General features: G+C 40.0%; 1 protein-coding gene and 1 non-coding gene across 2 annotated transcripts; both read right to left on the minus strand.

Annotated features, from left to right (window-relative positions):
• Positions 1–55,566: 55,566 nt before the first annotated feature.
• On the minus strand, positions 55,567–204,191 carry CATSPERB (cation channel sperm associated auxiliary subunit beta). Its single transcript, XM_077938830.1, is given in 27 exon segments — positions 55,567–58,059; positions 64,075–64,149; positions 64,847–64,947; positions 67,013–67,148; positions 69,074–69,184; positions 83,129–83,239; positions 85,309–85,506; positions 92,757–92,896; positions 96,744–97,073; positions 99,150–99,337; positions 116,304–116,458; positions 118,956–119,110; positions 133,657–133,801; positions 147,934–148,092; positions 150,659–150,808; positions 151,952–151,998; positions 161,865–161,931; positions 169,847–169,879; positions 171,443–171,561; positions 171,701–171,796; positions 182,424–182,573; positions 186,047–186,142; positions 197,602–197,662; positions 200,921–201,061; positions 202,776–202,795; positions 203,870–204,056; positions 204,144–204,191. Coding segments are annotated over 27 exon segments (3,438 nt in total). The 3' UTR covers positions 55,567–57,840.
• LOC114680030 (small nucleolar RNA U3) lies at positions 192,819–193,042 on the minus strand. Its single transcript, XR_003732105.1, has one exon. It is a non-coding gene; the product is annotated as a small nucleolar RNA U3 (small nucleolar RNA).
• Positions 204,192–217,419: the final 13,228 nt, after the last annotated feature.

Genomic DNA, 217,419 nt, shown 5'->3' on the forward strand with positions numbered 1-217,419 from the left:
TAGGACCACAGGCCTGTACCACCACACCTGGCTAATTTTTTTTTTAAAATTTTTGTAGAAATGTGGTCTTGCTGTGTTGCCCATGCTAGACTCAAACGCCTGGTCTCAAGTGATCCTCCCACCCTGGCTTCCCAGCTTGTGTGGAACCACTACACCAAACTGAATTTTTCATTTTTTAAATTATACTTTTATTTTCCAAGATCTCTATCTCTCTTTTGTTCTCTAAATGTTCCTTTCTTTCCTTCTTTCCTTGTCTTTCTTTCTTTCTTTCTTTCTTTCTTTCTTTCTTTCTTTCTCTCTCTCTCTCTCTCTCTCTCCCCCCCTCCCTCTCTCTCCCCCTCTCTCTCTCTCTCTGTCCCTCCCTCCCTCCCTCCCTCCCTTCTTTCCTTCCTTCCTTTCTTTTCTTTTTGAGACAGAGTCTCACTCTGTCGTCCAGGTTGGAGTGCAGTGGCACGATCTTGGCTCACTGCAACCTCTGCCACCTGAGTTCAAGCAATTCTTCTGCCTCAGCCTCCCAAGTAGCTGGGATTACAGGCGCCTGCCACTGCACCTGACTAATTTTTGTATTTTTAGTAGAGACAGGGTTTCACCATCTTGGCCAGGCTGGTTTTGAACTCCTGGCCTTGTGATCCACCTGTCTCCACCTCCCAAAGTGTTGGGATTACAGAAGCCCCTGCATCTGGCCTGTTTCTTTCTTAAAGTATTTCATTTTTGTTTTATGGATACCACATCTTCTGTCTCTGAGGATATTGGCAGGTTTTTAGAAATTTTCTTTCCTTCTTTCTTTCTTTCCTTCCTTCCTTCCTTCTTTTTTTTTTTCTTTTGAGACAGGATCTTGCTGTGTTGCCCAGGCTGGAGTGTAGTGGTTTGATCATAGCTCACTGCAGTCTCAAACTCCTGGCCTTAAGTGATCCTCCTACCTCATCCTCCTGAGTAGCTAGGACTACAGGCATGCACCACCACACCTTGCTAATTTTTAATTTTTTTTTATGGAGACAGAGTCTCACTTTTTTTGCCTAGGCTGGTCTCAAACTCCTGGTCTCAAGCAATTCTCCTGCCTTGTCCTCCCAAAGTGCTCAAATTGCAGGTGTAAGCCACTATACCCAATCAAATTTTTCATTTTTTAAATTATGCCTTTTAACTTTTAAGATCTTTCTTCTGTTCTGTGAACATGTCTTTCTTAAAGCATTCCAATTTTGTTTTATGAGTACCACATCATCTGTCCCTGAGGATACTGATTGGTTTTTTTAGAAATTTTCTTTTTTTTTTGAGACAGGGTCCTGCTCTGTTGCCCAGGCTGGAGTGTAGTGGTGCAATCATAGCTCACTGCAGCCCTGACCTATGGGCTCAAGTGATCCCCTCACCTCAGCCTCCTGAGTAGCTGGGACTACAGGTGTGCACCACCACATCCTGCTAATTAATTTTTTTTTTTTTTTTTTTAGACAGAGTCTTGTTCTTGTTGTCCAGGCTGGGTGCAATAGTACGATCTCTGCTCACAGCAACCTCTGCTTCTGGAGTTCAAGTGATTTGCCTGTCTCAGCCTCCTGGGTAGCTGCGATTACAGGCACCCATCACCACGCTCAGCTAATTTTGTGTTTTCAGTAGAAACGGGGTTTCTCCATGTTGGTCAGGCTGGTCTCGAATTCCTGATCTCAGGTGATCCGCCTGCCTCGGCCTCCCAAAGTGCTGAGATTACAGGTGTAAGTCACCATACCCGGCCAATGTTTAAATTTTTTTTTTTTTTTGAGATGGAGTCTTGCTGTGTTGCCCAGGCTGGAGTCCAGTGGCGCAAACTCAGCTCACTGCAAGCTCCGCCTCCTGGGTTCACGCCATTCTTCTGCCTCAGCCTCCCACGTAGCTGGGACTAGAGGCGCCTGCCACCACGGCCCGCTAATTTTTTTTATATTTTTATTAGTGATGGGGTTTCACCGGGTTAGCCAGGATGGTCTCGATCTCCTGACCTCGTGATCCGCCCGCCTCGGCCTCCCAAAGTGCTGGGATTACAGGCGTGAGCCACCGCGCCCGGTCTTTAAATTTCTTTTTTTGTAGAGACAAGGTCTTGCTTTGTTGTCCAGGCTGGTCTTGAACTCCTGGTCTCAAGCACTTCTCCCATCTTGGCCTCCCAAAGTGCCGGGATTGCAGGTGGGAGCCACCACACTCAGCCAGAAATTTTTCCTAAGAACAGTCTCTGTTTCCTCCAAGTTACTCTTCTACTTGTTTGCTGTTTGGCATCGTCTTCCATGTTACGGACTTTTCTCAAATATCTGATGGTCCTTGGCTGCCTACTCATGTTTAAGAACAGGGCACTTCGGAGCCATTTGGAAGCTACAGGAATACGTTAGATTTATCAACTGTGCATGCATTGATCCGGCTGGACCATTTTGCTGAGAAACATAATGATTTAACATCTTTAAAACGTTTTTCTCTGTGATCAAATTCTGCAGAGAAAAGTATGCCAACTGCCTGCATAGGAGAGGCAAAAGGCTTCTCATCAGCCCCAAGATTTAATGGCAAAACTTTCACCTTTTAAAAAAGTAGTCCTTCTTCATACTCTCAGACTCACCTTACTCTTGTTCCAGGCATCACTGCAGTGACCAGAGCTGTATGGGCACTCATCAGATTCACACAGATGCACCTTCACAGCCTCACCACAGTCCTGTGTTGCATGCTTCTCACCTCCCTCCCCGGGGCTCCTCTAATGCTGTAGGTGGGGATGCTATGAGAACCTGCTCTTTGTCCATGAAAGCATAACCCATAAGTGCAGGATAATTAACACCCCATCAGGTCCACCTTGGATTTAGGAACATTTGAACTAATGGACAGATGCTATCCCTTTCTCTCCACTAGACCAATGCTTCTGAGGGCTCAAGCAATCATCTACCCATGGCAGTGACCGTCTTTGCTAACACCTCTGTCAACTGACTCCTCCTCCTGGTCTGCAATGTATTCGTCTTTTTTTTTTTTTTTTTGAGACGGAGCTTCACTCTGTTGCCCAGGGTTGGAGTGCAGTGGTGTGATGTTAGTTGACTGCAACCTCTACCTCCCGGGTTCAAGCGATTCTCCTGTCTCAGCTTCCCAAGTAGCTGGGATTACAGGCATGCACCACCACACCCAGATAATTTTTGTATTTTTAGTAGAGACGGGGTTTCACCATGTTGGCCAGGCTAATCTCGAACTCCTGACCTCAGGTGATCCACCCACCTCAGCCTCCCAAAGTGCTGGGATTACAGGCGTGAGCCACCACGCCCAGCTCTTCCTTGCTTTTCTCCATAGGATCACACTCCCCAACAGAAACTCATTCTCAAGACTTTGTCTCAGCCTCTGCTTTCTGGGATCCCTTAGGTAAGACACCCTAACGTCAGCTATACTTGATGTCCTCCAGCCTATGGCTTCCATGTGTGTGCTTCTCAAGCAAACTCATCCAAATGGACTGCATCCAGGTGAAACTGGCCTTCAGGATCACATGTGAGGCTGAGCCTTACACTGGGAACAGGCCTGTCTGCCACAACCTCACTCAAGTCTTAATGCTCAATAGAGGTTCTGAAAGACATGGACTGTCTCTTGTTCACTGTTGGATGCATAATGCCTCCTGATTCATTCCGATATCAGCTGAATGAATGAGTGAATCCATTTGCTAGGAAAAATGCTGGAAATGACCAAATGCTAATATAATGACCAAACGCGTTAGTCGTTGTTCCTCCCCTGGTTTATCTTGAGAGTGAATATTTCTGCCCAGGTCAATACTCTACTCGTGCCATAATTTTCCTCATGGTAGATCAAAGAGGGCTTCTGTATCAGGCTGTTCTTGCATTGCTGTAAAGGAATACCTGAGACTGGGTAATTTATAAAGAAAAGAGGTTGAATTGGCTCACAGTTCTGCAGGCTGTACAAGCACGGTGCTGGCATTTCTGCTTGACTTATGGGGAGGCCTCAGGGAGCTTTTACTCATGGTAGCTTTTACTCATGACAAAAGGTGAAGTGAGAGCGGACACATCACATGGCAAGAGCCAGAGCAAGAGAGAGGGCGGGGGAGGTGCCACACACTTTTTTTTTTTCCCCAGGCAGTTTTTCACTCTGTCTTCCAGGCTGGAGTGCAGTGGTATGATCTCAGCTCACTGCAACCTCCACCTCCTGGGTTCAAGCAATCCTCCAGCCTCAGCCTCCTGAGTAACTAGGATTATAGGTGCGCACCACCATGCCCAGCTAATTTTTGTATTTTTTCTAGAGATGGGGTTTCACCATGTTGCCCAGGTTGGTCTCGAACTCTTCAGCTCAAAGCGATCCGCCTGCCTTGGCCTCCCAGAGTGCTGGGATTAGGGTTGTGAGCCACTGCGCCTGGCTGCCACACAGTTTTAAACAATCAGATCTCATGTGAACTGAATGAGCACTCACTCATCACCAAGGGGATGGTGCTGAGCCATTCATGAGGGATTCATCCCCATGATCCAAACACCTCCCACCAGACCCCATCTCTAACACTGGGATGACATTTCAACAAGAGATTTGGAGGGGAAACTGTATCACATAGCTTTATCGCATCCGAACTGTATCGCATAGCTCCCCCGTGTCTGCTTGGATCTCTGGGGGCCAAAAAGAAGCCTATGCTTTTGGCCGGGCGCGGTGGCTCAAGCCTGTAATCCCAGCACTTTGGGAGGCCGAGACGGGCGGATCACGAGGTCGGGAGATCGAGACCATCCTGGCTAACACGGTGAAACCCCGTCTCTACTAAAAAAATACAAAAAACTAGCCGGGCGAGGTGGCGGGCGCCTGTAGTCCCAGCTACTCGGGAGGCTGAGGCAGGAGAATGGCGTGAACCCGGGAGGCAGAGCTTGCAGTGAGCTGAGATCCGGCCTCTGCACTCCAGCCTGGGCGACAGAGCGAGACTCTGTCTCAAAAAAAAAAAAAAAAAAAAGAAGCCTATGCTTTTTTCTTTTGTTAGCCATGTTGTCCTATGTGTACTAACAGCTGGGAAAACCAAAACGCCATTTGGACTGTTCCAAATTCCCATCAATACCAGGAGAGACTCTAAAACTGATAGATTGGGAACAAGAGGGTTCACAGCATGGATCTGGGATCCTGTATCACACCTGGGATCATCTCATCTCGATTAGTGGGAGGAAATTAAGATAGAGGCGAAGGGGCTATCCTCTTTCTACATTTTTTTTTTTAAACGCACTACACCAATCTAAGGGGCTACCTTCTTTAAGACATGCTGGGGTAAGAGCTGCAACACTTACTATGTTGCAGTGGGCTCTAGGTGAAAAACGATCATGCTGAAAGCCTATTTAGTTTTCCTTTCTCTGGGTTGCCCCAGCTCCTTCCCTGGGCCTCCTCTCCTCGGCTTCTGCTCTTGACTATGACTTTTCGCACCCTCTTGCTCAGCTCTGGTGTTTCTTCATGGCCTCCCAGGATCAGTCTTGACTGACAATCTGCCTCTTGGACCATGAATTCTCTCCTTTCCCATACTAACCGTGTAAGCCTCTGCTCTCAGCTTTAATCCGTCAGTCCTAGCATAGGGCCGGGAAAACAATGCTGACCTTTAACTGCTGCTCAGAGAAAACACAGTGTCCCCATTTCAGTGGTTGAAGGAGGGTCCTGTTTTCATTCTTTATCATCATCTCTCCCTTCACATTTTTCTTTGATCCAACTTCAAATAGAAATTTTCAACCTGAGAAAGATGATTGGAAAAAAAAAAGCAATAATATTATAAGCACAAGTTAAACTAAACTAAACAAAAACTTCAAGGCCACCCATGTTAGGGAAAAAAAATGATACCACTGATTTTTTGTAAAACAAAATACATGTGCAGTCCCTGTAAGACTGTGTAATAAGATCTGATCTATACTTGACAAATCAAATATTGGAACCAGAGTCAGACATTTAAGATCTAGGCTGTGCTCAAAAATCCATTTCAGATCAGGTGTGGTGGCTCATGCCTGTAATCCCAGCACTTTGTGAGGCTGAGGTGGGAGAATCGCTTGAGGTCACGAGTTTGAGACCAGCCTGGACAACAGAAGGAGACCTCCATCTCTACAAAAAATAAAAATAAAAATAAAAAATTAGTTGAGCGTAATAGCACAAGCCTGTAGTCCCAGCTACTCAGGAGACTGAGTCAGGTGGATTGCTTGAGCCCAGGAGTTTGAGGCTGCAGTGAGCTATGATCATGTCACTGCATTCCAGCCTGGCTGACAGAGCAAGACCATGTCTCAAAAAATAAAAGATAAATACATTTCATATAGTCATTGTATCTGTTAAGTAAAGAGTTTTATAATATGTAAAGAGCATATCAGCAGACGTTTTTAAAAAACACATAGCATTTAGATCTCATCCATTCCATCCACGGAAAATGTACTACTACTGCCATTACTTTGAGATTGGAATCCATTCCAATGCAAAGATGCATTCTAGTTACTATTACTCTGTAACGAATTCTCTCTAAACTTAGTGGTTTAAAGTAGGCATTTTATTTTGCTCCCAATTTTGTGAGTCAGGTATTGGGGAAGGGTTTTGCTGGGCAGTTCTCATTTGAGGCCTTTCATGTAGTTGCAGTCAGATGTCAGCTGTGCTGCTGTCATCCGAAGGCTCAACTGGGCTATGAATGTCTAAGATGAAGCACTCACATGGCTTGCAGGGGATACTGGCTGTTGGCTGGGAGCTCAGCCAGGCCTGTCTGCCAGAACAGGTATACATGGTCTTTCGGAGAGGGGAGTTAGACTTCTTACATGGTGGCTGTTTTCCCCACAGAAAGCATTGTAAGAGAACCAGGCAGAAGTTGCATGGTCTTTTCTGACCTGGCCTCCAATGTCACACAGCATCATTTGTGCTTTATTTTACAGGGTACAAAGTCACCAAAGCCAGCCCAGATTTAACAGGAGGGAGTAGAGACTCCACTTTTGATGGGAGAAATGTGAAAGAACTTGATAACAAGTTTTAAAATCACCTTAGATGATGTTAACCCATAGAGTTATAAGGAAAGAGATTGCATTTACAGCCAATAATACAAGATAAATTTCGGAGAGGTTGAGGTAGGGTGTAGATGAAAAGAATCAGTTCATCTCAATTCTTTATTAAATTTTAAAAAAAAATTTAGACACGAGGTCTCGCTCTGTTGCCCAGGCTGGAGTGCAGTGGCATGATCGTAGCTTGCTGAGTCTTGAACTCCTGGGCTAAAGTGACCCTCTTGCCTCAGCCTCTCAGTTCAGTCTGCTGAGCAACTGGTACCACAGGCATGCACCACTACACCCGGCTACTTTTTTTTTTTTTTTGTAGAGACAGGGTTTCACCATGTTGGCCAGGCTAGTCTTGAACTCCTGGATTCAAACAATCCTCCCATCTCAGCCTCCCAAAGTGTTGGGATCACAGGTGTAAGCCACCGTGCCCAGCTCCTTATCTCAATTCCTAACAGACCTCACAAAGATATTGGTCTGGTTTGGAGGATAACTGGGCTCCCCACGGAATGTTCTGCTTTCTTCTCGCTGATGCAGACATATTTGCCCACACTGGGAGTGGCAGTCGGGGGTCATGGTTATAGGCAGCCCTATACCTCACCCTTCTAAATTTAATGTTCAGGAGTTAAAAGCATTTCTCACCCCATGACAATCTGAAAAATACAGGCAGTATATTTGAATGACCTGGCTTTTCTCTAAGTACTACCCTAACCACTGTGGTTGGGGGGTAAGGTATAGAATGTTTGCATCATTTAAGGATAAGCATATTCTTCTCAAACACAAGAGTTAGAAAGATTATTTGAAATGACAAAAATTAAGTCACAATCATATACATTTGATTTGATTTTAAAATAGCTAAATACAAATTTTTAATATTTACATATTAATGCCATCATCCTTGGCTTCCTATTCTACCTGGATTGGTTTTCAAAGGTGGAAAAAGAAATTGAGAGTAATGAATGCATGAATGTGTTTGTACATTCAGAAAATACTTATAAGTTATTTCCTTTTTGCCAAAAGACAGATAGTCTGAAAAGATGATCTGCCACAAAGAACACCCTGAAAATAAGAAGCCCTTTGTGATCTGCATGTCAAAAATATTAATCTGGGTACATTTCGGGATTGGGGGGTCTGTAGGGTGCAACACATAAAAGAAAATGCAGATTTAACATGACCTAAAAGGGATCTGTTCTACTCAGATGAGAGCAGGGAAGATGCACACAAACTTTTGCTCCTGACAGCCTTTTCAAAACTTAGGCAGATACGAATTTTATTTTATTTTATTATTATTTTTTGAGACAGAGTCTCACTCCGTCGCCCAGGCTGGAGTGCAGTAATGCAATCTTGGCTCACTGCAACCTCTGCCTCCCGGGTTCAAGCGATTCTCCTGCCTCAGCCTCCTGAGTAGCTGGGACTACAGGCACATGTCATCACGCCCCGCTAATTTTTGTATTTTTAGTAGAGACAGGGTTTCACCACGTTGGCCAGGCAGGCTGGTCTCGAACTCCTGACCTCAGGTAATCCACCTGCCTAGGCTTCCCAAAGTGCTGGGATTACAGGTGTGAGCCATCACGCCTGGCCTTTATTTTAAAAGAGAAATCTCTATTTGTATTGCAAATTTTGATATTAGACACAACTCAGAGTTCTTAAGAAAAAATCTAAGAAAGAACAAAGTCACGGCTATGTTAGAAATGTTATTTTTCTCATTTTATAGAAGAGTCTCAGCAAACATCCAAATCAAAAGACACTGAGGGGCTGAATGTGGTGGCTCATGCTCTAATCCCAACACTTTGGGAGGCCAAGGTGGGACAATCACTTGAGCCCAGGAGTTTGAGACCAGCCTGAGTAACATAGAGAGACATCATCTGTACAATTTTTTTTTTTAAGACACTGAGAACATAAATGTCAACTCTCAGTGTCTAATTCGGCAGTCCTCAGCATAGCTGTAAGTGAATTTCAGTTTTCTGTTACTTACGGTTAATATCTTATGAACTAAATCAATACTTATATATTTTCTATTTAGAAGACTTACTGTGTCTAAGAGCTGAATTTAGCACTACCTTGTTGGGTTGGCCTGGGCCCTCCAAAATGCAGACATCAAGATGGAATGAAAGGGAAATGCTGGTGTGAAAGGAAATAGGGAGAGAGCCAGGATGGCTGGGAGAGGCATCACTTGGTGATGCAAGTGTGACCTTGAGTGGAGGAAAGAGAGAGAGAAGGCTGAGCTCAGTCATCCTAGAGAGAATTGCAAGGAGGATTTGGCAAAGTTTTCTTTCTTTCTTTTTTTTTTTTGAGATGGAGTCTCGCTGTGTCACCTATCAGGTGCGATCTCAGCTCACTGCAACCTCCGCCTCCTGGGTTCAAGTGATTCTCCTGCCTCAGCCTCTCAAGTAGCTGGGATTACAGGTGCAAGCCATCACGCCTGGCTAATTTTTGTATTTTTAGTAGAGACGGGATTTAGCCATGTTGCCCAGGCTGGTCTTGAACTCCTGGCCTCCAGTGATCTGCCCACCTCGGCCTCCCAAAGTGCTGGGATTACAGGTGCTAGCCACTGTGCTCGGCCTTGGCGAAGTTGATAAGGGAGTCCCTGAGTCAGCCTGCAAAGGAGGCCATGCCTCCCGGGATTGTGTCTGCCTTGGTGTCCTGCTGCATCCAGTCCCTAGCGGGAGCAGCCGATGAGCAGTAGCACTGTGCCCAAGCATACTGATGAATTTCAGAGCACAGCAGCTGGGGCCTTTGGTCAATTATGTTCCAAAAAAGAAGTCTATGAGGCGTGTTCTCATGGCCACCATGTTTGCCATCACTGGAGTAGTACGCAGCACTAGAGCTATTCAGACACCCAGAAATAGGAAGCAGGAAGCAGGAAGGGGGTGTCCAGTTGCAAGCACTCAGCCCTGAGGGAAATGTAGAAGACTGAAAAGGCATGTGTATGCTGCAATTCCCTGTGGATAATGCCAATGCCCAATCCGTCCTTCTCTTCTCATCCTTTTCGCATTGAATTTTGGGGCCCCTCAGGAGGCTTCCCTTACCTAAGCAGGCAGCTGTCAGAACCTTCTCTGCAGAACTTCTTTTTCTTTTTTTTTTTGAGAAAGAGCCTCACTCTGTAGCCCAGGCTGGAGTGCAGTGGTGGGATCTTGGCTCACTGTAACCTCCACCTCCCGGGTTCAAGCAGTTCTCACATCTCAGCCTCCTGAGTAGCTGAAACTCCAGGTGCTCACCATCACACCTGGCTAATTTTTTTTGGAATTTTTAGCAGAGATAGGGTTTCGCCATGTTGGCCAGGCTAGTCTTGAACTCCTGACCTCAGGTGGTCCACCCACCTCGGCCTCCCAAATTGTTGGGATCACAGGCATAAGCCATGGCACCTGACCCTCTGCAGAATCTGATCACAAAGGAAAACATATTTAAAGACACGAAATCATTGAGTTTCTTAGCAAAATGGTCAAGGCAAATCAATATTCACACAGTTTCCAAACACCTTTTCAGTACCCCATTCCTGAACATGAGTAGACACCTAAGGATCTTCAGACATTTGAGAAAAGTCCATGGCATGGAAACAGATGGGAAACACCACATAAGCAGGAAACGGCAGCCTAGAGGAAATGGAGACTATCCTTAGAAAAGAAAACTGCTACAAACCTATTGATATTCTTTGAGACAGAAGATGTGGCACCATGAAACCAAATGGAGTGTTTTAAGAAAGGAATATTCAGAGAACAAAAGAGAGGTCTTGGAAATTAGAAGTATAGTAACAAAAATGAAAAATTCAACAGATGGTATGAAACAGAAGCCGAGAATAGCTCCTGAAAGTAGAGCAAGACGATGTATATAGGAGGAAAATGATAAGAAAATTAGAGAAGTTTACAGGTAGAACAAAGCCAGAATATTGGGAGTTACAGGGAGAACAGAGACAGTGGAAGGAAGAAAATTATTAATCATATGATTCAAAAAGATTTCTCAGAATTGAGGGATGTGAGCTTGTAGACAGAAAGGTCCACCACGGTGTCCAGAGCCCATGACATGGATATAGAACAAAAACAAAGCCCACCAGGCCTGGTGCAGTGGCTCATGCTTGTAATCCCAGCGCTATGGGAGGCCGAGGTGTGTGGATTACTTGAGGTCAGGAGTTTGAGACCAGCCTGGCCAACATGGTGAAACCTTGTCTCTACCAAAAATAGAAAAAAATTAGCGGGCACAGCGGCATATGCCTGTAGTTCCAGCTCCTCTGGAGGCTGAGGCAGGAGAATCACTTGAACTCAGGAGGCAGAGGTTGCACTGAACCAAGATCGCGCCACTGCACTCCAGCCTGGGTGACTGGAGTGAGACTCCGTCTCCAAAACAGACAAACAAAAAACCAAACCAAAACACAAAGCCCACCAGTATGAAATGTCGTAACACCAGGGACAATGGAAAGATATTTAAATCTTTTCTTACAAAATATCAGAGAAAATAATGGCATTGGACTTTTCAGTGCAACACTGCAAGCTAAGGAACAAGGGAGCAATGCGTTTGAAATTTTGAGGAGAAATGGTTTCAAGTAAAAGAATTATCTATGCAGCCAAACTATTACTCCAATGGGAAGTAAATAAAGACATTTTCATACATGAACAATCTCAAAACACTGGCCACCCATCTATTTTTTCTCTGAAAGTTACTGGAGGAAGAGTTCCACTAAAATGAGGTATTATACTAATAAAGTAGAATATACTAGAGCTGGGAAACAGAAGATCCAGTAGAGGGAGACAAAATAGTGAACAGTGTATAGAAAACTAAGTGAAAACAAGGACATGTATTAACACCAAGAACAAGAAAAGGTTATCAGGGAAGAAAAAGAAACGTGGCTGTGCTGTGAATGTGGCTAACATTTCCATAACAACACCAACAGTGAATCTTACTCAACTATTCTATTTTATTTTTTTGAGATGGAATCTCACTCTGTCACCCAGGCTGGAGTGCAGTGGTGTAATCTCAACTCATTGCAACCTCTGCCTCCCGGGTTCAAATGATTCTCCTGCCTCAGCCTCCTGAGTAGCTGGTATTACAGGCGTGTGCCACCACCCCTGGCTAATTGTTTTTGTGTTTTTAGTAGACACAGGGTTTCACCATGTTGCTCAGGCTGATCTTGAACTCCTGGGCTCAAGTGATCTGCCTGCCTCAGCCTCCCAAAGTGCTGGGATTATAGGGATAAGCCACCATGCCTGGCTTAAGCTATTTTATGTTACTTTATTTTAATTTTTAGAGACCGAGTCTCACTCTGTTACCCAGGCTGGAGTACACTGGCATGATCATAGCTCACTGTAGTCTTGAACTCTTGGCTCAAACTCTTGCGTGAGATCCTCCCACCTCAAGCCTCCCATTGACTAAACTCTTCATAAAACTCTCATGTGGGAGGATGGGAAGAGTGAGTGTCTATGTATGGCGGTGATAGTAGGGCTTAGAAAAGACCTACATCCTCGTCTTTCATAATGGAATGTTAATAGGTTTCACTGGGTTTGTTTGTTTGTTTGTTTTTCCTTTAAGTTCAGGGACATGTGCAGGTTTGCTACAAAGGAAAAGCTGGGGGTTTATTGTACAGATTGTTTTGTCACCCAGGTGTTAAGCCTGGTACCCATTAGATATCTTTCCTGATCCCCTCCCTCTTCCCATCCTCCATCCTTTGACAGGCTGTTTTTCCCCTCTAGGCGTCCATGCGTTCTCATCATTTGGCTCCCACTTATAAGTGAGACCACGTGGTATGTGGTTTTCTGTTCCTGCTTTAGTTTGCTAAGGATAATGGCCTCCAGCTCCATCCATGTTGCTGTAAAAGACATGATCTCATTCATTTTTATGGCTGCATAGTATTCCATAGTGTATATGTACCACATTTTCTTTATCCAGTGTACCATTGATGGCTATTTAGGTCGATTCCATGTCTTTGCTAATGTGAATAGTGCTGCAATGAACATACACATACATGTGTCTTTATGATAGAACAATTTACTTATAACTTAAAAAAAATGGCAGTGTAAGTCCAGGCACCGTGGCTCATGCCTGTAATCCCAGCATTTTGGAAAGCTGTGGTGGGTGGACCACTTGAGCCCAGGAGTTTGAGACCAGCCTAGGTAATGTGGCAAGACCCGGCTCTATAAAAAACCCCAAAAAACCCAAAAAATTAGCCAGGCATGGTGGCATGTGCCTGTAGTCCTAGCTACTTGGGAAGCCCAGGAGATTGAGGCTGCAGTGAGCCAAGATCGCACCACTTCACTCCAGCCTGGGCAAGAGAGTGAGACCCTGTTTCAAAAGAAGAAGAAGAAGAAGAAAAAAAAGCAGTGTAAGCAGGTTATTTAGAGATTCCAAGGCAAATGTCCATATAAACAGTTAAAACAATTTTATGTGGTTGCCTCCGAAGAAAGGGAAATGGAAGAGGGATATGTACAGGGAACTGTTAGATTTTATAGTAATTTAGGATTATTTGATTTTCTGAAGTATGTGCAGGGATACACTTAATGAAAATGATAGTAAAATGAGAAACTTAAAAACAGAAAGCTAGGACTACTTCAGGTTGATGAATGATTTTTAAAAACTTATAGACATCAGGAATTACCCATAAAATTATTTACTAGATGTTTATTTGGTGGCTTGGTTATTCAGTGGGCATTAGTGTAAGAAATCTTGCTTTCAAGTTTATTGACAGCATAAGTACTTCATCTTCACTTTTTAATATTTACTTAGCAGTATCCAAAGCATATGGTGCAAGTTGCTCAACTTATGGATTCTAGCAGCTATTGTGCAACATATAACTACATCAATAACAATGATATCTATTTGTTTAAAAACCTGTTGGGTAAGTACAAAAATCAGCTGGGCGTGGTGGCGTTCACCTGTAGTCCCAGCTACTCGGGAAGCCAAGGTGGGAGGATCACTTCTTCAACCCGGAAGTTTGAGGCTGCATTGAGCCAAGATCGCGCCACTGCACTCCAGCCTGGGTGACAGAGCAAGCCTCTGTCTTTTTTTTTTTTTGAGATGGAGTCTCACTCTGTCATCCGGGCTGGAGTACAATGGCATGGTATCAGCTCACTGCAACCTCTGCTTCCTGGATTAAAGCAATCCTCCCGCCTCAGCCTCCTGAGTAGCTTGGAATACAGGCACGCGTCACCACGCCCAGCTAATTTTTGTATTTTTAGTAGAGATGGGGGTTCACTATGTTAGCCAGGCTGGTCTCGAACTCCTGACCTTGTGATCTGCCCACCTCGACCTCCCAAAGTGTTGAGATTACAGGCGTGAGCCACTGCGCCTGGCCAAGGCTCTGTCTTAATAAAACAAACAAACAACCCCCTACCCCACCACCAAAAAAAAAAAAAAAAAAAAAACCTGGGTAGATTTAAACTACTCTGCTAAAGATGAATTTTTTTCCCTGAAAATTATAAAAGAATTCACTATTATAAAAAAATGGCTATGATAAATGCATAAAAAGATGTTTTAATCAGTGAGAATGGTGGAGCACATATTTAACCATCTGTATCATACCAACCACATTTTGATTATGGGTATAATTATCTAATTCCTTTTTGAGCTAGGAAGAATTTTGAAACCATGGAGGGCAACATAATGGTTCTATCCATGGAATGAAAACAGAATTTTATGTAACGCATTTAATATTATTTGAGTTGAGACCTGGGATGTTTGATGAACTCTGTCAGAACATGTAATAATCTTGGAGGATAAGAATGGCATTTGGGGCCGGGTGCAGTGGCTCACGCCTGTAATCCCAGCACTTTGGGAGGCACCTGAGGTCGGGAGTTTGAGACCAGCCTGACCAACATGGTAAAACCTCGTCTCTACTAAAAATACCAAAAATTAGCTGGGCATAGTGGCGGGTGCCTGTAATCCCAGCTACTCAGGAGGCTGAGACAGGAGAATCGCTTGAACCCAGGAGTCAGAAGCTGCAGTGAGCTGAGATTGCACCATTACACTCCAGCCTGGGCAACAAGAGTGAAACTCTGTCTTAAAAAGAAAAGAAAAGAAAAGAAAAAGAATAGCATTTTGCAAGGTGAGACTTTGGTTCCTAACTGCTCTAGGACCTAGGTTGGCTTGAGGTTCAGTGTGCCGGTTAGTCTCCATTTGACTGTCCCTTCTTCTGCTGCAACATCCATTCTTTGCTCTTCTCTGCCCTATTCTGTGACCTGAAGTCACATCCCCATGGAGGGTTTCACCCAGGCTGTCTTACTCTCTGGCTTCTCACTTCTGTTAGAGCTCAGCCAGTAGGAGGAATGGCACAAGATGGGAGAGGAAGATGGGTGGAGAAAGTAGTTGCAGTCCAGTTGTTCTTTGTATCTGTGGGGCATTGGTTCCAGCAGCCCCCAACCACAGATGCTCAAGTCCCTTATACAGTTAAGTCCTCACCTAGCATCATCAATAGGTTCATGAAAATGTGACTTTAAGTGAAAAAGTGAATAAAGGAACTCATTTACCGTGGGCTAATTGATAGAAACAAGAGTTAAGTTCCTATGGCATATTTCTGGTTATAAAAATATCACCAAACTTCTAAATAAAGACCCAAAACCTTTCTAATATTTTTTTTTTTTTTTTTTTTTTTTGAGACGGAGTCTCGCTCTGTCACCCAGGCTGGAGTGCAGTGGCCGGATCTCAGCTCACTGCAAGCTCCGCCTCCCGGGTTTACGCCATTCTCCGGCCTCAGCCTCCCGAGTAGCTGGGACTACAGGCGCCCGCCACCTCGCCCGGCTAGTTTTTTGTATTTCTTAATAGAGATGGGGTTTCACCGTGTTAGCCAGGATGGTCTCGATCTCCTGACCTCGTGATCCACCCGTCTCGGCCTCCCAAAGTGCTGGGATTACAGGCTTGAGCCACCGCGCCCGGCCACCTTTCTAATATTAAACACTGAAATAGACCGGGCACGGTGGCTCATGCCTGTAATCCCAGCACTTTGGGAGGCCGAGGTTAGAGGATTACTTGAGGCCAGGAGTTCGAGACCAGCCTGGTCAACATAGTGATACCTTGTCTCTACCAAATATTCAATAAATAAAAAAATTGAAATAGATGTGAGTGATACATATATTTAAGAAAGATTAATAAAATCAAGCAAGATAATTATTTACCTAATGATTCCATTTCAGGGTTGCAGGTGGCCAGAGCCTATCCTGGCAGCTCAGGGCACAGGTGGGAACTAACCCTAGGCAGGACAGTATTCCATTGCAAGGCGCTCTCTCTCTTTCTCTCACACACACACACACACACACACACACACACACTCTCACTCACTCACACTAGGACAATGTATTTATTTGTTGTAGAGATAGGGTCTTGCTCTGTTACTCAGGCTGGAGTTCAGTGGTGCAATCATGGCTCACTGCATCCTCAGACTCCTGGATTCAAGTGATCCTCCTACCTCAGCCTCCTGAGTAGCTGGGACTACAGGTGCATGCCATAATGCCCTGTTAATTTTTATTTTTTTTGTAGAGATGGAGTCTCACTTTGTTGCCCAGATTGGTCTTGAACCCCTGGACTCAAGTGATCCTCCTGCCTGGACCTCCCAAAGTGCTGAGATTACAAGTGTGAGCCACTGCACCTGGCAACACTGGGACAATTTGGACACACCAATTCCCCTAATGTGCACCGCTTTGGAATGTGGGAGAAAACTGGAGTCCCTAAGAAAATGCACGCAGATGTAGGGAGAATGTGCTAACACCACACAGACTACAGCTCTTGCCAGGAATCGATTTTTTCTCATCAATATTATACCAAAATGATGTCAAATGAAATGATGTTCTTCAAGGATCTACTGTATAAAATCAGTAGTGTTTGTATATTACCTACACATATCTGCCCATATACTTTAAATCATCTCTAGATTACTTGTAATTCCTAATACTACATAACTGCTATGTAGATAGTTATACTGTATTATTTAGGGAATAATGACAGGAAAAAAAGGCTGTACATGTTTAGTAAAGATGCAGCCATCTATTTCTTTTCTTCTTTTTTTAAATATCTTCAATCTGTGGTTAGTTGAATCCATGGATGTAAACCCCATAAATATGGAGAGCTGACTGTATTTTTTGTCTCTCTTTGCTTCCAGGCCTCAGTGCTGTCAGGGACTGTCTTCCAGGACAAGTGGTTTGATACAGCTGATCTACAGGGTTCCCTAGTTGTATTTGTCTGTTCTCACACTGCTATAAAGGAATACCTGAGACTAGGTAATTTACAAAGAAAAGAGGTGTAATTGGCTCATAGTTCCACAGGCTGTACAGGAAGCATGATGCTGGCATCTGCTTGGCTTCTGCGCAGGCCTTGAGAAATTTACAATCATGGCAGACAGCAAAGGAGGAGCAGGCACATCTTACATGGCAGAGCAGTAGCAAGACAGAGCAAGAGACGAGGTGCCATAAAACCAGATCTCGGGAGAACTCACTATTGAGAGAACAGCACCAAGAGGATGGTGCTAAACTATCATGAGGAACCAGCCCCCATGATCCAATTGCCTCCTACCAGGCCCCACTTCCAATACTGGGGATTGCAACTGGACATGGGATTTGGGTGGGGACACAGATCCCAACCATACCATTCTGCCCTCAGCCCCTCCCAAATCTCATGTCCTTCTCACATTGCAAAATACAATCATCCCTTCTCAACAGTCCCCCAGCATTAACTCAAAAGTCCAAAGTCCAAAGTCTTATGAGACAAGGCTAGTACCACTTATGAGCCTGTAAAATAAAAAAACAAGTTAGTTACTCTTAAGATACAATGGGGGTATAGGCATTGGGTAAATACTCCCATTCCAAAAGGAAGAAATTAGCCAAAAGAAAGAGGCTACAGACCCCACACAAGTTCGAAACCCAGAAGGGCAGTCATTACATCTTAAAGCTCCCAGATAATCTCCTTTGACTCCATGTCCCACATCCAGGCCACATTGATGCCTCTCTGCCTGTGTGACTTTGCAGTGTTCAGCCCCCAGTGATTGCTCTCACAGGCTGGTGTTGAATGTCTGCAGCTTTTCCAGGCACATGGTGTAAACTGTTGGTGGATCTACCATTCTGGGGTCTGGAGGAGGGTGGCCCTCTTCTCACAGCTCCACTAGGCAGTGCCCTAGTGAGGACTCTGTGTGGGAGCTCCAACCCCACATTTCACCTCTACACTGCCCTAGTACAGGCTCCCTGTGAGGGCTGTGCCCCTGAAGCAGGCTTCTGCCTGGACATCTAGGCTTTTCCATACATCCTTTGAAATCTAGGCAGAGACTCCCAAGCCTCAACTCTTTCATTCTGTGCACCTGCAGGCCTAACACCATGTGGAAACCACAAAGGCTTATGGCTTGCACCATCTGAAGCAGAAGCCTGAGTTCTGGGCCCCTTTGAGCCATGGCTGGAGCTGGAGAGGCCAGGATGCAGGGAGCAGTGTTCAGAGGCTGTGCAGGGCAGTAGAGCCCTGGGCTTGTCCTATAAAACCATTCTTCCCCTCTAGGACTCTGGGCCTGTAATGGGAGGGGCTGCTGTGAAGGTCTCTGAAATGCCTTCAAGGGCTTCTCCCCATTGTCTTGTCTATTAGCACTTGGCTCCTTTTTACTTATGCACACTTCTTCAGCCTGCTTGAATTTCTCCCTGGAAAAATGGGCCTTCTTTTCTACCACATGACCAGGCTGCAAATGTTTCCAAACTTTTATGCTTTGTTTCCCTTTTAAATACAAGTTCCAACTATAGGCCATTTCTTTGTTCATGTATATGTGATAGGTTGTTAGAAGCAGCCAGGCCACATCTTGAACATTTTGCTGCTTAGAAATTTCTTCTGCCAGATGCCCTAAATCATCACGCTCATGTTCAAAGCTCCACAGATCCCTAGGGCAGGAGCACAAGGCAGCCAAATTCTTTGCTAAGGCATAGCAAAAGTGATCTTTGCTCCAATTCCCAATAAGTTCCTCATTTCCATCTGAGATCTTCTCAGCCTGGCCTTCATTGTCCATATCAGTATCAGTATTTTGGTCACAACCAAAGTAGGAAGTTCCAAACTTTCTCTCATCTTCCTATCTTCTTCTGGGCCCTCCAAACTATGCCAGTCTCTGCCCATTACCCAGTTCCAAAGTCACTTTCACATTTTTAGGTATCAGTTTAGCAATGCCCCACTCCCAGTACCAATTTTCTCTATTAGGCTGTTCTCATATTGCCATAAATACCTCAGGCAGGGCGCTGTGGTTCATGCCTCTAATCCCAGCACTTTGGGAGGCTGAGGCGGGCGGATCATTTGAGGTCAGGAATTTGAGATCAGCTAGGCCAACGTAGTGAAGACCTGTCTCTACTAAAAATACAAAAATGAAAATTAGCTGGGTATGGGGGTATGCATCTGTAATTCAAATTACTCAGGAGGCTGAGGCACAAGAATCACTGCACCAAGAAGATGGAGGTTGCAGTGAGCAACATTGCACCACTGCACTCCAGTCTGAGTGACAGAGTGAGACTCTGTCTCAAAAAAAAAAAAAAAAAAAGGAAATACCTGAGACTGGGTAATTTATAAAGAAAAGAGGTTTAATTGGCTCATGATTCTGCAGGTTGTACAGGAAGCATGACACTGGCATCTGCTTGGCTTTGGGGATGCCTCAGGAAACTTATAATCATGGCAGAAGGTGAAGAGGGAACAGGCATGTCTTACATGGAAGAGCAGAAGAGAGAAGAAGCGAGGAGGTGCCACACATTTTCAAACAGCCAGCTCTTAGGAGGACTCACTCGCTATCATGAGAATAGCACCAAGTGGATGGTGGTGCTAAGCCATCAGGAGGAACCCACCCCCATGATCCAATCACCTCCCATCAGGCCCCACCTCCAGCAATGGGGATTACAACTGAACATGAGATTTGGGTGGGGACACAGATCCAAACCGTATCACTAGTGGAGTAAGATGTTGCTGGAAAAGTTGGCAGGGACCAAGTCCTGAAGGGCTCTCTTTGTTTTGGATTTTATTTTGGAGAGTGTAGAGATTCATAAAAGGATTTTAAGTAAGGGGATGTGATGACTGGGTTTATGTTTTGTAAAGATCACTCTGCAAGCATTGTGGAGGAAGGATGCGAGGAAGAAAATGTCAAAGTTGGGGAGTCCATTTACAAATGAACTGTCCCAGACCAGGCAGGAAATGACAAATATTGAGTTAAATCAGTTCCAGTGTATACAGAGAGAAAGGAATGGATTTCAAGCACCCTTGCCCTTCTCACACAGAAAGGTATCAGTGGAGGCCTAATGAGGTGCAGGAACTCTCACCCCCACACAGTAGAGATATGGTGCACCCTAGCTTGGTGTCAAAGGAGGCTGAGTGGGATTGACTCACATCTGGCAGTAACAAGGCAGAAGTGTTCCCTTCTCCTGCTGGAGTGGTGTCACGCACATACAAGAAAGTCAGCCAAAAAGAAGGTTAAGATCTAGAGTCTCATAACACAATACCCAAAGTCTCAGATTCAATTGAAAATGAGTACTGTGTCAAGAACTAGTAAATCTCAAACTGAATGAAAAAAAAAAATACAATCAATAGATGCAAACACCAAGATGACAGAGATGTTAGAACTATCTGACAAAGATAAAAATGCTTCAGTGAAAAATTATGAACATGCTTGAAGCAAGTGAAAACATTGAAAGTCTCAGCAAAGAAATAGAAGAACCAAATAGAAATTTTTAGAAATTAAAAATACAATAAGTAGGCTGGGCGTAGTGGCTCATGCCTGTAATCCCAGCACTTTGGGAGGCTGAGGTGGGCGGATCACGAGGTCAGGAGATTGAGACCATCCTGGCTAACACGGTGAAACCCCGTCTCTATTAAAAATACAAAAAACTAGCCGGGCGAGGTGGCGGCGCCTGTAGTCCCAGTTACTCGGGAGGCTGAGGCAGGAGAATGGCGTAAACCCGGGAGGCGGAGCTTGCAGTGAGCTGACATCCAGCCACTGCACTCCAGCCCGGGCGACAGAGCGAGACTCCGTCTCAAAAAAAAAAAAATACAAAAAAAAAAATACAAAAAATTAGCCGGGCATGGTGGCAGGTGCCTGTAGTCCCAGTTACTCTGGAGGCTGAGGCAGTAGAATGGCGTGAACCCAGGATGCGGAGGTTGCAGTGAGCCCTGCACTCCAGTCTGGGCGACAGAGTGAGACTCCGTCTCAAAAAAAAAAAAAAAAAAAAAAGGAAAAGAAAACAATAAGTAAAATAAAATGTCCAGCAGATGAGCTCAATTTGCTGAAGTGACAGACGAATGAATCAGCGAATTTGAACATAGAACAATAGAAATTACTCATTCTGAGCAATAGAGAAAAATAGACACACACACACACAAAAATTAACAGAGCTACAGGGACCTGCGGGTCTATAACAAAAGATCTACCATTCATGTAATTGAAGAGCCAAAGAAAAGGAGAAAGAAGGGACTTCCTTGTAAAAGTACTGAAAGAAATAATACCATAAAACTTCCCAAATATGGTAAAATACATAAACCCACAGATTTAAGATGCTGAGTATATTCCAAACTAGGATAAATCCAGAGAAATCTACAACATTAACGTAGTCAATCTTCTGAAAACAAAAGACAAAGAAAAAGTATTGAAAGTAGAGCAAGAGAAACGACACCTTAAGTATAAGGGATAAAAGTATAAATGTTAGCAAATTTCTCATCAGAAACCACAAAGGCCAGAGGAAATGGCAAAACAGTTTTCATGTGCTAGAAGACTGTCAACCAAGAATCTTATACCCAGAGAAAATATCCCTCACGAATAAAGAAGTCACAGCATTCTCAGATGAACAAAACTATGAGAATTTGTTGGCAGACCACTCTAAGAGAATGACTAAGTGAAGTCCTCTAAGCCCAAAAGGAAACAATAAAAGAAGGAATCTTGGACTATCAGAAAAGGAAAATATGGAAGTCAAAATACAGGTAAATACAGAACACCTTCCAAAACTCCTATTGAGTTTTCTAAATTATATTTAGTAGTTGAAGCAAAAGTTATAACACTGTTTGGTATTGTTCTAAATGTATAAGGAGGAAGTAGTTAACAAATAAATCTGGGAGGATAAAGGGATGTAAAGAAAGGTAAAGCTTCTATACTTTACTTGAACTGGTAAAATGATGACACTGTAACTATGATAAAATTTTGTATATATACGTGTTTGTATACACACATAGAATTTTATATTTCATGTAATTGTATATCTATAACTTCATATATTATAAAATTATACAATAAAATATGTTATATTAGAAATCATTTATTATGTATCTAAATTATAATACCTTATTTAAATAATAAAATGTTATATATTTCTATAAAATGTAAAATTATATAAATATAAATATATAATTATATAAAATATATTTATATAATATACTATAGATTAAATATTTATAATTCAATATTTACAATTTAACTACAGACTAAATATTTTATAATATATTATAGATTAAATATTTTATGTTTCTAAAATAGTTTTTTTTTGAAACAAGGTCTCATTCTGTTGCCCAGGCTGGAGTGCAGTGGTATGATCTTGGCTCACTGCAACCTCCACCTCCCATACTCAAGCAATTGTCCTACCTTAGCCTCCCAAATAGCTGATATAGTTAAGATACAGAGCATTTCTATTACCACAAGGATCCCTCCTCTTGCTCCTTTATGGCTACACGCATTTCCCTCCAGCTCCACACCTCCCACCTCCTTAACCTGTGGTAACCACTAATCTGTTCTCCATTTTTAAACCTTCTTTTTGGCTGGCTGTGTGTGTGTCTCTGTGTGTGTGTGTGTGACATTACCCCAGCAGAAGGGGGCACTGCCTTGTTAGTACCAGATGGGGTAAAGGTCAGCCTCCTTTAACACCAAGGTGGGGTGCTCTGTGTCTCTACTGTGTGGGGGTGAGAGTTCCAGCACCCCACTAGGCCTCCACTGACACCACCATGCTCAGCTAAATTTTCAAATTTTTAAGAGATGGGGTTTTGTCATGTTACCCAGGCTGGCCTCAAACTCCAGGGCTCAAGTGATCTACCCACCTTGGCATCCCATAGTGCTGGGACTACAGGCATGAGCCACAGTATCAATATCCTGACTGTGATATTGTGCTATATATAGTTTTACAATATAATATTGTATTATTATATTATATTGCATCATATTATAAAATTGTATTATAATAATATAATGTAACATAATATTCATGCCCAGCCGAGAACCTAGAAATTTTTTTTTAACTTCATTTACATAGATGTATATTTTTTACAGAGACAGGGTCTCACTGTGTTGCCCAGACTGGTCATGAACTCATGGGCTCAAGGTGTCTTCTCATCTCAGCCTGCCAAAGTGCTAGGATTACAAGCTTGAGCCACTGCGTCTTGCTGAGAACCCAAAAATAGAGCCACACAAATATCCCCAACTCATATTTTACAAAAGTGCAGAAACAATTCAATGAAGGAAAGCTAGCCTTTTGAACAAATGGTGCTGGAGTATTTGAACACCCATAGGCACAAACACTAACAATAATGAACTTAGACCTAAATCTCACACCTTATAAAGAATTAACCTGGCCGGGTGCAGTGGCTCACGCCTGTAATCCCAGCACTTTGGGAGGCCGAGGTGGGTGGAGCACCTGAGGTCAGGAGTTTGAGACCAGCCTGACCAATATGATGAAACCTCCTCTCTACTAAAAATACAAAAATTAGCCAGGCATGGTGGCATATGCCTGTAATCCCAGCTACTCGGGAGGCTGAGACAGGAGAATCACTTGAACACGGGAGGCAGAGGTTGCAGTGAGCCGAGATCGCACCACTGCACTCCAGCCTGGGCAACAAGAGCAAAACTGCATCAAAAAGAAAGAAAGAAAGAAAGAAGGAAGGAAGGAAAGAAGGAAGGAAGGAAGGAAGGAAGGAAGGAAGGAAGGAAGGAAGGAAGGAAGGAAGGAAGGAAAGAAGGAAAGAAAGAAAGGAAGAAAGAAAATAAAGATTAACACAAATGGATAATAGATGTAAATGTAACTCATTAAACTATAAAATTTTAGCAAAAATTCTAGCAGAAATTCATTCTTTGGGACCTACGAGTAGGAAAAGAATTCTTGGACTTGACATTAGACGGACAATTTGTCAAAGGAAAACCTGGCAAATTGGACTTTATCTAAATACTTTCTCTGTGACAGACACTGTTAATAGGATGAAAAGATGAGCTACATACTAGGTGAATATATTTGCAAACCATATACCTGACAAATAATTTCTTTCTTTCTTTTTTCTGAGGTGGAGTCTCGCTCTGTTGCCCAGGCTGGAGTGCAGTGGCACCATCTAGGCTCACTGTACCCTCTCCCTCCTGGGTTCAAGCAATTCTCCAGCCTCAGCCTCCCAAGTAGCTGGGATTACCGGCACACACCACCATACCCATCTAATTTTTGTATTTTTAGTAGAGATGGGGTTTCACTGTGTTGGCCAGGCTGGTCTCGAACTCCTGACCTCAAGCAATCCACCTCACTTGGCCTCCCAAAGTGCTGGGATTACAGGCATAAGCCACTGTACCTGGCCAGTATTTCTTTTTCCTTTCTTTCCTTTTTTTCCCTTCCTTCCTCCCTCCCTCCCTCTCTCCCTTCCTCCCTCCCTCCCTCCCCCCCTCCTTTTTCTTTTCTTTTCCATCCCTCACTCTGTTCTTTCTTTTCTTTTCTTTCTCTTTCTTTCATTCTTTTCTCTCTCTCTCTCTCTCTCTCTCTCTCTCTCTCTCTCTCTCTCTTTTCTTTCTGTTTCAGACAGAGTTTTGCTCTGTTACCCAGGCTGGAGTGCAGTGGTGCCATCACAGCTTACTGCAGCCTCAACCCCCTCGGCTCAGGTGATTCTCCCACTTCAGCTTCCGAGGTAGCTGGAACTACAGGCACGCATCACCACACCCAGCTAACTAAATTTTTTTTTTTTGGTAGTGACAGGGTCTCCCTATGTTGCACAGGCTGGTCTCCAACTCTTGGGCTCAAGTGATCCTCACACCTTGGTTCCCCAAAGTGCTGGAATTAGAGGCATGAGCCACTGCTCCCAGGCCCGGATTTTTTTCTTAAATATATAAAGAAGGCTCAAAAATCAATAGTAAAAAAACCCCACACGCAATCCAGTTAGAAAATGGCCAAAGACATGAACAGACATTTCACCAAAGAGGATATACAGATGACAAATGCACACATGAAAAGATATTCAGCATCATTACCCATTAGGGAAATGCAAATTCAATTCACAATGACATATCACTATGCACCTAACAATGGCTAAAATAAAAAACCTTGACAACACCACATAGTGTGGAGGATGCAGAGAAACAGATTTACTCATACATTACTGGGAGAAAACAGCTTGTCAGTTTCTTAAAAAAAACTGAATCTGAATATGACCCAGCAATTTTACTCCTGGGCATTTATCCTAGATAAATAAAAAGTTACGTTCACAAAAAAACCTGTACATAAATGTTTATAACAGTTTATTAGTAATAGCCAAAACCTGCAAACAACCCTGATGTTCGGATGAGTGGTTGAACACTGTATATCCACACCATGGAATACAATCTGCTATGGCTTAAATGTTTGTGCCTCTCCAAAATTCATGTTGAAGCTTAATCCCCCATGCAATCGCTTTAAGAGGTGAAGCCTTTAGGAGGTGATTAGTCAAGAGGGCTTTGCCCTCATGAATAGGATTAGTGCCTTTGTAAAAGGGATTGAGGGAGTCTGATCCTTTTTGGCTTTTGCCCTTCTGCCATGTGAGGACACAAGCATTCAACCCTTCTGCCATGTGAGAATACAGCAGTGAGAAGGAGCCATATTGGAAGCAGAGAGAAGCCCTGACCAGACCCAGATCTGCTAGTGCCTTAATCTTGGACTTCCCAGTCTCGAGAACTGTGAGCAATACGTTTCTATTATTTATAAATTACCTAGGCTAAGGTATTGTGTTATAGCAGTAAGAATGGACGGAGAGAGTATTTAACAATCAAAAGGAATAAACTGCCGATGAACACAGCAGCCTGAATGGATAGCCAGAAATTTATGCTGAGTGAAAAAAGCCAGTCCCCAAAGGTTGCGTACTTTGTGATTTTAGATAAAACGTTCTTTTTTTTTTTTTTTGAGACAGAGTCTTGCTCTGTCGCCCAGGCTGGAGTACAGTGGCCGGATCTCAGCTCACTGCAAGCTCCGCCTCCTGGGTTCACGCCATTCTCCTGCCTCAGCCTCCCTAGTAGCTGGGGCTACAGGCGTCCGCCACATCGCCCGGCTAGTTTTTTGTATTTTTTAGTAGAGACGGGGTTTCACCGTGTTAGCCAGGATGGTCTCGATCTCCTGACATCGTGATCCACCCGTCTCGGCCTCCCAAAGTGCTGGGATTACAGGCTTGAGCCACCGCGCCCGGCCAGATAAAACGTTCTTGAAATAATAAAATTATATAAAGGAGCCCGGCTTGGTGGCTCACACCTATAATCCCAACACTTTGGGAGGGCGAGGGAGGCAGATTGCTTGAGCCTAGGAGTTCAAGACCAGGCTGGGCAACATGGCAAAACCCCATCTCCACCAAATATACAAAAAGTTAGCTGGGCATGCCTGTAGTCCTAGCTACTTGGAGGCTGAGGTGGGAGGATGGCTTGAGCCTGAGAGGTCAAGGCTGCAGTGAACCGAGATTGCGGCACCACACTCCAGCCTGGATGATAAAGACCCTCTCTCAAAAAAGAAAAAAAAATTATAGAAATGGAGAACAGATTACAGGTTACCAGAGGTTAAGGAGGTGAGAGTTACGGAGTGGCAGGGAAGTGAGTATGGCCATAAAGCAGCAAGAGGAGGGTAATGGAAATGCTCTGTATCTTGACTACATCAGGGTAAATATCCTGACTGTGATATAGAACTATATATAGTTTTACAATATAATACTGCATTATGATATAATATTGTATTATATTGTATCATCATATTATATTGCATTATATTATCAAATTGTATTGTAATATAATGTTCCTTCCTTGGAGGAAACTGGGTAAAAAGTACATGGGATCTCTTTATATTATTTCTTACAATTGCATGTACATCTATAATTATCTCAAAATAAAATTTTGGCCAGGTGTGGTGGTTGATGTCTGTGGGAGGATCAGTTGAAGCCAGGAGTTCGAGGCCAGCCTGGGCAACATAGCAAGACCCCATCTATAGAAAAGTAAATGAATAAACAAAATAATTTTAGTGAAAATATTACAAAGCAAACAACTATGTAAACACTTCCCAATTAAGAAAAAAGAACTTGCCCAGGGCTGGTCGTGGTGGCTCATTCCTGTAATCCCAGCACTTTGGGAGGCCGAGGCAGGAGAATTGAAACCAGGAGTTTGAGACCAGCCTGGGCAACACAGTAAGACCCTGTCTCTACATAAAATAAACATAAAACAAAATAAAGTAAAATAAATAAACAAATAAAATAAAGTAAAATAAAAATAAAATAAAATAATAGCTAGGCTAGGTGTACACCTGTGGTCCCAGCTTCTCAGGAGGCTGAGGTAGGAGGACTGCATGAGCCCAGGAAGTCAAGGCAACAGTAAGCCATGATCACACCACTGCACCCCAGCTTGGGTGACAAAGCGAGACCCCGCCTCAAAAACAAAAACAAAACAAAACTTGGCCAGCACTTCAGAAAAAAAAAAAAACAAGCTTGGCCAGCACTTCAGAAGCTGCTGCAAATCTCTTCCTATTCAAAATTACTTCCCCTAAATGTAACCATGTAACCACTACTCTGACTTTTTTTTTTTTTTTTTTTTTTTGAAACAGGGTTTTACTCTGTCACCCAGGCTGGAGCCCAGTGGTGCAGTGGCAATCATGACTTACTGTGGCCTCAACTTTCCGGGCTCAAGCAGTCCTCCCATCTCAGCCTCCTGAGTAGCTGGGACTACAGGCGTGCACCACCACCCCTGGCTAATTTTATTGTTTTTCAGAGATGTGGTCTCACCCTGTTACCCAGGCTGGTCTGGAACTCCTGGACTCAAATGATCCACCTGCCTCAGACTCCCAAAGTGCTGGGATTACAGGCACGAGCCACTGTGCCCGGCCCTTTTCTGACTTTTTACGGCAATAATTTTCTTGCTTTTGTTGATAGTCTTATCATCTAAGTTTGCATCCGTCTCAAAAAAAAAAGAAAAAAAAGAACCTCTGTTCTATACACTTTTTGTTTGTTTGTTTGTTTTTGAGACGGAGTCTTGCTTTGTCATCCAGCTGGAGTGCAGTGGTGTGAACTCGGCTCACTGCAAGCTCCACCTCCTGGGTTCATGCCATTCTCCTGCCTCAGCCACCTGAGTAGCTGAGACTACAGGAGCCCGCCACCACGCCCGGCTAATGTTTTGTATTTTTAGTAGAGACAGAGTTTCATCATGTTAGCCAGGATGGTCTTGATCTTCTGACCTCGTGATCCGCCCGCCTCGGCCTCCCAAAGTGCTGGGATTACAGGCGTGAGCCACCGCGCCCAGCCTGTTCTATACACTTTTAAGATGAAATGTTTTCCTCTAAAACTGCTTTAGTTACACCCCAACCAGGTTTGATATGAAGTATTTTCCTTATCATTCTGTTAAGAATGTTCTATAAGATCACTATGATTCCATTTTTGACTCGCACACATAGGGAGTAGCTTTTATGTTGTTGTTTGGTTATTGATTTTTAGTTTAACTGCAGTGCGGTGAGGGAACATAATCTAAATCATTACCATCCTTTGAGATTTGCTGAGACTATTTCACAGGCAGTATATGGTCAATTTTTAAGGAGTTGTCAGTGTGAAAACTCAGTGGCAGTGTGTTTGTCATATTAAAAATATAGAAGCTACAGTTGTTCAGATGACTAAATTGGAACTTTTCTCCTGCATGTGTCTATATGTCAAATTGTCAGCATGACAAAAGTGACCGATGTGGCTGGGTGCGGTAGCTCACACCTGTAATCCCAGCACTTTGGGAGGCCGAGGTGGGTGGATCACTTGAGGTTAGGAGTTCAAGACCAGTCTGTCAACATGGTGAAACCCCGTTTGTACTAAAAATAAAAAAATTAGCCAGGCATGGTAGTGCAAGCCTGTAATCCCAGCTACTTGGGACGCTGAGGCCAGAGAATCGCTTGAACCCAAGAGGCGGAGGTTACAGTGAGCTGAGATCGTGCCACTGCACTCCAGCCTGGGCAACAAAGCAAGACTCCATCTAAAAAAAAAAAATGACCGGTGTTATTTTTGTATTTTTAAGAACCAATTTGTTGTATATAAAATTTCACAGATTGTGCAGATCACTTTTAAACTCACATAGGTAGGTGTCTTTAAACTCACATAGGTAGGTAAACTGAAATGTCAGCGTTCAGCCAGATGGTATGATGGAGCAGCAGAAGTCAGAATTCAGGGAGGGGACACTGAAGGAACAGATAATGCTCCTGCTTTGCCTTGAAAGTGTCATCAATTTGTTTTCAGGGTTAACTGCAGAAGTGTCTGTAGGTACATTTTGTGTTAAGGACAGACCAAAAACCAACACATCAAAGCTTCAAAAACTTTGGGAAAGGGTGAGATTAAGAACAAGCACATTTGGCTTATAGTAAATGAACTGATTTTTATTAACTACTTTTGTCCATATAAAATGCTGATATTTACTGGAAACCTAGCCACCTTCATAATTATGATAAAAGTGCCAGGTTATAATCCAGAAAATAATGTGCAGGCAACAGCAGATATCTCTGACAAAGTGTGACTCAAAAGTGATTTTGTATATATATATATATATATTTATTTTTTTGAGACAGGGTCTTGCTGTGTTGCCCAGGCTAGAGTGCAGTGGCATGATCTCAGCTCACTGCAACCTCTACCTCCTAGATTCAAGTGATTCTCATGCCTCAGCCTCCCGAGTAGCTGGGATTACAGGCATGTGCCACATGCCTAGCTAACTTGTGTTTTTAGTAGAGACAGGGTTTCACCATGTTGTCTGGGCTGGTCTCGAACTCCTGACCTCAAGTGATCCACCTACCTCAGCCTCCCAAAGTGCTGAGATTACAGGCATGAGCCACCGTGCCCCAGTGCATTTATTTTTTGAACATCAGAGGCAGGCTGATTTTAAACTCCTGGGCTCAAGCAATCTTCCTGTCTCAGTCTTCGAGGTAGCTGGGACTAGAGTACAAACTTAATTAATTGTATAGAGTCGAGGTCTGTGTTGCCCAGGCTGGTCTTGAACTCTTGGGCTCAAGGGACCCTCCTGCCTTGGTCTCCAAAAGTACTGGGATTACAGGCGTGAGCCACTGTGCCAGCCTACAGTACAAATTTTAAATGGTTGTATCTTCCTGGTTAATTGACCTTTTATTATTATAAACTGACTTGTCATTATCTCTGGTATTGGTTTTTGTGCTAAAGTCAATTTTATCTGATATCATTATGGTCAAACCAACTGTCCTATTGCTAATATTTACTTAGTACTGTGTATCTATTTAGAACTCTACAAGACATTCTTTTTCTTGTTTAATACATTTGGAGTTACCCACTTATTGTTACCTATTTTACCCTTTATTTTTTCTCCCAACTCAGACCTTTCATATGGGATCATTTTCCTTTTGCCAGAAATGCATCTTTTGTAATTTCCTGTAGTGAGATTTTGATGCTGGCAAATTCTCTTAGCTTTTATTTGTTTAAAAATATTTCTATTTTTCTCTTATTCTTAATAGACAATTTTTTAATGACATAGAATTCTAGGTTGATGGTTATTTTTAGAAAAATACATTAACAATATTTTCCCATTGTCTTCTGCCTTACATTGTTCTACTGAAGAAATCAATGTCAATGTAATGGTTGCTACTTTGAGGATAACATATTTTATTTAATCTGGCTTTTTAAAAACTGTTTTTGTTTATATTTGTTTTTCTTTGGCTTCACTATTTCACTTTTTATTTATATTGCTTAGGTTTTCTTCTTTTTCTTTTCTTTTTTTCTTTTCTTTTTTTTTTTTTTTTGTTTGTTTGTTTAGAGACAAGGTCTTACTCTGTTGCTTAGGCTGGAGTGCAGTGCCTCAATCATAGCTCATTGCAGTCTTGAGTTTCTGGACTCAGGCAATTCTTCTGCCTTAGCCTCCTGGGTAGTTAGGACAGCAGGTGTGTGCCATCATGCCTGACTAATATTTAAAAATATTTTATGTAGAGATGGGGCCTCACTATGTTGCCCAGGCTGGTCTTGAACTTTTGGCCTCAACAGGTCATCCCGCCTCAGCCTTCCAAAGTGTGATTACAGGCGTGAGCCATCACACCCAGCCTATATAATCAATACATATTATTTACTTTAATCTTATTTCTTCCTAGTAGTGTTTTGATTATACTAAACCCATTAGAATCTTGGTGCACCCCACTATCCCCACAACTTAAGTTAATAGAATGTCTGGGAATGAAATGCAAGGTCTTAATTTTACTACAACTGCTTTTCATGTTTAAAACAATTGTTGATACAAAGCATTCAGGTGATAACATCCATGTAACCAAGGTGAGTGAAGTTGAACCCTGGGAAAGAGTCATAATTGAACTACATGTAATGGCAACTAAAGAGAAAATTCAATACAGAAAAATTGACTCTAAGGATATCTTTAGGTCTATTTATAATGAAAAAGATAAAGCCCTTCTGTTTTTAGGAAAGAGGGCTACTTAACATTGGAGTGCTAAACTACTATGATACCAAATAGAATATTGACTAAATATTATTTGAGTACCAATTGTTAACTTCTAAGATACAAAAGAATCCTGCTTTTATATATATCGTTGTATAAATACCATTTGTTAAACAATATCAACATGTCATTTAGCAGTCTAAATTATATGGCAATATTACGTAAGCATTAATCTATTGATTGACTTAAATGAGACACTCAGTAAATGTATAGTGAACAAGTATTTTCAGTTGCCATCTTGCCCAGGCACAGTGGCTCACCCCTGTAATCTCAGCACTTTAGGAGGCCACAGCAGGAGGATCTCTTGAGCTCAAGAGTTCGAGACCAGCCTGGGCAACATAGGGAGACCTTGTCTCAACAAAAAATGTCTTAAAAAGTTGTCATCCTTTCAGTAGCCTGTCTATGAATGATAAGAATTTATATTCTGTAACTGTTTCAATATGTGACACAGCAAGAAGGCTGTCATCTGCAAGCTAGGAGGAGAGCACTCACCAGAAACCAAATCGGCTGGCATCTTGATTTTGGACTTCCCAGTCTCCAGAACGGTGAGCAATAAATGTTGATTGTTTAAGCCACCCAGTGTATGGTATTTTGTTATGGCAGCCCAAGGAAACAAATACATGTGTGAAATTTTTCATATTTAACTAAAGATTTAACTTTTAACTTGAGAATATTTTACTTAAGGAAAAGAAAAAAGAAAAACAAAACAAAAACAAACAAAAACAACAACAACAACAAAACAACTCCCCAGAGAGACTCTCTGGAAATGTTGCAACTTCTAAAAAGGAGCTTAATTCACATGTACAACGTATGGGATTCTTTATAAGATTATCATATTTCAATTTCAATTTATCTGGGGATGTGATGGCTCATAGATTAGCCTGTGTTTGTTTATTTATTTATTTATTTATTTATTTTTATTTTTATTTTTTTTTTGAGACGGAGTCTCGCTCTGTCGCCCAGGCTGGAGTGCAGTGGCCAGATCTCAGCTCACTGCAAGCTCCGCCTCCCAGGTTCCCGCCATTCTCCTGCCTCAGCCTCCTGAGTAGCTGGGACCACAGGCGCCGCCACCTCGCCCGGCTAATTTTTTGTGTTTTTAGTAGAGACGGGGTTTCGCCATGTTAGCCAGGATGGTCTCGATCTCCTGACCTTGTGATCCGCCCGTCTCGGCCTCCCAAAGTGCTGGGATTACAGGCTTGAGCCACCGCGCCCGGCCTAGCCTGTGTTTAAAGGGCTTTTCATAATAAAACATATTTTCATTTTTATACCAACAAGAATGAGCTTGAATATAATTTCACATCCTATAGGTCTCCTGCTAAAAAATGATTGATATTTTCTTATATTACAATTTTTATCAATGAGTCTAACAATATGTAGGAAGCACTTCTAATAATAAAAATAAACACAATCATAGATGGTTAGAGTGGACGCAAACCCCAGAAGTCATGAAACCCAAGCCTCTAACTTTGCTGATGAGGAAAATTAAATTCAGAGAGGCTCAGGGCTTGTTTTTGGTTCTCATAGCTGGCAAGAGAAAAGATGAAGCTTAAAAGTGGGGCTCTGGGCCCCTAGTTCAATGTCCTTTCTACCACACTAAGCTGCCTCATCAACAAGGTTTACAGCTTTTCTTCTTCAAATGACCAAGACAATACTTTAAAAGAAGCCATTTTGTTAAGAGTACATTATAGTATATACATATTATAATACATTTAGGAAGGTTAAATATGTTCTCTGTTAATTTTTTAAAAACCATACTTCGTTACTGATTGTTAATATGGTAAATTAATAGAGCAGATGCCAAATATTTTAGAAGTTTACTTTTGTATCATCCACATGCAGTTTAGCAACAGATATACATTTTTAAGCAAATTATGGATACAATATGACAATTTTACCATGACCAAATGTTTGATATTGGGATTCTGCTTGTACTAGATAAGTCAGAAACTTCAAAAATATCCCAGGATATACAATATGTAATTGAAAATAAACTTACAGGACTCCAAGCATGGAATAGTACTTGGATAGCCTTTACTTTATCTTCTGTCTTTATAACAGAGACTGGAAACTAATGGAACACGTGCTTAAAAGACTCACAAGCCAGGTGCGGTGGCTCATGCCTGTAATCCCAGCACTTTGGGAGTCCAAGGCAGGTGGATCATGAGGTTAGGAGATCGAGACCATCCTGACTAACACGATGAAACCCCATGTCTACTAAAAATACAAAAAAAAAAAAAAAAAAAAAAAAAAAATTAGCCGGGTGTGGTGGCGGGCACCTGTAGTCCCAGGTGCTGAGGAGGCTGAGGCAGGAAAATGGCATGAACCCGGGAGGCGGAGCTTGCAGTGAGCCGAGATCGTGCCACTGCACTCCAGCCTAGGCGACAGAGCAAGACTCCACCTCAAACAAACGAACAAACAAAGACTCACAAGCTAACAATCTGCATGGCATGACCAGGGCTGTTGTAGGCCAAATTGTAAAGTGTCCAAGTTATTCTTCATCCCTTTCAAAGTTTCTCCGTCTTCCTTCTCAGTCTCTTTCTTAAATCTTGTCTTAAATATCTTATATATCCTTTGCTCACATCCAATTGCCAAAGAGTGATTACATGTGCACTATATAAAAATATAAAAATAAGTAAGACTGCATGAAAATTGCGCATGTTATCTCTGAAATGTCAGCAACAATTTCTGTAGAGAGAATTGGGTAAACCATTCAGAATACATTGAGGACCCTTCTGTATTACAGATTGCCAGCTCAATGGAAATCTCTGCCTATCCTCCGAACTTTTTATGTGGGCAGCTAGTCAAAATGCATACCTGCTTTTGTCACTCACTCCATCCAGAGCTCAGGGTTAGGTCTTCACTGCCCTGTGTCCTCTGCTCCAGGAGTTCTAGGTGATTCTGCCACAGCCTCAGCCTCCACCGCTCTGTCAACTGCTGGTATTGGAAAATTCATAGCTAAGACTCCAGGGCACCTCTGAAGTCAAGAAATGGTGTCACTATCTCCAAGCCAGACCTGTTCACCTGTCTGTAGCAAGGGAAAGAGTCCTGCAATGTGAAGAGACACGAGACAGTAGCCAAATACCCAGCCAAGGACCAAGATGGCCGACTAGAAGCTGCTGTGGTTGGAGGCTCCCACTGAGATGAATGAAAACGGTGAATGAATCCTATACTGGCAACTAAGGTATCCAGGATCTCTCACTGGGACTGACTAGGCAGTTGGCATGATCCATAAAAAGTGAGGAAAGGCAGGGTGGAGTGACAGCCCACCCGGGAGCTACATGGAGCAAGGGCAGCTCCCACCCCCAGCCAAGGGAGGCGGTGAGTGATTGTGCTACCCTGCCTGGGAAACCACGCTTTTACCCCAGATCTGTGCAACCCACAGATCAGGAGATCCCCTCGTGAGCCCGCGCCACGAGATCCTTGGGTCACAAGTACAGAGCTGTGTAGGTTCTTGTCAGCTGCTAAGATTATGGAGTTCCCAGGGGAAGGGGCAGCCGGCATTACTGCAGCTCCAGTCTGCTGTTTTCCCCTGCTGGTGCTGGGGCGACTGGGGGGTTTGGACCCAGAAGCAGTTCCCCACAGCGCGGCACAGTGGCTGTGGAAGATCGTGGCCAGACTGCCTCTTTAGGCCAGACCCAGACCCGTATCTTCTCACTGGGCAGGGCCTCCCTGTGGGAACTTCAGCAGTTCCAGCCAGGGTTTTATGGACAGAACTTTGACATCCCTGGGATGGAACCCCTGCGGGGGAGGGGCGGCCACAATCTCTGCAGTTCAGCAGACTTAGTCTTTCCCCCTGCTGGCTCTGTGGAATCTGGGCAGTCTGGGGAGTGGGACTCCCCCCAGCGCAGTGCACTCCCTCTGCTAAGTGGCAGCTAGAGTGCTTCGTTAAGCAAGTCCTTGATCTTCTGCTTTCTGACTGGGTGAGACCTGCCCCCCATGACAGCAGGGGTCATCAGACACTCTACAGGAGCATTTCTGTTAGCATCAGGTGAGTGCCCCTCTGGGACAGAGATCCCAGAGGAAGGAACAGGCATCCATCTTTGCTGTTCTGCAGCCTCCATTGCAGAACAGCAGTGACACCTCCAGGGGTGGGAAGAACCCAGGAAAATAAGGTTTAGAGTGGACCCCCAGCAAACTGCAGCAGCCCTGTGGAAGAGGGACCCGACTGTTAAAAGAAAAACAAACAGAAAGCAACAACAGCAACAATATCAACAAAAATGTCCCCACAAAAACCCCATCCAAAGGTCAGCAGTGCCAAAGACCAAAGTTCGATAAATTCAGGAAGATGAGAAAGAATCAACACAAAAATGCTGAAAATTCAAAAACCCAGAGTGCCTCTTCTCCTCCAAATGACTGCAACACCTCTCCAGCAATGGCACAGAACTGGCCTGAGGCTGAGATGGATGAATTGACAGAAGTAGGCTTCAGAAGGTAGGTAATAACAAACTTTGCTGAGCTAAAGGAGCATGTTCTAACCCAATACAAGAAGCTAAGAACTATGAGAAAATATTACAGGAGCTGTTAACCAGAATAACCAGTTTAGAGAGGAATGTAAATGACCATATGGAGCCAAAAACACAACCCAAGAACTGCACAATGCAACCGCAAATATCAATAGCCAAACAGACCAAGCAGAGGAAAGAATTTCAGAGCTTGAAGACTGTCTTGCTGAAATAAGACAAGCAGACAAGATTAGAGGGGAAAAAAATGAAAAGGAATGAACAAAACCTCCGAGAACTATGAGGTTATGTAGAAAGACTGAATCTATGACTGATTGGGCCACTTGAAAGAGATGGGAAGAACAGAACCAAGCTGGAAAACATACTTCAGGATATCATCCAGGAGCACTTCCCCAACCTAACAAGGCAGGCCAACATTGAAATTCAGGAAATCCAGAGAACCCCAGTAAGATACTCCATGAGAAGATCAGCCCAAGAAACCCAAGACACATAATTATCAGATTCTCCAAAGTCAAAATTCAAGAAGAAAGGCCAGGTCACCTACAAAGGGAACCTCATCAGAATAACAGTGGGCCTCTCAGCAGAAACCCTACAAGCCACAAGAAACTGGGGGCCAGTATTCAACACTCTTAAATAAAAAACATTTCCAATCCAGAATCTTATATCTGGCCAAACTAAACTTCATTAGTGAAGGAGAAATAAAATCCTTTTCAGACAAGCAAATGCTTAGGAAATTTTTCACTTCTAAAACTGCCTCGCAAGAGTTCCTGAAGGAAGCACTAAGTATGGAAAGGGAAAAAACGTTACCAGCCACTACAAAAACACACTGAAATACACAGACCAATGACACTATGAAGTAACTATCTCAACAAGGCTGGAAAATAACCAGCTAGCATCATGATGACAGGACCAAATTCACACATAACAATGTTAACCTTAAGTGGAAATTGGCTAACTGCCCCAATTAAAAGACACAGAATGGCAAGCTGGATAAAGAGTCAAGCCCCATCAGTGTGCTGTATTCAAGAGACCCATCTTACATGCAAAGACACACATAAGTTCAAAATAAAGTGGTGGAGGAAAATCTACCAAGCAAATGGAAAGCAGAAAAACATAGGGGTTACAATTCTAGTTTCTGACAAAACCAACTTTAAACCAACAAAGATTGAAAAAGACAAAGAAGGGCATTACATAATGGTAAAGGGCTCAATTCAGCATCAAGACCTCACTATTCTAAATATATATGCACCCAGTACAAGAGCACCCAGATTCATAAAACAAGTTCTTAGAGACCTACAAAGAGACTTAGACTCCCAAACAATAATAGTGGGAGACTTTAACACCCAACTGTCAATATTAGACAGATCATCAAGACAGAAAATTAACAAGGATATTCAGGACTTGAACTCAGCTCTGGCTTAAGTGGACCTGGTAGATATCTATAAAACTCTCCACCCCAAAACAATAGAATATAAATTCTTCTTGATGCCACATGGCAACTTACTCTAAAATCAATCACTTAACTGGAAGTAAAACACTCTTCAGCAAATGCAAAAGAACTGAAATCATAACAAAAAGTCTCTTAGACCATGGTGCCATTATATTAGAACTCAAGACTAAGAAACTCACTCAGAACCACACAACTACATGGAAATTGAACAACCTGCTCCTGAATGACTCTCAGGTAAATTATGAAATTAAAGCAGAAATCTAGAAGTTATTTGAAACCAATGAAAATGAAGAGACAATGTACCATAATTTCTGAGATGTAGCTAAAGCAGTGTTAGGAGGGAAATTTATAGCACTAAAGGCCCACATAAAAAAGCTGGAAAGATCTCACATCGACATCTTAATGTCACAACTAAAAGAACTAGAGAACCAAGAGCAAACAAACCCCAAATCTAGCAGAAGACAAGCAATAACCAAGATCAGAGCAGAACTGAAGGAGATAGAGACAGAAAGAACACTTTAAAAAAATCAACAACTCCAGGAGCTGGTTTTTTGAAAAAATTAATAAAATAGATAGACTACTAGCTAGACTTACAAAGAATAAAAGAGAGAAGAATCAAATAGACACAATAAAAAATGATAAAGGGAATATCACCACTGACCCCACAGAAATACAAATAATATTATACAAATACAAAAATGCTATAAACAGCTCTATGCAAATAAACTAGAAAATCTAGAAGAAAAGGATAGATTCCCGAACACATACACCTTCCCAAGACTGAGCCAGGAAGAAGTTGAATCCCTGAATAGACCAATAACAAGTTCTGAAATTGAGGCAGTAATAAATAGCCTACAGACCCAAAAAAGCCCAGGATCAGACAGATTTATAGCTGAATTCTACCAGAGATCAAAGAGGAGCTGGGACCATTTCTTCTGAAACTATTTCAAACAATTGAAAAGGAGTAACTCCTCCCTAATTCATTTTATGAGGCCAGCATCATCCTGATACCAAAACCTGGCAGAGATACAATTAAAAAAAAGAAAACTTCAGGCCAATATCCATGATGAACATTGATCCAAAAACCCTCAATAAAATACTGGCAAACTGAATCCAGCAGCACATCAAAAAGCTTATCCACCACGATCAAGTTGGCTTTATCCCTGGGACGCAAGCCTGGTTCAACATATGCAAACCAATAAACATAATTTATCACATAAATAGAACTAAAGACAAAAACCACATGACTATCTCATTAGATGAAAAAAATGCCTTTGATAAAATTCAACATCCCTTCATGTTAGAAAGTCTCAATAAACTAGATATTGATGGAACATATGTAAAAATAATGAGAACCATTTATGAAAAACCCATAGCCAATATCATACTGAATGGGCAAAAGCTGGAAGTATTCCCCTTGAAAACTAGCACAAGACAAGGATGCCTCGTCTTACCACTCCTATTCAAGATAGTACTGGAAGCTCTGGCCAGGGCGATCAGGCAAGAGAAATAAATAAAGGATATTATAACAGGAAGAAAGGAAGTCAAACTGTCTCTGTTTGCAGATTTTATATCTAGAAAACCCCATTGTTTCAGCCCCAAAAGTTTTTTTTTTTTTTTTTTTTTTGAGACAGTCTTGCCCTGTCACCCAGGCTGGAGTGCAATGGCATGATCTTGGCTCCCTGCAACCTCTGCTTCCTGGGTTCCAGCAATTCTTGTTTCTCAGTCTCCTGAGTAGCTGGGACTGCAACTGCGTGCCACCACACCCAGCTAATTTTTGTATTTTTAGTAGAGACAGGGTTTTGCCATGTTGGCCAGGCTGATCTTGAACCCCTAACCTCAGATGACATGCCCACCTCAGCCTCCCCAAATGCTGGGATTATTGGCATGGGCCACCGCACCTGGCCACAAGATTATTAAGCAAATTCAGCAAAGTCTCAGGATACAAAATCAATGTGCAAAATTCACAAGCATTCCTATACACCAACAATAGATAAGCAGAGAGCCAAATCATGAATGAACTCCCATTTACAATTGGTACAAAGAGAATAAAATACCTAGTAATACAGCTAACAAGGGAAGATAAGGACCTCTTCAAGGAGAGTTACAAAATACTGCTCAAGGAAATCGGAGAGGATACAAACAAATGGAAAACCATTCCATGCTCAAGGATAGGAAGAATCAATATCATGAAAATGGCCTTACCGCCCAAAGTAATTTATAGATTCAATGCTAGTCCCATTAAGCTACCATTGACATTCTTCACAGAATTAGCAAAAACTACTTTCAAATTCGTATGGAACCAAGCAAGAGCCCGTATAGCCAAGACAATCCTAAGCAAAAAGAACAAAACTGGGAGCATCACACTAAAGATATCTAACCACACTACAAGGCTACAGTAACCAAAACAGCATGGTGCTGGTACAAAAACAGATACATAGATCAATGGAACAAAATACAGAACTCAGAAATAAGACTGCACATCTACAACCATCTGATCTTTGACAAACCTGACAAAAATAAGCAATGGGAAAAGGATTCTCTATTTAATAAATCGTGCTAGGAGAACTGGCTAGCCATATGCAGAAAATTGAAACTGGACCCCTTCCTTACACCTTATACAAAAATTAACTCAATATGGATTGAAGACTTAAATGTAAAACTCAAAACTGTAAAAACCCTAGAAGAAAATCTTGGCAATACCATTCAGGACATAAGCCTGGTCAAAGATTTCATGATGAAAATGTCAAAAGCAATTGCAACAAAAGCAAAAATTGACAAATGGGATCTAATTAAAATAAAGAGCTTCTGCAAAGCAAAATAAACTATCATCAGTGTGAGCAGACAGCCCACAGAATGGGAGAAAGTTTTTGCAATCTATCCATCTGACAAAGGTCTAATATCCAGAATCTACAAGGAACTTAAACAAATGTACAAGAACCAGAACAAACAACTCTATTAAAAAGTGGGCAAAGGATACGAACAGACACTTTTCAAAAGAAGACATTCATGTGGCCAAAAAACATATGAAAAAAGCTCAGCATCACTGATCATTAGAGAAATGCAAATTAAAACTACAATGAGTACCATCTCATGCCAGTCAGAATGGCGATTATTAAAAAGTCAAGAAACAACAGATGCTGGTGAGGCTGTGGAGAAATAGGAATGCTTTTACACTGTTGGTGGGAATGTAAGTTAGTTCAACCATTGTTGAAGACAGTGTGGTGATTCCTCAAAGATCTAGAATCAGAAATACCAGTTGACCCAGCAATCTCTTTACTGGGTATGTACCCAAAGGAATATAAATTATTCTCTTATAAAGATACATATACACATATGTTTATTGCATCACTATTCACAATAACAAGACATGGAATCAACCTAAATGCCCATCAGTGTTAGACTGGATAAAGAAAATGTGGTACATATACACCATGAAATACTACACAGTCATAAAAAGGAATGAGATCACGTCCTTTGCAGGGACATGGATGGAGCTGGAAGCCATTATCCTCAGCAAACTAATGCAGGAACAGAAAACCAAACACCACATGTTCTCTCTTATAAGTGGGAGCTGAACAGCGTTGCCATTGCTTTTGGTGTTTTAGTCATAAAGTCCTTGCCCATGTCTGCGTCCTGAATGGTATTGCCTAGGTTTTCTTCTACAGTTTGTATGGTTTTAGGTCTAACATTTAAGTCTTTAATCCATCTTGAATTAATTTTTGTATAAGCTGTAAGGAGGGGATCCAGTTTCAGCTTTCTACATATGGCTAGCCAGTTTTCCCAGCATCATTTATTAAATAGGGAATCCTTTCTCCATTTCTTGTTTTTGTCAGGTTTGTCAAAGATCAGATGGTTGAATATGTGTGGTGTTATTTCTGAGACCTCTGTTCTGTTCCATTGGTCTATATATCTGTTTTGGTACCAGTACCATGCTGTTTTGGTTACTGTAGCCTTGTAGTATAGTTTGAAGTCAGGTAGCATGATGCCTCCAGCTTCGTTCTTTTTGCTTAGGATTGTCTTGGCAGTGCGGGCTCTTTTTTGGTTCCATATGAACTTTAAAGTAGTTTTTTTCAATTCTGTCAAGAAACTCATTGGTAGCTTGATGGGGATGGCATTGAATCTATAAATTACCTTGGGCAGTATGGCCATCTTCACGATATTGATTCTTCCTATCCATGAGCATGGAATGTTCCTCTGTTTGTTTGTGTCCTCTTATTTCATTGAGCAGTGATTTGTAGTTCTCTTTGAAGAGGTCCTTCAAATCCCTTGTAAGTTGGATTCCTAGGTATTTTATTCTCTTTGTAGCAATTGTGAATGGAAGTTCACTCACGATTTGGCCATTTTCATGAGCCAAACTCTCTGTCTGTTATTGGTGTATAGGAATGCTCATGATTTTTGTACATTGATTTTGTATCCTGAAACTTTGTTGAAGTTGCTTATCAGCTTAAGGAGAATTCTTTTTTTTTTTTTTCAGACAGAGTCTCACTCTGTCACCCAGGCTGGAGTGCAGTAGCATGATCTCAGCTCACTGCAAGCTCCACCTCCCGAGTTCACGCCATTTTCCTGCCTCAGCCTCCCAAGTAGCTGGGAGTACAGGCACCCGCCACCACGCCCGGCTAGTTTTTTTGTATTTTTAGTGGAGACGGGTTTTCACCGTGTTAGCCAGATGGTCTCGATCTCCTGACCTCATGATCCACCCACCTCGGCCTCCCCAAGTGCCGGGATTACAGGCATGAGCCACTGCACCCGGCCAGCTTAAGGAGATTTTAGGCTGAGACGATGGGGTTTTCTAAATATACAATCATGTCATCTGCAAACAGGGACATAGTCCCTGAATACCATAGAGTACCCTTTATTTCTTTCTCTTGCCTGATTGCCCTGGCCAGAACTATGTTGAATAGGAGTGGTGAGAGAGGGCATCCTTGTCTTGTGCTGGTTTTCAAAGGGAATGCTTCCAGTTTTTGCCCATTCAGTATGATATTGGCTGTGGGTTTTTCATAAATAGCTTATTATTTTGAGATATGTTCCATCAATACCTAGTTTATTGAGAGTTTTTAGCATGAGGGCTGTTGAATTTTGTTGAAGGCCTTTTTTTCATCTATTTATATAATCATGTGGTTTTTGTCGTTGGTTCTGTTTATATGCTGGATTACGTTTATTGATTTGTGTATGTTGAACCAGCCTTGCATCCCAGGGATGAAGCCAACTTGATCGTGATGGATAAGCTTTTTGATGTGCTGCTGGATTCGGTTTGCCAGTATTTTATTGAGGATTTTTGCATCAATTTTCATCAGGGATATTGGCCTGAAATTTTCTTTATCCTTTTTTTTTTTTCTTTTTTTTTTTTTTTTTTTGAGATGGAGTCTTGCTCTGTCGCCCAGGCTGGAGTGCAGTGGCGCCATCTTGGCTCACTGCAAGCTCTGCCTCCTGGGTTCACGCCATTCTCCTGCCTCAGTCTTCTGAGTAGCTGGGACTACAGGTGCCCTCCACCATGCCTGGCTAATTTTTTTTTTTTTTTTTTTTGTATTTTTAGTAGAGAAGGGGTTTCACCATGTTAGCCAGGATGGTCTCGATCTCCTGACCTTGTGATCCACCCACTTCGGCCTCCCAGAGTGCTGGGATTATAGGCGTGAGCCACTGCACCCAGTTGAAATTTTCTTTTTTTGTTGTGTCTCTGCCAGGTTTTGGTATTAGGATAATGCTGGCCTCATAAAATGTGTTAGGGCGGATTCCCTCTTTTTCTATCGTTTCTACTGAGGGGCGGTTGCAGTGAAGCGATATCAAACCACTGCACTCCAGCCTGGATGGCAGAGTGAGACTCTGTCTCAAAAAAACAAAACAAAACATGAGTATCACGCATAATGAGAATGGACTGTATTTAGTGTACATTTTTAAAAAGATGAAATGAAGGGGAAATTACGTTTTCCGTGTTGAAATACTTGAGTGCATTATTAAGAGCTATATATTTATCTTATTCACAATAATCTTATGAATCTTAGTTTTTATTTTTCTCCAGCTTTATTGAGTTGTAATTGACAAATAAAGTTTAAGTTTAAGGTGTACAATATTTGTGAAATGATGACCACAATCAAGTAAGTTAACATATTTATCACTTCACCTAGTTACGGGAATTTCGAGTTTTGGTTTTCGTGGTGAGAACATTTAGCTGCTAAAATCTTAATTACGCCTTAATATATTATCAACACTTTCAAAATAATAGGGAAAAGGGGACTCTTTGTAATATTTCTGAACTAAAAAGAATGCCTTGGGAGTGCAAGTTACAAACTCAAATGCCTTCAGGGCCAAGCAGGTATTTAGCCCAGTCAGTCAAGTGTTTTGGGAAACACCCCCTTGTGGAAGCTTCATTGCCAGGCACTGCAATTTTCAGTGTTAGCAACTAAATTGGAATGGTTTGTTACAATGTGTGGGCCAGACAGAGTAGCAGGGCTATCAGTTTATGGCTTCTCTAGAATTTTGCCACTGCATATAACGTTGACTTTTTTCTTTATTTTTTTTTGAGACGGAGTCTCGCTCTGTTGCCCAAGCTGAAGTGCAGTGGTGCCATCTCGGCTCATTGCAACCTCCGCCTCCTGGGTTCAAGCAATTCTCGTGCCTCAGCCTCCCAAGTAGCTGGTAATACAGGCACACACCACCGCACCCAGCTAATTTTTGTATATTTTGTAGAGGCGGGGTTTCATCATGTTGCCCAGGCTGGTCTCGAACTCCTAGGCTCAAGTGATCCTCCAGCCTCTGCCTCCTAAAGTGCTAGGATTACAGGTGTGAGCCACTACGCCCAGCCTTATGTTGACTTTTTAACACAGTTTTTCTATCTTTTTTTTTTTTTTTTTGAGACAGAGTCTCGATCTGTCACCCAGGCTGGAGTGCAGTGGTGTGATCTCAGCTCAGTGCATCCCCTGCCTCCTGGGCTCAAGCGATTCTCCTGCCTCAGCCTTCTGAGTAGCTGGGATTACAGGCATGTGCCACCACCACGCCTGGCAAATTTTTGTATTTTTAGTAGAGATGGGGTTTCACTATGTTGGCCAGGCTGGTCTCCAACTCCTAACCTCAGGTGATCTGCCCATCTTGGCCTCCCAAAGTGATGGGATCACAGGTGTGAGTCACCGTGCCCACCCAGTAGTCATGTTTCATAAGGTCACTGCAATCACTGAATTTGTTCACAGGAGAAATACACGGTTAGGATCCTGAGAGCCTCTGTCCCAATATTTTTGTAAACTGATCAATACGTAGCCTTGTTTTATGTGTGGTTCTGTTTAAAGACACTTTATTTAATATATGTTGTTCATTCATTAACTCTTGTTTTACATGTAGTTCTGTTTAAAGACATCTTGGTTAATACATATTCATTCATGAACTCCTGGCCAACAGCACTCTGACACCCGAATGAAGCTTATCTCAGGCACATATTTTCTCTGTAAGGCACATTGCAACTTTCTTGTACTTGAAACACTAGATCGCCCTTCAACCACCATGCTTGGGGGCCATTTCACAGGCAAAATCACCACCCAAACTCACAAAATAGGAACAATGTGGCGCTAGATTTTGTAAACAACATTTGCTTGCGGTGGGAGAGTTGAAACAAGAAGGCAGCGTGTCACCTTGTTTCAACTCAGCTGGGAATGTGCCAGGTGGGCAACTCAAATTTTTGCCACTCTAAGCATATGTTTGTCCATGAATGACCAGGAAAGTGACACAAGTTTTGTTTTGTTTTTGAGACAGGATCCTGCTGTGTTGTCCAGACTGGAGTGCTGAGGTGTGATCATTGCCGTGTTGTCCGGACTGGAGTGCTGAGGCTCACTGCAGCCTCGACCTCCTGGGCTCAGTGATCTTTCCACCTTAGTCTCCTGAGTAGGTATAGGTGTGTGCAACAACACCTGGCTAATTTTTTTAATTTTAATTTTTATTTATTTATTTATTTTGAGACGGAGTTTCACTCTGTCGCCCAGGCTGGATTGCAGTGGTGCGATCTCGGCTCATCGCAAGCTCCGCCTCCTGGGTTTATGCCATTCTCCTGCCTCAGCCTCCCGAGTAGCTGGGACTACAGGCGCCCGCGACCACGCCCGGCTAACTTTTTGTGTTTTTAGTAGAGACAGGGTTTCACCGTTTTAGCCAGGACGGTCTCAATCTCCTGACCTCGTGATCCACTCACCTTGGCCTCCCAAAGTGCTGGGATTACAGGCGTGAGCCACCACGCCCAGCCATTTTTTTGATTTTTAATAGAGAAGAGGTCTCCCTATATTGCCCAGGCTGGTCTTGAGCTCCTGGGCTCAAGTGATCCTTCCGCCCTGGCCCCCCACTGCTAAATTTGACTGGCTTAAAACAAACAAACACACAAAAAACACACACTTTTAGAAAGGATTCAACATTCTAGATGTCATTAAGAATATTCGTGATGCATGGGAGGAAGTCAAATATCAACATTACCAGGAGTCTGAAAGAAGTTGATTCCCACCCTCATGGATGACTTTGAGGAAGGGTTCAAGACTTCAGGGAAGGAAGGAACTGCAGATGTTGTGGAAATAGAGACTAGAGTTGGAAGTGGAGCCTGAAATGTGACTGAATTGCTGCAATCTCATGATAAAACTTATTATTATTATTTTTGAAATGGAGTCTCTCTCTGTCACCCAGGCTGGGGTGGAGTGGCATGATCTCAGCTCACTGCAACCTCCATCTCCTGGGTTCAAGTGATTCTCCTGCCTCAGCCTCCCGAGCAGCTGGGATTACAGGTGTGCGCCACCATGCCTGGCTAATTTTTGTACATTTAATAGAAACGGGGTTTCACCATACTGGCCAGGCTGGTCTCAAACTCCTGACCTCAGGTGATCTGCCTGCCTCGCCCTCCCAAAGTGCTGGGATTACAGGTGTGAGCCACCACATCCGACCTCATAACACTTGAATGGATAAGGAATTGCTTCCTATAGATGAGCAAAGAAAGTGGTTACTTTTTTCTTTTCTTTTTGAAACAGGGTCTTACTCTGTCACCCAGACTGGAGTGCAGTTGAGCCATCATAGCTTACTGCAACCCTGACCTCATGAGCTCCAATGATCCTCCTGTGTCCTGAATTTGTTCTTTCCAGTGGGTTCTTGGTCTCGCTGACTTCAAGAATGAAGCCGTGGACCCTCACCGTGAGTGTTACAGCTTTTAAAAATTGTGTGTCCAGAGTTTGTTCCTTCAGATGTTCAAATGTGCCCAGAGTTTCTTTCTTTTGGTGGATTCGTGGTCTCGTGGTCTCGCTGACTTCAGGAGTGAAGCCGCAGACCTTCGTGGAGAGTGTTACAGCTCTTAATGGTAGTGTGCACCCAAAGAGTGAGCAGCAGCAAGATTTATTGTGAAGAGCAAAAGAACAATGCTTCCACAGCATGGAAGGGAACCCCAGTGGGTTACTGCTGCTGGCTCGGGTGGCCAGCTTTTATTCCCTTATTTGGTCCCACCCACGTCCTGCTGATTGGTCCATTTTACAGAGCTCTGATTGGTCCATTTTACAGAGTGCTGATTGGTGCATTTACAAACCTTTAGCTAGACACAGAGCACTGATTGGTGCATTTTTACAGAGTGCTGATTGGTGCATTTACAATCCTCTAGCTAGGCAGAGAAGTTCTCCAAGTCCCCACTCCACCCAGGAAGTCCAGCTGGCTTCACCTCTCACTCCCACCTCAGTCTCTCGAGAAGCTGGGACTAGAGGTATGCATTACCATGCCTGGCTAATTTTTGTAGAGTTGGGGTTTTACAACATTGGCAATATTATAGTTATGCTTTGATGTATTCACACAATAGAATGTCAAGGATAGTTTTCTTTAAGTCAACAGAATAATAAATTTTGTCATTCTGTCTGCTCAGCCATACATAGGCACAATTTAGTTTATAGTCTTTACATAGACAAGACCCCCATATATGAAAAACTTAAAGATGGTGCCTTCCTCTGCTTGCTTACTGAGGATGCCCTACTCTGTAAAGAAGTAGCTTTCAATAAAATATCTCCTTCTCACCCTTCCTGTGCAAGATCCAAGAACCCTCTCTGGGGGTCTGGATGGAGACTGCCTTTTCCAGTAACATTTTCACCTTCTCTTTAATAGAGAGACTGAACACAGGTGTTCTTCCAGGTAGAATCACCTTTCCAGGATGTCTTGGGCCCTTTACGTGTAATTCAACATAAAATCAGATCTACGGGTGCTCAGGGGATATGGAGCCATGGAGGTGGCTACTCACAGCTCCACTAACAGAGCCTGCAGGAGACCTGGGGTTGGCTGATGGCCACTGTCTGCCCCCTCCAGCATTCGCTGGAGACAATGCCTCCCCCAGGCCATTCCCAACCAAGGACTGAACCCTGCAAGGGACTTAGACCCTGGCCATTCTTGCTGGACAGGAGACTCCTCTAATGTCAACTTGCTGGCTAAGACTTTCTTAGGAGTTTTTTAGGGTTCCCCTCCTGCTCTTGCTCCCTTTTGCCTCTATCCTCCCTCTTGTACATCTAATTCCATCTTGGCAGCTGCTTCTCAGATGACCCAGGCTACAACAGGACCCTAAATTCAGCTTTTAGATTTACAAAAAAATCTATAAATTCCTACAGTAATTCCCTGGACCCCAGAACTTCAGGGTGATTAGCGTAGAGGAGTGCATGAGCAGATAGGCTTGGATGGTCTGCTAATTGTGGGCTATACGATTCAAGACTCACCAGAAGTTACCAACTGGCTAAACAGAACTTCTTCACTGATAATAATTTCTATATTCATAACATTTTCTCCTTCTGGTGTTTTCCTAAATCCTTACCACAAAACCACTTACATGTTTTTACAGTGGTCTACGGGTCAAACGTTTTCCCTTACAGGAATTTACAAAAAATTCAACATCTTCCTTCCCTCCCTCCCTCCCTCCCTCCTTCCTTCCTTCTTTCCTTCCTTTTCTTCCTCCTCCTTCTCCTTTTCTTTCTTTCTCTCTTTCTTTCTTCTTTCTTCTCTTTCTTTTCTTTTTCCTTCTTTATTTTCATCTTCCTTCCTTTCTTTTTCTTTCTTTCATTCCCATAATACTTGTTGTCATATAGAATCCCCAACCTGGCATTTTTAATTTCATGATTGCATTAAAAAATTTAAAAAAAATTTCATCTTTCCTTGGCTCTTTGGTCAGAGGAAAGAATGAACAAGGTTGAATTTTGGACATCAAATTCTGTTTTTTTCTTGGTTGACTCTGTTGCACATAAATCAATTTGAGATATCTGTTCCTCATTCATGCAACAGTTGCTTAATAACTACTATAAGTAGGGAACTAGTTGCTGAAAGGAAGGACCAGATAGAAAAGAAATATATAGGAATTTCTGAGAAGGAAAGGGAGGATTATATTAAATACAATAGTTGTTAGTCTGTTCAAAATGCTCAAAATATCTTAGACTGGGTGACTTATAAACAACAGGAACTTATTTCTCTCAGTTCTGGAGGCTGGGAAGTCCAAGATCAAGTTGCCATCAGATGTGGAGTCTTGTGAGGGCCACTTCCTTCATTAGATGGATGTCTCATCTTTGTAGCCTCATTTGGTGGAATGGGCAAACAAGAGGTTAGTGACCTTCCTCAGGCCCCCTTTATAAGAGCACTAATCCCATTCTGGAGGGTGGGACCCTGTGACCTAATTACCTCCCAAAGGCTCCACCTCTTAATCCTATCACGGGGGATTAGGTTTTAACATATGAATGGTGCCGAGGGTGGGGGTGAGGGACACAGACATTCAGACCATAGCACTAACTTGCCTTGGTTATATTTAAACTCCTCATGAAACACCAGACCCTTCCAAAATTGAGGCTGTGGCATACAAAAGTGACAATTCCATCTCTGTAAACAAAAACAACTAATTTGTGAACCTGCTACTCACTCTAGATAGATCAATCTGTGTCAGTGGGGTAATATTTTTCTTCTAAATCCCAAAAGAAAAAAACGTACCCTTTATTGTAATATAATATAAAGCAAAACAGAATTCACCAGAAGGAATCAATATCATTAGATACTTCATTAGAACAGTAACCTCTGAGATTTATGTATGGCATGATGATAAATCAGAAAGTGAGGTCTGGCTCCCTCTCTTTTTAAAAGTACATTATTTTGATTTTTATTTATTTTTGAGACAGGATCTCACTCCGTCACGCAGGCTGGAGTGCAGTGGTGAGATCATGGCTCACTGCAGTCTTGACCTCCCAGGCTCAAGCAATCCTCCTGCCCTAGTTTCCCAAGTAGCTGGGACTGACTGCAGGTGCACATCACCATACCTGGCTAATTAAAAAAAATTTTTTTAGAGACAGGATCTGGCTTTGTTGTCCAGGCTGTTCTTGAACTCCTGGCCTCAAAAGCTTCTCTTGCCTGGGCCTTGCAAAGTACTGGGATTACAGGTTTGAGCTACTGCAAACTCTGGCTCTCTTTTATTCAATCCTAGGAAACTTTCATGAGATAGAGCTAATTACAATCACTTATGCAGAGACAGAATCTATCATGATAGATGCTTCTATAAATAGTTTTAAATTGAGGACCAAAGAGGGGAAAGGGCATTAAAAAGAGAAGGACCAACCACAGTCTGACTCAAAAATATTTTTCCAAGAGAAGAACCTAAACCATGGTCAGATAAGTTATCTGATTATTTTTCTCCATTGCAATACTTATAATATCATTTAAAACTATTATCAGTTTCTTTGCTACAAGCCTAACTGCAAAATTATTTATAATAGTTGAGTGATAAGCACATAGTATAGGAAGGGCTCATTAAATGTTTGTGGTGTCTTCTTTACCTTTAAAGATAAATGCTTGAATTAAAAGGATAAGCATGAATTTGGCCTTCTTTATTTTTATTGTAAATTTACAACATAGGAAAAACATGTGAGTATGCATGATACTAAAGTATTTATAATAAAGCTTATTAATTTTCTGTTCTTTAATCTACATATGATCATGCATAATAATGAATTTCTTTAGGTGTGGAGGGCAGAGAATGGAGAACTAACCTAGGAAATTTATAGAGGCTATTAAAGAAGACATCAACACAATTAATGCATAGGTAATATTATTCAAATACATCATCAAAGGAAACTTGTCTGAGTTTCCAAAAAAAAAAAAAAACCTAAAGATACACAAAGTGCTCCCTTGATTCTAAGTGATACCTGCTAAAAATAATTTTAATTATAAGGGTAAAGGGAGGAAAAAAACCTATCAGTATCTGGCAAAAACATGAGTTATTCTCAAAGGAAAGAAATAATTTCTTTCCTACTTTCTCACTTTTTCTAGGACAAGAAAAATATCTTTTTAAAGCCATATTCTTAACAAAGCAGTTCAGATGAAATATCTTTTTATTTTTGGTGACCACTGTGAAAACAAGCAAATGAAGAGAAAACCTGAACTTGCTAATGGAGTAAACCTTTAACATGTAGGGACTCTGTGCAAAGATAATTTTAACTAAACAAATCAACATAAAGGCCATTACTGCCAGCTAACATGTTCAGTAATTGCAAGCATATTTAAGAAAATTCACATTGAACAAAACCAGGAGGGTTTTCTTTCGATTTTTGCTTTTTTTTTTTTTTTTTTTTTTTTTTTTAAATTAGAAAAGACCCACATATGGCCAGGCACGCTGACTCATACCTGTAATCCCAGGACTTTGGGAGGCCAAGGCAGGTAGATCACCTGAGGTCAGGAGTTCAAGACCAGCCTAGCCAACATGGTGAAACCCTGTCTCTACAAAAATAGAAAAATTAGCTGGGCATGATAGTGGGTGCCTGTAATCCCAGCTGTTTGGGAGGCTGAGGCGGGAGAATTGCTTGAACCTGGGAAGTAGAGGTTGCACTGAGCCGAGATCGTGTCATTCCACTCCAACCTGGGCGACAGAGTGAGACTCCGTCTCAAAAAAACAAAACAAAACAAAACAAAACAAACAACTTATGTTGACGTACAAAGAGAGAGAGGGAAAGATTTTTAAAAGAAAAAAAAAGACTTACATATAATAAATTACGAATGTCATTTGGCAGCAAGCTCTTCATGTTACTTTCGATTTAGACCCAGTTAATGTATCTATATTACGTATGCTTAATGTATATGTACACACACACACCATAAAAGATTAAGAAATACACTTAAATTTTAAATGATATGATTTAAAATTTTTTTCATACTTTTATTTTCTAAATTTTCCAGTTATTACTCTTAGAAAGTTAGAGACCAAAAAACCCCATTCCCTTATAATTTTATGTATATAATGATTCCCCAAAGCCTCTTATTTTGAGTTCTTTCTTTGTATTCATTTTCAACCAATATTTATTGAGTGTCTAGTTTGTGCCTGAAATGTGTTATTTTATATGAACTTCTCTTATAACAAGATGCTCTTATGCCTTATTTATATTCTCATAGTCTCCCCTGTACTTGATTATAAACAGCATTTTTCTTTTTCTTGTTTTTTTCCCAATCATTTGTTGAATATCAACCATGTGTTGGTCACTCTTTTAGGAAGACATTAAAAAGAAATGTGACATAAAATTAGCACTGTCCCCATTGCAGGGGAGAGATAAGCGTGTAAATGCCAAAACTGGGCCAAGAAGCATGATATAGAAATGTGCACCATGCTACCCTACTCAAAGGAGAGAACCAATTATCAGAGACAGCTGGGGAGAAACTTTTCTACGGAGGTGACGTTTCAACTAGGCCTTGATTGACAGGTCAAATGATCTTGGATGAAAAGGGAGGAGGGGGCTGGTGAGGAGGAGGAGGCTGGCAGGAGAGGAGGAGGCTGGCAGGAGAGGAGGAGGCTGGCAGAAGAGGGGGAGACTGGCAGGGAGGAGAAGGGTGGCAGGAGAGGAGGAGGTTGGTAGGGAGAAAGCTGCTGGCAGGAAGGAGGCTTGCAAGGAGGAGGAGGCTGGCAGGAGAGGAGGAGGCTGGCAGGGAGGAGGAGGAAGCTGGCAGAGAGAAAGAGGCTGGCAGGAAAGGAGGAGGCTGGCAGGAGAGGAGGAGGTTGGCGGGAGAAAGAGACTGGCAGGAGAGGAGGAGGTTGGCAGGGAGGAGGAGGCTGGCGGGAGAGGAGGAGGCCGGTGGGGGAGGAGGAGGCTGGCAGAGAGAAAGAGGCTGGGCAGGGAGGAGGAGGTTGGCAGGGAGGAGGAGGCTGGCAGGGGAGGAAGCTGGCAGGCAAGCGCAGTGGGCGACCGTGGGTGGTGGGCGGGTTTTCCCCTCAGGCAGGCGCAGGTCCTAAGGGCGCGGGCCCCGCTGGGTGCTCAGGACGCAGAGGTCCCTAGGATTTGCTCCTCACAGCACGAGTGCCCTCGGGAGGAACCGCGTCTGCGCCTCCCGAGACGGACCACTCGGGCGTCTCAGCCCCGCGCCCTGCCTTGGGGCCGCCTGGCGCGCTGAGCTCAGCGTGGAGGCGGCAGCGCGCTCGTTCTTCCGTGCCCTCCCAGCGCGGTCTCTCCTTGTCCGCGCGCCCCGCTCCCTAGGCGTTTCTGGGATGCTGGTTGGCCGGGCACTTACGTGTTCCAAAGCGGGTGACAGCCGCCGCGCGGGTGCACTGTTCGCTCTCTCCCGCCAGGATCCGCGTTCTTGTTCCCCGACAACTCGTGGGAGTGCCCGCTCCAGCGTGGTTTCTCCTTCTCCGAGAACGGCGCCAGTGAGCAGAAGGCTGGGACTGGATTGCATGGCTCTGTCTCCCAGCCATGGTTGACTAATTTAGGGACACCCATGGCTCTGGATTCCTGCAGCCAGCCAGACGCCTGCCTTTGGATTTTTGATCTGGATGAGCGTCCTGTAGCTGGAGGTTGTGGTTGAGAGGGGAGTTTAGTCACACAATGGCAGTGCCTAGAGAGATCTGGGCAGGAGGTTCTGCTGCTGTGGCCCTGGAGGGCCTAGGTGATGCTGTGCTCAGAGGCCCCTGAGGGTGATGTGAGATGGGGAGGGGGCCGAGGGAGGTAGGTAGTCAGTGACTGCTGAAACAAGAGGAGTGTTAGCATTTCTGGGTTAGATGGTTGCTTCCGATGGCACTGAGACACGCAAATCCCCAAATTACTGATCTAGATAAAATGGTCTCGGTCAGAACGATTTTGTTACTCTTCTGAACGAAGCTCTCATTGCCTGTGGCCAAACGCTGAGATGACAATGCAGTTCAGAACCGATTTTGTGGATTTCTGAGGTCGAATACCGGTTTAGCTCACAGCTCAAGTAGATTTCTTTGATGAACATCAAAGTGGCAGATTGTGTTTCCAAAGATGACTGCAACAATCCCCCCAAACAACAGGATCTTTTGCAATGTCCCCTTGCCAGTCAAAAAAGAGGGAGTCTACTTCTCCTTCCTTTGAACCTGGGCTGTCCCTGCCACCACCTTGATAGCAGAATGAGGCAGAGGTGACATTCCGGGGCAGCCAAGACCAGGCATTAAGGAGACTCTAGCAGCTCCCGTTTTTGTGTTCTGGTGGAAGCCCATTGCCATGTAAGAAGTCTCCCTACCGCTGAGGCAGGAGAATAGGGTCTGGAGGCAGGGAACTTAAGGCCAATTCATGCCGACTTCCTAAAGCTGAATCAAGGGAAAACACCAGGGTCTAGGGGCAGGACTCTCAGGCCAACTCCCGATAATCCCCCAAAGCTGGACCAAAAGGGGAGCACCTGTGTCTGGGCGGGGAACCGAAGGCCAATTAATGCCAACTTCCTAAAGCTAAATCAAAAGAGAAAACCCCAGCTTCCCACGCCCAGTAACAAAGGATCAAAGGCCTCTCTCCCTGCAGCCCTCCCACTTCCACCAGGGCTCAGATGAAAAGGGAGAGTGCCCTGGATTGGCCTGGGCCGAACAGGGACCATCCCTTCATCTGCATAGGGCGCCAATTTACCCCAACCTTTAGCCACGGACCAAATCCTTCATCCAGATAAGGGGTAACCTATAGGAATCTCAAAAGGAGGGCTTAAAACCCAGAAAACGTTGTTACTGGGCCCTTAAGCTGTGTGCTTGGGCCCACTCCCACCCTGTGGAGTGCTTTCTTGCTTTAATAAATCTCTGCTTTCATTGCTTCCTTCCTGTGTTTCATTCCTTTGTTACTTTGTGTTTTGTTCAATGCAGTGTCTTACTCTGTTGCCCAGGCTGTAGTGCAGGGGCGTGATCACGGCTTACTGCAGCCTCAACTTCCTGGGCTCCAGTGATCCTCCCACCCCAGCCTCCCGATTAGCTGGAACTATGGGTGTACACCACCACCCCTGGCTAATTTTTTTTTTTTTTTTTTGGTGGTTTATTTATTTATTTTTTTTTGGTGGTGGTGGTAGGAAGGGGGTCTCACTACGTTGCCCAGGCTGCTCTCAAACACCTGCCTCAAGTGATCCTCCCACCTTGGCCTCCCAAAGTTTTGGGATTACGGGTGTTTGCCACCAAGCCTGGCTGGCCACACGATTTGATTTGGGCGACAGCAGATGTGTTGTACAGCTGCCCAAGTGGCCCCTGCTCTTTGGCCTGTGTCCTAGAATGAGAGACGTATGGAGCCACCACAGCCGATTGTCAGACCAGTGGGCAAGAAATGTTTATTGTTCTAAGCAACTAAGAGTGAGATCTGAGGGTTGTTACTGCTATAAAAACTGCCTAAGAAACCTGGCCAACCAAGTATCATCTCAATTCTTCCTACAGTGAAATCTTTGCCATTTCCTAATGTGCTTCCCTTGCAGCTGAAACCTCGAAATCCTTCCTGTGTTCCACTGTTTGTCAAGTGGTAGATTCTAACAAAAAATAAACTGAAAGGTGTTAGGCATCAGAATAGAAAAGAGTTACATTGTAGAATTGCAATTTATAGAAATGTGTTCATTGTATTGCCTAAAGCCTGGGGAAATTTTTACAGGTCAGGCTTTTAAGAATTCCTGGAGCCCAGGAAGTTGAGGCTGCAGTAAGCTGTGATCATGTCCCTGCGCTCCAGCCTGGGCGACTGACAGAGTGAGACATCTCATTGAACAAAACACACAAAGTAACAAAGGAATGAAACACAGGAAGGAAGCAATGAAAGCAGAGATTTATTAAAGCAAGAAAGCACTCCACAGGGTGGGAGTGGGCCCAAGCACACAGCTTAAGGGCCCAGTAACAACGTTTTCTGGCTTTTACACAGAAACTCTCTGCACCATCTTCACAACTTTTCTGTAAATCTTAAACTATTCTAACATTAAACAAAGTTTATTAAGAGAAAAAAAACCCAGGCTTTAGATTTTGGAGCCTATACTTTTAACCACTGTGCTATACTCTATCTCTAGACCCCTGGTCCAAGGGAAGCTCTGAGGAGTTGACAAACGCTCATTTCCTAGGTCCCCAGAATGGTCCTCATTCCTGCCCATGACAAAAACTGATTGTTTAGACTTTGCTTTGTGTCTCTGACATTCTGTAGTGTTTGTTCAGTGCATCTCCCTTGTTATTTTAATTAGACAAAAATCTCTGTATTACTTACGACCTAAACACATCAGCAGGGGCAGCAGCATCAATTACAGCCAACACTTATCACACACACTGTAAACGGGTCCTGTTCTAAATATTTTACACATATTCATTCATTTGATCCTCCTGAGAACCCTGTTAGTGATAGGGACAGGAGGCAGAGAAATTCTAGGCAGAAAAGGGCAGAGTCCCTGGAGAAGCCCCACCCTCAAGCTTGGAACCATGGCCCAAAGTGAGAACATGCATTCCTGTTTTCCTACTCAAATATTGCCTTTTCCAAAACCACACATGGCCTGCCCCACCCCCAATCCTGTACCCATTAAAAACCCATTACCCGACTGGCAGAGAGCAGAGAAGGGGAGAAGAAGAGAAGCAGCTGGACGTCGGAGACTGTGGTCTGACGTCAGAGACAAGCAGCTTGACTTCAGAGGGATGGTTTGACGGTGTTGCTTCAGAGAGGAGTCTGGCCAGGGATGACCAGACTCCAGCGCTCCAGGGGAAGATCACCTTCCTGCTCCAGCCCTCTTCCAACTCTCCTTCCTGTCAAGAGCCACTTCCATCAGCAATAAAATCCTCCACATTCACCACCCTTCAATTTGTTCATGCAAACTGATTTTTCCTAGACACTGAACAAGAGCTTGGGTACCATGGGTGTGGACACTAAAAGCTGTCACATTGACCCTCTGCCCTCGCTGCTAAAGAGCAACTGCCTCCCACAAAAAGGCAGAGAGCCCACTGAGCTGTTTAACACTTAAGCCATCCACGGACAGCAGAGTTAAAAGAGCACTGTAACATACGCCTTCTGCGACTTTGGGGATCATGACTCCTCCTCCCTAGATGCTGCCTTGGGGCCTACATGGAGTTTTGCTCCTGCTGGCACCCAAAAGTGCTCACTCTGGCTCCTACACCCGCTCACCTGCATGCTCCCCCTCCCATGAGGGGTTGAGAGCTGCAGGCTGAATAAGTGAGGCATCCCTGTCACGAGGCCTGTGAAGGGGTCAAGGAAAATTTCCTGTTTCATTAGGTAGGTGTTAATGTCTTCCCATTTTATAGGTGAAGCAACTCATGCACAAATAAATTAACTTGCCCAAGGTTACATATCTGGTAAATGGCAAACCCAGGAGGTCTGGCTCTGGAGTCTGATTCTCTTGCCCACTTGCTGCACTGCCCTCTCTAAGGAATTTTAATGCTAGATGGTCTCAGACCTGGATTGGATGCTTCCTTGCCTTATGTTTCAAAACAGTGTGCTGCCCTTCTGAGCTTTTCCAGGGAGCATGAGGCTCTGATCTCTGAATGTTATGGTCATCTTCCGACTACCTGGGGACTGGTACTTTGAGAGCACACAGAGATACAGCTTTTGGAATTCTCCATGCTGCATGTAGGTTTGTAAACCAATACCCTGCTCAGATACCGCATTCTTCTAACACCCTAATGATGGGGTCACATTTCCCTCTCTAGGTACGACAATCTGGTTTTGAAGTTGCCGGAAGAAACTTGAATGGCTTCCTCTTTCATTCCCACAAGGCTCTGAAAACACTTCTGCTGATCCGCCGTCTTCACTCCTACCTCACCTTGGCATAACTGCACTCTACTCAAACGCTATCTGGAAGGAGCAGAGCTCAGGGCTTCTGACCCCACAGAATGGGCTCCAGGCACTAAGAGGTGAACAACACAGAACACCTGTTCCATGTCGAGTTGGTTGTCATTTTATACTTTTCTAAAAACCTCAAGGAAAATCTTCAACATAAGCCCTGGCATAAGACATTTTCTATGTATTCAAAATAAGAAAAGGGAATGGTGAATATATTGACAAGTAGCAATTTGAATTATAATGACAATTCTGTAGGATTTTATGTAGCGTGCACATTTAACATTTAAGTATATTGTTCTTGGAATTGTATGATAAAACTAGAAAATAAAGAGAAATTATGATGACTATGTATTCACTCTTCAGACTTTCATCTACGAATCAGCTCACTGAGAGTGATACTTGAAAGCTTCGCTTGTTTTCTTCTAATCCAGTTTTGGAATGTCTTCCACGGATGGATGCCATGCAGTTGAAACATAAATGCCATAAAAATTAATCCCCCTAGCACTACCGCTGTTGCCACGGCAATAAGCGTGTGTCCTGGGAATGGCAGTGGTGCCTCATCAACATAAATCTGCAACAGAAAAAGCAAAGTCTTTAAGCTTTCTGAATTTAGCAATGCAAAACACTGAAAATTTTATGGTCCCCACAATTAATCGGAGAGCAAAACGCTGCCCAGAGTTACAAAGACATTCAGCATCCACAAAGCTTGGAAACAGTCTCTTGACAATTGAACAAGTAACAATTTGCCTACAATAAATAGGGGCTAAGAAGTACATGTATTATCCTATGCCTTTACCCTATCTTTAACGGTGGAAGGAGGCAGATAAAATGCTTACACAGCAGAACATTCTCTGTTCAGTCACAGAGGAATGGGCAAAGAGCTCTGGGAACGTGGAGGAGGGAATGCCTACCTGCCTAGGGCAGTCAGGGAATGCGCTTTCTGAGCTGGATCATGACGAATAAGTGGGTTCACAGAAGAGAAGGAGATAAAGGAACATTCCAGGTAGAGGCCTATGTCTGTGCTCTTTCAAGCTACCACCTCTTTAGGAAATCCTCTTTGTAGGTGCTGCCAGTATAGGAAACTTTTTATGTATTCAAAATGTTTCCTCTGCATGAATAGCTAATTAACAGAAGCAAGTAAATTTCTGGAGGAGAGGTAGGATGATTGACAGAGAGGGACAGTGATGCCTTTTTCTCTGAGATGTGAGGCAAGGGTGGGGTCATTGTATGTTAAATATAGAAGTGGGGCATAAAGAAAGTAGGGGGTTCAAGCCCAGGCTTATGTTTCCTTTGTGAAGCAGGAAGCCAGATCATCTTTTGTGGGAGAAGAACATGCTGATGAGTGGAACTAGGACAGTAGGGAATGTGGGAAAGTGCAAAGGACAAGAAAAAGGATGACGGGCTGCTTTAAGGCCTAGCTCAAGTTAAAGGTATGGCCATCCTCCCAGTGACCCAAGGAGGTAGCTGGTTTCTTAGAAACAGTCTCTCCATGCTACAAATTCTCTGAAATTCCCCTCACATTCATTCTTTCCATTCTTTCAGTACTGCTACTGTGATTATTGTGCCACTTTTCATAAATAGGCTACTCTAGTAGCCTCCTTCCCAGGCCACCAGTCCATGTTGACATCCTAACATTGCCAGATTTATCTTTGTATAAAACACCAGTCTGTGTATAAACACCTTTTTCCAAAAAATGTTTAATAGCTTTTCATTGTTGACAGGAATGTTGACAGGAATGCTCTAAAGCTTTCACTCCGACATTCAAAGCTTTCCACAACTGGTTTTCTTCTAAATAACCTTATATCCCAGCCAAATGGATTTGAGCTATTCAAAAAGCAAACTTTATGCTTTTGACAGTGATAGGAGGCAGTCAAATGCCTAGGCAGATAGGGCAGGTCCCTGGTGAAACCTGACCTTCAAGCTGAAGACAGTCCCAGGTAAATCCACATACCGAATTCAGAACCTGTGTTCCTGTTTGGCATGCTTTCCTCTGACTGATCCCACCCTTCACCTGTTTTACATATACCTATCCTTCCTAATTGGTTTTCTACACTGCTGTGCCCACCTTTGAGTGGTGACTTCGCTTTAGCCTTTATTTGCATACTTATAAACCAATCAGCATGCTCTCCCCTATTCTGAGCCCATAAAGGCCCCAGACTCAGCCACACTGGCAAAGAAACCACCTGACTGCAGGGGTGAGGGACCACCCCCATGTCCCCTCTCTGCTGAGAGCTGTTCCATCACTCAATAAAATTATTCTCTGCCCTCCTCACTCTTCAGTTGTCAGTGTATCCTCATTACACTTGGATGCAGGACAAGAACATGGGTACAAGCTACAACACAGGTGGGACAAGTGGGCAGGGTGCCTCCGGCAGCAGGCTCAGGGCTGAGCAAGGGCCAGGTGGAGGGTGTCACCAGCTGTGGAGGTCCCTGGTTGGTAAAGTGGCCAAGAAAAATCCTGAATCACTTTCCCATCTCTGTACCTGGTCTCTCCATACAGAATGCCTTCCTTATCCATTTCTACCTAATGAAATTTCAGTCACTCCACCAGATGATGTAAAAATTTCACTTGTGGCTGGGTGCGGTGGCTCATGTCTGTAATCCCAGCACTTTGGGAGGCTGAGGCAGGCAGATCATGAGGTCAGGAGATCAAGACCATCCTGGCAAACATGGTGAAACCCCGTCTCTACTAAAAATACAAAAAAATTAGCCAGGCATGGTGGTGGGTGCCTATAGTCCCAGCTACTCGGGAGGCTGAGGCAGGAGAAAGGTATGAACCCAGGAGGCGGAGCTTGCAGTGAGCCGAGATTGTACCACTGCACTCCAGCCTGGGCGACAGAGTGAGACTCTGTCTCAAAAAAAAAAAAAAAAAAAAAAAAAAAAATTTCACTTGCTTATTTAAGCCATTTATCATGTGTCTAAGATGAGAAACGTTTATCACCTCTGATTTCTGTATTCTCCATCTAAATTGCTACCTCTAAAGTTCTGAAATATACTTTTTCTTCAAATGTTTCCCTTCTAATCTTCTTCAACCATCCAAATATTCCACACCATTTCTAAAAAAGGTTAAACCTCAGAATTAGGAGTCTGTTTTAGATACAATGTCTATTTACTCCTAAAGTAATTTGTATTTTTAAGCACAAAAATTCACTTAAATAATCAGAGTACAATGATCAAAGTCAAGAAATTAACATTAAGACAATACTATAATGTAATTGCAGATCTTACTCCTTTTTTTTCTTTTTTTCCAGTTACCCCCATAATGTATTTTGGGTGAAAGAAAATCCAAGCTTATGGGTTGCATTTCATTGTTTCAGGATTCTCCTTTCTCCTCCCCTTTCTTTCCTTGACGGAGCTTTGCTATGTTACCAACCTGGAGTGCAGTGGTTATTCACTGACACATTCATACTGGACTGAGGCCTCAAACCCCTGGCCTCAGAGGATCCTCCCTTGGCCTCCCAAATAGCTGGGGTTGCAGTCATGTGTCACCAGGTCTGGCTATTTCAGGGTACTTTCTTTTTTCTTTTTTTTTTTTTTTTTGAGACAGAGTCTCACTTCTGTCACCCAGGCTGGATGAAGTGCAGTGGTGCGATCTTGGCTCACTGCAATCTCTGTCTCCTGGGTTCAAGCAATTCTCTTGCCTCAGCCTCCCGAGTAACTGGGATTATAGGCATGCACTACCACACCTGGCTAATTTTTGTATTTTTAGTAGAGATGGGGTTTCACCATGTTGTCCAGGCTGGTCTTGAACTCCTGAGCTCAAGTGATCCACCTGCGTCGACCTCCCAAAGTGTTGGGATTACAGGCGTGAGCCACCACACCCAGCCTATTTCAGGGTACTTTCAAAAGCAGGTTCCAACAGTCCCAAGAACCTTTATATTCTTTCTCTATATTTTCTTAACAATTCTTTTCCTTTATTAATGGTGCAGTCACTGCCTATCTTTCTTTTATCCATTTTTGTTCTTCCTCCATTCCTGAAGCTTCAGGTTTCCTGCTGTTATCACTTTTCTTCTGCTTGAAGAACTTCTTTAAGCATTTTCAAAAGAGAAGTTCTCCTGACAATGGATTCTCTTAGTTTTCTTTCATTTGAGAAAGTCTTGATTGTTTATTCCTGAAGGATATGTTCAGTAGGTAGAGAATTCTGGATTGACAATCCTTCCTTCCCACCCAACCCTCACCCCCAACACTTTAAAGATGTTGTATAACTTTCTTTTGCCTCTGTGGTTTCTGTTGAGAAATCAGCAGTCAGTCAAACTGTACCCTTGTATACAGTGTGATTTTTCTCTGACCACTTTCAATATTTTATCATCTTGATTTTTGGTAGTTGATTATGATGTGTTTGGGCATGGTTTTCTCTATCTTTATCTTGTTTAGGGCTCATTAAGCTTCTTGAATATGTAAATTTGTGTCTTCACCAAACTTGAGGCTTTTCAGTCTTTATTTCTTTCCTTTCTTCTTCTTTTTTTTTTTGAGACAGGGTCTCATTCTGTCACCCAGACTGGAGTGCAGTGGCATGATCTCAGCTCACTGCAGCCTTGACCTCCCAGGCTGAAGCAATCCTCCCACTTTGGCCTCTAGAGTAGCTGGAACTACAGGTGTGTGCCTCCATGCCTGGCTAATTTTTTTGTATTTGTAGACAGGGCCTTGCCATGTTGCTCAGTTGGTCTTAAATTCCTGAGCTCAAGCGATCCACCCACCTTGGCCTCCCAAAGTGCTGGGATTTTTTTCCCCATACCAATCTCTTTCTCCTCTTTTTCATGGACTCTGATGACATAAATGTTAGACCTCCTGGTACTGTCACACAGATCCCTGAGGCAAGATCTTCTTCTTCTTAAAATATTTTTTCTTCAGGTTGGGTTTCCACTGACCTGCTTTCAAGTTCACTGATTTTTTTCTTGTTCCATATCCATTCAGCAATTGATTCCTTTTGATAGTTTTAAAATTTAGATACTATAGTTTTTAGTTCCAAAATTTCCATTTTGTCCTTTTTAAGTAGCTTCTAGATCTCTGCTGATAATCTATCACTTTCTACTTATTTCGAAAGTGTTTACCTGTACCATATTGGAGCATGGTTATAATAGCTAGTTTAGAATATTTGATAATTGCATTTGTGGTCCTTTGTTGATGCCTTTTCAGAATTGATTATATTGTCTTGGTTCTTGACATGGTGAATAATATCAGATTGTATCCTGGTGAATAATGGTGAGTAACATCAGATTGTATCCTGGTAAATATGGTGAATAGCATTAGATTGTATCCTGGACATTTTTGATGTTATGTTGGGAGACTCTGGTTCTTGTTTAAAAGTTATCTGGAAAATGCTGATTATCTATTGTTCGTTTTTAGCAGTCAATCACACTGTTTGAGTGCAGATCACAAGTTATGCCTCACCTTCTGTGGGTGGTGGTTTCAGTGTCAGTTCAGTTTTCCAAGCTGTTGCTATGCTATTTGTGTCTTCCTGCTTGGTACCTGTGCCACTCAGGAGCTGCTCAGAAACTAGAGGATGTTTACTTTGTAGTTTTATTTCAAAGCCTTTGCTATTTTCTTTAGGTGTGCCCTGCTCATATGCAGCTTCTTCCTGGTGCTAGTTTCTATAAAGAATCAGGACTCCCTTTCTCCAGCCCTCTTCTCATAGAGATGTCCCCCCATGCTTTCCACTCTTAGAGGTCCTTTTCCTCGTTCTCTGGAAAGAAAGCTGAGCGTCTACGAGAATTTTAGCCCTCTGTGCTATTGTGCTGTTCCCCACAACCAGGGCTGCTCTTGAGCCAAAGAGACGAGAAAAGAGAGAAAAAAATAACAGGGATTTTCCTTCACACTCCTTATGTGACAGATGCTTCTTTTCCTAGTTTCTTTACCTAGTGGGTTGAATTTTTCTCTCAGGGTTTTAGAGGTTTACACTGCTGCAATGGCCACCCACCACTGTAGTAGTGCAGAGCCATTATTGGGGCTGACCTTAGAGCTGGGTCAGAACAGGAGAGAGAGAGAGACAAAGAGAGAGAGAGAATGTTAATGTAACATCAGCATTTGACAATGACTCATTAATTGATTTTTATCAAATCCTTATTCCTTCCCATGCCTCACAGGCAACAGATGTCATTATGTGAATAAGCAAAAATGAGTGGTCGCTTTCATGGGATGATTTGGGAAAGACTGATTCTAGTTTCCAATTTCTTTGGATCTTGAAAGCCTTTGAAATATTTAAGACAATGATTACAGTTCAGACAGCCATAAGGAGGATAATCAGACTAGAAACTAAAAGTTACAGAAATATGTTCTTTGGAGTAGGGGTGAGAGGAAGAGCATTAAAAGTCAGAAAACTGGGCTCAACAAGGAAGGTGGAGAAGGAACAAAAACAAAAACAGCCACGTATTATTATATGTATTATTAAAATTCTGCCAGCATCAATCAGTCCTGGCACCCATCACGCACCCTGGCTTCATCACTACTGACAGTGTCACTGCTACCCTTCAGGATCCCCTGTCTTTAAGCCTCGTCCATCACAACAATTCTGCCAATTTTTTCTCTTCAATGTCTCTTGAATTGGTTTTGTCACGTTTTTTCCCCAGCCATCACCCCTTCATTTTACCTGAAATTCTTCAATTAAGTTACAAAAAGTGACTCCTGAAATGACGGTCACTCTAAAGTGGAAAAGTTCAGAGCCCTGTGGAAAAAAGCACACCCAGTTGTTAGCAGCATCAACATGTACATTCCTTTAAATATTAATAAAAATATACCCTGGGGCCACTGTTCCTATAGATGCTGCATGAAAAGATCCCCATCCTCTTCCTAAGGCTCTCAGACATACACATCATGTATCAAAATAAAAAAATAAAAAGATGGATTGAAGTGGAGGGATTCAATAGTTGATACGGTTTTTTTTTGTTTTTTTTTTAGAATGAGGAGATTAAAACTAAATCTGGCCTTGATAAATACTTTGGACTAATCTCGTATATGCGGTTTCAGTATGTTCCCTAATTCTGACTGGTTTTCACAATTATCTGTATTATACCAACTTCATGTATTTTTATGGGCAGCTGGAACCAGAAGACACGTTCCCCGTGCATATCCAGGTGAATAATACTGAGCGCATTTCTTCCCTCTCACCTTCGGAAACACTCTTTCTTCTCCACTTTGCTAAATAATATGTCTTGCCTATCTGCCCAAAACTTTGGAAATAATAACACCAGGGGAAATGGAGAAAAAATAAACCCTCTTCATATACTTTAAAGGTATATACTTTAAAGGTGTTATTCCCACCATTCCTGGTTACCTATACTTTCTAATTAAAACCAATCTTAGTTTAGACATACATGTTTTATCTAAACTCAACACAGTAAAAACAACAATGCCATCATTACCTTTATGCTTAAGTTGAGACCTGAAGGATTATACACTGCAGCACCAACAATTGGTTCTACAAATTTTTTCATTTTTTTAATCTTTTCTGGCACAGTGTGTTCTAAAAATACATAAAACATATTTTAAGCACACTTATTTTCTCATTTTGTATTAGGTTGGTGCAAAAGTAATTGCTGTTTTTGCCATTACTTTTAATTTACTATTACTATTTCATTTGCAATTACTAATATAAAATTTGTTAGGCACATTAAGGTGCAATGAAAGCTTTCACTCCATAACATGACTAAGTTATCCCATACTTTTAGTTCTTTTTTTTTTTTTTTTTTTTTTTTTTTGAGACGGAGTCATGCTCTGTCGCCCAGGCTGGAGTGCAGTGGCCGGATCTCAGCTCACTGCAAGCTCCGCCTCCCGGGTTCACACCATTCTCCTGCCTCAGCCTCCCAAGTAGCTGGGACTACAGGCGCCCGCCACTTCACCTGGCTAGTTTTTTGTATTTTTTAGTAGAGACGGGGTTTCACCATGTTAGCCAGGATGGTCTCGATCTCCTGACCTCGTGATCCGCCCGTCTCGGCCTCCCAAAGTGCTGGGATTACAGGCTTGAGCCACCGCGCCCGGCCTCATACTTTTAGTTCTGCTTGACTTTGTAGGCGATGTATTTAGGGGAGTGAGGCCCAATATCTCACATTGCCTTCGAGGGCATTCTCAAGAAGTTCAAGACTTCTGATCACCTTCACGCTGACCTTTTCCTTCCAGCCCCATGCTCAGGATCAGTCCTGACCTGCATGTGCTTCGTGTTTTTGGCAGTAAGGTCATCTCAGGACCTCCTTACTGGTAGGTAAACGATTTATAATAAGGTGGCAGTAAAGTTTTACAATGGGATTACTTGACAATTTTCCTGCCTTTCTTGTCATCCTTTCTAAAACTAGACAGGTAGTGTAGGGGTTAGACGTTGCAGGGGTATAAAGGTACACAGAATCTAAAGGAAAAGAAACAGCTGTGATTGTAATTTCCAATTTCCATAGTGTAAATATTCTCACCCTGGCTAATTTCAAGCTACCAATGGTTTAACATCCAGCTTGTAAAATGTTTTAATATTTAATGATCAGGACTCCAAAACTGGTAAGAACAGTTTCCAGCACACCACAGAAAATGGGGATGTCCGTTAATGCAAAATATTTAGTAACTTTATTTTGCTGGATTTTTCATTTCAAAAATGCATTATGTTGGCCAGAGTAAGACTCACTGAATACCAAATGCCCAGATATTTAGTAACATATTAATGGCTGACCAAAATTTGTTTAGTTAATTATTTCTACCTACCTACCTATCTCGTTAGAGTATTCAAACGTGAACACAAAATGTGTAACAAAAAGTTACATATTTGAGGTAAAGTGAATAGGGGTAAACATCTTATTTAAAATATATCTGCATCTTTTCAATTATTTTACCATAAAACCTTTAAGAATTAGAAGATAGATCCTAAAGATTATCTGGCCACACCTTTCACAACGCCCTCTGTCACACTGAATCAGCAGGGAAAGGAGACACCAGACCAGCATGCAGCACAAATTTAATCAGTCACTGTTGCTATTTTTTTTTTTTTTTTTTTTGAGACAGAGTCTTGCTCTGTCGCCCAGGCTGGAGTGCAGTGGCACGTTCTCAGCTCACTGGAAGCTCTGCCTCCTGGGTTCACGCCATTCTCCTGCCTCAGCCTCCCGAGTAGCTGGGACTACAGGTACCCGCCACCACACCTGGCTAATTTTTTGTATTTTTAGTAGAGACGGGGTTTCACCGTGTTAGCCAGGATGGTCTTGATCTCCTGACCTCGTGATCCGCCTGCCTCGGCCTCCCAAAGTGCTGGGATTACAGGTGTGAGCCACTGCGCCCGGCTCCACTGTTGCTATTAATCCACAAAATGACTTTCCTTTTTTTTTGCAGTATAAATTATTCAAAAATGCTTTTACCATAGAATCCAGGCCTCTGGAAGTGATGATGAAATCAGTGGGAAACAGAAGTAAACAGCAATATGCCAACTGATCCAAATCCATTTGCAAGAACTCCTGGCTCTCTTTTGTGTGAACAAGCTTTGAAAACCATTGATCTTTGTAAACCAGTAACAATATTACTTATAAGATAAAATAATTACAGATGAAAGCAAACCCTACTCAGTTTCCAGTTTTGCCTCATGTTCACTTCAGTCACAGTAACCAGATATGGAGATTCCAATGGGACACGTCCATCCTCGTTGATAATTTCCAAAGAAACTGGATATTGTGTAATTGGAAACTTAAAGCGAGGAACCTAAAATACAAATTCCAAGAATGAATGTAAACTTGGAAAAGTCAATAGTCACTTCATTTCCTGGTAAAAAAACGAAAAGATACATTGCCAATAGTTTGGCTGTTCAATGAAATGTGCTTGTGAGGGGTTTCTGCCTTTTCAGTCATGAAAATGTCTTAGAGCAGAATCAATGTGAACTCCAAAGGCAGTCTATACATTGTGGTAACAAAACTCATCATTCTATAGGCCCTTTTCACAGGAATTTACTATGATGTCATTCAAACTTTTTTTTGGCTAAATCATATCCCAGAAAGCCATGCATAGATCGCTCACCCTCCTTTTGCCACTTTTCCAGCCAGTCAGTCTTTCAGGCACAATCTGTAAACTTGGCTCTGGCATCAGAGCTTAAATCCAGCCCCAAAGCATGTTAATAATGTGATCTTTGGCAAATTGCCTGACTTCTCTGTGGCTCGAATTAAATGAGACAAATCTCGGAGAAGGCTTAGAGTAGCATTTAGTAGATAGTAAGTGCTCACAAAACATTATTTTAGTTCAGCAAGGGGGTATATAAAAACAGCCCTCATCATTTACAGAATGCTGGCCAGACACAATGGCTCACGCTTGTAATCCCAACACTTTGGGAGGCTGAGGCAGGCAGATCACTTGAGGTCAGGAGTTTGAGAACAGTCTGGCCAACATGGTGAAACCCCATCTCTACTAAAAAATACAAAAATTAGCTGGGCATAGTGGTGGGCGCCTGTAGTCCCAGCTACTTGAGAGGCTGAGGCAGGAGAATCACTTAAACCTGGGAGGCGGAGGTTGTAGTGAGCTGAGATCGCACCATTGCACTCTGGCCTGGGCGACAGAGCGAGACTCGGTCTCAAAAAAAGTAAAAACAAAAATAAAATAATGAAAATTTACAGAATGCTGACTCTATGCCAACATATTGTGTGTGTATATATATATATAATATGTATCATATATAGTCTCTAGATGTCTTATATGTAATTTTACATATATGTAGTCTGTGAAATAACAGTTTCTCAATATACAGTCTTACAAGGCCTTTGAAATTGATCTGTTTGAAAGATATACCAACTGCATATTTGTTTTTTTCTTTTGTTTTGAAATGGAATCTTGCTCTGTCACCCAGGCTGGAGTGCAGTGGTGCGATCTCTGCTTACTGCAACCTCTGCCTCCCAGGTTCAAGCAATTCTCCTGTCTTAGCCTCCTGAGTAGCTGGTACTACAGGTGCACGCCACCATGCCCGGCTAATTTTTGTATTTTTAGTAGAGATTGGGTTTCACCATATTGGTCAGACTGGTTTCGAACTCCTGACCTCAGGTGATCCACCTGCCTCGGCCTCCCAAAGTGCTGGGATTACAGGTGTGAGCCACTGCACCTGGCCCCAACTGCGTATTTTACTCTTCTAATGCAAACTTTGATACTAAGAGAATAAAATATTATTTGACACAGAAGCCTTCTCTTAACCAACACATTATACCGTCTTTCATTTGTGACTGTCAGCAGGCTGAGCTTGATTACAATGACTTTGCCTTCTATGTTCCAAGAACCTGATACAAGATACTCAAAGTTGTTTTAAATGAATCAATATTTACTATAACCTGGTATAGTGTTTTACAGACTACAAGTTGCTTTCGTATACATAGGGGTGTGTTTGGGTGTGGGCGAGTGTGTGTCTTTATACGAATGCTGTGGAATGGACAAGGTAGTGCAGGTATTACTGTTTTATTTTACCAATGAGGTTCATTAACTTGCAAGGTACATTTAAATCTGGATCTTTCTAGCTCAGTGTCACATTTAGCTCTGCATCATAATAAGACATTATTTATATGTCTTAGTTTTCATGTTTAACCCAAAGGCACATTTCAAAATCTTGTTGGTAAGAAAGTATCCTATCTTCAGGTAATTAAAAATGATCTTACTTTTTCCCTGCAATCTGAGAAAGCAACAGCATGTGAAAACTTCTGATCCTTTGTGCAGTTACATTCCTCCCGAGTGGAAACATTAGCACACTGTTTGAATTTACCAGTTTTCTGCAAATAGAAGTAACAGATGTTGACTTGTTTTTCTGTGTTGCAGGATTTCTGCAAACTGATAAATATCTAATAAATATTTATTCCCTGAGTAAGTGAAATTCCTGAGAAGTTAAAAGGGGAAAGCAAGTCATTAATAATAAAGTAAGAATAGAAGTACAGTGTTTCTGAATTTTAATTGCCCCCTTGTGTGGTAATTTGAACCTGAGTATTACTCAGCCACTTGCCGGTTTACCTCGTGCAGTTGCATGGGACCTAGAAAGGCTGTGTCATTCTGAATTCTGCATCCCAGGACTACCAAACTAACTACTCTTGGCCCCTGCCATTGCAGGGATCCAGATGGTGACCTAAAATGAGTGGCCTTGATGACGTGGGGCTGCACACTCTCCAAACCTACTATTTCATACTTGTCTTTCTTCATAGCATACGTTGATATTTTAAATCTCCACTCTATCTGCCCATTTGTCCTTCATTTATACTTGATCTCTCTTGCCATTACTTTATTTTATTATCATTATTATTATTATTATTATTATTATTATTTTTAGAGATAGTGTCTTGCTCTGTTGCCCAGGCTTTACTGGAGGGGCTCAATCATAGCTCACTGCAGTCTTGAACTCCTAGACTCAAGCAATCCTCCCATCTCATCCTCCCTAGTATTATAGTTGGGACTACAGGCACACACCACCACACTTGGCTGATTGAAACAAAATTTTTTTGGTAGAGAGTCTATCCTGACTATGTGATAGAAAAGAAAAACCCATTTTCTGGTGAGAAATTCAAGCCAGTTGCAGAAATTTGCAAGTAGTAAGGAGCCTACTGTTAATCCTCAAGACTTTGGGGAAAATGTCTCCAGAGACCTTCATGGCAGCCCCTTCCATCACAGGCCCAGAGGCCCAGGAGGAAAAAGTGGTTTTGTGGGCCAGGCACAGGGTCCCCATGCTGTGTGTAGCCTAGGCGCTTGGTGCCCTGTGTCCCAGCTGCTCCAGCTATGGCAGAAAGGGGCCAACGTAAAGCTCAGGCTGTGGCTTCAGAGGGTGGAAGCCCCAAACCTTGGCAGCTTTCACATGGTATTGAGGCTGTGTGGGTGCACAGAAGTCAAGAATTGAGGTTAGGAAACCTCTGCCTAGATTTCAGATGTATGGAAACACCTGGATGCCCAGGCAAAAGTTTTCTGCAGGTGTGGGGCCCTCATGGAGAACCTCTACTAGGGCAGTGCAGAAGGGAAATGTGGGGTGGGAGCCCCCACACAGAGTCCCTACTGGGGTACTGCCTAGTGGAGCTGTGAGAATAGGGCCAACGTCCTCCAGACCCCAGAATGGTAAATCCACTGACACCTTGCACCGTGTGCCTGGAAAAGCCGCAGACACTCAACATCAGCCCATGAAAGCAGCCAGGAGGGAGGCTGTACCCTGCAAAGCCACAGGGGTGGAGCTGCCCAAGACCATGGGAACCAACCTCTTGCATCAACATGACCTGGAGTCAAAGGAGATCATTTTAGATCTTTAAAATTTGACTGCTCTGCTGGATTTTGGACTTGCATGGGTCCTATAACCCCTTGGTTTTGGCAAATTTCTCCCATTTGGAATGGCTGTATTTACCCAATATGTGTAACACCATTGTATCTAGGAAGTAACTAGTTTGTTTTGATTTTACAGGCTCATATGTGGAAGGGACTTGCCTTGTCTCACATGAGACTTTGTAACGTGGACTTTCGGGTTAATGCTGAAATGAGTTAAGACTTTAGGGGACTTAAGTCTTTAGGGGGATGATTCGTTTTGAAATGTGAGGACATGAGATTTGGAGGGGTCAGGGGCAGAGTGATATGGTTGGCTGTGTTCCCACCCAAATCTCAACTTGAATTGCATCTCCCAGAATTCCTATGTGTTGTGGGAGGGACCCAGGGGGATATCATTGAATCACAGGGGCTGGTCTTTCCCATGCTATTCTCATGATAGTGAATAACTCTTACAAGATCTGATGGGTTTATCAGGAGTTTCCACTTTTGCTTCCTCCTCATTTTCTCTTGCTGCTACCATGTAAGAAGTGCCTTTTGAACTCTGCCATGAGTCTGAGGCCTCCCCAGCCATGTGGAACTGTAAGTCCAATTAAACCTCTTTATTTTGTAAATTGCCCAGTCTTGGGTATGTGTTTATTAGCAGCATGAAAATGAACTAATACAATGGTGAGGTCCCAAAAGCTCATTTTTAGCAGATGGTGAAGTCTCATGTCTTGTGAAGAGAAAATAGGGGGAAGGAAGGGAGAAAAAAACAACAGTAAAAAAAAAAGAACAGTCCTGGAAAAATCAATACAGGCCACATTACTCTGAAGTCCATACATTAGTAGACAGGTATGAAAGTGGCTTATGTATGTAAATAGGTTGTAGTTATTTTCTTCTGAAGTTTAAGTTGTCTGGCTTCAGTTTGCAGGGTTTTAAGAAAGCACAGCTTAGTTTTCAGTGACTCCAAATTAAGAAAAATGGGGAAAAAAAGAAGGAAAAAAATTGAAAACATTATTTTGAAGACTTGTAGTCAAGAAAAATTCGAATTCGATCCAAAATATGGAAAATAATAAAAATTGAAAAAAACATTAGGCAAGACTAGGATCTAACAACAGATCTACTATAGTTTAGAAACATAATTTTTCTCTCTCCAGTTTCTCAGTTTTACTAAAGACAAATCATGGTATGACTGGTATGCTTTATTACACTTGGCCTAATTATTTATATATAGTACAGCAAGAATAATTATTTTTTACATAGGCTTTTAACTTGGCTTTGATGGAACTTTGTTCTATAGGAGGAATCAGATAAGACTTATTTATTTATGTTTAATTTATTTATTTTTATTTTTATTTTTTAGTAGAGACAGGGTTTCACCGTGTTAGCCAGGATGGTCTCGATCTCCTGACCTCGTGATCCACTCGCCTCAGCCTCCCAAAGTGCTGGGATTACAGGCATGAGCCACCACACCTGGTCCAGATAAGACTTTTTTAAAGCCGAGCCCAGCCATGGATTTGTGCCGTCAAATATCTATGAGTTTGGTGAATTTCCTCTCCTCTTGAGGATCCAAGATAAACCTGGGGCCTCTGTGCCTGTCAGAAAGTGACATTCTTTACTAAGGACAGGTCAGAAACTCTGTACAGGGACTGTGTACACAAACTATGAGGCCAATTTCCCAAGGGCTTTATTGGCTCCATAAGTCAAGTTTGATTCCTTAAAGAAAAGCACATCATTCCAGTCAAAACCTTGGTAAAATAACCAGTTTCTCCAGTTGTGTCCTATTGCAAAAGAAAACTGATTCTTACTGCACTTATGCAAATAACTATATTGCCATAGATTAAGAATACTCACAAATAGTTTCCAAATTCTAGAGAAATCAGGTAGAGGGAAACAATTAGGTTCCAAATTTTGTTCACAAAGTATACTTTACTCAATTGTTAAAAGCTGTAAATAGCTTAAAAGAAATGTTTTCTTAACTCTGAAAAACAAAAAAAGTATCAGCAACATTTTAAGCAAAAAGTCAAAAAGATTACTTCTGTTTTCTATTGGTTCCGTTAATTCGGTTAACTCCTATTCTGTTTGATAGTCATGAACATTTCAGCTCTCCATCAGAGTTCTGAAAGTTCCTTTATTCCAATGTCACAATTTCCAAAGTCATCAGAAAACCTGCATTTAAGTGCAACTGTTAGAGTACTATAGCTAATTATAAATTCATCTTTTTTTTTTTTTTTTTTTTTTTTGAGATGGAGTCTTACTCTGTCACCCAGGCTGGAGTACAGTGGCATGATCTCAGCTCACTGCAACCTCCACCTCCCGGGTTCACACCATTCTCCTGCTTCAGCCTCCCGAGTGGCTGGGACTACAGGCACCTGCCACCACGCCCAGCTAATTTTTTGTATTTTTAGTAGAGACAGCATTTCACCATTTTAGCCAGGATGGTCTCAATCTCCTGACCTTGTGATCTGCCCGCCTCGGCCTCCCAAAGTGCTGGGATTACAGGCATGAGCCACCACACCTGGCATATAAATCCACCTTTTAAAGAGCATTTAAAAGAAGGCAAAACAAGACAATTGTCTATGGATGAAAAAAAGTTTTAAGGCAGCCATAGTTAAAAGACACAATTGACAAGGAAATTTATTACCTCTGTGGCACACAATAATTTTAACATAACAATTATGAATATTACTATAATGTACACTAAGGTATATCAGAATTACAGGAATTTCCTATAAATTTGGAACACAACTAGATATGTATACAAATACAGCCCAAAGAAAACCAAACACCATTTCATTTTTGACAATGCTTCCTGTATAATTTTTATACCAAAATAAGCCAAGTTATGTCATTTTTGGACTTAAGGAAACTAATGTCTTAAAGGACTAATTAGGTTAGATAAAGACATAATTTTTTTTTTTTTTTTTTTTTTGAGATGGAGTCTCTCTCTGTCACCAAGGCTGGGGTGCTATGGTGCCATCTCAGCTCACTGCAAGCTCCGCCTCCCAGGTTCATGCCATTCTCCTGCCTTGGCCTCCCAAGTAGCTGGGACTACAGGCGCCTGCCATCACGCCCAGCTAATTTTTTCTTGTATTTTTAGTAGAGACAGGGTTTCACTGTGTTAGCCAGGATGGTCTTGATCTCCTGACCTCGTGATCTGCCCGCCTCAGCCTCCCGAAGTGCTGGGATCACAGGCATGAGCCACTATACCCAGCCAAAAAGATATAATTTATAATTTGCTTTTGAAAAGTTTGTCAAATATAAAAGGTTTAAAATACTTGATATTACAAAATAGGATTACAGGTCGTTGTAAAGTCATTTATTTAACCAAAGTGATAATTCCAGCATTCCAAAAAAAGCAAAAACCTTCATTATTTGAGTTGAGACTTAATTTTTTAAACAAGAAACCCTAATAAAAACAGCATGAAGCCAATTACATTTGTTTTTCAAAATTTTATAAACAATCTATAAAATTTAATCTTGATTATAAAATATAACTTCCATAAGCCTTTTATAACCGTTATTAAGAAGTTCTTTAATGCTTCAAGAAAACCTTGTTAATCTGACATAGGTGTCCATTTACTGGTTTTGCAGCAGTGTGCCTTTGACATTAATAATTAATTTATAGAGAAACTGAACTTATTTTATCTTTCACAATTGGCCCTTACAATCTTATGTGCCCACCTCTTCTGCGATAGTCCCTGGGCCTTGAGGAGTTGAATGGCTTTAATATCCTGCCCTGTGTCTCAGGAATGCAGTTTGTTTTAATTTTTGTATCTTCTATGGGGCCTGAAGATAAGGCTTTAATTGCTGTCAGTGTTTAAGATTTAGCAGGACTTGGTGTCCTTTTTAGACTCAGGAGTTAAAGCCCTGTAACTCAATGTTACAAGGACTTTAAAAGCACATACAGGAAGACACATGGATGTAATAACATTAATTTAAAAATTTGTTGGCCGGGCACGGTGGCTCAAGCCTGTAATCCCAGCACTTTGGGAGGCCGAGACAGGCGGATCACGAGGTCAGGAGATCAAGACCATCCTGGCTAACACGGTGAAACCCCGTCTCTACTAAAAAATACAAAAAACTAGCCGGGCGAGGTGGCAGGCGCCTGTAGTCCCAGCTACTCGGGAGGCTGAGGCAGGAGAATGGCGGGAACCTGGGAGGCAGAGCTTGCAGTGAACCGAGATCCGGCCACTGCACTCCAGCCTTGGCGACAGAGCAAGACTCTGTCTCAAAAAAAAAAAAAAAAAAAAAAAAAAAAAAGAGAGGAGATTAGGATATAGACAACACAGAAATTGAGGGGCAAAAATTTGTCTCAGTTCTTTTTCCTAAGCAAACCAAAAATAATAATATGACAACTTGATTCTATAAAAATTTTTTTTTTTAATGTATAAATCCTCTTGTTGTGACTTATACTGACTATTCATGACATGGTTGTACTTTCTGATTTGTTCTGAAACTCCCTCCTTTTTAAACAACCAGTTATTTTATTTTTAGGACTAAATTTACCACACAAGATTCTTTCTTATATAAAATTATTTCTCTTTAAGCTTTTTTACCTAAAAAAAAAACCTCTTTATTTTTATAACTTTCTTTACATCTTTTTTTATTCCTGGCTCCTTTCACATTGTTTTGTATATAAGCTTTAACTAAGCTTTGAATTAGACAAAACTTGTTCACTTTTTTTAAAAGGACACTTTTTTTCTTTAGTAAGAATGTTTTCTTATAATATATATTTATTGGCCGGGCGCGGTGGCTCAAGCCTGTAATCCCAGCACTTTGGGAAGCCGAGGCGGGTGGATCACGAGGTCAGGAGATCGAGACTATCCTGGCTAACATGGTGAAACCCCGTCTCTACTAAAAATACAAAAAACTAGCCGGGCGTGGTGGCGGGCGCCTGTAGTCTCAGCTACTTGGGAGGCTGAGGCAGGAGAATGGCGTGAACCCGGGAGGCGGAGCTTGCAGTGAGCCGAGATCACACCACTGCACTCCGGCCTGGGAGACACAGCGAGACTCTGTCTCAAAAAAAACAAACAAACAAACAAAAAAAACAATATATATTTATTGGAAAATACCCAAATAATGAAATAGCTATTATTTAGTTTAACTTTATATTCTAAATTGTGACCAGTTTGTCTATAAGTATTTATCCCATTACATTTACCTAATTGTTTTAATTATTTACCTAGATTATTTATGAAAACTGTGACAGTCATGATTTAAAGTTATGAAACTGCCATTGCAAAATTATAACTGAGACAGTGAGAAAAGATTTGACTGGCTGGGTGTGGTGGCTCACGCCTATAATCCCAGTACCTTGGGAGGCCGAGGTGGGCAGATCACAAGGTCACAAGGTCAGGAAATCGAGACCATTGTGGCTAACATGGTGAAGCCCCGTCTCTACTAAAAATACAAAAAATTAGCCAGGTGTGGTGGCGGGCACCTGTAGTCCCAGTTACTTGGGAGGCTGAGGCAGGAGAATGGCATGAACCTGGGAGGTAGAGCTTGCAGTGAGCCAAGATTGTGCCACTGGCACTCCAGCCTGGGTAACAGAGCAAGACTGTCTCAAAAAAAAAAAAAAAAAGATTTGACCTAACTGATTCCACACTGCTCTTAACCTGCAAGCTGTACTTGTTCATTCCTGGGCATAGGATGAACTAACTTTGGAATGAACTTAGTTTATAGTTTAGCTTTGAAACAAAGATGATAACAGTCCTTTCCCAAAACAAACCTCCCTATTGTCTGTGGATCAGACTGCCTAAAGCCACAGGATTAGAAGTTATGGTAATCTTACTAAATTCAAGATGCACCTATTTTCATTAAACCCATATCAATGTTTTATTTATTTAAAATTATACAAGCAAAGGTCATTCTATTTTGGGCTAGGTTTATAGTTTTGTAACCCCTATGCCAAATTTTGACATCTTTTAGTATTTGGCAGGGATAAGTATGAAATTGCTTGATTAATAAATGCAAACAAAAATGTATGCTGGGCAATTCTTAAGACATTTCTAATATTACTTTACCAATAATTTTAAAGCTAGCTATTTATTATAGATTTTACTTAAGTTATATAAACTTGAAAAAGCATTTGACTAGTCTTTGCTTTTTCAGTGTCTTATTTAAGTGCTTTTATTTTTGTAAGCCAATTAATTAGAGCTTTTATATATTTTAGTAGTGAAACATTCTGTACACAACACCTAAATACAATACATATAAAAATGTATTAGGCATGCCGATGCAAGTACGTTTTATAAATTTACAAAATCCCCCTTACCTTTTTTTCCTATCTTAGACTTTCAGATTCTTGTTAACATGTTTCACAACCCTAGGCAGTTGTCAGCTAAATAGCCTTAAGTTTGCACATTAAAGGAAACAACTCAGGTGAAAACCAAGTAGCAAAATTTACATCATAAAGTACAGAGAGAAAACATCTGGTGGTGCTAGAGGGAGACACTTTTATTTTTCTTTGAGCCAAATTAAACTTACTCTTTCTTAAAAACCCAAAAGTAGACTGGGCGTGGTGGCTCACGCCTGTAATCCCAGCACTTTGGGAGGCTGAGGTGGGCGGATCATGAGGTCAGAAGATCAAGACCATCCTGGTTAACATGGTGAAACCCTGTCTCTACTAAAAAAATACAAAAAATTAGCCGGGCGTGGTTGCGGGCACCTGTAGTCCCAGCTACTCGGGAGGCTGAGGCAGGAGAATGGCGTGAACCTGGGAGGCGGAGGTTGCAGTGAGCAGAGATCGTGCCACTGCACTCCAGCCTGAGTGACAGAGGGAGACTCTGTCTCAAAAAACAAACAAACAAACAAAAAACACCCAAGAGCAGCCTCTGTTGCAAACTATTTTAGTAAAAAAAAAAAAAAAAAAAAAAAAAAAATTCAGGTGAAAATGGAATTCAGTCGACTGAGAAGAAAAAGAAAAAGAAAACTTTTGCTCAAAAAAAGGACAAGGTCTTAGGAGAGAAAAATAAACAAAAAACCCCAAAACACAAAGGCCTTTCAAATACAAACATGCACTCATATACACATAAACGCACACATCTTGGATGTTAGCCCTTTAATTAAGCTAACTTTTAACCATTGAGCTCCTTTAAAAAATTTTGTTGAAAATCTTATTACTATATTTCAGCTAGGACAAAATGCTGCTAAACTAACAATTATCACACAAATTATATGATTTCTGTATAAAGCTGAAATTACATGATTTATACAGAAATTATACGATTTCTGTCTAAGTATCAGAGCACTCTAAATGTAAGCAGAAATGAACACCAGTTGTTGTTAAATGCTAACTTTAGTCATTTAAAAGGAAACTGCAAGACAGAATCCTAAACCAGTTTCTGACCTACTGACGGGTCTCAGGCTGTAGACTACTCTCTACCATCCTAGAAGCAGGGGGAAAAAAACCTCATCTTCCCTGTTGAAAGTAAGCTCAAACTCCATAAAAGAGTTACCTGCCTTCCATTGTCATCGAAGCAGGAAAAACTTGCCTTCCATAGGAAGCAAGTAAAACTCCAAAAAAAGAGGAGTTGTACAGCAAAATAAACTTTAGATCTTGACCAAGTTTTGGGATATCAGGGATTCACTAGAGGGCGTGCTCTCAGACCTCAGCAAATTGTCCTATTGGTTTGAGTCATAAACTTAGCTCAAGCTGGTACCAAGCACCAATAGGAGATTTGTCAAAGGTCAGGGGCATCTCCACTCAGAATCCCTTCGTGGTTACCAAAATGTGAACCTAGAAAATCTAAGAAAGGTCTCAGTTAATTTAGAAAGTTTATTTTGCCAAAGTTGAGGATGTGCCCGTGACACAGCCTCAGAAAGTCCTGATGACATGTGCCCAAGGTGGTCAGGGTGAAGCTTGGTTTTATACGTTTAGGGAGACATGAGATGTCAATCAATATATGTAAGAAGTACATTGGTTCAGTCTGGAAGGGGAGGACAACTTAAAGCAAAGGCACAAAACTCAAGTGGGGAGGGAGCTTCCAGGTCACAGAATGGTGATACACAAATGGTTACATTCTTTTGAGTTTCTGATTAGCCTTTCCAAAGGAGGCAAATCAGATATGAATCTATCTCAGTGAGCAGAGGAGTGACTTTGAATAGAAAAGGAGGCAGGTTTGCCCTAAGCAGTTCCCAACTTGAGTTTTCCTTAGTGATTCTGGGGGCCCAAGATATTTTCCTTTGACACCAGTAAATGGATATAGCACATTTTGTTTATCCATTCATCAGTTAATGTGCATCTGATTGTTTCCACTTTCTGGCTATTATGAATAATACTGCTATGAAGTTTTTGTTTGAACATATGTTTTCAATTCTTTTGGATATATCTAGGAGTAAAATGGCTGGGTCATACAGTAATTCTGTTTTGACTTTTTGAAGAAGCACCAAACTGATATCCATAACAGCTGCACCATTTTGCATTCCTGCCATAAATACATGAGAGTTTCAGATTCTCCACATTCTCGCCAACAATTATTTTCATTAAAAAAGCAATTATTATAGCTATTCTAATGACTATGAAGGGATAGCTCAAGTGATTTTGATTTGTATATTTCTAATGACTAAGATGTTGAGTATCTTTTCATGGGCTTGTTGGCTGTTTATATATCTTCTGTATTAGTCCATTCTCATACTGCTATAAAGAAATACCTGAGACTGGGTAATTTATAAAGAAAATTTTTGTTTGTTTGTTTGTTTTTGTTTTGTAAGAATTTAATGTGTAAACAAATACAGAAAAATAAGCATTTTTAGCAACCAAACACTTTTGCTCAGGATAGCAATTTTAAAGACACTTCAACAAACACTTTTATGTAAGACGCTAATTCTGCAAAATAACATTCACTTTCCTATGGAATAATTTCACAGTCTCAGATTTTAAGCCAGAAAAATGAGATTCATGCTGGTAAAGCAACCTGCAAATCCTGCCTGTTCTCACAACTAGTATACTTTAACATTGTAAAAAGATCTTCCAAAGTGGGGAAAGAAGGCTCTCAAAGGGGATGACTGATGCCTCCCAGAGTAAATCCTTGCCCCAAGGGACTGCCCTGCTATCTGCAAGACTAAAACGGTCATGAAAAATTCACAGCTAAAAAAAGATATAAACTTTGCCTTTGGTGTATTTGCCTGATTCAAGCGGTTATTAGCAGATTTATAATAAGTAGGTAAACAGAACAATATTGATAAGATTTCTGAGAACTAAATGGTATTTGGCTCTGGTACTAAGGAGTTGAGAGAATAAAACACCTATGTTAATTATCAACTGCAAATGACAACTTTATGTGAGGCTTCTATTCTAAGGCTTACTTGATTCATGTATTCCATTTAGAATCTTAAAATTTTTTGATACTTCCTTTAAACAAGAAGTAATTCACAAATGATTAACAAGCACTAAACTAATAAGATAGGTCCTCACACCATCTTGAATTATTTAAGAAAGTATTGCCTTTGAAAGTGATCTTTTTCCTGAGAAAGTCATGTTGCAAAATGGCACAAGACAATACACATTTTCTCTAATTTTCTGCAGGAATACAAGATAGGAAAATCACATTACAATATATTTTGTGAGGAAAACATGTTTCTTAAAATCGTGTTTTCAGTTACTCTCCAAACCACAAATTTTTAGAGGGTGAGAGCCAAATGTAAATGAAGAAGTGATCTTTATGGCAAGAGAATGAATACATATGGTAAATTTTGGTTGGTGTTTACACAATTTTTGTAGGAAATTGTTTATGAGTAGAGACACTAAGGCACAGAAACAACCAAGCTCAGGTTCAAGGTTAAGTTTAATAGTACAGGTAGAAATAGAATCTAGGGATCTGATTCTCACATTAGAGGATAATAATATCTTCCTAAAGGGGAAAAATAAATTTTTTTGGTAGATCACATTGATAAATCATTTTTGAAATATACAATATGAATTTCCTTGAAAATCTTTGGCATTTGTGAGAGTCTTTATAGGCTGAGGTTTTTAGGTATTTTTTTCCCCAAAAAATATATAAAGTTAGGGGAACTAGCTTTAAAGTTAAACAAAAAAATTAATCTTAATTTCAAAATGACCTGAGTTCCTTTTGCATTTTTATATCAATCAATTGTGCAGCTTGAGTACACAAAAGGCCACTACACTTCCCTTCATAGAGTTCACACACACATTAGTCTCTACTAAAAATACAAAAATTAGCTGGGTGTGGTGGTGGGTGCCTGTAATCCCAGCTGCTTGGGAGGCTGAGGCAGGAGAATTGCTCGAATCCGGGATGCGGAGGTTGCAGTGAGCCAAGATTGCGCCACTGCACTCCAGCCTGGGTGACAGAGCAAGACTCCGTCACAAACAAACAAACAAAATGCAGATTTCAGGACGGTACCTCATAGTTTCTGATGCAGTAGCTATGAGATTCAGAAAGATGCATTGTAGAAATATTTTTGGGGTGGGTGCAGTGGCTCATGTCTGTAATCCCAGCACTTTGAGAAACCGAGGCAAATGGATCACATGAGGTCAGGAGTTTGAGACCAGCCTGGTCAACATGGCAAAACCCCGTCTCTACTAAAATGCAAACATTGGCTGTGCTTGGTGGCACACGCCTGTAATCCCAGCTACTCAGGAGGCTGAGGCAGGAGAATCACTTGAACCCAGGAGGCGGAGGTTGCAGTGAGCTGAGATCGTGCCACTGCACTCCAGCCTGGGCGACAGAGCTAGATTCCATCTCAAAACTAAACAAAACAAAAAATATTTTTGAATAATTCTGGTTCAGGATATGCAGGGCTGTACTGTTCAGAAGCCCTGCACTCGATGACGCTATTTAATTTGCATGTCTTTTTGCTTAAGATATACAAATTCTCACCTAGTAGAGTCCATGAAGCTACCATGCTTATCTTGTACATTGCTGTATCTTCAGAAAATGTCTGGATAGTGCCTGATAACACTGGAAATGCTGAAATTAACACTTGTTGGATGCATAAAAGAGGGGGTAGTAATCATTAGGTGTACATACATTCCCTATTTAACTCACAAGAAAATCCTGGGGAAAAAACCTGGGAAATGAAGGATTTCCATGTAAATATAGTACAGTCATATTTCAGTAGAGGAGGTGGTTCTAGTGACACATCAAGGTTTGTCTTTGGGAGAAACTGGACGTGGAGAAGAACTCAGTATCATAGTTAATCACTGCCTGGAGCAGAGCTTCTTAACCTGAAACCCAAGATTTCACTAGAAGTCTGTTCACTTCCTAACTGCGTGTGTGTGCATGGTGGTGAATGTGCATTAGTATATTTCAAAATTTTAAAGCATTCTCCCAGTCTGTCACTGTTCTGGGCACTGGGGATATAGTAGAGAAGAAATAGATAAAAACCTCTGCCTTATCAGCTTACCTTCTCAAGGGGTCAGAAAGATGAGAAGTAAAATAAGTGAGTAAAATATGTAAAACCGTAGTAAGTGATATGGAGAAAAATAAGGCAGGGAAGGAGGGGAGACAGTGGAGATGGGGGTTATGATTCTAAATAGAGTGGTCAGAGAAAGGCTTACTATGATGGTGACTTCAGGAAAAGCACCTGAAGAGTCAGCCATGTGGTATCAGGCAGAAGAGCATTCCACACAGAGGGATTTTCTGCAACTGTGAAGGCCATGGGGTGGAAATATGCACAGCATATTGGAGAAATAGCAATGAGGCCAGCATGGCTAGAGCAGATCAAGCTGGGAAAATCAGGTCAGATGTAACGCCAAGGCCAAAGTCCAAGGAGGACTTTATAAACCATTGCAAGAATTTAGTTTTCACTCTGAATGAGATGGGAAGACAGTGGAGAGTTTTGAGCTAAAGAAACACCAATTTTATGTATTCACGTACGTGCACATGTGTATGAATGAATATGACTGTCTGTGCATGTGTATGGGCAGGTGGGTGCATTTTTCTGGAGAGATTCCACAGGCATCCATGTGGTCTCCTTGAGAAGCTGCCCCACGCTGCACTTTTCCTCTGAACCTAAAGGCTCCTCCCTTGTCTCCCTCCCTCCCTCCCCCATTCCATCTTTAGAGAGGCAGGGTGCTGCTGGAAGTTGGTTATTTTCTAGGCAGAATCTTAGCAGGAGTTTAAATGTGCCTGCATTGGAGCAGGCAGTTTTCTTCCCTCCTGGACATCATTCCGTTCACAGAGCTGAAGAGCTGGGGGCTCCTTTCATTTGAGAAAAGATGCTCTAACCCCATCAATGAAATCCAAAGGGGAGTCAGGGAGAGTCAAGGGGGAAAGAGTCCATTTAGACTCCTTGACTCCAAAACTGTATTCAGAAATAGCTGTAAGAGGAGGGGCTAAAGTAGAAGGAGGAGGAACAGAGTAGTAATCATGATAATAACAGCTGCACCTTCTCATTTAACACTCACAGCTATATATATAATTTTACTGAATGATTTCCTGAATTCAAATAAATGCTAGTTTATTTGTAAAAAAGTTATTTACCTTTGACAAGTGAAACAGGTTTCTTGGTATGGGTTTGCTAGGATCTGCATGATAAAAATTATCTGTGAGTGGAATAGCAATTCCCATATTAGATGGAGGCCTGTAGTTTATCTGCAAGTGATTAAACAAAGAAAATATATAATTCATTATTATGAAGTCTTTAATTTATAGATCTTGATTTTCTAGAAAACAAATCAATGCAAAAATTCCATTTTTAGCTACAGGTATTAAAGTAAATTTCTCCCCCAACTTTTCTACCCCTCATTTTCTGGAATTTCAACAATTTTAACCCATGGTAATATAACTTATAAATAAGTGAAAAAACTGCCATAAAGTCAATGCAATAAAGTTTAAACACTTTATCAAAGAGTCTCAGTGATGTATCATAGTTAGTAAATAATTCTTCAAGTTTGGTTATTTGCTTTTTGTCACAAAGAAAATTATAAGTAATAAGTTAGTTGACAAAGAGCAACATTTTATGTTTAAAAAGAGTCATAAATTCTGATAAGGCAAAAGTTAAAATTATTACATTGAAATGGGTAGATATATAGTTGAACAACCCAGGGGTTAGGGGTACAGACCTCCTGCATGGTCAAAAATTCACATATAACTTTTGACTACCCCAAAACTTAACCATTAATAGCCTACTGTTGACCTGAAGCCTTACTGGTAATATAAAGTCAATTAATATATATTTTGTATGTAGTATGTATTATATACTGTATTCTTACAATAAAGTGAGCTAGAGAAAAAAATGAAAATGCATTTATAGTACTATTCTGTATTTACGGATAGTATAACTTTACATCATCTGTTTATAAGGTGAATTGTCTGTCTGAAATCCAGGGAAACTGCAGCTGAAGAACCTCAATCTACAGTGTACTTCAAGAAATTCAGCTTTTTTTTTCTTTTTTTTTATGTCATGACTTTTCTCTGCCTCTTGGGAGTACCTTCAGCATCACTGGTGGCACTTCATATGGGACCCATGGTGTTATTTAAGGTTTACGGTGTTACCCGATGAAAAGTACATTAGAGACACGAGAGGTCACTTTTTATTGTGATTTGCAATTTACTGGCTAGGTGAACTGCTCACGTGCAGATGAATAGCCTCTCAGGGCATTTTAAAGGAATACTGGCAACATTTGAGTTCACCCAAGTAGCACCAGGAAGTGGCCACAAAATTATTACAGTAGTACAGTGTGTACTACAGCTGATTGTATGCAGTTATGATTTCATACTGTATCTTTACGTTTGCTTACATTTCTCCGGCTCCATGTAGGATCTGTGTTTGTGTGTGTAAGTTTTGATAAATTTTAACTTTTTGTGCATAGTATATGATAGTAAGTGATAAAATAGACTAGTATCTATATATAATTTATGCATTCATGACATATCCAACTTTTTATTCATTTTTTAGATGTTTCTTTTTAAAATGTATGTATTTATTTTTGAGACAGAGTCATGCTCTGTGCTCTGTTGCCCAGGCTGGAGTGCAGTGGCACCATCTCCGCTCACTGCAACCCCTGTCTCCAGGGCTCAACCTCCCGAGTAGCTGGGATTACAGGCGCATGCCGCCATGCTGGGCTAATTTTTGTAGTTTTTGTAGAGATGGGGTTTCTCCATGTTGGTCAGGCTGGTCTCGATCTCCTGACCTCAAGTGATCTGCCCGCCTTGGCCTCCCAAAGTGCTGGAATTACAGGCGTGAGCCACCGTGCCTGGCCAATTTTTTCTACATTTTTAAGCTATGAGGTTTGTCTGTGAATTTTTTCAATTGTCACAAAATTCCAAAAAAAGTCCAATATATTTCTTGAAAAAAATCCGCATGTAAGTGGACCTATGCAGTTCAAACCTATTGTTCAAAGGCTGATTGTATCAGCTTAGGACAAGTCAATGTAAGGGAAAATAGTTGAATATATCACAAAAGCCAAAGGTCACACCAACATATAAAGTGTAAAATGATAATAATAATGACACTAAGTTACCAGGAAAAATAATTGTTTCAGAAAGCTTTTACAGTTTGGAAATCATCATCACATCCTCAAAATGACATGAGGATTAAAAAATAACTGTGAAGTGTTTTGAGCCACTCACAAAAGAAATGCTGAAACTGAATGGGTAGGCAATCACACAAAAGTCACACAGCATTGCTTCTTAAACCAATATACTTAGATTTTTTTTACCGGCAAAGTTTTGATGAGGTTAAAACCTTGACTGTCTTTATGAACTCCACTAATCCAGTCTTCAGACGGGATAAATTTGCTAGGAATGTGATGCATAGATCTGAGATAACTACAGCTGCTTTTCAGTGTTGGCACCATGGTCGTAACAAAGCACTCAGCAGAGGCTGACCACATAATAAATGCCACTGAAGTTGAACCCTGGAAATAACCAAATAAATGAAGGTTATTTAAAGTAACTGTTACGGACCGAACTGTGTCCAACCAAAAACCACACGTTGAAACCCCAACCTCCAGGATCTCAGAATGTGGCTGTATTTGGAGATAGGGCCTTTAAGGAGGTAATTAAGGTAAAATGAGGTCATTTGGGTGGGCCCCAATCCAATGTCACTGGTGTCACCTTATAAGAAGAGGAGATTGGCCAGGCGCGGTGGCTCAAGCCTGTAATCCCAGCATTTTGGGAGGCCGAGATGGGCGGATCACGAGGTCAGGAGATCGAGACCATCCTGGCTAACCCGGTGAAACCCTGTCTCTACTAAAAAATACAAAAAATTATCCAGGCGCGGTGGTGGGCGCCTGTAGTCCCAGCTACTCGGGAGGCTGAGGCAGGAGAATAGCCTGAACCCAGGAGACGGAGCTTGCAGTGAGCCAAGATCGCGCCACTGCACTCCAGCCTGGGGGACAGAGCGAGATTCCGTCTCAAAAAAAAAAAAAAAAAAAGAAAAAGAAAAAAAAAGGAGAGGAGATTAGGATATAGACAACACAGAAACTGAGGGGCAACCATATGAGGACACAAGAAGATGGCCACACACAAGCCAAGTAGAGGGGCTGCAGAGGAAACCAACCCTGCTGATATCTTGATCTTGAACTTGTAACCACTAGAACTGTAAGAAAATAAATTTCCATTGTTTGAGTCACCAAGCCACCAAGTCAGTGGTATTTTGTTGTGGCAGCTATAGCAAACTAATATAGTGAAGAATATAGAAAACTAAAAAATATAGAAAAAGAAGAAATAGAAAAAGACATGACAGAAGTAGAAAAATATTTGACCATAAAGATCTGTTTGAGAATAAATCACAATAGAAGACATATTCTTTTCCAGGAAGAAATATATTACAATCTAATTGGTTTTGGGAAGCATTTGGAAATAAGCTAGGAACCTGAGGACCAGCTGGGCACAGTGGCTCACGCCTGTAATCCCAGCACTTTGGGAAGCCGAGGTGGGCGGATCACCTGAGGTCAGGAGTTCAAGACCGGTCTGGACAACACGGTGAAACCCCACCTCTACTAAAAGTACAAAAATCAGACGGACATGGTAGCATATGCCTGTATTCCCAGCTGCTTGGGCGGCTGAGGCAGGAGAACTGCTTGAGCCTGAGAGGTGAAGGTTGCAGTGAGCCGAGATAACACCACTGCACTCCAGACTCGGTGACAGAGCTAGCCCTCTCAAAAAAAAAAAAAAAAAAAAAAAAAAAAAAAAAAAGGAACATGAGGACTATAGTTAATAATAGTGTATTATATTCAGTACTTAAGTATTTTTGCTGAATCAGCAGATTATAGCTGCTTTTACCACATTGGGGAAAAATAGGTGCCCATGTGAGGTATTTATTCCACAATGGTAATCGTTTTACTACATATATGTGTCTTATAACAACACATTGTATTCCTTAAATATACACAACAAAATTTATTTTAAAATATTTTTAAAAGACTTATTAAATAAATGCCATTATTACATCCAACTCATCTCGTTGAGGCTTCCTCATTCACTGATGAGCCCCTGAATATTTGGTTTGATGATATGAATAAAACAACTTTGATTGTTTTCTGTTTACTCTTTCTTTCTTTCTTTCTTTCTTTCTTTCTTTCTTTCTTTCTTTCTTTCTTTCTTTCTTTCTTTCTTTCTCTCGTTCTTTCTTTTTCTTTAGAGACAAGATCTTGCTCTGTCACCCAGACTGGAGTACAGTGGCACTATTATAGCTTACTTCAGGCTTGAACTCCTGGGCTCAAGCGATCCTCTCACCTCAGCTTCTTGAGTAGCTAGGACTACAGATGTGTGCCACCACACATAGCTTTTGAAATCTGAAATTTACTCTTAGCAATTTTGAAATGTACAATACTCTATTATTAACTATATTCACCATGCTGTTCAAATAACTAAAAAAACTTTTTCTAAATTTTTTGTAGAGACGGGGTCTCGCTGTGTTGCCTAGGCTGGTCTTGAACTCCTGGCCTCAAGTGATCCACCTGCTTTGGCCTTCCAAAGTGTTGGGAACACAGATATGAGCCACCACACTTAGCCTGATTGGTGTACATTTTGAAAATGAAATTCACTTAGTAATCACTGTATTTCATAAAGATAGATTTTTATCTAGATTTTTGCTAGATTTTAAAAATACATGCACAGTAAATGTACTTGATCTTTGAACAATATTAAACAGCAATACAATTCAATAAATTCTATTTACAATTCTGAAGTATTTTTGGAACTTTAAAAATGTAGAAATACTAATAACCGTAGTGATATAGTAGGTTCTGGTAGCAGTCATTTTGTCCTGTCCCCATACTCTGTAGCCCTTAAGAATAGCGTATTTTTATTACTTTTGTCAAACACATTGACCCTGAATCTAAGCAGAGTTCCACTACTAAAGGAAATACAGAGGTCTAATGGCAAAGGTTAAGATACAAGGAAGCAAACAGAAAAATCTGGAATGTTAGAAATTCTATAGTACAACTGACCCAATTTCTATAATTCAATGGCAGGGGAAGAAAATGGAATAGTAGCTGCCTTCAAATAAAAGACTTAAAAGATAAACAACCACATACTGTGTGAATCTTGTTTTTATCTCAGTTCAAACAAACTGACTATATATATATATATATTTTTGAAGAAAATTAGGGAAATTTGAGTATGAACTACATTTTATACAATATTAAAAAGTATTTTTAAAAAAATTTAGGGATGATAATGGCCATTGTCATTATGTGGGAAATAATATACATTTTTTTAGAGGTGTGTATTGAAATATGTAGGCATGAAATCACATGCCTGATGTTTGTTTTAAAATATGTCAAAAACAAAACAAATTAAATAGGGATGATAAAACAAAAGTAGCACAATCTTGACTATTATTTAGTCTGGGTAATGGATGTATGGAAGTTCTACTTTTGTCTATATCTTAAAGTTTTCATGATAAAAAAATTTTAGAATATGTAAGAAAAATATTGACTTGAAAGGATTAAAGCATACAGGTAAATGGAATGAGCATGTGTCTAAAAGTCTATATACCATGTGTCCTAATTTTAGGGAAAAAATAAGAAAATATTGTAAGTTAATAGTTACGGAGCATTTTCTGGGTGCCAGGCATTGTTTTAGATATGCTATTTGTAGTATTGTTAGAGTAGGCAGAAGTGAGCAGGAAGAAGAGCCCCTGGGGAAAGAATCCTTGGAGAGGCTGCCCACTGATTGTAGGCGCTGCCCACTGATTGTCAGCACTGCCAGCTGACAGCAAAGAAAAAAAAACAATGGCTACAATGGCAACTTCTGGCCTCTTGGACTGGGCTTATCAGGTTTATCAGGCCCTAGCTGGAGATAACTGTGGTAGGGACTCTATCTGATGACAAGCACCACACTCCTCCAAAATCTTGCCCTAGAGTAGCCTTTTGCTCATTATAATACTAAAAAGCACACCCTGGGTGGAGAATTTAAATGCTAATGAGACATACGATGCGATGTGTGTACTAGCACGTGCAACCACAGCGCATGCGTCCAAGGGACCACTCGAAATATGCTTGCAAGTAACACCCCCTCATGGCCCTTCATGAATAATCATGTAAGATTCTCACGAAGAAGGTTTCACCAACGCTAGCGGGAGCTGGATCGTTCTCTCGAGCAGCCAGCTCTGAGCGTATTGTCGCTTTAAATAAATTCCCTTGCTGCACATCTCTTGGCTGAATTTTTTCCTCCAAGAAGACAAGAACTGAGGACCCCACACTCCTCCTGGTAACATTATCATATTTAATTCTCAAAACAACCATATGAAGTAGCTATAATTATTGTCACCTCCATTTTATAGATGAGGAATCTTAGCCACAATAAAGTAACTTTCCCAAGGTCACTCACAATACCAGAAGTGAGAGCCAATCCAGGTAGTCTTCTCTAGGGCTCACACTTTTATCCTCTGTTCTGAACCTCTACACTGCCTTTTTAAATACCCAAAATGTTAAAAGTGCTTAGTCATCCTTGAAAGATATGGCTAGGTGCAGTGACTCATGCTTGTAGTCCTAGCACTTTGGAAGGCCTAGGTGGGTGGATCGCTTGAGCCCAGGGCTTTGAGACCAGTCTGGGCAACATGGTAAAACCCCATCTCTACTAAAAACACAAAAATTAGCCAGGCATGGTGGGCCTGTAGTCCCAGCTACCAGGGAGACTGAGGTGGGAGGACTGCTTGAGTCCAGGAGCCCAGTACTTTGAGAACAGCCTGGGCAACATGGTAAAACCCCATATTTACTGAAAACACAAAAATTAGTCAGGTGTGGTGGGCCTGTAGTCCCAGCTACTAGGGAGACTGAGGTGGGAGGACTGCTTGAGCCCAGGAAGTCAAGGCTGCAGTGAGCTGTGATCACACCACTGCACTTCAGCCTGGGCATCAGAGAGAGACCCTATCTCAAAAATAACCAAAACAAAACAAAAGAAAGATAGAATTAAGCATATTTTTCCTTCTCTTTCATAACTTATATTCTAGATTTGCTATACTTATGAATATAATGTGGAATAATTAAATCAATCTGGTTAACATAGCCATCACCTCGAATACTTAATCATTTTGTGGTGAGAACATTTAGAATTTACTCTCTTAGGAATTTTGAAACATACAATACTCTATTATTAACTATATTCACCATACTGTGCAATAGAACTAAGAAAAACCCATATTCTTTCTGTCTGAGATCTTGTACCCCAGGGGTCCCCAACCCCTGGGCTGAGGACCAGTACCAGTCTGTGGCCTGTTAGGAACCTGGCCTTACAGCAGGAGATGAGTGGCAGACAAGCAAGTATTAGTGCCTGAGCTCCACCTTCTGTCACATCAGCAGCAGCGTTAGATTCTCATAGGAGCTTGACCCTTATTGTGAACTGCACATGCGAGGGATCCAGGTTGCACATTCCTTATGATAATCTAATGCCTGATGATCTGAAGTGGAACAGTTTAATCCTGAAACCATGCCCCCGCATCCCAGTCCATGGACAAACTGTCCTCCATGAAACTGGTTCCTGGTGCCAAAAAGGGTGGAGACCACCATTGTAACCCTTGACCATCCTTCTTACCTCCACCTCTGTAACCACCATTTTGTTCTCTGCTTCTGTGAGTTCAATTTTTTAGATTTCACATACAAGTGAGGATGTGTGGTATTTATCTTTCTGTGCCTGGCTTATTTCATTTAGCATACTGTTCCAATTCCATCATTTTGTTGCAAATCACAGACTTCTTTTAAAAGGCTGAGCAGTATTACATTATGTATATATTCCTGTACCACATTTTTTTATCCATTCATCTCTTAATGAACTTTTAGGTTGACCCAGTAACTTGGCTGTTGTGAATAGTGCTGCAATAAACACTGGTACACAGACATCTTTTTGACAAACGGATTTGAAATATTTTGGGTAAATACCTAGATGTGAAATTGCTAGATCATACAATAATTCTATTTTTAGTTTTTTGAGGATCATCCATACTGTTTTCCTTTTTTTTGTTTTTTTTTTGAGATGGAGTCTCTCTCTCTGTTGCCCAGGCTGGAGTGCAGTGGTGTGATCTTGGCTCACTGCAACCACTGCCTCCCAGGGTCAAGTTATTTTCCTGCCTCAGCCTCCCGAGTAGCTGGGACTACAGACGCCCGCCACCACGCCTGGCTAATCTTTTGTATTGTTAGTAGAGATGGGGCTTCACCGTGTTAGCCAGGATGGTCTCGATCTCCCAACCTCAGGTGATCCGCCCACCTTGGCCTCCCAAAGTGCTGGGATTGCAGGCATGAGCCACCGCGCCCGGCCACATCCCGTTTTCCATAGTGACTCTACTAATTTGCATTCCCAGAAACTTTGTACAAGCGTTCCCTTTTCTCCACATTATCACCAAAACTTATCTTTCATCTTTCATCACTTTGTACCTCATAAACTGTTAAATACAGTTTATGTAAATTAAAAGTTTATTTTATGTAAAATAAAAAGGAAAAATGCCGAAGAGCACATTTATTCCGTATCTGTATCTAGTCCTTTCCAGTGATTTTTTGTGGTTCTCATTTACTGAATAAAGTAATGCTAATGAAGGGTTTATGCCCTGGTAATTGTCCACTGTTAAAAAAAATGACTTGTAAATTTATAATTTGAAAAATGTTTGCTTTTCCTGAAGAATTGAGATATTTCTTCCTCTTAGATACTAGTAGTAAGCTACATGTGTTTTATTTTTCACCATTTAGTTTTCATTTAGTAGCTCATCTTTATTCTATCACAATTTCAATAAATCAATCATATTAAGTACATATTAAGAACATGATATGAATAATAAGCCTTTATTTCAACTAGGGAATTTCTTATTATTTAAAGTGTTCCCTTTTTTTTTGAGACAGTTTCACTCTTGTTGCCCAGGCTGGAGTGCAATGGCACGATCTCAGTTCACTGCAACCTCTGCCTCCCAGGTTTAAGCGATTCTCCTGCCTCAGCCTCTCGAGTAGCTGGGATTACAGGTACAGCCACCAAGCCCGGCTAATTTTTTTGTATTTTTAGTAGAGACGAGGTTTCTCCATGTTGGTCAGGCTGGTCTTGAACTGCTGACCTCAGGTGATCCACCCGCCTTGGCCTCCCAAAATACTGGGATTACAGGCGTGAGCCACCATGCCCAGCCTGTGTTCCCTATTTTTAAGCAGGTGAAGGAAGAAATGTAATTAACCTGTATATACGTATAAAGTGATAAAAAGAAGTCCAAGTTAAACAACAACAAAAAAAGAAATGGCCTCAATTGCTACTGTTTCTTGTTAGTTTTTTCTTTAATTTTTAATGGGATATTTGCAAAATTTATAAATTGAACATATTAAATTGCCAAGATTTCACTGTGTTTTGGTCTGCAAAAGAGTAATTTCATATAGCTCAACTTAATATTTTTGTGGTGAAAAAATATGATTCTGAAATGTGCAGTTACCTTTAGTTGCATCTCAATTTTTCTTTTGTTAAGTTTGATAAATCTATAAGTAATTACTAAAAATATTATGTAGGATATAAATCTATTTTTATAAAATTATTACAATGTTTTCTTCAATATATTTATCCTTGTAACCCTATACTCTTATGTGTGTACTTATAAACAGAGATGTCTAAAATGATGCTCATTAAATATTAATAATAATTGCTTTAGAAAATTTTTTCATTAGTAAGAATGTTTTGTAAATGAAGAAAATCCTACCCATTGTAAAACTTTGCTAGCTGCAGAAATTGCTATTAGGTAACTGTCAGTATCATCAAAAGCAGCTTCAGCTTTAACTTCCAACAAATTAGGGTTTCCAACAAACACAGTCAGTAGTGGTATTTCAAGCATTCGAAAACCTATGGAAACAAGGTTAACAGTTAATCTTATATAATGAAATCTGTAAACTCAATTTAATGATTGGCTAATCAGATTTTAGAACAAAAACAGAATCTATTCTGAAGGTTGCACGATGGCTGCACATAATTAGCAATTTATATAGAGTCAACTTTAAGAGTTCTGTTACAGGAATGGGTCCTGATCCAGACCCCAAGAGAGGGTTCTTGGATCTCACACAAGAAAGAATTCAGGGTGAGTCCATAAAGTAAAGTGAAAGCAGGTTTATTAAGAAAGTAGAGGAATGAAAGAATGGCTACTCCATAGACAGAGTTGCTGGTTGACCATTTTTATGGTTATTTCTTGATGATATTTTAAATAAGGGGTGGATTATTCATGCCTCCCCCTTTTAGACCATATAGGGTAATTTCCTCATGTTGCCATGGCATTTGTAAACTGTCATGGTGCTGGTGGGACTGTAGCAGTGAGGACGACCAGAGGTCACTCTGATTGCCATCTTGGTTTTGGGGGGTTTTGACTGATTTCTTTACCACAACTGTTTTATCAGCAAGATGTTTATGACCTGTATCTTGTGCTAACCTCGCATCTCATCCTGTGGCTTAGAATGCCTTAACTGTCTGGGAATGCAGCCCAGTAGGTCTCAGCCTCATTTTACCCAATTCCTATTCAAGATGAAGTTGCTCTGGTTCAAATGCCTCTACAGTTCTCAGAAAAATTCTTTACAGATATTTTCTCAGAGAAATGTTTCCCTTGTTCCTCAGCCTAGTTCTCAAATGCTAATCAAGGTCTCCGATAATATTGGCTACACTGAGTTGGTTGACTGAGTATAAAAACTGAAGGGTACATGGTCAATTGAAAGGGCTGCCAGTCAACTGTTGCCAAGAAAAAATTCTTATGCATTTCAAACAAAATATTTCACCAGACCAATTTCTGCCTGCAGGCCACCTGTTTGCAACTTTGCCATACTGAGGACTTCAATGGAAAAACAGATTTGAAATACTATGTAGTCTAACTGGCATCTTTACCAATCAATAAACCAGAGTTCATAAACACCTACAGTTGTTTCCCTTAAACCAAAGTGACCTAGCCTGTGCTTCCTAGCCTTTACCTGGAGATTTTGTTGAAATACAGATTGAGCAGGTCTGGAGTGAGGCCTGAAGTTCTTGCATTTCTAACAAGTGCCCTGGTGATGCTAACACAGGTTCAGGGACCACACCATCAGTAGACTGGACTAGATTTTTCCGCAGAAACAGGCAACTTAGTTGATTTGTTGATTACTATTTGCTTCCATCAAACTGAACATGTATAACTGACTGAGCCCTTTAATAAGCAATTCAGTATATTTTAAAGGGAAAATAATTAGAACGTTGTGGTGCTGGTGACAGAATGTAGAGAGATTACAATGGAACAAATCTCAAAAATTCAGAAATGGTCAGAATAATAGGTAAATTGTATATTAAGATAAAGTTATATTTTGAAATCAGTAGAGAAAGGATGCATTAGTCAATAAATAATATTGGAACAACTAGCTAACCATATATAATATCCAAAATAGAATAGAGGTAACCTAAAAATTAAATGGAAAGTTAAAACCATAAAATTAAAACTCTAAAATTACTTGAAGGAAATAGGGACAATTAGTCATACAATCAACAAGAAAGGATTTCTAAGGGTTTCAGATAGAAGAAAGGTTTTCAGGACATTTAATCCACGATACTGAGGGAAATAGATGTTCTCAATTTTTTTCAAAACTTCTAATTTTCACTTATATAAATTACTTGGTTCTGTTTTTTCAAATAAGCTTTTTTTTTTTTTTTTTTTTTAAAAAAATAGCATTTTGTCCTTTCGTTATGGTTCCTATATCTTCTTTTACTCTGAGAGTTTTACGCATACTTATTTGATAGTGTCTTTCTGATTTTTCTGTTATCTCAAGTTCTTGAAGTCTAAAATTTTCCTATGTCTGTTGACTCTCAGTTAGGGTGGGTCATTTCCTTACGTAGTTTTAAAGTTCTTTTCCTCAATTTGTGATCAATGGAGATTGATTTTTCCCTGGAAGTCCATACTTCCTGGGTTATGAAAGTATTCCTACAGAGAGTTAATTAAAAAAATATTTTTAATGTAATAAAATTTTGTGTGTGTGTGTGTGTGTGTGTGTGTGTGTGTGTGTGTGTTTTAATAGAGACAGGGTCTCGATATGTTGCCCAAGCTGGTCTCAAACTCCTGGGCTCAAGCTATCCTCCTGCCTCGGCCTCCCAGAGTGCTGGGATTAGAGGCATGAGCCACCATGCCTGACCCCTACAGAGAGTTTTGTGCTTCCTTGCGTTGGGGCCCAGGTGTTATTATTTCTCAGCTTGGAATTCTGCATCTGAATGCAGAATTCAGTCTCTGAATGTGATACAGTTTTGAAGTTTCGCTTTTTTATGGGAAATTCCTTTTCCCCATTCTAAGCCCATGCTGCTGCGTGGACAGTGTTTTCCTAATTCTCTCTTCATGATTAGACGGTTCCAGCTTTCTTTAATGGTCTCCATTCCAACTTCCTTCCACAAAGTAGTAAGGCCCAAAGTCAAACTTTCTGTCAACACTTGGGCATTAAAACCCATCTCACTGCCTTATGATCAGTATCTGGGTTTCACATCCTTCAGGGAGTCATACATTAGCTAATCTCTTGGTTTTAAGTTCCCTCTTCATTTCTGGTGACACAATTTTCTTCTTTTTCTTGCCCTTTCTCCCCTACTCCCTCCCTTCCATCTTTCCTTCTTCTCTTCCTATCTCAGTTATTTACTAAAATTTTTTGTTTTATTTTTTCCATTTTGCTATTTCTCTAGCATCTTCAACAATTTTTGTATTACTTTTGTAATAAACAAATAGCTTGAAAAATGGAGGAAAGTATAGAATTCTATTTCAAAGCCATTTTTTTTTGGCTTAAAATAAATACAGTCATCCCGTGATATATACAAAGGGTTGGTTCAAGGAGCCCTGTATATACCAAAATCCACATATACTCAAGTCCCCCAGTTGGGCCTGTGGAACCCACATATAGGAAAAGTCAGTGCCTGTGTATATGTGGGTTTCACATCCCGCAGAAACTGTGTTTTCTGTCCGTGTTTGGCTGAAAAATATCTGCACATAAGAGGACCTGCACAGTTCAAACTGGTGTTGTTCAAGGGTCAACTGTAGCTGAAATAAATATAACAATACCAAAGTAATTAAAAAGTTTTCATTTCAGAGGGCAACAAAAATCTATACTAAAATTCTGTGTCAACTTGGGCTGGTAGCAATCTCATTTTCCTCATTTGTAAAATGAGGATTATAATCTATATTTTTAGGGTTGTTGTAAACATTAAATAAAATAATGTATAAAAATATGGCCAAGTGAGGTGGCTCACGCTTGTAATCCCAGCATTTTGGGAGGCTGAGGCAGGTGGATCACTTGAGGTCAGGAGTTTGAGAGCAGCCTGACCAACACGGCAAAACCCCTTCTCTACTAAAAATACAAAAACTAGCTGGGTGTGGTGGTGTACACTTGTAATCCCAGCTACTTGGGAGGCTGAGGCAGGAGAATCGCTTGAACCTAGGAGGCGGAGGCTGCAGTGATCCGAGATTGTGCCACTGCACTCCAGCCTGGGCGATGGAGAGGGAGTCTGTCTCATAAATAAATAAAATAATAGTTTAATATAGAGCCCAGTACATAGTAAGTGCTCAATAATTAGGCACTAATACTGTTAGTAGTAGAATGCCAACAAGTATGGGAACCAAAGATAAAGTCAGTCAGTATCAAAGAGTATATTTCACATTCAAGAAAAGAAATAACATTTCCTTTTGATATTTTCCGATTCAAAACAAACTTACCTTTTGAATTCCGTATGACCTTAACTTTTAAAACATGAGAGTTTCCCAGATCAATGTATTTCACAATGTTGAGGGATGGTGAATCATCATGTTGAAACCAATAATTACATGGTTTTGAATGTATTTTCCATGTTCGTCCATTCCTTTGCCCAAAGTTGTATAAGAACCATGTGTTCTTTAGAAAGGTCATATTGTTGGGTGCATTTTCAGGCATGGTAGCAATGGCTAATGCATTCTTATTATCTAAAATGCTTGTGATGAGGAAGCTGCTGTACCCAGGAAGCACTACAGTCTTCTCTATATCTGTATTTTCAAACAAGGCCTGAACAACTGGAGATTAAACAGAAGAGACTTGGTATTAAATCAAACATCTGATGTTTGCTAAACAAACTGATTTACATAGCTAACAAATACACTGTTTGAGTTTTTAAACTATCTCTTAATCAGAGAACACATTTGCCAAATTTTAGTCATAATTCAAATTATTTTATAGAAAGTTTATCATGAATAGACCATGTACCTATGCTTTAATGTTTACTGTGAAACTACTGTATACAATTTTTGACAGAGAAAAACAATGTAGAGCTAAGTAAAGCTGATTTTTTTTTTCCACTATGGAACTACTAAAAGCCTTAATAACCTAAAATCTTTATTGTGATTCTACAAGAGAAGGATAATGTAGCCAGTTTCCTCAGTACCTAAAGATGTGCTTATTACACAGAAGATACTCAATAAATATTTGTTGAATGGATGAGTAATTGAGTATTTAAGGAGAATATGAAGATTTAGAAGAAAAGAGGTTCTTGGGCAGGACCTTAAGGAAGATCATCATTTAAGGAATGGGAAGGGAAAAAGATCCTCTCAAGGAGACGAAGAAGAAATGAGTGGAGAAAATCAGAGAAGACATCAACGAAGCCAAGGAAGGCTGTTGAAATGAGAGGGAAGTAATCATTATCAAACTATTTTTGATAGGTCATGAAACATGTCATCCATACTCTCCTCACTCTAAAAAATATATAGAAACAGTCAGAAGAGGGCCTCATCATTCCCTTAATTATGCACACATGCTCCATTTTCTCCCAGTTCAAACCAACCAACAAAAATCCTTTCCAATATTCCCTCCAACCGCCACGTAATTTCTCTTTTCCCCTTTGTAGTGAAACTTCCTGAAAGTTACCTTTATTCACTGTCTCTACTCTCCTCTCATAATTTTTTGAACCCATTCCAATCAGACTTTTGTCTACATGACTCCAGCCAACAGCTTTTTGTCAAGGTTCTCAAGGACTTTTTTTTTTTTTTTTTTTTGATACAGAGTTTCGCTCTTGTCACCCAGGCTAGAGTGCAATGGCGCAATCTTGGCTCACTGCAACCTCCGCCTTCTGGGTTCAAACAATTCTCCTGCCTCAGCCTCTCAAGTAGCTGGAATTACAGGCACCTGCCACCAGGCCCAGATAATTTTTGTATTTTTATTAGAGACGGGGTTTCACCATGTTGGCCAGACTGGTCTCAAATTCCTGACCTCAGGTGATCCACCTGCCTCGGCCTCCCAAAGTGCTAGGATTACAGGTGTGAGCCACCGTGCCTGGCCAAGGTTCCCAAGGACTTTCACACAGATCCACTGGCCAGTTTTCATTCTTTATCTTACCAGACCTACTGGTGTTATGCAACATGGGAGAGGAGCCTCTCCTTCTTGAAACACCTTCCTCACCTGGTTTGACACACTCTCTCTTAGTTCTACTCTGACCAGACCACCCAATCTCCTTTCCTGATTCTCCTCCATCTCCCTGAACACTAGATATTGCCCTGGATTAGACCTCAAGCCTCTTCCCTTCTATAAGTCCACTCATTTTCCAGGTGTTCTCATTTGGTCTTATAGCATTAACTATCATACATATGCTGACAGTCCTCAAATCTGTGTCTCTAGCCCAGACATCTTCTCTGAACTCCAGACTTGTATTTCTAAATGCCTGTCTTATTTCTCTGCTTGGATGAGTAACAGGCACCTTTAAGTTTAATATGATCTCACATGATTATTTGTAGAGACTCTGTCTCTACAAATAAAAAAGCAAGAATTAGCTGGGTATGGTGGCACATGCCTATAATCCCAGCTACTCGGGAGGCTGAAGCAGGAGAATCATTTGAACCTGGGAGGCGGAGGTTGCAGTGAGTCGAGATTGCGTCACTACACTCCAGCCTGGGTGATAGAGCAAGACTCCATTGCCAAAAAATAAATAAATAAATAAATAAATCTTTCAGGAACCTAAATATATGTAAACTGTGGTAGGTTGCCAGTTGGACTAAAATTTGAAATCTATTGCTCTATAAATAAGCATTAAAAAGCCTTCACAAAAGATAATTTTTCATTTTTTTCTAGCCATAAAAGATGTACGATATTATTATGCCCACCTTGTGAATCAAGAGTGAGTTTATAGACATTTCCAGCTTTATTAATCAAAAGGGAACTAGACAAACAAGAGCTCTCATTCACTTCTTCTAATCCAAAAGGCTCTTTCATTTCTGCAATAACTGAGGACAAAAATCCTTTCGGAATGGTATGTTGCAATACCTTTCTTATGTGAGCTCTTCCAGTTTTCCTGAAAACAAATAAAACCATTAAGCAATTTGGATAAAACAGTGAATTAAATGAACCAATTTATGAACAAATAATTTACAAAAAAAGTATACCACAAATAGCTTACAAATATTTGATTAACATTTGTTCAACCTCGTTAGGAATCAATGAAATGGCAATTATAACAATGGGATACAATTTTTAACCTCTAAAATTAGCGAAGATCTTTAAATGACAGGGTTCAGTAGTGGTGGGAATTGAGTGAAGATAGGCACTTATCCACTACTGATGGGATTGTAAATTAGAACTAGCTTCCTGGAAAGCAATTTGACATTATGCATTAGGAGCCTGCTAACCTTTTCCCCAGTCTGATTCCATGTCTATTATTATGGCTCTATCCTAAGGAAAGACCTTGAAACAGAGGGGTGGGGGAGAAAGCTTTCCACACAAAGATATTCATTATGGTAAAATTTAGAAATGAGAAATGTCAATAAAAAAACTAAGTGAATGATATTACATGATTTACTTAGAGAAAATGCAATGATTAAAAGGATGTTTAGAAATAGTTTTTAACAGTGTAGGGAAAATGATCGTATTATAATGTCCAAATGAAGAAAGCAAGTTAAAAAATGTTAAAATGCATATAAAAAGGACTAATTGGTAGTTCATCAAAGTATTAACAGTCATACTTTCAATTATCTTAATATTTTTCTGTCTTTTAGGAAATTTCTATACTGACCATGTATTAACTTTATAAACAAGAAAACAATCTGTTTCTAAAATGTTAGCCTTGCATATCCAAGTGCAAACAATTCAATCTAGACACAGATCTTACAATCATCACAAAAATTAACTCTAGGCCAGGCACAGTGGCTCACTCCTATATCCCAGCACTTTGGGAGCTGAGGCAGGCAGATTGGTTGAGCCTAGGAGTTCAAGACCAGCCTAGGCAACACGGTGAAACCCTATCTTTACTAAAAAATACAAAAATTAACCAGGTGTGGTGGCATGTGCCTGTAATCCCAGCTACTCAGGAGGCTGAGGCAGTGGGATCACTTGAGCCTGTGAGGTGGAGGTTGCAGTGAGCTGAGATAGTGCCACTGCATTCCAGCCTGGGTGACAGAGCCAGACCCTGTCTCAAAAAAGAAAATAAAGAACTCTAAATGAACCACAGACTTAAATATAAAATGCAAAACTATAAAACTCCTAAGAAAATAATATAGGAGAAAATCTAGATGACCATGGGTATGGCAATTACTTTTTTCTCTCAATTAAAAAAATTATGTTAAAATATATGCTATGGTTTGAATGTATTCCTCAAAGTTCATGTGTTGAAAACATAATTTCCAATGCAAGAGTGTTGAGAGGTGGGACTTTTTTTCTTTTCTTTTCTTTCTTTTTTTTTTTTTTTGAGACGGAGTCTCACTCTGCTGCCAGCCTGGAGTGCAGGGGTGCCATCTCCACTCACTGCAACCCGAGAGGTGGGACTTTTAAGGGGTGATTAGACCATGAGGCTCTGCCTTCATGAATGGATGAATGTCATTTATTGCAGGAGTGGGTTAATTATTGTGGGGGTGGGTTCCTGATAAAAGAATGAATTCAGTCCCTTCCTTCCCCCGTCTTCCTCTCTCTCTTTTGCACATGAGTGCTTGTGTACATGTGTGCTCACATGTGCTCACCCTTCTGCCTTCCACCATGGGATGATGCAGCATGAGGCCCTCACCAGATGCAGGCCCCCCAGCCTCAGATTTCCCAGCCTCCAGAACTGTAAGAAATAAATTTCTTTTCTTTATACATTACCCAGTCTGTGATATTCTATTATAGTAACATGAAACAGACTAAGAAGATACACCTAACAAAATTTGCCATCTTAATGCAATGACTGTTGAATACAACACCAAAGATATAATCCATGAAAGAGAGAATTGATAAATTTCTCTCCAGTTTTCCAAAACACAAATAAAACCATTAAATAATTTGGATAAAACAGTGGATTAAATGAACCAATTTATGAACAAATAGTTTACAAACAAAATATACCACAAATAGCTAACAAACATTTGGTTAACATTTGGTCAACATTTGGTCAACCTCATTTGTAATCAAAGAAATCCAATTACAACAATGGGATACAATTTTTAACCAATTAGTAAAGATTTTTAAATGACAGTGTTAAGCAGTGAACACTGAATTTGTGTTAAAAATACATGCTATGGTTTGCATGTAGCTCTCATTAGTAATTGGTACCCTACTAAAATTACAAACTTATGCTCTGTGAAATGTCCTGTCAAGAGAATTAGAAGACAAGCCACATACTAGGAGAAGATATTTTCAAAAGACATATAAAGGACTGTTATCCAAAATAAACTGTAGGGGAGGGGAGAAGAAACCTCTTTTTCCTCTATTCTCTTTGGTTCTGTAACTGAAACCTGACAATTATCCTGACAAATACAGAGTAACAAAAGAAAAACAGGGGGAATTTATTAACATGTGCATTGTACTTACATGCAGGAAAAACAGCAGCGATGAGTAACTAAAAGAGGTAGTTAGAATATGGGGCTTCATAACAAATAACAATACATTTTTAGAGAAGTGACAAGACAAAGAAAAATGGGTTTAGGTTTTTAGGGTGAGCAAACTGTGGAAGGTAAATAAATGGAGGGAACTAATGGAAGATAAGGGTTGTTTTGACAAGGTTTCTTCTGTGAATTCTTTGTGTCTCTGGGTTTATTAATAGTCTAGAATTGCTTGTGCCTGTAATCCCAGCTACTCTGGAGGGAAGACTGAGGCAGGAGGATTGCTTGAGGCCAGAAGTTGGAGACCAGCCTGGGCGCAACATAGTGAGATCTTGCCTCTAAAAAAATTTAAAAATTAAAAAAAAAAAAACACAAAAAACTAGCTGGGTGTCATGGCCCATGCCTGTAGTCTCAGCTACATGGGAGGCTGAGGCAGGAGGACTGCTTGAGCCCAGGAGTTCGAAGCTGTAGTGAGCTATGATTGCACCACTGTACTCCAGCCTGGGTAACAGAGTGAGAATCTATCTCTAAAAAGAAAAAAAAAATTATATAGTCTAGAGTTATCTCCAGTGATTAAGAATTATTCTGCCCTTCCTGGTGGGAGGGGGCAAAGAGTTCCTCTTGTGTCTGTTTTTCCTTAATTGCCTTCAGCATAAATTATCTTAATGCCAAAGTGGCATACTCTTTGTTTTTGTTTTGTTTTGTTTGGAAATTGGAGGTCTCACTATGTTGCCCAGGCTAGGCTTGAACTGAGATCCTCCTGCCTCAGACTCTCTAGTAGCTGCAACTACAGGCACACACCACTGCATGGTTCTGGGGTGGCATAATCTGATCTCCTACAATACAAAAAACTCTAATAATACAACAATAAGAAAGCAGACAACCTGATTTTAAAAATGGGCCAAAGACCTTAACAGATACCTCACCAAAGAAGATATGCATATGGCAGGTAAGCATATCAAAAAATGTTCTACATCACATATTGATATGGTTTGGCCAATGTCGCTACCCAAATCTCATCTTTAATTGTAATCCCCATGTGTCAAGGGAGGGACCTGGTGGGAGGTGGTTGGATCATGGGGGCGGTTTTCCCCATGCTGTTCTCATAACAGTGAGGGAGTTCTCATGAGATCTGATGGTTTTAAAAATGACAGTTTCCCCTGCACTGCCTCTTTCTCCTGCCACCATGTGATGTGCCTTGCTTCCCCTTTGTGTTCCACCATGGCCTCCCAAGCCATGCAGAACTGTGAGTCAATTAAACCTCTTTCCTTTATAAATTAACCAGTTTCAGGTATGTATAGCAGTGTGAAAACAGACTAATGCATATGTCATCAGGTAAATGCAAATTAACAATGAGATACCACCACACGCCTATTAGAATGGCAGAAATCCAAAACACTGACAACTTAAATACTGATGAGTATGTGAATAATAGGAACTCTCATTCATTGCTGATAGAAATGAAAATGAAAAAGTCTGGAGGACAGTTCTATCATTTTTTACAAAACTAAACATACTCTTAGCGTATGATCAAGCAAAATGCCTTGGTATTTATCCAAATGAGTCGAAAACTTATATCTATACAAAAACCTGTAAATAGGTGTTTACAGAAGCTTATTTATAATTGCTAAAACTTGAAAGCAACCAAGATGTTCTTCAGTAGGTAAATGAATAAATAAGCTGTGGGATATTCAGATGATGGAATATTATATGATTCAGCACTAAAAAAGAAATGAGCTATCAAGCCATGAAAAGACATGGAGGAAATTTAGATGCATATTACTAAGTAAAAGAAGCCTCTGAAAAGGCTATATACTGTATGATTCAAACTATATGACATTCTGGAAAAGGCAAAATTATGGAGACAGCAAAAAGATCGGTGGTTGCCAGGGATGAGGGGGAGAGAGGGATGAATAGGCAAAGCATAGAGAATTTTTAGGGCAGTGAAACTCTTCTGTATGATATTATGATGATGAATACTTGTCATTATACATTTGTTCAAACCCATTGAATTTGCAACACTAAGGGTAAGCCCTAATGTAGATACGGACTCTGGGTGATAAATGATGTGTCAATGTAGGTTCATGAGCTGTAACAAATGTACCACTTTGGTGTGGGATGTGGATAGTGGGGAAGGTTTTGTGTGTGTATGGGACAGAGGTGTATAGGAACTCTATTTTCTGCTCAATTTTGCTGTAAAACTGTAATTAATTTTAAAAGTTTATTAATTAATGTTGAAAAGTTAACCTCTTTGTATCTGAAGTCAATGGCCAGTGGTCAGGCAGCTACCTTAATTATGAAAGCTGTCTCCCCACTTCTTCCTAGGATTGCACTTGGGGGTGATTAAGCACTGCTGTTCCAGAAGAGGAAAGAAAGCAGCCTTTAAAGGAGAAGGAAAGGGGATTTGGGCAATGGAGAATTAATCAGTGAGTTTTAGAGGTGGAAAGGAACAACTGTTGAGTGGAGAAAATACTGCAAAAAGACAAATATCACCAAACTAAGCTACCTATGCATTCTAAGCTCCCATTCCAATGCCTGTGCCATTTCCCCAGCCCAGCCGATCCCTTCCACTCCATGCCAATGAAACTGTTTTCATCAAGGTTACTACAGCCTAGAATGGTGCCAAATTCAAAAGTCACATCTTTAATCTTATTTTACTCAAGTCTCTTTGCAGCATGCATCATTGATCACTCCATACTTTCTGAAACACCCTCTTCTCTTGGTTTATGTGGCCCCACATTTTCCTGCGTATTTTCTACCTTACTGGCTGCTCCTTTTCATCCTTCTTTGCTAGGGTCTTCTTCTTAGCCCAGTCTCTCTTCCTGGAGTGCCCCAGGGCTTTTCTTCTTTACATACATCCTCCTCTGCAGGTAGAATCACCCATCTGTATCTGAACAATTGCCAAATGCCAAGTTTCTGCTCTGTCTCTTCTGAGCTATGAATTCATACGTCTAACTGCCAACTTCACATCTTCACTTAGACACCAAACACACATTTCAAACTGAACATTTCCATTGTGGAACTCTCAGTTACCCTGCCTGATACCTGCACTTTTCATCTCAGAAAATGGTGGTATTGTCCTTCTAGCTACAAACCACAAACCTAGACAATTTTTGATCACTCTCTTGCTCATATCCCTAACAGGCAAATGCATCATCAGATCCTGTCTTCACTCAACTGCACCTGCTCCAGCACCATCATCTCTCACCTGTATTACTTCAATAACTTTCTAAGGGGCTTAGCAGCTTCTACTCACACCCTGTCCCACACTTTTCACAGCAGTCAGAGTGATCCTTTCAAAAATGTAAATTTGATTATTTTAAAATAATCCAATAAAATTCTCCAATGGTTTCTGCTGACGCCAAGAAGAAAATTTACACTTTTCCTGCAGCCTATAATGCTGACTATGATCTGGCACTTGCCGACCTCCTTGCTGGCCTTTCCACCACATCATCACTGTGCATCATCTGTACTGGCTTTCTTCATGCTTACTAAAAACACATCCCAATTTTTCTTGCCTTACTGTATACAACTTCTTTAGCCTGGAAAGCTCTTTCATTGGCTCTTTGCTCTCTGTTCTTGGGTCTTTGCTTACCCTTCTCACTCCCTCTATCACCATATTTACTTTCTTCAAAGCACATATTAGATATGAATTTGTTTTGGTTTACCTGTTTATCACCTGTATCTGTTTTTAGAATGTCATCTCCATGCAGGGAAGAGCCTTGTCTATCTTGTTTACCACTATATTCCCAGTGTCTAGCACAAGACTTGATATGTAATAGGCACTAAAATATTCACTGAATGAACAGCTTTACTGAAACCTTTGTGTGTTGATGATACACTCCTTCTGAGCGATTTAATAAAAAGATGGACATTAAGTCATCACTTTTAAGATTTTGTGAAGATTCAGGGCCAGGCGTGGTGGCTCACACCTGTAATCCCAGAACTTTGGGAGGCTGAAGTGGGTGGATCACCTGAAGTCCGAAGTTCAAGACCAGCCTGGTCAACATGGTGAAACCCCGTCTCTACTAACTATACAAAAAAATTAGTCGGGCGTGGTGGCAGGCGCCTGTAATCCCAGCTACTTGGGAAGTTGAGGCAGGAGAATCGCTTGAACCTAGGAGGCGGAGGTTGCAGTGAGCTGAGACCATGCCATTGCACTCCAGCCTGGGCAACAAGAGCGAAACTTTGTCTCAAAAAAAATAAATAAATAAAAGATTTTGTGAAGATTCTTAAGAACAACTGACCTTGTTATAAGATGACAGAATTTCCTTCTCAAATAGTTCACCATTTGTGCAATGACTATACTTCCCTTGTTATCAATCAGATAGTGTCGTTTATCTGTGTATATTTAATTAACTCCTACTGTGAAAGGATTTTGATTCAGTACCTAACATCTCATTGTAGGTGGTAGCCCATACCTTTGTTGAGATTTTGCAAGCCTTTTGGCCTCCATGATTCAGATTCATTGATAATGTTCAGAATCCCTTCTTTTCCATCATCTAACTTTAGTTCTTGATTCTTATTCTTCAGACTCTCTTCTGAATTCCAAATCTACCATTTGCCGTTCCCATACTGCCTGATTCCTCATTCATAGTCTGTCTACCTCAAGTACCTGACCTCTTAAGCACAGTGTAAGAATCTCAGACAGCATCACCATAATAAGATCACATGTAGCTGGATTCAGTAAATAGAAGGCAAGAACAGCTGTGTTTTTTTTAAGGCACAGAGACAGACAATGAAGTAAAGTAATGAAAATTGCTCTACTTCATTGTCCTGGTGAGTCTGTTCCCATGTATCGCTCAGTCCATTCATTCCCCTCAATTTCTACCATCAATATCTTAGACTAAAACATCGAAAATTTTAGCCTAGGCTACTGCAAAAGCCTTCTAAATGACCTAAGTGCATCCATAATTGTTACCCTCCAACTCATTCTCTATATCACAGCCAGAGTGACATTCTAAACAAAAGTTAGATTATTTAAGATAAATGAGACGTGAAGAATTTAAAGAAGAAAGTAGTAATGGTGTGTTGTGCATCTCACCTCTCATCTCCATGCAACCCTACATGTAGAAAGATAAGTGCCTCTCTCACAAAAAAGCCAAGAGGCAGCCGGGTGCGGTGGCTCACACCTGTAATCCCAGCACTTTGGGAGGCCGAGGAGGGCAGATCACCTGAGGTCAGAAGTTTGAGACCAGCCTGACCAACATAGAGAAATCCCATCTCTACTAAAAATACAAAATTAGCCGGGAGTGCTGGCGCATGCCTGTAATCCCAGTTACTCAGGAGGCTGAGGCAGGAGAATCGCTTGAACCCAGGAGGTGGAGGTTGCTGAGCCGAGATCGTGCCATTGCATTCCAGCCTGGGCAACAAGAGCAAAATTCCATCTCAAAAAAAAAGCCAAGAGGGATTTCTTCAAGGGGACCACCTTAGAAACTGTAATACATCTTCTGAGGTTTGAGGAACAGAGGGACCAGAATTGGACTCATTCCTGAGAAATATAAAGGGTAGATACTGCCTAGACACCCAGAGTTTAATGATTACAGATGGAGTGGGAAAGAGATAAAGTTATTAATTAACTTTAGACTTTTAAGTTAACATACATGTAAAAATCTTGGGTAACACTAAAAAGCAAAATAAAAGAGTGTAGAAGTCCTAATCAAGTAGAAGAAGAAAAGAATGGAAAGAGGAGAAAAAAGAACCTTAAAATAAGGTAAGCAAGAAGAGAAGACAAAAATGAAACATAGAAAAAGTGGGACAAATAGAAAGTACAAAAGAAGATAGTAGGAATGAAGACAAATATATTAGTAAAAATAATAAATGTAGTTAAACGAAAGTCTCCAGCTAAAGGACAGAAATTGTTAAATTGGCTAAAACCACAAAATCCATTTATGTCTTTTATGACAGATATACAAAGCAGGTGAAAGTTAAAGGATTGAAATAGTATACCACAAAAATATTATTCAAAGAAGGCTGGTGCCATGTATCAATAACAAAAAAAGCTACAAACAAAAACAAAACATTGAAACTCATAACAAAAAACCCGATTTAAAAATGAGCGAAGGATTTGAATAGACATTTCTACAAAGAAGACACATGAATGGCCAATAAGCACATGAAAAGACGAGCCACATCATGAATAATTAAGGAAATGGAAGTCAAAACCACAGTGAGATACCATCTCATACCCATTAAGATGGCTATGATAAAAAACAGAGAAAACAACAAGCATTGGCCAGGATATGGAGAAATCTGAACACGTGTACATTACTGGTGGGAATGTAAAATGGTACAGCTGTGGAATGTGGTATAATGGTTCCTCAAAATATTAAACATAGAATTATATGATGCAGCAATTCTACTTCTGGGTATATGCTAAAAAGACTAGAAAGCAGGGACTCGAAAAAATATTTGTATACCCAGGTACATAGCATCATTATTTAAACTACCCAACAGGTGGTAGCATCCCAAGTGTTCATCAATAGACGAATGGAAAAACAAAATGTGGAATATATATATGCATATCACTCAGCTTTCAAAAGAAAGGAGATCCTGTCACATGCAACAACATGCATAAACCTTGCAGACATTATGCTAAGTGAAATAAATCTGTCACTAAAGGACAAATACTATATGATTCCACTTACAGAAGGTACCTAGAGTAGTCAAATTCATAGAGACAAAAAGTAGAATGGTGGTTGCCAGTGGGAGATGAAAATGAAGAATTATTATTTAACGGGTACAAAGTTTCAGTTGGGGAAGACGAGAAATTCTAGAGATGGATGGTGATAATGGTTGTACAACAATGTGAATGAATTTAATGCTACAGAATGGTACGCTTTAAAATGGTTTAAAAAAAAAGCATAATAAAAAGCCACAGTCATGCAAAAAAGTATTATAATGATAAAAATAGTCACTAAATACCAACAAAATGTTCAACCGATCATGAAGATGTAACAATTCTAAACTTATATGTACCTAATAACAATCTCAAAATATACAAGGTAAATTGACACAACTATAATTAAAAAATGGACAAACCCAGTATACACATTAGGAAAGTTTAATACAACTCTCTCAATAATTGACAGATCAAGCAGAAAAAAAAATCACTAAGGATACAGAAAATTGCAATATCACAAGGAACAGGATTAATCTAACAAATAAATATTAATACTGCACGCAATAGGAAAGCATTCAGAACACAACACCCCAAAACATCTGCTCTAGCCCGCTGATTGAGTTAAAGTCACTTAAAACACACACACACACACACACACACACACACACACCAGCAAACACAGGAAGGACACTCTGACCTACCTAAAGGCAGGAGATAAAACTCCCATGGGGAAGGTGTCCTCCTTGCACCTGGAGAAGGACATTGTTTTTATTAGTAGAGATGGGGAGTCAAAGCCAAGAGAAATCTGTACAAATAGACCTTGTTAAACCAACCCTTATCTTCCTAGCCACTTCTCCACAGTTAATTACCCTAGCCCGAGCCCCCTTGCCTTGTCACATTTTCACAATTTACTGCTTTTTGTTCAACCTAGTATATACATGTTCAACTCTAACTGCTTCTTCAGGGGTCTTCATTTCTTTAGGAGGACTCCTATGTCACAAAAAACTTACATTAAATAAATGTGTATGCTTTTCTCCTGTTAATCTGTCTTATGTCAGTTTAATTCTCAGGCCCAGCCAAAACACCCTAAGAGGATAGATGTAAAATTTTGCCTCCCATACAAAATATTTACTGAAATTGACCATAATGAATGGCCTAGTCCTAGGCCATAAAGTAAGTTTCAAACAATTTCAAAAAACAAATTTTCAAGGAACAAAATATTCCAGTCTTAAACTCTTCCAGAAAATAATAATAATAATAATAAAACAATTGTCCATGAAGCTAGTATAATCTTGTTAACAGAACCACAGAAGGACAATATGAGAAAGAAAAATTACAGGCAAACTTTCCACAAGAACATAGATGTTTAAATCCTAAAGATTAGCAAACAGAGTTCAGAAATGTATGTAAATAGATAATACACAATGTCAAAGATAGGTGTATTCCAGGACTTTAAGGTTGGTTCAACATTAAATCCACAATAGAATTTACAACATTAAATAAAAAGTTAAAGGGAAAAATTCTATAGATAAGCTCAATAGATACAGGAGAAATAATAATTAAAATCCCAAAGTCTAAATCTCTTAAACTAGAAAAATAGATAAATTTATTTAAATGATAAAGAGTTTAAGAAAACTATGAAATGCTTTATATATATATAAAGATATATATCTATATATAGATATCATATATCTATATATAGATATCTATATATCTATATATATAGATATGGATATATATATATATAGAGAGAGAGAGAGTCAGAAACAACAATAATTCCATTATCTTGTATTTAACAAAGTATTGGAGGTCCCAGACACTATAACAGGAAAAAGCTATAATATGCTAAGAAATGTTAAGGAAAAAACAAAAAAAATTATAGTTGACCCTTGAACAATGCAGAGGTTAGGGATGCCAGCCTCCTGTGCAGATGAAAATTCACATATTACTTTTAATTCCCCCCAAATTTAACTACAAGTAGGCTGTTGTTGACTGGAAGTCTTACCAATAACATAAACAGTTGATTAACACATACTTTGTATGTTATATGTCTTACATGCTGTATTCTTACAATAAAGTAAGCTATGGGAAAAAATGTTATTAAGAAAATCATAAGAAAGGGAAAATATATTTATTATTTCTTAAGTGGAATGGATCATCATAAAGATTTTCATTCTAGTCATCTTCTTGAGTAGGCTGAGGAGGCCTTACTGACTCAGGGGTGGCAGAGGCAGAAAAAATTCCATATATAAGTGGACCTGCACAGTTCAAAGCCGTGTTGTTCAAGGATCAATTGTACTGGCAGGTAATATGATTATCTATTTAAAAATATTTATACAGTATGGAAATTTCTCAAAGAACTAAAAATAGATTTACCATTCAATCCAGCAATCCCACTACTGGTTATCTACCCAAAGGAAAATAAGTCATTATATAAAAACAGACACCTGAACACATATGCTTATTGCAACATAATTCACATTTGCAAAGATATGGAGTCAACCCAAGTGCCATAAACTGATGAGTGGATTTAAAAAATGTGGTATATATATACCATGGAATACTACTCAGCCATACAAAATAATGAAATAATGCCTTTTGCAGCAACTTGGATGGAACTGAAGGCCATTAACCTCAGTGAAGTAACTTAGGAACAGAAAATCAAACACTGCATGTTCTCACTTATAAGTAGGAGCTAAGCTATGGGTATGCAAAGGCATACAGAGTAGTATAGTGGATATTGGAGGCTCAGAAGAAGGGAGGGTGGGAGGGGTGAGAGAGGAAAAACTACTTATTGGTACAATGTACACTACTTGGGTGATGGGTACACCAAAAATCCAGACTTCACCATTACACAATTCACCCATGTAACCAAAATTCACTTGTACCCTTAAAGCTATTGAAACTTAAAAAAAAATTAAAAATTTACCTCTACTGCAAAACCCAAGATAATATGTAGAAAAAGTACTAGAATTATTAAAAGAATTTAGCAAATTTGAAAAATGTAAGATTACTCTACAAAAGGCAACCACAAGACTTCTGCTTTTGCTTTAAATGCAGAAAGATGCTCTCGAACAAGAAAACAAAACAAAAAGCAGATAAAGTACAAAGTCATGACTTTTGTCTAGCTTGTCAGCGAACTAAGGTCACAAGATAACCAACTAACCTGAAACCCAGAGCAATAAGCCATTCCAGGGAGAGATTGAACACCAGGACAGTGTCACCTGTGGAAGAACATGGGAAGGAGAAACAGTGCTGACCTCAACACAAGCAAGTAAGAGTTAGCTGAAGTTGTGAAAAAGGGCCAAAGGTCAGGTATGTGCTAGCACGTGAGTCTGGAAGTGCTTGGGCACCTGACAAATGGGAGTCTGTACTCACTTGCAGACTCCACTGGCTTCCCTTGAAGGCTCTACCCAAAGGAAAGGACTGGGGCAGGACCATAGACCAGAGACAGCCACCACTAGTGGTACAGGTAGTTTGTGAGGATCAGAGGTTGGGAGGAAACAGACCTGAAGCATCACCTACTTCCCTGAACCTTCTCTCATAGGAAGTAAAAGCCTTAAACCACAGAAGGTTAGGCATTAGATACTTTTGCACACAGGCCTCAAAAGAGCTGATCAGTGGCTGAGGGTTAGGGGGTGTCAGGAGGGTGCTGGTACAGAAGTCCTGCCTCCCTCCCTCATCCTTTTTCTTACAAAGCAAACACTTTTACCTACTGTCAGAGAAGAAGTAAGGGTCCACTCACCCACAGGGCCCAAGGAAAGATATGTGGCAGAGGAGGGAAGGAGGAAATAATAACTTCTATCCCTTAAGAAGAATCAGGAAACTGTCTTGGTCCTAAAATTCTACAAGAACTAATAATTATCTTACTGCTAGAGGAAGAGCACGAAATTCCCACCCAAGATCTATCTAACAGTAATATAAGGCAGAGTTTGGTTGCAAGAGGTAATTTCCATTACCAGGTTTTGGGGTTTTTATTTTCCTTAATGGAACTTGACAAGCTGAGTCTAACACATAAATGCAAGACCAAAAGCCAAGAAAAGGCAGAGGGAGGGGGTTATTCACATATGTTTCATAATTAGAGTCATTTAGTCAGTGTGTCACGGAGAAGACAAATATACCAGTGAAATAGGAGAGAGGACAGGAGCAGACCTATGCATATATGGGACCAGGATATATCACAGGGCAGTGCTGCAGATCAGTGGGGGAAAGGAGGGGCTTGTATGGACAATAGATTACCCACATGAAAAAAAAAAAGGAAAAACTGGATTCCCACTTCACCCTAGACACATCAATTCTACATAGGTAAAATTGAAAAGCCGGGCGGGGTCGCTCACACCTGTAATCCTAGCACTTTGGACAGCCAAGGTGGGCAGATGACTTGAGCCCAGGAGTTCAAGGCCAGCCTGGGCAACATGGCAAAACCCCATCTCTACAAAAAAAAAAAAAAAAAAAAAAAGAAAAGAAAACAAAAAACCCAAAAAACTGGCTGGGCATGGTGGCATGTGCGTGCCTGTAGTCCCAGATACTCAGGAGGCTGATGTAGGAAGATCACTTGAGCCAGGGAGGTCAAAGCTGCAGTGAGTCATTATTGCACCACTGCACTCCAGCATGGGTGACAGAGGGAGACCCTGTTGAAAGAAGGAAAGAGAAAGAAAGAAAGAAAGGAAGGAAGGAAGGAAGGAAAAGTTTGACATGATTCCAAAACAATATAGGAGAATAGCTACATAAATTGTAGCATATTCATGTGAGTGAATTACAGACCACATACCAATATGGAGTAATTTCAAAAGCATAATGTTATATGAAAAAGGCAAGTCACACATTTCATAAAACTGGTGTTAACGCTCTAAAGCAAAACTTTAAAAGATGTTAACATAAAATCCAAGACAATGCTTGTCTCTGCGGGAGAAGGGTCATGTGGGGGTGGAGGGGAGGCAGGAAAGAAAAAAAAATGCTGCCCAGAAGAACTGCTGAAAGGGTGAAGGGACCCCAACACAGTGATAGAATTCCAAGGGCTGGCAGGGCGGGGGTAGTTGTCACTAGTGGCAAGGGTAGCATTGCCTATAACCAAAGACTCTGGAAGTCTCCAACAGAAGGACTTCTTGTCCCTTTACCTCACCTCTCTTCTTTCACCCAAACTCTGAAGCCTAAGAAAAGACCAGAAGAACAAGGATGAAGGAAGAAAGTGGTGGTTGGGGGAAGATTCCAAGTAAGAGGAACAGCATGCTCAAAGGCCTGTAGGCCAAAAGGAGCAGGATGTGTTACAGAAACCAAAGGAAAACCAGAGTGACTTCACTGCAGTGAACAAAGCAAAGAGGTCACTCAAGAGAGTGGAGCCCGGTCAGTGGGGCTTTTTGAGTTCCAGTAAGGAACTTGGGTGTTATTCCAGGAGAAATCTAGGATTCTCCAAACAAGGGCTCAAGCCCCAGGAAAAAACTCTCTAAATGCTGTATACTCCCCTTTTGTAGACTTAGTCAACTGTAATTACATACTTGTCTGCTTCTGGGGCTAGAATACAAGCTCACGGACTGAGATGCTTGAATGTCATGCTCACCACTCTGTTGCAGCACCCGCCACAGTGCCTTGCTGGTAGTCAGTGTTAAATGTTGATTGGTGGAGTGAGTGAATGGTTCACTCTGCCTTATGTCCTGACTAGCTGGATAACTGCCTTTGGCCTCCTGCGGACCTGAGAACAGTGGGTTCCCAAATTCCTCACCTCCCTAGTTGAAGTTCCACTTGCTATCCAGGTCTCTGACCCTGGCTTTGCTCATATTTCCTGCCTTGAAGATACCCATTCCCTAGTTTCTGTGCAAACAGAGCAAAGTTACTGAGTCTTATCACAGATTGTGCTGTTCTGGTTTTTAAATATTCTGATTCTTAAGAGAATGACCATATGCTTTTAAAAATAATTAGAATATAACAAATTAAGATTAACATTGGTATAATATTAATCATATTAATATGAAAAGATTGAAAAGTGATTCTGTAGGTTTTCTATAGAAAAACACCTACATAAACACAAACTAGCTGATTTGGAACATCACACATACAAGATCCACCTAGAGCAAAAAACAATTCTAGAGATTACTGACACTTTTGTTAGAGACAAAATTTATACAATCCTCATAAGAAAAAATATTGCTGATGTTTGTTATAGTAGGTCTAATTCCCATGTTCACTTCCACTTCTGAGTGAGCTGCCTCACAGTGCAAGGTATTGTTAGCTGTGGGACAAGATATATATTGACAGCCCCAAACACATGTAATATACAGATTCCAACCTGGTGTAAGAATAGAGCCCACCACTTTGAGACAAGGTGAATATCTTAGTCTATCTGGGCTGCTATAACAAAGGTAGGCTATAAACAGCAGAAATTTATTTCTGACAGCCCTAGAGGCTGGAAAGTCTGAGATCAAGGTGCCAGCAGATTTGGTATCCGGTGAGGGTTCACTTTCTGGTTTATAGATGGTGTCTTCTATGTGTGTCCTTCCACGGTGGAAGGGCCTAGCTGGCTCTGTCCTTCAGTCCTTCCAGTGGTGGAAGGGCCTAGCTAGCTCTCTGGGGTCTCTTTCATAAGGGCACTAATTACATTCATGAGGGCAGAGTCTTCATGACCTAGATACCTACCAAGGGCCCTACCTCCTAATACTACCACCTTGAGGGTTAGGATTTCCATATGAATTTTTGGGGAAAACAGATATTTAGACCATAGCAGTGAGTTTCTGGTAATCTGAAATTGTTGAAATTGTTTCTTTTTTAGTTGGTAGATTTGGGGGTTATATAATTCATATTCTTTTTTTGAGACAGAGTCTCACTCTCTCACTCAGGCTGGAGTGCAGTAGCGCATCCTTGGCTTGCTGCAACCTCGGCCTCCTGGGTTCAAGCAACTATTGTGCCTCAGTCTTCCCAGTAGCTAGCATCACATATGTGAGCCACCACACCTGGCTAATTTTTTTATTTTTAGTAGAGATGGGGTTCACCATGTTGGTCAGGCTGGTCTCCAACTCCTGGCGTCAACTGATCTGCTGGCCTTGGCCTCCCAAAGTGCTGGGATTATAGGTGTGAGCCATGGCACCTAGCCAGAATTCATATTCTGAATAAGAGTTATTAGGCCTTGAAGGGTTATTGACTTTTACTGATACCTTAGAAGTAAGCATTTCTGAGAATTCTGTGTATTGTTCCATGCAATATTTCATAAAAGATAGTCTCCACTACATCAAATGTGTTAGTGTCTAGGATATACAAGAATTGTCATGTGAGTAAACTCAGTGGATAGGAAGTATCCAGTGTAGTCCAGAATATTTCTGATACTCAAGAAACACATTTTATAGCTTGGCCTGATGGCGCTGATATAAATGGTCCTAGGTTTCTAAAATTGGGGCACCATGCAAGGCATCTTGGAGTCTATAAATGTATTTGGCCTTGTGGGGTGTCAAAAAAAGACTTACTCTATTTGACCAAGAAAATCATTCAAAAAAGTAGGTCCAAAATTTAGATTCTGTTGGCCAGGTGAAGTGGCTCACACTTGTAACCTCAGCAGTTTGGGAAGCTGAGGTGGGTGAATCCCTTGAGCTCAGGAGTTTGAGACCAGCCCGGGCAACATGGTGAAACCCCATCTCTACAAAAAGTACAAAACTTAGCCGGGTGTGGTGGTGTGTGCCTGCAGTCCCAGCTATTCTGGAGGCTGGGGCCAGAGCATTGCTTGAGTCTGGGAGGTTGAGGCTGCAGTGAGCTGTCATCGCACTACTGTACTCCAGCCTGGATGACAGAGCAAGACCTTATTTCAAAAAATTTAAAAAGTAGATTCTAGAAACCCATATGCCATATAAATAAATGCAAATCACTACCCAGAGTGTATCACTTTTCCGTAGTGTATATTGTTGAACTTCTTGCTGTAGATCGTTTCCTGTGGTTCGTTCTCAGGTACGTATGCAAAAAAGATAATTTCATCTAAAGAGGTGTGCTGTGGGGCAAGCGCAGTCTCAAAGCCTATATCTGGAGGCTGGAAACAGAGAAAAGAAAATATTATATTTAAACTACTTTATACTTCAATTATGAAAAAATTCAAGTCACAGATTTATTTCCAGTTCACATTAAAACAATACTGGTATACTTATCAATTGGAGAACTATGTCAACATGTTTTGTTGGAACATCTACGTGTGTGCAAGGGAAGATGTATTTTCCTGTTAAGGAGGAATGGAAGTTCTGATGACTAAGATTTGGTGTAAGATTCCTATGCCCTTCGTGGATGGTTGGAGTAAAAGGGTACATGGAAACTTGACTTACATTGCAGGTGTGTGAGGAGACCGGAGATGCAGATTTTAGAACTGGGTTCTCATTTGAAGTTTTATTTAGGAAAGAGCTCGTGAAATCCCTGTCCTCACTTGCTGCTCCTGATCTCATGCTAGAGACTCTGGACAGCTGCCGTCTGAGTCTCCCAACTGGCAGCATAAGCCGTTCTCCTTTCTTGACTCACAGATCTCCCCTTGCAGTCTACTCAGGCACTTCTGGCCTAGATTTCTGATCTATAGGTCTTTCTTTTCAACACACCTTTCTCTAATCCTGACCCTGTCCTGCTTGGAGAACTTTCAGGGGAGAGAAGACAGGTAAGGACCATCCCCAAAGGGGCTGTTGGGGTTGACTTTGTTGCTATGAGACAAGGTGTGGGTGGTAGATTATGCAGAGTGGTTGGGGACGCATCCGTCCCATAGTGCCTCCAAGACTCATCTTCTGTCATGCCTTTTTCCCTAGTTACTGAATTTTGGGAATGCACTGAGGAGAAAGGGGAAATAGATGCCAGGAAAATAAATGTGGGACTGAGCCAAATGGCTTGAGGACTCTTGAAAATCACTGAAATGGCTAAACATCTTTAGAATTCTGTATGACACTGTAGCCTGGGAGTGGCAAGTGTATCCTAGGGAAAGTGTATGTAAATCCAATGAAAGGCAGCAGGGTGGCTAAGAGCACAGACCCCGGAGCCAGTTGCCTAGGATAGATGTCTAATCCCAATAACTAACCAGTCTGTCTGTCCCTCACTTTCTTCATAAGTGAAATACAAATAAATAGTTGTTATAAAGATTAAGAGCTCCAACACTGTAATAAGAGGCAATGATTATTTTTATCCAGAGAGAATGCATGCATAGTTTGTGGAGAGGGAAGTGATATTGTTGAGTATGGCTTCATCAAACTTGTCCTAAGTATACAAATACCTGTAGGTTTTTTTTTTTTTTCTTTTAATAATTTAAACTTTCACATAAGGGAACTAAGACCCTTTCTACAAATTGTGAAGTTGGTGAAAAATGGAGGTAAATGCTTTTTTTGGGTTAGTTCTACGCTCCTGTCCACATCATTTGCTTTGTATAAATGCAGAATCCACGCCCCAGACGTGGGCAAAGACACAGGGCGTCACATGTGGCATCTTCACTCTCCCATGGAAGTTCCCGCCCTCTTTCTCTATGCAGCGCAGGGAGAGGGGAAGCTAAACACCATCCTCTCAACTGCAGCTGTGGCCTGGCAATTGGAATGATCTGTTAGAACCAGATTCATCTTTTGTTCCATCTCCTTGAAGTCAAAGGGCAGGTTTTACTAACCCCAGTCAAAAATATTTGATAATTTGCTGATGGTTTGAGAGTGTCCAGTTTTGTAACTGGTGCCCAAGGATGAGCTACCTTCACAAGTAGCATATTACACATTAAACTATTAGAAAAACCTGTATCAAGTGTCATCTGTAAAGAAGATAACTCCTTTTAATGTTGTCACTAGAAAAAGAAACCAGGGGGCAGGGTTAATAGGAAAGAAGAAAAGTAGACCACAGCTCATGTTCTCTTCTTTTTTTTGAGGCAGGGTCTTGCCCTTTTGCCCAGACTGGAGTTCAGTGGCACGATCACAGCTCACTTCAGTGGCACGATCGCAGTTCACTTCAGCCTCCACTTCCCAGGTTCAAGTGATCCTCCTGCCTCAGCCTCCCAAGAAGCTGGAACTACAGAAGAATGCCACCACGCCAGGCTAATTTTTGAATTCTTTTGTAGAGCTGGGGTTTCACCTTGTTGCCCAGGCTAGTCTCCAACTCCTGGGCTGAAGCAATCTATCCACCTCAGCCTCCCACAATGCTAGGATTACAGGCATGAACCACGGTGCCTGGCCTCACAATCCATGATTTTCCAGGGCCAACCTTAGGAGGTAGAGAATCATCCCTACCTTGGCTTGGGTTGGGAGTAATGGTTCTAGCTTAGAATGTCTAGTGGTATTCTGTTGTGAAGATATTTGCATGAAGATATTCTAGGTGGAATTGAAGCTATATAACCCCATATGGGACTTGGAAGAAGATTTGGAGATGTTTGTGGCACATGGAGGTTCTTCTTTTAGTTAAATAGAGCAAACTGCGTTAATGGGTTTGTCCCAAGGAAAATGCTTTCCCATTTTCCCATTATTCTGTGTATCGAATGTGGCATCTATTCTTAAAATAAGGCAAACTGTTTCAATGCATTATATACTGACCTGTCCAAAAAGATTTCTAGAATTTCCAAAGGCTGTGGGTGGTCCACTAGCTTCAAAATGACCCGGAGTCAGCTTATGTAGGAATCCCAAGTGATCATAGAATAATGTGAAAATTCTCTCAGTAACATTTCCAACTGCACCGTGTCTTCCCATTCCTATTAGGAAATAAAGAGAAGTGTCTTGATACTGATACAATAGAAGTCGAAAAACATTAATATCATACCTTGTAAAGACACCTTCATTTAAACTAAGAGGTGGAAGTAGGGCCCTGAGACTCCTGAATTAGGAAAATGCATGTTAGTTTTTGTTAAGTCCCTGGGAAGTCATTTCCAGACTCCGTGTCACTACAGAATCTGTTCATTGAAGTAGGGGAAGAAACAAACAGAGGGGATGTTTAATTAAGAGATCTAGAGGAAAAGAAGTTAGGTCTCTCTAGCAGTGGTTTCTCTTCCTATTACCAGCAAATCAGATTCCTGAAGAGGTAAAAGGCAGTGAGAAAATGCCTTAGGAAGGCAAGGGGAATCGTCAGTAGACATTGGTCGTTAAGTTATACTGGGATTAATATGTTGAACCAAACTGGGCATGCTGTGGTTCTCTCATCCTTAGGGCGCCACATTGAGAGGCACTGTCAGTAATCAGATGATGCCGCAGCATTCACTTAGCCAAGCAGACAATGGTCCTGAGACAGGGTCCCCTCCCTTGGAAGGAGCTAGAGTGAAAGATCATAGCTCAGGATGAAAAAGGCTAATTTCTGCACACTGCGTCTCACTCAAACCCACCCAGTTAGCTCAGGCTCTCCTAGTTCATTCTACACATTGGAGTGTCCAGGACTCAGTTTTTAGATTTCTTCTCTCACTATCTTTGGAGATCTCATACAGTTTCAGGATGTTAAATCCATCTTTAGATGGATAATTCCCAAATTTAAGTCTACCATCTAGTGCTCTTCCCTGAAGTCTAGGCTTATGTAGCTAACTGCCTTCCAACAGCTTCGTTCGATTTGGTTGGGCCTCTCAAAGTGAACTCATTCCAGACTGAGCTCCTGATCCTCATGCAAACCTCCTCCAGCCCCAGCCTTCCTCACCTTCATTAATGGCAGCTACGTTATTGCTGCTGCTCAGCCCAAAAACCTCAGTGTCATTCTTAATTCCTCTGTCTCTCATACCCTGTATCGAATCCATCAGAAATCCTATTTACTCAAGCCTCATAATATATATAGACTGTAGCCACTTCTCACCTCTGTCACCACTATCACCCTGTACAAGCCACTGTCATCTCTCTTGTGCCTCCTAATTGATCTCCGTGATTCTGCCCATAGCTCCCTTCAGTCTATTCTCAAAAAAGCATCCAAAGTAACACTTTCAAAATGTTAAGTCACTTCATCCACTCCCCTTATCAAAACTCTCCATGGCTTCAACCTCTTTCTCGAGTCAAAGTCCTTGCAATGCCCTCCAAGGGCCACCGTGGTCTGAATTCTAGTACCTCTCTGACCTTATCTTCTATGACTTTCTGCAATGCTTACTCTGCTCCAGCTACACGAGCCTGAGGTTGTCTATCTCCACAATTAGATAATCTGTTACAGGAATAGCTGGGCTCCTTACTCTCCAACCTTACACTTTTAATATATTGTTCTTGCTTGTCTAGACTAATTCAGCCCTCCAATACAATGATGAATAGAGGTAGTGGTAGATGACATAGCAAAAGCTTTTGGTGTGTTACTAGAAAATCTGATTGGATATTTGCTATAGCTTCTTTCCCCCCTAGATACTCTTAATCAAGAAGTTACATTCTATTCATGCTTTAATAAGTGTTTGTTTAAAAAATCATAAATGGCTGGGAGCAGTGGCTGACGCCTGCAATCCCAACACTTTGGGAGGCGGAGGTGGGCAGATCACCTAAGGTCAGGAGGTCAACACCAGCCCGGCCAACACGGTGAAACCTCGTCTCTACTAAAAATACAAAAATTAGCTGGGTGTGGTGGTGGGCACCTGTAATCCCAGACAATGCAAATCAGGGCTGCAAATCTTACAGAGGCCTTCCAATGGCCATAACCTCTCAGACGGAGTTTTCTCTCTTTTTCTTTTCCTACCCACTTAACAAGACGACTTTGTTGTATTCCTTGGGGATATGTGTGAGTGTGTATGGATTTACCTCTGATTCATCTTTGTCCTAAGGGTAGAGCCCTTAGGGGTTCTGGTGTATGGTGGGGCACACCATCTATTATTCTCACTACCTGGGTAGACTCAGGGCCATAACTCTTCATTAGTCCGCCAAATTCAAAGTCTAAGTTTGCAGGAATTTGTAAATCTCTTCAGGTCAAAAGGACTTTGGTACTGTGTGCCCTGTTTACCTCTCCAAGTGTATTAGCCTGTTTTCATGCTGCTAATAAAGACATACCTGAGACTGGGTAATTTATCAAAGAAAGAGATTTAATTGACTCACAGTTTCACATGGGTTGGGGAGGCCTCACAATCATGGCTGAAGGCAAATGAGGAGCAAAGTCACATCTTACATGGTGGCAGGCAAGAGAGCTTATGCAGGGGATAAGCTTTATAAAACCATTAGATCTTGTGAACTCCCTTTATAAAACCATTAGATCTTGTGAGACTTATTCACTGTCACCAGAACAGCACGGGAAAGGCCTGCCCCCATGATTAAATTACCTCCCACCAGGTCCCTCCCACAACATGTGGGGATTATGGGAGCTACAATTCAAGGTGAGCTTTGGTTGGGGACACAGCCAAACCATATCACCAAGGTTTTGTTTTCCCTTAGAGTTTGGCCTGGTTGTTTCTATTAGCTTTTCAGGTTATCAATTTAGAAAATAATTTTTCTAAGTATTTTGTTAAATTATTCTCAGCAGCAAAGTGATGCCACAACTGGAAATAGATACTGTGTTCTGTGGATGATGTTCATTATATCATTACTTATCCAGCTGCCCTATGTGTAACTCTTGACTATACCCACTTCCTCCTATTTCACAGCCAATCCTTCACAAACTCCCACTGGTTTCATTCATAATTTGCCATTGTTTTCTTCATACTTGGGGCCACTTTTCTAATCCAGACCCTCATCATCACACTGAAACTTTTAAAATAGCCACTTATCAACATATCACTTGGCCTAAAATCTTACCTCTTCAGGAATCTGATTTGCTGGTAATAGGAAGAGAAACCACTACTAGAGAAACCTAACTTCTTTTCCTCTAGATCTCTTAATTAAACATCCCCTCTGTTTGTTTCTTCCCCTACTTCAGTGAATAGATTCTGTAGTGACACAGAGTCTGGAAACGACTTCCCTTGGATTTAACAAAATCTTACATTTTCCAGTATATTCCCCTATATGATCTTTCTAAAATACAACTATGATTATATTAATAATCTTTTAATGGCATGATGAAATTCTTTAGCTTGACTCAAATGGAAAACTGGGTTCAGTTTACCTCCCTGCTCTCATCATCAATGAGTCATCCCTAGGAAATTTAGCTGTAGTATACTACATGTGCCCTCTATTTCAACACTTAATTCCTCTACATGGAATGTTCCCTTATAGTCTTGTCTTGATCTTCATATATTAAAGATTTAACACTGTCAATTTCAAATGTATTCTACTTTGGCACTTCAGTTGATTTCTTCTTATGTTCCTTATAGTTCATTTTTGTATATTTACATATCTTGTATTATTTTAGAGCATTGATTCAATATGATATAATTTTACTATTTATATTTTATCACAGAAAGAACTTTGTTTATTGAATACTTTCAGCCTAAAACTCTTGCTCTGTGTGTGAATATGAACATTACTGCCTCTGCTTTCTCTCCCAGTGTGTTTGGCACAGTTGTTCAAATTTTTATTCATATTTTTTTTTCTCTCCACTTTAGCTTTAAGTTTTTCACTCCTGGCAATATATTTTAAGATTTTAAAATCCAAAATAAGACTCTGTCTTTAATTGAGAAATGTAGATTACCTCCGATATCTGCTCATTCCCTCATCTGCTTCAGGGCTGCTCACCAAGACTACAATACATGCTACACCACACAACACAACAAATGCTTCACCTGGCACTTCCTATTCACCTATCTCGCCTTTTTTTTTTTTTTTTTTTTTTTTTCCTGTGTAGCATTTATCTTACATACAGCCTATTTTGGTTTATTTGTTAATTATCAGTCTTTTCTGACAAGTGTGTAAGTTCCACAGGAAAAGAGACTGCTGTACCCTTAGTGATTGGAACAATACCTGGCATATACGAGGTACTCAATCAATGCTGTTGAGTAAATGAATCTGTAAAATTTATGGTGATAACTGCAGACCAGCTCTACTTTTGGTTATTCTATTTTATACTTTGTACATTTTCTGGTATGTCTTCTTTTCTCTTTTTCATGTCTATTTTTATGGGTTATTCTGTCTCCCTTGCTTTAATACATATACACAAACTTAAATGTATATATATGTGTGTGTGTGTAGACATTGTTGCCCCGGCTGCTCTTGACCTCCTGCGCTCAAGCGATGCTCCTGCCTTGGCCTCCCAAAGTTCTGGAATTACAAGTATGAGTCACACATCTAGTCTTCTTTTGTTTTTTAAGACTTGTATTGTACACACTTCTTTTTTTTTTTTTTTTTTTTTTGAGACAGAGTCTTGCTTGTCACCCAGGCTGGAGTGCAGTGGCACGAACTTGGCTCACTATAACCTCTGCCTCCCGGGTTCAAGTGGTTCTCCTGCTTCAGCCTCCCAAATAGCTGGGATTACAGACACCCGCCAGCATGCACATTTTTAAAAATTCTGTGAATGATCACAATAAAGGATTCCAAAAAAATTCCTAATTCCATGTAAAGTTATACTCAGATAAACAGATAGGATTTTGGATTGCCTTTTAGGGATGGCAAAACTTTGGCTTTTTGGTTTTAACTTTTTGTTATTCCTCTTGTATTTTAAATTATTGATTATTTTATCATGCAGTTCTGAAAGTCTCCAACTGTGTTTTTATTTTTTGGTCAATAATATTCATAATTATTTCCTCTGAATCACATGTAGTCAGGTTTTTTCTTATGCTCCCGTGAGCTTTTCAGTAGCAAAACTTTGCTGATGTAATTGCTAAGGTTCAATATGCCATATTTTGTGGATAAATATAGCAAGACACGCTTGTTTCACATGTTAACAGCTTAGGAATTGAGACACGTCTTATAATTGATGTGTCTTACAATCATTGTCAGCCAGAGGGCACTCAAACCATAGTGGTGTGGTCAATTGCCTACTTTGTCTCAGTTATTTATACTGTCATCACTTTAATTGAGCTTCCTAGATCATTGGTGCAATACATGTTGAGTTTTATCGCTGCTTAAAATGCTTTCAAACAAAGTTATTGTGGGTGCAGAGAATAAAACAAAGCAATAGGACCTATATTTATCAGTAAAGCCAGTGTCACGGAAGGAATCACCATAATTTGTTGTAGAAGAATTTTACATTCTCTTTTAGAAAATGAATATGAATATGAATAATGAGTTAAGTTGGTTCCAAATTCTTACGTGAAACTAATTTTTTTGGAGGTTCTATATTAGAATATGCAAACAGTTGCAGCAGAAGAATCTAAGGCTGGCTTGATTTTTGTTTCTTTAAAATTGATTTACATTTTCCATTTCAAATAATTCAGAAGAGTGTTTCTGCTTTTAGTATTGGTTTGTTTTGCTTTTAGTTCAAAAAATTAATGTCATTATTGATTTTGGTTTCCTTTGTTCTTTCTATTTTTTGTATTTATCCATCCATCCATCCATCCACCCACCCATTTCTATCAGAGGGCTATACTATGCCAGGAACTGTAGATAAAAGAGAGAAACATACAGCCACAGTTTTTGTCCATCACTAGAAATTCCTACAATTTTGCAGTTTCTGAATCCTTAGCATCCATATTTATTATTTTAGATTTTCTCCACTTATTTGTTCATTTTATATCTGGGTATGTTTCTATAGTTTATATTTATAATTTTAAATATTTTATAATTTTTATTGACAATTTAGTTTTCTTAGGTGTTATTTTTGCTGTTTCCAACATCTTCCTAGGTCTATTTTGGTTTTTATTTCACAAAATGCACTTTTTATTCTCTATTTGGCCATTCCTCCAGATCCACTCTCAGACTTTCTCCTTCCTGTTTGGTGCAATGGAAGACTGATTTCTATGAATTGCAATCTTTGTGCTGTTTCCAGTTGACTCCTGATTGGGCTTGGCAAATGAAATGCAGCAGCAGGAGTTAAGAAAGGGGAAGGAAACAGAAGTTAAGGTAGTTTTCACCCTCTTTCTTCTTGCTTTGGTGGTGTGGTTCTGTGGTGGCTGTGAGCTTCCTAGACCACACCTCTTAAAGGGTGGTCCCTACTCCATTCCAGCTTTGACTGGGCTTTAGTAATGCCATCTAACTATCTTATCCCTCTAAGCAAAGAGACTGTAACATCTTTCTTCCATTGCAAGTCTCTAGATATTTTAATATCACTGTTGCTCCCTTTAACCATGTCTGCCCTCTGCAAATAGTCTCCTTATAAAGCTTCTTCCGGTAAAACACCTGAGTGGAATTATGTTTCCTGCATAGTCCAAAACTGATAAGGTGTTTTTACTTACAATGTCCCTAGGGCATAGAATATAGAGGTGGAATTCTGGGACTGAGCTGCTTACATACTTAATGAGTGAACAGATGACCACTTATGCCTGGCAAACCATAGCAAGCAAGGCTTCACAATTACTCAAATTATCTCTGTGGCGAGTGTGGGATGCAGTGTCTGTGGAGGGCAAGACTTGAGGTGGTCCAGTGGAGTAGCTACAGTTGATTACAATGACAACCATGGTTTTTACAAAGATTGTGGGGTAGCATGACTTTCATGGATATATTGGAGGGCTTACAAGAGCAAAAAGAAAAGCTTAAGATGAATATTCAATTCAAGGCCAGAGTAGAGGCTCTGGTAGTCATACGGGAAAAAAATGAACTTCACTTCATAACATATACAAAATTAGAGATTTTACATTTGATCTATATATGAAATCTAAAACAATCAATTTCCAGATGAAAACAGGAGAATATCTTCATAGCTTTGGGCTAGGCAAAGAATTCTTAAATAGAATACAAGAAGTAAAAAGTGCTAACCATAAAAGGAAAGATTGATCAATTGAGCTTTCAAAAATTAATAATTTTTGTTCAAAAGATACCATGAAGAAGGTAAATAAGACAAGCCACTAATTACAAGAAGATATTTCCAAGTCATATTTCTAACAAAAAATCATACCCATAATACATTAAAATCTCATAGAAGCAGCAAGAAAAGTAACTCAAATCAAAACTTCATTCAAAAAAGACTTGAAAAGAATTTGCAAAAAAGGATATAAAAATGAACACATGAAAATGTGCTTAACATTATTACTCATGCAAACTAAATTTTCAGTGAAATATCATTAGGCTGGGCGCAGTGGCTCATGCCTGTAATCCCAACAGTTTGGGAGGCCTACATGGGCAAATCACTTGAGGTCAGGAGTTTGAGACCAGCCTGGGTACCTGTAATCCCAGCTACTTGGGAGGCTGAGGGAGGAGAATCACTTGAACTCGGGAAGTGGAGGTTGCAGTGAGCTGAGATCATGCCACTGCACCCCAGTCTGGGCAACAGAGCAAGACTCTGTCTCAGGAAAAAAAAAAAATATATGGCAAGAAGCAAGAGGGAGCTTTCTGGAATACTGGAAATGTTCCACATTGTGCTCCTAACAATATTCACGATTACTTTCATTTATTTCACAATCATATGATGCGTGATCACCAGAATCTTAGGTTGACACAGCTGCTGTCTCAACACATGATTCAGACATATAGACCACAAGGATTAATCCTGATACTAACATAAGTTAAACAAAAGCTTTATTGACAGAATAGAGAATAAATAAACTGAGTGGTGAAGATCTGGAGAAATAGAATCAGGATTTTGTGGTCTCTCTTTATCCTCAAACAAGGAAGGACCAATAGAGGAGATTCTATAACTGTAAAACTGCTTTTGCTGGTGAACATCAAGGACAAAATATTGAGGCCTACAAAACCATGCTTTTTGAAGTTATGTCAGAAACCTTCAGAAATTTGTCATTTAAAATCATATCAGAGACTGAAGATCAGAAGAAACTGGTTTTAAACTGTACAATAAAAACTGCTGTGTGTTAAAAACAAACAAACACAGCCTCTGTCTTGTCTTGGTGACAGTGTTTTTCTAATTCCTGTTAGACCTAATAAGATATTTCCAAGTCTACCTCAATCTCAAAACTTACCCAATAATCTATAACAGTTCATTGTTGAGGCAACATTGAGAGAAGGAAGGTAAATCAACAAAATCCTAAAGACTCTCGGTAATACCCTCCTAACAAGTAAGAAGGCACATTGGTCCCTTTTCATGCTGCTGATGAAGACATGCCTGAGACTGGGCAATTTACAAAAGAAAGACATTTAATTAGACTTACAATTCCGCATGGCTGGGGAAGGTCTCACAATCATGACAGATGGTGAAAGGCACTTCTTACATGGTTGCAGCAAGAGAGAAATGAGGAAGAAGCAAAAGCGGAAACCCCTTATAAACCCATCAGATTTCGTGAGACTTATTCACTATCATGAGAATAGTGCAGGAAAAACCAGCCCGCATGATTTGATTACCTCCCCCTGGGTCCCTCCCATAACATGTGGGAATTCTGGGAGATACAATTCAAGTTGAGATTTGGGTGAGGACACAGCCAAACCATATAAGAAGGTGACAGTGGATGAGAAGATATCAAAAGGAAAAGTAAAGGGAAAAATCAAACCCTCATGAGTGAAACCAGGTTTACCACTTTCCAAGGCACTTCACTGAGTTGAGAAAATGGGTCCAAGTCCTATCTAAATGAGGTGAAGCAGATGGGTCTCAAGAATAATTCACTTACACTATGTTAGAGCAAATAGAAGATCTGACCAGTGCTGCATCTTTAATGATGAACTTGATGGAAATAGGAAGAGTGGGAGGAATAGAAGAAGAAGGAAGGAAAAGGGATAAAGAAGGAGGTGGGTGAGTAGAGGAGGGGAGTAGGGAAGATTAGAAAGGGAGGGATTATAGAAAGGAGGCAGAGCAAGATGGCTGAATAGAGCCTCCAATGATTATCCATCCCTGCAGAACATCAAATTGAACAATGATGAACACAAGAAAGCACCTTTATAAGAACCAGAAATCAGCTTGGGTACCAGCTTGGCCACAGTGGACAATGCATGAAGTGGGCTCCTGGGGTCTCTGATTCCAGTACTTGGCTCTTGGGTGGCATTTCTAAACCTGCCCTGGGCCAGAGTGTGGCCACTGCCCTGAAAGGAGAAACCCAGGACTGGCAGCATTCACCAGAAGCTGACTGAAGAGTCCTTGGACCTTGAGTGAATAGCGGTGGTAGCCGGGAGGTAATTGCCATGGGCTTGGGGTGGTGGTGGCCATGAAGAGAGACTGCTCTGCTTCAGGATAAAGGAGGGAAGAGTGAGAAAGACTTTGTCTTGCAGCTTGGATGCCAGCTTAGCCACAGTAGAATAGAATACCACATAGACTCTAAGGGTCTCAACTTCCTTGGCTCCCAGATGGCATCTCTGGACCTAGCTGGGGCTGGGGGCAACTGCCCTGAAGCGAAGATCATAACCCTGGCTGGACTCATCACCTGATGACTATAGAGCTCTTGGGCCTAGAGTAAACATAGGTAGTAGCCAGGCAGTGGGCACTGTGGGCCTTGGGCAAGACCCAGTGCTGTGCTGGCTTTGGGTTTGACCCAGTGCAGTCGTAGTGGTGGTGGCTACAGGGGTGCTTGCATCACCCCTGCCCTAGCTCCAGGCAGCTTAGCACAGAGAAAGAGACACTATTTGTTTGGTGGAAAGTAAGGTAAGATAACAAAAGTCTCTTCTTGGTAATACAGGGAGTTCTCCTGGATCTTACACAAGACCACCAAGGCAGTACTTCTACAAGTTGGCAATAGCCAAAGCATTACTGGGCTTGAGGTACCTCCTAATGCAGATTCAGCTACAGTGAGCAAAGACTTAGATCACAACACTCAAGTCCCTTTGAATACTTGGAAAGCTTTCCCAAGAAGGATAGGTATGAACAAGCCCAGACTGTGAAGATTACAATAAATACCAAACTCTTTAATCCCCAGACACCAATCAATGTCCAGAAGCATCAAGATCATCCAGGAGAACATGACCTCACCAAAGGAACAAAATAAGGCACCAGAGACCAATCTTGGAGAGACAGAGCTATGTGACCTTTCAGACAGAGAATTCAAAATAGCTGTTTTGAGAAAACTCAAGGAAATTCAAGATAATACAGAGAAGGAATCCAGCCTATCAGATAAATATAACAAAGAGATTGAAACAATTAAAAAGAATCAAGCAGAATTCTGGAGCTGAAAAACGTAATTGACATACTGAAGAATTATCAGAGTCTCTTAAGAGCAGAATTGATAAAGCGGAATAAAGAATTAATGAGCTTGAAGACAGCCCAGTTAAAAATGCACAATTAGAGGAGATGAAAGAAAAAAGAATAAAAAGGAATGAAGCATGCTTGTAAAATCTAGAAAATCGCCTTAAAAGGGCAAATCTAAGAGTTATTGGCCCCAAAGAGGAGATAGAGAAAGAGATAGGGATTGAACATTTATTCAAAGGAGTAATAACAGAGAACTTCCCAAACTTAGAGAAAGATATCAATATTCAAGTACAAGAAGGTAACAGAACACCAAACAGATTTAAGCCAAAGAAGATTACCTCAAGGTAATTCATTTAATAATGAAACTCCCAAAGGTCAAGGATAAAAAAAGGATCCTAAAAGCAGCAAGAGAAAAGAAACAATAACATACAAAGGAGCCCCAACACATCTGGCAGCAGACTTTTCAGTGGAAACCTTACAGGCCAGGAGAGAGTGGCATGACATATGTTTTTTAAAACTTTTATCCTAGAATGGTATATCTGGCAAAAATATCCTTCAAACATGAAAAAGAAACACTTTCCCAGATAAAAAAAGAAACCTGAGGTATTTCATCAACACCAGACCTGCCATATAAGAAATGCTAAAGGGAATACTTCAAGCATAAATAAAAAGATATTAATGAGCAATAAGAAATCATCTGAAGGTACAAAACTCACTGGTCATAGTAAGTACACAGAAACATACAGAATATTATAACATGTTAATTATGGTGTGTAAACTCATATCTTAGGTAGAAAAACTAAAAGACACACTGATCAAATATAATAACTACAACAACTTTTCAAGATATGTCAGTTTAAAATAATGGGTTATAAGATATTATGGTAACCTAGAATTTAAAAACATACAACAGTTATACAAAAAATAAAAGCAAGAAATTAATAGAAGAATTGATCAAGTGGAATAAAAAATCAGTGAGCTTGAAGACAGAAATTAAAACATGCTACCAGAGAAAATTGTCTTCACTAAAAGGAAGATAGGAAGGAAAGAGAGAAGGAAGGGAAGACCACAAAACAACCAGAAAAAAATTAACTAAATGTCAGGAGTAAGTTCTTACTTATCAATAACAACATTTAATGTAAATGGACTAAACTCTCCAATCAAAAGACATAGAGTGCCTGAATGGATTTTTTTTTTTTAAAGTCCCAGTGATCTGTTGCCTACAAGAAACACACTTCACCTATAAAGACACACATAGACTGAAAATAAAGAGATGGAAAAATATATTCCATGCAAGTGGAAACCAAAAAAGAGCAGAAGTCGCTATACTTATATCAGACAAAATAGATTTCAGACAAAAACTATAGAAAGAGACAAAGAAGGTCATTACATAATGATAAAGGGGTCAATTCAGCAAGAGGAAATAAAAATTATAAATACATATACACCCAATGCTGGAGCACTCAGATACAGAAAGTAAATATTATTAGAGCTAAGGAGAGAAACAGATCCCAATACAATAACTGTTGGAGATTTCAACAACCCATGTTCACCTTTGGACGTGATTTTCTCTCTGGACAGGTCATCCAGACAGAAAATCAAATAAGAAACATTGGACTTAATCTGCACTGTAGACTATATGGACCTAATAGATATTTACAGAACATTTCAACCAATGGCGGCAGAATGCATGCTCTTCTCCTCAGCACATAGATCATTCTGAAATAAATAGAATATATGTTAGGCCATCCATATCCATATGCAGAAGATATCCATGTGCAGAAGAATGAAACTAGACCTCTTTCTCCACACACAAAAATCAAATCAAAATGGATTAAAGACTTAAATCTAAAAACCATAAAATGACTAAAAGAAAACTTTGAGGAAACTATCCAGGACATTAATCTAGGCAAAGATTTCTTGAGTAATATCCCACAAACACAGGCAACCAAAGCAAAAACGGACAAATGGAATCACATCAAGTTAAAGAGCTTCTGCACAGCAAAAGAAACAATCAACAAAGTGAAGAGACAATCCACAGAACAGGAGAAAATATTTGCAAACTACTCATCTGACAAGGAATTAGTAACTAGAATATATAAAAAGCTCAAACAACTCAATAGGAAAAAACTAACAATCTGATTTTAAAATGGACAAAAAATCTGAATAGACATTTCTCAAAAGATGACATACAAATGGCAAACAGGCATATGAAAAGGTGCTCAATATCACTGACCATCAGAGAAATACAAATCAAAACTACAATGAGATTATCATCTCATCCCAGTTAAAAGAGCTTTTATCGAAAAGACAGGCAATAATGAATGCTGGTGAGGATATGGAGATTGTACACTGTTGGTGGGAGTATAAATTAGTACAATAGAGAGTACATTAGTACTATGAAGAAAAATTTGGAGGTTCCTCAGAAAACTAAAAATAGAGCTACCATATGATCCAGCAACCCCATTGCTAGGATATACCCCCCAAAAAGAGATCAGTATATTGAAGAGATAGCTACACTCCCATGTTTATTGTAGCACTATTCACAATAGTGAAGCTTTGGAAGCAGCCTAAGTGTCCATCAACAGATCAATGAATAAAGAAAATATGGTACATATACACAATGGAGTACTACTATTCAGCCATAAAAAAGAATGAGATCCTGTCATTTGCAACAACATGATTGGAACTGGAGGACATTATGTTAAGTAAAATATGCCAGGGACAGAAAGACAGAGTTTGCATGTTCTCACTTATTTGAGGGAACTAAATATTTTAAAAATTGAACTCACAGATATAGAGAGTAGAATAATGGTTACCAGAGGCTGGGAAGGGTAGTGGGGCATTATGTAGGGGGAGAATGGCGATGGTTAATGGGTACAAAAATATCATCACATAGAACAAATAAGATCTAGTATTTGACAGCACAACAGAGTGACTACAGTCAATAATAATTTATTGTACATTTTAAAATAACTGGAAGAATATAATTTGAATGTTTGTAACACAAAGAAAGGATAAATTCTTAATGTGATGGATACCCCATTTACCCTGATATTGCACAGTTATGCCTGTATCAAAATATCTAATGTATCCCATAAATTTATACACCTACTATGTACCCACAAAAATTAAGAATAAAATTTTTTTAAAAAAGGAAGGGAAGAGAAGGAAGAAACTAACAGCATATAAAAGATAAAAAGAATCAAGTTGAGACAAAGCATATCCCAAGAGAAGAGGTAAATTTACTTCCATATTCTGCTCAAAAAATATTAATAAACTAAATTCAACAAAACAAGACCTCAAAGACTCAATAATAGAATGACAAAATAAAATGAAAATGCAGGTCACGAAGATATAGAAATAAATGGAGAATCATGTCCCTTTATCACTCTAGGGTCCTAGGCTGGTTAGCAAAATTCAACTGAGTTGGAAAGGAGTGGGCAACTGTCATTAAGGTCAATCAATATTAACTGTTTTGAGATTTGCTAAAGGGTTCAGAATTACAGCCAGATAGGAAGAATAAATTTTAGTGTTCTATACCACTGGAGGATGGCATAGTTAACACTAATATGTTATATAGTTTCAAATAGCTAGGAAGAGGATATTGAACATTCCCAATACAAAGAAATGATAAATATTTGAGATGACAGAAATGCTAGTTACCCTGATCTGATCACTCTACATCATATGTATCAAAATAGTGCTTTGTACTCCATGAATATGTAAAATCAGTATTTGTTAGTTAAGAAGTACAATTATACTTAAAAATTAGCTACTTCTTTTGCTATGCAAACACTGATAGGAACTATATAGAGTTGATCAATGAAAGCACAAGATTACCAAATGAAAGCGATGAGAGCAGTGTATCATTCACACAACTTCACCATTACTAGTTGTGTGTCAGTTGTATCAGTGTAATCAGCAAAAGTAAGCTAACATTACGTACTTCAGCAAGGTTGTTGTGAATATCAAATGAGACGATATTTGTAACATGTTGAGCACAATTGTAGCTTGACAAGTGGCAACTGTTATTATTTGGCTTTTGGGACAGTAAAATGTTTCTGAAATGGTAAATGAGAACATAGCATGGTGACCTAGTGTTGCCTTTCTTTAGGGCTATCCATAGGATACTACTTCTATAGATCCTACAAATCCATCACCCCTAATAGTTTTGAGATCTTAGGATTAGTTAATTAATATGGCAGATTTTTCATATATCTTCTAATCCTGGGCCACATGTAATGCTTACACCAGTGAAAGCAAATTTCTTACCTGCCTTTGTGAAGTAAACCTTTCCACGTTGAGAAACAAAAGTAATAGCTGATGTATAAAAACTATGAAAAGTCTTCTTTATGATATCATTATGAAAGTCAGCTACTAATTGAAAGGTGCTGCCGCCATCGACTGAAAGCCATACCTAAAGGAATAAAGAGATAATACCTCACTAAATAGCTGCCATGCAACAGTTGGCAATTACCTATCAGCCTACATGAGAATAGCCATGTGGCATGATCTTTTCCATATGCCTACATTCATCACACACACACACACACACACACACACACACACACACACACACACACACTCGTATGCAGACTCCTTATCTACTTTGTCTACCTTCTATTTCTACCCTAGAGTGTGTATGAAGGTGTCTGTTGCAGAGTAGCAGGTCTACACAATATGCATAGTGATTGTATAAAACAACAAAGTTATTCCTATGATCTCCCAAATAATTCCGTGTTCATAAAAGAATGGAGTGCTGGGTGCATTTGGATCTGGGGAGGGGTTTACGCCATATTGACATAATACTTCATGTTCTAGGTGTCTGGCAAATATATATGCAGACATAGTTTGCATGGAAAAGCCCTTGTCATTTGCAAGGGATGTGTCCTGGTACCTTCGTAGATCCTCAAATCACTTATCTCACCGTACAGTTATATTAGTTTATTACTATAGCATCTTAGTTTCTGTATTTCCTCATCTTTAGGTAAGAGTTGTTTGAGGATAAAACAGATCGATTATGTATTAATGATTCCCACTTGCTACCTCCTTTAATAGCCTGAGACTCATTCACATGAAGATTTCTGTTGTTTGGATTTTTAAAAATTAATTTTAATAACAAGTTATACAAGAAAATAGGCTTTTCTTGCATTTCCAACTTTATAAATATGGCTGAAGAGTCTGAGACCACCATCCAAATAATTCTTCTTTTATACGTCATCTGATATAATCAATCCTAGTCTCCTCTATCTCTTCCCAGAGGTAACCAGTTATTCAGTTTGCAAATTCTAAGCATTTACATTCATATGTATGCAGATACCAATAAAATATGTACAGTACTGATTTCATTTTTATGGTGGGGAGGACAGAAAGGCTTTTAGACTTGGACAGGAAGTACCTTTGACCTGGACTGCTTGCTTACTGGGCCTGAATATTACAAACACACACAGGAAACGTACTGAATACACATAGGTGCTTCTGTTACTCAGGATGCAGCACTCATTGCTGGCATAATACAATCTATGAGCCGAAACATATGGTATGTGGACCTCAATTTTCACTCTTGCTTTGGGCCCTGCAAACATTACCGGTGAGCAGGGAGGTAGTTAGGGTGTCTAAGGAAGGGCACTTTGAACAGTAGGTTCGAACTTGTATCATACTGTACCTGTTGTTCTATAAGTTACATTTGTCATGCAACCCTATGTCTCGGGTCTTTTTATGTTAGCTCATGTGGATCAGCACATTCTTCTACACTGTCCCATAATCTCCAACTTATGGATATATCATACTTGAGATAGTCTACTTTTCCACTAATGAACATTTAAAAGTTGTACCCAAATTTTCAGTGTTGTGAATAGTACTGCAGTGAACATTCATTTATCTGCCTATCTGTACTAATGTCACAGTGTTATCTTTAAAGGAAATACTGAAAAATTGAGTTGCTGAGTCAGATGCTATGCATACATATAAGACAGGGTCTCTGTCACCCAGGCTGCAGTGCAGTGGCATGATCTTGGCTCACTGCCACCTCTACTTTCCCAGCTCAAGTGATCTTTTCACCTCCGCCTCCCAAGTAGCTGGGACTACTGGTGTATGCCACCATGCCTGGCTAATTTTTGTACTTTTTGGTAGAGATGGGTTTTTGCCATGTTGCCCAGGCTGGTCTCAAGCTCCCGGGCTTGGCCTCCCGAAGTGCTGGTATCACAGGCATGAGCCACTGCATCTAGCCACATTTCTACAATTTTAATAGAGACTACCCAAGTGCTCTTCAGTTTTGCTGAACCAGATTATAGTCCCACCAGTAGTGTATGAGAGTATCTGTTTTTCCAAACCTCACCAATACTTGATATGACCAAAAATTTATTTTTAATTTTTACTTATGATCTGAATGAAAAATGACATCTCATTGCATTTTTTCCCTAAATATTTTAAATTATTTGTCTATACATGGCTTATTTATATTTTTCCTTATATTATTTAATAATATAATGAACTGTGTGAACTGAAAACCTATGAATCAGCATATTGCTAGTAGTTTACATCTTCCTGTTTCTCCCCATTCCTATCCCTCTACCTTTCCTGTTACATATCCAATATCTTGAATTTTGTGTTTTCTCATTCCCTTGGTATTTAAATTATTTTTAGCGCATATGTTCAAATAACATATTGCTTAATTTTACTTATTTTTGCTCTTTGTAAAAAGGGCTATCCATACCATATATTGTCTTCTATAACTTAGTTCTCCTCAACATTATGTGCTTAAATTCATACATGTTGCATACAGCTCAGTTCATTTGCTTTTTCATTTCCATATAAAAGTTCATTAGGTGAATAAGATGTAATTTACTTATTCATTTTCCTATTCACAGACATCTGGATTACTTTTAGTAATTTGATCTTATTACTAGCAGTACCCATGACAAACATTTTAAAATGTCTCTGGATATATGTATTTCCCTTGCTGAAAAGTGAAATTGGTGGGACACAAGATATGCAAATATTCACATTCACAAGATAATAATAATAATGGCAAATTGCTTTCCAGAATAGTTGTAATAATTTACTCTCCCAGCAGCAATATATAAGAAATCTTGTTGATCTACACTTTCTTCAACATTTTGTAACGTCAGAATTAATTTTGCCAATTAAGTATCTGGAAATGGTATCATTGTTCATTCCTGATTTGTATTTCCCTGATTGCTTGTAAACTCCATCATCTCTTCACATATTCATTCCACTTGTTTCCTTTTCTGTGATATGCTCATTTGTGTGTTTTTTCCTTTTTGTTATTAGGTTGTCTTTTTCATATTGCTTTGCAGAAATTCTTTATATATTCTTACTTCTATCATTCTTTCTTAGTTAAATGTGTTGCAAATATCATCTCCCAGTTTGCAGATTGTTGTTTTTCACTTCTTAGGATATCCTTCATGAAAAAGTCTCTTCGTTTTTCTCTCCTTCTTCTTCCTTTCTCCTCCCTCCTCCCTCCTCCACTTCCTTCTCCTCTTCTGCTTCCCCCTCCTCCTTTTTTTAAAAAGAGGATGCAGAGAACTTTCATTGGATAAAAAGTGAAGTTAAGAGACTCTATGATCTGATTTGGGGGCCTAACCAAATGAGAAAACTGACCGCTAAATGGCTGACTTACAAGTGAGCTTTTGGCCATATCACCAGTGTAACTTAGGATCAGTCTTCATTTCCTTTATTATTTTTCATTTTGAATGTTTAACTGGATCCAAATTATAAGTCATTGCCAAATTACTTTGGAAATATCCTTTGTCTTGATTATGTTACTGCATATGGATGGTGCTCAAAATTATTAAAAATTAATTCAGATGTTTTCAATTTTGTGAAGAGATGGCAGATATTTTCTAGGTCAAAATACAAAAGTGATTTGTGATCTAACTATTGGTTATCTTATATTTTTTTCTTTTTTATTGAGGTAAAAAACACATATCACAAACTTTATCATGTTATCCATTATTAAGCATACAGTTCAGTAGTGTTACATATATTTACACTGCAGTGGAAGAGTTCCCCCACACATGCATAGTCTCCCCCATTACTAGCATTCCCCAACAACTGATGAACCTACATTGATACATCATTACCACGCAGAGTCCATAGTTTACATTAGGGACCTTTCTTAGTCTTGTACATCCTATGGACTTAGACAAATGTATAAGGCATGTATCCACCATTATAGTATGAGACAGAAGAGTTTCACTGCCCTAAAAGTCCTCTGTTCTCGGCCTATCCAACCTCTCTGCCTTCTAATCCCTGGCAGCCACGGATCTTTTTGCTCTCTCCATAGTTTTGCCTTTTCCAGAATGTTATACATTGGAATCATAAAGTTTGCAGCATTTTCAGATTAGTTTCTATCCCTTAGTAATATGCATTTAAGTTTCTTCCTTTTTTTTTTTTTTTTTTTTTTTTTTTTGAGACAGAGTCTCACTCTATCGCCCAGGCTGGAATGCAGTGGTGTAATCTCGGCTCACTGTAACCTCTGCCTCCCCAGTTCAAGCGATACTCCTGTCTCAGCCTCCTGAGTAGCTGGGATTACAGGTGCCCACCACCACACCCAGCTAATTTTTGTATTTTTTGTAGAGACAGGGTTTCACCATGTTAGCCAGGCTGGTCTCGAATTCCTGACCTCAGGTGATCCTCCCACCTCGGCCTCCCAAAGTGCTGGGATTACAGTCTTCCACGTCTTTTACATGGCTTGATATCTCATTTCTGCTTAGCACTGAATAATAATCCATTATCTGGATATACCAAGTATATTTGTCCATTCTCCTAGTGAAGGACATGTTGATTGCTGTACAACCCTCACATCCAACTGGACCGTTTTGTAAGCTCTATTAGATTTACATCAGTTTTAGCTATTGTTCTTCTGTTTCCACAAGAATTGTTCCAATTCCTTGGCCTTTCTAAATTTTTGTTCAACTGTTAGTTCTGTTTCTTAGCTCCATTTCAGAGGACACCATATAAACGCTTTATCTTTAATTCTGACTATTTATTGTCCACAATCAAAACACACATAAATGGATTTTGTGTGTGTGTGAGATCAGGTCTCACTCTGTCATCCAGGTTGGAGTGCAATGGCACAGTCTTGGCTAACTGCAACCTCTACCTCCCAGGTTCAAGGAATCCTCCCACTTCAGCCTCCTGAGTAGCTGGGACCACAGGCACATGCCACCACAGCTGGATAATTTTTTTTGTATTTTTTGGTGGAGACAGGGTTTTGCCATGTTGCCCAGGCTGGTCTCGAACTCCTGAGCTCAGGTGATCCATCCACCTCGGCATCCCAAAGTGCTGGGATTACAGGTGTGAGCCACTGCACTCAGCCTGAATTTTTGAGATGTATAACATACTGGCAAAAAATTTGATCTACATGCTTTTAAACCATTAAGCTCAAGTATGACAACTTCTTACATCACTGTTAGTTTCCAATCCATGGGCCCTAGGAATTCTAGAACAAAAGACAATGAAGCAACCACTTTTTCAAAAAATGACAGAAAATGAGTAAATAAAGTCATAGGATTCTACACAGTTGGAGAAATATACAGAAAAAAAAAAAACACAAGATGGATACTGGAGGAACTTCATGCCCAAGAAGTCTATTTAGATGATCACCTGTTATATATGTGGAGAAACCTGAACACGATCGAATGCAAATTGTGTTCCTCTTATAAGGGGAACAAACGTTCAAGGGTCAAAGAAGAAATTAGGGGTTTTAAACTGATATTGGCTGGGTGCAGAGGCTCATGCCTGTAATCCCAGCACTTAGGGAGGCCAAAGTGGGCAGATCACTTGAGGTCAGGAGATCGAGACCAGCCTGGCTAACATGGTCATGGAACCCCCTCTTTACTAAAAATACAAAAATTAGCTAGGTGTGGTGGCAGGTGCCTGTAATCCCAGCTACTTGGGAGGCTGAGGCAGGAGAATCACTTGAATCCAGGAGGTGGTGGTCACAGTGAGCCGAAATGGTGCCACTGCACTTCAGCCTGGGTGACAGAACAAGACTCCATCTCAAAAACAAACAAACAAAAAAAAAAACAAAAAAACCAAAACTGATGTGGTTAGGCTTTGTGTCCCTACCCAGATCTCATCTTGAATTATAATCCCCATAATCCCCAGGTGTTGAGGAAGGAACCAGGTGGAGGTGATTGGATCATGGGGGCAGTTCCCCCATGCTGTTCTCATGATAGTGAGTGAGTTCTCATGAGATCTAATGGTTTTATAAGAGGCTGTTGCCTCTTCACTCTGCCACTCTTCTCTCTCCTGTTGCCATGTGAAGATGTGCCTTCTGTCATGAGAGGTGAAGCCAGCTGGACTTCCTGGGTCGAGTGGGGACTTGGAGAACTTTTCTGTCTAGCTAGAGGATTGTAAACACACCAATCAGTATTCTGTTTCTAGCAAAAGGTTTGTAAATGCACCAATCAGCACTCTGTGTCTAGCTAAAGGTTTGTAAACGCACCAATCAGCACACTGTGTCTAGCTAAAGGATTGTAAATGCACCAATCAGCACTCTGTAAAATGGACCAATCAGTGCTCTATAAAATGGACCAATCAGCAGGACGTGGGCGGGACTAAATAAGGAAATAAAAGCTGGTCACCCAAGCCAGCAGTGGCAACCCACTTGGGTCCCCTTCCACGCTGTGGAAGTTTTGTTTTTTCGCTCTTCACAATAAATCTTGCTGCTGCTCACTCTTTGGGTCCCCACTACCTTTATGAGCTGTAACACTCACCGCGAGGGTCTGCAGCTTCATTCCTGAAGTCAGTGAGACCATGAACCCACCAGGAGGAACAAACAACTCTGGACACACCCCCTTTAAGAGCTGTAACACTCACTGTGAAGGTCTGTGGCTTCACTCTTGAAGTCAGCGAGACCATGTATCCACCGGAAGGAAGAAACTCTGGACACATCTGAACCTCTGAAGGGACATACTCTGGACACACCATCTTTAAGAGCTGTAACACTCACCGCAAGGGTCCGTGGCTTCATTCTTGAAGTCAGCGAGACCAAGAACCCACAAGAAGGAACCAATTCTGGACACATTTTGGTGACCACAAAGGGACAATCACCAAGTGGTGAGTACCATCGGACCCCTTTTGCTTGCTATTCTGTCCTGTTTTTCCTCAGAATTCAGGGGCTAAATACCGGGCATCTGTTGGCCAGTTAAAAGTGACTAGCATGACTGCAGGATTAAAGACACGGGTGTCAGGCTTTCTGGGAAGGGGCTCTCTAACAACCCCCGACTCTTTGGAGCTGGGAGCTTGGTTTGCCAGGAACCAGCTTCTGCTTTTCCTGTACTTCTGGGCTGAGCTGAGTGAGGGTCAACAGAGAGGAAAGCCATTCAGCTTTGGGGTCCCAACAACAAGTTGGTTGACCCTGCAGCCATGAGTGGAACTCTCAAAGTCACGTCGCCCAAGCAAGACTCGCCCATCTATCCTATCTATCCTGACCCTTGCCTCCTGGGTCCTAATGCCTGTCAGACAAACTTCCTCCCGCCTCTCTTCTCCAAGGCTAGTCACGCTTCTAAAAACAACTCCCTGTCTCTGGTGCTTTTCTAGTTTCTCCTATAAGGATGATTTCTAGTATAAACTTTAGGACTCTATTCCCTTCTTCAGACATCCAGGCTCACTAATCAGAAACACATAATTTTTGCCCAAAGTCCCATTGTAGGGGGCACTACCTGGAATTTTAGGATCCCTCCTCAGACAAGCAGGCCTAATAAAAGCTATTCCCAAAGCTAGGATATGGGGAGCCTCAGAAATTGTATCCTTCCTATTCACATAAGTGAGGACAAAAGGCATCACCCTTTCAACTCTGGAGATCCCTTCCCTCCCTCAGGGTATGGCCCTCTGCTTCATTTTGGGGCATAACATCTTTAGAGGACATGGGTAAAGTCCCATTACTAACAGGAGAATGCTTAGGACTCTAACAGGTTTTCAAGAATGCATCGGTAAGGGCCATTAAATCCGATTTTTCTCGGTCTTCTTTGTGGTCTAGGAGGACAGGCAAGGGTGCATGTATTCGAGAATGCATTGGTAAGGGCCACTAAATCCAACCTTCCTTGGTCCTCCTTGTGGTCTAGGAGGAAAACTAGTGTTTGTGCTGCTGCGTCAGTGAGTGCAACTATTCCAATCAGCAGGATCCAGGGACCGTTGCAGGTTCTTGAGCAAGAGGTGTTTCCGCTGCTGTGTTGGTGAGCACAACTATTTTGATCAGCAGGGTCTAGGCACCATTGTGGGTTCTTGGGCAAGAGGTGTTTCTGCTGCTGCATCAGCGAGTGCAACTACTCTGATAAGCAGGGTCCAGGGACTGTTGCGGGTTCTTGGGCGGGGAGAGACACAAACAAACCAAAACCACAGATGGTTTTGTCTTTCAGATGGGAAACACTCAGGCATCAACAGGCTCACCCTTGAAATGCATTCTAAGCTATTGGGACTAATTTGACCCATAAACCCTGAAAAAGAGGCGGCTCATTTTTTTCTGCACGATGGCTTGGCCCTGATATTCTCTCTCTGATGGCGAAAAATGGCCACCTGAGGGAAGTATAAATTACAATACTATCCTGCGGCTTGACCTTTCCTGTAAGAGGGAAGGCAAATGGAGTGAAATACCTTATGTCCAGGTTTTCTTTTCATTGAAGGAGAATACACAATTATGCCAAGTTTGCAATTTACATCCCACAGGAGGACCTCTCAGCTTACCCCCATATCCTAGCCTCCCTATAGCTCCCCTTCCTATCAATAGGCCTCCTCCAATCTCCCCAACCCAGAAGGAAGCAAGCAAAGAAATCTCCAAGGGATCACAAAAACCCCCAGGCTATTGGTTATGTCCCCTTCAAGCTGTAGAGGGAGGGGAATTTGGCCCAACCTGGATACATGTCCCCTTCTCCCTCTCTGATTTAAAGCAGATCAAGGCAGACCTGGGGAAGTTTTTGGATGATCTTGATAGGTACATAGATGTCCTACAGGGTCTAGGGCAAACTTTCTATCTCACTTGGAGAGATGTCATGTTATTGTTAGATCAAAATCTGGCCTTTAATGAAAAGAATGCTGATTTAGCAGCAGCCCGAGAGTTTGGAGATATCTGGTATCTTAGTCAAGTAAATTATAGAATGACAGCCGAAGAAAGGGATGAATTCCCTGCTGGTCAGCAAGCCATCCCCAGTATGGATCCCTACTGGGACCTTGACTCAGATCATGGGGACTGGAGTCGTAAACATCTGTTGACCTGTGCTCTAGAAGGACTAAGAAGAATTAGCGAAAAGCCCATAAATTACTCAGTGATATCCACCATAACTCAGGGAAGGAAGAAAATCCTTCTGCCTTCCTCGAGTGGCTATGGGAGGCCTTAAGAAAATATGCTCCCATGTCAGCCGACTCACTAGAAGGTCAACTGATGCTAAAAGATAAGTTTATTATCCAATCAGCCGCAGATATCAGGAGAAAGCTCCAAAAGAAGCCCTGGCCCCTGAACAAAATCTGGAGGTATTATTAAACCTGGCAACCTCAGTGTTCTGTAACAGGGACCAAGAGGAACAGGCCCAAAAGCAAAAACGAGATCAGAGAAAGGCCCCAGCCTTAGTCATGGTCCTCAGACAAACAAATCTTGGTGGTTCAGAGGAGACAGAAAATGGAGCAGGAATCACCCAGCAGGGCTTGTTATCAGTGTGGTTTACAATGACACTTTAAAAAAGATTGTCCAATGAGAAACAAGCTGCCCCCTCGTCCATGTCCGCTATGCCGAGGCAATCACTGGAAAGTGCACTGCCCCAGAGTGCAATGGTTCTCTGGGCCAGAAGCCCCCAACCAGATGATCCAACAACAGGACTGAGGGTGCCCAGGGCAAGTGCCAGCTCATGTCATCACCCTCACTGAGCCCCGGGTATGTTTAACCATTGAGGGCCAGGAAATTGACTTCCTCCTGGACACTGGCATGGCCTTTTCAGTGTTAATCTCCTGTCCCAGACGACTGTCCTCAAGGTCCATTACCATCTGAGGAATCCTGGGACAGCCTGTAACCAGGTATTTCTCCCACCTCCTCAGTTGTAATTGGGAGACTTTGCTCTCTTCACATGGCTTTCTTGTGATGCCTGAAAGTCACACACCTTATTAGGGAGGGATATATTAGCGAAAGCTGGAGCTATTATCTACATGAATATGGGGAACAAGTTACCCATTTGTTGTCCCCTACTTGAGGAGGGAATCAACCCTGAAGTCTGGGCATTGGAAGAACAATTTGGAAGGGTAAAAAATGCCCGCCCAGTCCAAATCAGGCTAAAAGATCCTACCACTTTTCCTTATCAAAGGCAATATCCCTTAAAGCCTGAAGCTCATAAAGGATTACAGGCTATTGTTAAAACATTTAAAAGCTGAAGGCTTAGTAAGGAAACGCAGCAGTCTCTGCAACACCCCAATTCTAAGAGTACAAAAACTGAACAGTCAGTGGAGACTAGTGCAAGATCTTAGACTCATCTAATGAGGCAGTAATTCCTCTATATCCAGTTGTACCCAACCCCTATACCCTGCTCTCTCAAATACCAGAGGAAGCAGAATGGTTCACTGTTCTGGACCTCAAGGATGCCTTCTTCTGTATTCTCCTGCACTCTGACTCCCAGTTTCTCTTTGCCTTTGAGGATCCCACAGACCACACATCCCAACTTATGTGGATGGTCTTTCCCCAGTGGTTTAGGGATAACCCTCATCTGTTTGGTCAGGCACTGGCCCAAGATCTAGGCCATTTCTAAAGTCCAGGCACTCTGGTCCTTCAGTATGTGGATGATTTACTTTTGGCTACCAGTTTGGAAACCTCATGCCAGCAGGCTACTCTAGATTTCTTGAACTTTCTAGCTAATCAAGGGTACAAGACATCTAGGTTGAAGGCCCAGCTTTGCCTACAGCAGGTCAAATATCTAGGCCTAATCTTAGCCAGAGGAACCAGGGTCCTCAGTAAGGAACGAATATAGCCAATAGTGGCTTATCCTTGCCCTAAGACACTAAAACAGCTGCGGGGGTTCCTTGGAATCACCAGCTTTGGCCAACTATGGACCCCCAGATACAGCAAGATAGCCAGGCCCCTCTATACTCTAATCAAGGAGACCCAGAGGGCAAATATTTATCTAGTAGAATGGGAACCAGAGGCAGAAACAGCCTTCAAAACCTTAAAGCAGGCCCTAGTACAAGCTCCAGCTTTAAGCCTTCCCACAGGACAAAACTTCTCTTTATACATCACAGAGAGAGCAGGGATAGTTCTTGGAGTCCTTACTCAGACTCGTGGGACAACCCCACAACCAGTGGCATACCTAAGTAAGGACATTGATGTAGTAGCAAAAGGCTGGCCTCACTGTTTATGGGTAGTTGCAGCAGTGGCCATCTTAGTGTCAGAGGCTATCAAAATAATACAAAGAAAGGATCTCACTGTCTGGACTACTCATGATGTAAATGGCATACTAGGTGCCAAAGGAAGTTTATGGCTATCAGACAGCTGCCTACTTAGATACCAGGTGCTACTCCTTGAGGGACTGGTGCTTCAAATATGTATGTGCGTGGCCCTCAACTCTGCCACTTTTCTCCCAGAGGATGGGGAACCAATCGAGCATGACTGTCAACAAATTATAGTCCAGACTTATGCCGCCCAAGATGATCTTTTAGAAGTCCCCTTAGCTAATCCTGACCTTAACCTATATACTCATGGAAGTTCATTTGTGGAGAATGGGATACGAAGGGCAGATTATGCCATAGTTAGTGATGTAACCATACTTGAAAGTAAGCCTCTTCCCCCAGGGACCAGTGCCCAGTTAGCAGAACTAGTGGCACTTACCCAAGCCTTAGAACTGGGAAAGGGAAAAAGACTAAATGTGTATACAGATAGCAAGTATGCTTATCTAATCCTACATGCCCATGCTGCAATAAGGAAAGAAAGGGAGCTCCTAACCTCTGGGGGAACGCCCGTTAAATACCACAAGGAAATTATGGAGTTACTGCATGCAGTGCAAAAACCCAAGGAGGTGGCAGTCTTACACTGCTGAAGCCATCAAAAAGGGAAAGGAGAGAGGAGAACAGCAGCATAAGTGTCTGGCAGAGGCAGGGAAAGACCAGCAGAAAGGAAAGAGATAAAGAGACAGAAATTCAGAGAGAAAGAAAGAGAAAGAGAGAAACAAAGTCAAAGACAGAAGGAAAGAGAGAGATAGAAGTAGTCAAGAAAAAACAGTGTACCCTATTCCTTTAAAAGCCAGGGTAAATTTCTGTCTACCCAGCCAAGGCATATTCTTCTTATGTGGAACTTCAATCTATATCTTCCTCTCAGACAGTCTGCAAGAAATAACGAAATCTATCTTTACTCTACAATCCCAAATAGACTCTTTGGCAGCAGTGACTCTCCAAAACCGCCAAGGCCTAGACCCCCTCACTGCTGAGAAAGGAGGACTCTGCACCTTCTCAGGGAAAGAGTGTTGTTTTTAGACTAGCCAGTCAGGGATAGTAAGAGATGCTGCCTGGTGTTTACAGGAAAAGGCTTCTGAAATCAGACAACGCCTTTCAAACTCTTATACCAACCTCTGGAGCTGGGCAACATGACTTCTCCCCTTTCTAGGTCCTGTGACAGCCATTTTGCTGTTACTTGCCTTTGGGCCCTGTATTTTTAACCTCCTTGTCAAATTTGTTTCCTCTAGGATTGAGGCCATCAAGCTACAGATGGTCTTAAAAATGGAACCCCAAATGAGCTCAACTAACAACTTCTACCAAGGACCCCTGGACTGACCCACTGGCCCTTTCACTGGCGTAAAGAATTCCCCTCTGGAGGACACTACAACTGCAGGGCCCCTTCTTCACCTCTATCCAGCAGGAAGTAGCTAGAGCTGTCATTGGCCAATTCCCAACAGCAGTTGGGGTGTCCTGTTTAGAGGGGGGATTGAGAGGTGAAGCCAGCTGGACTTCCTGGGTTGAGTGGGGACTTGGAGAACTTTTCTGTCTAGCTAGAGGATTGTAAACACACCAATCAGTGCTCTATGTCTAGCTAAAGGTTTGTAAATGCACCAATCAGCACTCTGTAAAAATGTACCAATCAGTGCTCTGTGTCTAGCTAAAGGTTTATAAATGCACCAATCAGCACTCTGTGTCTAACTAAAGGATTGTAAACGTACCAACCAGCACTCTGTAAAATGGACCAATCAGCACTCTGTAAAACGGACCAATCAGCACTCTGTAAAATGGACCAATCAGCAGGACATGGGTGGGGTCAAATAAGGGAATAAAAGCTGGCTACCCGAGCCAGCAGTGGCAACCCACTCGGGTCCCCTTCCATGCTGTGGAAGCTTTGTTCTTTTGCTGTTCACAATAAATCTTGCGGCTGCTCATTCTTTGGGTCCACACTGTCTTTACAAGCTGTAACACTGTGAGGGTCTGTGGCTTCATTCCTGAAGTCAGCAAGACCAGAAACTCAAGGGGAGGAACAACCAACTCTGGATATGCCACCTTTAAGAGCTGTAACACTCACCATGAAGGTCTGCGGCTTCACTCCTGAAGTCAGCAAGACCACGCACCTACTGGAAGGAACTCTGGACACATCTGAACATCTGAAGGGACAAACTCCGGACACACCATCTTTAAGAGCTGTGACATTCACCACAAGGGTCTGTGGCTTCATTCTTGAAGTCAGCGAGACCAAGCACCCACCGGAAGGAACCAATTCCAGATACAATGATTATAAGTTTTCCGAGGCCTTCCCAGCCATGTAGAACTGTGAGTCAATTAAACCTCTTTTCTTTATAAATTACCCATACTCGGACAGTTCTTTATAGCAGTGTGAGAATGGACTAATACATAACCATTTAGTGTGAAAAACTAAAATATGGAAGAGAGTTTTAAGAAGACCTGGAAACAGGGTATCATCTTTACAAATCTCTAAATTTTGCACATAATATAGATAGTTGAGAAACTGAATTAGTTCCTTCTTTGGAAGTCATTGCAGTACTTTCTTAGTTCCAAAGTTTTGCTTAATGTTTCATAATCTGTGGCCCTTACTTTTTTAAACTGTCAGATGCTCCATAGATGGTATAACTACTCCTTTACCAAGCTTTCAGTGTACTGATACAGAACTGACTGAAGGAGCAGCCAGAGGGTGGAAAAAGCTACCAGAAGGAACTTAAAGAACAAAGCCAGAAAGTCAAGCTCAGACAAAATCAAACAGAAAAAGGCAAACATTAAATGCTGGAAACACTAGTTAGAAATACACTTTTGATGAGGTTAGTGGCAAAATCTAAGTAATTCAGAGCTGGAAAGACATGTATAGTAATTGGCAACATTCAAGGTAACTCTGATGTACCCATGGCTCATTTTCATCAGCCAATGAACTACCTGAAAGGTAAAAACTGATAATAGACACCAAGGTTAGTATACAATAAATAGTCAATAAATATTGTCTTCCCTCCCACTGCCATCTCTAGGTCATCAGAGAAGCTCTGTTCTTAATGTACAACCATGCAGCATACAGTAGGTGGATGATTTAACTCTAACACAGACTGAAGTTTCACGTGTACGCACCTGATTGCCATAAACATATAAAAAGTGGCTTCGGGGATGAAATACCATTCCAACGGGAGAAGAGAATGATGGAGGAAACCGAAAAATTGGAAATTTTGCTTGTGCACTTGGTTCATCATTTCTCAGGATGCTCACAGAGACAACGGCAGTTTTCTTAACCTAGGTAAACAAAGAATGAGTAAGTCATGAGAATTTTGCCATTATTATTAGTCTGTGTTACAATTTTTAGAATTTCCTGTTACTTGCATTTTTATTAAGAGAGAGATACACTCACTAACACAACATAGAACTAGAAGGATTAACAGTAATTGTTACCTCTTTACTCCACTACTCTGGCCCCTGCCACACACCCATTTTATAGTTGTTGAAAATGAAGTTTAGGAGATTAAATAATTTGTTGAAAGTTCTATAATTAACAGCAAAGAGAGGTTTATTATAGAATCACTGCTGAACTTGGCAGACAGACTCCAAAGCCCATGCTTATGACTATCATGCCAATAGTATGGATGCCTAAGCCACACCCCAGTTCTATTCAACCATGATTTTAAAGGGGATCAGAATATGACAGCTCAGGCCAGGCACAGTCTTCAGCTTAAAATTATCTTTATATAAAAGTGGTTTGTAATCTCAGCACTTTGGGAGGCCTACGCGAGAGGATTGCTTGAGCCTAGGAATTTGAGAACAGCCTGGTCAACAAAGTGAGACCCAACTGCATAAAAAAAATTAAAAATTAGCCAGGCACGGTGGCATGCACCTGTAGTCCCAGCTACTAATCAGGCCAAGGCAGAGGATCGCTTGAGCCAGGAGTTAGAGTCTACGGTGAGCTATGATCACACCACTGTACTCCAGCCTGAGTGACAGAGTGAGACCGTCTCGAAAGAAAAAAAAGAGATATGAAACCTCAAAATATGCTACTTTTGGCCAGGCACAGTGGCTTACGCCTATAATCCCAGCACTTTGGGAGGCCGAGCTGGGTGGATCACTTGAGGCCAGGAGTTCGAGGTCAGCCTGGACAAAATGGCAAAAACCTGTCTCTACTAAAAATACAAAAATTAGCCGGCGTGGTGGCACACACCTGTAATTTCTGTTACTTGGGACGCTGAGGTGGGAGAATCTCTTGAACCTGGGAGGCAGAGGTTGTAGTGAGCCAAGATTGCTCCACTGCACTCCAGCCTGGGTGACAGGGACTCTGTCTCAAAACAAAAAAATGCCACTTTTATATAAAGATAATTTTAAGCTGAAGACTGTTGAGATTCAACAGATGCAGAGAAAAAACTTTGGAGCCTCTGGTGTCTGACTAAAAGCAGGAACTGCTAGGAAATGAGGCTGACAGAAATTCCTCTTTGGGGCAGATCTACTCCCAGAAGGAAGAATGCAAATAAAACCTGTCCCAAATCCCTTCTCCAGAGGAGTTTTATAGCCCTGAAGGAGAAGGAAAGACCACTCATACCTAGATTTTCAAACATTATCGAAATCATTCATATCTCCTGGCCAGGTGCTGTGGCTCATGCTTGCAATTCCAGCACTTTGGAAGGCCAACGTGGGTGGATCACCTGAGGTCAGGAGTTCAAGACTAGCCTGGCCAACATGACAAAACCCCATCTCTACTAAAAAATACAAAAATTGGCCAGGTGTGGTGGCAGGCACCTGTAATCCCAGCTACTTGGAAGGCTATGGTAGGAGAATTGCTTGAGCCTGGGAGGCAGAGGTTGCAGTGAGCTGAGGTTGCAGTGAGCTGAGATTGCACCACTGAACTCCAGCCTGGGCAGCAGAGTGAGACACCATCTCAAAAAAGCCCCAAAGAACAAACAAACAAATAAAAAATCGTATCTCCTGTTTGCTGTCCTGAAAACCCATTTATCTTTTTTTTTTTTTTAAAAGCAATTTGTGTTTCCATAAATGATTTTCTCCCTCTCCCCTTCACCTATTAAGATGGTACCTAACCTCCACATTTTAACCTCATCACTGAGTTTCCCATGTGTGCACACTGCACATGTAAATAAACTGTTTTCTCCTATTAATCTTTTTTTTTTTTCCGGTTTAATTTGCAAGGCTCCAGTCATTGAACATAAGAAGGTGGAGGAAAGAGTTTTTTCCTTCCCTACAATCTTGATGATAGGGGCTGAACTTATGGTTTTATTTGTTTGTTTGTTTGTTTTCTCAGACTGGGTTTTGCTCTGTCACCTCGCCTGGAGTGCTAGAGTGCAGTAGTGCCTCACTGTGGTCTTGAAGTCCTGGCCTCAAGCCTCCTGCCTCAGCCTCCCGAATTGCTGGGATTACAGGCATGAACCATCACAACTGTCAGTTTATGTGTTTTTTAATGGCTCCAAGAAGAATTCTAATTCACAGGTAAGGTTAAGGACGTTTGGAAGAAAAAAATATAGATCTGTGGCAATTAATTCCATTTTTTTTTCTGTTTAATTAAGCATTTTATGGAATCTTAAATTTATATAGAAAAATCCCAGCTTATATTCTTTAGAGAATTAGCAAGGGAGAATCACTATGCACACAGCATCACGTTTTCCATTTTCATCAAAATGAATGGCAATCAGGCAAGAAATCTCTAAAGTGTCAAGCTATATTATTGATCTTAAATAATTTTGCTGTAGCCAATTTTATTAGGTTCTATTGCCAGACATAACAAGAACTTGAAAATAACTTTCGCTAAGGTAAATTTTTATTGTTGTCATGTCAAGATAAATTCCCTCTGGGATATAAGGCCTACCTTGTTATGGAAGAGGAAAACTCCCGTACCATGCTCTTGGTCAACAAGAAATGTTAGCACTCTTGGAATACTTTTCATTCCTTTAAATACGTAAGGTAAGCAGGGTACCCATTCAAGAAGTGGTTCCTGACTATAAAAACAAGAGCTTGACTATAAAAAAAAAGAAGGGAAAAATTAATGCTGTTTTTGAAACATAAGTTCTAATTCTCTTAGTGAAACTAGCCCAATTGTTCATAGAACTAATGTTTACAGTTTTTTTTAACAAACAGAAATTAACCCTCCCTCCTTGGTCTTAAAACCCACTGGTCTTTAAACTCCTGGTCTTAAAACCTACATTTGTCTCATCTGAATTCCTTCTTTAGGAAATTGACCCTCAGGCAAGAAACTTGACCCTTAGGCAAGGAACTGAAACTCAACAGATCACCACATCCAGATAATGAGAAGTCAGACTCCTCATCCATCATGATTGCTTCCTTACCCATCTCTAATTCCTGTTTTCCTACCTTCCTTTCTGTGTAAATACCCCAATTTTACTCAGAGAGACAGGCTTGAGATTTTTATCTCCCATTCTCCTTGGCTGCAGCACCCGATTAAAGCCTTCTTCCCTGGCAATACTTGTTGACTCAGTGATTGGCAGTCTATACAGCAAGCAGCAGGACCTAGACTGAATCCCTGGTGTTTTAGTAACAGTAGGAAAATAAATTAATAACCATTGTGTTGCTCTGACTGATCACAATTGTTTTTTTTTTAAAAATCCTTAATGTGACTGGGTTTGGTGGCTTACGCCTGTAACCCCAGCACTTTGGGAGGCCAAGAGGGGTGGATCATGAGGTCAAGAGATCAAGACCATCCTGGCCAACATGGTGAAACCCTGTCTCTACTAAAAATACAAAAATTAGCTGGATGTGGTGGAGTGCGCCTGTAGTCCCAGCTACTTGGCATGCTGAGGCAGGAGAATTGCTTGAACCTGGGAGACAGAGGTTGCAGACAGAGTGAGACTCTGTCTCAAAAAAAAAAAAAAAAATCCTTCATGTCTGTGCCTCTCTTCTGAGGGATATGAGCCCAGAAAACATTGCAATGCATCTCTTTCTGGTACAAATTGTTTTTCTAAAATCATTGCTTAGGTCCTGATTAACATAATTAGGTAAGTACTACTAAACCGAAGTAGAAACACCCCTGGGAGCAAAGAGTGATTGTGAAGCCTTTCAGTCTGTAGGATTTTTTAGATTAATCACAATCCATGAAGTCATGTATAACAAAATTTCTTAACTTATAAAATATTCGATATCATACCTCACTTAGGGTTCTGTTTCTCTCAAAGGTGACTGTAACATAATCAACTATAAAATAAATACAAGGGTACAGGAATTATAAGCACATCTGTATTTCTAAAACTGGAAGGGTTAGTCTTAATAGTCATCATGAAAATCATAGAAGTTATTTTTGCAAGTAAACTTTATGGTAAATGAAAATAATAATAATAATAATAAAAGTTATGTATCATCAAGTAATGTATACTTGAATCTAATTTTCTTATCCCTATTGCAAGTGTACCTATTGTCTCAGATTTAAGTTAGAATTTTTTTTTTGTTTTAGGTCATTAACTTATATAAAGCAAACTTACCTTCATATTTTGGTCTAGTTTTATTTTATGTCATTTTATTAAATCTAGTTGTAACTGAGTAGCTTAGATTCAAAATGCATTTTAAAACTTTTTTTATTCCTTTCTTGATTTTTGCCTTTAAAACATACTTTGGAACTTTGTTTCCCTCCCTTCCCATCTGACACTCCCTTGCACTGCTGACTTATCTAATTATGTGCTTGCTTAGAAGTTCCAGGGGCTAATTTTGAAACAAATCAGACATGGAGAGTCAGTTGTAAAATTCCAGAGATTACCTCAAGGAGGTTAGTCTACAACCTGGCCATCATGAAGATGACACCAGCCTATGCTCCAAGTGGACCATGATTCAAGACAGCCACTGGGACAAAACACACAGACCTTGTACCCAGCATCATTCCTGCATGCCTTCCACCCCAAGTTCCCCCTTCTAAACTCCTCTCCCTAGCCTAAAGTTTGGAATGGTCTTTTAAAGGCATGAGCCTGGCTCTCCCAACTGCTGGCTTTTGGAATAAAAGTGACTTTCCTTTCACTGCATCTCATCCTTGTTCATTTGGCTTTATATGTGGCAAGCAGCCAAGCTTGCATTCATTACAAATTTGGTAGTCCCTTTAGGGAGTCTGCATTTTGAGTGGTCTAGTCTGTCAATCTAGTTTGCAGCGAGTGGGGGAATTGGCTGCAGCAGTGTGCCAGGGCTTTCCTCTTCATGCTACCGGATGGGAAAAGAGTTGCTCATGAATACTAGCTGCCGCTGGCAAGCTGACCCTGCAGCTGGGGCTCTGGGCATTTTCCTGGCAGCTGCTGAGATACTTTTGTCTCAGGCAATCTTCCTTCTCTCCCTGTCATGGCGTTAGCTGCCTACTACACTTTGCTGGTGTAGGGTAAGTGACATGTGAAGAAGTTGACGGACTTCAGAACTGGATAAGTCAACTGGAATGTACCCAGTTCTCCTCTGTCTCTTCTGTGGTAACACTTGAGCTCTGCTCCATTTGGACATAGCTGCTTGTGACATTGTCTGGGCAGGAACACCATCTTTATCTGTGGCATCACTTGAGCTTTGTTCTGTTTTGACCTAGCTGCTCATGGAGCCATCTGAAGTTGAGACAAGGTTTCAGGACTTTTATCCAGTCCCCTTGACGGGGAATCAGCCTGGGAGTGTACCATCTGAATCTGTAACTGTGTATGTATGTGATCTACATTTGGGCCCTTATCTACTTGCAACTTTCTTTCCTTCTTTCTCTACCCTTTAAGGCAGCGTGTATAAGCGCCCCCACTCAATCTAGGTATCCAACCCTGAAGTAGAACAATTTCTGTCACCCTGGCTCTTGGCTGAGTTGCTCTGTATTGGACCCCAAAGTACTTCTCAGAGCTGTGCCAAATCTTATGGGGGAAAGAAGCATATGAATTCTTCTGTAGGTTATCTAAATGGGCCTGTATCCCACTTATGGTTTTCAATGCTATTTGTCGGAAATACCTGGGATAAACGTTGAAACAGTCCCAACTCCAATTCTTTTGCCCTTTACCCTTTCTGTCCACTTGTTTTGCCATCTCATTTGTTGCCCTTCCATTACGGCTTACTGGGATTGCAGCAGGACCTGGACTTAGATTAAGGTGGATATGCTAAAAAAAAAAAGGCTATACTGGTCATTGCCAGTCATTAGCCTGTTGGGGAAATTAATTCTTTGACACATTTGGCTCTCCTAACTGTGTGGCAAAATTTACACAGGCATGCCTATTGGGATAATGAATGGTACCATCAACACCGGTTGTGTAAAGTAAGGAGAATTCGCCCAATTCCTGGCAATCTAGTTGCAGGGAATTATTGATAGAGGCAAAAGCAAGGCACCAATAGAGGCTGCTCCTCTGCTCACTAGAGGCCCCTGATTTTGGGACTCCAGCTGGTTACATATTATGGTCCATTTCTGTGCACATTTTAAACTGATGGGCAAATTATAGCAAAAAATAAAAAATAAAAAAAAAAAAGTCAGAGCTCACATGGTTAATTTGCAACTGTAAAGTTAATCAGAGTTCTAAAGCTACCTTCTCTTTTTTTCCTGCCTGCCTTGAATATGCTTTGAATCTGCTTTTACTAAGATGTGGTGCTAAGATAGGACTCATTATTTATGTTCTAACTGAAATGTAAACATTGGAAACTCATTTGGAATGGAAGAAAAACAGGATAAAAGAGACTTTTAAAAACTGAACTGCCACATGAAATTTAAAGTAGTTTCTTCTAATTCTGTAAGGAATGTCAATGGTATGGAACCAAAAAAGAGCCCGTATAGCCAAGACAATCCTAAGCAAAAAGAACAAAGCTGGAGGCATCATGCTACCTGACTTCAAACTATACTTCAAGTCTACAGTAATCAATATAGCATAGTACTTGTACCAAAACAGACATCTAGACCAATGGAACATAACAAAGATCTCAGAAATAACACCACACATCTACAACCATCTCATGTTTGAAAAACCTAAGAAAAACAAGCAATGGGGAAAAGAATTCCCTATTTAATAAATGGTGCTGGGAAAACTGGCTAGCCATATGCAGAAAACTGAAACTGAACCCCTTCCCCACATCTTATAGAAAAATTAACTCAAGATGGATTAAAGGCTTAAATGTAAAACCCAAAGCCATAAAAATCCTAGAAGAAAACCTAGGCAATACCATTCAGGACATAGGCATGGGCAAAGACTTCATGATGAAAACACCAAAATCAATTGTAACAAAAGCCAAAATTGACAAACAGGAGCTAATTACACTAAAGAGCTTCTGCACAGCAAAAGAAACTATCATTAGAGTGAACAGGCAACCTACAGAACGGAAGAATATTTTTGTAATCTACCCATCTGACAAAGGGCTAATATCCAGAATCTACAAGGAACTTAAACAAATTTGCAAGAAAAAAAACAACCCCATCAAAAAGTGGGCAAAGGATATGAACAGACACTTCTCAAAATAAGACATTTACACAGCCAACAAACATATGAAAAAAGAGTGCAACATTACTAATTGTTAAAGAAATGCAAATCAAAATCACAATGAAATACCATCTTACACCAGTCAGAATGGCGATTATTAAAAAGCCAAGAAACAATAGATGCTGGCAAGGCTGTGGAGAAATAGGAACGCTTTTACACCGTTGGTGGGAATGTAAATTAGTTCAGCCATTGTGGAGACAGTGTGGCAATTCCTCAAGGATCTAGAACCAGAAATGCCATTTGACCCAGCAATCCCATTACTGGGTATATACTCAAATGAAAATAAATCATTCTACTATAAAGACACATGCACATTTGGGCCCTTATCTACTTGCTACTTTATTGCAGCACTAGTTACAATAGCAAAGACATGCAACCAAGCCAAATACCCATCAATGATAGATGGGATAAAGAAAATGGGTACATGTACACCATGGAATACTATGCAGCCCTAAAAATGAATGAGATCATGTCCTTTGCAGGGACATGGATGAAGCTGGAAGCCATAATCCTCAGCAAACTAGCACAGGAACAGAAGAAAACCAAACACCACATGTTCTTACTTGTAAGTGGGAGTTGAACAATGAGAACACATGGACACAGGGAAAGGAACAACACACAAAAGAGCCAGTTGGTGGGTGGGGGGCAAGGGAAGAGAGAGCATTAGGACAAATAGCTGATGCATGTGGGGCTTAAGACTTAGATGACAGTTGATAGATGCAGCAAACCACCATGGCACATATATATCTATGTAACAAGCCTACACGTTCTGCATTTGTATCCTGAAACTTAAAGTAGGCCGGGCGCGGTGGCTCAAGCCTGTAATCCCAGCACTTTGGGAGGCCGAGACGGGCGGATCATGAGGTCAGGAGATCGAGACCATCCTGGCTAATACGGTGAAACCCCGTCTCTACTAAAAAATACAAAAAACTAGCCGGGTGAAGTGGCGGGTGCCTGTAGTCCCAGCTACTCGGGAGGCTGAGGCAGGAGAATGGCGTGAACCTGAGAGGAGGAGCTTGCAGTGAGCTGAGATCCGGCCACTGCACTCCAGCCTGGGTGACAGAGCAAGACTCTGTCTCAAAAAAAAAAAAAAAAAAAAAAAAAAGAAAAAAAAGAAACTTGAAGTAAAATAGAAATAAAAATAAAAAACAAAACTGAACTGCCATAGAGACTGCTTTACCCAAATTTTGGTCCATCGCTTTTCTTGGATTACCTACTAAGGCAAACAAAGTTCAGCCATGTGAACAGATTCCAATTTTCTCACAAAAATAATTCAGATCCAGCTATCTTTTATAAAATGATGAGATTATATTGCTATCTTATGGCTAGAATTTGAAGGTAAAAGCTATTGGATATTTGTGTGTGCATATACATGTTTAGATATGTTTATGTGATGTTGATGTATTATGTGATGTGTCATATCTGGCACACTACCAAGCTGGCTTATAAGTAAATGAGTACTCATAAATGAAATCCAAAAGCTCTTCAAATTCACATGAATCTTTGATAAATAAAACTGGTTTTAAATATGATTAATAAAATTAACATAGAAATGTCTTCAGAAGTGTCAGTATACATTTTTGTCTGAGTTTACTGATTAGATATGTTTTGTATTTGCCTCTGCTAGATATATTAAGCTGTCTGGATTTGGCATAAAAGTTATAAGGCTATAAACCCAGCCAAAAGCAGAATGATCTTTGTTTGTATGATTTTTTTGATACATAAGACTAATTTAATATTGGTGGTTCAATGAAAACAGCCAAATCTTCTAAGTTGTCAGCAAAATGCCCATGTGTTTAACTTTAAGGTTCTTAGGTGAACCCCTGATGTTTATGAGCTTTAAAAATGGTTAACAGGAAAATAACTTTAAATAATGACTAGTGCTAATATCTCAGTTTTCAAAAGTAATCTAGATTAATGATTAAAAATGAAAAAATCAAATACATGTAAATGGGGTAAATGCTTGCAGGTAAACTTTTTATGAAATTTAAAATCTTAAAATTATTTTGGATGCTCATTTTGATGTCTGGGTCATTTCCAACTAAAAAAGGGTTATGATGTGGGAAAACATGTTTATAAAACTTGTAGAATTATTTCATCTATAAAATGTTAACATCTGATAAACAGTTCAGGATTTCTTGCTTCCTAAGCTTTCACTAAAGTTTAAAGTTATTAAAAATAAAAATACTAGTTAATATATAATTCTGTAAGTTGTGTTCTTATTAAAATACTTTTTGTATGAGAAAATATCTTATATGGTAAATTTCTGTCCTAAAGTAAAATGGTTGTTTAGGAAAGAGGTAATATAGGACAAGATACAAAGTCTAAGCATGCTATAGATGGCCTGTATCATAAGCCATATCCACAGATGGCCTATGTCAGATGTAAGATTTTACATCTTATCAAGATAATTTCTATGTTGTCTTTATTAGATTTTTGAAAGCTTAAAAAACCTGAGATTTAAAAGGGTTAAGGTTTTTACAGCCACATAACCTTCTACATTGCCCTTAAAGTCTTTTGATTATCACTTTGATTAAATGAATAACTATTATTTTACAATGACCTATTCTTCTATTTTGACCAAATGTTTTGAGCCTTTTAGCATCTTTCACAAACGTCCTCAAAATCAAATCCTAAATTAAGTCTCTGACTTATTTCTTGGGCTCATCAAAGCTATAAAAATTAATCAATGCAAGTATGTAAATCTTTTTATGGCTTCCAGTCAGGTCATAGACTCCAGTATCACCATCTCCAGCTTCTTGAAAAGGTCCTTAACAGGTGCTATTAACAAATCCATGTGCTGTTAAGTTACAGGGCTTTAACTACTAGATGGACATATCTCATCTAAAGAAGATGCTGCCTCTGCCAGTATCTGATACCAATCTCAAGTCAACCAAAGCCTCATCTTTAGACCCAGACAAAGGTGACAATCAACGTATACTGCCTTAATAGGACACAAGACAAGCCTGTATTAAAAAACATTAAGATTCATTTACTAATTTTGCCCCATCTGAATTAATATAATTTATTCTGTGCCTTAATTCTAAATAATTTAAATGTTTAGCTACCTGTGAGCTTCCTTTCCTGTCATTCTCAGAATGAGGCAAGGCTTATAACCATTTTGTTTGAAATGTTGCTAATTATGTTTTACTTTACCTCCAAAATTGAAACTATCCAGTCCTTCCAGGCCCAGGGACTATTGCAGAAGAGGTGGTCATGTGATATTATAAGGGCTGGTTTTGAGGCATAAACTTAGTTCAGAACTTCCAAATCAAGGACAGGCACACAGATGCCTAAACAGCTAAACAAAATGCTTGTGTTTTGTATAACTAATTGCTACAAGCTAAGATTATAGTAGCCCAATGCATAAAATATATACATAAGTCAATTTTATAACTTTGTTATTGGCTTTTGGATTTTAGCTCTTATGCTGCTTACAAGGAATTTTAAGGGTTAATGAGTGCCTGCCCACCTCCATTATAATCTGGCCTGAAATGTTTAATTGGCTATAAGTCTTTTGACTCTAAGTTCCTTGGCTATAGGTGTCCCACTGGAGGGCATGATGGACCTGGGACAGGTAGTCACACCACCCCAGCATTAGTATGGGACAAAGTAAAACTTGGCCATTGATACTGCCTCTGGCATATCTTTACCAAAAAAGAGGAAATATAAACCAAAAAATAAAATACTGAGTCCCCTACCAACTAAACAAATCCTCCCCCTTGGCGAAAGGAACCCCAAGAAAAACCCTTAAAAACTTAATTCCCAGCCATGATGGGATGGAAAGTCAGGCATGCCTCATTATATTCCCTCTGTTTTATGATTTAGACACTACAATTGATCACTATTAATTATCATAAGACTGACAGAACAGGTCTTTATGGCAATAAGCTATCAAATGATAAATAGGACCTAAGATCATACCAGACAAGGATTAAGTCTCCCCCCAAGGTAAATGGAGTCATATGTTACATGCATGTTCATTCAATATGCATGTGTCAGGACCACTTTCATAAATATTCATAGGTCCTCCTATAACTTGTTCAATTCATACATTTAGCCAATCTTTCATCATGTCCCCACAGGACCCCTGAGTATGATGGACAATGGAGAACAAACTTACTTTCTTATTGATATGGCGGGCTATATATTCTATAGTTAACATCTGCCTATCCTCTGATTCAAAAAAGAATGTGATGGTTGCAGGAATGTCAGGGCAAATTGTGACTCACTCCTTCCTACAACTTGTAGATTGTCATCTTGGAGACCACAATGACAGGAGAAACTAAAGAGATGAACCACACTCTAAAAAAATTGCATTGCCAAAATATGTCAAGAAAGTAATTTGACTTGGGATTAATTTCTCCCATTGCCTTACTCTGAGTCAAGGTAACACCCCAAAGTGGGAGCAGGTTGAGCCCTTTTGAGATTGTTTATGGGAGACCCTCCCTGGGAGTCCCACCTTTAGACCTAATAAATAAATTAAGAATTAAACAATACATACACCAGTTAGGGCAGACACTACTAACCATGCATCAGTTTGCTGCTTCCAGGTCCTCATACCCTAGGGGCGAGCCCCTTCACCCTTTCCACCAAGAGTTAAGGTACTGCTAAAAAGTCTTGGGAAAAAACAAGGACCTGACTGGCAGCTACCCAAAAATGGATGGGCCTTATGATGCACTGCTGACCATGCATTCACCTGTCAAATTGGCTGGAATTAAACCCTGGATATATCACATTCAGGTGAAGGCTCATCCTCAACCTGATACTTCAGACAACCAGCCTGCCTGTTCATGTGTGCCAAGAAAAGACCTAAAACTGTATTAAAGGAAAAAAATCACACAGATAAGTACTACCTTTTTCTTAACATGAACTTCTTAACAAGTTTTGTAGTCATGAGTACATTATTTATCTCTGCTGAAACTAACCTTTTTGCTGAATGGGCACAAATGGTAGCTTCCCTCCAGAATAGAACAGACTGCTGGGTCTGTGGGGAATTGCCCTTTCTTCCACTGCAGGCTTGCCATGGTGCATGCAAGCCACCAACCTAAGTACTTGGAGTAACTTCTATACCTGGTATGGGGCACTTCACCCATTTCCCTTTCATGGCCATAACTCATCTCATCATAAGCCTCATGAATTTCCTACTTGCCAGGAAATCAGGAAACATGTTTTTCAACTAAGTCGCAAGTAGGTCAATGTCATCTCCACCTTGGGATATGCTGTACACAATCGTGTCAGATGGCTGACAGAGGTACAAATACAGGTAATAGGTCAAGCATCACTATGCACTGAACACCACAACCACAGCACACCTCAAACTAACACCTGTAACATGGGATGATTACCTCCCCAGCAATGTAATCAGACTCTTCAACTGACTAGCAATTATATGGCTGGGGTAGCAAAACAGCTCCTTCTCACATGGAGCCAACCCTTCCCTCTGGGACTGGCTGTGGGCCTGTGGCACTCACAGTTGGCCCTTCCTACCCTTTGATTGGACTGGCAGATGCATCTGGGAGTACCCTTACCTACCAGGATGAATCCTGTTCCATGTAGACTCTGCCTGCCAACTGGAAAAGCACAGATGCCAGACACCACTGTCAAAAATGGGCATCCTGGTGGTTTTACCCACTAGCCATCTTTCTCCCCCAGGCAGTGACCATAGATGTAGAATTACAAGTAGAGGCCCTGACTAAGCATATGGCTACTGCCTTTAATAACACCCACCATGCCATCTCCGTTCTTACTGAAGAAACTTTCAGATTAGGCAAGTGACCTTACAAAACTATATGGCTGTAGATATCCTGACTGCAGCCTAAAGCGGCACTAATGCATTAAGACTGTTGTCTATATATACTACATTATTCTCACAACATAACCTAAGCCATGCATGCACTGGATACTCATATTCTGCTATAGATGCCTTCTCCCAATAACAGATTGGTTTAGTCAGCCCCTTAGTGCATGGAAGACTTTCATATATAGCACAATTTTGCTCATTGTCCTCTTCAGCTGCTGTGGATTTTATTGCTGTTGTATACTCCGCACAAGGATGCAGGAAAGATGTTCTCAGAAACTCCTATGTCCCTGCACCATAACGCTCCCGCAAATTCCTACTGCAAGTCTAGGAACTTGAGAATATTTCCAACTCCAGGTGGACAAATTCCATTCTGGTACCTCCTACCTATGGCCCTCCTCAGCAGGAAGTAGCCAGATCAACTATGCCACCCATTTTCCATAGAAATGGAATGGAATTTCACAATGGAAATTTGCAACTGAGTGGCTTAGGTTAAAAATGCATTTTTGAAACTGTTTTTTCCTTTCTTGTTTTTGCCTTGAAACATAGTTTGAAATTCTTGGTTTCCACCCGACACTCCCTTGCACTGCTGGCTTATCTAATTATGTGCTTGCTTAGAAGTTCCAGGGTCTAAATTTGAGACAAATCAGACATGGAGACTCAGCTGTGAAATTCCAGAGATTACCTCAAGGAGGTTGGTCTACAACCTGGCCATCTTAAAAGACCATTCCAAAGGCTGAGCTTGCATTCCGTTACTCGTATATGTAAAAGTCTTTTAATACAGTATATCTTTAACCAAAATTTACCTTCAAAGTGCTCTCTGTTAGCAAAACATCTTTCACTATACCACAATTTTCCTTTCACATAGTCAACCTACATGAATAAATAAAAATATCACTTAGCCAATATGTAGACTTAAGATATCTTAAGATATAAGATAGAAAAAACTAAAAAATTTCAAAGTTTGATAGTTCAGGAATGTGAGGCAAATAAAGAGACAAAAATTGTATGCAAATAAAATGAAAGATTGTAGAATGAGGACAAGAAATAGGAATATACATTTTGAACAATGCACAAAAAAGGCATAAAAAGAAAAGAAATCACACATGAATTAGCGTATGTTAATGGAGGATGCCTTTGTCTATGAACTGTCTTTCAGAAGCTACCAGAAGTCATTAGTCTTTCAGCACAGTTACAATGGGCCACATGTTTATCTTTTATCCTCATTAGTGGCAGCTGGGTTTAAGGAGCATTCCCAGAAGCCTGACAGCAGCAAGGAGCAACAGGAAAAAGGTTTTCAAAATTGGTCATGAGAGAGAAGCTTCAAATATATTGAATATGTTGGATATAAATGTTGGATATTAATTAAATGCAACAATTTGAGATTATTTTATTATAGGAAGATTCTGACCTTCAAATTTCTGTTGGGACGTAAGCAGGACTTTCTTACATTTTTATAGATCAATAATATAATCTGTATGATTTGTGTGCAGAAGCCTTTGCTGATTTCTAATGATAAAACTTGAACACATGAGGAGACACTTCTTTGTTTTTTTGTTTTTTGTTTTTTTTAATTGAGAAGGAGTCTTACTCTGTTGCCCAGGCTGGAGTGCAGTAGCACGATCTTGGCTCACTACAACCTCCGCCTCTCAGGTTCAAGTGATTCTCCTTGCCTTAGCCTCCTGAGTAGCTGGGATTATTAGCCACCATGCCTGGCTAATTTTTTTTTTTTTTTTGTATTTTAGTAGAGATGGGGTTTCACTATGTTGGCCAGGCTGGTCTTGAACTCCTGACCTCAAGTGATCCACCCACCTCAGCCTCCTAAAGTGCTGGCATTATGGGTATGAGCCACCACACTGACAGAGGAGTCACTTTATTGATTGATTGATTGATATGGGGTCCTGGCTCTGTCACCCAAGCTAGAGTGCAGTGGCATGATCATAGCTCACTCCAGCCTCAAACTCTTCAGCTTAACCAATCCTCCCACCTCAGCCTCCAAATAGGTGGGACCACAGGTGTGCATCACCATGCCTGGGTAATTTTTAAATTTTTTGAGGGAAAGGAGTCTCACTATATTGCCCAGGCTGGTCTAGAACTCCTGAACTTAAGCAATTCTCCTGCTTTGGCTTTGTAAAGCACTGGGGCTATAGGCATGAGCCACTGCACCTGGCTCCCAATGAATTTTTTTAAGTATCTACATTGTGCCATGTACGGTGCTGAAATTTTTCATATGTAATGTTATTTGATCACCTCATTTCTAAGAGGTAGATATTGTTAGACTCATTTTAAAATGACAAAATTGAGGTCCAGAGAGTTATACAACTTGTTCAAAGTTTTATGTTAAATGGCTGGTAAGTTAGTCCAAAATCTGAATCCAGTCTGTCTTCATTTATTCACCCATTGACTCAATAAATTCATCGAGACTGCCTACGTGCAAGGCCATGTGGTAACTTATCAGGATACAATAGTAAATAAGATAGACCTTGACCGGAACCTAAAATCTTGTGAGGCTAGTCTGGGGGCTCAACAGACAAAATAGGGTGATAATGATAGGAATCTGTGCTGAGAACTTGGACTGTGCACAGGAGGAGCACCTTGGTGGTCAGGGAGGGATTTCTGAAGAATGAGTTGAAATTCTCTAAGTGAAATAGGAGGAAGGAGTACATGCTAAGAAGACAAAACATGTTATGCAAAGGAGTTGAGGTGTGAGAAATGTTAGCGCATTCAGGGAAGGTGAGTGGGTTAGCATGGCCAGGCAGATGGCTGCAGGTAGGGGCAGGATGGCTGCAGGTAGAGGCAGGTACACTCAGGCTGAAGCATTAAGCATTTTGTGTGTCACAAGAATTTTAATTTTATCCTGAAAGAAGTGATCCATATTCCTTGCTGTTGCCACTAAACAGATTTTGGTGGATAACTACCAGATTTTATCTCATGCCAAACCCCCAATTTAGGGATCTTATACTTCCTATTACTTTTGCCTGGAAATGCTCTGTCAAAATAATTACTCCAAGTCACTCAAGTTTCTGCTTAAATTTCATCTCTTTGAAAAGGCTTGCTTTAATCACTCTATTTAAAACAGAATATTATCTTCCCCTCACTCTTTCTCTTACTCTGCTTTAATTTCAACAAGCACTTATTACTATCTAAAATCACATTATGTATTTGTTTGTGTATTTTTTAATGGTCTAACCCCCTCAGTAGAATGTTAAGCTACATGAAAGTAGGGACTTTGTCTTGTTCACTATGGAATCCTCCTTGTCTGAATAAGCATTGAATATAGGAAGTGCTCAACAAATATTTGTTGAATGGATGAGATTTACTGAATGAATAAATCATTAAGTATTCACTCGTTCAATTACCTGCCTAAACACCCACATATATCTCATTCTGAACACCTTTGCTTCAATCATTAGTAAAAGAGGTCTTATTTAAAGATAGATCCTTATACCCTTAAAAATAATTTCACTTGGCCAGGCGCGGTGGCTCACGCCTGTAATCCCAGCACTTTGGGAGGCCGAGGCGGGTGGATCACGAGGTCAGCAGATGGAGACCATCCTGGCTAACACGGTGAAACCCTGTCTCTACTAAAAATAAAAAAAAAATAAAAAATTAAAAAAAAAATAAAATTAGCCAGGCGTGGCGGCAGGTGCCTGTGTCCCAGCTACTCAGGAGACTGAGGCAAGAGAATGGCGTGAACCTGGGAGGCGGAGCTTGCAGTGAGCCGAGATCGCACCACTGCACTCCAGCCTGGGCGGCAGAGCGAGACTCCGTCTCAAAAAAAATAAAAAAATAAAAAATAATTTCACTTTTCCCCTTTCCTCCACTCCCCAATCCCAGCACCTCTCTACCTTCGGAACACTGTATTTCCCCTCTCCCTCATCACTATCAACCATCCCTGAGTTTTACTAAGATATTTTAGTTTAATAGGACTTATTATAATATCCTTGCTAATTGTAAAAACTTCCATGAAGGGCAATTCGTGATTTTAAAAAAATATTGCATAAGCAGTTATCCCTTGATCTTCCAGTCAAGTTCTAGGATGTATTGTATCTACATGTCTGGACACATAAAATTTCTAGGTACAAAATTATTCATGGCAGCATTATTTGTAATAGCAAAATATTGGGAAATTACCCAAGCATCCAGCAATGGATGATAATTTAAATAAACTGTGGTTAGTTCATACAATGGAATACTTGTAGCTGTAAAAAAGAAACAAAAAAAGAAAAGAAAAAGAGGCTATTCTCCATTTACTAATACGGATTTTTTCCTATGATAATTATTGATGTGAAGAAAATAATTCAGCATAAATACATATATTTATAGTATAATAAAAGGAAGAAAAGTATATATATATTCCTAATTATTTGAATTTTCATTAGAAAACACTGAAAAGATATAAAATAAAAAAAGATTACCTGTAAGGGACAAGGAAAAATCAGGGTGAATATACAGAGAGGTGGGATAGAGACTTTTCAGTCTATATCTTTTTGTAACTTTTTTAGTTTTTAACTATGTGAATGTATTACCTATTTGAACATCATAATTTTTAGGTGTTGAAAATTCTCATTTCCCTTGCAACATGTCCTTTCTTGCTATAGGCTTTATGGGAGGGAGGTGGGGCCTTTGGGAGGTGATAAGGTGAATGGAATTAGTACCCTTATTTGATGTGGGGGTGATTCAGTGAATCGAATTAGTGCTCTTATAAAAGAGAACCCAGGGAGTCTCTTGCCCCCTGCCATGTGAGGACACAGTGAACACATGGCTGTCTACGAACCAGGAAGGCAGCCCTCACCAGACACTGAATCTGCCTGCACCTTTATCTTACTGTCCAGGCTCCAGAACTGTGAGAAATAAATTTCTGTTGTGTATAAGCCACCCAGTCTATGGTAATTGTGTTATAGCAGCTCACATTGGCTAAGATGTCTCTGTTCAAAAATCCTTATCTAGGCTGGGCACGGTGACTCATGCCTGTAATCCCAGCACTCTGGGAGGCCAAGGCAGGTGGATCACTCAAGGTCAGGAGTTTGAGACCAGCCTGGCTAACATGGTGAAAACCTATCTTTACTGAAAATACAAAAATTAGCTGGGCATGGTAGCACACACCTGTAATCCCAGCTATTCAAGAGACTGAGGCAGGAGAATCACTTGAACCCAGGAGGTGGAGGTTGCACTGAGCCGAGATTGCCACTGCACTCCAGCTTGGGCAACAGAGGGAGACTGTCTCAAAAAAAAAAAAAAAAACCATTATCTAGTACTCCATTTTTATTTGTATGGATAGACAGAAAACACACGAATAAATATGAGATAAAATGAGAGAAACAGTCAAGCATTTCTCATCACTAGTCCTCTCCTTGTTTTCTTCCCCTTTATTGAAATGTCTGTTCTTTTTCATTTGTTTTATTAAAGTTCTTTCTTATTTTCTTTAGTTGGGATAACCAGGTCGTATACTTTCTTAATCTGAAAGGTGAATAATCTCTTGGCTGGAAATAGAAATTCTGGACTTTGGTTCTTCTGTGTTAAATAGACTGTAGATGTTGATTTCATGGTCTTCAAGCTTCTACTGTTGTATAAATAAAATCTAATACCAGTGAGGTATATTTTGCTTTTGCTCTTTCTGTTTGGATACTTGTAATATTTCCTCCTTAACCTTAAAATTGAGGAATATTCCTTGGATATGCCTACATTTTTTCAGTGCTCCCTGGAATTTAGTGGATTATAATATATAGCTTTGGAACTTTCTTAATCTGAGTTAATGTTCTTCTTTTTTTGTTATTATTGCCTGTCTTATATCTGTTCCTTTTTAAATTTGTCTGAAAACTCTTTTGCTCACCTGTTAGCGCTTCTGGATCTCTCCTCAAAGGCTCACTTTTGCCCTTGTGATTTCTAGTGATGTTCCTTAGATGGTTTGAGAAGTTTCTTCATCTTGATTTTCCATGCCACTACTCTGCATTTAAACAGTGGTCATTCTATCCTTCAATTTATTCCATTTTTAATGGAAATTTTGGTATTCAGTCCCAGGAAGTATTTTTATGCTGCGCTTGAAGCTCTTTATTGGTATTGACTGTGTTCTTGCTAATATCTCAGTGCTAATGATGGTAATCACAGAGTAGGTGCTCATTGGGTATTTGTGAAATGATTTTATTTAAAAATGTTATTCTTGTTCAATTGTTGCCTTATCCACCAGCAACTCTAGTTTTATTCTAATGATCTTTGCTCGCAGAATGCCAGGCTACTTAAGTGTGCCCTGAAGTATGGGCTCAGGTATGGTTTGTGGAGCACCTCGAATTTTGACAACTGGAATAATAGATGGCAAAGTGGTCTGTAGCCCTCTGGGCTGCCATGCCACCACCTTGGAAACAGAAGGGGCTCCCTTCTTTCCAGGTCTCCTTCAGCCTGCCTACCTCAGGCACAGGGAGAATGCAGCCCTCCAGGTAGGCCTATCTCCAGCCTCACCCTCAGCCACACTCCCAAAACTGAGAGAACCCTTCCCTAGGAGTTCGTGGAGCTCTGCCAGTCAGACTCCCTCCAGAATCCTTCACCTTCCAGTCCTCTACTCCCCGCTCCGTGTTGCCAAGCACTTTGTTCTTAGGTAACCCATGAGTGAGGTAACGGCATGCCAGATCTCCTCAGTGAGATTCCTCAAAGCAGGCTTCCAGTGAGCCCAGCTGTCCAGTGACCCCAGCAGCCTTTTGACTTAGCAGGGCAGGTAGGCTGAAGATGAAAGCTAAACAGAGTTAAAGGTCACAGTCTCCTCCGTCCATTTATTTTACTTTTTGTGTGATTCTTCTTTAGGTGTAACTTTTAAAAATATTTATTAGCTTTTCTTCAGTTTCCTATAATGTTCCTTTCCACTTACTGTAATTGCTGAGATATTTGCATTTATTTCTACTGTTTTACCTCATAGTTTTTCTATTCTTTAACCTTTATCTCTCCTCTCCTTTCTTCCTTTTTGTAGAATAGATGGATTGTTCTTTAATGTTGTTTTCCTTCCTCTGGAGGTTTGGAAGCTTTAGGTTATATTCTTTTTGTTTTATTTTAGTTTTTTGGTAATTATCCTTCAATTCTTAACATATATGCTGATATACATATTTTTCTAACAAATTCTTAACTTATTCCCCATATTGGTTCTCCTTACAAAGGTCTTAAATGCTTTATTATCCACTGAAAACTACTGCCATTTCTCCTTGTTATATTGTCTAGAGTTTTGGTTCCATCCAATTATTAAACACAAAATGTATAACTTATTTTTTATTTATTTAATTTTTATTTTTATTTTGAGACAGAGTCCAGCTCAGTCACCCAGACTGGAGTGCAGTGGCATGATCTCGACTCTCTGCAATCTCTGCCTTCTGGGTTCAAGCAATTCTCATGCCTCAGCCTCCCGAGTAGCTGGGATTACAGGCGTGAACCAACACATCTGTCTAATTTTTGTATTTTCTGCAGAGATGGGATTTTGTCATATTGGCCAGACTAGTCTATAACTCCTGACCTCAGGTGATCTACCTGCCTCAGCCTCCCAAGGTGCTGGGATTACAGGCGTGGGCTACCGCACCTGGCCATAACTTACTTTTTATACCAATTCCATTATTTGAACACATATTTACTAAGTACATACCTTGTGTCAGGTGCCATTCTAGACACTGGGATCTAGTAGCGAACAGCATAGACAGGGCTCCTGCTCTCCTAGGTCTTAGAACTTACATTCTAGTTTTCCTCATTGCTTCTGGCATCCTACTCCTTCATGGGGATTTCTGGATGGTAAACCCTCCCAATGTCTTTAGGTGTGAACATTTTCTTTTCACTCTCATTCTTGAGTTATTTAGTTTAGCTAGGTATGGAATTCTATTTTGACAGTTATTTTCCTCTGTTCTTTATAATACAAATCATTTTTGCCCATCTGGCTCTCTTAGTTCTCTGCTTTGCTTGTCCTCTGATTAGTATGACAATTAGTCAGTTCTATGTGCTTCCTGAGAAATAAATGCTCCTTTCTCACAGACAGTGTGAATGTGGGTGTATGTGCACATGCACATGTGCACACAGACTGGAGCCTGCACAATACAAGATAAAGTGCAGGCAGATTCAGTGCCTGGTGAGGGCCAACTTCCTGGTTCATAGCCATCTGCTCACTCTATGAGGACAGAATAGGGAGGGCATATGGCAAATGGCTAGGAACACTCATGATTTCATTTGTGGTTTTCCAACCGAAGCATGCTTATATTCTGATGGGAATGACCTAGTCCATTAATCACAAAACTTGACTTTTTAACATACAGAGGAGATAACTGATGGAACAAAATCCCCCAAAAGGCCAGAAGCAGACCAGTGACCAGATTATGTGACATTTTTGTGTAAGTTAGAAAAGATACTCCTCTCTCCAAGTAGGATAGACTTACGCCTGGGTAGATGGATTGGGGAGTAAAATGTTAGCCAGACCCCAGCACCTACTGTCTTCAATCAAGTGCCCTTGTGCAGAATCTGAACTGAACAACCACAGCTAGCCTGGACATAGCATAGGAGACGAGGTGAGGGTGGCCTCTGAAACAGGGAGGAGCACTTCTTCCTTTGAAGCAGAGGAGGCGAGCACTGCTTAATGATTGCTACAAATATATATAAAAATAATATATGCTATAAATTCATATATATTTAATTATATATTTTGTTTAAACTATAAATAATATAGTAACTGGAATAACATATATTGTGAATTATTGACTTGCATCTCATCTCAAGTCACCAAGTAAACACATATCTTCTAACCAGCCCTGGGAAATGTAAAGCTTCTTACCCTTTCAAAACCACAAAAGTCTGCTCTGGAAAACTAGAAGAAAAGAAAAAACGTTAATATTTGCTTGCATATCAGAAGGCCTAACAAAACATAGCAATTTAAATTATACCAAAGGAAATAAACCATATACATTCCTTGAAAAAAATTATACCAAAATTATATGTTTTTTCTATCCTAGCAGTTAGGATAGCCAAACATTAAAAGCAGACTCTGATATAGTTTATACAATATCCTGGGAATTTCCCCATCAGTCTTTGCCTTATTTCATTATTTTATTAATTTACTTATACCTTAGTGTGATTCCAGAAGAAAACCATGCCTTTTAATGATTTAAATGGAAGAATTAAGAAGTATGCAGGTGGGCCGGGTACGTTGGCTCACACCTGTAATTCTAGCACTTTGGGAGGCTGAGGCAGGTGGATCACGAGGTCAGGAGTTCGAGACCAGCCTGGCCAACATGGTGAAACTCCATCTCTCCTAAAAATACAAAAATTAACTGGGTGTGGTGGCGCATGCCTGTAATCCCAGCTACTCGGGAGGCTGAGGCAGGAGAATTGTTTGAACCCAGGAGGAGGAGATTGCAGGGAGCTGAGATCACGCCACTGTACTCCAGCCTGGCGACAGAGTGAGATTCAGTCTCAAAAAAAAAAAAAAAAAAAAGGAAGTGTGCTGGCATATGCAAGTCTGCTGCCCACTTGGGTTTAGGAAGGCACACCCTCAACCTATTATTTTCTCCTTTGCCACTCTGTTTCTTCTGCCCAGCCCAGAGTAGTCTGGAGATCAGGACTTATAATATACAATCCCTGTCTACTTCTCTGCACTTTGAATTTAAGCCATTGTAGCATTCCTGGTTTCAGCTCTCTGTTTTAGCAATTATATAATAAGCATGTAAAAAAAAAAAAAACACCCAGATCCACTAGTCATCTGAGCAACAAATGGTACTTTCTTAGAGATGGTGAAGAAGGTTCAAGTATATGTGAATATTCTTATACCTGAAGAAAGATAATAATTACCACGTATAAAAAATATCTGCCTCTCAATCAATACCATTTCCCCTTCTTTACTTCCCTCTATCTTTTCTCCTGCAGATCCCAAGTCTTTATTGCTGGTCTCATCTCTGTTGTGGTAATTTTTGAGAGGTATTTGTTAACATGTTTAAGAATTTTATGATATATGCATATTAACAATCTTCACCTAAATGTGTATTTCCCTTTGCTCAATCCCAATACTTACTTTTCACTTATGTTACTTTGTAATACTATATGTGGCTTTATAAATTACCTTAAAGCATTTGGGTAACATACATAGCTATAAATAAATGGATCAATCAATAGGTAGGTAGACAGATCTTTTCTACATGTATATATTTAAAACTTACTATAAATTCATACAGCAATAAAACTAGCACCATTTCCAAATTACATATTCAACACCACGAGGCAAAGGAAAAAGTTGCTGTATTATGCCTTTGTTTTTCGAAAGAAAGAAGCATTTCAATTTTAAGATACACCACACATAACTCAAGTATTAAATATTTCTTTTTGTGTCACAGAAGATATTTAAGGTTAGCTACTAGTTACAAAGCAGTTTACATACCGATAAAATGCGGTGTGATGGATAACGAAGATCTTCACTTATAAAAAGGCCCAAAGAGGTGAGGACGACTAAAAAATTATTTGTTAAAACCATATCCACCAATGAAAGGTCTTCATGTTCTAAACCAAGAAATCATACCATAGATTAAAAATTAAGAAAAAAGTGAGCTCCTTAGTGAAGCAAAGACAATTTATAGATATTAATCAAATATTGATATAAGTAAAATGCTCAAGATGAAGGCAATGTTAGAGGAGTTACCTCCTTCAAGTAGGGAATACATAGCCTCTGTCATGTTAAACCATGTGGTATCAGAATAATGCCAGAATCCACAAAAGGTTACGCCTACGTAAACACCTGCCATGAAAGAAAAGGAAAATTAAAGCCAGGCAACTTTACAAGGTGAGTCACTCAATTGTATGGTGTTAGGCTTTCAGGGGCAAGAGCCCAGAGTCAGTTCCATCTTCCAACTTGTTGTCCTCTCTTGCCTCAACTCCCTCTCAGCACTTTGACTCTCACTTCCCCAAGCGTTGGAAAGATGAAGTAACTTAAAGTTACATCACATAATATTAGCCAACCATCTGATTGACTCCTAGAATGATTACTGCTGGGAATAATATGCCCTTAAAATCAATCCTCTTAAGGTATTGGTTCATTCTCTTAAAGTATCTTCCAAATTGTACTGTATCTTTTTTTACATAGAAGGGCATCAGAATATGCCACACCAAAATATGCCACTTTGGTTCAAGGATTTTTTTTTTACCTGAAGGCAACTGAGAATCAATAAACGCAGTCTCTACCCTCCCTTTATCTGCTTAAAAGCAAGCATAAATTGTCCCTTGTACCAGAAAAAAAAAAAAAAAAAAAAGAGCATTTTTATCACTGGAGATAGGGAGCCCTTATCTGCCATTAGTTCCCCTATATATTTTCTAGTCACAACTTCCTTACAGCTAATTGTTCCTTGATTCCTAAATCCACTTCCTTTGTGAAAATGGTACATAATTTCCTCATTTAACCACTTGAGCTTCATTTCTTTTTTGTGGACTGCCATGCACATAAATAATAAAAAAAAAAAATTTGTGCCTTTTATCCTGTTAATCTGTTATTTGGGCTGGGCATGGTGGCTCACACCTATAATCTCAGCACTTGGAGAGGCCAAGGCAGGAGGATCACTTGAGCCCAGTAGTTTGAGACCAGCCTGGGCAACATGGTATAACCCTGTCTCTACAAAAAATGCAAAATTAGCCTGGTAGTGCATGCCTGTAGTCCCAGCTACTCAGAAGGCTGAAGTGAGAGGATCGCTTGAGCTTGGGAGGTCAAGGCTGTAGTGAACTATGATCATGCGACTCCAGGCTGGGAGACAAAGAGAGACCCTATCTCAAAAAAAAAAAAAATCTGTTATTTGTTGATTTAATTTATAGAGCCCTATTCACTAAGCATAAGAGAACAGAGGAAAATTTTTCCTCCCTAACAGTACCCTTCTAAGCATAAAGATGCTCCTATTTCAGGAATACAATTTTAGTTAATAATAATTTTTTAAAACTCCAAAGAAGAAAATTAAAATGTAAACTCCAAGAGAGGAAAAACTATGATTTACTTTTTTATTTGTGATTTTAAAAATAGAAAAAACTTTTGCTAAAGTTTCATTAAAACCTTGTAAATGAAGAAGATTGAACACATCACAAATCCTAAAAGTACTTTGTTCCCCGACCCCATCTTTTCTTGGTCTTAGGTAGGAATGTCTGGAGTCTTTTGTGTTTTAAATGTGAGGTGCTGATCTGAAGTTTTGTCAAAGGCCATAACTACTGGGCTGGGGAGGAGGGGAGGCTAAGGACCCTTGGCAATCTAACGCATATACTTTATTTCCAAAAGAGGACATTTGTAGAACGAGTCATATTGTGAAGTGTGAGTTTTAACTGCTAGCTCTTTTCTGTTTAAGGAAAGCTGTAGAAGGAAGTGTTATTTATTATTGTATACTTTTTCCAGGAAGAGGAAAACTAAAGATAAACTTTGCCTTTCTGAGAGTTAAGTCTAGTTTTACAGATAATGGTGGAATTTTTTTTTTTAATTTGACAGAGTCTCACTCCACCACCTAGGCTGGAGTGCAGTGGTGCAATCTCCACTCACTGCAACCTCTGCCTCCCAGGTTCAAGCGATTCTCATGCCTCATCCTCCTGAGTAGCTGGGATTACAGGTGTGGACCACCATGTCTGGTCAAATTTTAGTAGTTTTGGTAGAGACAGTGTTTCTCCATGTTGGCTAGGCTGGTCTCGAACTCCTGACCTCAAGTGGTCTGACCGCCTCAGCCTCCCAAAGTGCCGAAATTACAGGTGTGAGCCACCACCCAGCCTAACGGTGGAATATTTTAAGTGGGAATAATTATAGATGTCCAGCATGCTATCACATGACCAGATTCTTGCAAAAAATGACTATTTAATGCAGAAATAATAAAATAAACACTTTATGCTGGTTAATATTTACAGACTAAAATTAAGTTACAGGCTACTCTCTGTGACAAACTATCCCAGGGCTTCCAGAAGCTGATGCAGACCGTTGTGAAAAGTTTAGCTTTTATTCTAATGGCAAAGGGAAGCCACAGGAGTGTTGGAAGCAGGGAAGTGATGTGATCTGGTTTATACTTGAGAACATCATTCTGGTAGGTGTTTGGAGGCTGGTTTGTATTGGCACAAGAATGGAAATAGAGAGATCACTTAAAAGGCTGTTAATTAGTCTAATAAAAAAAAAATGTTGACTTGACCTAAGATTTTAGCAGAGAAGTGAAGTGGTCACATTGGGGATGGACCCTGGAGACAGCACAGTCGGGGAATGTTGTGAGGGTAAGAGCAGTCAAGAATGTGTCCTAGATTTCAATTCTGACCAATTTAATACTAATTGGGATGAGAAATACTGGAGAGAAACAGATTTTTCGAGGGAGATGAATCAAGAGTTCTGGATTAGACTTGCTGTATTTGAGATGCTCATTAGCCATCAAGAAGAAATGCATAATAGACAGCTGAAGAGAGGAGTAGTTTTGTTTCAAAGGGGTGGTCAGCAGCAGCAATACAGATTTGGGAATCATCAGCCTGAAGATGACATTACTACCATCAGACTGGCAAGTCTTCCAGAGGGAGAATGTGGTAACTTAAGGAAGGAGAGCCAAAAACAAAGCCCTAGGTTCATCAGCATTTAGGGGTCACACCAAAAAGGAGCCCTCCTAGAAAACTAAAGAGTGACCAATGAGAAAAGATAAAGAACTTGAAAGTATTATCAAAAAAGCTAAAAGAAGAAAGTGTTTTGAGCAGAGACTGGTCGACTGTGTTAAATGCTGCTGGAAAGGAAAGTAGAATGGGCATAAAAGACTAGCTGTTGGAATTGGCAATATGGAAATTGTGAGTGGCCTTGAGAAGAAATGTTTTAGAAGAGTGATGGAAACCAGAGTCTGATTTGTAGTGGAAAGAAGATAAAACGGGAGGTGGAAAAACAGTATCATCTACACTAAATTCTGGCCTTAAATATTTTTTTTTGAAGGGGAACAGAGAAGTGGAGATGGAAGTAAAGCGAGATAAATGAAGGCTTTGTTTAATTAAGATGGGGGATATTAGGGTATGTCTCTATCCTAATGGAGACAATCCAGTGAGGAGGAAGAGTGTGATGATGTTGGAGAGAAAAATGAGAATTGCACAACAGATGCAAGAGCAAGGTTGTTCAGATGACTGCAAGGAATGGAATCCAGAACACAAGCGCTGAGGGGTAGCCTTTGATTGCAGTAGAGACATTTCTTACAGTGCAAGAGGCAGAAAAGGGAAAGCATACAAATGCAGGTATGATGGCACATTTCCAGTTGCAACAATGTGGTTTCTATAATCAATCTTTATTTTCTCTTAAGTATTATATAAATGAACAGCCAAGAGTAAGAGGGGAAGAGTATTTGAGGAGTGGAAAGAAGTGTGATAAATTTATTTTGCAGAGTGGGAAAATAAATATACGAGGGAAGAGTGATAGGATTTATAGGCAGTAGGCTTTATAGGCAGTGCTGAGTGCCCACTTAAGATTCATGATCATGAATTTAGAGTGAGACTGGTCAGTGAAATGTCAAAATGAGACTAGCATGCAGTTTTTCCCCAGCAATATTCTGCTCTTCCAGGACAGGAGCAGAGGTGGTTTTAGAGTTGGGGTTGGGCAGGCAAGGAAGAAAAAGAAGGGCAAGGGAGTTACAAAAGTATTTAAAAAGATGGACTCTGAGAATTATGGTGAGAACAGAGGAAAATAAGGATGTTGGGTAGTGAAAAAAAGTGGTAGTGACAATGGATTAAGATCTCAATAAGATCAAAGAAATGTTGAAGTGTGAGTACTAGAACAGACTGAAAGAATAAGAGGCAGTGGACAGAGTGTAAGATGCAGGTACTACAGATTTCAGGGACACTGACATTAGAGATGACAAGGTGAGGAGCATAATCATTTAAATCTTTACTCCATCTTGAGTTAACTTTTGTATATGGAGAAAGGCAAGGATACAGTTTCATTTTTCTTTTGCATATGGCTAGCCAGCCAACTCAGCACCATTTATTGAATAGGGTCTTTTCCCCAATGCTTATTTTTGTTAACTTTGTTGAAGATCAGATGGTAGTAGGGGTGTGGCTTTATTTCTGGATCCTCTATTCTGTTCCATTGCTCTGTGTCTAGTTTTGTACCAGTACCATGCTGTTTTGGTTACTGCAGCCTTGCAGTATAGTTTGAAGTTGGGTAATGTGATACCTCAGGCTTTGTTCTTTTTGCTTAGGATTGCTGTGGTTATTTGGGCTCTTTTTTGTTCCGTATGAATTTTAGAATAGTTTTTTCTAATTCTGTGAAAAATAACATTGGTAGCTTGATAGGAATAGCATTGAATCTGTAGACTGCTTGGGTAGTATGGCCATTTTGATGATAATGATTCTTCCAATCCATGAGCATGAACTGTTTTTCCATTTGTGTGTATCATCTATGATTTCTTTCAGTAGTGTTTTTTACTCCTCCTTGTAGAGATCTTTCACCTCCTTGGTTAGATGTATTCCTAGGGAGGTGTGTGTGTGGGAGTGGGGTATTGTAAATGGGATTGTGCTCTTGATTTGGCTCTCAGCTTGAATGCTATTGGTGTATAGGAATGCTACTGATTTTTCTACATTGATTTTTGTATCTTGAAACTTTACTGAAATTGTTTACCAGTTCTAGGAGCTTTTTGGTAGTCTTTAGGGGTTTCTAGGTATAAAATCATACTGTCAGCAAAGAGAGAGAGTTTGACTTCTTCTATTGGATGCCTTCCTCTCCTATTTGGATGCATTTTATTTCTTCCTGTTGCCTGATTGCTCTGGCTAGGACTTCCAGTACTGTGTTGAATAGAAGAGGTGAGAATGAGCATCCTTGTCTTGTTCTGGTTCTCAAGGGGAATGCTTCCAGCTTTGGCCCATTCAGTATAATGTTGTCTGTGTGTTTGTCATAGATGTCTCCTATTATTTTGAGGTCTGTTCCTTCAATGTCTTGTTGGTTGAGAGTTTTTAACATGAAAGGATGTTAGGTTTTATCAAAGGTTTTCTCCACATCTATTGAGATCATTATATAGCTTTTGTTTTTAGTTCTATTTATATGGTAAATCACATTTTTATGTTATTTTAAAAATGTCAATAGCTTTTTGGGTACAAGTAGTTTTTTGTTACATGGATGAATTATGTAGCTGTGAATTCTGAGATTTTAGTGCAACCATCACCCAAGTAGTGTACATTGTACCTAATGTGTGGTTTTTTATCCCTACCTCCCTCCCAACCTCCCCATTCTGGGTCTCCAAAGTCCGTTATATCACTCTGTATGCCTTTGCTTGCTCATAGCTTAGCTCCCACTTATAAGTGAGAACATATGGTTTTTGGTTTTCTACTCCTGTGTTGCTTCACTTAGAATAATGGCCTCCAGCACCATCTAAGTTGCTTCAAAAGACATTGTTTCATTCCCTTTTATGGCTTAGTAGTATTCTATGGTGTATGTATACCACACTTTCTTTATCTATTTATTAGTTGATGGACACTTTGGTTTGTTCCACATCTTTGCAATTATGAATTGTGCTGCTATAAACATATGTGTGCAAGTGTCTTTTTCATATAATGACTTTTCCTTTGGGTAGCTACCCAGTGGTGGGATTGCTGGATCAAATGGTAGATCTACCTGTAGTTCTTTAAGGAATCTCCACACTGTTTTTCATAGAGGTTGTACTAATTTACATTCCCACCAGCAGTGTATAAGCATTCCCTTTCCCCCACATCCATACTGCCCAAAACAATCTATAGATTCAATGCAATTCCCATCAAAATACCAACACTATTTTTCACAGAATTAGAAAAAAAATCCTAAAATTCATACAAAACCAAAAAAGAGCGCAAATAGCTAAAGTATTCCTAAGCAAAAAGAATAACATTTCTTGATTTGCATATGTTGAACCAATTTTGCATCCCAGGAATGAAGCCTACTTGATTGTGATGAATTAACTTTTTTTTTTTTTTTTTTTTTTTTTTTTTTTTAGATGGAGTTTTGCTCGTCACCCAGGCTGGAGTGCAATGGCGCGGTCTCAGCTCACTGCACCCTCCACCTCCCGGGTTCAAGAGGTTCTCCTGCCTCAGCCTCCCAAGTAGTTGGGATTGCAGGCACTTGCTACCACGCCTTACTAATTTTTATATTTTAGTAGAGATGGGATTTCACCATGTTGACCAGGCTGGTCTCAAACTCCTGACCTCAGGTGATTTGCCCACCTCAGCCTCCCCAAAGTGCTGGGATTACAGGTTTGAGTCACTGTGCCCAGCTTTGAATTAACTTTTTATTTTTTATTTTTATTTTTAAAATTTTATTTATTTATTTATTTTAATAATATTTATTTATTTATTTTATTATACTTTAAGTCCTGGTATACATGTGCAGAACGTGCAGGTTTGTTACATAGGTGTATATGTGCCATGGTGGTTTGCTGCACCTATCAACCCATCATCTACATTAGATATTTCTCCTAATGCTATCCCTCCTCTTGCCCCCATCCCCCGACAGGCCCTGATGTGTGATGCTCCCCTCACTATGCCCATAGGTTCTCATTGTTCAACTCCCACTTATGAGTGAGAACTAGTGGTGTTTGGTTTTCTGTTCCTGTGTTAGTCTGCTGAGAATGATGGTTTCCAGCTTTATCCATGTCCCTGCAAAAGACATGAACTCACTCTTTTTTTACAGCTGCATAGTAATATGCTGCTGGATTCTATTTGCTACTATTTTGTCAAGAATTTTTCTGTCTATGTTCATCAAAATATTGGCTTCTAGTTTTCTTTTTTTGTTGTGTCTTTGCCAGGTTTTGGTATCAGGGTGATGTACTTCCCCTCGAATCTAAAATAAAAGTTAAAATTATTAAATAAAAAATTTTAAGAAGAATACTACCATAGGAGTAAGATAGGGGAAAGATCATTGTACGAAAAGAAGCCTTGAAGCTGGGTACTTTTTACTGTGTGGATCATCCATATGGATGGTGAAGTCACCAAAAATAGTGATGAAAGTCAAGTGGAGAGGAAGGCAGGGACCCAGAGATTAAACTTGTAAATGAATGACTGTGAGTGGTGAGGAGGTCACCAAATGCTGGCAACCAAGAAGAGTTAGAGGGAGGTAAAGTCTGAGTTCAAAAAAGTTCCATGTTTCAAACAAGATGAAGGGAGTAATGATTAAGCAGTAATCCTAAGGAGCAAAGACAACAACCCCCACCTGGGTTTTGAGATATGTGATATGTGGGAGGGCTGAGGGGAAAGAATGTCATCTGGGGATGACCAGGCACTCTATGGAAAGAAAGTTAAGGGACCATTCAGAAAAAAAGTGAGTGATATGGGGGAGTTTGTTAATGACAGGCCACAAATTCTAATGAAAGGATTTGGGTGGATAGAGAGGGATAAAAGTTTGAATCAAATTAGAGGATGATCAGAATAGTATGTGGGATAGGATAACCAGAAACGATCTAGGGAGGTTTATGTTTCTGGTAACTGATGGGAGACCTGACGTTTATATCTGAAGAATATTCTAGAGGAGGAAAGGGGGTAATAAGTCCAAACTGGAGTACATGGGGCTACTGCATAGCTGTTCCCACCATTAACTCCATGTGGTATGAAGGCCAGGAGGACAAACAAGGCCTCACAAAGGAATTGCTAGTTGGGTGTGGTGGTGTGCACCTGTAATCCTAGCTACGTGGGAGGCTGAGGTGGGAGGATTGCTTGAGCCTAGGAGGTTGAGGCTGTAGTGAGCTGTGATTGTGCCTCTGCATTCCAGCCTGGGCAACAGAGAGAGACCCTGTCTCAAAAAAAAAAAAAAAAAAGAAAAAGAAAAAGAAAAAAAGGATTGCTGGTTTAGGCAGTCACAGCTTGATACTGTGAGAACTTCCTTTTTTGCTTCAGCACAGTGGTGACCAGTTGGGGAAAAGGTGGTTTCACCTAAAGAACCTGTTGCTGAAGTTGTTTGTTTTCTTGAGTGGTTGAGGTGGCCTCATGAGTGTGATCCCAAGGAATTAAGACTGCTGCTTCTCTCCCATGACTTTCATTTGTAAGGCAGAATCAAGCATGAGGAGTTGAGAATGACCCCTCTCCTGTGGCTCACGGAAGTAAGGTAGGTATTGGTGTTTGGATAAAGAGGAGGAGGAGGAGGTCCTGGCTAGGACCTCCTATTCACAGAACAAGATAAGAAAAGGAGCCAAGTTTCTATCTGGATTGACATAGTGTAGCATATGACAGCAGAGAGTGGAAAAAGACACATTTATTAGGTTGGTGCAAAAGTAATCATGGTTGTTGCCATTAAAAGTAATTGCAAAAACCTCAATTACTTTTGCACCAACCTAGTAAAACTAAAGGAATTCAGCAGAAGCAGACTGTAAGCCATTAGGAAGTCAAAGAGATTTGGGCAAGATTATTTGTCTATCCCTATACTGATGCATACTGTTTTAATCTGTTACTTTATAATAAGTCATGCTAGGACAAATTTTTGTTCTTTTTATTTTCTCTAAAATTATGTTTGCTATTCATGGTGCATCATTCTCCCATATGAATTTTGTGTTTGGCTTGCCAATTTTTACACACATACACACACACACACACAAACCAAAAACATTGTTATAATTTTTCTTGGAATCATATTGAATTGATTGATAAATTTGTAATAAATTTTATTTGTAGTAAATTTATTTATAAAATAAATCTTTATAATACCAGAAGTTCCTGCTTATAAACATGAAATCTCTTATTTATTTTGGTCTTTTTTATTGACCTTCATTAGTTTTATAGTTTCTACACAATAGGCCTTGCAACTCCTTTTTTTATTCCTGGGTACTTTTTGGGATTTCTTACCTTAATAGGATTTTTAAAATTGCAATCTTTAATTAGTCCTTGGTGGAGTGATTTTTATACATTGTTATTCTATCTCACAACCTTCCAGCATGCCCATATTTGTTCTGAGTTTTTCTATAGATCTTTTTGGATTTTTATGTAGGTATACATATTATCTACAAGTAATAACATTTTGTTTCTTATTGTTTAATTTTTATATATATTTATTTTTCTTTATATTCACTGAATTTGGGGTCTAGGAGGTCATCAATTAGCTAGGAACAATAATTAGAATAATACTATTAGTAGTTGAAATGTGTAATGACATTATAATATTGTGATATAATGAGAAATATATATTTGGTTTTCCTTAGCTCCTGATAGAGAACTCCTAAACCCCCACAATTTCCTGCATGATGGAGTGCTAGGAACATCCTTTGTTCAAATATTTGGTCTCCGGCCCCAGTTCCTGATACAGAACCCCTAAACTCCTTGGAATTTCCTGGGTGATGTGATTGTCTTTTGTTCTAATGAAGCAACTCTTGACAGACCCCCAGATAGCTTTAAGATGTGGGGTGGTTGCCAGAAAAAGCAAGCCATGATTAGAAGCTTGGCGCCTTCAGCCCCTCAGTGTATCTCCCAGGAAGTGGGGAGGGGCTGGAGATTGAATAAATAATTGATCATGTCTATGTGATAAAGCCTCCATAAAAATCCTTACAGTGCAGGTTTTGGAATGCTAAAACACATCTACATAACAGGGGTGTGGCGTGTCACAACTCCACGGGGACAGAAGCTCCTTTACTTGGAAATCTTTTGGACCTTGCCCAACTGTTTACTGTATCCTTTGTTTTGTCCTTTATAATAAACTGGCAAACCTAAATAAATGTTCCCCTGAGTTCTATGGGTTGTGCTAGCAAATTATTGAACTCAAGGAAGGGGTTGTGGGACCTCCCCAAATTATAATTAGTTGATTGGAACTACAGCCTAGGACTTGTGACTGGCATTTGAATTGGGGGACAGTCTTGGGGAACTGAGCCCTTAATCTGTTGTTGGTTAGGGAGGAGGGTCTGTGCTAACTCCAGATAGCTAGTGCCGGAATTGAATTAAACCATAGGGCACCTACTCGGTCATCCACAGAGAACTGGAGAATCACCTGGTGTGGAAAATCTATACATTTGGTAGTAGAGTGTTATGAAATGAATACAGAGAGAAACAGTTATTTCTTTCCCTATATAGATGCTCTCAGATATTACAGTAGTAATGAAAAAAATGCAAACATAAACAAAGTAATGTGGTATTTCAGGAACAACAATACCTATTTATACATGGCAGGAATAGCAGATAATCTCTGGGAGAAAGTAACATATTAATGGAGGGCATGGCATAAAGGAAATTAGGAGACACACTAAAGTCACAATTAACATGACAAAAAGTCACAGCAAGAAAACATACTTAGTATATCACACTTGCAAGCAGACAACACACAGTATTGAAGAATAAATTTTTAGATATTTTTAGGAAACAATTTTCCTTCCCTATGTCTATGCATTTATTTCTGCTGCCAGTTAAACATTACTGTTATAAAATACAAATGCCAACATCAACATTTAATGAAGCTGTAAACCTACCATCAAGTAGTGCATCCATAACGAAGCCTAGTAATCCCACGTCATTGGCACAGGGGCATTTTGTCACTTTGAGATCTACCACATGTGGATATATTTTACCCATCTCACTTGCTGGAATCTCAACCCCAAGAGCCCACTGAAGAATCGGTTCTGCAGAAATCAAATTTGGGTGTTTAAATGGTGGGAGCACCCTTGAAAATGGAACATTGCTACTTTCCTTTAAAGGTTTTAAAAGAACTATGTAAAGAAACCATTCTATAGTTCAGAAAAGGTGTATTACCTCACTCTGCATTGGTTAAAAATCAGTCAGTGACTATTTTCCAGGATATAATGAGTAAAGTCTAATTCCCCTTGATGGAGGGCTGGCAAGGTTACATTGCAGCATGTGGAATGGGAGAGATTGCTTTGGCCACATTTGAAAAATACCATTTGCCACAGGATCTGTCCCTAGAAATGAAATTGCTGGATCACAGAATACACACATTTATAACTTCTGAGCCCACTCATTTCCTTTTTGTTCTCTTCCCAATCCCACTGAAATAGCAGTAGATACATAAAAATGAGAATAAATCCAGAGTAGCAGGGGAGAACAGGGACAGTTATCATTAGTAGCCAAGAGACTTAGAGGGATTTCTGGAAGATAGCTGAAAAATACTATTTGCCACAGGATCTATCTGTATAAATGGAATTGCAGAATCACAGAATACATTTATAACTTCTGCTTCAGGAGCCCACTCATTTACTTTCTGTTCTCTTCCCAGTCTCATTGAAACAACAGTAGGTAGATGAAAATGAGAATAAATCCAGAGTAGCAGTGGTGAACAGGGACAGTTATCATTAGGGGCCAAGAGACTTAGAAGGATTTCTGCAAGATAGAAGTTGCAAATGAGATGCAGAAGAAAAAGCAATCAGAGGTGAGGCATCTCCAATGCAGCACAGGCAGAATAGTAGCACTAGTGGCAAATAAGGTCTTTCACGTGGCAAACCAGGCCTTCCAGAATCTAACGTCCCCTTGGTTCCTCAGCTTTACTTCTTGCCAGAACTGCCCTCCCACTAGAGGCTCTAGTTCATGGGGCTTTAAATATCTGTTTTTCTCACAACCCTATTTTTCAGTCCTCAATGTGAATGTCTCCCTCTTTGGGAAGCCTTCCATGATGCCCTAGAATGAGTGAGGCTCTCCTCCCAGGTGCTCCAATAGGACTCTGCACTCACTGTAAGTAGAAGAATCAGGGTACACTCTTCCTCACCAGACCAGGGTAGACAATGAGCCTTTTGAAAGAACATCATCAGACAAGGCTTCACAAATTTTAAAACTTAAAATATTACTTTTGGATATGCAAAGGATTGGATCTAAAGTCGAATTTTCATGCATTAAAAAAAGGGAGGGTTTTTTTTTCTTTTGGAAAAAAATGAGAAACAAAAAAGAGTACAAAAAGTAAGCCAGGGCAATTTGAAAGACTACTGCTATGTGAATTTCAAAAATAGTCAAAGCACTTTTAAGAGCAGAGATAACTAATAACCAGTTATTTAGCTATTTACATTCTCTTCTGTCTCCCCACCTTTCAACAAAATCTGCTACAAACCCAAAGACTTTGTGTGATATTTTTTTCACTTTGTGCAAAGCAAGAAGCTAACTTTTCATCAGGGTAGACATAGTGCAGCACAGGGACAGCCAAGAAGGGAAAAAGACACAATCTCTAACTACACTAATTCACCAGGAAGTCATTCCAGAATTTAAAGAAATGTGGGGCAAAGGGTGTAGTATGTGTTTGCAGACCATTCACACCCAGGTCAGGGAGATTTCAGCCTACCACTGGACATCACTGAGCTGACAATGCCCCCCTACTTATATACAAGCTCCTGAAGTCAGGTAGTAAAATCTTAAGCATTTTAAGAACAAAGAAGTGATTAAAAGTTTTGACAGCTACTAAGAAGCTAAAAAGGGGACAGAAAAGTGACCTATATGAAGGTCACTGGTGACTATGATTAGCAGCAGTTTGAGTAGCGTCGAGGAGATGGAAATAAATGAGTGGTTTGGGGTGTGGATTGGATATAAAGAAATAGAGACAAGGTTTTACACTCTCTTTTGAGTTCAGGAGTGAATAAAGATTTCTAACTCTAGCTTTAACTCTTGATTCCTATTTCCCAGTGTCTGCTCCTCCTGTCTTCAGCATTTTGGTGAATGATAACATCCTCTACTTGAATGTTTGAGTAAGAAATCCAGGCATCATCCTTGTTACTTCTGTTTTCCCCCACCTTAGTCCACCAAGAAGCCATAGCAGCTCTACTTTCAAAATGTATTCTGAAGGCTCTGCTCACCACCTCCACTGCTAATGCTACTGTCCATCTACTCCAGACCTTCTCAAGGGGGACTACTGCAACAACTGCTACCAATTTCCTTTATTCCATTCTTGCTATCCTTCCTCAAGAGTTATTCTCTACACAGCAGCCAAAATGATCTTTTCATTATAAAAGATAAATCAGAATTTATTACTTCTCTGCTTAAAATATCCCAATGGCTCTAAATCATAATTACAATAAAGTCCACACTTTTTACCAAGATCCCTGCCAGCTTCTCCAAACTCATGATCCACCACTCTGTCATTTACTATGCTTCAGCAACACTAATCTCCTTTCAGTTCTTCAAACAGATCAATCTCATCTCTGCACCTGGCGGTTTCAAAGATCTACCAATTTGTGAAGCTTTTTGTTGCAATTATACCTCAGTACATTCTAAACAAATGTAAGTTAGCATTTTAATACAGTATGTAATATTTTAGGTGCATCTCAATTTGTAAATGATTCAGATTTCAGATCTTTTAAAAATTGATATAACAATTTTATATTGATATTTCAGTACTTAAAAAGTAGCATAGGATACCAAACTATCAGAGTCCCAAAGACAGTATTGGAATTACTATTGGACAATTAGTAACACTGTTTTGTTTTTTTTTTTTTTTTTTTTTAAATTTTGGAAGCTACTTAAAACTACATACTTTTTTGGAATAAGTAAATATAATCAACTTTATATGCCATTGTTTATAATGACCCTCAATATGGCCACAATAAAATATGTATTTCCTTTTTTTTTTTTTTTTTTTTTTTTTTGAGACACAGTCTCACTCTGTTGCCCAGGCTGGAATACACTGGTGCAATCTTGGCTCACTGCAACCTCTGCCTCCTGGGTTCAAGCGATTCTCCTGCCTCAGTCTCCCAAGTAGCTAGGACTACAGGTGTGCATCATTACACCTGGTTAACTTTTGTTTTTTTTTTTTTTTAGTAGAGATGGAGTTTCACCATGGTGGCCAGGCTGGTCTCAAACTCCTGGCCTCAAGTGATCTGCCCACCTTGGCCTCCCAAAGTGCTGAGATTACAGGCGTGAGCCACCCTGCCCAGCCTGTATTTCCATATTTCTATAGCAGTCTTTGCAGATCTCTGTTAATAATTTACCCACATGTATTTAATTCTTTGTCCTATCAGATTGTGAGTGCCTCAAGGGTCATGACTCTCTCTTTTTTTTCTTTTTTTAATCTCTAGGACCTCAGAATCTGGCATATAGCAGACGTCAAAGTTTGTTGAAACAATATATGAATTCCATTTTACTTCTGTCTGTTGGCATTTACCTCGAATACGATCCAATAGAGTTCCTTCAGTAGCATAAATATTTAGTCCATGATGTAAAGTGATCCTTACCAACCATTCTTCTACAGCTGCAACATCTGTTTGAAAACAAAAGGCAAATAATCAACTATTTCATATGTCGTGTTGGTGAAATTTAAGGATACGTGAACATTACCAACAATGATAGCCTTTCCTTTTCCAACTATTTTGTTGGCATTTATATGTCAAATTTCATATGCTTTCCCTATAAACATTTTGCTCATAAAATAATGAAAAAAGAATTATGAAGTGATCGTACCATCATAGCAATGAATCTAGATACTAATATTTAGGTCATAATTGTTCTAGAGCTGTAGGGGCTTGATAAAAAGCAAATTATGACTCTTCTTGTGATGCAGACCATGATTAATTAAAATGTATCATATAAACCCTAAGGTGAACAACAAAAAAAGCTTTTAAGGTATAACTAATAAGCCAATAGTGGATATAAAATGGAATCATAGAAAAGAATGAATATGAATGAAGACAGAAAAAGAGGAGAAAAGCAAAACAGAGGAGATTGAACAAATAGAAACAACATGCAAGGTGGTAGATTTTAATATAACTAGCTGTATCAACAATTACATTAAATGTAAGTGGTCTAAAATATCATCTAAAAGAATAGATCCGACAGATTAGATGTAAAAATCAAAATTAAACTATATGTTATTTATAACAAACTTATTTTAAATGTAAAAGCATAAATAAGTTAAAAGTAAAAGAATGGATAGGGCCTGGGGAAGCCAAGAGCAGTAGCTTTAGCCTGGGAGCTGCTGAAGTGGCTGTACCAATGGGCCAAGGCTGAGGTTGAAACTGAAACAGGGGTTCACTCATGAAGAACACGCCTAGTCCAAATGGTCTGGCTGCATAGACCCCCGTGTCCACCCAGGCATCTAAGCAGGTCTGTGCACTGTCATGGCAAGGCTATGGCTACACTGGTGGCTACTAAAGCAGCCAGTGCCCAAGTACATCAATTGCTATCTGTGCCTCTTGCTGTCATCACTCTCCATCAAGAAGTTCCTGGACTTTGGGAGAGATAATGGCTTGAGAGAACATCATATATGATTTTACAAAGGGAGATTCCTGTGCTACCAGCTAACACAGTGAATGAAGCCAATTTTCTGCTGGGTAAGTGGTTTAACAGGCCTTCAGTGGGATTGGTTCAAAGTTGGTATATGCAGAACTTTCTTGAAGTTTTAGAATATAAAAATAAGGGCCAGGCACGGTGGCTCATGCCTGTAATCCCAGCACTTTGGGAGGCTGAGGTGGGCAGAGCATGAGGTCAGGAGATTGAGACCATCCCGGCTAGCATGGTGAAATACCGTCTCTACTAAAAATACAAAAAAAAAAAAAAAAAAATTAACCAGGCATGGTGGCGGGCACCTGTAGTCCCAGCTACTCAGGAGGCTGAGGCAGGAGAATGGCATGAACCCAGGAGGTGGAGCTTGCAGTGAGCCAAGTGAGTCACTGCACTCCAGCCTGGGCGACAAAGCGAGATTTCATTTCAAAAAAAAAAAAAAAAAGAATTTAAAAATAAGAGCCCTGAAGATCTGAAGATCCACAGGTCTTAGATAAGTACTTTCAATAAGTACCGATGAAAGTCAGAAAAATGTGGTTTCTATAGTGGTACATGGAGTGATTGAATACAAGAAAAATTATTTGTTTGAGTCTTTTATTAGTAGTATTGCCAGTATCTTCCAGAATGGTTTTATCCCAACTCCATTTCTTCCCACATGCTTATTAACTAGCACGCACTTCTGTTTGATGGTGACACTATCCCTGCTCATTCTAAACACAGAAGAAATAGTGATCTCACCTGTAATGTGGCTGATGTAGTGAACAATGTATATGAAACAGCCAAGTGACTGTGTGAATAGTATTAGCTGGTAGCTCCAGAGGTGGAAGTTGAAGAGGTCAGTGCCAAAGCTCCAGACAAACCTATTCAAGTAGTTTATATGCCTATACATCTGTTATACATGCAATTCACGAACTCAGTGAGAACAACAGTAGCACTCCATGAAGACAGAAAATAGAGATATTTGGCTGTTAAAACCCTTGTCATTTGGGTTAAAAGAAAAGATTTATTCATTAAGATAAGTGACCGAGGTGGTGGTGACTCACTTTGAAAATGCATCTTTTTAAAACTATATGTATTCAAATTCTAATAGACATAGCTATAGCCTATAAGAGTTGTCCCTTTGGCTGGATTCAGTCAAAAGTCACCATTTTTTTCATCTGCGTGCTATATATTTTTAAGGAGATCTAATACTATGTGATGGAATAAATGGGTATTGATGCTGTCACTTATTTAAAGGCTGTTTTAAGTGAATCATTTGAGAGATGTCCAGTTTTTAAGAACTCTACTTGGCACCATTACAAAACTACACCTGAAGCTGATGATTGATATGATCCTAGCAGTAAACCCAGAGATGCCTCAAGATATAAGACTAAACAGGAAAAGGTCAGTACTGATAGAACCTTCTAGTCCTCTATGTGAAGAAAGATTGTCTTTTATAAGTCAATCAGAGAGAACACCTTTCGTCTACCAACTCTTGAGCGTGGCACCATAACTACTCTAGTGGCTGAATGTTTATTTCCTCCATGCCAGTTGGATGTTTTCATGGAGCCTTTTCTGTAGCCACTCTGACTCTTCCATTAAACTAGTAACTTGAATAATTTTTTACCATATCTTGCTGCAGTGTGGTTAATGACACAAAGAAAGAGCTTCCCTAGAGCTCTAGCATCCTCATACCCTCCACCTCATTATTATAGAGTTAAGTGTCTACAGTCTCCACAGGATTCTGAACTTTCTTCCCATTCTGGACATAGCATATACCCACTGTGACCAAATATAATGCTTGTCTCAAACCACTGATTAGGGGCTCAGGGTATGTGAAACTTAAAGACATCTGCTGAGTCCATCTGATAATTCAGTCCCAGAGTCCTTCCTTCCTCATATGCATATCTCCTCCATTCTCTTAGACTTTTGTCTTCCTCCATCTGATTATATTTTCGTCATGAGGTATGGGTACTTTTGTGTTAGATCTTACTCATCGATGCACTGGTTTTATTTATTTTATTTATTTTTTGAGACAGAGTCTCTGTCTCCCAGGCTGGAGTGCAGTGGTGCCATCTCAGCTCACTGCAACCACCACTTCCCGGGTTCAAGTGACCCTCCTGCCTCAGCCTCCCAAGTAGCTGGGATTACAGGCATGTGCCACCACACCCAGCTAATTTTTGTATTTTTAGTAGAGACAGGTTTTCACCATGTTGGCCAGGCTAACCTCGAACTGCTGACCTCAAGTGATCTGCCGGCCTTGGCCTCCCAAAGTGTTGGGATTATAGGTGTGAGCCACTGCACCCAGCTGGTTTTAAGATTCATTTGTGTACTTCCATTCTGTTGATGAAAGTGTTCCAAAAGTTATCTTGAAAAAAAGGTGAAAGGATGAAGAAATATGACACTAATCAAAAGAAAGTTGTAGCAGCCATATTAATATCTGATGAAGGAGAGTTCAGACCAATGCAATATTAGGAATAAAGAAGGACAATACATATGATAAAGGCATGACAACCCTTAGTGTAGACATGCTTAACAACAGAGCTTCAAAATACATAAATCAAAAGTTATGTCAAGAGTACATGGGACATTTACTAAATAAGCCATAAAACACATTTTAATAAATTAAATTGCTATCACATGAAATACGCCCTCTAAACATAATGGAATAAGCTAGAAAAATCAGTAACATAAAGACATCTGAAAAATTCCCCAATATTTGAACATTTTACAACACACTTCTAAAAAACCATATATCAAAGAGGAAGTGCTGTGGGGAATCAGAAAATATTTTTAATTGAAAGAAAATGAAAATACAACATCACAATTTATTGGATGCAGATAAAGCAATGCTTAGAGAGAAATATATAGCAGTAAAATACTTGCATTAGAAAAAAGAAATCTCAAATTAATTACAGCAAGTTCTCACTTAACATCATCAATATGTTCTTGGAAACTAGGACTTTAGGCAAAACAATGTATAATAGAACCAGTTTCACCACAGGCAAATTGATATAAACAAGAGTTAAGTTTTTACGGCATATGCCTGGTCACAAAAACATCACCAAACTTCTAAATAAAGACCCCAAATTCTTCTAATATTAAACACTAAAACAAATGTGAGCTATGCATAGATTTTAAAAAGATTAATAAAAACAAGTAAGATAATTATTTACCCAATTTTTGGTGAATCCGTAAGTAATGGTGGTCATAGTGGTGGTGGATTAAATCAAGGAATAAATGTTTGCAAAGGGAAACTGTAAGGAGCATCCTCTACCACATGCAGTTAAAAAACAATCACAAACATGGCAGGCTAACTGTGGGCTTTTGTATTGCATCATTTACTGTCATGCATTTGTTTGTATGATTATCGTATACTTTATAAATTTTTACTTTATAATAATTTGCAATTATTCATTCATTCATCCATTTTCTAGCCTGCTTATTTCAGTTCAGAATCACGGGAGCCTACTCCAGCAGCTCAGGAACAAGGCAGGAACCAACCCTAGACTGAACGCCATTTCATCACAAGGTGCACTTACACACACACTCAAGCTCAGTCATACGGGGACAATTTAGACACACCAATCAACCCAACATGCACATCTTTGGCTGTGCTAGGAAACTAGAGTACTCAGAGAAAACCTACGCAGATATGGGGAGAATATGAGCACTCCACACAGACAGTGGTCCTGGCCAGGAATTGACTTTCTTTCCTTATGAATATTATAATGAAATGATGTTGAATGAAATGAGGTTATTCAAAGATCTGCTATATATGAAGCAGGCTTTGGAAGATAGTAAAGAGTTTGTAAAGGGTCAGATAGTAAATATTTGGGGCCTTATATGTTATATGATATCTGTTATACCACTTCAACTATACCACTGTAGCATAAAAGCAGCCACAGAAGACACATAAATAAATGAGCATGATTGTGCTCCAATAAAATTTTATTTACAAAAATAGGCAGTAGGTAGGATCAGGGGTCAGTAGTTTGCTGATCGCTGATCTAAAGATTCCTAACGAACTAGGAAAAAAAAAAGAAGAAGAAGAAGCAAATTAAGTCCAGTGCAAGTAGAAAGATAAGATAAAGAATGGCAATTGATGAACTTAGGAACAGAAAAAAATATACACAATTAATGAAATAATGAAATCAAAAGATGTCTCTTTGAAACATAAAAACTGATGAATCTCTGCAAGACTAATAATTTAAAAAATACAAATAACTCATGTTAGAGATAAAATAGGGAACACCACTACAGACACTATAGATATTCTAAGGATAAGAAGGGAATATCACAAACAACTCTGTGTCCATAGATTCAACAACTTAGATGAAATGGACACTTTCTTTGAAAGACACAAACTGCCAAAGCTCACTTAAGGAGAAACAGAAAACTTGAATATTCCTAAATCTATTAAGGGATAATGAATGTGTATTTAAAATCCTTCCACAAAGAAAACTCCAAGTCCAGGTATCTTCACTGGTTAATCCCACCAAACAATTAATGAAAAGGTGACACCAATTCTACAAAAACTCGTCCAGAATATAGAAAAGCAGGGAACTCATCCAAACTCATTTTGTAATGACAACCTTACTCAAATACCAAAATGAGATAAAAACATTACAAGAAAAGAAAATAAATCTCCAGACTGATAACCTAGGAAACCTACTAGCCAAATGAATCCAGGAATATATAAATAAGATAATACATCATGACCAAGTGTTGTTTGTCCTAGGATTCTGAGACTGGTTCAAAATTCAAAAATGAATCAATGTAATTTATCATATCAACAGACAATTATAAGAAAATCCTTATAATCATCTCAATAGATGCAAAAAATAATTTAACAAGATTTGACACCAATAATAAAAACTCAGCAAACTTGTAATGAAAGAAATTTCTTCAACCTGATGAAGGGCACCTATGTAAAACACAAATGTTTTTTCCCTAAAACTGGAAACAAGGCAAGGATGTCCTCTCTTACTATTCCTTTCATACCGGAATCATACTAGAGGTCCTACCAGTACAATAAGGCCAAAAAAAAAAAAAAAAAAAAAAAGAAAAGAAAAGAAAAAGAAACAAAATGAATACATATTGGAAGAGAAGAAATAAAATAATCTCCATTCCTAAATGAGTGATTATCCATGTAGAAAATCCCAAAGAATATATTAAAAGCTATTAGAACCAATAAGTGAATTTAACAAGATTGCAGTATACAAGATCAATAAACAGAACTCAATCATTTTTCTACATACGAACAATGAACAACTGGAAATCAACATAGTAAAAAGTACCACTTACAATAACACTGAAACCATTAACTACTTTTTTTTTTGAGACGGAGTGTCTCTCTGTCACCTAGGCTGGAGTGCAATGGTGCGATCTCGACTCACTGCAACCTCTACCTCCTGGGTTCAAGCAATTGTCCTGCCTCAGTCTCTCGAGTAGCTGGGATTACAAGTGCCCTGCACTGTGCCAGGCTAATTTTTGTATTTTTAGTAGAGGCAGGGTTTCATCATGTAGGTCAGGCTGGTTTTGAACCCCTGACCTCAGGTGAGCTGCCCGCCTCGGCCTCCCAAAGTGCTGGGATTACAGGCCTGAGCCACCGCGCCTGGCCCAAAACCACGAACTACTAAGGAATAACTTAAAAAACAAAAAACAAAAAAATAGAAACCACTCAAACTGCATTCTCTCCCTCTTCCTCTACCACAAGAAGAGAAGAATGATCATCAATGGCAAATGGCAGTTGCAGCCAACCAACACCAGGCGCCAGCTTCACGCTTAGGAGAGAATGCTGAGCCTTCGCCTTGTAGTTTCCAGTGCTCTACACATTCACAGAAGCTTCTCTAGTAACAAAGTAACAAACTATAGAGATGATCCCTGAAAGAATAATTTTGGTATACTTTTTTTTTTTAATGTGCAAGGTCTCTAAGCTGAAAGCCACAAAACCTGGATGAAATAAATTTTTTTTTTTTTTTTTTTTTTTTTTTTGAGACGGAGTCTCACTCTGTCGCCCAGGCTGGAGTGCAGTGGCCGGATCTCAGCTCACTGCAAGCTCCGCCTCCCGGGTTTACGCCATTCTCCTGCCTCAGCCTCCCGAATAGCTGGGACTACAGGCGCCCGCCACCTCGCCCGGCTAGTTTTTTATGTATTTTTAGTAGAGACGGGGTTTCACCGTGTTCACCAGGATGGTCTCGATCTCCTGACCTTGTGATCTGCCCGTCTCGGCCTCCCAAAGTGCTGGGAAATAAATTTTTAAAAAGATGTAAACAAATGGAGAGATACAGTGTCTCCATGGCTTGGAAGACTCGTTACTATTAAGATATTGACTCTCCCAGCCAGGCAAGGTGGTTCATGCCTGTAATCCCAGCACTTTGGGAGGCCAAGGTGGGTGGATCACCTGAGGTTAGGAGTTCAAGACCAGCCTGGCCAACACGGCGAAACCCCATCTCTATAAAAACTACAAAAAAAATTAGCCGGGCATGGTGGCAGGTGCCTGTAATCCCAGCTACTGGGGAAGCTGAGGCAGGAGAATCGCTTGAACTTGGGAGATGGAGGTTGTGGTGAGCCAAGATCATGCCACTGCCCTCCAGCCTGGGCAATAAGAGCGAGACTCCATCTCAAAAAAAAAAAAAAAAAAAAAAAAGATACTGACTCTCCCTAAACTGATCTATAGATTCAATGCAATACAAAATTAAAAATCACTGCAGTATTTTTGTAGAAGTAAACAAGTTGATTCTAAAATTTACATAGAAAGGCAAAAGAACTATAATAACCAAAACAATTTTGAAAAAGAAGATCAACATTGAAGGACTAACATTACTTATAAGACCTATTATGAAGCTAAAATAATCAAGACAGTGTGGTATTGGTGAAAGGATACAGTCCAGAAATAGCAATTCAATGGAGATAAAAAGTTTTTACAACAATGGCACTGGAATAATTGAGTATCCAAATTCCAAAAAATTAACATTGGCCCATATAACTTATAAAGATTAACTCAAAATAAATCATAGACCTAAATGCAAAAGCTAGAAGTGTAAACTTCTAGAAGAAAATATAGGAGAATATCTTTGTGAACTTAGGTTAGGCAAAGATTTCTTAGCTGTGATGTCAAAAGTACCATCCATAACATAAAAAGCTGATAAATTAGCCTTCAGCAAAATTGAAAATTCTGATCTTCAAGAGATACTCTTAAGAGATGAAAAGACAAGCCCCAGATGGGGAGAAAATATCTGCAAAACATATCTAATAACACCCGTATCCAGAATATATAATAAACTTGTAAAACATTTGAACAGATAGTAAACCAAATGGCAAATAAGCACAAAAAAAAAGATGCTCAATGTCCGTTGTTAGAAAAATGCAAATGAAAACCACAATTAGACCGGGCACGGTGGCTCATGCCTGTAATCCCAGCACTTTGGGAGGCCGAGGTTGGTGGATCACCTGAGACCAGCCTGGTCAACATGGCGAAAACCTGTTTCTACTAAAAATACAAAAAAGTAGCCAGACCTAGTGGTTCGTATCTATAATCCTGGCTATTCAGGAGGCTGAGGCAGGAGAATCACTTGAATCCAGGAGGCGGAGGCTGCAGTGAGCCGAGATTGCGCCACTGCACTTCAGCCTGGGTGACAGAGCGAGATTTTGTCTCAAAAAACCCCAAACAAACAAACAAACAAAACACACAATTAAATGCCACTACACTTTTTTTTAGAATGGCTAAAAATTTTAAAAATATGTCTACACATACATATATGCATACATATGTACAAGCGTACACACACACACACATACACTACATTCTGGGATGTATGCAGATCACCTGGTGGTCAGAACGCAAAATGATAAAGCCACTCTGGGAAATCGTTTGACAGTTTTTCTTATAAAGTTAAGCTTACACTTACCATATAACACAGTAATCCTACTACTTGGTATTAGCTAAATGCAACAAAAATGTATGTTCACACAAAAAACTGTATGAGATTGTTTGCAGTAGCTTTATTCATAATTGTCAAAAACTGGAAAAACCCAAATGCCCTTCAACAAAATTAACTATCCACACCAAAAAATACTATCCAATGAGAACACTAGAGAAACTATAACATAGACAAATCTCCAATGAATTAGCTAAGTGAAAGAAGCCAGATTCAAAGGCTGTATAGTTTATGATTCCATTTATATGCCCCTGGTATAGACAAAACAACAGGAACAGAGAACAGAACAGTGGTTGCCAGGGCCTGGGAGACGGAGAGGGGTTGATTATGGGTGGAGTGATTTTATTGCCTGAGGCAACTGTCTATGTCTTCACTGCAGTGATTACGCAGTTGTAAACATTTATCAAAACCCATAGAACCAAAAGGATATGCTTTGGACACCAAAAAGGATATGTTTCCTAGAATGCAAATTATACCTTATTTTAAAATGAAAAGAAAAGGAGCAAATCATGTAGTGTAAATCAAGGAGGTGCTGTTTACTTTCAACAACTGTTTGTAGTTCACACTTCAAGCTGCTTTCACCACCTAGTTATCTCTAAATTTCCATACAACTCCATAGGCCTCAGTTAAATCATCTGAAAATGAAGATATTAATAGTATCTACCACATAGTTAGGAATAAATGAACTAACATAGATAAAGCGTTTAGAGCAGTGCTGACATATAACAAGAATTCAATAAATGCTGCCTGCTATTTCTACTGCCACTACAATGACTATTTTACTACCTTTGTTGTTGATGTTGCCTAACCTACTTTTCCAAGATTTTACATACACTCAAATATATTCCCAAGATTTTACATATACTCATAATACTCAAATTCATGCCATAGCAGTAAATAAGGTATGATTAAAGAGGAAAAAGTAAATGAATATGATCTCCTTACCTCTGAACATTTTTTCTCTGATTTTTAGCATATTACTATCTACATAAACCAGCCCCTCCTATTACAGTACTAGCACAACGATATTTCTTTTTACTCAGTCCAGGGAGTTGTGTCAAGAGAGGAAGAGCTAATTTGGTCTTTTTCTAAAATCCTTAAGTTCTCATATCATCTTTGTTCCTGTCTGGGTGACTTTAGAATCAATGCTTTTCTAAAATTAAAGTTTGTAAATAAAGAGTAGAAGTAAAAATAACATGTGATCTTCACTTCTTCAATGGTCAAATGAATGTCAATATTGTGCTAAGCTTCTGGAATAACATTCTATCATTATATTAATAAGAGTTAGGCTACATCAAAAATAAGAGTACAATTTTCAAGATAAATTCCTTTAAAAATCACACATAGCTCTAATAAGAAAATTAATTTGAAAAAAAGTTGAATAAAGGGTAAAGATATGCCAGATGTTATGGCACTGGAACATCTATTGCAGACCTTTATCTCTGACACTTTTTTATGTATAGAATCTTTTCCATCATCTCTAACTTACCCTCACCTTGCCTTGCCTTCATTCTATAGGACACAGTTTGGAATGTCCTTTACTCCAATAGCAGAAGGGGTTGGCCTGTATGGTTCCCCCATCCCACTCTCCCAATCCATATTTGCTTGGTACACAGGTGGATGCTGGATCAACAATGAGTCAACTTCAGATACTGTCCTGGGAATTTGGAATTGGGCTGACCCATAAGAAAGATACATAAAATTCAACTGTAATGAGGCAACTTTAGAAAGCCTGTCTACAAAAAAGAAAAATAAATGTAAATTTATAGAAAATACAGATAAGACAAACAGGGTGAAAGTATTCCCTCAGTTCTCGATGGTTTTCCATTTCTTATTTCTAATTCCTTCCTATAAGATGGCACATTTTTGTCTTTGGGTTCTATGACTAAAATAAATTTCTTCTTTTTCCTTAAGTGGAGTCAAGTTGGTTTTGTTTAATGTACCTATCATATTAAAACAACAAACCTTCCACCATTTTTAACCTCTGGGAATGTGTCTCATGCCTAGAGATCTACTAGGTCAGTTCACTAGATCAATATTCACAGTTCCTGGAATTCGACTTTTCTCCTCTTTTCATCTAGGTGTATACAGTAGCATATGATGCTACACTGCCACAAAATACTTAATAGTAGATTCCATAATAAAATAATACATCATATGTACAGCTTATAACATATTAAAATTAATGATTCATCTTCAGTAAAATAAATTAGTACCCATATTAATACTACAATTTCCAAGTTATAAGAAATGAGTTTATTTTAAATAAAGGATAATATAAACGTTGTATATGTCAAAACGATCTACCTATAATAGGACTGTCAGATAAAATACAGTATCCCAGTTAAATTTAAAATTCAGATAAACCACAGATAATTTTTAGTAAGTATGTCCCAAATGCCACATGGGAGATTTACATGAGACAACAAATCATTTTTAAGATGATAAATTCTTTTTGTTCTTTTTATTTGATAAATCCAGACCCAGGGGTAAAAGAATTAATTCAGATCACTCTTACCTGTGTTTTGTGTGATGTTTTCTCTAGGAATATCAACCAACCAGAAAATCCGATCACTGAACTTGAATAAAGAAGACATCAGAAAACAATGTTTTACAACATTAATAACAACACGTCACATTCTACACTATCTTTTTAAAAGAGAATTAAACAAAAACATCCAATGCATATACCTTTTACCTAGAAATTTCACTGTTCAGAATTTTTCCTATATTATGCTCACATATGTATGAAATAAAATGTGTTCAAGAATAATTTTGCATCATTGTAATGGCTGAACATTGGAAATAATGAAAATATTCATCAGTTGTGTATAATATAGCCACATAGTGGAACTCTATACAGCCAAGCTTAGGTAGCACAACGTTGAAGTATTTACTGGCATGACATGTCAGAGACAGAGCTTGGAGTTGACAGAGCATTTGGGAATATTAAGAGGAAAATTCCAGGAATAAGGAAACTGCAAGAACGGTAATCTCTGAGATTTAAATATAAACTGTGACCAAATTCTTGGGCAATAAACATGCAAAGGACACCCCCAGAAGACCAGTTTGTAAAAACTAGCAGTGCAAGCTAAAAGAATTGAGTAGCAATTTCAGCTGCCAAAGCCACAGGTAAGATCTTAGAGACCTGTGGTACAATTCTTTTTTGAAGAAATAATGGCTGGAAACATTCCAAATTTGCTAAACTTACAATTCAAGAAGTTCAGGGAACCTTACTTGGGTAAATCCAAAGAGAAAAATCTTAAAAGCATCCAGAGAAAAATAACATATTACATACAGGAGACAATCATAAAATTAACAGCTGACTTCTCATTCAGAAGTAAAGGTGTCAGATGACATTAGAATAAAATTTTCAAAATGCTGAAAGAAAGTGAAGTCAACCAGAAATTTTATATTTGACAAAACAATGCTTCAAAATTTCAGTTGACTGCTAAAAAACTATTAGATCTTACAGACAAGTTTAGCAAGGCTGCAGGATACTAGATCAACATATAAAAATCAATTATTATATTTCTATGTACTTGCAGTGAACAATCTGAAAATGAGATTAAGACAGCAATTCCCTTTACAACGTAAAAAAGAATAAAATATTAGAAATAAATTTAACAGAAGAAGTATAAAACTTATACTCTGAAAACATAAAACATTGTTGAAAGAAATTAAAGATCTAAATAAATGGAGAGACATCCATGTTCATAGATTGGAAGACTTAATATTAGTAAAAGGGCAATACTACCCAAATATATCTAAGGATTCAGTACAGTCCTTATCAGAATCCCAGATAGCTATTTTGTAGAAATTGGCAAGCTTATCCTAAAATTCATATGGTAACTCAGACTAGCAAAAATAATCTTGAAAAAGGAGAACAAAGTTAGAAGATTGATGCTTCCTGATTTCAAACTGTAGTACAAAGCAAAAATATCAAAACAATATGATACTAGCATAAAGATAGACATGTGGATCAATGCAATAAAATTGGGAATCTAGAAATAAACTGTCCCATTTATGGTCAACTTATTTTCAACAAAAGTGCCAAAACAATTCAATAGAAGAAGAATAGTCTTTTCTACAAGTCATGCTAGGACAGCTGGATATCCACATGCCAAAGAATGAGTAAGGACCCCTATCTCACATCAAATACAAAAATGAACTCAAAATGGATCCAAGATCTAAATGTAAAAGGTAAATTATCAACCTCCTAGAAGAAAACATGTGGGGTAAAATTTCATAACCTTGGGAGTCAGGCAATGGTTTTCTACACATGACACCAAAAGCATGAGCAACAAGAGAAAAAAAAGATACAGCGGACTTCATTAAGAGAAACTTTTGTGTATCAAAGGACACTATCAAGAAAGTGAAAAGACAATGCATAGAATGAGAGAAAATATTTGCAAATCATATGTCTGATAAGAGACTTGTATCTAGAATCTATACAGAACTTTTACAAATCAAACAAGACAAATACCCCAACTAAAACTCAGCAAAAAATTTGAATCGATATTTCCCCAAAGAACATATTCAAGGGCCTAATAAGTACATGAAAAGATACTCAACATCATTAGTCATTAGGGAGATTAAAATCAAAATTATAATGAGATAGCACTTTATACCTACTAGGATGGTTATTTTTAAAAAGACAAATAAAAACAAGCATTGGTGAGGATGTGGAGAAATGGGAACTCTAACCCAGGTGTGGTGGTATGCACTTGTAGTCCTGGCTACTCAGGAGGTTGAGGCAGAACTTCTGGGCACTTTAGCCCAGGAGTTCAAATCCAGCCTGGGCAACACAGCAAGACCCTGTCTCTAAACAAAAAAGAAAGAAAGAAAAGAAATTGGAATTCTAACAAGCTGCTGGTAAGAATGTAAAACAGTACAACCACTTTAGAAAACAGTCTGGCATTTCCTCAAAATGTCAAACATGGAGTTATCATATGATCCAATAATTCCATCCCTGGCCATGTAGCTAAGAAAAATGAAAACATATTTCCACACAAAAATTTTCACACAAATGTTCACAGCAGCATTATTCGTAAGAGCCAAAAAGTGGGAACAGCCCAAAAGTTCATCAACTGATAAATGGATAAACAAAATGTGGTACTTATACAATGTGATATTATTTGACCATATTATGCTAACTGAAACATATGCTAACTGAAAGAAGCCAGTCATGAACACTACATATATATGTTTCATTTACATAAAATGTTCAGAGTTAGAAAATCTATCGAAACAGAAAGATTAGTGGTTGTCTAGGGCTGGGGAGTGGAGGGGGGATTGGGAGTGACTGCTAATAGTTATAGACTCTCACTTTCATCACTTTTGGAGTGACTAAAGTATTCTGGAATTAGTAGTGATGGTTGCACAACTCTATGAATATACTAAACACCATTTAAGTGCACACTTTAAATGAGTGAATTGTATGGAATTATATCTTAATAAAGTTGTTGCCAAAAAAGAGGTGAAATAAAGACATTTTTAGGAGGAAAAAAACCCAGAGAATTATTTGCCAGCAGTTCTGCACTGTAAGAAATGCTAAAAGAAATTGACATCAGATGGCAACTTATATCTACAGGAAAGAATGAAGAACAGTATAAATAATAAATATGTAGGTAAAGGGTACAAATAAGTATTTCTTCTTCTTTAATTTATTTAAAAATATATGACTGTTTAAAGCAAAAAATGTAACACTATCATTGGGCTTAAAACATACATAGATGTAATATTACTCAGTTACCTATTTTTAAAAAATACATCTTATAAGGAAGAGTATGCTTCTTGTTAATAACATATAACAGAATAAGATAAAATGTAATTACCAACGTCAAATTAAAGTGGAAGATGCCATTATATGTACTATTAATGATTCCCAAGCTGGGAGCCAGTCCTCCTGATGTGAACACACTTAGCATTCCTTGTGATGCAATTTCATTTTCAGTTTGGAAGAAACACTGGATTTTCTTTAGGAAAGAGCAAGAAAAAAAAAAAAACAACAACAACTAATAACCACTTGCTGCAGAGACACAAGTTAGTTGATCTAAAAGTGATTAGTAATTTCAGTTTTTCTAGTTAGAAAAAAAAATCTATTTATAAAATTATACTTTCAGAACTCAGTAACCTATTATGCTGGCATCATAAAGGTTTCATCTTTATAATAATCTTTTCTATCATAGAAATGGTCATTATTATTACATATAGTAAACATAGACTCAAAGCAATATATTATCACAAATAGAAATTCTAATTTTATTAAAATTGTTATTTTGTGTCTAAATAAAAAAAGCAACTGTATAAAGCAAACCTCATTTTACGGCATCTTTATTGGATATTTCCTAGTTTTGAGAAGGTATGAAAATGTAGCGATCAAAAATGGTGAATTTTACTGAAAACTAACAAGAGACAAATACCAAGAACTTTATTTCAATTAGTTCTCCTAGTACTTAAGATCGCTTTGCGCAAGTTCCTTATCTGAGTTTTAGTTTCCCTAAACTAAAAAATGGGGAAATACATTCATTTCAAAAATATCTATTGAGCGCTTCCTATGAATGGTGCTGGGAATGCAGATGTGAATAAAACAGACAGAACCCTCTGCCCCTGTGGAATTAACATTGTAATGGAGATTGGCAGGGAGACAAACTGGATGGAGAGATTGGTGGATGGATTGGTAGAGAATGAAGGAAAAGATAGAAAAAATGGAATGAATATAGAATACATTATAAGAACGAAGCAGGGAAGGGAGGTTGACAGTGCAGGAGTTTGGGAAGGCAGCACAATTTTTAACAGGGTTATTAGCAAAAAAAAGAAACAATAGTACTTTCCTCAAATAAGATTAAATGTGTAGATTAAATGTCATAATGAACATTAAACATTTTTTTAAAATGCCTGATACACATAAACACTTTATAAATGTTAGCTATCACTTCTAAAACTACTGCTGCTAGAACTACATCCAAAAAGTAGGTTATAATTCCCTTTTTAGAAGAAGAACTGAGGGTCAGAGAGTTTAGGTAACCTGCCCCAGGACACACAGACCATAAATGGCAGAACCAAGACTGGACCCCAGCTCTGTAAGTCCGTCTTCTTCCAAAGCCCATTCTTTTTCCATAACATATAACAACAAATCAGAAATGCGTTTTTGGCTCAGAGAGCATACACTTCTCAATAGTTGTATATATAAAGCTTAAATACATATTTAAGCACATCAGGAGGAAATTGTGGCCTAAGTCAAAGCAGGCTTAGGAATAAATGCATTTGTTCTCATGGAGTCTTTTTCTTTGTTTTTATTATATTTATCATAGATTTTTAGACAATCTGTGCACTTTTTATTAACGTATATTTTTGTTAGTATTTGCTGCATGATCTTGATAGCATGCTTTATTTTACTCTGTTATGTGTGTTTTTAAAAAGTCTCCCATTATTCGAATCAAAGGATCACATCATTCCTTACCCAAAATGACAACTTCAATGTGGTACTTGTTATACAAAGGCAAGACAGATTTTCAAGGTCATGTGAGGTAGCTTTCCTTCTCTAATAGGCTACATCTGTCAGACTTCAAAAGGACAAATCAACTCCACTAAAAAGCGGAGGGAGGAGGCATCATTTTAAAAAAGAAAGAATAAAAGCCAAAACACACAGGATGCTCTATGGCTAAGTGAAGTAGTGAAGTATTTTACCTGCTCCAAGTAGACATACACTAGCAAAGACAGAAATAATTATTATTTATATAGACTTTTTCCTCCCCAAGTCTGAATGTAGTAGAGGGTATTTGGAAGGAATACAGTGCTATTGGTTTTACACGTGGACTTTAAAGGAATGTGAAGGGTTATATAACACATGCTATCAGCGGACCTTACCAAGTTTCCTGAGAAAAGAAATAACTTGATTATTTCAGTCTCTTGAGGGTACCCTTTGCTAGAACATGCAAAGCGTTTCTCTGTATCACCTAAATAATAAAATATATATATATATTAGATCACTGATAGAAGACTGTCCATAAAAAGTACGATGTTTCTAAAAATGACAAAATATTTTTAAGGAATAAGAATTATAATTGTACATTTTAAATTCACTTCAGGTAAAATTCAAAATTTCCACCTTGTTTTTCTTTTTACACATACGCTATCAGGCATGTTCAAAAAAGGAAGGTTTGGCTGAAGCACTAATATAACTCATGCTAGACCATGACACAAAAGTTTTAGAGGTAGACAAAAACCAGTTCTTGACACTTCAGCGCCTCACCTGGAGGGTATAGAAGGATCCAGAATTGGTGACTGCAGAGAGAATTTGTGTTTTGATAGAGAGGTACTGAATGAAGATATTGGGAGGAGGACCCCTTCTACTTATTTACCTTGTGTCTGAGGCAAGAGGGTCTGATGGGCACACTAAAAAAGTAACATGTATCCCTGCAGTTTGGGGCACAAACTCAGACTCCTACTTAGAAAATCTAGAAGGTAAGAGATGATTTGGTGGAAAGAACAGGATATGGTTTGTTGAGAAAGAGATGGGTATGTTAATGATACAGACAGGAGACAGAAATACTGGGTAGAAGCGGCAAAGGCCCCATCCTCAAGCCTGGAAACCTACAGCCCTAATGAAAACAGGCATTTCTGTTTTCGCGTCCGAAAGTTGCCTATCAGCCCACCACGCCCCCTATCCTATACCCATATAAACCCCAGACCCCAGGCCTCAGAGCAGACAAGTAGACAAGCAAGGAGATGAATAGAAGAGCAGAAGAATAGCAGAGAGAAGAGAAGGAGTGTCTAAATGCCAAGAGGAGTTCTGCTGGGGATAGTCGGAGAGGCCAAAATCCAGGGGAAGATCATCTTCCCACACCATTCCCCTTCTAGCTCGCCATCTATCCTGTTGACAGCCACCTCAGGACATTCAATAAAACCCCTGCATTCATCCTTCAAGTCCATGTGCAAACTGATTATTCCTGGATGCCGGACAAGAACCTGGGTACCAAGAAGGCCTGAGCTGGTTAACACTTAAACGGCCCATGGACAGCAAGGCTAAGAGGGCACACTGTAACACACACCCACTTGGGCTTCAGGAGTCACAGGCTTGCTCCCACCCGTGGATGCTGCCATGGAGCCAGAGCCCAGGCGTGCTCGTCCGGCTCCTGCACCTGCCCATCTGCATGGTCCCCATCCCATAAGGGGTTTAAGTGCCAGAACAGCCACACCCCTGTACGTCCTGCAAGAGGAGCCAGGGAACTCTCCCATTTCATTAAGAGTCCTGCACAACCAAAATTTACTGGGGCAAAAGATGGATGAATGCTTCCTGTGATCCAGGTCACTGGTGAAAAAAAACTAACTTAGGGTCATCTAGGTTCCTGTCCTCAAAGGTCTCTCTGAGCGGCAACTGGCTGTCAGCAAAAAGTATTTGAAGGCATAGACAAAGAAATAAGTGACCATTGGGAATGAAGAAGTTTTTGCCTTTGTTAGAAGAACTGTGGAGAAGAGATTCCCGGTAATGTGAGGGAGAGGAAGGGGCTATGAAGGACTCATTCAAGTGCCCAGAGATCAAGGGTCAGCTTTACACATCTGCTGGAGCTTGAAAGTGCAAATGTCAGATGGTCCCCTCAGAACCAGTTAGGGCAGAACTGTGCTATTCCCTCCCACTTCTCCCTCCCTTTATACAACGCTGGAGCAGGAAGGGTCAAAACCTAAAGTTGATGAGACAATGAAAAGGAATCTAAACACTAGGTGGAGGCCCAGACAGGAAACAGGGAAGAAACTTCAATTATAAAATAAGAGTTAAATTTGACTTGTACATGGGCTTGGATATTTTAATTACAACAATTACAATGCAAAAGTGTTTTAAAAATTCAAATGCTCAGAGAACTGGTTTTGGCTCAAGGGGAACATGTGCAGGTTTGTTACAAAAGTATATTTTGTATACTAAGTTTTGGAGTACAAATGAATCTGTCTCCCAGGTAGTGAGCACAGTGCCCAACAGGTAGTTTCTCAGCCCCTCCCTGATCCATTTCTCCTGTCCCTCATATTCCCCAGAGTTTATTGTTCTAGGAGAACTGTGTGAATCATCCAATTGTAACCAAAAAAATCTTGGTTCTGGCCCAAATATTCATCCAGTGACAGAGGAAGAACCATGCCAAAGATTGGATTTAAATAGGAGGCGAAAATAAATTTAATTTATAATTGAATGCTACTCATTCTGTTTGTATAATATAATGATTTTGATGCTATTATTGAAATTCTACAAGTAAACATATCTTTACAAATATCACAAATATGCAAAATATACAAATAGTTCTGGAGGTTATAATGTTAAACAGTTTTCAAAGTACTTTCAACTTATACAATCACTTTGCCCATACTTGACAATGCTATCAGACCCATTTTTTAAAGCTATAATTTGATTGTGAAGTCCAAATCACTTCTCTGTTTAGAAATCTTCACTGACACACCCTTACCTCATGAATTAAACTCCTTAAATGGTGAGAGGCTAAACAGAAGGAAACTAACTCCTTTGAATAACATACTTTGAGCCATTAAAGCTCAAATGGGTTGAGCTGGATTTAGATGTTATTTTATGAAATTCCCACAATACCTTGGGCCATATATATTACTGTCTCCTCTTTAAAGAAGAGGAAATCAAGCTCAAAGGTCATATAACTAACAACAGTGGGCCAGACTGGAACCGAGTTGTTTCTGACTCTAAGGGCCATCCTCTCTGTATCCCGCTAGACACTCTTTCAATAGTTAAATCCATTTTGTCAGTCTCCCCTGCACACAACCTCATCCATCACCTCTGAAATGCATGGGGTTCTCTCTACTTCCATTCTCTGCCTCAAATTTTAATACATTTTAAGATCCAGTTCAAATAGAAATTGTTTTTGTTTGTTTGTTTGATATAGGGTCTTGCTCTGTCACCCAGGCTGGAGTGTAGTGGAGTGATCTTGGCTCACTGCAACTTCTGCCTCCTGGGGCTCAAGCGATCCTCCCACCTCAGCCTCCTGAGTAGCTGGGACTGCAGGTGGGCACCATCACACCTGGCTAAATTTTGTATTTTTTATAGAGAAAAGGTTTTGCCATGTTGCCCAGGCTGGTCTCCAACTCCTGGGCTCAAGGTATCCTCCTGTCTCGGCCTCCCAAAGTGCTGGGATTACAGGTGTGAGCCACTGTACCTGGCCAAAGAGTTTTTTCTAACACTCGTCTCATTGCAACTAGTTGATTTGTCCTCTGCACTTTGGTATCATTTTGTGAATCATGTACTCATATCAACAGGATCTTTTGGGCTTGGGTGGTAAAAACAGAGGCAGAGATATTGTGGGGAGAGACAGAGAAACAATTTCTAAGTTTTCTAACTTTCCCTCCATGGACTCCTTTCCCTAGAAATTCTCAGATTATAGAGTTTGCTAGATTCTGTTACAATAATAAAACACAGAAAATTACTCTTTTGCAAGCTTCTAAAGGAAAGATGTGCCAGAGAAGTTATACTTTCAACAGTATGTGACTTCTTTAACAAGAATCATGATAGAAAGGGAAACCACACAAGTGTAACCACCAATGAAATGCCTGCTCTGACTACAATAAAAATCCACTGTGGGACAAATGTATAGAAAAAAATGCCATTCATGAAATTCATTCATTGCCCTATTCACAGTTATACAACCACAACAGTCCCCCTTTTTCTGTGATTTCACTTTCCACAGTTTCAGTTACCTGTAGCCAATTGTAGTCCAAAAACATAAAGTGGAAACTTTCAGAAATAAGCAATTTATAAGTTGTACATTGTGCACTGTTCTGAGTAGTGTGATAAAATCTCATGCCATTGGCCAGGTGCGGTGGCTCACGCCTGTAATCTCAGCACTTTGGGAGGCCAAGGCAGGTGAATGACAAGGTCAGGAGTTCGAGACCAGCCTGGCCAAGATGGGTGAAACCCCATCTCTACTAAAAATACAAAAATTAGCCGGGCATGGTGGTGTGCACCTGTAATCCCAGGTACTCGGGAGGCTGAGGCAGAGAACTGCTTGAACCCGGGACGGGGAGGTTGCAGTGAGTCGAGATCGCACCACTGCACTCCAGCCTGGGTGACAGAGTGAGACTCCGACTCAGAAAAAACAAAAAAAAAAAGTCTCATGCCATCCTCCACCATCCAACCCAGGAAGTAAATTATCACTTTGTCCAGCATATCCATACTATATGCTACTTGCCTATTAGTCACTTAGCAACTACCTAGGTTATCAGATCAACTGTCCTGGTAACACAGTGCTTGTGTTCAAGTAATCTTATTTTACTCAATAAAGTCATTTCACAAGGCTTATGTCATTCACCTTACTTCAGCTCATCACACAGGCATTGTATCATCTCACATTATCACAAGAAGAAGGGTGAGTAGAGTACTAAGATATTTAGAGACAGAGAAGAAAGACCACATTCACATAACTTTCACTACAGTATATTGTTCCACTTGTTCGATTTTAATAATAGTTATTGTTAATCTCTTACTATGCCTAATTGATGAGTTAAACTTCATCATAGGTATGTACGCACAAGAAAAAACAGTATATATAGGGCTTGGTACTTTCTGCAGTTTCAGGCATCCCCACTGGGGGTTCCTTGCAGGTAAGAGGGACGACCTCACAGCAATGAAGATGAAAACAAAAGCAGCAAAAGTGCTTTCCATCTCTCTCTCCCCACCACTGCTGCTTCAAGGGATGAGGGCATGCCACATCAAAATATGCCACTTTGTCACATTGATTATTTTGAGCCAAAGGTAATCAAGAAACAGCAGGTGCACCTAAAGCAGGACAAATCTCCCATAATAAAGGTACCCTCCCTGTACCTTTCTCAGAACTATAAAAGTCCTACTGACTAATTCAATCTGTGTGTTACTTTTAGAAAACTCTTTTCAACCTCAATCCACTAGCCTTATAATTCAGTTTGCATTCATACAATGCAACCATTCATGGAGGAAAGAATTTTAAAATGTCTGTTCAAATAAAGCTTTTCAAGTATAAAATTAAACTTTAAATATTCTGTGACTTTAAAGTGATAAAATACTGTAACCAGAGAAGTCTCCATGTACACAACTTGATAACAATAGGTTCACAATAATATTAGAAGCCTTTAGACCAGAGTATAATTGACAATATTGGAGAACAGCTGGAAGATAAGATAAAGAAGAAATACTAAAAGAAAATTTTTTTTTTACTGTAAATAAGGAAGGGACACAAATAAGAACTCTTGAGAAGGAAATAGAGAGTAAGACAGTCTGAAACTTACCTTTATTATATACTATTCCTGATGAAAATTCAAATATGTTCAAAAGCAAAACTGAAACGTATATAAGTGGCAATTCCATCTGTTGGAATAAATACGAATTATTTTCTTCAATTACTCTGAACATACTTTTGAATTCCTTTTGCTATAAACAACTACAAAGTAGTAAAGAAATAATCTCAACTTAATATTCTTAATATTTCACACTATGTGACAAAAGCAGACAACACAACAGTTGACTAAGCTCTAAATTTACTCCCTACTTGGTATTAAAGGTAAATTTATAAGTATAATTATTACAAACTAGAAAAAGAGATGTGGCTCAGGTTTTCCTTCAGCGTAGGTAACTTTTGGAGAGGTGAGATCAATTACACAGCTATGTAAAACAGAGCCTGAATTGATGAAGACTCTAAGGATGATACAGCTGTAACTTAATCTAATATTTTGAGGACATTGCTTTTGGGGAAGACAATTCACATGGTCCTGAGTTGAGTTCTCGTTGAGTGTGCCAAGAATGCAAAGCCCTGGATGCTGTTCATCTCAGGCTTGTGTTTGCAGCCATCAGTCTTGAGGGATGAGGTAAGGCATCCCGGACAACAGCAGGCTTGTTTCCATGGTGAATAGCCTAATCTCACTGTACCTCTCCTGTAATGCACTCCACTATGTGTATAAGCATCTCTTATGGACTCAGTTTTCTACCCCGAAAATTCTGAAGTTGAAGTCCTAACCATCCATACCTCAGAAGGCAATCATATTTAGATGCAGGATTTTTAAAGAGGTGATGAAGTGAAAATAAAGTCATTCGGGTGGGCCCTCATCTAATAGGACTGGTATCCTCAGAGAAGAGGAAATTTGGACATAGGGAGGGTGAAGTGAAGACACAGAGGGAAGACATTCAGAGGGAAGATGAAGTGAAGACACAGGAAGAAGACAGCCACATATAAACTCAGGAGAGAGGCATGAACAGATCCTTCCTCATGGCCCTCAGAAGGAATTAACCCTACCAACACCTTGATCTCAGATTTCTAGTTTCCAGAACTGTGAAAAAATAAATTTCTGTTGTTTAAGCCACCCAGTGTATGGCCCTTTGTTACGGCAGCCCTAGCAAACTAACACGGCATCCATGATGAATTTCACCTCTTAAGGAACTTGGGGGAGAGAGGATACTAGAGTGAGCAACGTGTGGACACTCTGACTACTGCTTTTGCTGTTAGTAATAAAGTCCTTTTACTCTGACCTAGGAGTCTTGTGTCTTTTGCCAGCATCCAAGAAAACAGGAACAGACTAACTTGCCAACTCTAAGTGGAATAGAATCTCAGATCTTTGTACTGTTCCTGACAATTGCTGGGTAAATTAAATGTAACTGGTGTTTTCCTTCATCAAAACTGACTTGCTTATTAAATACATTTAATTGACAGTAGAAAGCTCAAACAGTTTGATTTTTGAATTCATTCTTATTACATTAACAGGGGAGAACTGAAGGTTTTTAGTGAATTTTAAAAAATCATCTTAGAAAACAACTTGTTTTCACAAGGTAAGAGGAAACAAATAGTAGATTAAAATTCTATCAGCATGGTGCAATGCTCAAGCATATTTTTGGTGTAAGAATGAATTTAACATTACGTGGAGACATTATCACAGTTAAACTCTGAAAATAGTGCCTTTACCAGAAAAATCTTATATCACTTTGCTAAACGTTCAAATTAAATGACATAACACCATTATTAGAATCTTTATGCCTCTTCATGGGTCACCTGTGCAAATTCGAGAGAGTTAGTATGAAGTATGTGGTGGAAATTCTGGTTTTAATGTCAGCAAGCTTATTCTGCAAGCTTTGCTATCTGCCATCCTGCAAGCTCAAGAATTTCTGCTACCTACTGGTTTCTTTAACTCTTTGGGGCATAGTTCCAGTCTCATTCTTCTTATTTTCCCTTCAATATTACGTTTCCTTATTTGATACTATCTTCTTTCAACTTTCAGCTCATGATTAAAGACATAGACTTTAGCCTAAGATGAACTCTGTCCATCGAAATATTTGATTTTTAGCAAGCTATTTAACTTCTTGGAGTTCATATTCTATTCAGTAAAATTGGGATGACAGGCACTTCACAGTGTTGTGAGAATTAAATGAAAAATACCGGAAAACATCTAACAGTTATTCTATACAGAATAAGCACTTGACAAGGATTACCTCTGAATTCCATATCTCTATACACTGCAGCAACTTCATTATCCTCATCACACTTCCCTACTGACCTACTTAGCAGTTAAATTACCCCCAGTTATCATTCCTTTGTAATTATTATAAGTTTTACACAATTATTGGATACAAGTCATGTATCTGGGTATTTTCTCTTCTCTGGCACCAAATAAACATTGGGAATTGCCCCATTGAAGGAACCTATCTCCTCCCCCAGTTGGTTCATTTGTAGTTACTCCATAACTATGGAATAGTGATCACACTATAAATTCATACTCTAGCAGAGTCCTTATTTTAATATTTTTTACGTAATTACCTCTTTAGGAGATGCCCAACTAGTTATGTTTTTCTTTTTTATATTTTGTCTAAGTTTTCTTCCATATAGACTGAGTAGAAAGACCCAAAGTCAGGAGCCGAGTTTTCCCTGTTGACTGGCTTAGCACTCTAGTCACCTTTGGTAACAGCCAATCAGCAGCTACCAAGTACAGAAGCATGCTTAGAAAATCTAAAGGACAGGCAGTTGGAATTTCCAACTAACTGCCTCTTTCAGAGCACCACAGGACACTCTCTTTAAAAACTGATGAGAGGTGGAGTTTCTGCAAACCTACCATCTTTAATATAACATTCATCTAGATAGGATCAGAAACCTACATATTGTTATCTATAAAATACTTCAATTATCATATGATCATTGAATGCCTGGGGAAAAACATAAATGCTAAAAGCTCATGCTAACTGCATACAATGAGGTTTAAAAGGAGGCAATCTGTCAAAGAGGAGAAGCTTCATAACTGGGTCTTGAAGGAAGAGTGGGACTTAAAAAAAATAGAGAAGGCCTTATTGACAGGTAAACAAGACAAGCAAATACACAAAGTTAGGAATGAGCTGTGGATGCACAGAGACAGTGAGACTGAATGGCATGTCAATTTGTCCTCCGTATTCGTGTTGTGTGACTGTCCTTAATGTGGTTGTATGTGCTCACTAAGGCTGCCTTTGACTAAGTACCGAGTGAGCTGAGGTTGAACCTTTCTGTCTTACTCAGCACCCTGACTAGTCATGAATGGTCACAGGGGCTGACACATAACTTTTTGATAATGATGACAATAAAACCTGTTTTATACTCGGGTTGTCCTTCAGAAGTCCCTTCACATGGCCATGTAAAACCTGCTTTACCCTCATATCATGAAATATTTCTGGTGTCTGGGTTTAATCTATTCCTGGAAGAGCCCACATCAGAAATATATCTCTCTCACCCTTTCTGGTGACCTTGACCTGAAGAAGAACCTGAAATAGTGCACAAAACACAACAAAATATCTCTCCTTATAAAGACTCAGTTCCCAGAAACTCGGAGCTCTCTTTCCGTTTCCCACTAGGGAAGGTGATAAAGCTTTAATGGAAGAAGTTGTAGCTTTCAGTTACCATAGCAACACTGCTACACATTAAAAAAAAGTCTGAGCAATACTGAGGGTACACATTGAAGGCTCTAAAAAGAATGATGAAGCAGTTGACATTTGCCTTATTTTCTCCCAGCAACCCCTTAGTTTTCTTTTCCTCATTTGCCCCCACGTGATGTTTCCTCACTTATGAAAGAGTAAAGGATCTGCTTTCAATCACAGTCACTGATGAATTATACTTTGATGTGAGTACCATGACTACTCCCACAGTAGGTGATTTATCTGTAACAGTGGAATGAAAGGGATTCTTCTCCCTGAAAAACAAATTATGCACTAGGCTTCTGTTTAGTCAGGAGGAGAGGGGGCAAGGGAATGGGCTGATTGAAAGGATGACTTTGACTTTTTTTGTAATTTTTTGCTGGCTATAACAGTGCTTATTACATGTGAAAAATAAAAACAAATACAGAGAAATTAATTACCCATAAATCAACAACCAGATATAACTACTGGACATCTTGACGTTTCTCGAATCTGTTTCTCTGCATTTATACGTCCTTCTTTCAGTCATTGTTATTCTGACCATTTTCTCATGTAACTCAAGTGTTTTATTTAAGTCTTCCCAGTTGTAGATCTAAAAATAATGGTACTTAATTTACTTAAACATAAAATATTGTGCTATTTCAAGTGTTTTCCTTTTTGAAAAATGTGGTAATGAATAATCCTAAACAAAATTATTTTCCTACATTTAAAAGTAGTTCCTTAGGATATGAACATGTTTAAGACTCTTGGATGTATATTAACAAATTGCTTTCCAGAAATCCAGCAGTGAAAATTAGATATAATCTGAAATAATTTGATACATTAAAAAATCTTGTTTTACTTTTTTCAATATTGGTGCAACTGAACACTTAAAAATATGCTTGTTTGACATTTTTTCTTCTATAAATTATCCGGGCATGTTGTTAACCATTTTCTACTGGTAATTTAGTGTTTTACTTGTGAAATGGTAAAATAACCCCTTGCAGTATTTAACGTAAATATTTAACTCAATTTGTCATTTAACAATTTTATTTATACATTTTTCTCATCTTTATTTATTTATTTATTTATTTATTTGAGATGAAGTCTTGTCTCTGTCATCCAGGCTGGAGTGCAGTGTCGCAATCTCAGCTCACCCCAACCTCCGCCTCCCAGGTGCAAGTGATTCTCATGCCTCAGTCTCCTGAGTAGCTGGGACTACAGGCGTGCGCCACCACACCTGGCTAATTTTTGTATTTTTAGTAGAGACAGGGTTTCTCCATGTTGGCCAGGCTGGTCGTGAACTCCTGACCTCAGGTGATCTGAATGCTTCGGCCTCCCAAAATGCTGGGATTATAGGCATGAGCCACCGCGCCCCGCCTTCTTATCCTTTTTATGTGAGAAATTTTAAAGACTCAAAAAGTTCAAAGACTAAGATAATGAGGATGTTTCAGTCATCCAAGATTAACATCACCCCCAGTTTTTAAGACCTTTTTATTATAGGATGTGCCAAACATTAGGGGAAAAGTAGAATTATAAATTATAATATATGTATTATATTATAGTACAATACAAAATAGAATACTATTCTCTTCTATTTTGTATAATTGCCTACCTTTGGTTTTGTTTCATCTATACTCTCTTTCACTCACGTCCTCCTCCAGTATTATTTTGTTGTTTTTTGAGGCAGTCTTGCTCTGTCACCCAGGCTGGAATGCAGTGGTCTGATCCCGGCTCACTGAAACCATCCGCCGCCTAAATTCAAGAGATTTTCTTGCCTCTGCCTCCCGAGTAACTGGGATTACAGGTGTGTGCCACCATATCCAGCTAATTTTTAGTAAAGATGGAGTTTCTCCATGTTAGTCAGGCTGGTCTCAAACTCCTGGCCTCAAGTGATCCATCTGCCTTGACCTCTCAAAGCACTGGGATTATAGGAACGAGCCACCACACCCAGCCTGCAGGATTATTTTGAAGATATCCTAGACAACTGTATATATTTCACCATGTATTTACAAGAGAAAATGACTTTTTTTAAAGAAAAGAAAACCACAATACTATTTCACACCTAAAAATAATAGTAAGTCCCAGATATCTACCCAATGACTGTTTATATTTCCTCAGTTACCTCATTCATAAAATTTTTTATAGTTGTATGAATCACGATCCAATAAGGTTCAAACTTTGCCACTGGTTGATGTATCTCTGAGGTGTTAAAATCTACAAGTAATTTTCTTTTCACCTCTCCCTTCACCCCATCACTTTTTTTTCCTCTCGCTTTTTCCTTGAAACTCATTAAAGAAGAAGTTAGTTGTAATGTGTTTCCCACAGTTTGGATTTTGCTGAGTGCATCATTATGGTCTCTTTTTATATCATAAGTTTATCATATTGTTTTGTAAATTGTTAAGTAGATTTAGAGGTTTGATCAGATGCAGGTTTAATTTTTTTGTCAAGAACACTTCATGGGTGGTGTTGGGTACTTCCATCAGGAGGCATCTAAAGTGTGGTTAGCTTTCTTTTTGTGATGTAGCAGCCATCATTTATTGCCTAAATCTATTAAATTCATTAGAGGCTGCAGAGTGGTGATGTATTATCATTTCTTCTTCACTTATTAGCAGGAATACTTTTACAAAGATAACTTTTCATTCATCAACTATTTGGTTACTCAGAGGTACAATTCCTAAGAAGAGACAAATGCTTCATTCTTTTCCTTCATTTACCATTTTGAAAATAATGAATTGATTCCCTAACATCCTCATAGAGGCAACCAATAAAGTTCATTTTTGGTATCATTATGAACTCACAGGTTTCCATTTAAACATATTTAATGTATTTCTATCATTATTGTTATTATCCTTATTGATGCTCAAGGTGTCTAATTTTAACAGGTATGGTCCTTCCGAAGTTCACTTCTGAGTCTTTTTGACATGACCCTAGTCATTTTTGACAGTTTCCTTCTTTCCTTAAAAGACAAGATACTCTACGTTCACCTTCTACATTTCCTGCCCTAGACATGGACTCAGTCATTTCTCTATATAATTCTGATTCCTTTTACTGGAAAATTGTAGTTAGAAGCCATAGTTTTGGGAGTTTGGCCAGTCTTTTTTTCTTTCTTTCTTTCTTTAATAAATATTAAAAACCTGGCCGGGTACAGGCTCACACTTGTAATCCCAGCACTTTGGGAAGCCGAGGCAGGCAGGTAACTTGAGGCCAGGAGTTCGAGACCAGCCTGGCCAACATGGTGAAACCCTTCTGTACTAAAAATACAAAAATTAGCTGGGCGTGGTGGCACACGCTGTAGTCCCAGCTACTTGTTAGGCTAAGGGCAGGAGAATCACTTGAACCCAGTAGGCAGAGGTTACAGCGAGCCGAGATCGTGCCATTGCACTCCAGCTTAGGCGATAGAACAAGATCTGTCTCAAAAAGACGAGAGAGAGAGAGAGAGAGAGAGAAAGCAAGCAAGCAAGCCTTATGTAAGATAGATGGTGGCCACTTAAAACTTAATTTCTCCATATATTCTTTTAAAAGTCCTATAATAAGGGGAGAATTAATTAATAAAACAACTCATAGCACAACTGGGAGGTGGAGATTACTAACAACTTTAACTTACATATAAGTAGGAAAAGAAGCATATGAAACCAGAGGGACCAACTCCGGAGTCCGCACCAAAGTGAAGTTGGGTAGAGGTTGTGTGGAAAAGAACAGAGGACAGCAGCAGTGGAGCAGTGGTGGAATCCAGATTAAATCTTCTCTAATGAAGTTCTGCCTAAAAGAGAAAATATACTGAGAATGGGGTTGAGAACTGGTGGACTAGAACACTGCCTTGAAAATCTTTGTGCAGTTCAGGAAAGCCTCATTCTAAAGGAGAGGTAGATGTTTTGGAAGGGGGAGAAATGTTTGGATGTTTTATGGTGAAGAAAAAAGCAAGCAAGCAATAAAAACTAAAGGTCTTACAGAAAAAAAAGAGAACCAGAAGCTGGGAAAACACACCTACTCCACCCACAAAACTTCCATGTATAAAATTGAACTTTACTGTAACAACAGAAAAGGATGCCTTTGAATTAAGAAGCCTACGTACACACTCAAATTCTGCTCCTTACCTTCAGGCTTCTCCAAAATAGAGAAAAAAAATTGGCATTCCAAAATGAACACAAAATGACAGACAGTATCATACAAAGCTATTAGAGGGTAGAAAATGAGGCTGGGCACAGTGGTTCATGCCTGCAAATCTCAGCACTTTGGGAGGTCCAGGTGGGAGGATCACTTGAGCCCTCAAGTGCGAGGGCTCAAGTGGGAGGGCTCAAGTGGGAGGGCTCAAGTGGGAGGATCACTTGAACTCAAGTGGGAGGATCTCTTGAGTTCAAGATCAGTCCCGGCAACATAGCAAGAGTCCATCTCTACAAAACAATTGAAAAACCTAGCCGGCCGGGTGCGGTGGCTCACGCCTGCAATCCCAGCACTTTGGGAGGCCGAGGTGGGTGGATCACAAGGTCAGGAGATCGAGATCATCCTGGCTAACACGGTGAAACCCTGTCTCTACTAAAAATACAAAAACTTAGCTGGGCGTGGTGGTGCACACCTGTAGTCCCAGCTACGTAGTAGGCTGAGGCAGCAGAATCACTTGAACTTAGGAGGTGGAGGTTGCAGTGAGCCTAGATCGCACCACTACACTTCGTCTCAAAAAAACAAAACAAAACAAAACAAAAAACTTAGCCAGGCATGGTGCACGCCTATAGTCCTGGCTGCTTGGGAGGCTGAGACAGGAAGATAGCTTGAGCCCAGGAGCTTGAAGCTGCAGTGAGTCATGATCACCCCACTGTACTTCAGCCTGAGTGACAGACCAAGACCCAGCTAGAGAAAACTGACACAACACTTCAACGAATTAAGTACGTTAAAATAATAATATTCTTTTGTTTTGTTTTGTTTTTGAGACGGAGTCTTGCTCTGTCGCCCAGGCTGGAGTGCAGTAGCCTGATCTCAGCTTACTGCAAACTCCACCTCCCGGGTTCATGCCATTCTCCTGCGTCAGCCTCCAGAGTAGCTGGGACTACAGGTGCCCGCCACCACGCCCAGCTAATTTTTTTTTTTTTTTTTTTTTGTATTTTTAGTAGAGACAGGGTTTCACCACGTTAGCCAGGATGGTCTCGATCTCCTGACCTTGTGATCTGCCTGCCTCAGCCTCCCAAAGTGCTGGGATTACAGGCGTGAGCCACCGTGCCTGGCCAATAATATTCATATTTTTAAAATCACGTTGAATAATTCGTTCAAAATAACTCAGAATAGGACATAGAACAAATAGGAAGATATGGAATGAGAGTTGACCAAACTCAGGAAATGGAAGAAAAAGACAAAATAATCTCATTAAATAAGATAAAGATTAAATATCAAGGTGCCCAAAAGAAAATAGTTTTGACCACAAACATAAAGATCATGAAGGAGAATGGAAACCATCAAGAGAAC

The sequence above is a fragment of the Macaca mulatta genome, chromosome 7, assembly GCF_049350105.2.
Source record: "Macaca mulatta isolate MMU2019108-1 chromosome 7, T2T-MMU8v2.0, whole genome shotgun sequence".
Classification (NCBI taxonomy): Eukaryota; Metazoa; Chordata; class Mammalia; order Primates; family Cercopithecidae; genus Macaca; species Macaca mulatta.